General features: G+C 40.3%; 4 protein-coding genes and 1 pseudogene across 9 annotated transcripts; 2 read left to right on the top strand and 3 right to left on the bottom strand.

Annotated features, from left to right (window-relative positions):
• The first annotated feature begins 9,965 nt into the window (after positions 1–9,965).
• Positions 9,966–41,839, top strand: CHPT1 (choline phosphotransferase 1). Of its 2 annotated transcripts, none has more exons than XR_015556374.1 (9): positions 9,966–10,270; positions 22,452–22,599; positions 22,878–23,019; positions 29,870–29,954; positions 32,604–32,735; positions 35,218–35,376; positions 35,843–35,968; positions 38,809–39,007; positions 41,666–41,839. XR_015556374.1 is itself a non-coding variant. In XM_087449042.1 (9 exons), the coding sequence occupies exons 1-9, from the start codon at positions 9,998–10,000 to the stop codon at positions 41,708–41,710; spliced, it is 1,221 nt and encodes a 406-aa protein (XP_087305168.1). In that variant the 5' UTR covers positions 9,980–9,997; the 3' UTR covers positions 41,711–41,839. The 2 variants fall into 2 exon arrangements, 1 of the variants encoding a protein (XP_087305168.1); XM_087449042.1 differs by having other exon boundaries at positions 9,980–10,270; positions 38,809–38,919.
• On the bottom strand, positions 41,682–51,398 carry SYCP3 (synaptonemal complex protein 3). 3 transcript variants are annotated; one of them, XM_087449043.1, is made up of 9 exons: positions 51,197–51,398; positions 50,360–50,509; positions 49,869–49,935; positions 49,663–49,697; positions 48,391–48,508; positions 47,199–47,298; positions 44,349–44,447; positions 41,875–41,979; positions 41,682–41,745 (listed from the first exon to the last, which is right to left on the bottom strand). In XM_087449043.1, exons 2-9 carry the CDS (start codon positions 50,490–50,492, stop codon positions 41,692–41,694), a joined length of 711 nt encoding a protein of 236 aa, XP_087305169.1. In that variant the 5' UTR covers positions 50,493–50,509; positions 51,197–51,398; the 3' UTR covers positions 41,682–41,691. The 3 variants fall into 3 exon arrangements, with proteins under 3 accessions (XP_087305169.1, XP_087305170.1, XP_087305171.1); XM_087449044.1 differs by having other exon boundaries at positions 50,360–50,505; XM_087449045.1 differs by lacking the exon at positions 44,349–44,447 and having other exon boundaries at positions 51,197–51,393.
• A 15,766-nt stretch (positions 51,399–67,164) lies between these two features.
• Positions 67,165–165,128, bottom strand: GNPTAB (N-acetylglucosamine-1-phosphate transferase subunits alpha and beta). Of its 2 annotated transcripts, none has more exons than XM_087449031.1 (21): positions 165,034–165,128; positions 118,082–118,167; positions 108,437–108,556; positions 107,281–107,322; positions 104,807–105,012; positions 98,690–98,754; positions 98,284–98,418; positions 91,271–91,432; positions 90,684–90,863; positions 90,320–90,490; positions 88,416–88,539; positions 87,082–87,285; positions 85,304–86,409; positions 82,955–83,154; positions 82,510–82,729; positions 81,682–81,795; positions 78,644–78,729; positions 78,066–78,164; positions 74,367–74,534; positions 71,132–71,222; positions 67,165–68,825 (listed from the first exon to the last, which is right to left on the bottom strand). In XM_087449031.1, exons 3-21 carry the CDS (start codon positions 108,541–108,543, stop codon positions 68,748–68,750), a joined length of 3,558 nt encoding a protein of 1,185 aa, XP_087305157.1. In that variant the 5' UTR covers positions 108,544–108,556; positions 118,082–118,167; positions 165,034–165,128; the 3' UTR covers positions 67,165–68,747. The 2 variants fall into 2 exon arrangements, with proteins under 2 accessions (XP_087305157.1, XP_004418080.1); XM_004418023.3 differs by lacking the exon at positions 165,034–165,128 and adding an exon at positions 144,624–144,859.
• A 20,712-nt stretch (positions 165,129–185,840) lies between these two features.
• Positions 185,841–186,508, bottom strand: LOC147913749 (uncharacterized; annotated as a pseudogene).
• A 409-nt stretch (positions 186,509–186,917) lies between these two features.
• DRAM1 (DNA damage regulated autophagy modulator 1) lies at positions 186,918–223,249 on the top strand. 2 transcript variants are annotated; one of them, XR_015556373.1, is made up of 8 exons: positions 186,918–187,088; positions 200,631–200,698; positions 203,929–204,071; positions 210,832–211,009; positions 215,759–215,817; positions 220,212–220,304; positions 220,887–221,093; positions 222,986–223,249. XR_015556373.1 is itself a non-coding variant. In XM_004418025.3 (7 exons), exons 1-7 carry the CDS (start codon positions 186,958–186,960, stop codon positions 220,929–220,931), a joined length of 717 nt encoding a protein of 238 aa, XP_004418082.1. In that variant the 5' UTR covers positions 186,918–186,957; the 3' UTR covers positions 220,932–223,249. The 2 variants fall into 2 exon arrangements, 1 of the variants encoding a protein (XP_004418082.1); XM_004418025.3 differs by having other exon boundaries at positions 220,887–223,249.
• The last annotated feature ends 29,802 nt before the right edge of the window (positions 223,250–253,051 follow it).

The raw sequence follows: 253,051 nt of genomic DNA, 5'->3' as shown, positions 1-253,051 counted from the left end.
TCTTGAACCACTCATTTTTAAATCGAATTCTGAAACATTCTATTCAGCTCAGCCAATGAGTTACTGAATGTCTGATGTGTGCATGGCACTATGATGGATTCACAGGAACCCAATGACGAATAAGCCACTTCATGCCTTCAAGGAATTTATAATGTATAAGACTAGAACACAAAGAGAAACACGTAAACAGGGCAGAGTGCAGGTGTAAGAGGGCACTATAAGGATTCAGAAGTTGGATAGTGTGGTTTATGTATTTGTTATTATCCATGTGTGTATCACACTAGGATGCAGTACAGGACATGCCACGTGACTTTATTTTTCTAAATCAAATTAAATATGACTCTGACTTCCCCACTAGCCAGGAAGATTGAGAAATTCTCTCTGTCCTGCTTGGGGGTCCTCAGGCCCTGGGTCAACTGGAATCTTTCCTAGTGCCTAGAAAATGGAGAGAAGGAAGTCTCTCCATTTCAGTCTATACTGGTGACTACAGAGAGGCCTGTGGTCCAACCCAGTATGGTTCACTCAAGGGTGACTCTGAAACCTCCCGGACAAGTGTGGACGTGGGGTCTTTCAACCTCCAAGGCCGTATCTTGGCTATTTATCTGCTGCTTTTAAAGATGTTCTTTGTGGGAATGCTGGACAGTTCTTCCACTTAGTACCAACCGTGGAACTGGGCAAGAGGGACCTCTGCACTTTCAAGCGCCTTGCTCTGGCCCTCCTCCAGCCGTATCTCCCTCCACAAGACAGGGAGGCTGTGGAGCCAAGGAGATGTGCGTACTTGGAACCCTTATCATACCCTTCCTTCTTATAGACCGCACCTAAGCCCACTTTTAGGGACTTTGTGGGCCTTTTCCCTGGGTTCAACCCCTCCAGGAAGAACCATGTAGCCAGTATGCACCCTGAGGCCCAAGGGGTAGTCTGGAGGCACCCCTTTGCCAGGAGGTTGGGGTGTGGGGGATGTGACTAGAGTTTGTGCATGAGGCTGGGGCATCTACATGTGTGTACCTGAGACCCCTCACAGTGTGGTTCAGGAAGGAGCTAAGATGCAAAGAGCAGGGAGACCAGGGATTGCAGTGGGCCATAATATTCTAGCAAGTATCTTGGAAAAATCTGATAATTCTACATTCAAACCTGCCCTTCCAGGTCATTATGAGGGTATCCTCGTGAAGACTGGAGGATACAACTATTTTATTAACCATCTTTTAGCTTGATTGATATGAATTACAAAAGTTAGGAGTCCGCCAGCCCCAACCACCTCTATTCCCTTTCCTCTATCCCCACCTCCCCTCCTCTACCATCCCACATCACTCTCGCCTCTCCACTACCATCACTTCCTCTTACCTACTCACCAAACTCCAGGCCTGCCCCTCCATCTCATTCCTCATTTAAGTTCTCCTGAATGGAATTCTAGAAATACAAGTTGGGCCTCTTTTTCCTGGGAGTAGGAATAGAATAAGGAATAAAAAGACCAGACAGTCTTCTAACCAATTCTCCCAGTAATATTAATTGAGTCTAAATTGAACTCTACATTTGTTTCATTTCCTTATTTTAGCTGGGCCACTAATTACCATCCTTGTACCAAAGATTCAGGTGATTGTTACATGAAGGTATTTATAAAATCCTTTGTAATTAAACTTAGATAACTTAGAATGTACTAGAGAAACAAACCGGGTAATGGAACAACCAGTTCTCCTGATTCTAAGGGCTGTCATCACTCTCTGAAAGTCACCTGATAATCTCTCTCTCTGTCCCCAAATGCCCTGGCCTGGGCAATCTCTGGCCTAGCTGAATATTTTTCTTCTATCTGGAGTAGCTTACTCTGGACAACATACGAGGGAGGCAGCAGTTAAACACTCCCAGAGGGGTTACTCAGAGTGTGGCTTGGGGCACTGGCTGACTCAAGTCATTAAAAGAAAAAACCTTGCTCTCAAGTGCATAATTGATCACAACTTCTTTTTCTCCCACGCAATAGCTTTGGAAAGACTCTGTTCTTTGTAAATAAGCACTTAGCTATCCACAAGCAAGAGATTCCCTCCTTTCATTACTTTACTCTCACCTTCATCTTAGTGTCAAAGCCCAGGAAAACATCTTAAAGACATTACATATCAATTTAAAAACCTTGGTTTAAAATTTTTTTAAGTCAATTAAGAGAAAAAAAAATAGCTAGGGTTCCCAGCAATGCTGTGGCAAGGAAAGGAACTTTCAGACTTTCAGACTTTGTAAGGCATCCCTCTTGGACGATTGGGACAAAGGATAATTGGAAAGGAGCCATGTTTCAAAATAAACCAAAGCTGATTTGAAGTCATGTGGTCATCTGGAAAATTCCAGGCACTAGAAAGCCAAATAATGTATCCCCTGCAGGCTATGGGATGAAGCGCCATTGGGCTGGTCATTCCAACCCCACTCCTGAGTGTCCACTGGGGGCCATTGTAAATTTAGTTCCCATTCCTGCACTGGGAGGTACCTCTGAGCTGGAGGCAGTGGGGGTAACAGTGGAGGTTATCAAGAAGGGGCAGAGCCTCTCTGTGCAGGGTTATTTTTATGCACTTCTTAATAGCTCATGGCTAGGGCTCAATAAACATTAGAGAGCAGTAGAAGTAGGAGTTCACTGGTGAGATAAGTTGTTCTCAAGGTCTTTCCATGATTGTCTGGACTCTGACCCAAAGTCTGCCTTTAGTAACTCTATTCCCTGAAGAAGTTAAGCAAAAGTAATAGCCAGACCAGAAGGGTGTGGCAAGAAGGGGTTCAGTGAAGACCAAGACCAAGGATCAACATCCAGCAGGAGGCAGAAAACGAGGACAGACTAACACATTATTATTCATACAGAGGGAAGGGCAGTCAAGAGCAGCAAGACAGAAATGAAGCCAGAAATAACCTCACCAGGTCAGGAACTAAAGAAAGAGGAAACAGCAACCAGAAAATCAATAATAAAAAGAAAATAGCACCTCTTATCTGTTTCACAGGCATTATCTCAGTCATGGTTTCTTAACCCAGTCCACCACTGCTGCATTCTTTGCAGAAGAAAGGAAGACCACGTTTGGGAAACAGGAAGTGACAGCATAGCTTGAAGCCTGTGCCACAACCCCTCATATGCTTATTCATTAAAGTTGGTCTAGATGTTGTATTCTTCTCTGTGATATATGAGTTTATTTTAATAGAAAAACATTTTTTTTCTTCCCACATCTTCAAATGGATGTTGTTCTAGGCTATTGTCAGGGAGCTAAAGGTACCCCAGTCTGGGAAGCACAGCATAATCTTAGAAAAGCCTCATCAACAACCAACACCCAACACTCACCAAGGACCAACAAGTGGATCTCGATTACACTGAAGATAGTATTATGCAATGAGTTTTAAATATACATATATGTTATATATATATATATATATAAATATAAAATAAAAAAAAATAAAATAGGAAATCTTAAACATCTATCTATCATCTACTTATCTATCCATCTATCCTTCTTTGTCCTGGAAAGAACACCCTTAGGCAACATTAAGCGAGTCAATCTGGTCTTTCTCATCCCTTAATTGCCCTGAGTCCTTTCTCTCTTCTTTCTGCCCCATCCACCTTCCACCTGGCGCTCAGGAGACTTGCTCAGGATGGTGCCCCCACCTGAGCCTTCTAAGACTGTATGTTTCAGCCCCTCACTACTCAAAATGTGGTCCAGTGATCAGCAGCACTGGTATCGCCTGGGAGCTTGTTAGGACTGAAAACTCTCAGCTCCGTTCTCACTCTCCAGATCCACTAACTCGGAACCTGCATTATAACAGGATCCCCAGAGGGTGCGTGTGCCATCATGTTGGAGAGGTGCGGCGCCAGCCCTCTTGCTCTCTAGTTCCTTGCACAAATATTTATTTGGGGCCATTCTCTCTCAGCTGCCCCAGAGGAAAGACATTCTGATAAAGCATCCCTCCTAAGGTATTTCTGAAAACAACCTAACCTAACATCAAAATGGACCTGTTACTCCTAAAAGCCCTACCCAAAGACAGGAAGAACTCTCGTGGGATTTTAGGCACCCTAGATTGCTGCAGAAAGAATTTCTGAGGAAGGGGATTCCCTCTAGTGCTCTTCAAATCATACCATGGAAATATTTCAAAGCAGTAGGATGTGAACTCAGAAGAGGATAATAAATTAAAAAATGGTTAAAGGATATAAACAAGACTGCTAAGAACTGTGTCTCTGAGGGAAGTCAGTTTCCTTAACCCTAAATTGCTTTCGCAATTTTAGATAAAAAGCACAATTACAACATCTCCGATTCTATTTTGAAATTTTGTTTTCTGATCTTGTCTGGGAAATTAAGCATTTCTAGAGAGGAGAGCAAAGGTTTTTGTCAATCTATTATTGAACACTGCATGTCTGCTCATGTATTGTGTAAAGTACCATGGCTCTATAAAATATGGGCTTTAGAGTCTCAAAGTACAAAACTATAAAAACACAAATCAAAGCAAGTAAATGAAAAAAGGCAAGTATTTATACTACAGAACTATACTCATCTTTGTAAATACTCCAGCCTGTGAGTCCAAAGCTCCAAACACTTACACAGATAGCTTGACTCCCTAAATGATAAAATTCTGCTACGCTGAAAGTCTAGCCAGGTGATTTCTTGATTGCAGCCCATGACTTTTTCCAAACCAATGAAAGTCGGTAGCTTTTTGAAGAGGTTATTTCACCCACAGCTGCTCCTAATCTGGCTATATAAGACTGTAACATTTTGTGGGAAGTTGGTCTAATTGTTGAGGATGCTAAGGAAGATGATTTGAAACGTGAGTGAAAGTTACACAAAAAGAACAAGTAGTAAGGGTCTGGCCCAGTGGCTTAGTTGTTAAGTTCACGTGGCATGGGGTTCGCAGGTTTGGATCCTGGGTGTGGACATATGCACCATTTATCACGCCACGCTGTGGCAGGCGTCCCACATATAAAGTAGAGGAAGATGGGCATGGATGTTAGCCCAGGGCCAATCTTCCTCAGCAAAAAGAGGAGGATTGGCAGCAGCTGTTAGCTCAGTGCTAATCTTCCTCACCAGAAAAAAAAAAAAAAGAACAAGTAGTAAAACCAAAGTGTCTTTTCTCCTTTGGGAAAGGAATTCAATTCAGCTAAACAATCAAATAAAAATGTATGAATGCCTATTGTACTATGGATATGCAAGAAGTTACCATTGGGGAAGGCTGGGAGAAGGGTACAGGGGATCTCTCTGTACTAGGTTCACAACTTCCTGTGAGTCTATAACTATTTCAGAATAAAAAGTTTAAATAATTATGGACGTCTACTGGGTGCCAGGCATTGAGGAACACACCCAGTGCAGGGATGCAGTCCAGGCACTCTGAGCTGGGAGAGAGGCAGATCAGCACATAAATAAGTGACCAAAACCAGACTGGGTTACAAGTACAAAGTACTCTGGTGGTGTGGATTCTCAGAAAGAATCTGAGAGGCCATCTCTGAGAAGGTGGAATTTAAGCTGAGTCTTGACTGATGGGCAATGTTTTTATGGGTGATGAGGGCTGGAGAGTACTCCCCAAGCCCAGGGAGCAAATGAGGGCATGAGAAGGTGCTGAGTGACCCGTGAAACTGGAGCCTGGGACTTAGGAAGGGGAGTGAGGGAAGAGACATTTGAGAGATAAGACTGGAAAGGTAGACTAGGCATTTAAATGCCAAGCTAGGGAGGTTAGACTTTACCAAAGGCTTCTGAGCAAGATACATAATTTTTAGTAAATTTAGTGAGATAACTCTTTACATAATATTTAGAATGGACTGGAATGGTATAAAACCTACAGGATATATAGAAACTGGACTGTTCAATATGATAAAAATACCCAAGTCTTATATTTAATATGTGTAATTTATTAGGTGGCATTTAGCAGTGGTTAGGAGTATAGACTCTGGACTCTGACTGCGTGGGCTTGAATCTTGGCTTCATCACTATTCTAGCAATCATGGGCAAGTTATTGAACCACTGTGCTCCAATGTCCTCATCTGCAAAATGGGAATAACAACAGGACTCACTTCCTAGGATTTTTGCGAGGATTAAATGAAATAAATCCTGATGCTTAGAACAGTGCTGGCATAGGATAGGGGCTCATAGACATAAGCTACCATGTTAGATCAGGTAAAGGGAAAAGTGTATACATCAATCACTATGTAATAAATCATGATAATCAAAGGAAGCCATGATGCAAGAGATAGAATAATAGGAAATCTCTAATCTACTTTTCTTTGACGTTAGACAGTCTTAGTACGTTGTGAATTAATTTGAAATTTCCAAAAATTCACCAAAAAAAAACAGGAGAAAAGCTGCTTAGGAGCAAGAGTATTAAAGAAAATGTGTTTTTTAAGTTTTTATTACATTTACTACTTTTTAATAGTGAAATATTCCATATTTGCAAAATGATTTTACATGTATATAGCATAAATAACAGTAAAATGAATACCAGGTCCCTACTACCTAGCTTAAAAGCCATGATTGAGACAACTAGATGGCCCTCCAGTATCCATTCTCTCACTTTTCAATAATAATAGACATTTTTTAGCTGGGCAAATGTTTGGCCTGCTAAAGACTACATTTCCAGCCTTCCTTGCAGCTAGGTGTAGCCATGTGACCAGGTTCTGGCCAATGGGATGAGAGCAGAAGTGATGTGTGCAACTGTAGGCCACACCCTTACAAGGAAAGGAGCGCAGTAGCCCCTTCTCTTTTTCCTTCCAATTGGTTGGAATTCGTAGCCAGCTGTTTTGACTACATGTACAAGGGCAACATCCTAAGAGTGGCAGACAAATAAAATGGAAGAAATCTGTGTCCCTGACACTGGCCCTGGATTGCCTGCTCTGACATTGGGTGAGAGAAAAATTAACTTCTATCTTGTGTAGGCCGCTGTAGTTTTGTATCCTAACTAATACAATTACCAATACTTTTGAAGCCATCTGTGTCCCTCTCTACAATCCTATCTCCCTTCCTATCAGGAGTAACCACTCTCTGGGATTGTATTTATCATTTTTTCCTTTTCTTCATAGCTTTGCCACCTATGTACATATTCCTAAATGCAAAGTCGTGTGTGTTTTCAAACATCATATAATTGAAATCATACTGTGTGCTTTTTTCCTATGACTTGCATTTCTTTTCACTCAACATTATGCTTGTGCAATTAAATCCATGTTAAGAAGTGTAGCTATAGTTCATTAATTTTCCACTACTATATTAAACTTGCTATATCATATTAAATTATGTGAAAATACCACAGTTTATTCATCCATTCAGTACTGGTGGACATTTAGGTTATTTACAGCTTTTGATTATTGTATGAAGAAAGGTGCTGTGAATATTCTTTTTTTTTTTTTTCACTGAGGAAGATTTGCCCTAAGCTAACATCTGCTGCCAATCTTTCCTCTTCTTGTATGTGAGCCGCCACCACAGCATGGCCGCTGACAGACGAGTGGTACAGGTCTGTGCCTGGGAACTGGGCCCAGGCCGCTGAAGCAGAGCACACCAAATTTAACCACTAGGCCTCCGGGGCTGGCTCCTGTGAATATTCTTATAACTGTCTCCTAGGACACATATGCAAGAATTTCTCTAGGAGATACTTCTGGGTCAGAACTGGAGTCTTACAGAGTATGTGCACCTTCAACTTTACCAGATGACAGTAGGTTGTTTTTCAAAATGGTTGTACCCATCTGCTCTCACTGCTAACACTTGTACTTAGGTAGGCCACGTGATTAAGTTCTAGCCACTGGAATATACATAGAAGCGTTGTTTGGGACTTCTGCAAAAGCACCCTACTTTGCTGGCTCAGCTGAGTGGTATCCTCCTTTTTTTCCTACCCTCTTCCTTTTTCCTGCTGCTTGAAATGTGAATTAGATGGCTGGAGCTCCAGCAGCCATTCAGAACCAAGAGATGACCTTGTAGGTACAAGTCAGTCAGAGGATGTTGGAGCAGAAAAAGAGAAGAACCTGAGTTCCTCATGACCCTGGAACCACTCTAACTAGTCCCGGGCTGCCAGTTCTAGACTTCTTCTATGTGAGAGAGAAATAAACTTCTATTTTTGTTTATTTCACTATGTTTTGGGGGTTTGGTTATAGGTATCTGAACGTAAGCCCGGTTGATTGTTTTTCTGTTTCTCATTGATTTTCAAGAGTTCTCTATATAATCTGGGTACTAGTCATTGTGGATTTTATTTGAGGGAAATACTTTTTCCCAGTTCATGGCTTGTCTTTTCATTCTCTTTATGATGTCTTTTGATGTACATTAGAAATTATCTGCAATATAGTTAAATTTCTTAATGTAAAGAAGGATGTTTCCTTGGATTATTCATGGCATTGATAAATTAAAAAGTAGGTATCTCCATGCTTACTCTACATAAAACCAGCATAGTTCAAAATGGCTCTCTGTCATTATGATTCCTTTCCTGCATTTGTGAGCATCATTTCTCACCTTAAAGGTTAGGAGATGTATATTCAAGGAATGGTTTGCTCTGTAGACACCCTCATATTTGCTCTAAAGCAGGGGTTGCCAAAATTTTTTCTGTAGAGTCAGACAGTAAATATTTGAGGTTTCGCAGGCCACACAGTCTCTGTCACAACCACTGAACTCTGCTTGCGGGGCATGAAAGCAGTCATAAACAATATATAAGGCATAAACACAGCTTTATTCATGGCACTGAAATATGAATTTTATATAATTTTGCATCACAAAAAATTCTCCCTCTTTTGATATTTTGTCAATCATTCAAAAACGTAAAAACCATACTCAGTTCGTGGGCTGTCTGAAAACAGATGGTGGGCTGGGGAGTAGTCTGCTGACCCCTTCTGGAGGTGTGATGAATCCTGTGGGACAAACTGCATCTGCTTATAGATGGTACGCACACAACTATCTTGAAAGCAATTTCTGAGCTTGTCCTATGCCTTAGAAAATTGCATAAAGATCTGAAGCATGAAGTGAAGAAAAAGGCAAGTGGCAGGCTCATCTCAAATTGTGCAACATCACATGTTTATGACAGGATGTCCCCTGTCTCAATGGGTGCATTGTGAGGTAAGGGCCTGGTGAACTTCCATTGTATGACAAGTGTGCTTGCTCCAGGGTGCAGTGGGAGGACTCTGCTGGGATCCCTGTCTTCTATTCCGAGGGAAGTGTGTGTGTAAAAATATCCATTGCTATTGGTATTAAATGCTCTGAAAAATGAGCATTTGAGTTTCAACCATTCAGTCCCGTTGTTAGACAGTGTTTCCAAGTCCTGATTTTTCGTTTCAGCAGTTTGGTCTCTGAGCCCTGAACCTGCAGTGAGGGTTCTCTAGAGCTAATACACCGCAGGGCCCCTGTCTTTGGCATTGGAAGGAAAAATTGTGCTTGTATGTTTATCAAGCAGGATCTCTCTTTGGGCAGACAGATGGGACCATCATGCCGGTGACCCAAGATGTGCAAAATCATGTTCTCACACAAAACGCCCCAGGCTCTGCAGGCAGGCAGCATCGTCCTGCTGTGGCTAGCCAAAGGCCAGAGCATACGCACACTAGGAGAACGGAGTTGTGCACACGACCACAGGTTAGAGGAACCAGCTTCCTGACTGTCCAGCCAGCGAGAAGACTTCCCTCCGGGGAGCGCTACCAAACGCCCCGGGAGAAGAATCGGACCATAGAGACAGGTGCATCAGGTCCTCGGGAATTCAGGGCCCTTGCTCACCAATTAGAACGTTACTGTCTGCGGAGCCCGAATGGTGACCTGGTGGCCCGTGAGAGCCGATCCAGCCCTCCGTGACGCCTCGCCAGGCTCTCCCCAACCCCGCCCTGGTCCGCTGCCCGCGAGGCCCCGCCCCCGCCGCCCCGGCGCTCTGGGGGCGGGGGCCCCGGGACGGGGGCGGCCCGGCCGGCCCGCGACCTCGGCCGAGCGGGCGTGACCGGCGCTTCCACCCGGCCGGCGCAGGCCCGGGCCCGCGAGCCCCGCCCTCGCCCTCCGCCCGCCCAGGCGCCCGGCGCGGGCCGCGCTCCGTCGCAGCGGCGGGGCCGCAGGCGGCCATGACGGCGGGCGCCGGGGCCAGGCCGGCGCCGCGCTGGCTGAAGGCGCTGGCGGAGCCGCTGAGCGCGGCGCAGCTGCGGCGGCTGGAGGAGCACCGCTACAGCGCCGCGGGCGTCTCGCTGCTCGAGCCGCCGCTGCAGCTCTACTGGACCTGGCTGCTCCAGTGGGTCCCGCTGTGGATGGCCCCCAACTCCATCACCCTCCTGGGCCTCGCCATCAACCTGCTCACCACGCTCGTGCTCATCTCCTACTGCCCCACGGCCACCGAGGAGGTAGGGCCCGCCGCCCGCCCGCGGCCCGCTGCAGGACCCCCAACTGCTGTCTCCCGGAGCCCCGCGGCCCTCGCCCGAGCCCCCCCAGGTGCGCCGCGGTCCCGCCGCTAGAGGCGCCCGGGCACCGGGGAGACCCCCTCGCGGGTGAGCCTCCCGGGGCCGCGGAGGGACCGACGCGGGCACTGCCCCGGGCCACCTAGAGGCTGTCACGCCGCTACCTCAGTCCTGTGTCCACCCCCCAGCCTCCCCCGGGCGGCGGAGGGGCTGTCAAGGTCACTGCCCCAGTCCTGTGTCCACCCCCCAGCCTCCCCCGGGCGGCGGAGGGGCTGACCGTCTCGGCCACTGCGAGCCCGGGGCCTGCCTGCCGGGCCGCCACCCCATCGGGCGCCAAGCTGTGGGATGGACGAGCAGTCGGTTACTTTGCACACTAGGGACTGGACACCCCCATAGCAGTCCTGCCGGGCACCAGGGGTTGTTGTCCGCTTGGCCAAGCCTGAGATGCCCTTTGGACACTTTTATAATCGCCTGTTTCTCAAAGGTTGCACTAGTGATCCTGAAAGTACTGGTCACACTGATCAAAGATAAGTTGCTTTGAAGACTAACTTCCTCTTTCGTTCACTTTTTCAGGAAAAACTAAGTAAGGTGATAATGCTTATCATCACGGCCCAGGTATCATAAATGCAAACATATTTTATTAGCAATGAGTATTTGACCTATGTCTGAAATAAGAAGAGTAGATAATGTGGGCTTTGAACAACTGTTCATCAGAAGCACCTCTTGGGCTGAGTGTGGAGGGGATGGGGGGGTGTCCCTGCCATCTCTAGCTTTTTAGCGTACATGGGATAAATATTACACTGCACATTGTGTGACATTGCTTCCTCTTCTTTGTCCTCCAAATAGTGAAATCCCTTTATAATCATATTTGAGTGTAGGTTGTGTGGAGAACTAATGCTAGTTGAGCTTAGATAGCAGGAATACAGTGGAAATATTCCATGCCCTCCACACATGTATGCATTTTTAAAAATATTTGATGGAGCCTACATTTTAAACACTCCAGCCATAGAGGTCCAGTGGTTAAGATTGGCTGCTCTCACCACTCAGCCTGGGTTCATTTCCTGGTCAGGGAACCACACTACCCATGTGTCGGCTGTCATACTGTGTCGATTGGGTGTTGCTGTGATGCTGAAAGCTATGCCACCGGTATTTCAAATACCAGCAGGGTCACCCATGGTGGACAGGTTTCAGCGGAGCTTCCAGACTAAGACAGACTAGGAAGAAGGACCTGGCCACCCACTTCCGAAAGAATTGACCATAAAAACCCTATAAATAGCAGTGGAGCATGTCTGATATAGCACTGGAAGGTGAGAGAATGGCGCAAAAAGACCCGGCAGTGTCCCGCTCTGCTGTACACAGGGTCGCTAGGAGTCGGAATCCACCCTAGGCACCAACAACAACATTTTAAACGTATCTTGACAATTAATGGATACGTTTATTATATAAGATTTCTTGGCAGATGTTCCCATTGTTATTCATTTTCCTATTGTTTGAAAAAAGTAAGTTACTTTAGTTTTCGTTTTTTGCTGCCCATTCGCAGAATTTCCCAGAGGCAGTGTCCTAAAATGAAAAGAGCACTGGGTTTGGAAGTGAAAGACATGTGTTCCAATGTGGTTCTGCCACACCGTGGAGAGACCTGCTGGCTGTTTTCCCATGTGTAAAATAGAAAATAATACCTGCCAAACCAATTTCACAGGGATGCAGTGAGAACTAAATGATATGTTACATGTAGAAAATTGTCATTTGCTCAAGAAATTAAAAATGTTACTCAATGCATTAAAAATATCACTGTTATTAAAAGTGTCCTAAAAACATATCATAAAATTTAGCTTTTATGGGGCCTAGATTTGGCTAATGGTGTTTGGATGTTTCTGATATTCGTCAGTTAAATTGTGAACTTTTCAATGTCATTATTAATTTAAGAACCATTTGTGGAGACCTTACAAAGAGCAGGGCATACAGACAAGTCCAAGAGATTCTGTTTAGGGATGTCAAGGGGGCCTGATGGAAGAGGTAAAATTGTGGTTAATTAATTTTTAGGCTCAGCCTCATTTAAAAAGCAAAGGGCCGGGCGGTGGGGGGGGGGTGAATCTGAGGCACTTTTCAAAAAAAAAAAAACAAGAAAAAGTCAGAATGGCCCAAAAAGGGAAAGAAAGGGTTAAAATAATAAGATGAAACTGAGAAGAGTTTCTGAAGTGTAATCAGATCCTGCACATGCTTCTGAAACTGCTGAAGCGGTGAGGGGAAACACCATTACAGGATTCGCACTGCCTGTTTGATAAAATCCCAGCAATAGCAAGAAAAATCATAGCAGTGCCGGATATTTTGCTTCCAGGTCACAGAGCTGGTAAATGGCAGGACCAGGAAAGATTCAGATCTAAGTCCGTCTGACTCCAAAGATTTTTTTTTTTTTTTTTGCACCATGTACCACCACCTTCTCTTCTGGAGTTCCCGCCTTTCTCTACGTGGTATGTAGGAAAAATAGCTCATGTTTTAAAACATATGAGCTCGTATGTTTTATATGAGCTTCAGGAATGTGAAGTGCTTTCACTTCCATTGTTGTGTTTGTGTCTTCTATCAACCCAAAGAGGTTGGCGAGTTTTTTCCATTCCTGGAATGGCCTTCCCACCATTTTAGTGTTTCCTCTATCCATCCACCCGGAAGTAATAGTACTACATATTTTTGTGTGTGTGAGATCAGCCCTGTGCTAACATCTGCCAATCCTCCTCTTTTTTTGCTGAGGAAGACTGGCCCTGGGCTAACATCCGTGCCCATCTTCCTCCACTTTATATGGGACACCACCACAGCATGGCCTGCCAAGCAGTGCGTCAGTGCGCGCCCGGGATCCGAACCGGCGAACCCCGGGCTGCCGCAGCGGAGCACGCGCACCCAACCCATTGCGCCACCGGGCCGGCCCCAGTATATATTTTTTATTAAGAGGAAATTGAGGCCCAGAGGGTTAAGTGACTTTACCTGGCTTGGAACTTGTTTTGTGTTTCTTAGACTTAAGAATTCTTAGTGCTTTTTCAGACTTGGCAGATGGCTTCCAGAAAGGGTCAGGAAAAACACGTAAGGTTTTTGGACTCCAATGCTCGGGCTTATCTACCCATATAGGACATAATGCTGGCTACTTTTATCTATAGTAATAATATTTGATCTATTTTTTAACTACTGTGTTAATTTCTAGGACATGACTGAGGATGAAGGGAAATTAATAGAAAAAAGTTAAATTATTTATATTAAGCTTCTGCACTAGTGCCCTGAACTGCATTTCATGCCACCATTTCTGTTAAGGAACTTTCCAGTCCAGCCAAATTGAACTACTTACTATGGCAAGGACTTCTCTCCCTCTCTTTTCTCCTTCCTCTTCCTTTCTCCTGGCCCACTTCCATCTTTCAACACTACCCAATTCTAACACTACCTCCTTCTGAAATTTTCTTTCCTTCTCTGGAGTCAAGTCAACCACTTATTCCTCTAAACTCCAATAATGATAACAATAATAACTAACATTTAGTTATCAACTATGTACTAGGCATTATTTTAAGCTGCTTTTAACTATTATCTCATTTAATTCTTTCAACAACCTTATGAAGAGGCAGTAGTATTATCTTCATTTTGTTGATGAGGAAACTGAAGGGAAATTAACTCTTCCAGGCTGCATAGCTTTAAATGGAGACCAGGATTCCAAGCCAGAAACCTGTGCTTCCACCACAGGGCTTTGTAGCTCTCCTGTGGAACTTCTTCATTTTATTTTAGTTATGTGTGCCCCTATTGAGCAGTATAACCTCCCCAATTTTAAGTTCAGACAGTGATTGCCCATTTGTACATTCTCTACAGCATAGTGCCTTGCAGAAAGCAGATGCTTAGTAAATATTTGCTAAATTATTGACTGCATGAGTGAAATAACAAAGTATAATCTTGGGAGATGATGTTTTTCCACCCTTATTCAGTTTTTGCTGGTCTTGGATCAAATACTTATCAGTTGTTTGGTCTGGGTAATTTTAACAAGAATAAGCAAGAATTAGTGTGAATAAAGAAAACAAGAACCTAATCTCCTCCTCACCTTGATGAAGCAGTTCTGTCTGAATGCCACTCTGTGTGTAGTCCTTGGCCCCATTCCTGGGCTGCCTAAGCTGAAAATAGAATCATAGACTCGTATGGTTTGAAAGGACCTCAGAGTTTATTTAATGCAGTTCCTACATTTGTATATGAGAAAACCCAGTGATTCAAATCTAGTTCTTGAGGCTCCAGCCTAGTAGCATTCTCTGCCACAGAACCTTCGTATGCTTATTTTTGACTGGTGTAAACTGTGGCTCCATTCTCCTTTAAGCTTATTAGATTAAATGTTGTTGTTCTCTCCTCTCTTAGGAGTCAAGGGCATTGAATGATACATTTCTTTTGTTTATGATGATAGAAAGTTAAACCAAAAATCAGGTATATCTGAGGAAGTCAGAAAGGCTTTAAGAAATGGTTTATCCCCTGTCTAAATAATTCAGATTATAGTTGCCTTTGCATTACAAAGAGTTATTGGGGGAATAATAAGAAAAGGCAATAATCTATAGATTCCTACTCAGATTTTTTTTTTTATAGGTTTGGTTTCTTTGAAATCTAGTATATTTCCTTTTTCTTTAATCACCTGTCTCCCTCTTTTTTTCTTTTTTTTTTTAACCACCTCAGTAACGTATCAGGCATCATTTATTAATGCAGGACTCTTGTAAGGGAGTGGCCTCCCTTACTAAAACAAAATATAAACTCCAAACTTTCAGGAGGTAAAAGCTCTAGAAACAGGGCAGGGACTAGAGTGAGGCAAGCAGACACTCAGGCCTCAGAATTTAGGGAGGCACATGCACAACCCTGAGAGTAAATGCCTCCTTAAATTCTGCAGCCTAGGCACCTCACTTGCCTCACGCTAGTCCCAGCCCTGTCTAGAAGGAGCTTCTGCAGGTAATGTGTCGACACAAATAATCCATAGTCAATCTATAAATCAAAATTGGGGTGAGTTTTTTATATGAACCAGGTCTGAGGACTATAGCCCAGGGGCTTCCTTCCCCAAAGAGGGAAGCACACCAAAGAAGTAGGGTATACAGAGTGGTTATATACTGTCTTGGAACAAAGAACATACATCACATATGACAGGACTGTCCTTTTTGCAACAGTCACAAGATTGCTTTGCTGGCACAGCAGGTCAGTGGTCACAAGGCGAACACAGCAGATCAGCAATTAATCCTTAGTTTCTAGGAAGAGATGCTTATCCTTAAAAAAATGCTGATGTGGAGGGAAACCATGTCCCTATCTTTAAGGGCATCATTCTTGTCTTTGAGACATTGTAAATGTTTAAAGCAGATGTACCTTGGATGCCCAACAAGCCACATCAGGCCTTCTTGGAAAAACAAAGTCAGGCAAATTAGTTTTAAACCAGATGGCTTCCTCATATACTCCAGTATATCCTACTGCTTGTCATTTATTCATCATGTGGAAGTAGTTTTGCTTTGGAATTTGTCTCTTTGATCCTATGGCTTTCCTATACTTGATTTCCAAGGAATAAGCTGTTTCTCCTTTAGAATTCTGGTTCAGATGTGGATAAAACATGGCACTGCAGTGTATAGAAAGAGCTTTAAATCCCACTCCTGGTATATTTGACCTGGGCATAAGGCTCCGACCACGTGGAGTTTGCGAAGTTACAGAACATATGTTAAAGCAACCAATACACTTGATGCTGATGACAGATCCGGCCCCGGGAATTCTCTTCGTCCCCTCTCCCTTCCTGTTCCCCTTAGCACAGTGAGAGGCTGGCATTTTCAACAAGAACTCCGGTAAGCGCTAAAGGAGATTAAAAAAAAAAAGACTATTCATGTGAAATATAAAAAGTGAGAAGTACTACAGATTTTCAAAGTACTACAGATTTCTAATGTTGTGAGAAAGCCTCTTTGGCCCTAAAGTGCTGGCTGGACTGCAGTTGTGCGTGGTTGCCTTCCCCGGCTTTAACTTGACTGTTTCTTAAAAATGGGTGTGCTCCTCTCAAATGCTGGCCGCTAACCAGAGCTGAGGCCAAAAGTCCAGGTTGAAACCACTAAGCCCCGTAGGGCCCTTCCTGATTGGCATGAGAATGATTGTACCCTTCCTGAGCACCAGCCGCCTCTGGACCCTTTCAAGGCCTCAGGTGGGACCCCTCCCTCTGTAAACAAGGAAGTGCCCGTCAGCCATAGGCTGACGGTAAACACAGGGACATAATACGGGTTAGAGCAGTGTCAGACTCACAGTCTATTAGAAACTACATGAGTTTTCTTTTAAAAATCACTAGAATCACCCTTTCTTTCTACCTCTTATAAATGCAGTTTCTATTTTTATGGAGAGAGAAGTCAATTGATGTTTGGATGATGGAAATAATAATTGAAATCTCCCTGTTACCAGCTGACCCAATAGTTACTGGTTATGTAATACCTTGTGCCTATGTGTCAGCTCATACCTGAGGCCATTTAAAGCAAAGAGGTATTTTTTAAGTATAACAATTCATATAAATAGGCATTGTATAGTTCCAATATTTCCTAAATTTCAATTCGGGAAGATTTTTGCTTTTGTGTATTACCTATAGTATTTTTATTTACTATTTTTCTTTACATGAACTTTAAATCTACTCCTTTTTAAAGACTTAGACTCATTCTAAGCCTTAATATCTATAAAATCATAGATTTGATAGCTATGCTATTTTTTAAAATATATTAATTTTTCCAAAATACGTTAACATAGAGACATAAATGATACAATGAAAAGTTTACCCATGAATCACCTAAAATTATCTTATGTAGTATCAGTAATAACAATAACAATAATTAAAGTTTACTCAGTTCCTTCCATATGCCAGGCACTTTTCTATACACTTAATATGTAATAATTCAGTTCTCACAATGAGATAGGGAACAGTGATTATTCCCATTTTTTATAAAGGGAAACTGAGGCACTGAGAGGTTAAGTAACTCATCCAATTCACTTAGGTGGTAATGGCAAAGCAAGGATCTGGATGCAGGTGGAGGCCAAAGGCCATACTCCTAACCACCCTGCGAGAAAAACCCAGGGCATACCTGATAGGAAACATTTACATCTTTAGTCGATTTTAATCATCTAGTTATTTAGCTCCTCTCGGAGGTACAGTGGATTTTAAAAACAGACAACGTGCCTCGTACCTTTGCAAGGATTATATTCTAATATGAAGATGGGGCCTTGGAGGCTATCTAGTGTAGCAATTTCATTTACAGAAGACCTAAGAAGTTTGTCCAATGAGCAGAGATGTGCTCATTGATCACTTTCTAAGTCTTGTCTTTTCTTCCTTTCCTGATGCGTGTGCTCATTCAAACACACGTATAAAAAGAGGTATGATACCCAGGATAAATAATTGATCTATATATGAGCGTTCTCTCTGATCCAGAGTTATTTTTAGCAAGAACAATTGCCATATGATCTGGTTCCGATCTCTGGTTTCTCTACCTCTATAATGAATAATAGCATTCTGTAATTCAAGTAACTAGAAAAAGTAAAATTTCCCAAATTCTTACTTATATACAGCTTTTTTTCGGTGGTGTAACTGAAAAATAATTTAAATTTATTCGTGGAATTTTTTTTAATGACTAGGAGTTATGATTGACTCTTAGTAATTATTTTGTTTTCTAGAATAAACCTATATAATTTTCTTGAAATCATGTAAAGTTCATCATTAGTGAAGCTATTACTTAAATTGTGATATAGCCACATAATTGAATACCATGCAGTGATTTAAAAGAATGATGTAGATCTTTATGTTTGACTTGGAAAGGTTTCTATGATATATTGTTAAATTCTGATCTTAAAGCATACAGTAGATATGAAAATTATATGATTAAAAACTTTAAATATTAGGAATCTAATATGACTTGGAGAAGTTCTACCTTTTGGAGTAGGTTTCTTCTATAGAAATCTTCTGATATATTGCTTATGTCAACCTTCAAAAACAGAAACTAGTTTAAGAGGCAAAGCATTTATTTGGGATCAAAGAATTGCAATTCGTGGAGCAGAGATTCAGGTAGAAACCCAAACAGTGTCCCATTAGGGAGTAAAAGTCCGGGGCTTTTAAAGGCAAAGAAGGGAAGTTGTATTACAAAGAATTTTAATTGGAGGCAGAGAGCTAGTCTTGGCTAAACATTGATTGACTATTGAGTCTATCTTCAGAAAGTCCACAATCCTCAGTCTTTGTGATCAGGATGTCCATTCTCCTTGCTGACTTCTCAAACAATTGCTTATAAAACAATTGTCATTTTGGCCCAGTCCAAGGTTTAAGAGTGCAAGGCAGTTTCTCTGGAAAGTCACCTCCAACTCGACTCCATCTTAAAATGGCTCCACTTAAGTCAGTTTGACACTTAAGACTCTATAATTCATCATCCAATTCTGATTTTTTCATGCTTACATTTAAAATTTTTGAAAATAAGTTCACCTGAAAACTAGAATTGAGTCGGGGTGGCTCTGTAGATCCTTTTTCCACCAGGAGTCACTTCTGTAATTACGCTGTTCTGGGGAAGACTCCTGGAAGGAAGGGTCCCACTGTGCCTGGCCAAGTGGATTTTCATCCTAAACCTGTTTTGCAGAGATAACAGGTTAGAAAAGAAGTGGAAAATTTGCCAACTATGTAACAGCTTCCAGGTGGGAATGGAAGTGATGACAGCAGGGAAAAAAGAAGATAGGTCAGGCTCCTGAGGCCTTGGGAAGACTGGAAAAGGAGTAGGTACTGGTGGACCAGTGTGCCTTTCTGGGTTTAAATGGAAGGAAGCCTCTCGTGGCTGCAGCCATTTCCTAGGGCTCCCTGCACTTGAAGTTGCATTGTGTGAGCGGGAAAGCTCTTCTCAGCTGGTTTGAAGGAATAGGTGGTCTGTGGGGTAAGAATCTAGGTGAGGAGCTCCATCCAGTGTGTGTAGCCTGCGGCATGACAGGTCTCATAGCGCAGGGCGAGTCAGAAGACCTGGACCCAGTCTAGCTGCTCGTGTTGATGTAACTTTGTTACCCCTCCCTAAGTTTTACTTTCATCTTTAATAAAAAGAACATGATAATAACTGCCCTGTCTCTATGGATTGCTGTATCAAATAAAATAATGCATTAAAAAATGCTCTTTGTTGTACTGTTTAAGAAATATTATCATCTTTCCAATCTTATCTCTTATAATTACCTGTGGATCTTCTATTCCAGAAACATGGATCTAGGCACTGACTCCTGAGTAAGCCTTACACTTTCAGGCCTCTGCCTTGGTTTCTGCCTGGGCATCCTCTCTGTTTTCCCTTTTTAAATTCCCCTTGTCCCTCTTTACCTGTTTAAACTCTAAATCTTAACTCCTCTAGTATCCTAATGAAATAGTTTTAAACTAATGAACCAGTCTTCATTTCCTTTTCTAAATGAGGGGCAGAGTCCACCCCAAACTGTGGTGTCCAGGAATAACCAGATTTATTTCAGTGTAGATTTTCACTAATGCCTTGCGCTTTGGATTTGCTTGCAGCCAGTCTCCCAGACCAGAGGTCAGAATTAAGCTTTTGTTAATGTGGATCTTTGGGAATGCTTCTTGCGAAGCTCCACATTTTCAGTATAAGAAGGTGCTGTGCACAGAAGGGGAAAATGGACTATCTCTCGGGTACATGACTACTCTCAGAAGTTTATCATTTAGGGTAATAGTATTTGATGGAAAATAGATGACAAGAAAATGACTTTTTATGTTATTCCAGAAATTTTAATAACTTTAATTTCTATTTACTTAGAAAGATTGAGGAATGGAATAACAGTTTGATTGGATATTTGTAGAATTACCACATAAACCATACAGACATAGGTTGGTATTTTTAAAATTATATTTGTCACTAAAAGTATGCAAAACACAATTTAATGAGAATAGCTAACCTCATTGAGCACATACTCTGTGCTGAGTTCTGTGTAAAGAGCTATCTGAGAATTTGTTCATCAGATACAATATAAGTATTATTCACATCTTACAGATGAAGTAACCAAAGCTTAAATGACTTATCCAAGGTCACCTGACTGTTAAATGACAGAGCCAAGGACTCAAACACAGATCTAACTTCAAATCTCTAGTTCTTAAAAATTTTGCTTTACTTCCTCGTTAAGACATAGAATTCTGGGTTGGCCATTGCTATCATCACACAGGTCCCTGAGGAAGTGGAATATATTTATAAAGTGCTGACAGAAAAGAATGGTTGTTTTAAAATATTTTTTTTTCTCTCTTGTTCACATTGGATTGTTTCTATTGATCTATCTTCAAGTTTACTGACTCTTTTCTTTGTCATTGTTATCTGTGCTTCTGTATGTAATGTGTCTTCTTTTCTCTGGCTGCTTTTATAATTTTCTTTTTGTTACTAGTTTTCAGTAATTTGATTATGATATGCCTGGGTGAGTTTTTAAAAAATATTTATTCTGCTTGGAGTTTGTTGAGCTTCCCAGATATATGAATTTGTAGATTTTATCAAATTTGGAAATTTTTTAGCCCTTCTTTCTTTTTATATTTTTTATGTCCCACGCTATCTCCTCTCCTTCTGAGACTCTAATTACATACATGTTAGACTGCTTTCTGCTGTCCCACAGGTCACTGATGCCCAGTTCAGTTGTTTTTAGTCTTTTTTTCTTTCTGTGCCTCATTCTGGATAGTTTCCATTGGTACTCTGCCAGTTCACTGATCTTTTCTTCTGTAGTGTCTAATATGCTGTTAAGTTCATTTAGTATATTTTACATTTTAAATATTGTATTTTTCATTTCTAGAGGTTTTTTTTGAGTCTTTCATGTTTTCCTCCACCTTCTTGAATATATGAAGCATATTTATAATAACTTTCAGTGTCCTCATCTGCTAATTCCATTATCTCTGTCATTCTTGGGTCTGATTATATTGATTGATTTTACTCCTAGTTGTAGATCATATTCTGCTACTTCTTTGAATGACCAGTAATTGTTGATTGGATGCCAAAGATTGTGAATTTTACATTTTTGAGTACTAGATGTTTTTTTGTTTTTTAATTCTTTGAAGATGTCCTTTGTGTTGGCTATAGTTAAGTTACCTGGAATCAGTCAGACCCTTTTGAGGATGGATTTTAAGTCTGTTAGGGCTGTCCAGAGACGCCTTTAATCTAGGGCTAATTTATCCCCCCTGCTAAGGTAATACACTTCTGAGAATTCTACCAGTGCCCTAGGTATACCAGGTCTTTCAGCTGTGCCTGGTGGGAATGTGAACGATTCCCGACTTGTGTGGGCTTCAAGAATTGTGTGGCCTTGCGCTTTCCAGTGGTGTTTTCCCTGGCTTTGGTTAGTAGTTTTGTCTCATTGAGGCACAGATCAGTTCTCAGCCAAAGACTCAAAGGTACCCTTCTGTAGATCTCCACAACTTGTGCCCCTCTCCTCTGTAGCTCCCTCTTCTCCCCTGCTCTGCTCCACAAATTCTAGCTGCCTTGACCTCCCAAATTCTGCTACCTTTCTCCTCAACACAGCAGGAACTCTGGGCTCTGTTTGGGTTTCCCATTCCTGTACTGTGGCCTAGAAGTTGCCCGTAGGTCGTAAGCTGGAGCAGAGGGCTCACCTCATTTGTTTCCCTTCTGTCAGGGATCACAGTGCTGTACTGCCTGCAGTCTGAAAACTGTTGTTTCCTATATTTTGTTGCTTTTCTACTTATATGAGGTGGGAGAGTAAATTCAGTTTCCTGATACTCCATTATGAATGGAAGCAGGGGTTTGTAGTTTGTCTTTAAGGTCTTTTTTCATAGCAAAGGCTTACTGAATAATTTCAAATCTAGTGCCATATGTGAATAGTATTATCTTAAAAGAGCCATGGACTAGGAATCAAAATCAGGGTCCTAATCCTTGTTTGGTCATTTAACTTTGTGCTTCTCACAATATGGACTTCTGTGACCCTCTACCCAGATGACTTCGAGCAATTCATTTGATTTCTCAATTTAATTCTCATCTGTAGAAGGACGATTATGAATGTTCCTTATAATATATTGAGATAATATAAAGTGTGAACACAGGAAAATATGTCGATTGGCTTAGGTTGAGCTATTTTCAAACAGAAGCTAGCTTACTGTCACTTAACGGTCTTTATTATTTTCATTTATTTTTAGGCACCATACTGGACATACCTTTTATGTGCACTGGGACTCTTTATCTACCAGTCACTGGATGCTATTGATGGAAAACAAGCCCGAAGAACAAATTCTTGCTCTCCTTTAGGGGAACTTTTTGACCATGGTTGTGACTCTCTTTCCACAGGTAAGTTAGTAGTGGTTTTCTTTTTTTTTTTGAATGGTGTCTTAAAAACTAAAATGAACTGAGCTGTTTGAGTGGTCAGTTTTTTGGATAGGTGTACATTTGGGAGCAAACTTGCACAGTATGTTTTAAAACTATGTTCAAGAATTTATTTTGTTTAGTGTACCTGTTTTAATACCAAGATTACATACCTTAAAATTCTGTATTTCTAAACAGTACCTGGCAGTTATTTCATTAATTATTTTTAATACTTAATGGTTCTTAAACCTTGTTTCTTTCAGTATTTATGGCAGTTGGAGCTTCAATTGCTGTTCGCTTAGGAACTCATCCTGACTGGTTGTTTTTCTGCTCTTTTATTGGGATGTTCATGTTTTATTGTGCTCATTGGCAGACTTATGTTTCAGGCGTGCTGAGGTTTGGAAAGTAAGTATGTATTTTAAGTTGTACATTTTAAAATATAATTGAATTAATTTTCACACTGTCATACTTCATTTATCCATAGTAAGGGGGACAAAGCTTCAATCAGGAATTTAAATTATCTTTTAATTTATTGGAGCATTCATAAATTCTACAGCTTAATTTAAGTCTCTTAGGTATTCTGCATCTTATAAATAGTTACATATTTGATAATAATTCTATTTTTTTCTCCCCTTCTCCAACTTACTAGCCCAAGTTTACATTAGACAGGAGAAAGAGAAAAATAAGGGACCCGAATAATATAGAAAAAGGATATGCAGTACTTAAATAAACGCACTTGACTTATATAATAAAATAATGAGATATGGAATCTAAAGGTCTTTTTTGGTCAAATCTTCATGTGCCCAGCAAGGGGGACCCCCTTACAACAGTCACCAACAACAGGTAATTGTGAGACTCTCGGCTGTGGTAAACAATTGGCAAGATAATGTAAAAGCATCTTGTAAATGTTAGAGCTAAGCATTAGAGGATGCATCTGCTCTGATGCCTCTTTCTTAGACACCAGGAAATAGTGCACAAAGCAGGAACTCTGTTCTCTATTCCTGTTTCCCATTGGCTCCCTCTCTGCCTGATCTTTTAAGAACTATCTGCCACTGGCTCATTCTCAGCTCTGGCTTCCCATGTCTACTGATTCTTTATAGCCCCACTTTATTGCTGCGCAGCAGAAACAGGAGCTCTGAGGAAGAAATCTCTCGTAATGATAAATGAGAGGAGAAGCTCAAAATTATGGATCGTTTAGCAGAGGGAAGGCCTTAGCAATTTTTCACATTGATTCTAAATTATGGAATAATTGCAACTACCATCTATTGAGCACTTGCATGTTTCGGGCACTGTACTAAGTGCTTTACATGTATGATCTCATTTATTCCTCACATGAACCCCGTAAGGGTGTCACCTCCACTGTATAGATGAGGCAGAGAGGTTCTGGAACTTCCTTATCCTGCTAGCAAGTGTAGAGCTGGGATTAAAACTCAAGTCTATTTGACTACAAACCCCACACTCTTAATCACTGCTGCTCAGTACTATGTGATTAGATGCTGCGGAAGGATACAAAATGCATTTTTTTAAAATCCCTGTTTTCAGAACCATATACTACACTGCATTAAAGGGATGAGATAATGCTTATGTGACGCTGTTAATACAGTCTATAACCAAGTGTAAAATGACTTGCTTTAGGTTTCCATAGCACTGAAAAAATTCTAAGTAAGGAAAAGGTAATTGTAGGCTGAATTAGTTTAGGAAAGCTTTTATGGAAAATGTGAGTCTTTAGTTGATTCCTTACCTACTGGTCAAGAGCCCAAGGATCAAAAAGCCTGGCTAAAAATTCAAGGCAGCTCTGTAAAATTAAGAATCTGTACCTATTTATAGATTAAGATATGCTAAAATAGAGCAAGTAGCTTTGCAAAGTCTAATGCATTTTAGTTAATTTGCTGAACTTGCTGTGGTAAACTGAAATAATGTAATAATGCAATGTTCTGGTTAATTATTATTGTTGTTTTTGTTTAATGACTTAGACTTTACTTTTTTGGCTTCTAACTTCATTAAAAATCTTTCTGAAATGAGTTAGTTCACATTCCTAGCCTAGTTGTAAATTTTACACTCACTTGCTATTGATTGAGAGCCTACTGTGCCTAGAACTGGAGATACAAAGATGAGTCATTTGTGGACGGAATATGCCAGACAGATTGGGGTAAAAGCACTCTAGGCAGAAGCAGGAGCAAAGAACTCAGAATGTTAGGGAAATGGCTACTGTGGCTGAGCACCAAGCATGTAGGGAATGGAGGAGATCCTGCAGTGCCCCCAGGGGGTCAGCCATTTAAAATACTAACTCTCTAAGGCAGAGATCTTAAGCAGCATACGTTTTCACTTTGCCAAAGTCAAAATATCATGGAGCATTGAGTAAGATAGATTGATGGTCCAGCTTAACACTACAAGAAGGATCCATATGTAAGACATCAGCCAAGCCTCTAGAAATGCGTACAAACTGAGTCAGTATTGTCTGTTGGTTAGGATGGATTTCCTGAAAATCTGTCAATTTTTGAGAGGTTTAATTTTTATAGTATTTGTATTATTGGAATAAAGATATATGAAACCAGGTCAAACAATCTCAGAATATACTGTGGAAATTTGTTTTATGAATATATTCTTGATTTAAGCCTGTTTTATGTAGTTTTTCTCTTTCTAAAAAACTGAATGAAAAACATGCCAAATGAGAGTTTGTGTAATTGGGCTCAAAAGCTTAAGGTTTTAATAATGTTACTACATTTTGCTACTTATTTTTTTCCAATTTTCATAGCCCTTCAAGTTATTTATTAGTCAGTATTGATTCTGCTTTAGTATACTAGTTAAAAGCACAGGCTCTAGAATCAGACTGGGTACAATCAAATTCTGGCTGTAACATACCAGTTGTTTGACCAGAAATAAGTTATTTAACCTCAGTTTCTTCATCTGTAAAATGGGAATAATCAAAATATGTTAAAGAATTGTGAAGATTAAATAATAGTGTATATAAAGGACTTAGTACAGAATCTGGAGAACAGAAGTACTCAGTAATAAAGTTAGCATTGTCATGCCATGCTCTTTTTGTTTTAATTCAGTCTCTTTTGTATGTTTACTTTCTCATGAATGACATTAAAAAGTAACTCTTACTAAAAGAAAATCATATGTCTAATGTATTAATAGTAAGTTACTGATAAGGAACTGATTTCATAAGGAAATAAACATACAGAAGAAATTGAGTTAAAATAAATTTGAGGATGGAAGGTCAATATAATTTATTGAGTGATTTTATTGAATACTGATGTAATATTTATACAATGAATTTGAATAAATGTTTTTGCAATATTTATACAAATATTTATTGAGCATCCAGTATATGCCAGGCCCTGTTAGGGTGCTAAGGTAGTAAGAGTAAACTAAACAGACAAAAATCCCTGCCCCTTTGGAGTTTACAGTCTAATATGGGAGACAGATAATAAAGCGAGCTAAACAGGTGAATACTGCATCTAATATGTTAGGTAGTGGGAAGTGCTCTCTCAAGAACTGTAAAGAGTGTGGGATTTTACCCTGCTTACAAGCTACCAAGCAAGCCTGTTAATGTTTCACGGATGCTGGCAGAAGACACAAAACTCCTGGGTGAGAGGCAGAGGACAACTTTATTATTCAGGACAAAAGCAGTAGCCAGAGGTTCATGTTCATGCCAGGTTCGAGTGCCCCAACCCCCAAGTCCCATGGGGGCCACACAGGTGAGACTAGGTGAATGCCTACACGTAGAGTGGATTGCTTTATGGGAGAGGAACACTGAGGAATCTGTTGCTTTTATAATAAGCAAGCCTGCTCCCTAGGGGGAGATATAACCTCATCCTTCAAGTTTGCCCCCTGTGTATACAACTCTGAGAAATGGCCCCAGGAAAAGAGTGCTCAGGATCGTGCATTCTTGGCACACCCAGCAAGAGTGTGCACGGATGCTCAGGGTCCTTGGCAGATTGCCTCTTCTAATTGTATGAAGAAAAATTAAGCAGAGGAGAAAGAGAGTGACTAAATACTATTCTATTTTTCTTATGAATGTAAAAATACTGTTCTATATTGTTTCATAAAACAGAAATGGAAATACTATTCTATTTTACTTGTGGATATTTTCATTGTTATATGTTTTATCTCTTGGAAATATGTAGATTTCAGTACAAATATGAATTTGTTACCTTGAATTAGATCATTTAAACCACAAAACATTAATAACTGTTTTTAACTATAATTTTCAACTGTTGATTAAAGACTTTTTTTTTAGTTAATCAGTGACACATTCATTAGTATTTTCCTTAGTACAGTTAGTGGAATAATTTATAGGATTACGGATAAAATCTGTCCCTATATTAATGCTTGCCATGTGAGATGAGGCATATCTTATTCATAGCATGTTTGCTCCCATGTAGCAAGGGTCTTGTGTAGTTCAGTAGAGCACACAATGCTTAAAGCTTAATTTTAAAATCTAAACCAAGTCCAGTGTTAACTTGTATTGTGTGGTATTTTGTTATTTACATGTGAATATTTAGGCTCGGTATTAATTTTCTTTTCTTTCAAAAGCATGAAAATTTCTATATGGTATTAGGTCCATTTCTCAAAAAATTTGTGGTAAAGGACTAGTTTCTCCCCCACTGCCCCCTGCAATCCATTGTGGACTAATAACATGCAATTAAAAAAATAAAAAACAAAAAACAGACTTATAAAATACAGTCCCCAATATTTCATTCAACTCAACAGATACAAAATTATTCTATCAGATTACCATAAAGTGCCTAAATGCTTACTCTCATTTTCTATACTTATCTCATTACTGACTGGTAGCAGACCCTGGACCACACTTTGAACAGCACTATTATAGATTGTCCTCCGTGATAACAGTTTGGGAGTTAAGGATATATCTGCACCATATCCCCAATATCCATCTTTTTTGAAGTTTTTTTAGATCCAGTTTTTAAAAACTTGGATCCATTAACGAGTTCTCTAAGTTTGTAAATTGCTATACAGAATATTCTTTTGTTTGTCTAATATATCATTCAAGCTTCAACTCTCTCTTCATAGTTCAAGTATTTGAGGATTTTGTGATTCCACCCTTTTTATCATATCTTTTCAGCTTTCTTTTTTCCAGACTCAAGAATTGTTACTTATTTAGTTTATCCTTAAAAGGCAGAGAGAGAGAGAATGAAGCTTTGAGTTTAGTTTAAAATCAGTGGTGTGAATGATGCATATGTGAAACCAAGGTTCCTAGCTCAATCCCCACATGTGTCATTTTAGTTCATTGAGAGAAAGTTTGTTCTATAATCTCTATCAGCTTTCCTAGTTGCTTCTGGTCACTAGTCATATCCTGGGAAAATTATGGATAACAGTGTAATTCTACCATTATTACTGGAAAAAAGAGTGCAAAACTCTAATAATGAATCATAAGTGTAGTAGGAAGAGTGTTGGCTCTGAAGTCATTTTCCTATAGCAGTATCCAGATGTTCCAATACAGGCATGGAAAAATCATTTCAATTTCCCTCTTCAAAAAATAGGAATAATTTATAGTTCATAAGACTCATAATAGATGCTCAGTAAATGTTAGTACCTTTCCCCCTTTTTCTCCACAAAGTACCATACATTATATTATTATGTTTACGTTTTTCAACTAACTTGACTATTTCTCCATGCAGCCTGGAGGCCTTGGTTTACCTGCCACTGATCTTACAAATACTGGATTCATATTTTCCTTTTATTTGTGGGTTAATGTTCAGTTCACCTTTTCTTCCTAAATGCCCCCAAAATAACTCAGTTGAGAAGTCTTTTCTTCCATATCTGATTTTATTTTATCATCTAATCCCTGCATTTCTTATATTTGCAGAGCAATAGGTATTCCTCTAGCATCTAAAGACTCCGGGGCATCCAAGAGGAGATGTAAAGTAGGTAGACAGATACAAAAATCTGGAGCTCAGAAACAAAGATGTGAATTTGGAGATGTGCATTTAGAGGTCATTAGCATATAGATGGTAGTCTTAAGTATAGATAAAATTGTTCAGAGAGTCTAAAAGGAGAAAAGATGGAATTCTGGAAACAGACGCATTGAAGATGTGGAGAAAGCAGTCTAGGTAGGAGCCTGAAAAGAGCTTCCAGCAAGGCAGGAGAATCGAGAGAGAGCATGAAATAAGTAAAAACAGAGCAAAGCATCTCAAGAAAGAGGGAGTGGGGCCAGCCCAGTGGGCCAAGCGGTTAAGTGCACATGCTCCGCTACGGTGGCCCGGGGTTCGCCGGTTTGTATGCCGGGTGTGCACCGACACACTGCTTGTCGAGCCATGCTGTGGCGGCGTGCCATATAAAGTGGAGGAAGATGGGCACGGATGTTAGCCCAGGGCCAGTCTTCCTCGGCAAAAAGAGGAGGATTGGCAGATGTTAGCTCAGGGCCGATCTTCCTCACAAAAAAAAACAAAAAAAAGAAAGGTAGTGATCAGCATTTTAAATATTGCAGAGAAGTTATGCAAGATCATAACTGAAATGTATCCCTTAGATTAGACAAATTGAAAGTCACTGTTTACCGTAAACAATTTTAGTAGAATGGGGCCAAAAACCAGACTACAGTAGATTAAGGAGCAAATATGAAGAGAGGAGGAAATCACAAATGTAGTTGTCAGTTAAACAGCTTATGGAGCAAATGAGAGAGGAGTGGATAGCTTCAGAGGGATGCAGATTAGAGACTGATTTGGTTAGTTTAGTGGTTTTATGACAGAAATTTAAGCATGTTTATATATTAAAGGAAAAGTGTCTGTAGAAACCAAAAAGCTATAGTGACTATTAGTAACTTAATAAGGAAAGCTGTTGGAATTTTCCCTACTTTTTAAGTGAAATTGACTTGGGAGTGTTTAAGAATTTGCCATAAATCATCTGGTTGTTTTTATTTTATGATTTTTCCTGATTACAAGAATAATATATAATTGTTATAAAAAAATTCAAACTTTACAGAAGTACATAAGGTAGAAAGTAAAAGCCTTCTGTAATCTCAATGATAACTGCTATTAACAATTTTATATATGCTATACAAGTTTTTTTCCTTGTGCATATACGGTTTACCTATATGTGAGTGCATGCTGTTCTGTAGGTTTTTTCACTTAACAGTGTAGTCAACTGATAATTCAGTGATGGAACTAAAGGTAAAAATAAGCCTATCGAGATATTTACATCTTTGATATTTAATAGATGGTTAACTAACCTTCATATTCAGGAATTTTATTTACAAACATCTTTTCTATTCTTTGTCCTTCCTCTTTAGAGTGGATGTGACTGAAATTCAGATAGCTTTAGTGATCATTTTTGTGTTGTCTGCATTTGGAGGAGCAACCATGTGGGACTATACGGTAAATCGGAGTATTTAAATTTATATTTAAGTACTTTTTAAATATTTAGGAAAAAATATCACATTGTTAATTTTCTTCAGAAATCCTTGGCATTGTATTTATTATTCATTCCACTTCTTAACCTTTTTCCTTCATTTTATAACTTTACTATCCAATATACCTTATTATGGCATATTCCCCTATGTGTGAACATATTACCATATAGATGAAAATGACCCCATTTCCCTAATACAAAATTAAACACACGAGTTGAACTACCTTTTCCAGGCCAAAATTCATCTCATAAAATAGATATTTAAAAAAGTAAATTCAGTAAAACATTTTATGTTTGAAACTTGTCCCTCAATATTAGGAAAGAAAAGTTGCTAATTTGTATTTTGTATAATCTGTGAGGTATAGTTTCCCATATTAAGGAGTGTTTTTATTTTCTGATTGGTGGGTGACCTTGTATTTTGATAAAAGTTGACTCTCAGGCCACTGTCATAAATTCATCCTTTGCATAGGAAGAAAATTTATGAAGAAACTATTATTGTGTAACTTGAGTCCACAACCCTGGCTGCCTCACAGCCTCATGCCCATGGATTAAGAATAATAAGGATAATATCAGTAGCCAACAACTAACATTTATTCAATGTTTATTATGTTCCTAAACATTTTACTATCACTGTTTCATCTGACCCTCAGAACAGTCCTGTGAAATCGATACTATTATTATTCTGTTCTATACATGTCTCAGAATGATTAAGTAATTTGTCCAAGGACACACAGCTAGTAAGTGCTGGAGCTAGGAATTAAGTAGACTGATTCCAGACTCTGTTTGTAATCACTAAGCTATATACCTTTGGTAAAAATAGTAAGAGAGACAAAATTAAACGTACTCTTACCACTGCTGCAGCAACCGTGCTCCTTGGTATTTACCCAAATAAGTTGAAAGCTTACGTCCACACAAAAACAGGAGCACAGATGTTTATAGCAGCTTTGTTCATAATTGCCAAAACTTGGAAGCGACCAAGATGTCCTTCAGTAGGTATGTGGATAAATAAACCATGGTACATCCAGGCAATGGAATATTATTTAGTGTTAAAAAGAAAGAACTGTCAAGCCATGAAAAGACATGGAGGAACCTTAAATGCATATTACTTAGTGAAAGAATCCAATCCAAAAAGGCTACATATTGTATAATTCCAACTATATGACATTCTGGAAAAGGCAAAACGATGAAGACAGTGAAAAGATCAGTGATTGCCAGAGGATGGGGAGAAGGAGGGATAAATAGACACAGTACAGAGAATTTTTAGGGCAGTGAAATTATTCTGTATGATACTATAATGATGAATACCTGTCATTGTGCATTTGTCCAAACTCATAGAATATACACCACCAAGAGTGAACCCTAATATATATAAACTGTGGCCTTTGGGTGATAATGATGTGTCAATGTAGGTCCATGGATTGTAACAGATGTACCACTCTGGTGGAGGATGTTGATAGTGGGGGAGGCTGTCTGGGGGGGGAGGGCAGGGAGTGTATAGGAACTCTATGTACTTTCCATGCAATTTTGCTGTGAACCTAAAATTGCTCTAAAAATTAAGTCTATTAAAAAAGTAGTAAGAGACTTCTCTGTGGCATTTAGTTTCAGAATTGCCAGTTACAGTTCAAATCACTAGGCTCAGAAATAGACTTTGAGCAATTTTTAAGTAGTGGTACATTCCCCGAGACATTCATATTCCTTCTCATCATGTAAGAATAAATAATAGAATCAAGGATATGATACTGTAGGCCTCTAAAATATGCTAGAAGGATGCAATGTGTCTTTTATGGTAGCTGCTCAGCTAGTACCCATAAGAAGGTGAATGTGGACCTAGAGGCAGTTAGGCAACTCTGGTCATTAAGTCAGATGTGGTTGTCTTAAATTTGGAATTCTGAGTTAGTTATAATGGGGAAGAATTTAATCTTAAAATCATTTCATTCAATGTTTTGGCAATACCATAGGAAGAAAGTACACCTGTTCTTCTCGCCAACAAGAATACTTATTTTAGATGTAGATTTTCTAAATTTAATTGTTAATCTGTAGTTTCCACCAATTTTGGTACAGTATTTCAAAGTCTGTTTTCAAACCACAATAGCCTACAGCTTTTGGCAATTCATTGTTACTGTTTTTTAAATCCTTTGCTGCCTTTGGAAGTTTTCTTGAACAGCAGTTGACCAACAGGTAAATATACTGCTAGAAATTTAATCCTGGATATTAACGACACACAATTTTTGCATGCACACACATCGTGATATTTGTCACATTCATGGTGCAGATCATGGTGTCTGACTTTGCTGTGATGCTGCCTTTTAGAGGTACTGAATTCAAGTGAAATATCCTTTTTCATGTTTCCTTTAAGTCAGATGAAGACTTGTGAAATTAAATATTTCATCACACTTATGTAAGTAGACTTCACTGAATTTGGTGGATTCATTTTTCACTTAATGAATAAAACCATTAAAAGAAAAATTACCACTTCAGGCTACATTCCAGAAGTTAAGGTTTGATTTTAAGAAAAAGGATATTGTACAGGGCCACATAATAATGTTTCTTTACTATTTAGTAGGAAAAGAAATTCTGTTTCCTTAATTATTTGTTTCTTTCCTCTCTCCCTAAAGATACCCATTCTAGAAATAAAGTTGAAGATCTTTCCAGTTCTTGGAGTAGTAGGTGGAGCAATATTTTCCTGTTCGAATTATTTCCATGTTATCCTCCATGGTGGTGTTGGCAAGAATGGATCTACTATAGCAGTAAGACATTAATTTCATCATCATTTAGTATTAATTTTATGATAAATTTTCTTATCACCAGCTACAGAGATACTAAAAAAAAGTTCAAGAATGGGGAAGGGAACTAAGTATCTTAAAGAATTCTTTTTAGGCACATAATACAAAAGCATTTTAAAAACAGTTTAGACTGATGAGAAAGCATTTTTCCCTCTCTCTACAGCCTTTCTCTGAGTAGACTTTTCTGACATTCCATTTAATCATCCACTGTTTCATTACTGTACATAATTAAGAGTTGCCATTTGTTTTCTTGCATGTTGTGCCTTGCACTAATAGGGGAGAGCAGGAGAAGGGAATGAGTTCCTGACTGAATGGCAGGAAAGCTGCCAAACATCATGGTTTCACATATGGGGCGATTTATTACTCATGAGGTAAATTTCATTGAAAGTTCACTGAAATATGTTTTAAAAAACTATTCTAATATTTTAAAAGGTAAAATTTTTGACCTTAATTCTTGAGTGGGTAAACCTTATGTTTGTATACTTGACACTTGCTCATGCTGTAATACTTTTGTATTTATTCATATTTGTTTTTTAAAACTTCTTCAATACTTTTATTTGGGAATCAGAATTCCTGCCAAGTTTTGTGTGTGTGTGTGTGTGTGTGTGTGTGTGTGAGGAAGACTAGTCCTGAGCTAACATCTATTGCCAATCCTCCTCTTTTTTGCTGAGGAAGATTGGCCCTGGGCTAACATCTGTGCCCATCGTCCTCTATTTTATATGGGACGCTGCCACAGCATGGCTTGACAAGCGGTTCATCAGTGCGCGCCTGGGATCCGAACCTGCGGACTCCAGGCCGCCGAAGGGGAGTGCATGCACTTAACCACTGCACCACCAGGCCACCCCCCTGCCTAGTATTTAAACAAATATAACATAATATCTGTGTTTTTAAAAAACAAATTGTCATCTTCAAGTAAGTACGATAAGTACTTACTCCAGTGATGCCATCTTCTATCAAAATGTTGTTGGAATGCCTTTTTAGAATTGCTTTAAGCCACAGCTCATTTTCTCTAATTTCTTTGGTGCTGTAGTTCAAAATTTCTGTCCTTTAAGGGTGGATTTGATTTTGAAAGAAAATCAAAGTCATTTGGAGCCAGGTCTAATAAATAAAAGGAGTAATAAACATGAAATATAGCATTTTTAGTAAAAAAATAGTCTCATTCTCTTAAGAAAACATATAAATTTGGCTCTCAAGACAATTTCAAAGGAATCCGCATAATTCATAAATTGTCAATCTTTATGAATAAATTTTATATATATAGTTCAAAAGCAAAGTATAAAACTCATTTAGATACATAAGTTCTGATATATTTGGAAAAACTGTCATTTTTTGAGGTATTTTCTCACTTGACCTCAGTACAGTACTCTGCATAGGGTGCTTAGGAATACTTATTGCTTGACCATGGATGATAAAATAGAGCACTGCCTGGAACACGAGTTACACTAAAGAAAATAAGATTTAGTGAGGATCAATGTCACTTTAGAGAATATTTTACTAAGAAATAATTGATTACATGTTTGAAGGAAGATAAGAAATCAAACACTATGGCTAAGAAGTAGTTGATTTAAACTCTTCAACTGGTGGTTTTCCAACTTTTTTGCAACAGATTTTCTTGAATAAAATCTACAGAACCATAATATACATAAAAGCACTATTATATTAGTCTAAATTTTTATAATTTATTACTGTGTAGTATACATAGTGTTTTATTACATGTATGATTTTATAGTATTTATAGTATTATTAGTGTAATTTTATATTAAGTTCTCATTTATAACATGTAAACTCAAGAATAAGGCTGTTTTAATGAACACATTTAAATTGGTGGCTATAGATTTAATAAGTCTTTATACCAAATTTATTTCAATACTTTGTTTAGAATAAGCAGTGCTGAGAGAATCCTGCTTCACGTAGATAAAAATGTAATGGTCGGGTTGTACAGTGTTACATAAGACGGCATTTGCAGTTTAAATGCAAAAAAAAAGGGGGGGAGGGTGTTTGTATAGAGAGAGACCAGGGCAGAATTAAACTCTTCCTAATCAGTGATTAAGATATTTTGTACAATTGGCAGGTTAAGCTTTATTTCAGTATCTGCACAAAGATATGTTAACTTGGGAATCCAAGTGTTGATAGCCTTCAGCATGGTAAAATTTGGTATAGCTAGAATAAATCATATTGTTATTTTTAGTGGTTATTAGTTTAAGATGGGTGTATATATAAAATTGGAATCAAATATCTGTGACACTGTATTACCTCTGTGTAACCCTAGGGTTCTGTGGACGTTTGAAAAGCAAAGCTAAGGTCTATATACTCCTTTAGACCATACACTACATCATACTCTTCTTTAGGTCTCTAGTTCCTAGCACAAAATAGATGCTCAGAAAATGTTTGCATTGTAATAAATGCAATCTTAAAATGTGATGCTGATTTTCTGCTTTATCCTTAGGGCACCAGTGTCTTGTCACCTGGACTCCACATAGGAATAATTATTATACTGGCAATAATGATCTATAAAAAGTCAGCAACTAATGTGTTCGAAAAGCATCCTTGTCTTTATACCCTAATGTTTGGATGTGTCTTTGCTAAAGTCTCACAAAAATTGGTGGTAAGAAATTCTTTTAGTTTATAATTCATGGTATAAATAATGTACTTGGTCCTTAAACACCAAGCTGGAAACTATTTCATACAATGGGTAGGTTTTTTATGGTGTTATCATCATAATAAATAGTTAGCTGTTTGTGCTCCAAGTAAAACTGGGAATGAATTAATGTTATATGCAGGGAGATTCTTACTTTATAGTAAGTCCTTTTAATTATTTGTTTAGCTGTAATTATCAATTATAACTTTCTGATATCAAGGAATTTAAATACTGGAAGCTTTAATAAGCTACCCAGTTATGAATTTGAGAAGTTTTAGATTCAGTATTCCCATATCAAATGTGAGATTAAATGACCTCTTTATCCTTATTTGTCTTAATAGTGAATTAAAGTTACAATAAATTCTGTCCTAAAAATAAAAGCTAAAACATTTAAAATTTAATAATGAAAGTATTTTTTTATTCTTTTTTATAGATAGCTCACATGACCAAAAGTGAACTGTATCTTCAAGACACTGTCTTTTTTGGCCCAGGTCTTTTATTTTTAGACCAGTACTTTAATAATTTTGTAGACGAATATGTTGTTCTGTGGATAGCAATGGTAAGTTCTTTTCTGCTAAGGTTTTTATTTATTTTTAACAGATGTTGGATAACACTATGCTTAAGAGTCATTTCAGTGAGATACAAGGTGGCCTCACTATCTAGTCTATAAGTAAATGTTTCTGAACATTTAAAATTACTTCTTTTAAGCTGTGAATTGTTTTTTATTGTGTGTAGAAATGGCCCACATATCTGCAGATCAGGCTTTCAACAACTTAAATCCTTAAAAACACAACTGTGTACTTTAAAGATAACTATATTTCTCCCCCCAAAAAAACAGTATAAAGATGTCAAAAATCACTTCACTCTGCCCAAAGGACTACAAACACTTATTAGTATCTGACTTTTACTTAATCAAGCTTGTTGAAATTATTCCAGGCTTATAGCAGGTAATAGGTAAATTAGATAGAGTTAATGTTAGCAAAGGTGGGCACTTATTGCATCAAGAACTGTCAGCTAAGATTGAGGAAACAAAACAGAACAGACAATACTACCATGTACAGGATTCTGGGACCATTTTGTGCTCGAAGTAAGCAACCATATATATCTCTATGGCCCTTGAGGATAGTGCGTAATTTATGTTAAGGATGACTCTCATCAAGCAAAAATTAAATTTTCATTGATGACATCCTGCTTATGAAAGTGATATGGATAATACATATATTAATTTCTATCCAAAATAATTATAAAATATAGAATTATGGTGCTTAAGGGAGAAGCTTTAGGGGCCAGCCCCGTGGCATAGTGGTTAAATTCAGCGCACTCTGCTTTGGTGGTCCAGGGTTCATGGGTTCAGATCCCAGGCATGGACCTATACCACTTGTCAGCCACGCTGTGGCAGTGACTCACATACAAAATAGAGGAAGATAGGCACAGGTGTTAGCTCAGGGCTAATCTTCCTCAAGCGGAAAAAAGAGGAAGATTGGCAACAGATGTTAGCTCAGGGTGACTCTTTCTCACCAAAAAAAAAAGTGAGAGAGAGAAGCTTTAGCCATCTGAGGAAAAGAAAATCATTGTTGGTAATACCTTAATCACAAAAGTGGATAAGGGAAGCATTAAATTTTTTATTTTATTGAGACATTATCTTTATGGTTTGTCTTCAACTACTGGTGGTTCTGAACAATTTTGCTGTATTTTTCTCTACCTCTGGACCTCACTGGCCTTCACCAAATTGTTAGTGATATATAAACACACATTAAAGTACACTAAAAGAAACCCTGCAGTGAATCTTTTGATAATGTCAATAATCGCACACTTTTTGTTAGATTTAGGCATTAAAAAACTGTATCTGTTCTGTGCGTGGACCACTGAGATGCATCTGATGATCCTTTATAATAAACTAGGTTCTATAGTATTGTACTTTTTCTGGAGTAAATTAATAACTTAATATCCATTTGTGGTCCATTCAAGTCTTCCATTCTTTAAATAGTGGTGAGATGTAAATCTTAATCCTTGAAAGTTTTTCAGGCAATATTCTAAAAGGTCCTTGAAAATCAGAATAATTTCCTTTAATGTGTTATCCACTATAAATATTTTTAGGGCTCCAAAACAATCTAAATTTAAGAAGTAGGGGGTGATTATTCAAAATATCTGAAAATTCAATGTAGGGTTTCTTTTAGTGAACTTAAATATGTATTACAAATGGAATTATTTAACATAATTAAAATGTCAGGTGTTAACAATTCAAGCACCTATTTTATGAGTGAGTTGGCCTCCAGTGGTGGAGATTATGGTAAGGAATAATCAGAGTCACGGATTATGGTGAAGAAATCAGTTTTTCTTTAAAAAGAAAAATTGTGGACCACAATTAAAAATAACAAAAAACATTATGTGGACCAAACAAAACATACGTGCCCTTTGGCATCCTTAGGGAAAAAGTTCTTGCTTCAGAGCAAAAAGGGTCAGGTGGAGCTTTTCAAGTAGATGATATATTTTCCTCTAATGGGTGAGAATTCCCTCTCCACAGCAGAGATTTGAGGCTCCTTTTTCTGAAAGGAAGCATTTGCCCCTGGTCTCTGGGAGGGTTTTTAAATAGTGTGCCTTCCTCCATAATTTTGTACACCACACAATTTTATATATGCCTCCCCTCAACTATAGTGTCTTTTCCAGGACTTTACTTTCTTACAACTAATCTCAAAGGAATAAGAAATGTATGTGGGGGCCGGCCCCGTGGCTTAGCGGTTAAGTGCGCGCGCTCTGCTACTGGCAGCCCGGGTTCGGATCCTGGGCGCACACCAACCCACTGCTTCTCCAGCCATGCTGAGGCCGCGTCCCACATACAGCAACTAGAAGGATGTGCAACTATGACATACAACTATCTACTGGGGCTTTGGGAAAAAAAAAGGGGAGGAGAATTGGCAATAGATGTTAGCTCAGAGCCGGTCTTCCTCAGCAAAAAGAGGAGGATTAGCATGCATGTTAGCTCAGGGCTGATCTTCCTCACCAAAAAGAGAAAAAAAAGAAATGTATGTGATGGAATTATTTCATTATAATGACTGATAGCTCCTTCTAGTAGAAAACTTGTGGCTTTGTTGCACAGCAGAAAATTGAAAGAATGTGGAGTCAGAAGAGTTGAGTTACTTTCCAGCTTTTGTATTTTAGTCTAGGCCTTTTACCACTCTGAGCCTCAGTATGTGTAACTGTGAAATACCCTGCATATTTCAGAGCACTATCATGAGGCTGAAATATGAGATATATGAAAGTACTCTAAAATGTAATATTTTCGGTGAAGAATTTTAGGTTAAGGGTTGAGATTTGTTGGGGGGGGGGCAGAAAAACAGCTGCTGCATCAGAAAAGATAGACCATAATCCATTTTATATTTTCTTTTTTTGGTTTTAAAGGTCATTTCTTCATTTGATATGATGATGTACTTTAGTGCTTTGTGCCTGCAGATTTCAAGACACCTTCATCTAAATATCTTCAAGACTTCATGTCATCAAGCACCTGAACAGGTTCACAAGCATATTGACTAATAGCTCAAGGAAAAGAGGAGAAGCAGTTAGGGGTACCTATGAGTGAAGAAATCTCCCTTTGCAGGAGGCTAGTATACTATCAAATAAGGTTATATTTGAATATAAAACATTGTCTGGTAGATTCCATTATGTCTATTTCAGTTGTGAAGCCCTCATTGTGTATCAATATTTTTGAGCACAGGTATTATCAGAGTAATTTATAGATTAAATTAGAAACAAAACCAAAGAAAGAAATTTCAACTTTCTGAGGATAAGAAAGTGAACCATTATAGTCTAAATAGCAATCTTTTTGTCTCAGAAATTCTTATCAGACACTTGGGGTTTTCACTGACAAAGGATTACATAAAAATTCAGGACTTAAAAGATTTTGGCAATCTTGAGAGTGATGCTTACTTTGATTGCTAAAAATTGACAAGTGAGTTCATAATACTATAAAAGTACATGGATTGTAATACTGTAATTATTGGGCCAAATGATGTTATAAGAAATGATTTTTTTTATTAGCCATCTTTCAAAAGAGGTATGTTAATTACTATCATATAAAAGGAAATACTTGTTTAGCATACCAAGTAGAATTTAAAAGGGCTACTGGAATTTTCTATAATTTGTATTTAGTAAAAGGAATTTGTCTTACCAATTCAGAAAAACAAATGAATCTTTACAGTCAGGGTAACTTGTTCCTTGATATTCTTGAGTTAAAATTTCATTGTCACAAAAAAGTGGACATTAAACATTCCTTTTTATGAAAAATAAAACTGTAGCTAAAGACAGTTAACATATAAGAAAATTAGTAATTTATGAAAACATGGCAAAAATATCTTCCCTTTAGAATATCAGCCAAAGTTAGTTCAAGTACATGTTAACTCATATGAGGTAAAAACGGGATAAAATAAGTATTAGTTATTCAACTACCAAGTACATTATGTACTGATTCTTCTCTTTCCACTCTCACTTAAAAATATTTATATTGCTCATTATGAATAACAAAACTATCACAAGGATCTTTTAATTTTATCTGACAGTTCTGTAGTCCGGAAGCCATATGATAGTTATATCTTAAGCAAGAAAAAAGCATATTGAAAAAACAGTGAAAGTTGATATTTCTTAAAAGGAAAAAAAGACACTTATGTGAATTAAATACATAAAAAATATTCCAGAGTACTTATTTTGCCTCTGCAACTATTGGCCAAATAAGGACCTTCCTAGATGTGTGGATAGTACTTAAGATTTATATTCAAACATATTCTTTGACTTAAAAGGGAAATCCTTGACAAAATGCAAAAATTTAGGAAGTCAGTTGTCCCTTAATGTCAGATATACATTAATAGTGGAGGACTAATTTCTTCCTGTATAAGTTATCACAGTTAGAAAAAGAGAATCAATATGGATTTGTTTTTAAAAACTTGGAAAACCTAGGGGCTGGCCCAGTGGTGTAGTGGTTAAGTTTGCGCACTCTGCTTCAGCAGCCCAGGGTTTGCAGGTTCGGATCCTGGGCACGGACCTATGCACTGCTGCTGCAGCAGGCCTCCCACATATAAAATAGAGGAAGATGGGCACAGATGTTAGCTCAGGGCCAATCTTCCTCAGCAAAAAGAGGAAGATTGGCAACAGGTCTTAGCTGAGGGCTCATCTTCCTCACAAAAAAAAACAAAAAAACAAAACTTGGAAAACCTTAAAACTAAGATAAGCATGGATTATAAGGCAAAAATTAGAATTTGAAACACGGAAAAACAGGAGAAAATCACTCCTCTACTCCTAATGGGCATATTTTTTGTTTTGAATGATTGATTCAATGAAAGCAATTTCAGCAAAAAATAGTTAACTGACTTATTTAAAACAAATGCTGAAACAATTTAATATTTATTAAATCAAGTGTTTCATATGTTATTCTGTTTAAAAAATGCACATTTTAAGAGACAAGGTGTAAGAATTGCCTGTTCAAGTTTGGAAATGAATGTAAAATCAAATTTCCATATATTTAACTGAATATTAAAACTAGAAAACAAAATATTCTAGGTAATTTATCTTTAAAGACAGATATGAAGTACTTAAACCATAAGTAATTAGGTATGTTAATGACATGCTCTTAATTACTACTAAGGGCATGTGTCATTTAATTGCAGACCAAGCCCAATTAAATGGCATTGTGATGTCTTTGTGGAAATGATATATTCACAAATCCATGTCTTAAAACTGATATATCTTGTTCAGTTGTTGTAGTGGTTTTTAGCAGTTTAATTTATTCCAGAACACATACTTCAGTTGCTTTTAATAAATTTCATAGGTCAATAAAGGAGATTTTCTTTTGAAATCTTATTTTTATTAGAATTGGCTGTGTAATTTAATGAGTATATACAAAAGGATGTACATATAAAATAGATTTTGTATTTTTTTCCTTAAAGAAGAACAATGTAACCTTCTATACTTATGCTTTCTACCTTTTGGGACTGATACAGATACACTGAAGCCAAAACCTAAAGTTAAATCATCTTTATTGCTAAAAGTTAATTGACAAGTGTTAGAAACAAAAATTCACTATTACTATTAAAGAGCTGAAAGCTTGGTACATATAATTTATGAATTGCTGCTACTCACATAACTTCAGATTTTATTTGGACATTAACAACGATTAACACCATGTAATATTTTAAACTACAATTTTTAAACCACTGTAAAGACTTATATGCCTCTTAGCTAATGTTATAACTGTTATCATATTATTTAGGTTCAAGTTCTTCCTTCAAAGAGTCTTCAGAATAACATGGATTGAAGAGACTTGCGAACACTTGCCATCTCTTGCTGCTGCTGTTACATGAAAGGAGATATTAAACATTTGTTTAATTTTTAGATAAGTGTTATACATATTTCAGCAAATAAAATATTTCAATGCTTACATTAATTAATGCTTATTTTTCAATTTTAAATATGACTTACAGTTTCCATCATAATTTTTTTTTGCAACATAGCCATTTCTTTTCTAAGTTCATTTTGTGCACCAGTAAGTAGATTATCATGATTCTTCTCCAAGTCCTCCATACTCTAAAACACAAAAAGCTAGTTCAGTTACAAACCACCACTTTTCATCTCAGGTTCTAAACTTGTACAATTAATTTTCAAAAGTGGGAACTTTTTAATATTCAAATAATGTGCATTATTTATTCTAAATAAAAATATTCTAAGTAATACATGAAAACCAAAATACCCACTAAAGGAATAAAAAAATGTCAGACATGAATCAAAATTATTATAGGAGGTACAACAGTAGTATACTTTGCTCGAAAGCTTGAAACAATAAGTTAATGAACTGTTAAGGTCAAAATAGAATTAAAAAGAAAAAGATTAGAAGTCCCATATCAAATTTCTATAATTTTGAAAATTTCTAATAATCTTCTAAATATCAGGTTGTAATCCACTTATTATGACTAATAGTCACTTTGATGTGAATTCATTAGAAGGAATAAAATGATCTATATAGTATACCTCTGTTCAATTTATGAAAAACAAAAATTGTTATAAATCTTTACTATTCATTCAACAAACAGTCATTCTAATGCCTTTTATGTAGAAAGCACTATGTTAAGTGCTGTGGAGAAATTAAAAAATAATACATGATCACTCCTTTATTCTAGTCAGAAGAAACATAAACAAAAATAACACAAAATTTTATAATAGGAATGGAAACACAACTTGCTGTGGTTATATAGTAGAAAATGGGGAGTGATTCCAATTTAGTTGGCAGAAGAATAAGATTTCAATAGGTAAAAAGGAGTTAAAAGTATTCTAGGACAAGAGTATAAGCAAAAGCATGCAAGTGCATAGCAACTGAGTTCAGAGAAAGCAGTTATGTGGAGGGGTGGGAGTAATGGATGAATGTAGTAAATGAAGCACAAAAAGGATCACATTGGGGGGAGATCTTGAATACCTAATAATTTAGAATGAAAAGCTACTGACAGTTTTTCAGGAGGGATGAGATAATGTTTTAGGAAGATAATATGGCAGACCTATGAAGGATGGGTTGGAGAACAGACAAATCAATTAAGAGTTTTAATAATATAAGCAAAGAACGGTGAGGTTCTGAACTAGGGCAGTAGGCGTGGGAATTGAAAGAAAGAACCATTGCAGAGGTAAAAATTACAGGACCTACTAATAACTGGATGTGAAGAATAAGGGAGATGGAGGAGTCAAATATAATACTAAAATTCCTACTCTAAGTGGTAACGTTTAGTGATAGCAACTAGAAGAAATCTCTTCTAGTACTTTATTAAACCTTCACACCAATTAAATGGTTTTTTTTTTTTTTTTTTTTTTTTTTAAGATTTTATTTATTTATTTTTTCCCCCCAAAGCCCCAGTAGATAGTTGTGTGTCACAGCTGCACATCCTTCTAGTTGCTGTATGTGGGACGCGGCCTCAGCATGGCCGGAGAAGCAGTGCGTCGGTGCGAGCCCGGGATCCGAACCCGGGTCGCCAGCAGTGGAGCGCGCTCACTTAACCACCAAGCCACGGGGCCGGCCCCCCAATTAAATGGTTTTTTAGGGTGCATTAGAGCAAGCAGATTGGAAACACTTTTAAAAATAACTTTTGTGTTCATATATATTTTAAAATAATCTTTAAAAATATTTGTTTTGAAACTATTTTACTAGTTTACTCAGAGCATCCCAATTCCTTTAGAAGAGTGACCTTTTAACATGTATTTGAACAAGATTATCTAAAAGAACCTCCCATCAAAAAAAAAAGTATACGTAGGATTCCAATGAACTCCTATGAATATTTACTAAAAAATATGTATCTGCATGAACAAGAGGTCAATGCCACAATTTGCTAATATGCATATGTGTCAGTAGATAATTCTCAATCCACAAATTTTTAATCCTCATCTGGTTTTTCATTCTATTATACATCTGGGCTAGTTGGCATATAAAGCCACTTTTAGTCACTATAATAATTCTAAAAGCAAATATGCCATAAAGTACATATATAATAAACACATTTGAAAATTTTAAAAAATTCATCAGTTTCAGTTGGGTACTTTCTATTTAGCAAACACTGGGGATACAAAGACAAGTAAAAGATTACCTAGAAATGATTATGGACTTTCTATTTTCAATTGAGCAAAGAACTATCACGAAAGTACTAATGAATTGTATGCACAATATGTACATTTTTAGGGAAAATTCCTAATGTACCATCTCCTGTTTTGAAGAACCCCCTAAAAATATTCGAATCCTAAAATAAAAATACATTTAGCACTTAAATCAAAAACAATGAATTCAAAATGGAAAGTAGTTAAGAATTTAAAATGTTTAAGCAAAGTGTCTTCCCTTCAACTTAGAAAGAAAAAATTATCTTCTACTTACATATATAAATAATGTTTTATAAGAATGTATTTTGTTACCAAATACAACAGACCTTTATGAACTGCTCATATAACTGTCTAATTGTTTTCAGTCTCTGGCTCTGAATAATTCTAGATTGTTGAAAAACCTTTTGTTGCTGTCGAAACATATTCTACAAATGTAAAAGAAAAAATTATGTGATAATTTGGGTAAAATTTTAAATGTAACAAAAAATAATTCTACATCAAACTTAAAAGGAATAGTTTTAAAATCAATACTTCTAACATTTTGTCTTAACAACTATTATGACCAAGTTTAGAAAATTTGTATTCACCCCTAATATAAACAATAATATAATACTACTACCAGTCATTGAATAGGAAACCTCAACAACTCAAAACATGTCTTACTTGTTCATGCTTTCCAATATCAACACAGATGATCCTTCCAGTAATGCTGGTCTTTCAGTTCCCTGGCTTACTTTCCACCAATGATTTCTGTCCTCCACCCTACTTTAACCATTCACTTACACATACTCATACCCTAGATTTTTTCATTACCAAAAACTATAACCTCTACATAGTTATTAATATGAAGTTTGCTATTATAATACTATGTGTTGGATACTATTTTGAACTTTTTAAATAAATTTATATATGAAGTCAATCCTCTAAACAACTCTATGAGACAGGTACTTATTATCCCCCTTTCAAAGATGAGGAAATTGAGGCATCAAGATAAATAATTTTTCCATGGTTTCACAGCTAGCATTTGGTGAAACCAGAATGTGATTCCAAATAGTATGTTTCCAGAATCCAGGCTCTAAACATTGTTCTATACTGTTTTCTCCATATATCCCACTATTCAACCACTACCTCCCTACCATTCTCTCTCTCTTTAGTACAAGTCAATAATCTCTGTCAAGACCAAAAATCCATTCATCCTACCTACTTTTTACTGTTTCCTATTCTTATTCCCATGCCCTCACTTTCCTCTTTCCCAGCTTAAATTCTATGGTCAACCATTAAAATTATTCCTTTGTATATATATACACCTTGCTCCTTTCTTACTCTGTCACACTTGTTTGGCTAAACCCCAACCCTGGAAAATCCAACTCTCCAGTCACTCTGCCTGCATCCCTGTAGCTGGTCATGATTAGAGAAAACCCCACAACTATGCTGACAGGTCTCACTTTAAATCATGATCACTATGATCACTAGCCTAAATTGGACCCTGAATGCTGCTTGGCAGTTGTATTTCCCCAGTCCATTCACTGGCCCATCCTCAGGGAAGTATGTTATACCTTCTCATTTGATCTCAAAAGGCAACATCTTTTCCACCATCTGATGACCTTAATTATTTCACTAAAGAAATAAGCAATCCAAAGAGAACTTTTAATCTTCTATCACCACATCTACCCACCCACCTACATCCATCTGTGTTCATATGCTCTACTTTCTCTCCTGTTTTTAACGATGAACTATCCTTGTTCCCTGCTAAGGCCAACTTCTTCACATGTCCTCTCCATTCTCAAGAATTCAGCAACTGTCCCCCTCTTTCCATTATCTTTAATTTTCCTCTCAAGATTATTCCTATCAGCACACAAACATGCTGTTCTTTCTCTATTCTTCAACAAAAACAAAATACACACTATTCCTTTTCTATTCAGGCTACCACCCCATTTCTTTCTTTCCCATTCTCTCTTATGCTCATTCCAGTCAGGTTTTTGCACTATTCCACCAAATCATTCTGATCAAGAATACCAATGACCTCCACGTTGCCAAATCCACCTTATTTGGCCTATAAATAGTGTAGGACAAAGTTAACCCTCTCTCCTTCTTAAAAGGCTCTTCTTCACTTATGAGTGGTTTCCTTTCTACATATTAGGCCACTCATTCTCAGTCTCCTTTACTGGTTTTCCCTCATCTTCTAAAACTCTGAACACTTGAAGTACTTACTCCAGGGCTCAGTCCTTAGACTTCTCTTTTACATTTACAATCACTCTTGGTGATCTCATCCAGTCTCATGGCTTAAATGCTATCTTTATGTTGAGAATTCCCAACTTTGTATGTTCAACCCATATCTCTTTCCTGAACTCCAGACTCACATACCAGTGGCCTACTCAACATCTCCCCGGATGCTTCATATGCATCTTAAATTTAACACTTCCAAAACTGAGCTGATCAATCAACCTTGAAAACTATTTGATGTGAACAGTACCTTAACACTTAGATAAGGGATGCATGATAATTTTACAAACAATGGAAGTATGAAATAAAAGGACAGTTAACGTAATTATATAATATGTGGGTAGGGCTGACTTCCATCTCCCAGAGAGATAGGCAGGTAACACAAGTCTGGCCATTAAGAGTAAACCATGTTTTGACCATAATGACTGGTTCAGGAATGGGCAAATGATCCAAACTAGATCAGTGATATTCCTCCAGAGGATTTTTCTGCCAGAGTTATTAAGAAAGACTATCTTAGTCCACTGGGGTTACTAAACTTGTAGTAAGTATAGGATTGCAAGAAGCTACCACACTGAGAGAGCCTACTAAGAATTGGAGACAGAGCCCAGATGATGCTACATGAGCAATCCTTCCCTACCCCCATTCAGCTATGCCCAAAGCTAAACTAACCTTGGACTTCTATAAACCAAGAATCCTTCTTTTGTACTTTGACAAATTTCTGTCACTTGGAACTGCAAGAATACTAACCAATATAAGAGGCAAAGACCAACAGCTTTTACGAGTATGGTATGTGCCTATACTTCTCTAGTTTACCACCCAGCAGGACCAAAACACATAGCCAGCAATGGGTAATGGAACCTGGCTGAGCTCCATGGGTCTACTACAAGGCTAGGCTCTCCATTCCTACTTGACATTTGGTTATAATTAATTATAAAGCTAAGCATGATACTAACAGCTAGTTTTTCTTCTTGTTCCCCAGCTTTCTGCACATCTATATCCCACTGCTGAAACAAAGTCAGAAACTGCTGAGAATATTCTTGGTTAAGCTTCTGCCTGTAAAACACAATAACAAATATTGTCATATTTCATACCGATATGGAAAAAAATATGTAAAACAAAACTGATTTGACATAATTTATACTATAATAAAAGAAGGAAATAATAGCACATTTTCAGATGTGAAGCCAATTAAAATTATCATTTATGCTGATTCCAGAAGTATATATTTTCCTAACCAGCTAAAAGAAAAGCCCTCTCACTCACATGCTTTCTTGATTTTTTTGTGTGTTTGAGGAGATCAGCCCTGTGCTAACATCTGCCAATCCTCCTCAATTTTTGCTGAGCCCTGGGTTAATGTCCGTGTCCATCTTCCTCCACTTTATATGGGACGCCGCCACAGCATGGCCCGCCAACCAGTGTGTCGGTGCACGCCCGGGATTCGAACCAGTGAACCCCGGGCCGCTGCAGCTGAGCACACGCACCTAACCACTTGTGCCACCGGGCCTGCCCCTCAATCACATGCTTTAGCTCTTGACAACTAAGAAAGTTTTATTGTATAAATTTTCCAGTAAGGTCCATTTTATCTCCAAGCAGTTTATTTTTCATTTTTCCTACTGTATATAGGTTCTGATATGATAAACAGATCCAATGAAGTTATTATATTTATCATATAAGATTTCCAAATAGAAATATTTCACTTAATTTTTCCCCATTTTGGTACAATGATTTGGCACAAAATAATAGTTGATTCAGCTAAAATATACAAATTATTTACAATATGATTGACCTTTTTCTACATTGTTAAACAGTTAACTATCACAAGACTAATCGTTTATATGACATTTACTTTTTATTCAGCTAGTGTATTTCTAGAATGTTCGAATATAAATTACCTTTATAGCAAAAAAACTCAATTATTATTTAAAAGAGGAAATAGGTAATCTTTACTGATTTCTAGAAAATATATCTCAAGTCTATGAAGGAGTGAAATTATAAGACTAAAGGACTTAGAGAAAAATCAAACCGAATATAGTTTTTACTAGAGACCTCAGTAAATAGAAGATTATATTACTTTTCATAATTTGCCCCAATGAACACTAAGAAATGATACAAATGTCGTGGCTGTGAACAAACCAACAACCTTACCTTTGCTCTTGTTGGGTTTTCCAAACATGTTCAATTTTCTGGTTACTGGTTTTGAGAGAAGACTTAGTATACATTTCTAGTCTTTTTCTCTTGGCAAGAAGAGCTTTGTTAATGTCAGCTATATTAAAAATAAATATTCATTAAAATTTAATGTTGAGGAAAATTATTTTGTTCCCACATATTCAAATAAATATGAGTAAAGTTTGTTCAACAGTTTTGGAAAGAAATTTAAAATTAAATTTTAAAACAGGCATAATATCAAAAAGCAAGATTATTTGCTTACTTTTTTCTAAGAAAACTTTTAGTTATTGGTATTCCAATTCTGATTTGCCTAACTAGAGATAACTTTTTAATTTAGAGATGATTAAAAAGAGCTAATAAATGAAAAAAGGGTCTCAGGACAGACTTTAACTTCCTCATGAGAAAACACTAAAAAAGGCTAACTTTTTTTTAATTTATAAAATACTCTCCAACTGAAAAAACACATTTAGGTGAATTATTATTAGAACTCATTATATGAAACACACAGAACTATTTTTAAAAAGAATCCAAAAAGGATAAAAATAGTTAAATCAAAGAAAAAGAAAATTTGTTTTATAAAAAATTTAGTGATACTTTTAAATATTTTTTTAGTAAAAAACACAGACTAAGCATAGAAAACTCTTAATTTTCATAAAATTTTTAATACTTCAAATAATGCTTTGCTAAACACATGCATATGGATCTACCATCAATAGTTATTTTTCAGTAATCATGATGGAGCTGCACTATTATATAAATATTTGATATTTCCAATATCCATCTATAATAATAAATTTATAAGACAGATTACAAAACAAGCATTTTGCCACCACCAAATAGAGCAAAGCTTTCAAAAAAGACTTGATCATATGAATAATCCATATAGAGGAGCCAAATATTGACTCCTTCTTAAGAGTGCCATCCCCTTTGGGTACATTTCCTTCTTGGGAAAGAGTAGAGACCTTTCCCAGCCATTTTTGTTCTAAAATTCCACAATTTGTTAAATTCACGTATGTATAAAATAAAAGCACTATTCTTCCCATTGTTAGTACCATTCTCACTCTTCACATCAACAACTGGAAAGGGTTAAGGAAATTTATGAAGCTGAAACACATATACTTATGCAAAATCTTATATATGAGAACCAGGCACTAAATAGCAGTCTTGTAGTCCACTGATTAACATTTCCCATTTACAAGTTATGTGGTTTAAAACAATTTTCCTTAAATACAAATATCTCCTAAAACATACCTCCAAATCTTTCCAGCATATTCTGTACTTCACCCCTGTGAAGAAATTACATTAAAAAACTTTTAATTAGGGATCCATAAAATATCATGCTTGTTTTGGAAGAAATATCACACACCCAGTATTTTACATACAATACTTAGAGAACCAAAGTGGACTTTTCTTGAAGTACTTTATCTAACAGGCAAAAATTATTTTGAGCACATTACCCCACATCTTCAACTACTCCTGCAGAAGTCCTTTTCTTCCCATGCTTTTCAATTACTGGAGTGTTCCCTGCATTGACAATAAAAAATATTTTTGAAATTAAGTATGCTATTTTGGTAATTTTTAATGGAGTAATATCTTAATTTTGAGGTCTTTTAGGCTTTTTGCCATCGTAAGTTTTTTAAGCAGACATTTAAATGCAGTACTTTCTCTGCAGGTTAGATGGAATTAAATGAGGATCCAGGACCATTTATAGGAACAATTTTGCAAGTCTTCCTGTGTTAATGTCATAATAAGCCGTGTACTATTTATCAGACATTTTGGGAATAACGACTGCAAAGGCAAGAGAGGCCTATGTAAGCTTCTCTAACTCCACGTGATAAACATGAAAACGCTTTCCAAACAAAGTTTTATTATAGTTTAAAATGTACTGGGTTCAAAACAAAGAACTGCAGGACGCGATCACTGCCCACCAGCGTTAGACATACTGTACCTTCAGTAACTTCCTCCTCTGAACCACTCAGAATTTTCTTATCTTCTTTTTCAAAGTCATAGGCTCTTATAACCTGATCCTCCATCGATGTCTTCCCCGATTTCCCGCCACGTTTTCTTCCAGAGGGCACCATATTCAGATGTTTTCTGACTTTGAAAGGATAAATCTCTCAAGCCTTCTAATCCAAAGACACCATTTAAATAAACTGGCAACTTTCAAAAGTAGAGCTATCAGATAAAGATGATTTTAGTGGAATCCCATTTTAGGCGTCTCCTCATTTATTTTCTTGGACCAAAAGTTAACCAAGAAGATAACGACAGCGTCAGCCCTGATTCCAGGGGTGCTGGGATGGCGAGCTGGCATCTGAGGACCGGGAGATCTGAATTTCAGATCCTCCAGAGTCTGGCTAAATTTAGGCAAATCGAGTTTTTGGATTTCAGGCAGAAAGCGAAATCGTAGTTGTTGACAGGCCCCATCACGAGCACGCCAAAAATAAGTTCACAGCAACACAAATATACAACAACAACGTTCTGCGATCTGTGCCTCGGAAAATGCACGGCCACGTGAGGTTTCCACGGAACAGAACGGAGGACAAATGAGGAGGCGCCCTCAGTCAAGGTGAATCGTCTCTGCCGGGTTTGGGGCGGGCAGGAGGGAGGGCGCCGACCCCCCGCCCCCGCTGTAACCCTGCCGAGGGCGTCGTGACAGGGTGACGGGACCCAGCTCAGCCCGCTGCTCTCCCCCGCCGCCCGCCCGCTCAGGGCCCTGCCCTCAGTGAGCTTCCCCGCCTGCATTTTCCTGTCAGAAGCCCAGGTAGGGCCAACTGGGAGGACTTACCTCACCCTTCGAGAGGCGCCCCTGCCCGGACTCCCGTGCTGGACAAACTCCTCCCCTCCTCACGCCTGGAAAAAAACCCCAGTGGCCAACGACCACAGCGACAGGTCTCTGGACAGGTGTCCGCGCCCCTCCAGCCTCCCACACCCCAACTCCTCACTTGAGCACCCCGCTTCGCAGCTGCGACGCTACTCTGCGGCAACTTAGAATTCGCAGAGAGAAAAGCCAATCTCGCCTCGCCCGGGAGCGTCGCTGATTGGCTGGTTGCAGTGCGCATGCGTGCAGCAGCTGCGGAGCTCCGCCCCCGTGGGCCAATGACCGTGAGACTGCTGGCCCAGAGTGCCTTGCGTGCGGGCCGCAGTCTGTGGCGAGTTCGGTAGAGACTCGTTGCTTTCCAGTTTCTTTATTTCATGTAAGTTTTAAATTTTTATAATATTTGAAAGTGGCACGAGAATACGTAAGTTATGAAACATGATGAACACGACCTCATTTGTGAAGTAGAATTTTACCAAAACCCATGGAATCTCCTCAGGAAGTCCTTTGCATCCCATTCCCCATTCAGAGATATTTTTAAAAATTATCCTGAATTTTGTGTAAATCGTTTACCCTGCCCATTTTCTGTGTTTTACTACCACGTACATGCATCTTTAAACAGCACTGAGTAGTTTTGTTTGTGTTTGGGCAGTACCAAAAATCGTACCATAATCTATGTAGTATTTTGCCACTTACTTTTTTAGTTAACGTTATCTAACAACATCGCTAAGAGAACTTTTACTACTACATGTAGCCATGTAGTAGTAAATGTACATGTACATTTTCTACATGTACAACTACATGTAGAACTACATGTAGTTCTTTCATTTTCACTACTGTATAATATTCCATTGTGACTCTATTCTACAATTTGTTTATTGGTTTTCTTGTACATGGACATGTGGGTTATTTTCAGATTACAGCCTATGTAAACAATCTAGTATGAATATTCTAATCTTGTACGTACATACTGAAGTTTTTACAGAGCATCTAGGTGTGAAATTGCTAGGTCATAGGCTAGATGATAGTCAGTAATGCCAAATTGGTTTCCAATTTATACTCCCACCGACAGAGTTAGTTCCCATCGTTCAATATACTCCTCATCACTTGATATAGTCAGATTTCTTAATTTTGCCATTTTGGTGGGTGTAAAATATTTCTTTAGGGTCTTTTATATTTCTCCAATCACTGGTAAGATTAAGCTCTTGTTACGCTTATTGGCCATTTGCATTTCCTTTTCCTTAAAATGTCTATTTGAGTATTTTGCTCATTTTTCAACTGGGTAGTGTGTGTTTCTTATGGATTTATAGGTCTTTGTGTATGCTGGATGTTAATCTTTATGACTGTTTTTCTCTATCTTTTCAGAAAAATGTGTCTTTATCCTGAAGTCATAAAAACATAAAGATTTTAAGTTTTTATTTTCTATTTTTAAGTCTTTGTTCATCTAGAATTGATTTTTGTGCCGGTGTCAGGTAGGATCCAATTACTTTTTTTTCCCCCAAGTGGAAAATGGTTTATTGAATAGTGCGTGCTTTCGCTATACCAGCCATGTCATATTCATGTTTTTGAGTTTGCTTCTCTAGCCTGTTGCCTGTCCCTGTGCCAAAACCACAGTTTTCATCATTCCAGCTTTATTAAGCTTTCATATCTAAAGCGGAAGTCTCACACATTATTTTTTCTTCAGAAGTATCTTGTGTATTCTTGAACTTTTGCCTTTCAAATAAATTTTGGAATTAGTTTTCCAAGTTCCATGAAAAAAAAACCTACTGGATTTTTAATGGAATTGCACTGAATCTATAGATCAATTTGGAGAAAGCTGAGTCTTCCTATTCTTGAACATTGTATATTTTCCATTTATTTAGAACTTCTTTAATACCATTCGATAAAGTTAATTTTTTTTCTTTGTGCAGGGTTTGCACTTTAGTAGAGTTATTTATAAATAACATATTTTATTGCTATTTTGTTATAATTCTTGCTGGTATATAAAAATCCAGTTGACTTCTGATATTGATCTTATATCCAGCAACTTGTAAATTATTACTTCTAATAATTTGTCTGTCGAGTCTGAGGTTTTACAATCATATTGTCTTGAATAATGATATTTTTGTTTCTTTCTAATTCTTAGGCTCTTTTTCCTTGTCTGAATGCACGGGCTAGGATCTTTAGAACAAAGATGAATAGAAGCATCAATATTGGACTTTCTTCCCTATTTTAAAGGTCATGCTTCTAAAGTTTCTATTAACGATGATGCTGTATGTAGGTTTTTGATGCTGTATGTAGGTTTTTAGAAGTTGCCCTTTTGGAAAGTTTAGCTTCTATTCTTAGTTTGCTAAGAGTTTTTTGTTTGCTTGCTTGTTTTGTTATTTTAAATCATGAATGTGTGTTGCATATTATTAAATTCTTTTTCTGTATCTGTTGAAATGCTCTTTTCTCTTTAATTTGTTAAGGTAGTGAATAAGATTTATAATATATAAATCTTTTTCCAAATGGATATCCAGTTATCCCAACATAATTTACTAAAAAGTCAATCTTGACTCCCATTGATTTGAAATACCACCTATATTATACACTATATTTCCATATGGAATTGGGTCAACTTCTGGATTTTCTGTTACGCTCCACTGGTCTATCTGTTTATGTACCAGTATCACGCTGAATTATAGAAGCTTATTTTATTATTGTTAAAGTATATTTTAATATCTGGTAGGCTAATTCCCCCTCATAGCTATTCTTTTTCAGGGTTTTCTTAACTTTTTTTTTTTGCTGAGGAAAATTTGCTCTGAGCTAACAGCTGTTGCCAGTCTTCCTCTTTTCTTTTTTTGCTTGAGGAAAACTGTCCCTGAGCTAACATCTGTGCTAATCTTCCTCTATTTTGTATGTGGGTCGCTGCCACAGCATGGCTGACAAGTGGGATAGGTCCACGCCTGGGATCTGAACCCAGGAACCCAGGCTGCTGAAGTGGAGCATGGGGAACTTTAGCCACTAGGCCATGAGGCCAGCCCCTTAACTATTTTTTTAAATATGAATTTTAGCATCATCTTGTCTCTCTCCAAGAAAAGAAAAAAAAGTTGTTGATATTTTTATTAGGATTACATTAAATTTATAAGTTAACTTAGGGGAAAGTGACATCTTAATGATGTTGAAATGTCCTAACAAGGAACAAGAAGTATCTTTCCCTTAGTCCAAGTATACTTTTGTATTGTGAAGAAACATTTTTAGTCTTTTAAATATAGGTTTTGAATGTTTCTTATTAAGTTTATTCCTAAATATTTTATCTTTTTTATTGCTAGTATAAATCAAGTTTCTTTCCTCTTCCATTATATCTTCTAACTGGTTATCTTTTGTGTATTTGAAGGCTTTTGGTTTTTGCTTGTTACTTTTACATCCTGCCACCTTGCAAAATTCTTTTAATGTTTGAGTTAGTTTATTCACTATGTCCCTAGAGTTCTCCAGGTGAATTTTCATGTCATCTGTAAATAGAGATAATTTTACTTCTTTCTGATTCCTATGTCTTTAATTATTTTCACTTGCTAAATTTCATTGGCCCAAACCTCCAGTACAGTGTTAAGCAGTGGTGGAGGTGGTGGGCATTTTTACTTTGTTCTTTAACTTAGTAGGAATGCCTCAGGTATTTCCCCATTATTAAGATGATGACTTTACAATTGAATTTTTATTAAAAATGAGTGTTAGATTTTTTTAAAGGTTTTTTCAGCATCTATGGAGATAATCATACAATTTTTTTCCTCATACCTATTAATATGGTAAATTATATTAAAATGTTTGCTAATATTAATCCATCTTTGCATTCCTGGAATAAGTCCTACTTGGCCATGTGTATTATTTATTATTAGAGTATTGGAATCTGTTCAGGATTTCTGCATTAACATTTATAAGGGATATTAGCCTGTAATTGTCTTTTTGTTGCTGCCATTATCAAGTTTAGATAATAATATTATGCTTGCTTCATAAAAAGAATTTGGACATTTTCCTTCATTTTCTATGTTTTTAGCTTATGTAGTGTTGGGATTCTTTGGCTAAATGTTTGGTGGAATTCCTTTGTGAAACCATCTGAGCCTAGTGATGTCATGTAGAGTAGTTCCTTGATAGTTTTCTTGATTTCTCCTGTAGAAATTGGTTTTGTTTGTTTGTTTGTTTGTTTTTTGGTGAGGAAGATTGGCCCTGAGCTAACGTCTGTTGCCAATCCTCCTCCTTTTGCTTGAGGAAGACTGCCGCTGAGCTAACATCTGTGCCAATCTTCCTCCATTTTGTATGTGGGACGCCACCACAGCATGGCTTGATGAGTGGTGTGTAGGTCCGTGCCCGAGATCCGAATCCGTTAACCCTGGGCCACTGAAGCGGAGTGCACAAACTTAACCGCTTCACCACAGGGCTGACCTCAGACATTGGTCTTTTTAAGTGTTCGTCGCCATTGGGGTCAATTTTAGTAAACTATCTTTTTCTAAGGAATTCTCTATTTCATTTAGTTTTGTAAATTTATCTGCATAGAGATGTATAAAGTAGTCTCCTTTGATTTTAAAAATTCTTGTGTATTAATAGTTGTTTCCCCTATGCCTGTCCATCTTCCTTTTTTTGTTTTTTTGATTTGAAGTTAGACTGATTTTTTTTCCCCCCTATTCCGAGGCATTTTTGTACAGGGTTTCTAGCTCAAGAGCACCTTCTTCTGTCAGTATAATGAAGTGCAGTTTCTTTAAGCATTAATGGGGTGGGGGGCAGGAAGGATAGGTTGGTGTGTCTTGTTTCGCCTCTGTTTCTGCAGGATCTTTAATTTTCCCTCTTACATCTTTCTTTCTTGTATCTCCAAGGAGCACCACTCCTTTATTATCTGATTCTCCTCCAGAAACAGTGTTTCTTTGAGGCTGCCACCACTGCTGGGCCTGCTTACTTTGAAAACCCAGCGGGTACTGTGAACTACCAAGTCTCTAGCCTGTGTTCCTGTTTTGGCTCTTAGTGTTAGACGTTGTTTTTCTAGGAGTTACTTTATTTGTGCTTCATCTAGGTCTTCTGCTGCTCCCCAGCCCTGTTTTGCATACAGTCTCTTAAGCCTCCCATCCCACAGGCTTGTACCTGTGCTCATAGGCTCACCGCAATGGCACAAGCTCTGTTGGAATTTGTTGTTTATTTCTCTACTTAGAGAAGTTCACTGTATTCTCTGTTTTCTGGTAATGCTGAAGGCGTGGTTTCTATGTGATTTGATTTTCACTCTGTTTATTTTACGGTTCTCAGGGAGGATGTGTGGAGCGATTCAGATTCAGGGGGCCACCGTTAACCTTCCTATGCCAATTCTCCAAGTCTTTCCTTATTTTTTAAATATCATCAGAGATGTATCCTTGCTATTAGTCTTTTTTAAAAAAACAACTTTTATATTTTATTGATCTTTTCTGTTAAATCTTAGTTTTCTATTTCATTAATTTCTGTTTTATTATCTCCCTACTTCTACTCTCTATTGTTGTTCTTTTTCTAACTTTTTATGTTGGACCATTGGTTTGTTTATTTTCAGCCTTTCTCCTTTTCCAAGATATTCATTTAAGATGATAAATTTCTCTCTATGTACCATTTAGCTGAATCCCACGAGTTGTGATATGCGATACTTTCACTACCATCTAGTTCTAAGTATTTAAAATTTCTATTATGCCTTCTTCTGTGACTCATGAGTTACTTAATATGTACTTTAGACTTTCAAACAAATGTGATTTTTAAACTGTATCTTTTTTATTGGAACATTCTAACTTGATACCCCTGTAATCTGAATCACACTTATGATTTGAAATGTGTTACCACTTGCTTTATGACCTAGCTCAAGGTGCATTTAAAAAATTATTCTATGCATGCTTGATAAGAATGGGTATGCCCTAATTTGGAGGTGCTGAGTTCTAGATATGTCCATTAAATCAAGCTTATTAGTTGTGTCATTCAAATATTTTATGTCTGCTGATATAGTTGTCTCCTTGGCCTAGGAATAATTGAGGAGTGATTGGACATGTGTTAAAATCTTCTACTCTGATAGTGGATTTGTAAATTTTTCCTTATAGTGTTATCAATTTTTTATTTTTGTATTTGGAAGCTGTTTAATTAGGTGAATATAAGTTTAGAATTTATACTGTCAGTTGAACTTTAATCATTATGTAGTGACCCTAATAATGCTTTTTGTCTTAAATTCTATTTTGCTTGATATTATTAAAACTTCCCCGTTTTTTTTTGTTTTAATGTTTATCTAGGATATCTTTTCCCATCTGTTTACTTTCAAACCTTCTGTATCCTTTTATATTTCATGTGTATCCCACGGTGCATATCTGTTTTTGTTTTATGGTACAATATAATAATCTATCTTTTAACTGATCAGTTTAGTTCATTAACATTTATTTTGACTAACTCATATGTTTGGGCTTCTTCCTACCAAGTTACTTAGTGTTTTTTTTTTTTTCCCCATATGTTTTCTTTTTTTCCTTTAGTGCTTTGTGTTGAATGGAGTTTTTTGTTTTTGTTTTTGTTTTAATTCCACATTTTACCCTCCTCTACTGGTTTGGAAGTTATATATTCTATTTTTATTCTTTCAATGGTTACCCTTGTATTTTACCATTCATGAAGTCCAAAATTAATTTCTATCTCAGCCCCCTTTCCTTTGAACACTTTGATTCCAATAATCTCCTCCTGATTTATGTGTTGTTGTTATCCATTACTTATTTCTGGCTTTAACCCCTGAAATTAGATACTATTATTGTAATTATTAATATACACATATAATTGATAATTTACTTATGTATTTGCCAATTTCTGTGCTCATTATTCCTTCTTGGGTCTTAGACCTTCCTTCTGACATAGTCTACCCTAGCTAATGAAAACTGGATAAAAAATAAATTTTAGTTATGCAGTTCCATATTATTCAGAATTGCATTTGGCTGCATTTCACATAGTGATTTAACCAAATATAAATACCCACACTGAAGCAGAGATACTGGGAGGTGCAAAATATGAAAGAAAGGTTTGTGATGGCTTATTTGCAGAGATGGCCACAAAAATCCCCCTGTCCTGCAACAAATAAAACCAAGCATGATAGTGAATCAAAAAAAAAGTTAATTGGGCCGGCCCGGTGGCTTAGCGGTTGAGTGCGCGTGCTCTGCTACTGGCGGCCCGGGTTCGGATCCCAGGCGCGCACCGACGCACCGCTTCTCCAGCCACGCTGAGGCCGCGCCCCACATACAGCAACTAGAAGGATGTGCAACTATGACATACAACTATCTACTGGGGCTTTGGGGAAGAAAAAAAAAGGAGGAGGATTGGCTATTAGATGTTAGCTCAGAGCTGGTCTTCCTCAGCAAAAAGAGGAGGATTAGCACGGATGTTAGCTCGGGGCTGATCTCCCTCACACACACACACACACAAAGTTAATTTATTTCTCCTGTAATGGTACTGGGGAAGTAAATAGGTGGTCAGGGCACCTTTCACCCATGCAGTCATTCAGGGACCCAGGCTGATGGAAACTGCCATCTTCAACATGTGGCTTCCAAGGTTGCCTGTCTAGGTGGTCTCCATCCCAGCCAGCTAGATGGGACAGAGGAACACCAGGTAGGTTTTCATGGGCTAGGCCTGGAAATGGCAAACATCATTTCTGCTCACATTTATTGGCTATAAATTCAGTCACATGAATTATACACATGGTCACAGCCAACAGCAAGGTAGGCTGGGAAATGTTGCCTAGCTAAGGATCCAGGAAAAGAAGAACAAGGATTTAGGAGAGTAGCTAGTAATTGCTACTTCCTACCAAGAGGAATTCCAAAAAGAATCTTAGGTGTTAAGTATAATGTTAGTCAAAGAGAAACTCATAAAAATGGTTTAAAACATGATATGAAAATCCAGGACAAAATTAAATTAGGCTTTGCCACTTATTAACTGTGAGACCACGGGCAAATTACTTGACTTCTCTAAGACTCCGTTTCTTTCTTCACTAATATAATGTATTTATCTGATAGAATTTTGGATTTTAAAAAATGAAATAATGCATAAAAACTCTTAATAGGCACTGAACAGCATATAGCAAGTACTCAATAAATATAAGCTATCAATATTATAATATTATATCAACATAATATTATAAGGAGTACTTGTTGAGTCACTGGTATACTATTTCCTGAATATCAAACATATGAATCCCTACCAGTGCCAGACATATTTAATAACATAAAAAATAAAAATTTTAATCATAAAAATTAGAATTAATATTTTATTAACAAGTGTGGATTTTTGGATAGAAAATATAATAGTTCTTTCAAATATGAGTTACTTAGACTATATAAAATGTCACAAAGCATTTCTGAGTCTTTTTTGTGTGTGTGTGTGAGGAAGATTAGCCCTGAGCTAACATCTGTTGCTAATCCTCCTCTTTTTGCTGAGGGAGATTGGCCCTGGGCTAACATCCGTGCCCATCTTCCTCTACTTTATATGGGACGCTGCCACAGTGTGGCTTGACAAGTGGTGCGTTGGTGCACACCCGGGATCCGAACTCTGGGCCACTGCAGCGGAGCGTGCACACTTAACCACTATGCCACCGGCTCGCCCCCCATTTCTGAGTCTTTAAGAAAGTATTTCTCAAAAAGATCTAAGAAGTAAAATTAACCAAAAGGAAAACTATTGGGGCCGGCCCAGTGGTGTAGTGGTTAAGTTAGTGTGTGCTGCCTTGGTAGCATGGGGTTTGCGGGTTTAGATCCCGGGCGCAGACCTACGCACTGCTCATCAAGCCATGTTGTGGTGGCATCCCATATACAAAATAGAGGAAGATGGGCACAGATGTTAGCTCAGAGTCAATCTTCCTCAGCAAAAAGAGGAAGATTGGCAACAGATGTTAGCTCAGGGCCAATCTTCCTCACCAAAAAAAAAAAAAAGGAAAATTGTTTGCATAGACTGGTTTAGAAGGACCCTGTGGTAGTCACTGCGCTCATAATCTTGAGGCCAGTCTCTCATGTGTTGTCCCATCCAATTCTGCCTGTAATTGGCAAATGATATTGATTTTATTAAAAGTTTAGTGAGGTGACACTTTGCACATCAAACAAAACAGCTTCCTAGACATACCTTTTTTTATTTTTTAATTTTTTTATTGAGGTAACTTTGGTTTATAACATTATATAAATTTCAGGTGTACATCATTATATTTTGATTTCTGTGTAGACTACATCATATTCACCACCTAAAGACTAATTACCATCCATTACTGTACATGTGTCCCCTGTCACCTCTTTCACCCCTCTCTGTCCCCTCTTCCCCCTGGTAACCGCCAATCTCATCTCTGTATCTATATGTTTGCTTGTTGTTGTTGTTGTTGTTGTTGTTATTTTTGTCTTCTACTTATGAGTGAGATCATATGGTGTTTGACTTCTCCCTCTGACTTATTTTGCTTAGCATAATATACTCAAGTTCCATCCATGTTATCACAAATGGCCGGATTTCATCATTTCTTATGGCTGAGTATTATTCCATTGTGTGTATATATCACATCTTCTTTATTCATTTGTCCCTTGATGGGTGCTTAGGTTGCTTCCAAGTCTTGGCTATTGTGAATAATGCTGCAGTAAACACAGGGGTGCATGTATCTTTATGCATTCGTGTTTTCATGTTCTTTGAATAAATACCGAGCAGTGGAATAGCTGGATCATATGGTAGTTCTATTCTTAATTTTTTGAGGAATCTCCATACTGTTTTCCATTGTGGCTGCACCAGTTTGCACTCCCACCAGCAGTATATGAGAGTTCCCTTCTTTCCACATCCTCTCCAACACTTGGTGTTTCCTGTCTTGTTCATTATAGCCACTCTGACGGGCATGAGGTGATATTGCATTGTAGTTTTGATTTGCATTTCCCTAATAATTAGTGATATTGAACATCTTTTCATGTGCCTGTGGCCATCTGTATGTCTTCTTTGGAAAAATATCTGTTCAGATCTTTTTGCCATTTTTTAATTGGGTTGTTTGTTTCTTTGTTGTTGAGATGTATGGGTTCTTTATATATTTTGGATATTAACCCCTTATCAGATATATGATTTGCAAATATCTTCTCTCGATTGTTAGGTTGTCTTTTTGTTTTGTTGGTTTCCTTTGCTGTGCACAAGCTTTTTAGTTTGATGTAGTCCCATTTGTTTATTTTTTCTTTTGTTTTGCTTGCCTGGTGAGACATTATTTGAAAAGATGCTGCTAAGACAGATGTCAAAGAGTGTACTGCCTATGTTTTCTTCTAGAAATTTTATGGTTTTGGGTCTTACTTTCAAGTCTTTAATCAATTTTGAGTTAATTTTTGTGTATGGTGTAATATAATGGTCTACTTTCATTCTTTTGCATATGGCTGTCCAGTTTTCCCAACACCATTTATTGAAGAGACTTTCCTTTTTCCATTGTATGTTCTTGGCTCTCTTGTGAAAAATTACCTAGACATCCCTTTAACCAGGGAACTCTTTCCCTCCAAGTCCCCACAGGAGAGCCTCATGGCAGCTGCCAGTTCTCTCCCACTCTCTCTCTTGCTCACTTGCCTCTCCACTGCACTTCTTTATTTTTCCTCTTTCTCATTGCCCTGGATCTTCCCTTTTGAGTCACTCTATCACTTTCTTCTTTAAACAACATAACTTTCTGATGTTCTGTTGCAGCCCCTCTATAACTCCACTCATTAAAACAAAGAAGCGTCCTTAGAAGGTTTGAAAGGGACAAGATTATACATAACTAGTTGATACTTCTGCAGTCACAGTTAGAAAGACTCAAAGCATAATTTGGAAAGTTAATCTTCTAGGCAGACATCCCAAGCAGCTTTGATATCTACCTCTTGGTCTCCCCTGTTCATTCACTGAACATTATGGCATCTAGCACAATCTTCTCACTCCAACTCTTGCCCTCATCCTTTGGTCTCTCAGTTCCTTTAACATCCTCATCTAGAATGACCTGCTCCTGCACTCCATTCAAAATCCCCCGACTCCTATGGCCACACCTGAAGCTGCTCCACCTTCAAAATTCCTCTTTCAGACATCTCACCCTCAAACCAATAACTCCTACCTTTCCAGCTCACTTAATCTCATCTGTTTCCACTATAATCATTTTCCAGTCTCATCAGGACTTCCAATCCATTATCTTTTTACTTTTGTTTCTCCATGAGCCCTCCTCTTGTCATCTTATATTCAAATTCCATCATTTAAGTCAGTCTCTTGCAAATAACCACCAGTACTTTCGCTATATTTGTCTGGCAAAATGTTATTTCTGCAAACACACAACTATCTTTATCTGTGCCCACTCCTGCTTCGGTGCCTCTGGAGAAAATTACCCAATGGGGCAAATTTATAGCACTTTAAATTGATGAGTTCCAGCCTCAGTTGGGCCCTCAACATTGCTCCAAATTCTCCCATTTCCCTCTGGCCAACACATTCTCCCCAGTTAGCAGTTTAAGCCTTTTCTACTCTACTCGACCTTCAAGCTTGCTACCTCCCTTCACGCTTGGTATTTGACCTTCTTCCTATTTTCTCTGAGGAAACTGTTCAGACTGAAACCCTCAAACCCCAAACTTCTGCCATCAAACCAACAACTTACTGCATCTGTGTCCATGCTTCGCTCCTCTTAGACTAGGAGAGATGGCCTTCCTCCTGTGTTCTGAGTTCCATGGCCTCTTGTCTTCCAAGAATCTTACATTATTTCTCTCTCTGCTCTATCCCTCCCATTAACATTTACAAATACTCAAATCTCTCACAACTTAAAAAATTCCTTGGCCTTATTTCCAGACAAATTACTGCTCCCCTGTCTCTTTCATCAGTCAAAGTTCTAGAAAGAATTATCTAAGCTTGTTGCCTCAATTTCCTCTCCTCCCGTGTACCCTTTAAATCACTCTAAACCAACTTTAGCCCTTCCCACTTCTTCAAAATGGTGCTTGCTCTAAAGTGACCAGTGACTTCCATGTTGCTAAATCAAATGGACATTCTCTGGTCCTCATCTCACTTGACTCACAGCAACAGTCAAAACTGTTGACCTCTCTTTTTTCCTCCCTCATTCTGTTTTCCTTTGGCTTCTATAGCTATACATACTGTTGTTACCCTCTAATCGTTCCGGCAGCTTCTCAGTACTTTGCTAGCTCTTCTTCCTTCAATGGACGCTTAGATGTTGGAGTTCCCCAGGACTTGGTTTTACTCAGTTCTTCCTCAATTTGTACTCTTTTTCTAAATGTTTTCATATATACACATGGCTTCAAATACCAGTTTCTCAAAGTGTGGTTCATGGGCCATCCTGTGTCAGGATCACTTGCAGAGGTGAGGTGGGGGAAAGGGTGTTAAATGCACCAAAATAACTGTGGGTGGGGACTGGGCATCTGCATTTTAAATAAATTCTCCAGGTTATTCTCAAACTGCTAAAATTTAGAACCACTAACTTGATTTGTCACATTAACAAGGACAGCTCAACATCTCTGTCTGGTGACTAACTAATGCTATTGCCTTATTTTCTCAAACGTTAGGAAACTTAAAAATGTGAAAAACAGGAAGGAAATAAGGAACAAAGGATATGAATGAATTATCTGCCCTATGAATAATCAAGATTGCATGTCATGACCCTTTGATTTTTCTAGCTCCAAATGAGAACTCATCTATATTCAAGTTCCAAATTTTAATCCTTACCCAACTAAATAAAAACACAAAAAGGGGAATGACTAAACCAAAGGCATTTTATGGATTTTCAAAGTTATGGGGCTGGCTAGTAAAAAGCATTCTACTTTCCACTAAAAATTTAATAAGGGTCAGTATAATTTTACCTAAAATTTACTGTTAAATTGTCCTGGTTATAAAAGTAATAAATATCCATTGAAAAATAAGTTTTAGAAGATAAATACATAATTCATGAAGGAAATAAAATTCACTCATAATCTCACTACCAACAGGTAATACACAATTTTAAATTTTGGATATTATTTCCTTTCATTCTCTTTTCTGTGCATATATGTATTTTCCCCAAAATAATTTAAAAATATATTTCAACTTTTGTACCTGCCTTAGTTTGCTACCAGCTCTGCAATTTTTTTCCTGTTTTTAATCATATTTTACCTCTTTTAATTAAGATTTGGCAAACAAAAGCTTCAGACTTTCGACTTTGATCGCACTTTCAGACAGCCTAGTTCAAGTCTCAGTGCTAATTCTTAGCAGACCACATTGTTAATACTCCATATATATCATTGCCCATTTACTCCCTCTAATTACCTGTATTCCTGACAAAATGTTTTCTCATTTTCTTTAGTAACTGTGGTGTAGAATCCTGTCAAAGTTGCTTGAAAGCCTAATTATTATTCTTTATTTCCTTATTCATCATCTCAAAGAACTCAAGTATATATAATCTCTTAGAAAATTTCTCAGTAGATGAACTGTTGGTGACGGAGGTAGGAATAGGAGTTTAACAGATAGATAAGGAAGGAAGAGACAAGTCAAGCAGTAAGAACAGCATCTGCAATGGTATAGAGGCATAAAAGTGCACAGCACGTTTTGGGAAATGCAACGTGGTTGGCACAGGATGTGACCAAGCACCTGGCAGAGGAGGAGAAGCAGAAGGAAGATCAGAAAGATAACTTGGGACCAATTTCAAACTATAATAACCATAACTGTGAACCATTTATGGAGCATTTATGTGGCAGGTACTGACTAATGCTTTACAAACATTTCTTTGAATCTTTTCAATAATGAAAAGTTTATAAGGTTCACTGTATTCTAATCAACAGATTTGATTTTTCCAATTGCTTTCAAGTATGACAGCTTGCCTTCAACTTGAGTAATTAATCCAGGAACTTGGTCTTCCACGTACACCCAATCTTTATTCTGTGAAGCTGGAGTGTTTTTGTTGGCCCAGCACCCCTCCCCTCCCTCTTTTGGTAAAAATCCCCATCTCTGTGGCCACAGAAATGGGCACAGAACCTAGAGTGAGCCAATCATAGTAACTCACCTCCTCCAGGGTTTTCTAAATTGGAGCCAGAGAGGAAGCTTCCTGCCTCTCTGGGGGGATGTGAGTGAGGAGCTGCCACAACTCCACCATGAGGAGAAAAGCTGACAGAGAAAAGCAGAGACAGGCAGGGATAGGCAGTGCTGAGTGACAGGCCTGGCAGGGTGTCCATCTTTTGCACCCCACTTTGTTTTTTCCTTGAGCAGGTTGAGTTAGATTTGTGCATATAGCACACGGAAGCCCCTTTACTTCCCCTGTACTTCTGTCTCCATTTAGTCTGGGATTTACTTTAAAATATATCCACAAAAAAAATAAAAATAGAGCAAACAAAGGTGGCAAAATCTTGATAACTGTTGAACAGATGGGAAGTCATTATGCTAAGACTCTCTATTTTTAAATTTTCATAATAATCTTTTTTAAAGAAAGAAAGGTCCATTGAGATTATCATGCGGTTTCTCTTTTTGGTCCTACTGATGTGAATTCCATCGATTTTTAGGTGTTGGGCCTGGAGTGGACTCAGCCTGATCATAAAGTGTTGCTCGTTGGGGGAATAACTGAATCCAGCTTGCTCGAGTTCGTTTGGGATTCTTATGTGGTAGATGGCCTGAGGTTTTCCTTTCTATGGTAACTTAGCCAGGCTTTGGTGTGGGGTTGTATTGGCCTCAAGGGACAAGTTAGATGGTGTTTTCCTTCTTTTTTCTACACTCTGGAGGAATTTTTGTGGGGCTGGTGGTTTCTTCCTTAAATGTTTTGACCTGAGTTGTGATTACACTTCACTTGTAAATTCTTGATCTGTTGGTCGTTATTTGTATACTCTTTGGTATGTGTAGAAATAATTTTTAAAATAAACACTTCTGAAGAAATGAATTAGGCAAAACAATTTTTTTAAATTAGAAAATGTGTCACTTTCTTAGCTAAAGGTAATGTAATCATTTCACCCTAATGAGTACACTAGCAACCTCACCCCTTACCTGGATAACAATCCTTTATACAAACTTTCATCACTACCATCATCATCCCTGACATTTATCAGGCAGGAGTATTTGCCAGGCTCTGTGGTGGGTGTGTTACACATGTCATTTCCTTTAATTGTCACCATAAGCCTATGAGGTAGACACCAGTATTGCCTCCCACATTTTAGAGGACAAAGCTGAATTGTAGCAAACCATGTCTAGGATTCAGGACTCCAACCCCAAGAAGTCTGACTACAGAGATTGTGCTCTTCACCAGCACGTGTCACTATGTCATGGAGAGGCAGCAGGGCCTGGTGGGGATGGGAAAAAGAGACTGACAACTTGGGCTCCAACCCACCTCTGCCTCTAACTGGCTGTGAGACCTTGGACAAGCCAGTAATCTTCCTGGCCCTGGTGTCCTCAATGACAAAATGCAGAAACTCTGCCTGTGGCGCCTGGGAGTTTGGAGGCACCACCTTGGGGTCAGGCAGGATGAGCAGCTTTCCTTCTTTTGTATTATATCCTGGCCTTTGATAGGATTTCATTTGAACTAATGGTTCAGAAGCTTTAAAATTTTTTAAACCATTTGACTACTCAACTTCTAAGGTTCCTCTGTTCTAATGATTCTCATTAGATGAATGATTCTCCGAATATTCTATGATTCTATTATCCATCCCATTATCAATTAAGCAGCTAATTAGATGTGGACTATATTCATGTAACCATAGAAATCGCCATTATATCCAAATGTTCATTTCTCTGTAACCTGTCTAGAATAAATTCTTCATTTTTAGAAGGACACTCACACACCCCCTGAATTTTTACCATATGATAAATCCCCTTTTTGAACTTATTTTCCCCCCATAAAGTGACATTCTCCAGTATGTTTTAATATTACCCTCTCCTTACACTACTTTCCATTTCATTTCAGTAATGTTTAGCACTGACCCTGACAAACTGTATATAAGCACTCAAATGACTGTTGAATCTGGATAACAATAAACTCTCTCCTCAAAGATTTAAAAATCAAAGCATCAGACAAAATGTAAGTTTTTATGAGACTTCAGTTTTTGAAATACATAACTCTTACAGCACAAACACAGTATTTACATTTCAAGTTCTTTTTACAAAATATGTATGCCATTTTGAAAGAATACTGTTGAGATCATGATCTAAAATACCTCTCAGAGTTCAAAAAGGACTCATGGAACCTGGTCTCCAGAAATCCACTGTATTATGACAAAATATGGCTGAACATCAGGGCTTACCCATACATAAAAATACTCATTCTCTGTCCCAGCAGTCAGCAAACAATGGCCTGTGGGCCAAATCCAGCTAGTGGCCTGTTTTTGTACAGTTGCAAGCTAAACATGGTTTTGATATTTTTAAAGGATTGTTAAAAAAAAAACTAAACAACAAAGAAGTATATGCAACAGAGACACATGTGGCCTGCAAATATTTTCTATGTGGCTTATGGAAAAGTTTACTGACCCCTGCATTGTATGAAACGGATTGAGAGAGAGAGCTACTGGAATATACTGACAAGTATTAAAGAAGACACTGCTGTAATGTGCCAGTACCATCAGCACTACTCATTTCTAAAATGAGGCACTTCTATTTAAATATGTACATTTCCAAAACATAATTACATCTGGGAAGTAGCTCTGCTACGTAACTCCAGCCCTTTGTAATTAGGCCTCTACATGAAATCACAGATTCTTAGGGGCTGAGGGAAGCAAACACAAAGTATTTCAAATATCAGTCACTGAGCTCGTCCGTAGTTGTAAGTAGTTTAAGACCACTTATAGCCTTAAACATTAATAAAATCCATAATTTAGATATTGCAGATAGGAGGTGATATTGCTGCATTATTTAAATAACATCTATCAAAACATGTTTAGACATCCTAATTCATTGTTTTCAGATGCAAGAATAACTAGTTAACTTATTAACTACTTATTTTGAAAATGAGAACTAGAAAAAAGAAAAAAAAACCAAAAATGTAAAACCATAGCAAAAAGCTTTGGAATGCAAAGACTGGAGTCTCTTAGCAATTGCTCCCAAGTGAGCCTAGGCTTCTCGGGTTAAAGTTAGTTGGCAAGAGTTGCAATGGGGTGCCAGCCCAGTGGCACAAGCGGTTAAGTGTGCATGCTCCGCTGCGGGAGCCTGGGGTTCGCCGGTTCGGATCCCGGGCGCGCACCAACACACCGCTTGTCAAGCCATGCTGTGGCGGCGTCCCATATAAAGTAGAGGAAGATGGGCATGGATGTTAGCCCAGGTCCAGTCTTCCTCAGCAAAAAAAGAGGAGGATTGGCAGATGTTAGCTCAGCTGTCTCTCCTCAGTGAGCCTTTTCATTAAAAGAATGACAGGTCCATGAGCAAATGCTTTAAAAGTAAAACGAGTTCAGAGCTGATCAGTATACAAGTTTTCAGTGTGTTGCTTAAACAATTCCTGATTAGTAAGCTATATTCACGCCACAAAACAAGTATTGTACTGGATGATTTTCCTTCTTCAGGCCAGGCTGGCTAAGCATCGTATCATGAAGACATCTCTGTGAAGCTGAGTTTTAAAATGCTCAGTGAATGTTGAGGTAGATGATTTTCAAATGAAGATCTTCTATACCCTGATTCGATCAGGACTAGCTTCTTTGTGAATCCTCCTTCTGGGAAATATCTTCCGCTTAAGTGCAATTAACTGATGAAAGATAGAAAATAAATTTTAATTCCCCACGTTGACAAAAGAGTATAAGTATATTAAACCTTCTTTCGGACAGCCTTATGACCTTAATCATTTCCACAGTCTTATACATAAAAAACAGCAAACAAGTCTCCATCATTCCTCCCCCAAAACAAAAACAACCACTAATTTCATTTGGCTTCATAGGGTCAATATGCCAAGATATGTGCCCACAGGAGATCCATGAGGATTAAAATTATTTTGGCCTAAGCTTCATTTTTCTAAGACCTATAACTACAGATCTGTACACAGAGATTACCCAAGCATATTTATTTTCAAGATGTCTGTTTGTCAAGTCCTTCTATTGAAGGACACTGGCTCTGTTTAGCCTTTAAGACCACTGTCCCTGGGTTTGAAAATGACTACATACATAAAAGTCTTTAAAAAAACCAAAACCAGGGGCCGGCCCTGTGGCTAGCGGTTAAGTGCGCACACTCCACTGCTGGTGGCCCAGGTTCGGATCCCGGGCGCGCACCAACGCACCGCTTGTCAGGCCATGCTGTGGCGGCGTCCCATATAAAGTGGAGGAAGATGGGCACAGATGTTAGCCCAGGGCCGGTCTTGCTCAGCAAAAAAGGAAAAAAGAGGAGGATTGGCATGGTTGTTAGCTCAGGGCTGATCTTCCTGACAAAAAAAAAAAAAAACTAAAACCATGTATTAAAAATCCTATAAACATTTTTTTCTATACTTAACCGTAGCAATAATCATTTGAAAATACAGGTAATACCCAATTTACGAATGGGTTGTAATGTGAAAGCTCATTTATAAATTAGTAGCTTAGAACCTGGATAGCTTTTTTTCCTCACATAAATAGTTTATGTATTCAGATAATATATCTGAAATAGAAAACCCAACCATCATTATAATAAAGTTTCAATGAGAAAAACATGCATGTTCTTTATGGCTTCAATTTGGAATCCATCTCAGGGTGGAAGCAGGGCTTTGCCCAAGCATAAGCCACCGCGGTGTGAATGAAGAGCTGGGAGTCTGTGGCAGAGGAAGACGCAGCGTTGGCAGGTTTGTTTCTGAGCACGGCAGAGGTTAAGGAATTTGATTCAAGTAGGTGAAGAGCAAGGTGCCAGAGGAGAGAGGATTTATTCTTCCCTTCCTTTCTCCCTCCTCCTGCCTTTCTGGTTCCCTGATCTCTGCTGGTGTAAACTACACAGATGGAAGGCTGATGCTTCTGTTCCCTTCTACTGCCACCAGCTGCTCCTTTCAGCTAGGGTCCCTCTCCTTCCCCATCACAGGCCAGCACACAGCTGACTCATGGGTTCCTCACTGGACTCCTGTCCTAAAAGCAGGTAGTCTTTTTAAGAATTTTTCCTAAGATTTTTATCTGCCAGGAACAATGGCAACAAATATCAAGAACAAGATTTATATTCCCTGGGAAGTAGATGAAGGTTCAACTGCAGTCCTGCTTCCCTGCCCCATCTCCATTTCCTGAGTTTCCTTGCATCTGCAGCAGGAAGCCCAGGTTCTGTTTATCCTAAAGCTCTCAGTACTTCGGCCTCTTCCTCCTCCTCCTTGTGTAAGTAAACTCAGTGTAAGTTTCCCATAAGTGACAGCTAGAAAAGCTCCACTCAACAGTCACCTCGAATGGAGGCTGAGGCAAGGTTCACTTGCCCCTCACAAGTCAGGTCAGCCCAGACACTGTTTCCTTCCTTCTTCTATCCTTTTTCTTCAGAGCATTTCATAGCTGCAGCCTAATAAGGATTCTCTTATCCCTCTCTTTTCACCTCACAAATCTCTCTCCTACTTCTGGACCCTCACCTGCAGCAGGCTGTGTGTGGGCCTGCATGAGAAGAACTCCCAGCCATTCAAAGGAAATGTAAGTGGGAGACTCTACCAGGCACCATCTACAGAACAGCAGGAGGTCTGAAAATCAGACACTGTGGTCACTTTTAGAAAGGTTATAAGAAAGAATAAAATTGGAGACCCATAAAAAATCAGGATCAGATGAGGATTCTGGGTCTTTTTTGGTTAAAAATACTTATAGCTTTTCAGTTTTAGCTTGAAGCCTGCAACTTAATCTATCGAGTTCCAGGTAAAAAGAATACTGGTAACGGATTTAGAAGATAAATGAATTTAAACGGCTACTGTGTTTGCTGCCTGAATATATGACATCTATTTGACATATTGACATATGAACTATAAGACAATAAAAGAAACAAAAATTTTCTTATGAGTTTATATCATTTTCTAAAAGAATCAGATGCTAATATCAAGAAATAGTGTGATCCCCACATAAAATATAAAAAACTTACCTGTTCAGCAAAAAATGAGAATATAGTAAACATAATCAATGTTGCTAGTACACAATGAGTCCAAAACTTCAATTTGTCTCGATATGCTCTCCTGTTCAGAGAGAAAAGGAAGCAAATATGTAGCTCTCTGAATGGTGTCACTGTCACTAAAGTTATTTAATATACTAGTTTAGCAAAAACAATGTGTGAAACACAAAAACATTGTCTGGAGGCAATTCTAAAATGTTAACACAATATATATTTCCAACATGAGTTCAGATTTTTCATTATGTCATAATAAATATTATATTTGAATTAGTAACAGTTATCCAGGCACGGAAGAGGACTTAAGAAAATTACCTCTAGCATTTAAACAAAAGCACTCTTTCATTCATTTTTATTTATTCATTCACATTGATTTATTCACTCAGTCACTCAATAAACACTTCCTGTGCCTACAGACAGATGAACAAGATGAAGTCCCTGCTCTTACGTGTTTACAAGTCCGGGGAGTCACTGACATGCAGTCAACTAGCCATCACACAAAATGGACAGAAATATATATTAAGAAAAGCAAAGTCTTGTGGAAAAACTTAGAGAAACCAGGAAAACACCACAAAGATGGTGACATTTCATTTAAGCTGTGAAGGGGGGAGAGAAGCATTTGGCTGAGAAAGGGAATGAGCATCAGCAAAGTCAGAATAGCAAGCGGAGCCCCGCAGAACTGAATGAAGTCCAGCACAGCGGCATCAGGGAGAGCTAAGCCATGGAAAGGCCGTGCACATGAACTGCAACTGTTCTAGAAAACCACGCAATGGGGTTTGGACATAACACTGCAATGGGAAAAGGGATGAAATGACAGGTGTGTGTGTTTATGTGTCACAATCAAAGTGAAAATGGTGGCCACTTGAAGGATGAATGTCACAAGCAGGTGACCTGAGGCAGGCAGTCGAGTTAGTCCAGGCATGAAAAAAAAATGAAGGGCAGTGAGAATGAAAATAACCAACCAAGGAGACATTCTGAGAGTTGGAGCTACTGGACTTGGAGATCGGATATTGGGGATAAATAGAGGCAGTATAGCAGTTTCCTCATCTGTAATTTGGAAATAATGAATAATTTATTACGAAGATTAAATAATGTTTAACATAAGGCTTGGAAGATATACTAATAACTACCAAATCCAGGCCTCTGTGCTGTTTCAGATGCTCATTTACAATGGCTAGTTGTGGATGTCTCTACCTCAAGTCATGTGTTCAAAATGGTACTCTCCCACACACTCTTCTTCCTCCTGTCTTTCCTACATCTATTAACAGGATCACAACCAGCTCAGTCAGTTCTAACGTCTACAGTGTCATTCACACAGCTAATGAGCTGCCCCAGCAACCAGAGAAGCCTATAATAGCTGGAGGTGAACCAAGCTTCCCTCAGCTACCCATCCTATGTGGTAGGGAGGCACTATAGACTCAGAGACCAGTAAGATATCGTCTCTACCCCTGTAGAGGGCTCAGTGTCCACCAGGAGAGACAAGCACATCAGACAGACTGCTGTACAGTGCAGAAAGCACTGTACCCAAGAAAGGGGAACAGGAAGCCAGCCAATGCAGGAGACCAGGGCAAGGCAACAGAGGACTCAAGAGTGCAGTGTCATGAAAGGAATGAGAAAAAGAAACGTTTCTAGGAAGTAGGCGGGATTGTTGAGTCAGCAGAGAGAGATGATGCAGAAACTGAGCAGGATGAGGAAAAAGCAGCCCCCAGATCAGGGAATTGCAAAAAACCTCCTACACCTGATTTGTCTCAATTGTACAACACAGAAATCAAAGTCCTCTCAAACTACTTTTAAGCCCACTCCTTTCTTATTCAATTGGGCCCTTAAAGGTCAATTTAGTCACAAACTAGATTTGGGGAGTTAGCACTTGGAACCACCCAAGATCTTTTTCCTCTGACCTAAAAGAAAGTGAAAATGGTGAGAAGACATTTCTTGCCATTTCTAGATGACAAGACCCATGATTTAGTAATAATTTCTCCTTACAAAAATAAAAATATATAGATACTGGCAATCTATGCTAATTGTCTCCCTTACCCAACTCCAAGACACCAGAGTTCCAGTTACCAAGGTCTGCTAATTTCCTCTCTAAAATCTCTCCCAAGTCTGCCTACTGCCTTCTCTTTATCCCCTGGGCTGTGTCCTTGGTTCACACCTTGACTGTCTGTTTCTAGGACTACTGAAATGCTATTACTTGTCTCCCTGCCTCCAGTTCCTAGACAACAATGCCTCGCTCCAGACAATTCCCTCACCAGTCCAACCCCCACACTACTGTCAGTTATCTTTCCAAATCGTGAAGTCTGATCACAACAACCATCTAAAAAATTTCTCTTAGGGAGCCCCATCCTCTACAGAAAAAAGTCTAACTCAGCTAACAGCCCTTCACAATGTCTCCTTTCCCTTCCCACGGCACTCTTTTACACCTCTGGGTCTTTGCACATGCCATTTCTTCCACCAGGAACACTTTTTCCTACTTGGAAAAGTCCTTTTCATAATTAAAACCAAATCCAATGTCACCTTCCTTTAACAGAATTAGCTGCTTCCTCCTCCGTACTCCAGTAATAGCATTGAACACACTATGGCACTCTGTATCACAACTGTTTGCCTGGCCTCTGTCTTCCTGAATAAACTGTGAGTGCCTCAAAGCCTGGTACCATATTCCCTTCATGTTTGTATTCCTAGCACCTGGCAGAGGGGTGGCAGGTAAGGGGCCAAAAATCTTCCAAAATTCAAAGAGAAAAATATCCTTATCATTAAGTATTGGAAATGGTAGTAAAATAAAAAATTAAGAAACATTATAAAGCAGCTCTGGAATACAGTGGAACGTGCAGAGGGTTGAGAATCAGGCTGGACTTGCCACTTATCAGCCGCTTCACCTTGAACAAATCACTCAGCTTCTATTACTATGTTCTCATTTGTAACATGGCAATAACAGTACCTTTAGCTGTAAAGAGTAGAGTCAATATATTACCCAGCACAGTGTCTGCCACATAGCAGGTACTCAAGAACCAGGGTAGCTACTCTGATGGCGGTGAATAAGGCTCAGATGTGCTTGGCCAGTGAGCTCCATAAAAGTCATATTTCAACTATGAAGCTCAATAAAAACTATAGTGTATTTTGACAAAGAAATTATAGGGCAAATAACACATTAAAGAAATTTCATCACTGTAAAAAAAAACATACACACACATGTATATGAAACACGCAAACTTACCATTCCTGCAGCTCATGCATATGAAGGAAACGGTTTCGATACTCTCTTGGGAGCTCAAACTGGGATGGTATGGGGAACATGGATTCATAGAAGTCCCTGAGAACAGCCTTCACTGTCTGGGCATCTTTATGATTGTGGTCAATGTTGTCATTCAGGCAAACAAACTTCCTGGAAATTAAATAGAGACCCAGGGTTACTGGTTATCACAAGGATGATCCTGACATAACAAAATAAGAAATGTGGATTCCAAACATAGTTTGAATGGACTAATGTCCCAAGTTCTTACATAAAATTTTTCTTTGGATGCTCCTCACCTGTAAAACTAAAAGAACTAGGGAAGATAATCTTCAAAGTGCCTTCTAGCTGTGGGAGTAAATTAATTGAATGATTTCCGTTTAACATATCCCCAGGTCAGTGTTCAATAAATGGAGTTAAATGACTGGAGCATTTTGTTAGCAGCCAGGGAAAAAATTAGTAAGTACCAAGTTCTCTGAATGAGTTATATTACTAAGAATAGTCACATAGATAATTGAGACATGGATGGTGCCCTGTACCTATAGATTCTATGAGTTTCGTGACTTCTTATATCTCCAGCCAAGCTCTAAGATGCTAGGGCTCTGTCAAAAAGCAGATTACCGTGGTGCTTCCCTTCTGTTTCAAGTTCCCTTCAAGGCAAAAATCACTAAACCGAGGGCCCATTAAAAGGATAGGTAGGGATAATACCAACTTTTGAAGTACACTTGCTAAAATTAAAAAAAAAAAAAAAAAAAAATCAAACGTAATCTAATAAAGCCTTCAGATCCAACTACCAACTTACAGGAAATACAAGGGACACAGGAACATGTTAGACAACTGGGATACAATCAGAGAGGTCCAAAGTGTAGGAAATCTACAGAATATATAACTGGATTTCTTCATATATACACACACAAAATTATATGGTTAAAAAAAGAGAGAAATGGAGGGGAAAACCTAAGGACTTAACTGCAATTTACTTGATACCACTTCAAAGCAACAAACTTAAAAAACATAAATGTTTATAAAAGACAATTGGGGAAATTGTGTACACTGACCAGATAATTTATCATATTAAGGAATAAATAATGGTATTGTGATTACTTTTAAAGAGTCCTTATAATTTAGAGATATATACTGAAAAATTTACAGATAAAATACTACAATGTCTGAGATTTACTTAAAAATAATCGGGAAGAGGTAGTGAAGGACTAGGTGTGTTTAGATGAAACAAGATCAACCATAAACTGCTTCTTATTGAAGATGAATGATGGGTATGTGAAATTTCATTATCCTATCTATTCTCCAAACTTGGGGACTGCTTTAAATTAAACGATGCTAACAAGATATACCAACCAAATATAATGCATGAGCCTTACTGTATCCTGGATTAAAAACAAACAAACAAAAAATAAACAACAGCTAAACAGGGCATTTAGAGCCAACTGGGGAAATCTGAATACAGACTATCTATTAGATGGTAATATTTAGTCAATGTTAAGGTTCTTCGATGTGTGTTAATGGTCTTGTGCTATAAAGGAGAATGACTTTGTTTTAGAAGTGCTAAAATATGCTAAAATAATTAGGAGTAAAGTGGCTGGATGTCTGCAACTAATTTTCAGATGGTTCAGGGAAAAAAAAACCAAAAAGAACAAAAACAAAACCTGTGTGTAGAGAGATGAAGACAGAGATTAAGCAAATATAACAAAATGCTGACAATTTAAAAATCTAGGTTAAGGGTTTATGGGATTCATTGTACTGTTCTTGTCAATTTTTCTGTATCTTCAAATTTTTTGAAAAAAATTGGGGAAAATTAAAGAAAAAAGTATATGTATGAGACAAAAGGTGTGTGTGGATACAGGGTAGCTAAAGCAAACCCTGCTGGGGGCCCAGCAAACACTCCCTCTCCCTTCAAAGAGAACTTGCATTTTGCTCAGTATTTCTTCCCCCATGAGCTGACTCAAAGCAAAGCGACCCCACCCCAACCCAGAGGCAGCTCCTGACTAGTGTAAGCGAATCCCTCCCCTTCAGCAATGGGGGAACAACACACGACACACAGAAACAGGCAATCCCTTTCTGCCTCTGGACATGGCTGTGTCTGCAGGGACATGTAGAACTGCTGCGGCCACCCTATCTCCAGCCTGAGGATGAAGCCAACACAAGCAGGGGGCAGCAGAGCCAAGAGGTCAGTCGGAGAAAAAGGATAGGATACTGCCTATCCCAGACTCCTCATTAATGGGATAAACCTATCCTTAAAGTTTAAGTCAGAGACTGGTTTTCCACTCCTAAGCCCTCATAAAAGCAAAACAAAACAAAATAAACAAACAAGAGTTAAAAACAGTAAAATCTGTTCAGAGTCACAGAAGTATCCGGCCTGGCAGACACTGCTGGAAAAGGCTGGCTTGCCCTGTGTCTTTTTAGTAAAACCCTGTCCCTTTAGCACCAGGAAGATGTCTGAATTCTCTCACCCAACAACTTGCAAACTGGCACAAAGACATAAACGTATAGGGTACAACTAAAAACTGCAAACTTGCATGTGATATAACTACAGATCACTAATGCCCCAGAGAGCACATCAACAGAATGGGGGAGGCAAACAGCAAATACTGAAACTGGTTCTTTAAATCATTTAAAAAAATTAGAGCAGGGCATTCCAAGCACAGGGAACAGCATGTGCAAAAAGAGCTGCAAGCTGGATGATTATTAATTATTACGGCTTATTGTTTGCCTGGCTTGGAGGAAACATTTGTTATCTTGTAGAAAATAAAGAAAAAAAAATTTACTGAATTACTGAATAAACTAAATAAGCATTAAAGATATTTTTATTTTTCTTAAAATTCCAATTTCTGTCCCACTCCAAGAATGGATTTTTAGAAAAAAATATCATGGCTTTAAAAAGTCTACAAATTTTACATCTCTGATCATTTATAATTAAACTCATAATTTAAATGAGGTGAAACTGAAGACTTTCAAAAGCATGTAAAAGATCAGATAAAAAGTATTCAATTTTAAATGCCATGGTCTTCCAGGAAACTGATGAAATAACTATTTCCACTAAAGTTCAAAACTCAAAAATGCAGATTTTAATCAATTTTATCAAACTATCTAAGGCAACTGTTAGGGGGCCAGCCTGGAAATTTTCAAGGCTTATGTAAACCTGAACATTTATTCATCGCCAAAGAATGACTGGAGTTTACTGGATTAATTTTCACATTTTGGTAGTACTTCTTTTTCCTCAGAAGCTAATCTGAACTTTGAATTGCAAAGATAAAACAACTTTTCTGGAAGCACCTTCTTAGAAATGCTATGTAAGTCCCAGCTGTCTGGCCTCACCTCCCCACAATGCAGTCTGCCTCTCAGTCTCACTGAACAGATCATGTCATCCATCTCTCAGAAGTTAGTACTAGTCCCTCTGCAAGGGGGGACCCCATCTCAACTTGCAACTCCTGTCTCTCAGTCAACCCCTGGTTCAAACACTACCTCCACCTCAGGCATTTACATCTGCTCCAAACAGAAATAAGTCACTCCCTTCTCTCTAGTCCTACTGCCTTGTATTCATGTTTATTTGCACGATTAAAGATAATTTTTAAAGTTACAGGAATTCTCTGTACTTTCTGTTCAACTTCACTGTGAACCTAAGAGTGCTCTAAAAAATAAAGTTTATTAATTAAAAAAAACCAGTACCTGGGGTTTTTTCTTATATCATCCAACTGGCCAACCACATGAGAAACATTGGTACGAATCATTTTAAAAGCAATTTCTTCTTCTCCCATGATTTCAAACCTAATTATCAAAACATAAGTAGTAGATAATAACAACAATAAACAAATACATAGGGACAGAGATTGGATTGGTGGTTACCAGAGGGGAAGGGGGGAGGGAGGAGGGTGAAAGGGATAATTCGGTACATGTGTGTGGTGATGGGTTGTAATTAGTATTTTGGTGGTGAACATGATGTAGTCCATGCAGAAATAGAAGTACAATGATGTACACCTGAAATTTTTACAATGTTATAAACCAATGTTACTGCAATAAACAAAAAATTAAAAAAAAAATATTTAAAGAGTTTAAATATTTACGTGGATATGAAAAACAAAATTTCAGTAAGAAAAGCACTTAATAAAACTTTACTGGATCCAACATTCACAGAATGACTTAATATTTCAATATTACTAAAGAAGACAATCTCACATAAAATTTAAAAAGAAGTCTCTTGTAATTGTTCTTAAACTAAACAAAGAGAAAAGGTATCTACTACTTACCTATATTTGTTTTTGTCCTTATATGCTTTGTGGATTTTGTCAGTTACTGGTTTACAGTTGGTTACTAGACTTTTAGTGACTGGTGGCTGTGAGAAAATACAGACATTATATTAGGGCCAAGACTAGGGTGGTGGTAAGTTAGTGCCGTTGAGTGGATTCTGACTCCTAGCACCCCTGTGCACAGCAGAACGGATCCCTGCCTGGTCGTTTTGCTCCATCCTCTCACCTTCCAGCACTGTATCGGACAATGCTCTGCTGCTCCTCACAGAGTTTACATGGCCAATTTTTTTGGCAAGTGGGTGGCCAGGTCCTTCTTTCTAGTCTAGAAGCTCCACTGAAACCTGTCCACCATGGGTGACCCTGCTGGTATTTGAAATACTGGTGGCACAGCTTTTAGCATCACAGCAACATGCAGCTGCCACAATATGACAATCGATAGACAGGTAGTGTGGTTCCTTGACCGGGAAATGAACCCGGGCCAAGATGGTGAGAGCCTAGAATCTTAACCACTAGACCACCAGGGCTGGCTAAGACTAGGGTAAGGCAAGTGAAATATTCACCTTAGGTGCAAAATTTAAGGGAGTATTAAAAGACTCAGTAATCAAGGTGAATATTTTAATGCAATATTTTAAAAAATCAAATTGGCATACTATGGCCACAGGCTAATCTCCTGTTTTTGTAAATCAATTTTTATTTTATTCACACATTACTACATGCTATCTGTTAAAACAGTTTTATAAGTTAATGTAATGTTTTTCATGAAGAAAATAAATTTCTAACAAACTATAATGAACTAGTCTATATCATACTCATAAGCTAACTTGTCATTCTTACAGTCTAATTAGAAAATACTTTATCTGCTGTATGATCACAATTAATTACAGTAATGAAGCCAACACTTTTTGGCTAAGAGTTCACTCGAGTAATGTTAACTAATGCTGCCAGAATAACCAGTACTCATGCTTCAAACAGTTTATTTGCACGAGCCTTAAGGCTAACTTATAATTGTTAGTGAGGCAGCCTTACTTCCTTAATTCTTAGCATGCAAAGGATATTTGCTGATTCTAAATCTCATGCCAGAAATTTGGCAAACACTAAAATATTATTCTGCTGATGAATGAAGACGCATACATTTTAAAAGAAAACTAAAATTCCTCAATAATCTTTCATTGTGCCTGTAACAGGGCCAAGATGAATAACTGTTTTCTATGTGTATATCATCTTCCTTAGAAAACACCCTTCTGCAAGCTCCATATAAGTGCAAGGTTTGGGAACTGTAAAGTCTTACTAGGAACCCAAAGTTTGCATGAGAAAGAAAACTACAGGAGTAAAGACAGACAAGGGAAAGGACATATGTGGAAATACAAGTGGGTGAAAGGGAAGTCTTGAGTGAGAGCTAACATAGGTGTGCCACTAGCAAAGCTCCCTGAAGCTTGAGGTGAAGACAGTGGCCTCTAAAGCAACCTGTCAGCATAATCACTATACAGTCCCGACGAAAGTAAAGACCAAAGAGGTCTGGTTAAAGCAAGAGGCTGAGGGGGAAATGGTTTATATGCCCAGCACACTTTCTCCTTTCTTCCTCCTCTGTCCTAGGCACGCTCTGGGACTACCCACCAAGAAGACACCAGAAAAGACAAGTTAAAGTGGTCTCCCGTGAACCCACAATCCAGAACTAGTCTCGTTCTTGACCTGCTGATTTCTACCTGCTTACCCCACGAGAGCAAACTCCCTTAGGACTGACACCAGGTCTTACTCCTCTATCTCAACTTCATTGATTTTGTGGTTTTAAATTTTAGAATATTTAGAGAATTGGCTTTTAAGTGGCACATATCTGTAGACTAACCCATGTCATATGCTAAACTAACCAACACGCAATCAGCAATCCTTATAGTTTGTCTACATGTTCCGATAGCTGCTATGCTGACCTCTCTCACCAGCGGCTGCCACTCGTCACACTGTGTCTCCTCATGAGCAAGGCTTTACGGGGCTCTCTGAGAACGCGAGTGAGGAACACAGTCCCTGACACGTATAATGAATGCTAAATGAATGATTCTTTCAGGAATAAAGTTTTTAATTGAGTTTCTTAATTTCCTCTACATTCATTTATAAGTGTCTTATCTGCAGTCAATTATAAATTATTTACATATGGCTTGAACATTTGCATGACAGTAAATTTTTTAAAATAATTTTATTCTAATTATGAAAGTAAAAGCTATTCATTATAGAAAACATGGAAAATACTAGTATGAAAAAGGAAATTAAAAACTACCTATGATTTAACCTATTGTCACCACCATTACTTTTTGGGGAGTGTATGTGTGTGTGTGCGTGTGTATGTATGTGTGTGAAGGTATTTGGGAGTTTTCTACGGTTCAAATCATACTATGTATATGGTACTACCTATTTTTCCCCACCTAATTTTATTTTGTAAACATTTTTCCAAATATCAGTAAAAATTGACTGTAAGCATAACATTAATGGCTATATTGTACCCTTGTTCATCAATTCCAAATACATATTTTTTCTTCACATTATCACTTTTCTGAAACTGGGATGCATCTTACAATCAACAGAGTCTCCAATCACTTCAGTCAAATGACACTCCAATATAGCTGTGTGTGAATCATCCACTGCCCCTACTGGTTCTTACCACCAAAGCAACTTAGCTTTGATGGAAGATGGTATTCCGTCTGATGAATATTTCCTTGGTTAATGTTTAACCTCAGGATTGTTCTCCCAGGCCAGCGAGAATGCTTTGGGCTATGTTCTGCCATCCTTGGTGAACAGGATGTCTGCTTACAGAATATAAGCAACTAATCTCAATATTAGTGTAACATCCATTAGGGAGAAAAAATACATTCCAAAGTAAGTTATAAACGATATAAATGATTTTGGATTATCTGTGCTACTACTTTCCACCAAAGACACACAAACACAGAGCCTGCTTCCAGTTTTTGAAGTGCTATATAAAAATGGTGTAAATAACACCTGATAAAGATATGCTTTCTGTTTTACATAAAAGAACCCACACCACTTACCAGATTGGGATCATAGTACGCTTCCTGAGTTGGTGCAATGTTGTTTAGCTGAGTGATATTAGCAGGAAGCATTTTCGAGCAATTTATTAACATGTGTTCCAGACCTGTTAAATCCTAACAAAGCAAAACAAAAGGATAAACCTACTATGTACATTACAAGTAACAATTGTGGTTTTAAAATTAAAAATTATGTAAAACTCTCCAAAATTTGTTTAAATGCCATCTTCGAAGAGAGTTCGACTATGTGATTCTTAAGATAAAGACACCCTAAAAAGAGCAGAATGAGACAATACAAATACAAATACTTCATCTTCCTCTCAAAGTAGAACATGACTAGACTGTGAGACACCATTTTACATAAGATGGTCCAGGGGATCACCAGACGGGATACCCCACAGCTAGATTCATCTGAGCACTTGTTGGTGGGTTTCCTACTCTTGGGACTCGAGAATGCCATGATGGAGAGGGCTGTGTAGCACCCTGGGCCTGGCTGAGATCTCCAGTCGGCCATACCTGAAGCCCCTGAATGAACCTGTCACAAGAATCTTATCTGCAGGTATGGCCTGGCTCTTCTCCAGATAATACAACAGCAACCCCTACTGAAAGTCTAAAAAAAGTAATCTCATAAAATATGAACTTCAAGTTTGGTTTTAATTCTGGCACTAAAAATGGGCTAGTTGCAAACAACCTCATTAAATATTAAGAATTACTTTTACTTGCATTATATTGCAATATGGAGGGGGAGAAAGAGAAAGTACCAAAATTAAAAGTTTCATTTAAAATGTCACAAAGTTCAGGAAAAAAAAAAAAAAACAAAGAATACAACACCTGCAAACTTAAAGGCAGGTCATGAATTCTGGTAGCCAGTGTTCGGATTTCTCTGTCAGATAAGACACCAGATCGGTCTGTATCAACTTCATCAAAAACTTGAGATATATTCAGTGGCTGAACCGCACTCATGAGATAATAAAAATAAGAGAAGGCAAACTGCATATCTTCAGAATGGCGCACTTTGTGAAATGACGTCTTGTCAAATTCTTCAGGGAACCTGTCCAAATGTAACACATAATGAGTTCTGGATATTCAAAATATATACAGTACCTAACATTAGTAGAGTTAAAATCTTTTTCCTTCCCACTTATTGAGATGATATCTTCAACATATCAGTCATCAAGCAGTAGAACCATCATAAGTTTAGCACAGCAAAGATGTAAATTTCAAGCAGCTTTAGCTCTGAGCATATGCAGGCAACTCATACATGAGTGAAACTTACATATCTTGTAGTTCTTGCATAACTATTCGGTCGATCATGTGAGGCATGTGTGCCGGGACTTTCCGAGATGTGAATCCAAACTTGCTATTTAGAATTTTATTTACATATCGGAGGGAATCTGCAAACGTATCTTTTAGTTGCCTCCCAGTACGTTTGCTGTCAGTAAAGTATACCAATTGCGTCTTTAATGACTCTTCTTCCTGAAAGGAGAATTCCACTGAACATATAGCATTATGTCTTGCGCACTGGGTACTTCGTTAATAAGAGATAAAGGTACAATTTTACATAATGTGGTAATAACTGTCCCTAACTAATAAGAGTCACTAACTGTCCATGAGGAGCAAATAAAATGAGCACTAACGGGTCACTTTAAGGATCCTAAGAGCAGGACTAAACTGGATCTCTGTGAAAGTCTCATCAACACTGGCTTGAGAACAATAGTTGAGGGATGGAGGTCTATTTACAGGGTATTCTTCAAGGACTAGTCACTGACCATGAGATTTCATAGTCAATTCAATGCAACATTTAGAAAATTTATTTACAAATAAATTTGATAATACTTTCAATATGAAGCTGTTTCTATTGGTGACGTCAAAGCAGTAAGTACTTGAGTTTTGAACAGAATGACTAGAATACAAAATTGGTTTCCCCATAGAATAGTGTTAATATTATAAAATGTAACAAACTCTCAAAACCAATAAGAGGCACAACTGAATGAATGGGCAAACAATACGAACACACTTTACAAAAGATGAAATATTTTTGCTTCTCAAACTGACGAAAATTAAAGAGACTGATAATAACTGGTGCCGGTTAGTCTGTGGAGAAATAAGCAGTCTTGTATGCTGTTTGTGAAAGTATGAAGTGGTGCAACATTTTAGAAGGACGTATCTAAATTTTATATGCACCAGACCCTTTAACCTGGCAATTCTACCTACAGAAATAAAAACTTCCTCAAGAGTAAGATATATGTACACGAATATTTATTGCAACACTATATATTTGTAATGGCAAAACACTGGCAATAACTTGCAGCTCCTAAGAACAATGGCACTGACCAGGGCACTTTGCCCACATACTACTAAATCAAAGGGCAACTCAAAGCGATTTATGTACCGTGTAATTTCACTGTTGCAAAACAGAAACTAGATCATTTATATGTTTGCATATCTATAAAAAAATACTGGAAGGATACCCAGCAAACTATTCATAGCGATTATCTCAAGTAGGGAGATTAAGGAAGGAAGGAGAGAGACCTTTCTCTTGTATACTATATATATATTTATTTTTTGCATTGCTTGCAATTTTTGCCACTAGCTACAGTGTTCCTGTAATTTAAAAAAAAAAAAAAAGGAAAGAAAAGGGGGGAAAGTGAGGAAATAAACCTAGGCAAGAACTCGGCAGTCCTTCACTCAACAATTAGTAAATGTCTAATGGCCAGGTACCAGACACTTCCCAAAAACAATGAGAGAAATAAGACCTAGTTCTCCACCTCATTCTCCTTCCCCCTAAGGCTAACACCCACTCATGGCCATGCTTTCTTCACTATCCAGGCTAGACCACAGGATTTTTCTTGGTCTGTTAACTCCCACCCTTCAAAAGGTCAGCTCACAGGGCACCTCCTCTGGATGCCTTCCCCAATACCTCTAGGCAGAGGTAAGAAATCTTCCCTTTGGACTCCTTGTCCACACCTTAACAGACACTCATCACATTGCTACAATTATTTGCCCACAAGTCTGTCCGCCCACCTTGCTCTCTGAGTCTCCACAAGCAGCAACTGCGTTCTAATCCTCTTGCATTCCCCAGCACTTAGCCCAGTGACAGCACTTGGGAGAAGTACAAATGACACCATGGCACCACGGGGGCCAAGGTACTAGAGGGAGACCACCCCAGCTTTGAGGCTTGGCTCACACTGCTTTGCTGTTGTGAAGTTGGGGAAGCTAACAAACTTATCTGCACCTCGTTTTTAATCAGTAAAGGTGGAAAACATCAGATCTGCCTCACACAGTCTTTGCAAAAGCATTTTTTGAAATCTCAACATGCCAAGAAATGATAAGACACCATCTCAGTTCTATTACTTCTTGGGGTAGCCCCTGGCTGAACCCCTTGCTCATTCACACTAAGGCTGTTTCCTAAACTGCAAAATGGGATAACGATAGTCCATACCCTTATAAAGTATTTTTATTATTAGGGTTATTGGGACAATTAAATGAAACCATGTGAGAAAAGCATTTAGTTCAGTGGCTGGCACAGGGAAGTGCTGAATAAACGGTAGCTATTATTATATTATTATCACTTAGAAAGTTAGTTTTCCTGAGCGTGGGAAGGAACAGGCTGGATGTAACTTACATCAAGAAGATCTTGGAAATACTTTTTTTTCTCCCATGGCAAAAAGCCCAGGTAACTCTCTGTGTAATGTTGCAGTTTTCTTCCAGGTAATACTTCATTAACACCTATGTCATTTTTAGCATTTTCCTCCATTCTGTTTTTCTCTTGTTCTTTCCCTGTGACTTTCTTTTCTTCTGACACATGGTTTTCCAGTGGAACAATCAGAGATAAGAGCTTTTCTTTTGACACACTTCCACCTCCCACTTTCTGGGTCGGAGTTTCAGATCTCAATTTTGCTTTGGTTTCCAAGTCTGTGGGTGGACTCTGACTCTCGTAGTGGCCAGTCACTTTTATTGTCACTGCTGGAAAAGTCGACCGCTGTAATCTTTCAGATGGTCCTAAGCTGTCTGGCAAGATGTTTTTGTGAATCTGTTTTTCTGGGGGGGCCTCCAAACTATCATTTCTTTCATCTGTTATTACAGCTTGACTTATTTTTACATCGGCATCCTGTACTTTCATCAGAAACGACCTCAGCAAGGCTGACTTGGACAGGTTGTATCCTTTCACAGTGATGTCTCCATGTTCTAGTTGCAAATCCAAGTTATTGAGACTCAACTGTGCCTCTTTTGGGAGGAGTGAAACATTTACCAGGGGAATTTTCACCTCCTCTTGGAATCTCCCTGTTGTGTTAACATCACGTCTCTTAAACTTTGGGAAGCGTTTTTCTTCAGGAATATCCTCAAACAGGATTTCTACCTCTGGAAGAAGTGTTACAGGGCTAACCAAATTTTGGTAAGACTTCTGGGTCGTAGAATTCAGTTTTGGTTCCTCTCTTGTGTCCACCTCTACTGTTATCTGGATTTTGAACTCTTCATCATTTGTCTTTTGAAAGGTGAGATTAAAATGTATTGTGGTTGCATTCATTCCACTGTGCATTATGAGATGGATGGTTTTCCACTTATTGGCAATAGAAGCGTGTCGAATTATTGGGTTGTCACTATAGGCGCCTTCGACTCCTCTTTTGGCTATTTCTGCAAAGCTGAAATAAGGCAGGCATTCACCTTTTGGAATAACATAGTGAGTCTGGTTTGGGAGAAGAGTTACTTTATACAATTCATGAAAATGATCTAGAGGAAAAAACACAAACATGATTTTTAAAAAACTAGGCATTTTCTCCCCTTTTCCTTTAATTCTTAGGGTTTGAGTTTTCACTTGCTAAGAGTGACTTTAAATTGACTTCAAAATAATCAGAAATTCTAACACAAGAGCTACTGCGATGGGGTTCATTTTACTATCTGAAGCAATCACTATTATCAACATGGAATGCTGACTCTGACTTACTACAGACATATGGCACAATTCTTGACAGCAAATTCCAATGATGGACGTCCACTGTTTTGTCCATTTGAAAAAATACAACTTTCTGCCAAAATGATCTCCATTAATATGCTATCAACAAGATCCAGTATTCAAACCATCCTTATTTAATGAATTATTGGTCTTTTATTGTTTCCAAATTAAACCTTTACCATATATTTTCAACTAAGGTAAATCTGCTTAGTAAAACAAATAAGACTGAAACAGTCACAAGAAAAGCTGTCTACTGTTAGTGTCTACTGTTTCATAAAGATTTGTGTCCTCCTCTTACTTTTACCTTACACTTAGCTTGGATGCAAGGCTGGGAAAGGGATACACAGAGAATACTTACTTTAAATAACAACAATGATCCAAAACCCTCTCTACTTATCAAGGATTTTTATCCCCTTATTCTTAATATGTTTTTATGGCAATAAATATACCTTGCCCACAGTCACCAGCATCAAACCCACAGGACAAGACATTGCAGGCTTGGTCACAGAACTTATCAGCGAGCCAGGAATTCGCACATCCTTGATTACAGTAAGAGACACTGTTTATCCCTCCACCGAACTGCCAGGGCTGTCCGACTCCAATACTCCCGGTACCCCCGCCTCCTGCAACATAGCGACTCCCTCCACTGTTACCTGTAGAGGGAGGAGGAGAACAGAATCTTGCTGTGCTTATCATCTTAAAAAAAAGACACTTCCTTATTTCTTAATAGTGTTTTCAAGATGGATGTGTGAATTTCAGTCAGAAAAGGTGCACCCCATTCTTTAGTACAAGATCTCACGTAGCTTAAGAAGAAAACAAAATCAAAAGGGGGCATCACTTGACAGTGGACTGGGCATGGGGTGACCAGGCCTTGGCACTAACTGTACAGACCTCAAATTTGGTCAAGGGGGCATGTGTAGATGTGTACAGAGGAGCAAGAAAACGGGAAGAGGTTAGTCTGAAGACTGTGACTGTGAGAACTGCAAAAAACAAGTCCTAATAAGGGTGCTAACCTCTATATCAAACATTCGTGTTCTATCAGGGGCTGAGTTCTCTGGACTGCACAGATCACTCTACACATCTGTGTTCTCTCCCTGCAGCTGCTTATATTTTTCAAAAGTGCATCTGACAGATCTGACTCAAACACAACTTGAAGCTTTGTTTCCTCCAATATTCCACACTTTTCCAAATCTGTTTCCTCATATGGAATATGGGGATAATAATATCTGTGCACACACTCTCTCTTTCTTAGGTGACTAAGAAATTCAAGTGGATAATAGATAATGCTTTATAAATTTAAATGCTTTATAAACTGAAAGGCAATAAATAAATGTAAAAACTTATTATCAACAAGTCCAAATATAAGCCTGTAAGAAAGGGAGAAGAGATGCCAAGGAGATGTATTTTTTTTGCAGTCACTCTCTGACCTATAGCAACCTACTACTGAAAGTCACCAGCCATGAGCTCCTATAAGAACCAGTTTAGAGAGATTCTTGCTCTTGAGCTTACATAATTAAGGGTATTCCTGATTATCATATTTTAAATAATAAGAAAAGGCACTGTCAAGCACAGGGCCAACATGGGAAAATGCCCTCAACAACGGATAATATGAATAAACTGGGCCACACTGGGACACGAGTCATCACCTCCAAAGAGTCTATGGATTGCTGATTATTTTAATACCTGAAAAATGTTTAATTAAGTCACTGCACATGTTCGGTAAAAATGAAAAATGAAAAAAATTCCGTAAACATGAACAAATTACATCTGAACATATCCTTACCAGAGCAATCCCCACCATCCCAGTCACAGGCGGAATTATTACAAGCCTTGTCACAATAGCCGTCTTTAATCCAGGAACCCGGGCAGCCCTCAGCACAGTTTGGCACAGGCCAAGTCAAATAAACCTGTGATAAAATCAGAAAGAAAATAAAATGGTCTCTGGTTTCTGACACTTTTTACTCTCAAATTAGGATTCCTTTAAAAAAAAATTGAGCCTCTAAAAGGGTAACATTTTCCCCAGGCTGTCTGCAGTCACTGGCATAGATCTCTTTCAGTTTGCTACACGTGTAGTAGTTTCCTAAGTCCTGCTCTGCTGACGACTCTTACTGAGCACATGTACCCTTTTCCACTACTTGAGGAAAGCAGACAAGGACTCAACTCCTGGATTAGTTTCTCACAACATGGCTTTATAATCTCTTTTGAAATAAAAGAGCAACACACCAGACTTAAATGCAAGTATAAAAGTATACAGGTGGAAGGGATACCACACAACTCACTGGTTTTCTGTGACAACTGCCATTAACTCCTGAGTGTCTTTATGCATAATCTTGTCTTAAGGCTGAGGAAATCAGCAGATGAACTCCCTATCTTATCTTAGATAAGATGAATATCCTTATCTCCACATATAAGGCCCTATGATAAGTTAATCAGCTCAGCAATCTGAGTTGTGAACTTGCCTGATTTCAAAATGAGTGATATGGTACATAGTTACTTTTTAAATTAAAATCATTCTTAAAAAATACACTCCCCTTTTAAAGTCTCCATGCCCTTGCACATTCCATCTATCTGGAGTGTCTTTCTTCATCTAATTAAGTCTTACTTATTCTTCAAAGTTCACTTCAATTCAGATGGGAATTCTTTCCTCTCCCTGTCTGATTTCATCCTCCTGGGCTCCCACTCCTTAGTACCCCGGGCCACCTGCCGGCACAGAAATCATTGTACATAGTCACTGATTTTGTGTGTCTCCCCTGTCGAGCCACAGCTCTATAATCTAAAACAGGGGAGGCAACTAACAGGGGAATGAGCACACTGGGGTGGCATAAACAGCAACAGAAAAAGTAGCTACAGAGTTGTATAACTTATAAGGTACAGTGGTAAGTCTCCACCTTATCAATGAAGCCTTCTAACAATGCTACAGGGGTATTCCTATTCACCCCACTATGCAGACAGGAAACACAGAGGTCAAGTCATTACCTGGGACCATCCCACACAGTTGGTTCCCGGTCTGTGCTCATAACCACTTCTCCAACCTGCCTCTCAAAGCCAGAATGAGACCAGCTGCCTTCAACCAAGTTTCGTTCATGTCTTTAAGCAGAAAATTGAGCTAACTTTCTGTCTTGGTCATTTTGCTGTCATCATAACCACAACTTTGTGTTTCATAGTGATTTTGCTTTTTCTGCTGCTGTTGTAGAAAATTTTAGAAAGAGAGAGTTCTGGGTGTCTGAGAATGTAAGGAAGCAAGAAACTACTAGGGAGTAGTTTTCTCACTACCTAATCGTTAACTCTCTTGAGCTTAGCACTCAAAAATGCTTATTTGATCAAATTTGAATATAGTAGTGTATACGCTGATTCCTGATTTCCCATTTATAACTTCTTTTTTTTTTATTATTTTTGTGTGTGTGTGAGGAAGATCAGCCCTGCACTAACATCCATGCCAATCCTCCTCTTTTTGCTGAGGAAGACTGGCCCTGGGCTAACATCTGTGCCTATCTTCCTCCACTTTATATGGGACGCCGCCACAGCATGGCCTGACAAGCGATGCATCGGTGCGTGCCCGGGATCGGAACCCAGGCTGCCAGCAGCAGAGCGCGTGCACTTAACCGCTAGGCCACAAGGCCGACCCCACCCCGTTTATAACTTCTAAGTGACTACCAAGCTAGCCAGCCCTTCCTCTCCGGTACTCACCTTCTGACCTTTGGAGTGACTGTAAAAATCATCTGGCCAGACATCCTTTCCAAACATGACATCATCATTCAGATAAATAAACTTCTGGGACAGCCCTTCGATGCGATGAATGTGACTTTCAATAGCAGGTGAACTAAAGGTAGGCAAGTGGCTCAAATTTCGAAAAATATCCTTTGAACAGAAAAAAATAAGAAAAAAAGAGGGTGGATGAGAGTTTTTTTGTTTTGCTTTTGTTTTTGGCAGGAAGAAAGGAAGGTGGAAATGGAGGTGAGGAGGGTAAGGGGAATGAAATTAACGATAAGTAAAAGAACAGAAAGAAACAGAAAAGGAAACCACAGCATGTGATATATAGCAAGTCGTCTACCTGATGTGTTACTATTGTCACTCGAGGATTATCAAGGTTCAGCCAGGATGGAATCTGCCCGTTGGTGACGATGAAAATATTCCGAACCCACGGCGCATGCCTCTCAATAGATCGCAGTGAGTATCTCAGCTCTTCATTATCTTCAAAACGGCTGGCAGAAACGTCTTCATCCTGCTTAGACTGAGCAAAACATTTGGACATGAAAACGCAAAATACCCCTTAAATCACACTTCCTTCTCCCATCTGTCCCCTGCCTTCTCTGCTCTCAGGATGCTCTGGCAGAGTTGTAAAGACTGAGTCCTACTTTTAAACATTACAAAAAATGCAAGACTCAGCATATTTAGAACAACAACAATAACAACAACATAAATACACAGCATTCCTTTACCACACTTTTTAGAAAAGGTTCTTAGACCTGATTCTAGGTCACTTCAACTAATATTAACCAATGGCAGTGACTGAAAAATTAGAAAAGTTCCATTCAACTCACCTCTCTGTAAGTCCTCTTCCTTCTTCTAATACAGTTACAAATCTTTAACAACCTAAACCCTCGATTCAGGTTTTAAAAGAATCTCTGCATCCCTCACCTGGCTGATGGCACTCAGATCCCATAACAAAAACGCAGGACTTATGGTCAGTTCTTTTCCATCAATGGTCATGTTCTTCTTCGTCTGCTTATTCAGTTCTTGGAAATCTTTGGGGTTATTCAATTTTAGAAGGGCTACACTGGCCTCCGAATACAACTGCAACTATAAAATAACAAGAGGGTTACATGTGGAAAAACCGAGCCTCAAGGAAGAGACACCTTTGAATTCCCAATTTGATCTTTAATCTTTATATATTATACATATACTATATACCGTATACAGTATTATATAGTACTGTATGATAGTACTATATTATAATAGCACAGGCCCTGTCTGGAAGCTGCAGCCGCTCCTCAATATCGACAGGTTACCGCCAGATCCCCTGAGAAGCCAGAATCCCCAAGCCAGAATCTCCCAATTTTCAACGTTGGCTCAAACATTTTTGACTGTCATGTATTCACACAAAACACATCTGGTCACCAGTTTGTACCTTTGTTCTAGAATATTACCAATCTGCTTATACTGGGGAAAAACCCTGCAATGTAACTTTGCTGGGATTGGTGGAAAGCACGTTTGCCAGCAGGGTGTCTGAGCAGCTTCTGTGCCCCACACCTAAGAGGAATGTCTTTGGCAAAGATGCTTGAAGTGCTTCCACAAGAAAACCACCTTTTGGGGCAAAGCTTTCAAAGCAATCATAAATCTAAGAGGGAACGTCATAAACATCAACACATTTTACAAACACGCTTCCCCACCTCTACCAGAGCCCACATCACCCTTCACCTGTTTAACGTCTAACTCCGCATCATGCAGTTTCCCATGAAAAAAGGCTTTCAAAGCTTAAAAAAATGGGGAGGATTGAAAACCACTAACCTAGGACAGCAAAATTCTTCTGCTGAACTGGCTCTTCTAATAGAGCTAGTTTCCTTTTTAATTTATAAAACAGAGCAAACGTAAATTATCATGGGCTCGTGCTGAGCCCTTGTATACACTACATGACTATATTTAGCTCATCTTTCAAAGCTTCCTGAGCTTATGTAGGCCAAAACTTAGAGGTTAGAGTGAGAATTTCATTTATATCTTTTCCTCTTTTTATGATGTAGGCCATTAACTCTTATTACAAACTGTGTGTGGCTGTATGTGTGTGTACATGCACACGTGTGTACTGTCTTCCTGACTGACTACTTTCTTTCACCTTGACAGTGCCTGGCATATACTGGGCACTCACTGAAGGTCAGTTCCCACTGCTGTCACCATCCTGCCTGGGTGTGTGGGGCAAATGGGAGGCAGGCCATGCAGGCAAACATCCTTCTATCTGGGTACCTACAAAGTCTCACTGCTCACCCCCAGCCTCCCCTGCCCCTTCCCACCATCCCACAGTGGCTCCCACAGCACCTCTGAGGGCTCCCTTGAGTGCAAAAATCACTAATCTAGAATAAGTAAATGCAGTACTTTAATATTCTAATTTAATTTAAAGTTTATTGGGAAAATATCTTTATCTTAATCTCTTCTATCCAAACTGCCTTTATTCTGAAAAACTATTTTAAAATTTCAAAGACATTTTCCTAAGGTAACTGTACAATAATTGGAAGAGAGATGAAAAGTAAAGAGCTTAAGGGAATATTTATGTTTGAAAAAGATTTTCTGTTGCTGTAACAGTTGTGAGTGGTGAAAAGGGTGGGGAGGAAGTACCCTCTGCTGGCCACTAGATGGCACCCCGATCCTGGACACCTTAATTACTTTTGCCAAAAGGAAGAGACAGGAGGTGGTAAGGAAAAGTGGTGGTATGTAAGTGCCTAAGGCTGGAGTTCCTAGCTTGGGTACGAGCTGAAAATCAAGACCAGTTGACTGTGGGTAACTGCCTCCATATACAGCTTCTTACTAGAAATTATAAGTTTATCTAAATACTTTAAATTATAAATTTCTCAAAGAGAGAAGAACCTCTACACCCACCCCCTGCAGACCCACAACAGACATGTAACATGACTGAGAAATAAAGCTTTGCTATTTTTAAGACACTGAGATTTCAGGATGTTTGTTACTGTTTTGTTATCTAGAATGATGCGATTGATACACCTCCATTGGGTAGTCTGAGGTTAGGAAAAAACAGGCCAGCTAATACAACTGAAAAACAAATTAGCTCCTTCCAGTGGTTTGACAACTCAAGGGGACTAGGTCTTAACATGTCCTGGTGGATTTCTAAAACTTAAATCAGTTCCAGAGTTGCTTGTTTAATCTACTGAAGTGCTAATTTTAGCAATAAAACCTAAAGAAAGGGTGTCATGCTTTAAAAGAGCAGGTGCATAAAATGGTTTCAGAGAAGTCACTAAAAGAAGGGGCATTAGTACAATATTACATACTACAATTTACTGTGGCCTTGAACGTGCCCTGAACAGACGTTTGAGGCGGAGAGAGTCCAGGTAGGACAACGTGCTGTTCCCACCCTGCCCGCACTGTCCTTCTTGCTGAAACAAATGACCTGGTCAGCCTTAAAGGATCTCCTGCGGCCTCTTTGTGTAAACTTTCCCCAAGTCTCTAGTCCACAACCTCTCCTGTCTCTAAACACCAACCTGAAGTTTGTACTACTCTCTTCAATAGCTAATCTTAAACAATCTTGGTTTCGCTACTTGAATACATCTTATGCACACACCCTGCTTCCAAACCACATTATAAGCAGCTTGAGGACGAGTCTGTGTTCTCCACTTCTTTTGCACACCCACTCAGCAACCACTATCACTGAATTAACCCAAATGTGAGAACGCACTTGAGAGCTTTGGGAAGATTTTCCACCTGCTCTGACATATGTTAAAGAAGATGTGAACAAAAATAAAAATCATGAAACAAACGAAAAACTTACCATGAACAAAAAAGTTTAAAAACACAGAATGATTTAGAGCGAGCTAAAAATCAAGACCATGGATCATCTGATTTCTCAAAAGTTGAATTCTGTGTCCATCACATACAAAAATTCTACAGATAAAATAGAGGGTAATTAATCAGATCATAAAGGACTCACCTCAAGGTCTCTCAAACTAGAAAGCTTTTAATAGAAAAGATTGTTTGATTTGTAAGACTACAGCTCACAGAAAAGATTTCAAGAATTCATATCTAGGGCCGGCACCGTGGCTTAGCGGTTAAGTGCGTGCGCTCCGATACTGGCGGCCTGGGGTTTGGATCCCGGGCGCACATCGACGCACTGCTTCTCCTGCCATGCTGAGGCCACGTCCCACATACAGCAACTAGAAGGATGTGCAACTATGACATACAACTATCTACTGGGGCTTTGGGGAAAAAGAAGGAGGAGGATTGGCAATAGATGTTAGCCCAGAGCCGGGTCTTTCTCAGCAAAAAGGAGGATTAGCATGGATGTTGGCTCAGGGCTGATCTTCCTCTCACACACACACACACACACACACACACACACACACACAAACACAAAAAGAATTCATATCTATTATCTTGCAAATGAAACCATTTTCAAGGCCCACCTTCCCTCCTGTGGCTGGGGGTGGGGATTCTGGGTTTGCTCTAAACAGAATGATAAAGGCAAAGTTGTTGTATGTGCACAACCATGGTATCAAAACCCTAATGAGGGGCCCTGCCCGTGGTCTAGCGGTTAAGTTCAGCACATTCCACTTCAGAGGCCCAGATTCGGTTCCCGGGCACGGACCTAACCACTCGTTGGCAGTCATGCTGTGGTGGCGACCCACATATAAAATAGAGGAAGATTGGCACAGATGTTAGCTCAAGGCGAATCTTCCTCAGCAAAAAAAAAAAAAAAAAAACCTCAATGACTCCTCCTTTGAATAATCGCATTGCTGAAATGTTTCCCTTTATATTCCAGGACATTGTATATGGTGGGTGTGTTTAGTCACAGCTTTTCTTCTTGCTCATTCCTTCAACAAACATTTCTCCAGCAGCACCCCCAAGTGCCAGGCCCCAAGGCAACCACTGGGGTAGAAGGTGAAGAGGTGTAGGTACGTGTCCTGAGATGCTGGCAGTCTGGTGAGGGTCTCTGGGACAGAACTCAGCCCTAGGTGGCTGGGAGGCCACGGGCCTTGGCAAAGGCCTCCTGGAGGTGCCTCCAGCGGCAAAATGGTTCAGCAGTCCAGGTCCTGAAGTCTAGTGTCTAACGGCCCTTTCCTCCCACATGCCACAAAGCACCTCTAATGTAACACACCCCAAACTGAGCTCCGGGTTTCCTTCCCAAAAAACCTGCTTCTCCCGTTGAAGCAGAGTGTGGTTAATGCCATCACACTTCCATCTTCACTAGTAACATCCACTTGCCCTTTCATTTTTCCTTCCCTCTCCTCTAACAGCTAATAAGTCACTGGGTCGTGTTGAGTTCTCTCTCAGATATTTCTGGAACCATTCTCATCATTGGCACCACTGCTTTGAATTCACCACTTGTTGAAGCCCAATGTCTTGCTAGGCCATAGCAGCGGTGGCTGAACTGGTTTTCCTGCCTCCAGCCTCTTCTTATCTAATCTCTACCTGCTACGCCTTCCCCTACCATGTTCTTAGAAATGGATCGGCTCCTCCTCCTCCTCCTCCTCAAGATGCTCCCTGCCTCCACAGTAACGTCCAGGCTTCTTTCCAGGAGGTCTTTCTCAGTCTGGCCTCAACCTGTCCTCCCAATCTCAGCACCAGCAAAATCCCTGCCTAGGCTCTGGCCTCCTGGAATAGCTGCCTTGCTTCTCTGAAAACACCGTTTGCCTTTTGTTCAGCCTGTTCCCTTCCCACTCCCTTCTCTGCTGGGAAAATGGCTGCTCTGGTCAGGGCCCCAGCTAAAACGTTTACTATTCTGCAAAGCCTTCCCTGCCCCCAGTACAACTAAAGCCCAGGAGTTCTCACAGGACTTTGTATAAACATTTATTTGGCAGTGATCACACCCCAAAATTATTTAAGTTCTTTTATTCTTATCCGTATATAGACCCTGGCGTACAGCAGGCATTTAACAAATGCTCATTAAATGGATTAGGAACCCAGTGATAGGACACTCTATTTTCAGGGTACTCGTAATAAAAGCAGGAAGTAGAACCTAATGAAAGAGAGTCAACTGAGCTTGAATGCTGACAGTGCTTCTCTTCTTCCTCTTTCTCATATTCCCCCAGCCTCCAAAAATCAGAAGCCCTAATCCCTGAAGTTGATAACAGGTGTTGGCATCATGAAACTGACCTGCAATGAATGTTATGGATAATTAGCTTGACCCTCTGAGGAGGCGCTGGCCACCACAAAGACAAGTCTGGGAATCCAAATAAATCTCTAACTGGGTGAATGAACAGTGGAAGGGGGTATCATCATGCACAGAACCTGTTGGTACTCATTGTCCAATTCAAGTTACTACCCCACCCTGCCTCTACCTGCGTACACCACTCCATGCCACCCAAAAATAGTCTGCTGAAGGATGGACCACTACTTGGAGTGGCATTCTTTAGCAGCACACACCCATCCACCAGCAGATGCACTGGTGAGCAGCTGCAGCAGAGAGAGACATGGGCTAGTCAACCCTGAGCAGAGAATGGAGAAGTGTCACGGACCTTCTTTCCTTAAAAATTTATTTTAGTTGGAATTATATAAATAGAACCAAGAATGTCATTCTTTCTGCCTAAGAAATTTGAGCTGACAGTCAAAAGTACAGATACACATGCATTTATAATTCTAGAACTAATAGCTAAGAAGCCAAGAAGCCAAATAAACATTGGCTGAAATGAATGTTAGTCTACGGTTTTATTTGCCCAAATCAGAACTAAAAATAACTCAGGAGAAGGAGGAATACAGTATCCATTTTAAAATAACTGCAAATTAAGGAATAATTTAACCCTAATCTAGCTGGGCACTACCATAGTTCCAATACCATAAAGAAAGTTATGGAGGAAAATATGAAAAAAAGAAAACATAAATGTCATTCATAATACCATCATATTTACAAAGGTAATACAATGTATCTTAAAACAGTGAAACACTTACGTGGAGAAAGAAACAAGTTAAAGGGAACTTTGAGGAGGGAGGGGATATAAAAAACACGGTCAAGACAGGAACTAAATAGAACTCCCCCAGTCGCAGCTTCCCCCAACACTACCTCCATCTCTACCCTTCCACCCTCCAAATTGTTAATTGACATCAATAGGAGAAGGAAGGAAGAATCTGGTAAGCTAAACACAGTGGCAGAATTTAAAGAACATTTATTTGTAAAATCAAGAAAAGCAAAGCCTAACAAATTCTGAGCTAAGAACATTATGCCCTCTATCCTAAGAGAAAGAACATTCACATTTTACAACCTAGAATGTTTCTGACAGAACAGCAGGCATCTTGACATAAGGTCAAAAGGAAAGTACACCCATGTGGAAGCTGCCCTAAATCAATCAGGCAAATGGCTCTGAAAACAATAAATGTTAAGAAAAAGGCATGTCACGGGGCAGCCTCCAAAGTCAACTCTATCAAATGGCATCAATGGTCAAGCGTGAAGAGTTAAGAAGTATAAATTCTAAATATGTTAATGGCTCAATTAGCTATTAATGAAAGTTTTACATTATCAAATGTTCCAATTATCTGAAGCGCACTCCCTTTACGAGTGAAAGCTCTTAGTAAGCGTGCAGGTTGGAGTCTGCGTGTACTTACATGTATGATCTCCCCCACTTCCTCCTCCCACGCTCCCACTGCCTTACACTGTAAGTTCCGTCAGGGCTCTTATCTCTTTTATCCACTGCTGTATTCTCAGAAGCTATAACAGCACTTGACACATGGTAGAAGCTCATTTGTCAAACAAATGAATCCTGCTTCTGTCTGGGAAACCAACAAACCAAATAATTTAGAATTTTGCCCAGATTAAGAATAAGGAGTGAGGATCTTCTATAAATGAAGAGCCGTCTTCAAGACAACATACTGTGGCAGAACAGAGACCCTCTTTGCTTCTTATGATTGCCGGCTGTGCTATCAGGAAATGGAACACAACAGAAGGGTCACGCATTAAATGAGATGTGCTATACTGATTGCACTATTTTCTATGCTCTTACCAGTTTTATTTTAGAGGAAAGATTTTCTGGCAATTTTGTTTTTAGTTGATTTGTTTCCTTGAATGTCGGTGGAAATCCACTCAGGAAAGCCAAATCTTGCATTAGCACTAACCCAGGAACTTCTTTATCTGTGGTCTAAAATAAGAGGGGGAAAAACACAACTCATTCTCCTCATCATAAGGCTTGTGAAAGCTCACAGCTGAGAAAACTAGTAAAGATCTATTGCATCCTATAAGTTTCAAAATAAGAATGTTAAGAGCACTCAGATCAACATTCATTAATACGTACTATAAGCTAGCCTTAGAGGAAAAGTAAACAGTAAAAAGCCTCTCAAAGTAAAACAGCTTTATTACTCATACTTTTATTCTAGTCACAGCAAAAATACAATTCATTTGAAATAACATACCAAGTAGCCCCTCCAAACTGTCTGCTTGCTGATTCCTTTAAACATTCCAGTGTAGGCATCTTCAACTACAATAGAGAATACAATAAACAAGCATATTTTTAATGAATACTTACCTACAATGTCTGCCAGGACACTGTACAAAGCTGTTGGGAGCTGTTCAAGTAGTATAATACATGGTCTCAAAAAGAGGTAGTTGGGGGAGACGAAATTAACCCGTCCAACAAAAGGGGAACGATGTAAATCAGTGTACAATTAAATGTTAAATTTTGCAATACTGAAGGAGAGATTCATGCGGGCAGCAGAAACATGCAGGAGCAAACATCAACATGTTTAATTAAAAAAAAAAAGAATTGTTTGAATAGAGCAAAATATTTGGCAGTGATGAGTACTAGGTAAAAAAGGGTAACCAGAAGGGAGCCACTGAAAGCCAGGCCAGTGGCATTTAGATGAACAGCAGGCAGCTACTGCAGATTCTAGGGTAGCTTAGGAGTCACGGTGAATTCCTAAGATTCATCAGACAATGCTGAATAGGGCAGATTAAGTTGGGGGTGGAGCGGGGGGCATGAGACGTCATGACACAGCCCAACTGAGAGAGAGTTCTAAAGTGATGGGGACAAATAAGATCAGCAAGCTTGCTGCTGACATTCAAGGATCGTGGAAAACAGAAGAGAAGTCAGAAGGCTGTAATTCTGATCTTCAAAATGGGTATACAAGGTAGGTTCTGCAAACTGTACCCTGGCAAGATGGATGCCAATCCTGGGCAAGAGTCTCAAATGCACCATAAAAATATAGTTGGTGCTGGGGCCGGCCCCGTGGCTTAGCGGTTAACTGCACGCGCTCTGCTACTGGCGGCCCGGGTTCGGATCCCGGGCGCGCACCGACGCATTGCTTGTCCGGCCATGCTGAGGCCGCGTCCCACATACAGCAACTAGAAGGATGTGCAACTATGACATACAACTATCTCCTGGGGCTTTGGGGGGAAAGAAAAAAGGAGGAGGATTGGCAATAGATGTTAGCTCAGAGCCGGTCTTCCTCAGCAAAAAGAGGAGGATTAGCATGGATGTTAGCTCAGAGCTGATCTTCCTCACACACACAAAAAAATACATATATATATAGTTGGTGAGCACTGGAGAAAAGCAAGCCTTCGCAATAAACTGTTTCTCTTAAAAGGATGCACTGAGCGCTAAGAGTAGGAGTTCATGATGAAGAACTCCATCAGATACACACCTCTGTCTGTCTCTGTCTCTCTTTCTCCCCATTGATATGGTGGGTTCTACACTGGTTGATCAGAGAATTCTAACAGACGCAGTACATGTATTTGTATGTAATCTCAGCAACGTACTAACAACATCTCATGTCATCTTTATGGACAAAACGGAGACATACTGGCTAGATCTCACGTTAGGTGGATTATAACCAATTCTGCCCAGAGAGTGCGAATTATAAAGCCACAATCACGAAGAGGGAGGTTTTAGAAGTCTGCCATAGGTTCTGTCTTGTTCAACTCTCCATCCAGGTTTTGGAGGATACAGAAGGCAGGCTTGCAAAACGTGTGGATTTACACAAAGCTGATAGAGGCTATTATCCTGGATAACAGACTAAGGGTTCCTCAAAGTTCTCACTATTTGGAGCAATGAGTCAAATCTAGCAAAATAAAATCTCCCACAAAGTTAACATGTTTAACTTGGCACCAAAACCCAACTACATGAGCAAAAGTTAAAAGAGGGATTTGAGCATTAGTGCATATAAATGTTTTTTTAAAAAGACGTAGGAGTTTTAGTCAACAGTGAGTTCAGTATGAGTCAACAATGTGCTGTGGTCATACTGAAATTCAACTGCACTGTTGTGCTTTTAAACAGAAGTAGAGTGCTTAGAATAAGAAGGTGATATTCCCCAACACCAACCCATCAGGAGATCCTCGGTGGACCGTCAAAATGTCCAGAATCCAACCACTTCTCGACACCACGCTGATCCAAGCCACCTTCCCATTTGCCTGAATTATTGTAACTTTTGCCCCTCCTCAGTCTATTCCCACCACAGCAGCCAGACTGATCCTTTTGGAACGTAAGTCAGATCACATTACTCCTCTACTCAAAACCCTCCGATTCCTTGTCGTACTCCTTGTCATGTGCCACATAACGACATTTTGGTCAATGATGGACCACATATACCACAGTGGTCCCATGAGTACCATATAGCCTAGGTATGTAGTAAGCTATACTACCTAGGTTTGTGTAAGTACACTCTATGATGTTCACCGTTGTGCGACACATTTTTTAGAACATATCCCTGTCATTAAGCAATGCGTGACTATATAGCCAAAGTCCTTGTCATGACTAGCAAGACCCACACCATTTGGTCCCCAGTTACTTCTCTAGGCTCATCTCTTGCCCCCTCTCCCTTGTTCACTCTATTCCAGCCACACGGGCCTCCCTGTTCTTTTTCAAACATGCCAGACACACTCCTGCCTCAGAGCCTTTGCACTGGCTATACCACTTACCTGAATCACTCTTTCCCCATATATTCATGTTAGCTTCATGAAGGCTCTCTCACCTTCTTCAAATTTTCACTCAAAAATCACCTTCTCAGTCGGTCTGCCCCTACCACTCGACTGCCCCTGCTCAATTTTTCTCTACAGGACTTATCATCTACAAACTATACAATTTACTTATATGTTGTATTTATTGTCTGTCTCCCTCTGCCAAGATGTAAACTTGATGAGGGAAGAAATTTCTGTCCATCTGTTCACTGCTGCATCTTCAGCACTGAAAACGGTACCTGGCACATAGTATGCACTCGATAAACACTTGTTGAAAGAACAGTCCAGCTCTCTTTGTAGAGTGAACCACACTGAAATAGAATGTTCAATTCCAGATGACACACTAAAAGTAACAGAAACTAAAACTCATTCTGAGAAGAGAAAACTAGGACACAGACAAACCTCTAAGAGACAGCTAAAGGAACAAGAATGAAAAGAAATGTCACATGGGAGAGGGATTACATTAGTTCTGTAGGATCTCAAGGGATACACAATTAACCAACGTGAGAAAGCACTCTGTAATTCCTTGTAAAAGTCAACGTGGTCCAGAGGTAAAATGAACTGTCACAGGAAGAGATTCATTTCCTATACAACAAAGGGGATAAGCTTGACGGGAAAAACCACTTTGCGGAGGAGATCCAGGCCCAGCCACAGGGCTGGATCATGTGACTGTTGAAGTCCTGTCCAATCAGTAGTGTCTAGGGCACAAGTGACGGGGTAGGGTAATCAGAAGAGAGGCAAAAATGACACCAATCAGAAGGGAAAAAAGTCAACAGATCTTGACGATTAACTGGGAAGAGGTTAAATGAGATAAACGAAATGTCAAATATAGCTACAAATTCTTTTTCTTTTTTTTTATAATTTTATTTATTTATTTTTTCCCCCAAAGCCCCAGTAGATAGTTGTATGTCATAGCTGCACATCCTTCTACTTGCTGTATGTGGGACCCGGCCTCAGCATGGCCGGAGAAGCGGTGCGTAGGTGCCCGCCCGGGATCCAAACCGGGCCGCCAGCAGCGGAGCGCACGCACTTAACCGCTAAGCCACGGGGCCGGCCCTATGGCTACAAATTCTTAAATCTAGACGGATTGGCAGTCCACAGCCAAAATCTAGCCACTGCCTGTTTTAGTACAGTCCAAGCTAAGAACAGTTTTGCCACTTTAAAATGGTTAAATGTTAAATGCATATATAAATACTTATATAATATCCACCATTTTGCCTCTTGGCCCACAAAGCCTAAAATATTTATTCTCTGGTCCTTGAAGAAAGAATTTGGCAATCCCTGACCTAGATAATTGAGGATGATAGAGAATTTGTGGCCCACTAGAAACATAAGCTCCAAAAGGCAGGAATGTGTCTTTTTTGTTGTCTGCTGTTTCTCTGTTACCTAGAACCACCACCCACTCAGAGCAGTGGCTCCACAAATCTTTACTGAATGAATGAATTAGGAAATAGGACAGTCAAATAGAAATTCAAGTGGAATTCAAAAATAGTGTTTAGAAGACTATAGTTTAATATAGATTTTATTTATATCAAAATTTACAATCTTGTAGTCTTTGCTATGTTACAAAATTAGTAGAGGGAAATCCAACATTCTCTCCATAGATGTTATATCTGAGTTATACTGTAATTATTAACATAATGTCATGCCTTTTTCTCTTCAGGTAAAATGTTATCAGAGTACCTTAATTTAAGGAAACTCTAATTTTAAAAACAAACAAAGCTAAATTTAGCCAAAAAAATAAATCAGATAATTTGTTATAATTTATCAGAGATTATCCCTTTATTTTCCCTATATATTTAAAATATAACAAAGAGAAAAACATAAGTCACTTATACAAAATAGTTCAGAGACAGATCTATAGTATAAAGAGAGAGATATATGTACTTGGAAAGTTACAATTTCCTTTCAAATTACAAATAACTTATTAAGTACCAGGAAGTGAGGACTATGTTAGACACTGTCCAGGACACAAACTGGTGAGTGGTACGGTTTCTGCTCAATGAAGGAATTAGATGAGAACACCATAAACTCCTGTGCAATCAAAAACTAAGTTGTGAACTAAGCTACAAGTACTACAGGGATGTAGAAATGTAACAATAGATAAAATCTTTGTGAATGTACTAGTCTGGGATCCTCATGGAGACAGAACCTGAGATGGGGTTGGAAAGCACAGGAGAAGGGCTGGGAGAGGAAGAGGAACGGGAGGGGCAGCACCACATATGTGTGAAGACACTGACAGCCTTGAGGAGATGCAAGGAGGGCAGGCATGTGGGCAATTAAAGCTGAATCCTAAACACCAGGAAGGGGAGTTTGTATGTATGCGAAAAACAAACATATACTACTATATTCTTCTCCTCAAAAAGGGAGTGAACTGGGGGGCTGGCCCAGTGGCGTAGTGTTTAAGTTCACGCACTCTGGGTTCTGTGGCCCAGGCTTCAGAGGTTCGAATCCCAGGCACGGACTGACACACCACTTGTCAAGCCATGCTGTGGCGTCATCCCACATACAAAATAGAGGAAGATGGGCAAAGATGTTAGCTCAGAGCCAATCTTCCTCAGCAAAAAAAGAGGAACACTGACAACAGACGTTGGCTCAAGGCCAATCTTCCTCATCAAAAAAAAAAGGGGGGAGGGTGAACCAAGAAAATCAGAGTTTTCCGATTTGTTTACTGTTGTGTGCTGGACAGACTGGAAAAGAACTTTACAGGTAGGCAGAGCAGCTAGGTGTCTATTACTGGAGGCTGTGTGAAGGAATTCGCTCTGGTGTAGAAGAAATGAGATGAGTAAGAAAGGTAAGAATCTAAGAGTCATGTGCAAAAAGTGAAAGCAGGTCGTAGGATAAGGTTAATTATTAGTTACGGAGGTAGAAAGAACAGGTCGAAGATAGTTCCAAAGATTTAAGCTGGGAGGTATGACATTAGAAGAATGAGAACTTGAGAAGGGGACTCAATGTTGTAAAGGGGACAGGACAGTTTTCACTTCACACAGGGGAAAACATAGAGGCTCCAAGCAGAGACGCTCAGTGCAGAGGAAGGAGAGACAGGAGGCTAGAGAAGGAGATGCAGGCGTGGGGCTCAGCAGCTCAGTGGCCAAGTAGGAGGATGGGATCTCTAAGGATGCAGCTGCAGTTTTATGCCAGGAATTACAATTTTAATTCTATTATCTGGCCAAGTCTACTGTACAATAGAACCAGATGTTTCAGAATGTAAACTATGAAAGCTCCAGGGATGTTCTGCCCAAACTGTAGAAAACAACCTTGCCGCGGAGTTATATGATAAAAATAAATAAATAAGCAACCACAATACCTCAGAGCCAAGAGAATGAGGTAAATGTGAGTACCAAGGTTAAGGTCCTGACCACAGCACAGAAAGGCCTGTGTATTACCCAGAGTAAATATATCCAATCCTTTTCTGAGGTTAGGGCTGAAATACAATGGAAGCTCTGTTGCTTCTCTTTTAATGCTTTCAGTTTACCAAGGATTTCTTTAAAATTGAACCACTTCTGCTCTATTCAGAATTTTGTTATTCAAACATCCAATGTTAACATGATTTTAAAATACCCACAGGAAGATCTTACCGTTCTTAGTACTGTCGAAAACAACAACTGAGACATTAGTGGAAGGGTTTTTCGGTTTTGCAACATTGAATATGTCACTGGCAGAATGAAAAGGAGGGTGAAGAGCTGGCAGGTCCTTCAGGGTGATGTTGGCCGGCAGGGCTGGGTCCAGGACCAGCATCGGCACCTTAATGCAGTGAGTCAGCAAACACTCCAACTGCTGCTCACTGCAGAGAGATACCAACATGCTCTCAGCTACGTTCTTGAAATCTTAATCAACATAAAAAGCTTGTTAATACTACTAAACTTTCCAGGTGTTTTTCTGTATCCTACAAAAAATTATAATCTTTTAATGAACAAGGAATTTTATCTCAAGAATATATACATTTAGTAGGTTAGCAAGTATGATATAAAATTACTGAACAAGTGCAACTCTAAAGCTAGAGTTTTCACACTCCTATAAATAAGATTGCCACCAAAATTTACTAACTCAAAGGTGCACAAGAAATTAAGCATTTCATTACTAGTGTTTTAAAGATTATTCATAATTTCAGTAAAGCCCATTATCAGGCAGACTAGAAAGTAGGTAAATTCTGGTTAAGAGAGTATCATCTTATCAGACACACTTTACCAATTCCAATTAGAATACAATTAAATATATTGGATATGACACAACACCAACAAAAACAAAAGCAAATGTGACAAGGTTCTAAGATAAATTTATAAGACATTTCTATCTAAACATAAGAAATACTTAGAATAAACATATCACCTGAATAAACAAATGGGGAAAGGACACAGCGAGAGAATTCACAAAGTGGGCGCTACGACTAGTCAAACAGTATATAAAATTGTCCAACCTCACTAATAAAGAAATGCAAAAGAAAACAATCAAGATTACACTTTGTTTACTAAATTAGCTCCCCTCAAAAAATGATAACTCTATGCCAGTGCAAGTATAGTACACCTATTCCTCTCAAACATTGCTGGTGTCACCGCAAATGGCTATTCCCCATTTCCTCTTTGGAAAAGCAATTTGGTAATACAGTCATGCGCATAATGACATTTCAGTCAATGATGGATCACGTATACAACAGTGGTCCCATAAGATGAGTACCATATAGCCTGGGTATGTAGTAGGCTACACCACCTAGGTTTGTGTAAGTACACTCTATATGTTCGCACAACGACAAAATTGCCTAATGACACATTTCTCAGTACATACCCCGTTGTTAAGTGATGTGTGATTGTATACACATAGATTATGTATATACATATGTATACATAGATTATGTATACATATACATATATACTTATTCAGACCCGTAAAAACATACATATGCTTCTTCCTCAGTAGTTTACTTCCAGGAATCTAGTCCAAGTAGAAGAGAAATAAAATAGGAAAAACAAACAAACCCACACACAGAAAATGCCATGGACCCAAATATAATATCACAAAATATTTACAATAGTGAAAATACAGAAGTACCCAACATTTAGTACATTATAGTACAGTTTTAAGAAGCATGAAGATAACTTATCAACATAGAAATATCTAAAATTACATAAAATTTAAAAAGGAGGATACAAAATTGCAGATTATAGATTATAAATATAAAAACATGCATGAAAAGGGAATAATAAAATGATCAGAGTTGTTGCATGAGGGCCACAGAATTATGTGAGTTTGTTCTTTCACTTTCCTCTCAACTTTTCTGTAATGTTGCATCATTACTTTAAATAATTTAAAAGTCATTTAAAAATAACAGTATTAACAGTAGCATATTTATAAATAAATACATATAATTAACATAAGGAGATGATTCAGAAGGTACTTCTGGATCTCAAAATTCCTCAGGCTCATTTCTATGAATAACTCTTTTATTTTAAGTCTAATGGTTAAGTGGGGAAGTGGCAGTTAACAGAGATTTCCGCTTGTCAGTGAGACAGTCTTGTTTTAAGGACCTGTCCGAGTCAGGCATGATTTGAACCAAGATAGATACATCTGATTCTTGTCATTGGGCTAAATTCCCTTCCCAAGGCTTTAAATATAAGACATACAACTATGACAGGTTTTAAACAGAAGAAAGTATATACTGAACACATAATTAAATGATTGATAGATATAAACTCTATAAATAAAAACACTGGGTTTAAGTTAGAGTTTAAATGGACCAAGAGAACAGTACACCAAGACAGATTAAGGAAAACGATAGAGAAGAAAACCTTCCCTAACCCATCCAGAGATGATAAAGCTTTGGCGAGCCACCACCCAAATAACCAGAGTTCTCAATCAACTATGCCTTTGGCACTGCAAAATTTCCCATCTAATGGATGCATTTAATTTGGGGGTCAAAAATTAGCAGAAGAGGGATTGAACAGGAGCAATAGGGTAAATACAAAATAATGTGCACCCAATAAAAACAAGTGAGAACCTGTAAGTTTCACTTCAATCCTTCAATTTTTATTCCTGAGAGGAAACTCAAAATGCTTACCTCTTCTTGGTTGGTTCCGTTGTGTTTTTCCCAAGGATTTCTCTAATGAAAGCAAATATATTTCATTACATTTGCATGGACTAGTGCTAGCCCTAAATGTGAATAAGAGGTAACTTATAACACGGATTTTCTTGGTTACTCCACTGGAACTAACCAGTAGGTTAGGTTATGTAATGGAGCATACATAAAAAGGAGCATACTATAATGCTCATTACATTTAAGATGCATAATAAATTATATTTCAATGAAATATGATCAACAAATATTATCACGTACCTCCCACGGTAATCACGACAGTTTACTTAAAATATGAGCTTTTACATTTTACTAGTAAAACATGGTACCAGGCTGTCAAAGTCATTTTCATGCACTGGGAAGGTCTTATATCCTCTGACACGGAGAGAAAGAGACAATGTGTTGCAGTATAACATAGCTAATGACCTGCAACCGGGGTGCACCCATAACATTTACACAGAAGCGAACAAGGAAGTTCTCAGCAAATACTCCTGAGCAATCAAAGGGGAAGTTACATCAGCCAGATCCCTAGCTCTGAAGGCTCTTCAGAAGCTCACTGCACCTTTCCCAGATAAAGTCAATAAAATGATCAAAATTCCCTATTAAAAAAAATTACCAAGATTTCTAGTTCCATAGTGTATTACTTGATATTAAAAGACATAAAGGGAATACACTTTTTACTGCCTTTATCAAATGGAAAAAGTTAAGTCTGTAAGGCCTGTTTTATTTTTCAAGGGAATAATGGGGTCTTACAGTGAAGCTATTTTGCATAATAAAACTTCATTTCATGATATCACAGCTGGGACTCAGGTTGGGTGAGTGGGAAACCTAGGGTTCCTTTGGGAGGCTCCTCCACCTTGAGGAGGAGCCCCTGGGAGAGCAAGGCACCACTAGAGCGCCACCGTCATAAAATGGTATCTAAGGAGGAGAGGCCAAGGATCTCACCCAAGTCGCTGAATCCTCCTTAAGCATCAAGAAACAAGGGCTGGACTCATGACTGTCAAAATCCGGTAATGGCATGAATTGGAGATGAAGATTTTTGCTTGGACAGCATTGTGAACATCACCTTACCCTTCTGAAATGTACTGCTACTTGTACTCATACAACTTTTTGTTTTGTTATTTAAAAAAATCAGTCTTACCTCATTGCTTTCTGCTCCTCCTCCATCTGCTCTCTGACTTGCTGTAGTTCCTTCAGTAGTTCAAGATCTGTGCCATTCACCCAGGTGTAAACCACGTCAATGGGCATGGGCAGACAGAGCCTAGGGTAAACCCACAAGTCCTCCAGCTTATTTGCATTTTTCCAATATATTTGGAAATAAGAGTATAAGAGTTTAAACTTAGAGGTTATGAAAAAATCAGTGAAAAGGGAACCCAGCCATGATGTATATCACAGAATTGCATGTTTTCAAACTAGAGCTGGGGGACTAACATTTATTGAGAACCTTTTCTGTGAGTTGCATTATGCTAGTCACTTCACGCACTTTGCATCACTTGATCCTCACAACCACCCTGTAAAGAGGCTGCTATCGCTCCACTTTCAAGATTGTCAGGGAGTTCTTGGAAGCTCAGTTTAAACTGCTACATTCTTAGTTTAGCAAATGAGGGAGGCGGGATGCAAATGCAGTCAAACGTAGGAAAGAAATTAGAAGCTCAACAAAATCACCAACAAAGAGTTATCCAACAGTGCACGGTGAAGACCTAGCCGTATATAACGCTGCAGCTTTCTGTTCCCTGCTGCCCCCAAGCCCAGCCTCTCCCAATCCTCCGCGCCCTGCTCTGCTTTTCCTTTTTTTTCACAGCACTTTTCACCTTTCTAACATATGAAATAATTAACTTGTTACCTACACTGGTAATTATGTGTGTCCCTCCCCAGAATGTAAGCTCCAAGAAGGCAGGAAACTTTCCTGTTTTGTTCCCTGAAGTACCCGACCGATTAGAATGCCTGGCACACAGGAGCTCAGTTAAGTATTTGTTGAATGAGTCAATGATTTATATGAGACACTAGCACAGAAGACCTTCCCGAACCTGCTCGATTTTTTCCTTATTATCTTATCTTCAAAATAAAGAGTCAGGCAGGTTTTTAATTCTCAAGCATCCTGTCTAAGCCTCATCTTAGTGCTTTTGTTCATGTTTTATCTCAGCTGAAAGCTTTCTTCCCCTTTCTTTCATCAACTTACCAAAACCCTACCCATCTTTCAGGGCCTGCTCTGGACCTATCACAGGAGTTTATAGTGACATATGACATATACTTTGGATGATTCTGTTTCAAGTCTGGTCTTTTCCAAGAAATGGTACAGTTTTTTTTTTTGGGCCAGGGACCAAAGCTTACCCCCCTCTTCTCTCCCTCATAGGCTAGCACAGGATCAGGCCCGCAGCAGGTGAAGGACTCCAAAGACTAACCCGAGCATCACGTCTTTGCTTTTGGCTGCAATCGTATTACTCAGTGCAGGGTTAATTATCTCATGGGAAAATACATGCAGTTTTGGTGGATAAATCTTTCAAATTATGAAAGGAAAAAAGTAAATAGTAGAAGTGACAACAACTTTAAGCTTAAAAGTAAGTGAGATGACTGGACAGAAGAAGTGTTTATCCACTGGTTGAATAAATATTTATTGAGCACTTGGTATATGCTAGGCATTGTTCTAGGGGCTGGGGACTCAGCAGTAAATAAAACAAAGCCCAGATCTGTGCCTTTGTGGAGCTTACATTCTAGAAAGGTGAAGACAGGAAATAAACCAAATAAATAAAGTCAGACGACATTAAATGTTATGAAGAAAATAAAGCAGAAAGTGAGGATGCCAAGTGTGTCCATGCGGAGATCAGTTTTACATAGGGAGATCAGAGATGGTCTCATCGGAAGTCAGCATTTCAGCAAAGATGTAAAGGAAGTGAGGAAGCAAGCCATGTGGGTAACTGGGGGGCAAATGGTCCAGAGAAAGGGAACACCATGTGCAAATGCCCTGAGGCAGACACCCATATGACATGGTCATGGAACTAGAGGCCAGTGTGACAGAGACAATGAAAGCAAAGGAAAGAGCATAAGAAGAAAGGAGGGTCAAAGAGGTACCAGGGGACCCAGAGCTTCATGGGAAAACGAGGAATCACCTCATACTCAGGCATGTGTGATAGCTGAGAAGCTACCAACCCTCCTGTCAAGGTTCAGCCCTGCCTGCAGAATAAAATCTAAACTCCTTCATAATCTGCACCTCATGCTCTAAACACTCTAATTGTGCACCCTTACCCAAACAGGATAAGAATTTGCAGGCTTCTGTGCCTCTGAACATGCTTCTCCCTCTGCCTAGAATATTCTTCCTTGCATTCTTCTTTTAACCACTTCCTCCTTCCCCAATCGCCCTCTTCCCTCACCTCCTACAGAGAGAATGTACTGTTAACATGCAGCTTCACTGTACTTTGTACTCTAAGGAATCCTTAGCACACTGCGTTGTACTACTTTTATCCATGACTATCTTCCACTAGATGGAGTACCTCCAGGGCAGATGTGGTATCATGCATTCTGTGCCCTGCTTCATTAATTATTTCCTCTCTTGCCTATATCTTCAGGCTCTCTCTCCCACTGTAACAGTATGCACAAGATTCCTCATCTAGGTTTTTTCTGCATTTATCTATATCAATGGTTCTGAAACATTAGCAGGCATCAGAGTCACCTGCAGGACTTGGTAAACAGATTGCTAGGCTCCATTCTCAGAGTTTCTGGTTCATTAGGAGTGGGGCCCCAGAATTTGCATTTCTAACAAGTTGCCAAGTAATGCTGACGCTACTGTTCTGGAAACTCACTTTGGGAACTGCTGATTTATATGTATGTTATAGTTCACATTTTTAAGTTTAAAATAAATAAATAAATAAAGCTTTCCCCACTAGAATGCCAGTTCTGTATGAGGTCAATGAGTTCCTCTTGTTCATCACTACATACCTGGGAACAGTGCCTGGTTCATGAGTGGGGTTTAATATATACTTGTTGGCTAAATAACTATTATTAGTTCAATCCCTCAACATATACACATCAGTCTTTTCCATTTAAAAAAATGCCTCACGTTACCCACATGTAAATTATCCACCTCACTCCCAAATTCTCAGGTAGTCTATGCTTAGACTAAAAAAAAATTTTTAAAAACTGCTTAAGTGGGCCAGCCCCGTGGCTTAGCGGTTAAGTGCGCGCGCTCCGCTGCTGGCGGCCCAGGTTCGGATACCGGGCACGCACCAACGCACCGCTTCTCCGGCCATGCTGAGGCCGCGTCCCACCTACAGCAACTTGAAGGATGTGCAACTGTGATGTATAACTATCTACTGGGGCTTTGGGGGGGAAAAAAAGGAGGAGGATTGGCAATAGATGTTAGCTCAGAGCTGGTCTTCCTCAGCAAAAAGAGGAGGATTAGCATGGATGTTAGCTCAGGGCTGATCTTCCTCACACACACACAAAAATAAATAAAAAAATAAAAAAAATAAGTAAATAAATAAATAAATAAATAAATAAAAACTGCTTAAGTGACATTTTAAAAAGAAAAGGTTTTCAAAAAGGGGAAGAAAAAGAATTGCACATTCCAAAGCTTTCCTGTAAAAGTAAGCATCTGCTATTAAAGATTTTTTGATAGAACCAAGAGATATCCATACACATTCAATTAAGGAAAACAATGTTAAGTATATAAATGCATTCATGTCCTGGCTCTTCTAATAAGACTGTATTACACGATCAATTTAACTCTCTGGTGTTAAACTGACGACCCAAAGGAGATCGTGTGATCTGCTCCAGGTCAATGAGTCAGTTGTTTTTCTACTCTTAGACATGGTCACAGTGAGTTCGAGTCTTTCGTTCTAACCACGAGACCACTATCTTAGTTCCCAGATGAGAAGAAAGCCTTTATCTTAGAGCTGAAGACTAAATAAGTCACCTATGACTCAGAACCAAAGCCACGGTGACAGTGACACAACTTTTATTTTAATCAGTTAAGTGACTATAAAGGCATTTAATAGTCCACTTGGTTCTACATTCTATAAAGTAGGTAAGAAAACTTAGAATTTAAATAGTATCTTAGAACCAAAGAGTTAGAAGAGATTTTACACTATATCTAGTAGCTACATTTTAGAGATGACAAAATGGAGCCCCAGACTGACCTAACGCCTCACATCTGGTAGCAATAAATAATTTACATATTCACTCACTACTGACATAGAGAATGGGATTTTTTATTTCACTCAGGGCAAACAACATTAAAAAGACTTGCAGAAAAACTAGCAAAACAATGAAAACTTCCCATAAACATTACAGGATTTTACAATATATTAGAACATGTGATATGTTATATATGATCCATTTACTTGTCATTATCAAAATTTGGCAATTTTGACATATTACTACATAAAAATCAAACTATATTTTAATGAAATTTAAAATTAAGAGGAGAAATATTTAACACATACAAAAAAATTCTTCAGAAAGAGAACAGGAGTGATTAAAACTGCTGACCTCAATATGTGGTTTCCTAAGCTAACTTGCCTTCTAAAGTTTTGAAGCTTCTTCAGGGCAGGGATTTACACAACTGTGCACCATGGGCACCTAGCACAGCATAAGGCACAGCAGGTTGAGTAGGTACTCAATAAATCTCTGAGTAAAAAAAAATATAATCCACTTTGAGCTTAAGAAAATCAGCATTGCGGGCCGGCCCCGTGGCTTAGCGGTTAAGTGCGCGTGCTCTGCTACTGGAGGCCCGGGTTTGGATCCCGGGCGCGCACCGACGCACCGCTTCTCCGGCCATGCTGAGGCCGCGTCCCACATACAGCAACTAGAAGGATGTGCAACTACGACATACAACTATCTACTGGGGCTTTGGGGGGGGGAAAAAAAAGGAGGAGGATTGGCAATAGATGTTAGCTCAGAGCCAGTCTTCCTCAGCAAAAAAAAAAAGGGGAGGATTAGCATGGATGTTAGCTCAGGGCTGATCTTCCTCACAAAAAAAAAAAAATAGAAAATCAGCATTGCTAAAATGAAAATTAGGGAAGTAGGAAAATTATATTTCTTTAAGAATCTGTTAATGTTGGGGCCGGCCCCATGGCTTAGCAGTTAAGTGCCCGTGCTCCGCTACTGGCAGCCCGAGTTTGGATCCCGGGTGCACACCGGCACACCACTTCTCCAGCCATGCTGAGGCAGCGTCCCGCATACAGCAACTAGAAGGATGCGCAACTATGACATGCAACTATCTACTGGGGCTTTGGGGAAAAAAAGGAGGAGGATTGGCAATAGATGTTAGCTCAGAACCGGTCTTCCTCAGCAAAAAGAAGAGGATTAGCATGGATGTTAGCTCAGGGCTGATCTTCCTCACCAAAAAAAAAAAAAAAAAAAAAAAGAATCTGTTAATGCAGTAGAACTCAAAGTGTGGTCACCGGACCAGCAGTTTCAGTATCACCAGTCAACTTGTTGGAAATGAAAATTCTCTGAACCCCTCTGAGACCCACAGACTCAGACCACTCTGGGGGTGGGGAGAAACAGTATTTTCTCAAGCCCTCCATGGGATTCTGCTGCACATTCATTTGAGAACTGCTACAGTAAGGAAACAGTTCTCAAACTTTTTGGTCTCTGAACACTTCACTCTCTTAAACATTACTAAGGACCCCAAAAAACTTTTGTTTATAAGTTATAACTATCCACATTTGCTATATTCGAAAATAAAACAGACATTTAACAATATTTAATTCATTTTAAAACAAAAATAAAGGCCTTCACATGAATACTTTTTTTAATGAAAATAATATTTTCCAAAACAACAAAAAAATGTAGTGAGAAGAGAGGCATTGTTTTACATTTCTGCAAATCTCTTTAATGACATAGTAGAAGAAAGCAAGCATCTCACATCTTCTGTATTCAATCTGTTCCCATATATGGTTTTGGTTGTAGTGTACGAGGAAAACCAGGCTCACAAGAGATATGTAGTTGGAAAGGGGAGGAGCCTTTAATAGCCTTTTCAAATAATAGTGGATATTCTTCTTTGATTCTACACCAAAATAAGTGGTAATTTCTTAAAAATTAGTTGCAATGTGGAATCTGAAACCACATTAATGAACTTTCTGTGCTTTTACATTAAAATCCATTGGTCTTTCTTGCTGTGAATGGCTCTTTTACCTATGTAAGATTCTGTAACATTAAGGTATTGGTTATCTGGAAAATAACAGCTTACTGAGTTACAGAGAGCTGCGAAATGGTGACACATTTCCTTAATATTCTTATATAACATTGTGGGAGATCAAAATTTGGCCACCCTGAAATATGTCTCTTTACCTTATTTTCTCTGATGGACATTCGACCTCCCCCACTAACTGCCTAAAGGAATTTAACTCTGGGTATGGACAGACTGGCAGGGTCCTCACTAAGCCCATTCTTTTCAAAGTTCTGTTTACCAAATATTTACATTTGTTAAGGTATCTCCCTCTGTGTGCTGGGAGGCGGGGGTGGGGTGGATGGGGGGCGTGGGATGGCCTTGTCTCTGGAAACTCTTATCAGTACGGAAGAAGACTTAAATGTACATATTCTTGATTACTATAATTCCTGTCTCTCCGGCCACATTATCTATAAGTGGCTCTGCAAAGCATTCTCTGACAAACATTTACATTTCCCTCTCCATGTAAATTGTCTTCTTCCCCTCTGAAATCCCAAAACACCACCCACCCCCAACATCTTCCTTTGTCTTTAGCTGAAGATAGTATTTAAGACAACAATCTCTGCCATTGTGTTGAGAAACTCAGTGTCCCTGGTTTCTCCCATGTATACATGTTATTAAACTTGGTATTATATTTCCTGCTAACCTGTCTTGTTAATTATTTGGCTAGCCATAAGAACCTTAAGAGAAAGGGCAGAGGCGGATTCTCCCTCTTCCCGCACACATTAACGAACGTGACTTTTTGCATAATGCCATAAATCTAATCAGAGAAATCTTTACAATATTGTGAAGCTGTTTAAGCTCCCAGTGGTGGAAACAAGTTTTCTAAAATTCTGATTTTCACTTGAAAGCTCAAATTTTATCATTGGCAACAAATACTATTATTTGTTTTCCTTTAAGGAACAGGATCGCTTTGTTCACTGTCAAGAAAATGCCTGCCGGGCCGGCCCGGTGGCGCATGCAGTTAAGTGCGCACGCTCCGCTGCGGTGGCCTGGGGTTTGCCGGTTCGGATCCCAGGCGCGCACCAACGCACTGCTTGTCAAGCCATGCTGTGGTGGCATCCCATATAAAGTGGAGAAAGATGGACATGGATGTTAGCCCAGGGCTAGTCTTCCTCAGCAAAAAAAAAAGAAAATGCCTGCCAATACATGGAAGATAAACCAATACACGAACAGATACAACTGTTTGGTGGTTACCAGGGGCTAGGGGGGTGGGGGGTGGAGGGATGCACTTATATGGTGACTGATAAACAATAATGTACAACAAAAATTTCACAATAAGAAAATGCCTACCAAATAACTAAGTCTGAGTAATCACACTGCCATCTGTCCTTTCAAGTTCTAACAATGGTGCTCCACAAAACAGAACAGCTAGCTCAGGCTGCAAGTGAAACAATCACAAGAGCTTTTCCTCAAGACAATCCCCATGCAGTCAGGTGCTTTATGGGTGCTTACCTTTTCATCCACAGAACATTAAAAAGATGTATACTCAAAGGGTCAAGATATAATCAAATTAATAATTTTTACTGCTCATCATGAACATTTTTAAGGGAAACTAGGTTTTTCTTCCTCCCCTGCAAATATGTGGTGGTGAAGAATACAACGATTCATGCTAAGGTGTACCAATTTTACCCACCACTGCTTTTACATCATCAGTGCAAATGTCAACAGTAAAAAAGGCAAATAAGGGCCACCCCGGTGGCCTAGTGGTTAAGTTCGTGTGCTCACTTCGGCAGCCGGGGGTTCACGGGTTCAGATCCCAGGCATGGACCTATGCACCCCTCATCAAGCCATGCTCTGGCGGCGTCCCATATACAAAGCATAGGAATTGGCACAGATGTTAGCTCAGGGACCATCTTCCGCAAGCAAAAAAAAAAAAAAAGAGGAAGATTGGCAACAGATGTTAGCCCAGGACCAATCTTCCTCACCAAAAAAAAGGCAAATAACACCTTAGTATTGTGATAAGAATAGTTCTGATTTCACAGACCCCAGGGTCTTTGAAAACTGTTTTAAGAGATTCTAAGAGAAAGATCCAGAGTTTCCCTACTTCTCTAGCTCCTTGCTTACAAGCTCTCTCTCCTACTAGAGCATAAAATTCTTTACAGCAGATAATCATACCTCAGTGTCTAAAATAGAGTAAGGCTCAAAGATTCAATCTTCTTTGAAAAAGCAAATTCAGGGATTCATTCATACGCGGGGCACTTTAAGGACCAAAGCAAAGAGTAAAGCTTTAGGTCAACTCAAGGAATCCCAAAGCCCTTCTTCACTGCATACACCTAATTAGCACAGTTATTTTAAAAACTACTTATTTAATAGAAACCACACAGGCACTCATAACGAGTGAACGGAGGGACAAAGAAGTGCTTCTAAGTGGGGGACAAGGGCTCCAGAGGAATTGGTGGTACAGTCTAGAGGTTCTCACAACACTGTCAAGGTGCGCCAATTGACACCAATTATTGCTTGTAGTTTCATTAGGTTTTCTGATTCAGGGAGAGTAAAGGGAAGGATTTATGGGACCTCTCCTCAGGGAAAAATGGACAGTCCGGATCAAGACAGGTTTCCAGTTATGGCCTCTGACATTTAGACCAAGGTCTTTTGTGAGGTTAACTACCTTGTTAGCTACCCCACATTTGCTTTGGTCACCTCCTGCTCCTTGCCCTGTAGTGATAAGCTGTGTGCCATTACAATGGAAAGAAGAGTCAATAGATACTGTACAAAGTGAATAAATCAAAAAGGAGAGAATTCTTGTTTATTTTTGAAAGTTAGAATGATGATCACCAGAAGAATCCAAAACAAAAATTCATTAACAGTGGTTCCTCTGGGTCAGGGGAAATTCAGAATGGAACAGAGATAGGCTTTATTTTTATTTTTACATATTGCTTGAAATGTTTTCAACCACACACATATATTGCTTTTATGATATAAAACAATATAAGTAGTTTTATAGACAAAAACCAAAAAGAGCCTGTGTGATTCATTTTAGCTGTAGGAAGGAAAGGAAGATGCTGGAAAAGATTGCTTCCACTCTGAGGTCTGTCTTGTGAGGGGAAAAAAAATCTCCAAGGAAAAGAAAGGTTGAAGGCAGTATTCAAGAGTGGCTGCACCAAGAAGCTTGGCCTTAAGGAGAAAAAGACCCAATCTGTGAGGTTGTTTGCTCCTCCTCACAGTGAGGCAGCAAGATATGGTGACCACAGGGGCAGGTGGTGGTCCTGTTCTGGTGGCTACCATGGGAATGGCCTGGCTAACAGAGTGAAGTCAACAGAAGAATACTGACCAGGGCTCAGAACTGGCTGTAGAGTAGCGTCCTGGTTTCCTTATCCTACAGAGGGATGGAATTACCTTTATCTCACAGAACTGGGGCAAGAATAAAATGAGATCATGTAACTTAAAGTACTCAATAAACTGCAAGGCAGGATTACTCTTAGGGAACCAGATTTTTCTTCCGTAAAACGTGAGGATAGGCTACAAGGTTCCTTCAGATGGGCGTGGCCTTAAACAAGTTAAACCATATCTACAATTTGGAAAGACCCCTTCAAATGTCATATTTAAAGCATAGGTTATTTCATGACTCATCATTTAAATCCAAATAAGCTACTCTCCAAATGTGACTCTTCTCACCGATTCTGAAAGGACTTTCCAGCAATATTGTCTCTGTAGGAATCAAATAAAACGTGGTATTGATCCCGGCTCCATTCCAGAACCACCTAGGAAAAAAAATAAAAGAAAAAGAAACAATGTTTTCTTTGGATCAAATACTAAGAGTATATGATTTTCATTTCATTTCTTTTTAATTTCATTAAGAATTGCTAAAGGAGCAGGTTAAGCAATGAAAATTCATCCATTCACTCAGTGCCTGCCACATACACAGACACTGTACTCAATCCAGATGAACAAGCTACAATATAAGGATAGTTATATAGATATATAAATAAAAGCTATAGTTCCTGGCCTGTGGAAGGAGGAGGGAAATCAAAAAGATTTAAAAGGATGCAATATGAGAATTGGGTCTTGGAGAACGAGTTCACCAGGTAGGAAGAAAGAGACAGGGCCAGAAGAGCATGCTCAAAGGTTGAGAAGCAGCAAGGGCGAGTTATTTGAGAGCAACTGTGTAGTTGGCTTTGGTTGGAGCACAGACAGTAATGACTGGAGAGTAATGGGGCTGCGAAAGGAAGCTGGGCCCTCTGTGATGTGCCTTGTATGCCATGGGAAGTGGGGGCACTGAAGGATTTTAAGGCAGCTACATGATGTATCCAAAACTTGGGAAAGACTCTTCTCACAGCACAGAAGAACACAAGCTAAAACAGAAGAGACTGACACGATATGGGGAATGATGACCTTACTACCTGCTGTCCAGCTGACGATCTTGGTAAATATTTCAGGAGAAAATGGAAGGCTTTAGATAGAAGATCCCTCATGTCTGCATCCCAAATCTATAAACCTACCCACACATACGCCCCATTTTCTTCTTCACTCCCTTTACTATGGAGGAAGTGTCCCTTCTTGCAAACATCCCATCTTTGTCCATTTGCTCTGGATCTCATCAACTCATCTTCTCAAGACCTTGCCTCCTTTCTCTTTTCCTCTGAATACGATTATTCCCATCAGCATATAAACATATTCCAGTATCTCAGGAAAACCTTCCCGTCACTCCACACCCCCCTCCAGCTAGTCCCTCTACTCTAAATTCTCTGTCCCTTTCAAGTACAAATATCTTTACAGAGTCACCTCCCACTCCAATATCACTTCTGCCCTCACCATTTCAGTGGACTAACCAAGGCCTTCATGTTGTCATATCCAGTGACGCTTTCCTGATCTCTCCCTTACTCAATTGGTAGCGGTTGTCCAGTTCCTCCTTGTTGAACCACTTTCTTGGTTTTCCTCCCATTACTCTGGGTGACTCCTTTTCAGTATCCTTTGCCAGGTCATCCTCTTCTATCTGGCCTTTAACTGTGTCCTTTCATTCTATTCCTCTTCCTGGAATGCCCTCCTTACTGCCAAGGCTTCTTCCAGCTTCCTCTTCCACAAACCCTAGGATGTTTGTGGAATGTAGCCCTGCTACATTCAGATGGCTCTGGGAGCCCCAGTCACTTAGATTTCATTCCAGCCAGCAGAAAGGAGAGAAAGGAAAAGATATGCCCCTCCTTTAGGAGACTTCTTGGAAGCTGCACCTAGCACTTCTGTTTCCACTTGCCAGAACATGGTCACGTGATATCTGCCTACAGGGAAGTCTCACGGACCTATGTGCCCAGCTGCAATTACTCATTTCCTTCTGTAGCATTTAGGTTTTTCAAGATCTGGCCTCTGCTTACCTTTACAACCTCACTTCACTGGATACTTCATAAGTACTGCAAATTCAACTAAAAATTCTCCCACTCAGTGCACTGATTTAAAAACAATTGATTTTAAAATGTATTGATTTAAAAACTGAGGATCTAATGTGCCTTGTACTAGGTTTACAAAGAGAAATAAGCTAAGTTCCCTGATCTTCCAGGAACTATAGCTGATTATTTTTAATAGAGAATTTTACTGCCAGCTACATCTGCACTGAAGAAGGAGCACTTGACGCTTTCTAGGAAGATGTCAACAAGACTTCCCTGAAGAAGCAGTGCTAGCAGTCTTAAAGTATGAACAGGAGTCTGCTGGCAGTTCAGCTGGGGAACAGGGGGTGTGTTAGAGGGAATTTCTACCAGACTGGATGGGGGAGTGAAGAAGAGGAAGAAAATCAAGGAAGATTGATAGGTTTTTCCGTATTTCTAGTATGAGTGACTAACAGACAGTGGGGCCACTTACTGACAGAGGAGGAACAGGTGTAGTGGGGATGAGAGCTGGTGGGAGGCAAGGGTTCCATGTGAGCCATGGTGCATTTGAGGTTGCACGTGCATACAACTGGCCTCTCCAACTGACTTGCAAATTCCAACAGGAGGGGGAATGAACTACACCTTTCGTATCTCACACAGCACCAAACCCAATGGCAGGCACACAGCTATAAAATGCTATCTACTTAATAATATAATCGTAATGATTTGTATCAACTTATTGAGCTCAAACAGAAGTGCTTCTCCATCAATATCCCTGTGTAGTTTGTAAAAGGACAACCAGTGTATCTATTATTTTTGTAAAACAAACCACAAAAAATAAAGCGCAATATCTCTGTTCTTGGCTGCCGGGGTTACCCAGAGGTGGAGAGAAAACATCAGAGAGGGCACACTTGACAAATGGCTGAGAAACGCCGATGTGCTGTATGTTGACAGAAAACACAACGTCCCTTCTTTCATGAGATAAAGTAATCTCACCATCTCCAAACCACTTCGATGTATTAGAAAGAACAACAGCAGCAAAGTGTCCTTATCTAAGACATTTAAGAACATTCCTACTAGTCAGAGTTTTGCACGCTTAGATCTCAGGGGAGGTAGCAGAAATGCAGGGTTATGACTCTGGGAATGCAGGTTTTCATCCAGCTCTGTCACTTGACCTTGAACAAGTTATTTAGTCTCTTTGGGCTATTTCTTCAACTGTAAAATGAAGGAGGTCTGAGCAAATCATCTTTGAAATCCCTTCCAGTCCTAAAAGTATATCACTAAAGGAGGTACAGAGCTGTGTGGCTGACACTGTGTGACTGCCCTGGTTTCTTCCCTGTGCTCACATGTCAACTCCAATAGGACACTGTGTCTCTTCTTGTCTTCAGCCTCCTCTGGGTCTCTTGTCCCTGGTCTTAACCCCATCAACATTTAAACCCCATTCTCTTCCATCATAACCATTTCCTTTTTATGCTTAAGCCCAACTGTCAACAAGACACTATTACGGAAATCTTGCCAAATTCTTTTTTAAGAGAATGAGTAATGTGCTAAATGAGAGATCAAAAAGGAGCCTTGCAAATCCAATAAAATTCTTCTAAGGGTCAGTATCAAATCATTTTCTTAATACTATCAAGGATGGAAAACAAGAGAAATTTGAATGGGCAATTATCAAATTATTTATTTTGGGGTAAACTATAAAAATATAAATACCTTCCAAACAACAAAGAAGCCAAAAAAGACTTAAACTTGTAATTAGATCTTGTTTTCAGCCATTATTAGCAATAAACAAAAGACCAGAGGAAAAGGGTAGAGAAATACTAACTGCTGTAAAATCAGGTCTCTTTTCCTCCACAAATCCCTCCCATATTCTTTAGCCCAATCTGGGTTGCTTCCTTCTCAGAACTCCGAGTAACTTTTCTCTCTATCACTGACATGGAAATCAATTACCAGCTGCCTTGTAACATTTCTTGCCTTGTTGGCTTTTTTATTGTTATTCACCTTTCCCCCCATGTTAGCATCTTGTCAGACCAATCAAGTTACAAACCGCTTGAGGGTAGAGAACTTCTTACAATTCCATTTATTATCAACTTGCACCCAGCACAATTCATTATATACTATCTTCTTCTTCCTAATAAATATTATCTGGTTACAGCAGGAGTGACATAAGACTGGATTTGGGAATTTGGAACACCCCCTGGAAGAACCTCCCAGTTCTCCTCCTTAGCAGCTGTGTAACCTTGGGGAAGTTACAAATGTTCAGGCCTCAATTCCTCTACTATGAACTAAATACTAAATCTCTTTCATCAGTTTGTTGTGTTGCTGCAGTGAGTGGGTGATTCTCACATGATCTAGGTGGATAAAGGGTATGAGGAGCGTGCTGGGCATACTAGAAGTCATGGGTGAACAAAGCATATCTTCCGGAACCATCATTTTCATAATGGCAAGACATTTAAAACATTATATTGGTAGGAATGCAAGTTTTTTAAGGAGAAAAATGGAAAATTGATGTGATTTTTACAGATACAATGTTGGCCTTCAAAAAATTTCCTACTTGCAATTTTGAGCTATTCCTCCCCCACACACGCCTCCTCTCTACATTATTCTCCTCAGAATATTTACTTTTCTCTGCTACTAAGGGTAGTTTGTTGGTAAAATTTAAGACACAATGAACAAAGATTTATTTTTAATTTATTATTCATTTATTAAACTATTAAAATACTAAATGAGCTCTGAAATACTATATAAACAACATATTAATAAAGAACTGTAAAAATCATCTACAGGTAGTTTATTCTACTACTTAAAAATGTTTATTACTTTTAATAAAGACTCCATTTTAATAATCATGGCATTCAAGATGAATTGTTGGCCAGATTTTACAAAATGGCAGCCAAAGTCTGTCTTAACGTGCTGATCACAGAGGAGAAGGGGCGCGTCCACACATTTACCAAGCACCATCATGCCAGGCACTCCTCCCCGGTGAATCACCGTAACAGGTACCAACTGTGAGGCAGGTCCAACAATGGTTCATTTTCCATAGAGAAGCTCCAGGCCACGCAGCAGTGTGTGACGGCTGAGATTTGAATCGACCCAACTCCAGAGGCCATGTTCCCATTTAGCTTCGCGCAGGCTCTCTCAGCTTCTCTAGGCCGCCGCCTCTGATGCTTTATTTACACAGAGCTAGCTCTGTCAAATACACATTTATGAATGTGGTGATTCAACCAGTTCTGAAACTGGTATGTTTATCATCCTTAATTCAATGATCCAGAACTATTTGCCTGGCATGTTTATAAATACAAGTCACATAATTTGTATTTTTCCTCAGTATTTTCAGACTGTCTAATAGTCTAATTGGTTTGTGCACACAAATGCTAAACTTTTCAGATAAACTTTTTAAAATTATAAAACCAGTATATACTTTCGTTGAAGATTTTTATGATCCCAGAACAGGATCAAACACATGCCTGTGGTAGAATAGCAGTGAGTGAGATACAAGCCCCACAATCCTTTGTATCAGAGAAATTCCCCAGTTATGGAAAGGAGGAAGGTAATTATTAAGAAGAGGACTGGTATAGGTGCAAAGATCATAAGATTTACAGTCAGAAGACAGGAGTTTAAATCTGGCACTTATCAATAATAAAATCTAGGGTACTTCTCTATTCTCAATTTCTTCTTTTGTAGAACGATGATATTAATACCACCTATTTCACAAGATTGTTTTCATGAGCAAATGAGATGTACAAATCATAAAGGGCTGTACAATAATACATGCAAACTGTTCACATGTCTCTTAAAGACAGCATTTACAGTGCTGCAATACAATTTACCTTTTTAAATATCTGTCTACACCTCTGTGAGCAACTCAAGGCCAGGAACTTGAGCTCTTTCTTATATTTATTCCCAGAACCTTTCACAGTGCCTGGCACAAAATTAATAAACATTCTAGAATGAATGAATATGGCTACTAATTTTACAAGGCAAACATCTTGGAATGATACCAGCTCAAGACAAGGTCGACATGAGGGAAGCCATACTGTAGAAAAGAAGCCCTACTATAACTTTGAATGACCTCTGTCAAACTAACCCAGCTGGATACGCACCCTCCAGGAGATCTAACTGCTCTGTAAATTTTACGACCCCTGCTTATGCACGTACCTCCCAGCTGCGATAAGATGATAACGTTGTTCCTTTGAGTTCCTTAGGAATGTGATGACCCCCGAACAGAGTCTATGCTGACAGCCATCATCAATGAAAACTGAAAGATCTGGTGTGGCGACTCCCAGTCTGTAACACCATAAGGTCAACATTCCTATCCCCCTCCCCTATAACCCACTGGCCTATATAACTGCTGTAAGATTTCATGCCCCCTTACAATGGTTCTTTCAGACATTAGTCGGCCATCTTCCTTCTTGCTAGCAAGCTGTAATAAAAAGTTCTTTCTCTCCTATCCCTTGCCTCTTGACTATCGGGCATGTCTTGCAGCAGGCAGACAAACCCCCTTTTTGGGCGGTAACAGGAACAGCTTACGACTCCATGGTTTCCCTCCAGAACTTTCTGGTTTCAGATCCATTCCCAGATAGTCAAGGTCAAGGCTAAAGACTAGAGGTATAAAAAGACAATAGCAGGCCTAGGCACACAAGGATATAAAACTCTCGGGGGCCGGTCCAGTGGCACAAGCAGTTAAGTTCACACGCTCCCCTGCGGCGGCCCGGGGTTTGCCGGTTCGGATCCTAGGCGCGCACCAACGCACTGCTTGGCAGCCATGCTGTGGCGGCATCCCATATAAAGTGGAGGAAGATGGGCACGGATGTTAGCCCAGGGCCAGTCTTCCTCAGCAAGAAAAAAGAGGAGAATTGGCAAATGTTAGCACAGGGCTGATCTCCTCACCAAAAAAAAAAAAAAAAAAAAAAAAAAAAAAAGGATATAAAACTCTCTCTGTAAAAGCACATGTCCCTTTCTCAATTTTTCAAGTGTCAAAGTGCGACATGCTACCCTGTAAAACTTAAATGTCGGGGCTCTCCAACCTCAAGCAGTAAGAACTCTAAGTAACACTGACAGAGCTTTTCATACATTGATAATCCCATCACAAGTTTATAATATTGCTAGATTATAACAGGTTCTTCAAAGTTTCTGAAAACGAAATCTCTTTTGCATTAAGAGGCACTACAAGAGGCCGGCCCAGTGGCGCAAGCAGTTAAGTGCGCGTGCTCTGCTTTGGTGGCACAGGGTTCACAGGTTTGGATCCCAGGTGCGCACCAGCGCACTGCCTGTCAAGCCATGCTGTGGCAGCGTCACATATAAAGTGGAGGAAGATGGGCATGGATGTTAGCCCAGGGCCAGTCTTCCTCAGCCAAAAAAAAAAAAGAGGATTGGCAGTGGATGTTAGCTCAGGGCTGATCTTCCTGACCAAAAAAAAAAAAAAAGATTTCTAAAAAAAAATGAGGCACTACAAGAGAGACCAAGATATCTTAAAGATATTCTAAGCTTTACCTTTTCTACTAACCCTCCTCCTCCTTTGATACCAACCAGGAAGTCAAATCTGCTCATCATCAGCGGCATTTTCTAACCACATTTGATTAAACATGCTCCTTTTCCTGTCTTAGTCCGTTTGGGCTGCTATGACAAAATATTATAGACTGGGTGGCTTATAAACAACAGAAATTTATTTCTCACAGTTCTGGAGACTGGGAAGTCTAAGATCAAGGCGCAGATGTGGTGTCTGGTGAGAGCCCACTTTCTGGTTCACGGAAGGAAGTCTCCTCACAGCCTCCTCACATGGTGGAAGGGATGAGGGAGCTCTCTTCGGTCTCTTTTATGGCACTAATCCCATTCATGAGGGCCTCACCCTCAAGACCTAGTCACCTCCCAAAGGCCCCACCTCCTAATACCATCACACTGGGGATAAGGTTTCAACATAGGAAATCTGAGAGGACGCAAACATTCAGTTACAGTATTTCCAAAAGCAAATGGGTTAAAATAAAAAATTAATCCATTTCATATGAGGAGTTGAATGGTTATTAAAACTGGAGTGACTTCCCCTTTTCACATAAAGGATCCAGATGCGTGACTACTATTTACTCAAACATTAATTAAACTCAAAGACACTTTTCTAGACCGTTTCTACCTTCTTGAATCCTTCACAGAATTAGACACACATCATATATTTGTTGAACATCTTAAGGAGTACAAAATGGAAATCTGAGCTCTGTCCTCAAGGAGTTGACATCCCTATTAAGGACTATCATTTACTTGCATGAAATGATTTAGGAATACTTATTGTTTAGCTTTAAATGAGTACAGATTGAAATAGATTACTATCAGAGAAAAGGAATAATCAAGGATAGGGCTAATCATGACAGCTTAACAAAATCCATCTCCTTTTCCTAGGAGAGAAAGCTGAGATTTTTAAGGAAATAAAGCTGTGGAGAGAAAGGGAGGATTGTTTGTCATTTTTTTGTGGGGGGAAGGGGGTGTGAGGCAAAATAATGAAGAAAAGTGTATTAAAAGGCAGAATTAAGAATGTTAAACCTTTGATGGTACACTTTACTGTAAAAAAGTTACATCTAAAGGAAAAAACAAGAACCTCCTGCAACCACACTTGGATAAAAGGAAAAAAAAAAAAAAACTCTACCCAAGATACTTTCAAAATGTATTCAGACTGACTTGCCGGGTATATGTAGGTTTACTTGTTTTACTGTTCAGAGTTTACAGAATCACAGAATTGTACAGGAAGAACTTTAAATCCATGCCCTATTCTGCAGCCAGTATTTGAGTCCCTGCTATAGCATCCTGGCAAACAGTCACTCTACCTCTGCGTAAAATTTAGACCTGCACTGTCCAAAATGGTATCTACTAGCCACATGTGGTTATTTAAACAAGACTAAATAAAATTAAATAAAAAACTCAGTACCTTAGTCACACTAGCCACATTTCAAGCACTTGACAGCCACATGTAGTTCGTGGCTACTGTATTGGAAAGTTCAGAATTATAGGACATTTCCATCACTGCACAAAGTTCTATTAGACAGTGTTGGGACTATTCAATCCTTAAAGATTAAGTGTCACAAAACACGGCCTGGACCTCAGCCCCAGTTTTGTAATTTTGGACAAGTCACTTAAACCTCTCTAAGTTCCAACTATAAAACCTAAATAATAATACCTTATCCCATAAGGGGTGGTCATGAAAAATCAAGTGAGCTGATACACATCGAAATATTCTGACAACTACAAAGTACTATAGGAAATATAAGGTATTAAGACTATGAAATAACATTAAACTTATTTAGCCCCTCAAGGGGCTCACAGCCTACTAGGGAGACAAAAATGAAAGAAATAATTACAATCTATCATGTGAAAAATATAACCAAAATATGAATAAAAGGGTAGTTGAACCTGGTAAATATTTCTGTTATAGCTATTAAACCAGAAGCCCAAACTAGTCAAATTAAGGTTTCTTTTTTATTTTATTTTGCAACATTTAATTGCCATAAAAAAGTTTAGTGAGGGGCCAGCCCCGTGACGGAGTGGTTAAGTTCTTGCGCTCTGCTTCGGCGGCATGGGGTTCGCGGTTCGGATCCCAGGCACAGACCTACATGCGGTTCATCAAGCCATGCTGTGGAGGGGTCCCACATACAAAATAGAGGAAGACTGGCATGGACGTTACCTCAGGGACAATCTTCCTCAAGCAAAAGGAGGAAGATTGGCAACAGATGTTAGCTCAGGGCCAATCTTCCTCACAAAAAAAAAAAAAAAAAAAGTTTGGGGCCAGCCCCATGGCTTAGTGGTTAAGTGCACGCACTCCATTGCTGGCAGCCCAGGTTCGGATCCCAGGCACGCACCACTTGTCAGGCCATGCTGTGGCAGCGTCCCACATAAAGTGGAGGAAGATGGGCACAGATGTTAGCTCAGGGCCAATCTTCCTCGGCAAAACAGAGGAGGATTGGCATGGATGTTAGCTCAGGGCTGATCTTCCTCACACACAAAAAAAAAGTTTAGTGAAATAAGATGAAATTTTACAGAATATCTGCTTGTATTCTAAGTGCACTTACTGCACTTACCTCTATCAACAAATGAATCTTATCTCATGCTGTTACCTAGATAAAAACATTGTTTAAATATACCAAGAAGAGGACTCTCTTTATGAGTGTGAAATGCAGAAAAGTCATAAATTAGGTAAAAATGTTATATATTTTTAAATAGCTGCAAGGCCATTTTAAAAAAATCACCCCTTTCCTGAGGGGCAATTAGCAATTCATATCAAAGGACCAAAGAAATGTTCTTGTCTTTTGCTCTGATTAATTCCACTTCTAGAAATACATGCCAAGAAAATCATCATAGATGCACCAAAGACTTGTGTATAAATATGATAATGACCATTATTACTTTTAAAAGTAAAACCTGAAAATAGTTTAAAAATTAAACAATAGGTATTGGGTAAATAAATTATGGTACATTCATACAAATACTACAAAACTATTAAAAACAATGTTTTCAAACAATTATTGAAAACTTAGCAACTTAATTTTGTCAGTCAATAAATATCATGTGATACCATTCTAGACTCTGAGAACACAGCAATGGCCAAAGAAGGTGTCTTCCTCTGTGGAGCACACAGACTAGTCAAGTGTTAAAGTGTTTGATATATTATTATGTGAAAAAAGCAACAATCAAATCTATCAGTCTGGAGCATGACGTCAGCAAAATAGCAGAGTAGGCAACTCCAATCTCTCGACCCCCCAGAAACATAAAAAAAACAAGCAGAAACTGCCAGAAGGAGAAGAGACAAATATTGTATGAAATGTCCATTATATAAAATGTCCAGAATAGGCAAATCCATAAAGACAGAAAGTAATTAAAAGCTACCAGAGCCCAAGGGGAGAATGAAGAGTTATTGCTTAATGGTTACAGAGTTTCTGTTTGGGGTGATAAAAAAATCTTGGAAATAGTGGTAATGGTTCACAACAACGTAAATGCAATTAATGCCACTGAGCTGTACACTTAAAAATCATTGAAATGGCAAATTTTATGTTATTTGTGTTTTACCACAAAAATTTAAAAGAGAAGTCAGTCATTAGAATACTCCTCCCAAAAGAGTAACATTATGAACAACTCTATGACCACAGATTTGATAACTTAAATGAAATAGACCAAATTCTTGAAAGACACAATCTACCAAAGCTCAAACAAGGAGAAATAGATAATGTGAATAGGCCTATACCTATTAAAGAATTTTAATCAAAAATTAACAACCTTCTAAAACAGAAAGCACCAGGCCCAGATGGGTTCACAGGTGAATTCTACCCAACATTTAGGGAAGAAATTATACCAATTCTCTACAATCTCTTCCAGAAAACAAGAGCAGAGGGAACACTTCCTAACTCATTCTATGAGGAAAATTACAAATCAATCTCTCTCATGTTATCAAATCAAATCATCAAATCCAACAACGTATAAAAACAATTATATTCCACAACCAAGTGGGATTTCTTCCAGATATGAAGGGCTGGTTCAACATTCAAAAATCAATTAACATAATCCATTGCATCAACAAGCAAAAGACGAAAAATCGTATGATCATATCAACAGACGTAGAAAAAAGCATTTGACAAAATCCAACACCCACTTTTGATTATAATAAAAAAAAAAACACTCAGGAAATTAGGTATAGAGGGAAACTTCCTCAACTTGGTATCTACCAAAAACCTGCAGCTAACATCATACTTAATGGTAAGAAACTTGAAGCTTTCCCACTAAGCTTAGGAACAAGGCAAGGATATCTCCTCTCACTATTGCTTTCAACATCATATTGAAGTCCTAACTAATGCAATAATACAAGAAAAGGAAATAAAGGGTATATAGATTGGGAAGGAAGAAGTAAAACTGTCTTTGTTCACACATGACATGATTGTCTGTGTAGAAAATCCCAAAATATTGACCAAAACAAAATCTCCTGAAACTAATAAACAATTAGTTGCAGGACAGAAGGTTGTAGGACACAAAGTTAATATACAAAAGTCAACTGCTTTCCTATATACCAGCAATGAACTATATGATATTCTGGAAATGGCACAACTATATATACAGTTAAAAAAAAAAAATCGGTCGTTGCCTGGGGGAGGGATGACTTAGGTGGAGCACAGGGCAAGGGCATTTTTATGGTGGTGAAACTATTCTGTATGATACTGTAATGGCATATGACATTATGCATTTGTCAAAATCCATAGAACTAACAACACAAAGAACAAATCCTAATATAATCTATGGTCATTAGTTAATAATGTATCAATATTGGCTCATCAATTATAAAAATGGACCTCAGCCCCAGTTTTGTAATTTTGGACAAGTCACTTAAACCTCTCTAAGTTCCAACTATAAAACCTAAATAATAATACCTTATTATTATATACCACACATTATTATATACCACACCAAATAATAATACCACACTGATACACAATATTAAAAATAGGGGAAATATGCTGGGGGAGGGAGGTACATGGGAACTCTCTGTACTTTCCACGCAATTTTTTTCTGTAAACCTAAAACTGCTCTAAAAAATAAAATCTATTAAAATTATTGTGATGGTTAATTTTATGTGTTAACTTGACTGGGCCTCACAGTGCCCAGATATTTGATCAAACATTTTGGGTGTGCCATTGTGGGTGTTTCCGGATGAAATTAACATTTGAATCAACATACTGGGTAAAGCAGCTTGTTCTCTCTAGTGGGGATGGGCCACATCCAATCAGTTGAAGGCCTAAATAGAACAAAAAGGCTGAGCAAGAGAGAACCTCCTCTGACCTGAGGGCCGTGAGCTGGAACATCCGTTTTTTTCCTGTCTTCGGACTCAAACTGAAACATTGGCTCTTCCTGGGTCTCGAGCCTGCTTACTTTCAGACTAGGACTACGCCATCAGCTTTCCTTGTTCTCAGGCCTTTGGACTCCAACTAGAACTACACCATAGGACCTCCTGGAACTCCCGCCTTGCTGAATGCAGACCTTGGAAACTTGTCAGCCTCCATAATCGTGTGAGCCAATTCCATATGATAAATCTACACACACACACACACACACACACACAAACACATCCTATTGGTTCTGTTTCACTGAAGAACCGTAATGTAATTCTATATTATAATATATATCAACTAAACCTATACACTTTCTATTAAGGTTGAATTTAGAAACTGCTCACTGCAGGTGACCTTTCTAAATTTAGATACTAGGAAAAAGTATTTCTGTACTCAACTTCTCAGTGCCAGGCTCTATTCTAGGAGCTGAAAATACAGTGGTGAATAAAACCGTAAAGCTGAATAAGACAGAAACTCTGCTCCCACAGAGCTTACATTTTAGTCGTAAGAGATAAGCCATTAAATAAGAAAATACATACACACACATTTTCAGGCCGATACTAAGGACTATTAAAAAAAGAAGAAAAAGGGGACTATAACAAGGAACGACCTGGTGAAAGAGGCTGCTTTAGGTTGGGTGTAGGGAAGGCCCATGTGAGAAGGTGTTACTGAGCTGGGGCCTATATGACAAGAAGGAGCACTTCACATGATGGTCTGGAGGCAGTGCTCTCCAGGCTGATGGCACAGCCAGTGCAAAGGTCCTAAGGCAGAAACAAATTTGATGTGTTCAAGGAACAAAAAAGAGGGTGAATGCACCAGTTCGGAGCCGAACCTCAGGAAGGTCTGCAAGTATCCACCTGATTTTTCGAGCCTTTACCAACGCCTTGATAAGAACATGTCCAGGCTGGTCCACTGGTCCCAGGAGGATCAAAGACATACAAGGCACAAAGCCAATCAAGTCCAATCCAGACGAGCCAACTCCCATCCGGCCCGCACATCCCAGAGAATAAATAATTGTCATTTTAAGCCAGGAATTGGCAAACTTTTTCTGTAAAGGGCCAAATAGTAAACATGTTAGGCTTTGCAGGCCATTTGGTTTCTGTTGTGACTACTCAACTTTGCCGCTGTAAGGAGAAAGCAGCCACAGACACTAGTAAACAAGTGAACATGGCTATGTTCCAATAAAACTTTATTTATGAACACTGTTATTGGAAATTCATATAATTTATGTGTTAAGAAATATTCTTCTCTTTTTAATTTTTTAAAGCCACTTAAAAATGTAAAAACCATTCTTAGATTGTGGGCCACACAAAAAACAGGTGTAATTTGCGCCTCTTGTTTTAAGCCAGCAAATTTTGGGGTAGTTTGTCATGGAATATTTTTGTAGAAATAATTACACGATACACAGTGGATACACGATACACCCTGCTCAAAGAAGTGGGCAGGTCTGGCACATTTAGGATCTTGTATACAGACCATTGGAAGGAGTCTAGATTTTCTACTATGTCCAACGGGTATGATGTAATCTGATTCACATTTTTAAAAATTTACTCTGGTTGCAATATGGAGAATGGATTGTAATGGAGCAAGACTGGTGGGAGATGATGGTAGCTTATACTGTATTTGCATAATAGAGGTACCACATATTTCTTGTTAAATGCTTGGAGCAGAGGTTCTCAAACTTTTTGGACTCTGGACCCCTTTACACTCTTGCAAATTATTTATGATTCCAAGGAGCTTTTTTTTTAATGTGGGTTATATCTATTGATATTCACCATATGAAAGCAAGAAAATTTTAAATATTTGTTCATTTATGAATAAACCCATTACATGTTAACATAAATATTTTAATGAAAAACTGAATTTTCCCAAACAAAAAAAAATTTAGTGAGAAGAGTGGCATTGTTTTTAATTTTTGCAAATTTCTTTAATATACGGCTTAATAGAAGACAACTGGAAGATCTGCATTCTATCTGTTGCAATGTCACATGCCCTGTAGACCTCTGGAAAACTCCACTGTACTCTCATAAGAGAATGAGAGTAAAAATGCAAATAATGTCTTAGTATAACTACAAAAATAGTTTTGACCTTGAGGATTGCTAGAAAAGGGTCCCCCGACTACACTTTGAAAACTGCTGGAGAGGCCGGCCCTGTGGTGTAGCAGTTAAGTGCGCGCGTTCCACTGCTGGCAGCCCGGGTTCGGATCCCGGGCGCGCACTGATGCACTGCTTGTCAGCCCATGCCGTGGCGGCGTCCCATATGAAGTGGAGGAAGATGGGCACAGATGTTAGCCCAGGGCCAGTCTTCCTCAGCAAAAAGAGGAGGACTGGCATGGATGTTAGCTCAGGCCTGATCTTCCTCACACACACACACACACACACAAAAAAAAAGAAAGAGAGAAAACTGCTGGCTTAGGGTAACAGCTTACTTTTAAATGCTAGAGTCTCAGTGATTTTGAAGTACTTTGATGCAAATTATTCTACTTTACATACTATACAGTAAGGACAGTTTTAAAATAAACCGACTTGCCCAAAGTCAAGCAATAAATTAGCAATAGATAATGCCAGTTTCCAAAAACAAAGACACCTTTCTTTCAGGCCTTTGTACAATTATACAAATCAGCATTCAGAGCCTGCTGCCTCTGAAGCATCACACTCCATGTGGTATTTTCACTCGCATGCCTTCCACACCCAACAGTCTCCTGGCACCAGCTCTCTTCCACCTGCAATTCATCTTCCACCTGACCTCGAGAGCAACCGTTCTAAACACAGACCTAATTCATCACTCTGTCGCTTCAACTCATTTGAATGGTCCCCATTTTCTTCAGGATGAATCCTAATTCCTCAGCATGAGTCAACAGGCGAGTGCTAAACTGGCCCCTGCCTGCCTCGCCAGCTTCAGTCCTCCGCACGTGCCGCCCTTCAGAACTACTTTTGTTCCTACAAGGTGAAGTGCCTCTCCTATATCCATACCCTTCCCCATGGCATCCTGCACTTCAAGGGGTCGGGGGTTCCCCTTTCTTCCCTCAGCCATCTCCTTCCAGATCAAGCTCAGGTGTCACCCTGTCTGAGAAACTTTGCCCGACACCCATGCCTATCTCTTCAACTTAATTTATCATGATGCATTGAAGACTGTCTATTTGCTTGTCCATCTCCCTGTCTGGAGAGTAAGTTCCTCGAGAGCAGAAAAGAAACTGAACCATCTTTGTGTCTCTACTATGCAACAGAGTACCTGGCCCAGAGTAAACATCTCCATAAATCTCTGCCGAACGAACAACTTCTGAAAATTTGGTAAAGACGATTTATCCAGTTTGCTTCTTTTTTTGTGTGTGTGAGGAAGATCAGCCCTGAGCTAACATCCAATGCCAATCCTCCTCTTTTTGCTGAGGAAGATCAGCCCTGGGCTAACATCTGTGCCCATCTTCCTCCCCTTTATATGGGATGCCGCCACAGCATGGCTTGACAAGCAGTGCGTGTGCGCGCCCGGGATCCGAACCTGCGAACCCCAGGCCACCGTGGCGGAGCTGGAGCACTTAACCGCTACGCCACCGGGCGACCCCTATCCAGTTTGGAATCAATCAGAGACAGAAATGAAGTTCATGGAATGAGGTAATGAAGGGGTAAAGAAAGAGGTATACCAACTGGGAAAGATAAACTAGAACCTAAAAGAAGAAACAATTTTAGGAAGCAATTTTAAAGTGGGTGATATGGTTTTTAGTCTGATCATTCTGCATTTGGCTCTCACTGCACAAGTGTGACTTTGTAACATTTTTGAAAGATCACTTCTTTTTCCTGCTTAATTTAGTGCATGTATGAATCACACACAGGCTGACTAATCACCTACTAAAGATACTGCGTGTGTCACAAGACTGGAACAATCACTCTAAAGGACAGTAGAACTTAAAAAGATATATTGTGAATATATATAACCTATTACAAGCTACACTTGTTTGCTACTTTTAGAAGGAACTAGAAAGGAAACCTACATACTTTAAAAGTACAAACTGTACTAAATTAATAAAGCACTTGCTCCCTCTGCTTTCCTATCAAACATAAGAAAGCACACTCAGGTAAAGAAATCATTGTGACCTTTTCTGCTCTGTCTCTAAAGAAAGAAAGAAAGAAAGAAAGATTAATATACTCTTCAGGGACCTCGGGCATCAGCCCAAAAGGTAGGTCTCCTGTTGCTGTCTTCATGAGCATCGTGGCCAAGGGAAGAACAGCCCTGCGACAGGACACTTGGCATTTAATTAGCATTTACCGACACCTTGCACCAGGCACTATGCAAGGTGCCTTATATACATTAGGCATCTCATTACATTAGGCATCTCATTTGAACCACCGTTCCTCACCAGGCTTGATCACAAGCAGTGAGCAAAAATAAATTTTCTTAAGTATTCATTCAACAAATATTCACTGAGCACCTATAGTTAAGGTCTGGGAGAGCCAATGAACTTGTCTATCTTGCTCACTTTTGTATCCCAAGATGTCAGTGGAGTGTCTGGCACATAATAGAACATAAAGACCAGATGATTTTGCCTTCTAAATCTCTCAAATCTGTCCACTTCTCTTAATACACCCTTCCACCAGCCTAGCCCAAGGCTCCTGACTAACTGCCCTGCAGCCAGTCTTGCTCCCTCTAATTAAGTGTTTCTCAACTTTGGCACTACTGACATTTAGGGCCTGATCAGTATCTGTTGTGGGGGCTGACCTGTGCATTGTAGGATGTTCAGCAGCATCTTGGCCTCTACCCCCGAGATGCCAGTACATAAGAACTTTGAATGGCATCCAGTTGTTCTCAGGACAAACACCTAAATCCTTGAACACCTAACCTACCAAGCGCTGGGAACAGGGCACCACCAACTGCACCAATCTCCCCCAGATCCACACTTTCTCTTGCTCTCCACCCTCCAGCCACATGAGCCTTTTTTCACCTTCTTGAATGTACCCCAACTTCAAGACTTTCACACTGTTTGCAGAGCCTGAGCACTAGTGACATTTGGAGCTGGATCTTTGTCGTGGCGGGCTGTCCTGTGCGTTGTAGGATGTTTAACAGAATCTCCGGCCTCTACCCACTAAACGCCAGTAGCACCAACCCCACCCCATGTCCCAGATGTGACAACCCAAAATGTCTCCAGACATTGCCAAATGCCTCTAGGGGACAAAATCGCCCCCAGTTGAGAACCAATGGCCTACAGCAGACTTGTCCTCTGCCTGTAGTTCTGACCCTTCAAAGGTGAGCTCAAACTGCATGACGCAGCCACTAGACAAGACCAGACACTGCTGCTCTCTTGCACAACACCCTCTCCTTTGTAGCATTTCTCACAATTGTAATTAAGCAGCATTTAATGTCTGACTGCACAACCAGAATATAAACTCCTTGTCTGCAGGAACCTATCTGCTTTGTTCACTGCTGTATGCCTAGAGGCCTGGCACAGTGCGCAACAAATACTAACTGAATAAAGGACTCCAGCGCTCTGCTGGGGCCCAGGGATTCCAAGATAAGAAAGATAACGTCTTTGTGCTCAGGATACTGAGTACAGAAATGGCAAATAAGTTTCATCTCCTGCGAAAACTCAATTAACTGCACTGTGAAGCTGTGCATGTAAAAATAAGTTTCTTCTGAGGCGCCAAAATACCAGATAGCAACATTCCAAAGTGAAGTGTTGAACCAAGATGCAAAGTTTCCTGAGGAGGCAGTGAAAACTCATCCAAATCACAGTGCAAAGATCCAGAGGAGAGCTTTTGGAAGCTGCTGGCATCCTGTGAATCCTGCTCTACCTCATCTAAAGGGGAGAGGTGGAAATCTGTTTCCCATCACCTCACCCCTGGAAAAGGGCTCAATGGGATCACCAAGAGAGGCTCACTTTGGGTCCGTGCAATTGGGTGGATACCGCATCTGTCTCACACTGAGAAATATAAAGGGCTGGCAGGCTAACTGCTCTGAGGACAAGGGAGAGGTTGCTGCTATGCTGGAGTTAGGCCATACTCCCCCACTTTGAACTGATGGGGTTCAGGATACGCTACCCCAAAAGACGGCACCTTGGCATACTGGATATTTCAAGCTGAAAGAATTTGACAAACAGCAGATGCAGGAAGGATTTTCTGACCCATCCCTAAAGCAGGTCATAAGACCCTCTGTGAGAGGTGCCCTCCCTATACCTGGAGTATACGCTTCAGGAACCCTGGAGACAGAGGCAAGCTGTAGGGAATCTGAATGAACAGGGCACGTGCTTCCCCCGAGCTTACCTCACTTAGCTCACACTGTTTTTTTTTTCTATCACCTTTTTTCCACAACTCGCCACACTCTTCATCAAACCTAACATAAAAACACTCAGTTTTAACCACTTCTTTGGGTCTTCATTTCCTCAGGAAGACTCCCATGTCATGTAAAACTTATATTAAATAAATTTGTATGCTTTTCAGTTGTTAATCTGTCTTTTGTTACAGGGGCCCAAGGCGAGAACTTAGAAGAAAAAGATATCTTTCCTCCCCTACAGAGCACAGGATAAGGGTCTCCTGTTCACCACATGTGGGCCATACGCAAGACAGTACCTGCAGAGGGTCATCTCAGATCACGTCCAGGGCCCCCCAGAGCAGCAAACAGACTGAGAGGAGAGGCTCCCAGGATCATCAGATTCCTGGGGGCTAAGAAAGGAGTAAGCAACCAGCCCAAATGGAGAGGCCTTTGTTCTCATCAGAGTAAAAGCAAGTAAGGCTCTTGGTTCTCGGGGTGTGGTCTCTGCAGGACACCCTCTGAGAGCACTCAGGAAAGAACAAGCTTTGACACCTGCAAATCTCACAGAGCTCCAGCACCTGTTTGGGAAGGACTTCGCTCCTCACTTCCTTTCCTTCTTCCAGGTGCTCCAACCCAGGAGTGGTCAGAAACACGTTATAGAGGAAAAAGGGAAGCATCTGATGAGAAAAGAGAGAAGCAGCCCACCACGCCCAAACTCCCTTCCTCAACTGTAGGCTTTCTGCTGGAGCAGGCCTGAGCTGGGGAGACAGGAAGCTTCAACTTGTTCAATAGAACAATGTTCTATTCTGACATGAGACTGAAGGCTTTAATTGTTGAACTGACATTATGCTTTGTAATCAGAAGTGACCACAGGCTGGGCCGACCCCGTGGCGTAGCAGTTAAGTGTGCGCGCTGCACTGCTGGCGGCCCGGGATCGGATCCTGGGCACATATCGACACACCGCTTGTCAGCCCATGCTGTGGCGGCGTCCCATATAAAGTGGAGGAAGATCGGCACGGGTGTTAGCTCAGGGCCAGTCTTCCTCAGCAAAAAAAGAGGAGGATTGGCACGGATGTTAGCTCAGGCCTGATCTTCCTCACAAAAAAAAAGAAGTGACCACAGGACTTTTTATTACCTAGCCGTGACAAGAGAAGGCTTAGGCCTGCCAGAGTTTCCATCCAGAGGCAGAGGCAGAGTCAACTCTACTAGCCGATACAAAGGGCCAGTGGGAGATAAAAATAAAGACACTTGCTACACGTCTCACCAGTAGCGCTTACTGAAGATGACAATTACAGCCAGTAGCCTACCCAGCATCACTTACGTATTCTTTCCTAATGGAACTCCACACTCGCATAACACAAATGTTCAGGAGATGGGCCCCAACTTCAGGGGTAGATCAGACGGGTCAAAAAGAAGCCTCCTCCTCCTTTCAAGGGAGGAGGGAATGTGCTTCTGGAGCTCGCTGTCAAAGCAGCTGGTAATCAGGGAGTCACAAATGTCTAGATGGGGGACATTTATCTCCCATATATAAGACGAGGTGGCCAAGGAGCAAAGCCTGGAGAATCCCAGCATTTAAGATTCAGAAGGAACAGTGAGTGGGCAAGGAGAAAAGGGAGCGTGGTCTTCCTGAAGAAAGAGGGAGTGAGAATTTCCAAACTCATAGAGTGCCAGGTGCTGCAAAAAGGTCAGGTTAAGTGTTTTTCTCTCACAACAGGCTAAATTTCATTAATAAGATCAACAACATTTAGACTCCAAGAGTAAGTCAAACCAAACAACTATCCAATCACCACAGTAAAGATATAATAGAAAGATTTTTGAGGGCACATGAGCTGTGTTTAACAAAGCTCCATATTAATACATCCACCCAAGAATACAAGTTTCATAGACAGAGTAATTAACAATGAGATATTAAAAATGGAAACAACCTACTTTTACATCCTCTAGAACACGGTGAAGGACTAACAGCTATCACAGTCACCATGTCAACATTAAGGCCAAAGAAAGGAAATGGGTGTTGACTCAGCCAATGTCTAGGACATCTGTTGCTCTGGCCCTTCTGATAACAGCCTCGTGATTTTCCTCTGGGGAACCGCTCTTGGTTCACGTGGTTCAGTTGAGACTTAGCCCACCCAGGACCCTGGCTCTGGGGGTGATCGAGGTGGCTAAGGAGGGCACATCAAGGGCTCTCATTCCCTGGTGGGCAGGCCACCCTGGGTCTAGCTGGCACTAGTGAGAAACAGAAGCCCTCTTTTTGCTGAGGTTACTAAACCAGTAGGCTAGCAGCTGGCAGCAGCAATCTTTGCTCTCATATGGGGAGAGCTTGCATGAGAAATAAATCAACACAGCTGGAGAACAGGGACCAAAAGAGAGCCCTGAGGACATATTTGAGCACTTCAATCCAACCCTGCCAGAAGTTTCACCCTATATGTTTCAACGACACAAGTCAAAAAACTACCTTTTTTCTTAAGCCAGGTCTGAGGTGGGGATCTGTCACTTGCAACCAAGTGCTACTGACTAATACCAGCAGCAATTTTAAACCACTAATGATTCGAAAAGAAAAGCTCCTGTCTCCTTGTAAAAGTCTCAACTTCTTCTAGGATGTTTCAACCCATCATGTTCTTCCCTCCCTCTGATTTTCTAAGCAATTACTGTGTACCTACTCAGGCAATTACTCACTCCCTTGTATTGTTACTCATACATATATCATGGCTTCATCTCAACTAGACAAAGACGGCCAAGGATGAACTAGAATTCTTTGTATCTCTGACAGCACCTTCTACCATATAAAGTACAACCAGACCAATCACGTCTGAGAAACAAAAGGTAACTACAGATGGTGTGCATCACAGTAGAAAACTTATCTTTACTGGAAATGAGCTTAAAGGGATGTTGGTTAAGATCACCCAAATTCATTCATTCATCCATCAAGTATTTATTTGGCACCTACTGGGTACCAAGCACTTTTTAGGTGTTAAGAATACAGCAAGAAATAAGACAAGGTTCTTGCTTAGGCAGTTACTGGGCTGTGTATCTCTCCCAAAACCCCCAAAAGAAAGGGACAATTTAAAAAAGGCTCTGTGCGGCCACTGGCATTTTCTCTGTAGCACAAAGTCATTATGCTTTCTCATGAAAGCATAAGAAAGTTCATGCTTTCTCATGTGAAGCATCCAATAATGTATATTCACAGAACATTAAAGGAAAATGAGGGTGTGAGAAATCTAGTCTAGAAGTTTCAACACATTATTTTTAACAATGAAAGCTTTCCCACCCCCAAAAGACACCTACGCAAAACAGAGTGGCTGCCCCCAATCCAGGGGGCAGCTGGGAATAACACACACAGTGTGGGAACCCCTGAGGATCACAGTTCACGGTGGAGCTAGAACCAGGCCAGAGGCCATCTCCCAACTCGCAGGCCAGGTCTCTTTGCTTTCACCTATTACTTGCCTTTGGCAGACAACACACTCAAAACACATCTGTCCAATGAACGAACTAATCAAATATAAACACGATAACTAATTTCTTTCTTGAAATTGGGCCAGTATGAAATACTGGTCACCGAGGCTGAAAATAACTTGAGCTGAACCCAGTTTCAATCTTCTTTTTCACTGAACCATAATATTTCACTAGTCCAAAATGGTGGTAGAGGCCAGTGAGCAAAAGGGAGCAAGGAGGGCAGGGAAAGGGGGCGGCCTGTGGTGCAAGCGGTTAAGTGCGCGCTGGGGTGGCCCAGGGTTCGCCGGTTCAGATCCCGGGCACGCACCGACGCACTGCTTGTAGAGCCATGCTGTGGCAGCATCCCATATAAAGTAGAGGAAGATGGGCACAGATGTTAGCTTAGGGCCAGTCTTCCTCATAAAAAAGAGGAAGATTGGCATCAGATGTTAGCTCAGGGCTGATCTTCCTCACCAAAAAAAAAAAAAAAAAGAGGGCAGGGGACTGTTACCAGCCAGTATGGGTAGATTCTATCTGAACCTATCTGACTTCCTCATTGAAGTTAATTTTGGATATCTGTTTCCATACTTAGTGTACATAAGGAAGTGATATATTTTATACACACACACACCACACACATGCACACAGATACACACACACACACAAACCAGTGATCTACAATCTTCTATTCACAATCCTGAAATCCAAAGAGCTCTCAACACTGAAGATCTTTCTGTATCTTATTTGGCAGCAAAACTTGACCTGACCTGAACTCATTTGGTGGCAAAACTTGACCTAACCTGACTCGAAGTTATTTATAGTCTTTCTTTTCCTCACTGAGTGTGAATAGTCACACATTTCACTGTCAAAGATACTGATGTTTAATTATAAGGTAATTCAGTAGTTACAAAAGTTCCAGAGAAGGGATTGTGGATTTGTATGTAAACGGCTCAACTAAATAACAATGGCTTTGAAATAATAAATTTTTACTTGTTTTAAAGTCTATACAGTATCAACAGAGGACAAATATTTAAAATCAGAAGTTTCTGAGCTAAAAAAAGATCATAAGAACACAGTCAATCTAATGCCCTCATTTGTAGGTGAAGAAACTGAGGCTCCCAGAGACCATGTGACTTGCCCAAGTCAACTAGTTTACAACAGACCAGCTCCCACCTGCTACCCTCACCCCAGGGCAACACGCTTTAGTCACAGCCATTAGTCCCCATCCTGAGGGCCCTCTCAGTGGGTTTGGAACCAGCTTGGCTTTTGTTTGATCAGAGTGTCCAATGGTTCTCCAGAAATTACTTGGCTCAACTTAAAAGAAAAATAAAATGTTTTTGTAATACTTCCCTCCTTCAATTCCACTTTTCTTTCTCAAAATTTGGATGAGTGTACAAATTGCTTATCAAAAGGTGGCAGCCAATACCACTTATACTGAGAGGGGGGAAAAGATATTAATCAATTCTCAGCTAACAATGATCTTCTTAGTCCTCTGATCCATTACAGTTAGTGAAGTTATTAACAAGTTGGTAATATTAACTGTTTGATGAGAGTATTCTATTGCAAGAGTTTATTTCAAAACAAGGACTAAAGGCATAAAATAGTTGATGATAATAATAATAATGGTAGCAGTAGTTACTATCATTTAATGAGAGTCTGTTGTGCGCAAGGAACTGTGCGAGATGCTTCATATAACGGGTCTTATTTAATCCTCACCATCAACCCTGCAAGGAAAGTATTCTTGCCTCCATTTGAAAGATGAGGAGGCTGAGGTTCAGAGAGGTTAAGTAGCCTTTCCAAGATTATACAAGGGACAGCTGGGCTGTTTGAGAGACCATGAAGAAATGTGCTTAAGACTACCTCTCTGGAGCCATAATGCCTTGGTTTGAAGCCCAGCTCTGCCATGGACTAGCTGGATTAACTTGTGCAAGTGCCTCAGCTTCATCACCTGTAAAATGGGTATAACAACAGTACCCATCTCACATGGGTGATGTTGTGAGGATTAAATGAGTTAATACATGTAAGGCAGTACAGAGAGTGCCTGGCACCTCGTAAGCCCTATGTATTAGCTATTATCATGATCATTAATACTGGCACCAGCATTCAAACCCAGGTCCACCTAATCCTGCAGCTCTTCTTCTCCAGTGTGCTGCAGAAATTAATTACAGGCAATAAATTAGTGGTATTGAGCCATGCCACCTGTTGACATTCTTTCCCTCTCCTTTCTATCGTCTGTTCCAAACTTGAAGACCTATGGCAATTTCAAGACTGAAAAATGTCTTTCTTCTGGTAAACAAATAACCACGCATGGAATTTATAAAATGAAAAATTCTGGGGGCTGGCAGGGTGGCACAGCAGTTAGATGCGAAAGCTCCGCTTCAGCGACCCAGGGTTCACAGGTTCAGATCCCGGGTGCACCATTTGTCAAGCCACGATGGGGTGGCGTCCCACATAAAGTAGAGAATATGGGCACGGATGTTAGCCCAGGGCCAATCTTCCACAGCAAAAAAGAGGAGGATTGGTATCGGATGTTAGCTCAGGGCTGATCTTCCTCACACACCCTCACAAAAAATATAAAATAAATTATTGTAATTTTAAAAGAATAATAAAAATAAAATAAAATGAAAAATTCTGACAACTGACGCCTTTAAGTCACCTTCACACTGCAGGGGTGTTAATAAACAGCTAACAAAATTACTGAAGGCCAAAAAAACTTCTATCAGCAATAAGACACTTGGCTATGCACAGATACATTCACTATATTAAGTTGCAACACATGAAACAAAGATAGAACAGCAGGTGGTATAATATTACGTACATATGCCACACTTACAAGTAAGTCTGGGGCACTTTCTCACCCTTACTTATGACTTATTTTTTCTAGCCCCTAGAACCAAGAACTACTAAAAGTGTATGCTCAGAAATCATGCCATATGATTTATGCATTCATTAAACAAATATTTAGACTGCAGGCTCTGGCAGGACCTGGCACTATGCTTGGGGCAGGGTAACACCAGTTAAACAGACAACACCCTCTCTTATGAAGCTTACAATCCACCAGGGGTACAGACTTCAAGCAAACATATACTGTGGCCTTTCTAAAAACCATTCTGTTAATTTTAAAATCTTTGCAACCTCCTACAAAAATTTTTTAAAAAATTAAAACAAGGAGACAGATTTCAAACAACTTGAAGATACATCTTTTCTCCCAGTTGTTAGAGACACTTATTTTTAAAAGTGGTGTTCTCTAATCTCCGTACGCTTGTTAAAGATAAAGAATACCGTATTAGACTGTCAATACTGACATATCCAACCTAAATCAAACAGTTATTTCATTCAAGACAATGTTTAAAGTATACATCCAGAGGGGCACAAAATCTATTAAACCTGGGTGTTTCCACCTCCCAAACCTGTTGCTTGGACTCTCTGACGAGTGTACGGTCTAACCGAACTACTTTATTGCACATTAACTAGGAGCAGATCAAGAAAGGCCAGGCTTGTGTGATCTGGGGTCTGAATTACCAGCATATCCCATGACACAAGGACTTGTGCTGGCTCCGAAGAGGTCGGGTGCCCGTGTCCTGGTCACGCGACAAGGCCCTAGCCTCACCTGATCTCAGGACAGGGAAAAGTGTTTGGAGCTGCCAAGAAATCTCACATCAGCGTGTGCACACCTACCAGTAGAGCCTCTACGGGCTAAGTGATGATGTACAGTTCTTCCAAATAACAGAGCAAATGTGCAAAGAAAAAAAAAATCCCTTTCACATGTAAGTCCTTTAAATTTTGGGCCAATACACTCTCCCCACTGCAAATTCGCATGCAAAGAAACACAGGCCCCTTGGACAAAAGTTGAAAATCGAGAAGAAACAGGATTAAGAAGATAAAGCACCTTTGTCAAGATGAAAAGATTAGAAGGGTGACACCTGAGGAGGAAAACTGTAAGAGGGGCAGGGAATGAGCATTTAGGAGAATTTAGGAATGGGAAAAGACAAAAAGCCTAGGTCCCGCGAGGGGGCTTCACGGAGGGGGACAAGGCCTGAGTGGGAACGTCAAATGACTTGGGGACCCTGAAGAAGGCACCTGGCGGGAAAGGGAATCTGCAGAACGAGAGCCTATCCCCCCACACCGTAGGGAGGATGAGCTCTCGCCCCCACAGGCTGAAACCGGGGCCCGGGGAGGAGAGCTGAGCGCTCGGCGCCTCCGGAGCAAGGCCAGGCTCCGGGACCTGTCCCCGGGGCTGCAGGGAGGACGGGGAGGCAGGAGTCCAGCGCGCCAGGGCTCGGGGCGCCGCGGGGTCGCGCGGGGTCAAGGCGCCCGCACCGGGGCTCGCGCGCCGCTACTCACCTCTCCGAACTGGAAGGCGGAGACGATGGTGACGACGACGCCCACGAAACAGACGTAGAGCCCATACCTGTGGGACAGGCAGGTATAGGTCTGTCTCTGTAAGAGCTTGAGCAGCATCACCCCGGCCGCCGCCACGCCACGCCCCGAGGAGCCGCCGCCGCCCCAACCAGCCGCCGTTCAGCGGCCCCGGCAGGGCCGCCGCGCTCAGCTCACAGCGTCCGGCCGCCGCGCATTGCCGCCCCGGGGACGGACGCCCGCTCGGCTCCCTGCCGCGGCCGCCGCTTCCGGGAGCCGGGAACCCACGCCCTCGGCGCGGCGCAGGCGGAGGCGGAGGCGGACCCGTGGCCCGCGAGGCGGCCCGCGCCGCCTGGGTCGGGCCCATCAGGAGGCGGTGGCGGCGGCGGCGGGGCCGCCAGCGCCACCTGGAGGGCGGAGGGGCGGAGAGCAGGCGCGCGCCCTCCCCGTCTGCGCGTGCGCGTGCGCGGCGGGCTCTCGGGCTGGGATCCGCACACTGGCTTGGGCAGGCAACCTCGAGAGGACCGGTCTCTGCAAGGACGCTGTGCCGCAGACGGCGCTATAATGCCATGAATATTTTTGTGCACAGAACCCTTTCTGCATTGACAATAATTGGGAAATTATGACTTTTCACAGCGCTAAGAGGAGATGCTGAACGGGTTTCCTTTCCCCTCTGGCTCCTGTCCCCGGGGCTGCAGGGAGGATAGGGAAGCAGGAGTCCAGCGCGTACCATATTGTTTGAAAGAGGAATCCTTTGGGCTAAATGTGCCAAAACCAAAATTCGGTTATGCATTTATTTATTAAATATGTATTTAGTGTCCGTTGCCTTGCATAGTGCTTGGTGTCGGATATTCAAAAATGAACTAGACCAGACCACTGTTCCTGGAGAGTCTAGTTGGGTAGATAAACACATAAACCCCTGTAGGGGAGGAAGAGAATTGTTCTACCCTCTAGATGCTCCTGGCTGGTGTAAGAATTTAGTCTACATGAGACAGAATAACAGGAGAAAATCAAAGAGTTTAATAACATGTATACATGGGAGAAACCCAGGAAAACTGAGTAACTCAGCAGAATGGTGGAGGTGGCCACCTTCAATACCATCTTCAGCTAAAGACAAAGGAAGATGTTGGGGGTGGGGAGAATCAGTTATGGGAGGTTATCAGAAAAAGCACAGTAAACAAGAGTAAGGTTATTACTCAGATTTAAGTCCTTGCCATGTGCAGTGATAAGAGTTTCTAGAGACAATGTCATCCTTCTCTTCCTGGTACAGAGAGGGAGACACCTTAACAAATGGAGATTTCCCTTACAGATGTAAATGTCTCTTAGAAAGGGTAACCTCTACTTGGTTTTCAGAGCTTCTCCCAGGTCTGCTTTTTTTTTCTTTTTTTTTTGAATAACCAGTCCAAAATAATCCTCATGCTAAAGAGACACATCTTGAGGTGGCAAATTCTGCTCCCCTACACCACTAAGTACAGAAAATTCATTATGATAGAAATCTTGCGCTGTACAGGAAGGGAACCACAGCAGGGGTGGTCAATTAACTCTACTTTGCATCCCGTGATTTCTAGGAGGGCCTCCCCTCAGAGCTTCTTATTGGAGAGAATTTTTTTTCTCCCAGTATACCCTTGTTAATATGATTTTTGTCTTAAATCTAGTTATCCTGGGAAACAATATACTTCCCCAGTGTTGCCATCATTCAGAGCATTTTAAAAATTATCTTCGAAACCACCTTCAGGAAATACTCAAAATGGTTAGATGGAATTAACAGGCTTGCAAAAGAGATTATCTTCCCTCTGATCCAAGGTGAGGTGTTTATGCTTTTCGGTGAATTCTTTTAATCCTTCTTCAGGAGAAGCTGATACAAGCTATATGTACATGACAAAGATTGTGGCAATTGTGCAAGACACTTATACAGTTCTGAGGTCTTTTCAAACATGGTAACAGATATAAAACCATCTACCACTCAACTGCACTCTCTTAGGAGGTTTGATTCCACAAAAATGATGGCCAACATTTACTTAATATCTACCATGTGCTGGGTTCATCTAATCCTCACAACAACATTATGAGGTAAACACCATTATTATCCTAATTCTACAGATGAAGGAACTGAGGTATAAAGAGGTTAAATAACTGTCTAACATCACACAACCAGTAAATGACAGAATTGAGATTCGAACCCATTCTTTAGGCTCTGGAGCAGGGCTGGGATTAGGGGGAGGTAAGTCCTGCAAGTGCAGGGTTAGATTCTGTCTTTATTTAAAATTTCGATATTTGGTTCTTCATGGATATTTTGCATTAGTTTTGGTCTTTTTAAATATTGCATTAAAATATTATTCATCTCAGTTAGTGGGTTTTTGGCTTTCTCTTAAATTTTGTGCCGAAGGCAAGCGCCTCCCTCTCCTAATCCTGGCCCCTCATCCTGGCCCTGCCTAGAATCTATGCTTCTAAGTATGCTTTGCTGTAGAGCAAGTTACCCTTAAAACTTTTTTTCTATCTCTTTTTGCTCCAACCAGAGAGCCTCAAGGGTGTCAGGAGTATTGTCAAAGTCCTTTCTTCTAGACACCTTGCTCTTGCTCACTCTCTGTCTCCTGAGCTGTATGGGTGAACTTGAGTAAAATAAATGTGGGTGTAACGCGATACACCTGTCGTAGCTACCTTATAGAGTTCTTAGGAAGGTTAAGTAAAATAATGCAGGTAAGTGCTTAAGTGCCTGGGACATTTTAAGTGCTGGGAAAAGTTAAGAAAACAATATTTAACTTTGTCTATAAGCAATGCGGCTTTTCGGCAGAATGAACTGATGAAGTCTGCACTTCAAGAAGATTAAGTCCCGATGGCCTAGTAGTTAAAGTTTGGAGCACTCAGCTTCTGCAGCCTGGGTTCAGTTCCCAGGCTTGGACCCACACCACTTGTCTGTTAGTGGCCATGCTGTGGTGGTGGCTCATGTAAAAAAAGAGGAAGATTGGCAACAGATGTTAGCTCAGGGCAAATCTTCCTCAGCAAAAAAAAAAAAACCCGCAAGAAGATTAAACTAGCAGTATGAAATTTGTGGAAATGATTTTAAACTATCAGTATCTGAACAGTGGGAGAAATACAGTGGCATCTTATTTATCCAGAAATCTTTTATCTGGTAATGTAAAAGAGCCGGAAAAAACAAGAAACCAAAAAGAGTGTCAGGAACCCACTGAAACCGAGGTGTTTTGCTTTTAGGAGAATCCTTCAGTCTCTCGCTCAAAATCTGATATATATAATTCTGAGAAATTTTGTTATTTGGGTTCTCGGTCAATAGCAGATAAGAAAAAAACAAATTAGGAGCTCCCTTTCCTGTCCTTCCCCCAAGCAAGAAGTGATTGTTAACAGGTGATCTTGAGGAAAAATGAGAGAAAAGATATTTAAAAAAAAAATAAGCCAAACTGGCTCAAAAAGTATAACTGTCTTGGGGTCAATAATGTAGACAGAGGTGAGAGCAGAGAGAAGGAGTGGAGGTGCCAGTATCTCTCAGAACAATGGGATAACGGGTCATAGAGTGGTGAACCCAATCTTTGAGAAAAGTTCAGATAATGTTTAGTGTTTATTTATTCATCATTTATAAATGAACACTGTATTGGGCATTTTACCAGGCACTGAGACTACCTATAGTGACCTAGGTACCTAGAAGGATAACCTAGGAAGACATACTCCCTGCTGTCCTGGAATTTACGCTCTAGAGGGGCAAATAAGTATTGAGTTAGTATTGTCAGGGGAACTAACCTCATCTGGGAGATCAGGGAAGTCTTCCTGGTGGAGGTGATACTGAAGCTGAGGCTTAAGGACTAAAGATGGATGGGGTAGGTAAGAAGGGAAGTACATTCTATGTAGGGCTGCCATATCAAAGTCTCTAATCTAAGGCAAGAGGGGCTGCAGGTGCAATGAGATGGAGCTGGAGAGGTTGGCAGGGCCTTGAAGGCCATATTAAGAATAAAGGACTTAATCCTAAGGATAATGAGGAATTTTAATAAACTAAAAAGTGACATGATCAGATAGGAATTTTAACAATCATCATAACTGTGATGTGGAAAATGGGTTAGAGAGGACCCGAGGAGTTGAAGTGAGACTGCTAGGAGTAGGGTTGCCAGATAAAATACAGAACACTCAGTTAAATTTGAATTTCAAATAAACAACAAATAATTTTTTTTAAGTATAAGTATATCCCCTTCAACATTTGGGACTTACTTATACTAAAAAAATTATTTGTTTTATATCTGAAATTCAAATTTAACTGGACATCCTGTGTTTCTATTTTCTAACTCTAACACTCTAAGTGGGAGGCTACTGGAGAGTCCAGGCAAGAGGTGATAGTGGCTTGGAGGAAGATTGAACAATGTCAAGGGAAAGAATCCCAGGTATATTTAGTAAGTTGAACTGCCAGGACTTGGTGATTGATTGGCTATGGTAGGGGGAGGGTATCAGTTGTGACTCAAAATTTTGGCACGGACAGCTAAGTGAATGAAGGTGCTGATTCTCTAGATGGGGGACAACAGAGGAGGAGCAGGCATGCAACACATATTTTAGATATGTTTCCAAAATGGAGCAATTATTGATAATAGGAGAAATTGGGGGTTTAATATCTTAGGCTCTCGTAAACTATGAAGTTTATGGAAATGGACTGATCACCTTATTCCCAAAATATTAGATAAATAAAGAATCACTAGGACCTGCCCAGTGGCCTAGTGGTTAAATTTGGCACATTCCGCTTCAGTTGCCCAGGCCCAGTTCCCAAGTGTGGACCTACACCACTCATCTGTCAGTGGCCGTGCTGTGGCGGTGGCTCACATAGGAAAAGAGGAAGATTGTCAACAGATGTTAGCTCAGGGTAAATCTTCGGCAGGAAAAAAAAAATCGCTATATGCTTTTTATTAGTGCACTTTTTCAATTTTCTAACTACAAGATTCATAACAAAATCAAGAGAAGTATTTTTTCTTTTCAATATGTTCTTTTCCCAATAGTTTTTTTTTAATTTTTTATTGAGGTAGCATTGGTTTATAACATTATATAAATTTCAGGTGTACATCATTATATTTCGATTTTTGTATAGATTACATCACGTTTACCACCCAAAGATTAATTACAATCCATCACCACACACAGGTGCTTAATCATCCCTTTAGCCCTCCTCCCTCCCCTCTTCCCCTCTGGTAACCACCAATCCAATCTCTGTCTCTGTAATTGTTTGTTGTTTTTATCTTCTACTTATGAGTGAGATCATATGGTATTTGACTTTCTCCCTCTGACTTATTTCGCTTAGGATAATACCCTCAAGTTCCATCCATGTTGTCACAAATGGCTGGATTTCATCATTTCTCATGGCTGAGTAGTATTCCGTTGTGTATATATACCACATCTTTATCCATTCGTCCCTTGATGGGCACCTAGGTTGCTTCCGAGTCTTGGCTATTGTGAATAAAGCTGCAATGAACACAGGGGTGCATATATCTTTACACATTCGTGTTTTCATGTTCTTTGGATAAATACCCAGCAGTGGAATAGCTGGATCATATGGCAGTTCTATTCTTAATTTTTTGAGGAATCTCCATACTGTTTTCCATAGTGGCTGCGCCAGTTTGCATTCCCACCAGCAGTGTATGAGAGTTCCCTTTTCTCCACATCCTCTCCAATACTTGGTGTTTCCTGTCTTTTTTTTTTTTTTTCTTGTAAGGAAGATCAGCCCTGAACTAACATCCATGCTAATCCTCCTCTTTCTTTGCTGAGGGAGACCGGCTCTGAGCTAACATCTATTGCCAATCCTCCTCCTTTTTTTCCCCCAAAGCCCCAGTAGATAGTTGTATGTCATAGTTGCACATCCTTCTAGTTGTATGTGGAACACGGCCTCAGCATGGCCGGAGAAGCAGTGTGTCGGTGCGCGCCTGGGATCCAAACCCGGGCCGCCAGGAGCGAAGCTCAAGCACTTAACTGGTAAGCCACGGGGCTGGCCCTCCTGTCTTGTTAATTTTAGCTATTCTGACAGGAGTGAGGTGATATCTCATTGTGGTTTTGATTTGCATTTCTCTGATAGTTAATGATGTTGAACATCTTTTCATGTGCCTGTTGGCCATCTGTATATCTTCTTTGGAGAAATGTCGGTTCAGGTTTTTTGCCCATTTTTTAATTGAGTTGTTAGTTTGTTTATTGTTGAGCCAATAGATTATTTTAACATTAGGAAAACTTCAAATATAATACAAGTTTCTCTGGAGCCAGCCCTAATGGTCTAGTGGTTAAAGTTCAGCACTCTCACTGCTTTGGCAGCTCGGGTTCATTTCCTGGTCATAGAATCACACCACTCATCTGTCAGTAGCCATGCTTGGCAGTAGCTCACATAGAAGAACTAGAAGGACTTACAACTAGGATATACAACTTGGGGCTTTGGGGAGGAAAAAAAAATGTTTCTCTGATTTTTTAAATCTCTGATTTAAAAAAAAAAAAGCCTAATCTTTTGATCAGGCATTTAAAAAGAATAATTTAACATAAGTTACACATGATAAACTTATTGCCTGCAGATGATTTTTATTTGACCAGCAAGTTTTAAAAAATATTTTAGGGCTGGCCCTGTGGCTTAGCGGTTAAGTGCACACGCTCTGCTGCTGGCGGCCCGGGTTTGGATCCTGGGTGCGCACTGACGCACCGCTTCTCCGGCCATGCTGAGGCCGCGTCCCACATACAGCAACTAGAAGGATGTGCAGCTATGACATACACCTATCTACTGGGGCTTTGGGGGAAAAAAATAAATAAATAAAATCTTTAAAAAAAATTTTTTTTTAAATTGTAAGACTTCACTGACAAATCCTAATCCTAATTTCTGGTTTCTTTTGAATAAATGGAAAAATCTGACCACACTGGTGTGCATTCCCACCAGCAGTGTATGAGTGTGTGGTTGGACTTTTAAGCTTTAGGCTTGAAAAACTTGGGCCGGCCCCGTGGCGTAGCAGTTAAGTGTGGGCACTCCGCTACTGGCAGCCCAGGGTTCGGATCCTGGGTGCGCACCTACGCACTGCTTGTCAGGCCGTGCTGTGGTGGCGTCCCACAGAAAGTGGAGGAAGATGGGCACGAATGTTAGCTCAGGGCCAGTCTTCCTCAGCAAAAAGAGGAGGATTGGCATGGATGTTAGCTCAGGGCTGATCTTCCTCACACACAAAAAAAGAAAAACTTGGTTGTTGCCAGGAAACATATTTTGATTTTGTCCCCTCCTTCCTTTCAGGATGTAGAGCGTGTGTTCATAAAACATACGCCTGCTGTAAGTGACCTCATCCTTTTCTTTCTTTCTTCTAAAAAAGAAAGCCAGGACAGCTTTTAAGTTTTTGAAAAATAGTAAATGAAACAAAGTTATTAAGAAACTTAACTGCTTCTGATAGAATTTCAAGAGCCAAAACATAACATGGCCTACTGTTTATTTTTTTGTGAATTCAAATACATCATGGATATATAAAAAGTATACATTATTTTCACGTAAATATGACCGTACTTTATTCTATTTACTTGATATTTACTTGTGGGTTTTTTTGTATATTTCATCTATGGAATATAGGCATCATAAAGACAAGAGACTTGCCCATCTTTTTCATAACTCTCTCTCCACCCTTAACATTGTACCTTGCTGATAGTAGCCAACTGGTAAAAATTTATTGTATGAATGAATGTATTTTTTGTGTGTGTGTGAGGAAGATTAGCCCTGATCTAATATCCGACGCCAATCCTCCTCTTTTTGCTGAGGAAGATTGGCCCTGGGCTAACATCCATGTCCATCTTCCTCTACTTTATATGGGATGCCACCACAGCATGGCTCGACAAGCAGTTCGTGGGTCCGCACCTGGGATCCCAACCTGGGAACCCCAGGCCACTGAAGTGGAGTGCACAAACTTAACTGCTAGCCACTGGACCAGCCCCTGAATGAGTGTATTTTGCACTGATAAATCTACTTAGTATAGAGTTGGCAACTATTAAAGTTTTGATTAGTTGAATTATAATGTGTTATTAAAGGAAACTAAAATGTTATGGAGAACAAACCTAAATTTTGAGGTAGAACTCACTTTTTATTTATTTATTTTTTTGTGAGGAAGATCAGCCCTGAGCTAACATCCATGCTAATTCTCCTCTTTTTGCTGAGGAAGACCGGCTCTGAGCTAACATCCGTTGCCAATCCTCCTCCCTTTTTTCCCCCCAAAGCCCCAGTAGATAGTTGTATGTCATAGTTGCACATTCTTCTAGTTACTGTATGTGGGACGCGGCCTCAGCGTGGCTGGAGAAGGGGTGCGTCAGTGCGTGCCCGGGATCCGAACCCGGGCCACCAGTAGTGGAGTGCGCGCACTTAACCACTAAGCCATGGGGCCGGCCCAGAACTCACTTTGAGAACTGTCTGGACCTAGATCATTTTGGTGTGGGGGATTTCCAGAAACGTACCCAAGTCATCTAGGTTTTAATTTCTCCATTGTGTTTATTCTTATTTATTCTCTGTTTCATTTTGCGTATTACTTCTTTGTATCTTTTCAGTTTTTTCCTAAATAATTTTTTGCTTACTCTTTAGCTCATCCTCTCTATTTTTCTGTGGTTTTCTCTTTCATTGATTTGTGGCTTTATCTTTGTAATTTCCTTTCCTCTCATTCTCTGAATTTGCTCCATTGCTCTTGAACTAGTTTCTCAAATTTAATACTTAGCTCAATTTTTTGTCTTTATTGTTTTTTATAAATTTTTCACAACTATAAACTTCCCTCTAAGTACTAATTTTGTTGCATCCCATAAATGTTGGCATGGAATGCAAGTGCACATTGGGAGTTGGGGCTCAGCTGTGGGTGCCTGGCCTGGGCACACAGTGTCCACATCAGGGGAACTGTGTCAAGGTGGTTCCAGGTCTAGGCCAAGGTGGTAACTGTGGTCTCTGGATGTGCGTGGCTGGGGCAGGGCACCACTGATGTCCTCACATTCTGGTACACTAACCCACCATGCAGCAGGTGGAAGAAAAAGCAAAAACCACACACTGGAATCGGGAAGAGCCCCCTTCTGCCTGCAGTAACCCTCCACCGCCCCCTACTGGCAAAGCTTAACATCACAATCACTACAAAGAAGAAACGCTTCGAGTCCAGTCCACTATGACAGAGCAGGTTCTGAGGGGATGAATTTGGAGCTTAGAGGCAACGATTGATAACAGGCACATCCCCAAAACTAGGGTTCCATATGTGATTTAGATTCTCCTAATCAGATGAATTTACAGAAGGTTTTAATCTGGGAGTGACAAGGGGAGAGAGGCAGGACAAAGGGCACCGTTTTTTGCTAGTGAGTCAGTGCAGATGTGCTGTGGTTCTGAAGCCAGCACTGCTGGAAGAGGTCCTGCCTCTGTAGACCATGTCCTCATCCTGCTTTTCCTGATCATGGCAGAGTCAGCAGCTCCCTTGGGAGCTCAGTTCAGCTGAGGTTTGGGGAGCTCTTCCTACAAATTCAACCTACAGTCTCTCTCTTCAGCCCTCCTAATGGTTCATGGGTGAACCAACTGAATCCCTTTCTGCTTAAATTCATGAATAGATTCTTTAGTCTACAAATAATTAATCTGACAAAAACAAGGTAAGAGAATGTACTTTATATGATACTGACTCCTTGGAATCCCTTGAGGCTTCCTTTGTTGCCTAGTACATGATCAATTTTTGTAAAGTTTCAGGTTTGCACAAAAAGAGTGTATATTCCCTTTCTCTCTCCTGGGTCCTAATTACTTCCCTGTTTAAGGTCTCACAGGCCCTCCATTGAGCTATAGGTTCCAATTATTTCCCAGGATCAGTATCAAGCCCACCATGACATACTTTGCAGAATCTACCTATTTGCAAATCTAACTCCTACCCTTATGTTTGACAGTTGGATCAATTTCCTGGTCTCCAAGCCTTTGAATTTTTCTGATCTCCATGATTTTTCTTATTGGCTTTTAGTTTTCTGCTCCTTAGAGCCAAAGTAGTGAGCACTCAACATATATATTTGATTATCCATAAACACTGATATATCTAACTCACTGCAATGTTAAGTGCATAAGTAAAAAGGAAGACTTGCATCTTGCACAGTCTGCCTTCTAGAAGACTGTCAAGGGTACTCTGATATTTTGCTACAATACTTTGGCAATGCTCTAAATTTATTATGGTCACTGTAACCAATCTTAAGGAAACAGTATAGATCCAAGTGCTGCCAACTAATATGGTTAATGTCATCAAATTCCAGAGTTAGTTTATCTAAAGTTCAAATGTCACAGTAGAAGACAAATATAACTGATGCCTCTGACTCAAAGTGTGAATAGAGGGAAGCTCATGAAAAAGAAAAGTAGATTTTCTTTTGTCTTTTCGTCTGTCATCAAATACAAACTAGATGCAGGTTTCTCTCAATTACTCTGCTGTGGTGAGGTACATGTGAAATAAAAAAATTCTAAAAGCTACATTCTAAGTTCCCTTACAATGTGGACAGCTCTCTTCCTTTCTAGGGTTGATAGACTCTTTGAGTTCTTTATTTGAAGCAGTGGCATTCAAGTTGCAACTGAGATAGGTAGGACTAGCTTTATTCATATTTCCTACCTCACTTCGTATTGATCTAGATCCAGTAGGTAAAGTCATTCTTCTTGGCTTTATTTTCCCCTCACAATGTGCAGATTCACTGCTAATTAATTTTGAGAATTTTCCTCTAGATAAGCTAGAAACATGCTTTTATATTGAGAGAAATTTCTCTCAAATAAGATTAAATAAACAAAAAGTCGTGGATCAAAGCCTCAGTGTCTGTTGAGCAATCATGGAGTAATGTTTTTGTTTCTATTTCCATTTACTGCCTTAATTCTTTTTCCTCAATTTCTTTGAATACTCCCTATTGGACTTTTTTAAGAAGCCAAATTTATTGAGGTATAATTTACATATCATAAAAATTGACCTATTTAGGTCAACAGTGATTTTAGTAAGTTTGTAGAGTGGTTCAACCATCACCATAATCCAGAATTAGAATTTAGAATATTTCCATTATTCTAAAAGTTCTGGGGCCAGCCCCGTGGCTTAGCAGTTAAGTGTGCATGCTCTGCTGCTGGCGGCCCGGATTCGGATCCCGGGCGCGCACGGATGCACGGCTTGTCTGGCCATGCTGAGGCAGCGTCCCACATATAGCAACTAGAAGGATGTGCAACTATGACACAACTATCTACTGGGGCTTTGGGGACAAAAAAAGGAGGAGGATTGGCAATAGATGTTAGCTCAGGGCCGGTCTTCCTCACTAAATAAATAAATAAATAAATAAATAAATAAATAAAGTTCTCTTGTACCTGTTTGCATTTAATCCCTACTCCCACCTCCAGCCCTGGGCAGCCAGAGATCTGCTTTCTATTTCTCTAAATTTGTCTTTTCTAGACATTTCTAGAAAATGGAATGGAATCATAAAGTATATATGATATCTAGTCTCTTGTGTCTGGCTTCTATCACTTAGCATGTTGTTTTTGAGGTTCATCCATGCTGTAGCATGTATTAGTAGTTCATTCCTTTGCATTGCAGAGTAGTACTCCATTGTATGCCTACCACATTTTGTTTATCCATTGACTGGTTGGGGGATATTTGAATGGTTTCCAGTTTGGGGCTATTATGTATAATGCTGCTATGAACAATAACATACATGTCTTTGAGTTGACCTATGTTTTCATTTCTCTTGGGTAAATACGGAGGAATGGAATTACTGGGTTACATGGTAAGTTTAGTTAACTTTTTAAGAAACTGCCAAACCATTTTCCAAAGTGATTGTACCATTTTACATTCCCACCAGCAATGCAGGAGGGTTCCAGTTTCTTCTCATCCTCTCCAACACTTGGCACTATCATTTTAATTATAGTCACTCAGTGTAGTTTTGATTTGCATTTCCTTGCATTTCCCTGGTAACTAATGATGTCAGCATCTTTTCAGATCCTTACTAGCCATTTTTATATTATCTTTGGTGAATATCAAAACTTTTGACCATTTTTAAATTGGGTTCCCTCTTTAACCTTTGACAACTTGATTTCTACCCTTACACCTATTAAAACTGCCCTCTGAAATAATGAAATACCACTGAAATAATGAATCCTAACAAATCCAGAAGTATTTTTTATGCGTCTTCTCCTTGACCCTTCTGCAGTATTTGATAGTGTCTTCAATAACCCCTTCTTGAAATATTGTCTTACTTTGGTGCTCAGGACAGAATACTTTCCTGATTCTTCTCAAAGAGCTTTGATAACTCCCCTTTTTGAGTAATAGTTCTCCTCCTCCCCTCTCTAAGTGGTCCAGTCCACATAGACTAGACCTCTGCCCTCTGCTTTTCTCTTACTATATTTTATTCCATTGGTTGAAACCAGAGGCTAGGAGAGTCTGGGTAAAGCCATCGATGGTGTCAGTAAAGGGTATAGGAGTGAATCTGGGAATAAATGGAGAATAGCCAACATAGTGTCCTATTGTTCCCTCACATTCAGTGTCTAAAGCCGATCTCATTATCTTCGTGCCTAAGTCATCTCCCTGTTTTTACTTCTGTGCCCCTGTCAATGGTCCCACTACTCTCCCAAGCTGGAACCTCAGAAAACACTCCAACCCTCAGTCAGTGATCTCTTCTGCTCATAAATTCTCTATCCCTTATTTGGCACTGACCATTTCATAGAGTTGAACTGAACGACTATTAAGATCCCCTATAAGTGTGAAATTCCATGGTTTTATGGTCCTCAACATTGCATCACAATGTTTTTGTGTGTGAGTGAGAAAGATCAGCCCTGAGCTAACATCCGATGACAATCCTCCTCTTTTTGCTGAGAAAGATTGGCCCTGGGCTAACATCTGTGCCAACCTTCCTCTACTTTATATGTGGGACACAGCCACAGCATGGCTTGACAAGCAGTGTGTTGGTGTGCGCCCAGGATCCGAACCTGCGAACTGCACTCCTGCGAACCCTGGGCCACCGCTGAAGCGGAACGTGCACACTTAACCGCTGTGCCACTGGGCCAGCCCCGCATCATGATTTTATTGACTTTCTCAAGTGTGCATTTGTCTCTTGAACAAGATTGTAAGCATTTTTAGTGGAGGGTCTATTCCTCATACTTCTTCAAGTCTTCTTCATGGCCATCAGTGTCCTGTTAGGTCAGAGACTCAGCAAATATTTGTAAAATGAATAAATGAATGATTCAGACATGGCCCTAAAACTTGCCTAAATCTCGTGTCCAAATTACAGATTTTGACAACAAGTAGTCAACACATTTCACCACTAAGTGGCAGCATCCACAATGATAATTTCCAAAGATGGCCCAAGTCCAGCAACCACTTCACTGAGGCCTCCATGATCATAGTAATTAGAGTATGATAAGAACAGAAACCGCTGGACAAACTATTCTCTTTCTGGTGAAAAATTACCAATGAATTACTTTCTGTGCAGACAATTTCTAGTAAATATGGTTGGGAACTAAAAGTGTCTGTCTGCTCAGCAAATATTTACTTTCATTCAATATTTCTATGAATTTTAATATTGTTTTTAACTAAAGTGTAGTTTAGTTTTCTTTTTTTTTTTTGAGGAAAATTGGCCCTGAGCTAACATCTGTTGCCAATCTTCCTCCTTTTATCCTTTTTTCTTCCCCAAGCCCCAGTAGATAGTCGTATGTCATAGTTGTACATCTTGCTAGTTGCTGTATGTGGGCCACCACCTCAGCATGGCTGGATGAGTGGTGCGTAGGTCCGGGCCAAGGATCCAAACCCGCGAACCTCGGGCCGCTGGAGCGGAGTGCACGAACTAAACCGCTATGCCACTGGGCAGGCTCCCTAGTTTTCTTATTATGAAAGTGTTATAGTCTTAGTACAGAAGAGGCCAAAGAAGACAAAATCTCCTGCAGCTCTCCCCGTCATTTCTTTTCACTGTAAACGTTTCACCTTGGTTTTTTTCTTTACCTTGTTTTTTTCTTTTGCAAATTGATCTTTCAAGTTTGTTGTTCCAAAACATTCGCGTTCATAAAGATGAAAACAATAAAAGTGTACACAGTAAAAATTTAAAGATTTCCTTCCTTCCAAGGCCCTGCTGCCGCTCTCAAGGGGTAACCATTGTTAACAACGTGATGCATATTTTTCCAGACATTTATTTTTAGTAGATTTCTTTTAAAAAATTTTAAGCATTTTTAGTTAAAAGTACAATACAAATAATATTCCCACTACCCACCCCTACCCCATCCTCCTCTTAAATGAAGCTGCAGAGAAATAATCATTGTTACCACTTTGATATAGATTCTTGTTCTCAACAGTTGGGCATCTGGAAATGTGTGAGGGCATTTTGGGTTGTTACGGTCCTTAGGGTATAGTGCTGTAATTAACAACTCTGGAGTGCCCAGGAGGGTCCCACCTAACAGAACATTGTTCCACTTGGAATGTCACTAGCATTCCTGCTGAGAATCCCTGGAAGATCTCTTCCGTGCTGAATACAAACACAAACACACACACACAACCTTTTTTCATTCCTACAGAAAAGTTGAAAGAACGGTACAGTAAAACACTCACGTACCTACCACCTAGATTCCACTTTTAACTTATTGCCTTATTTGCTTTTTCATATATCTATTCAAACATCTATGCCAATTCTCTTTCATTAATGCATCTTTTATTTTGATGCATTTCAAAGTAAGTTGCAGAGATCAGTACACATCATCCCTAAACACTTCACCATTAAATTGTTTTTAAAAAATCATCTTGTACATATTGATCTACAGCTTGCTATATAAATATATCATCATTTATTCAACAAGTCGATATTTTTTATTGAGGGTTTACTATGTGCCAGGTATTTTGCTAGGCCCTGGGGTTATATTGATGAGTGAAACAAATGCAGTCACCAAATCATGGATCTTACTCTAATAGAGCTTTTGAAACTCTTTCTGCAGTAATAATGATAATAATAATAATTACTAGTAGTATAGCAATATTATAACAACAAAGTAATTATCATTATTCTAACAATATAACAATAAAATCTAGTATTTATTGTATGTGTACTATATCCCCGACACTGTTCTAAGTATTTTAAATATGTTAACTACTTTAACTCTATAAAGTAAGAACAACTGTAATCTTTTCTGCAGATGATGAGGCTGAGACACAGAGAAATTAGGTAACTTGCCCAAGATCACAAAGCTAGTGAATGACAGTTGGAATAAAAACCCAGGCAGCCTAGCTCCAGAGTCCACAGGCTGCACCATTACACTACTGCCTCTACTGTATGATCTCCATGTTAATAATATGTGGTCTACCCTATTCTTTTTTACAGATGCATAATATTCCACAGAATTAATTTAATGCAATGTATTTAATGACTCCTTTACTTTTTAAATAATTTTCACTGTTTTATTTAATCATACAGTGAATATCCTTGTTCTTAAATCTTTGTGCATGTGTATAAATATTTCTGTCAGATAGGTTCTATAACTAGACTCGTTGAGTTAAAAGGTACGCAAATTTAAAAAAAAATTTTTTTTTCGTGAGGAAGATCAGCCCTGAGCTAACATCCATGCTAATCCTCCTCTTTTTGCTGAGGAAGACCGGCTCTGAGCTAACATCCACTGCCAATCCTCCTCCTTTTTTCCCCAAAGCCCCAGTAGATAGTTGTATGTCATAGTTGCACATCCTTCTAGTTGCTGTATGTGGGATGTGGCCTCAACATGGCCAGAGAAGCAGTGCGTCGATGCACGCCCGGGTTCTGAACCTGGGCTGCCAGTAGCGTAGCTTGCACACTTAACCACTAAGCCACGGGGCTGGCCCCAAAAAGTATGCAAATTTTAATTTTGATAGATATTGGCTAACTGCCCTCCAAAAACGTTGTACAGTCAATACTCCTCCAACAGAATATAAGACTACCAAATTTCTTATCTCTCCCACAACACTCATTTTTAAGTTTTATACATCTAGTGAAAGAAAACTATATAAAATCATTTTTCATTTGTGTATTTATTCATTTAATTATTTAACAAATATTCATTGAGTACCTATTATGTTTCAATCACTGTGCTGGGCCAGAGAGACAATGAATGAGCGATAAAGGCAAAATTCTTTCCCTTATGGGCATATAATCACTAAGGATAGGCAGACAATAAAGAAATGGGCAAGTTAATATACAATATAGTGTTAGGTGGTGATAAGTGTGCTGAAAAAAAAATAAAGCAGAATAAGGAACTAGAGAAGGAATTAAGGGTTAGAGTCATCAGGTAGGGTCTCTGAGGAGGTGCCTTTAAGCACAGATGTAAATCAAGTGAGGGGGAGTGCTGTGAAAATCTAGGGAAAAAAGTTATTTTAGGCAGCATGTGCAAAGGCCCTGTGGTGGGAACTTAGTGGATCTGAGAAACCTCATTGGTGTTTTAATTTGTATTTCCCTAATTACTACTGAGATGGAGCAACTGTTCCCCCCTCTGCCTCCTAATCTATAAAATATATGAATGTAGCAGTTTCATAGACTTCGAAACACCCTTCTATCACTAAATATTAGTCAGTCTGTGATTTTAATATGTGTAATGATTTTTTTTTTAACAGGAGAAAATCAAACAAAGCTTTATAACATGTATACGTGGGAGAAACCCAGGAAAACTGGGTAACTCAGCCAGAATGGCCAAAGCTGCCACCTTAATTAGCATCTCTAGCTAAAGACAAAGGAGGATGTTGGGGGTGGGGGGAGTCAGTTATGGGAGATTACCAGAGAAAGCACAGTAAACAAAAGTAAGGTTATTAGGCAGATTTACGTCCTTGCCTCCCACATTGATAAGAGTTTCTAGAGATAAGGTCATTCCCCTCTTCCTGGTACAGAGAGGGAGATGTCTTTACAAATGGAGATTTCCCTTACAAATGTAAATGTCTCTTCACTTCTAGTTGGTTTTCAGAGCTTTTCCCACGTCTGCAGTTTTTAAAAGTAACAGCCCGAAATAATCCTTGTGCTGAAGAAACACATTTGGGGGTGGCCAATTCTGATCCTCCTCAGTCCCGCCTTTGAAACTTTCAGAAGTTTCACAGTTCTTTGAGACTTTAAGAAGTTTCACAGTCCAGAAGCTGAGTGGTAGATTGTTCCATCTCACTGAACATATTTTTTAGTCCTGATACTAGACCAGTCCAGTTAAATTCATTTCAGGAGGTGGTGATGCAGGTGGGCTCCCAAAGTTAGGCCTCTCTTGCCTCCACTGGACCCTGCAGGCAGAGATCCAGGAGACTGACATGGTAAGAACTCTTACTTTCTGCCGGCCTGTAATGATTTTGAATTAAGCTGATGGTAAGGGGGTTTTTCTTTCTTTTTTTAAAGTCAGGACTATTGAGTATAATTTACATATGCTAAAACTCACCTTTTAAAATGTACAGTGCAATGAATTTTGACAAAAGGATACATTTGTGTAACCACCACTACAATCAAGGTAGAGAACTATTCCATTACCAAAAAAAAAGTTCCCTCATGTCCCTTTGAGGCTGTAGGGGAGGAAGACAATTCTTCTACCCTATAGGTCCTTCTGGCTGGTCAAAGAATTAAATTGATGTGAGATAGAATAACAGGAGAAAATCAAACAAGTTTAACAGCATGTATACATGGGAGAAACCCAGGAAAACAGTAACTTACCAAAATGGTCGAAGTCACCACCTTAAATACTATCTTCAGCTAAAGATAAAAGAGGATGTTGGGGGTAGTGGTTTGGGACTTCAAAGGGGAGGAAGGCAATTCACATGGAAATGGAAAAACGAATGTTTGGTAAACAAATGTTTGCTGGGCCAGCTATAGACAATGGGACCAGAGAGAGAACTTTGATAAAAATGGGCCTCAATAGGTTCCTTCCTGTCTACCATACCTAGAGTTATCTATGGTGACAGATCCTTCCTAGGACAGGCCTTCTATCTTAAATTCTTTTAGGCAGTTAGGGGGAAGGTCAGAGTTTCTTTCTGAGTCTTTTGTTCTTAAAAATAATCAAGCCGGGCAGATGCCGTGGCTTAGCGGTTAAGTGCGCGTGCTCCCCTGCTGGCGGCCCGGATTCGGATCCTGGGTGCGCACTGACCCACCACTTGTCAGGCCATGCTGTGGCAGCGTCCCACATAAAGTGGAGGAAGATGGGCAGGGATGTTAGCTCAGGGCCAGTCTTCCTCAGCAAAAAGAGGAGGATTGGCATGGATGTTAGCTCTGGGCTGATCTTCCTCACAAAAAAAAAAGATAAAATAAAATAAAGTCTATGATCATTCTGAGTTAATTTTTGTATAATATATAAAGCAGGGTACCATTTTTTTTTTTGGTATATCATTCCAGCATGTTTTGCAGAAAAGACTTTCCTTTTCCCACTGAATTATTTGACACCTTTTCAAAAATCAAATGACCTTATATTTATGGGTCTATTTCTGGACTCTCTTTTGTTCCATCGAACTTCATGTCTTTCCTGACATTTACACGACACTGCTTTGATTACTGTAGCTTTATAGAAAATCTTGAAATTAGATAATGTGAGTCTTCCAACTGAATTTGTCTTTAAAAAATATTTTGGCTATTTAGATCCTTTGCTTTTCCAAAAACTTTAAGTATCAGCTTGTCGATTTCTATAAAAAAGGCCTTGGAGATTTTGGTTGAGATTACATTAAATTCTTAGATCAATTTGGAGAGAATTACATGCTGACACTAGAGAATCTTCCGACTCATGTACATGATATATTTCTCCATTTACACAGAACTGTTTTGTTTTGAGTTATATACGTGTTTTACAGTTTTCATTCTCTCTATTCTCTTTCCGATCTCAGATCTTATCTTTTCTTCCGTAATAATTATCCTTCCTGGAATATATTCTTTCAATGTTGCTTTAGTGAGAAAGTCTGTTGGGGATAAATATTCTCGGTTTTTGTTTATCTGAAATGACTTGGTTTTGCCCTCATTCTCAAAAGGTACTTTTCTGTAAAGACTGTGAAGCTGTTATTCCACACTCTTCTAGTTTCCATTGTTGCTGTTGAGAAATTGGTAGTTAGTTTTCGGTGATCTGTCTTTTCTCCCTGGCTGCTTTTAAATTTTTTCTGTTTTTGGTGCTCTGCAGTTCCAAGGCTGGCTGTGGTGTCTTTACAACATTTAGTATTCCCACGCAAGAACATGGCATGTTCCTCTATGTGTTCATTTCTCTTCTTTTTTACAGAATTAGTTATCTTGGAAATTTATACAAATCTACCACCAAAACCACTATCTTCTTGTTATTGAGTCAGATATTCCACTGTATGAAATGTTATTTTCTTTTAGGCCACTGTGGTCAACTTGCCACCAAGTTGGTCTCCTCAAGGAAATCCAAAACCAGTGAAAACCTTATTTTGACGAATGACACACTATATAATATAAAGGAATCTAGATTCTAAGAAAAAATATTTTCAACTTGTATATGTTAAATATGTGATATACTTATTATTAAATTAAACTTCTACAGACAAAGACAAACAACACATGATGACACTTCAGGTCTCCAAATATCCATCATTTCAGCCCCTGTGTTTGAGAGCTCTGGAATACCCCTGGCAATTCCCTTTTCTTCAGTGCACAGCCACTGCAGTAAATGGCCACATGTACCCTTGAGGAAGGACTGGGAGAATCATTACCGAATATACTTGCAATGGTGTTTCAGGGTTCTTTGTGCTGATGACCTGACCACCTCTTCAGTCAACCAGTACCAGGTCTAAAAACTGACTCAGGCTCAAGAACTGGGCAAGAGATCATGACTTCTTATTGGGTGGCCACTCCAATTTCATCAGATGCAGTTTATTAACCAATATACACCTGGCACTAAGCAAAGGGACTGACTCTTAGTAAGCTCTCATAAAAAATTTATTGTATGGATGAATGATGCTTGAGATTTCCTAGACATAAAGGTTTAGGGTAGTGCACATAACCTCAATTAATCAATTGATTGCTGAAACTTTTACCTTTTGTTAAGTATCCTACTTGACCTACAGGGAGAACATAGAGAACTGCTCAAGAGAATAATCTCTGGAATCAGTTAGTGCAGATTTGATACATGGCCCTCTCACACTATCTCGAAGCCTTGATTTCCTCATCTGTAAAATTGTTATAATTATAACCTGTCTTGGTTATAAGGATTAAACGAGATAATTCACATGCAGATCATAGCATTATGAGGTTAAAAATTTAAACACCACAACTCACAATTGTATGTCCTTTGTGTTTATTTGTAATTGATCCAAACATTTTCACTAACCTCCAACCCACTTGGTTGGAGGGAGAAAGGAAGCAGTAAAGTGGGATGCCGTAAAAGTTAAAGTTGCCGGGTAAAGGTATCTTAGTCTGCTGGTTAAAACCGTCTCTTGCAGGGTAAATACTCTATAATCTAATGTCTAACTCCACATCAGAGCCATTTCATCCTCCTTCCCCCTCTTACCTTTCACGGTGTCTGTGTTCCGTGAGGGAAGCGGTGTGTTCTCATGGCAGGAAGAAGGGGCCCTTGTTTGTATAAATGGATCTGTCCGTAGGCTTTGAAGCCCTGTGGGCCTCCAGGTCCCTACTCAACTTGGTACTGATGTCCCAAGTATGCCTACCCCTGGGGGACCTGGGGATATCTGCTGCTGGAATGTGTAGTATGAAGACTATTGTCCTGTCCTCTCGGCAGGGCTGCGTCTGGTGATCCACAAACGCTGATTTGGCCCCACCTGTGTATCCCTTAGAGACTCAGGCACCGTCTCCCTCAGGCCTGTGGGGGAGGGAGCTTTTGGATCCCTCCAAAACCTCACAGGAGGCTTGTTCTGCTTCATTAAGCTATTGTCGCGTCCCGGCTGATACCGAGCAATGGGCTCACTCTGCTTGCCGAGATCTGAGCCAATTAATCACAACGAGTTAGAGATCAAGAAACGAAGTTTAATTAGACTAGCCTGCAAATTGGAAGACAGGTGACTAATGTCTCAAAGACCCATCTTCAAAGATTATAAATGTTGAGGCAGTTATATACGGAAAATGGGCAGTAAGGAGGGGGTCCAGGGAGGTTGGTCTCCAGGCATGATGGGCTCCAGGCATTACATTGTTCCATTCTTCTGTCAGCTGTGATGGATACCTTGTAGGTGTGTTTCTCGCCTGTGGTCAGCCTGTTCCTGGAGAGAAACTCATAGAACAAAGTTTTTAATTTATCAAGCTATTGGGGAGTACATACATAAGTGGAGGCCATCAATCAGGAGAGCATGTGAATTTTTTGGAGTACGTGCAGTGCAGCGAGTAGTCACACAGAGGAGGGGCTGGGGCCATTCAGTGCAACAAGATGGCCTCACTTATGCTCACTTACACTGCAGCTGCCCTGAGTAGGCCCAGGAGCACCATGTAGAGTGCTGTTTTCCACATTTCAGAACAAGAAGCCAGGCCAAAACCCCCTTTGCATTTGGTTTATCTCATCCTTGGAAACAGTGGTTTTCTTCTCTTCTAATCAACTACAACTCCTTGCTTTTCAACAGGAGCAGGGGCTGTGTGCAAAGCAAGGGTCTCGGTGTGTAATCTCTTCCCCCACATTTTTCACATCCTGCACTACTAGAACAGAGGAAGGCTTCCCAATGGGTAGATTTCGCTTTTAGAAAATCTTCCTTCTTCCTGAAGGATATCAGACTAGGCCACGGCAAAATATGGCTCTTCAGCACATGGCATTTGTTATGAGCTAATGGCCACTGAGAATCAGCAGAGGCAAGGAAAGCTCTAAAAACAGGGCACCAAGTTTTCCTTTTGTAAAGGAAATTTACATTTATAAAGGAATTTCCATTTGTAAAAGTATCTCCCTTTCTGTTACCAGACAAAGATTCTTAACAACCCTTATCAAAGGAGAACAAATCTTGTTTAACAATGCTTGTTTACCACACTATTCCTGGTCACCTTCCCATAACTTGCCTCCTTCCCGCCCTCCCCCCAACCAGTAGGTCAAAACCTTTCCTTTGTTTGGCCTAAAATGGTACTGTAGGGGGAAGAGGGAGAATCTCCCTCTGCCCTTTCCCTTAAGGTTCTTCTGGCTGGCCAAACAATCAACAAGACAGGTTAGCAGGAGAAAATAATACCAAGTTTAATAACATGTATACATGGGAGAAGCTCAGAAATGAGCAACTCGTCCCTCTGTCTAAGCTGCTTGCTTAAGTATTGCAGCTAAAGGCGAGGAGCGTGTTGGGGGTGGGTAGTGGCCTGGGACTTCAGAGGGCAGGAGGACAATTCTTTTTGGGGTCATCTATAGATAATGTGGTCAGGGAGAGACAGAGTTTTTTGATAAAAGAGGCTTGGTGCCTTTGCTATTGTAACCTCTATCCTACATTATCTTTATAGCCATCATGATAGAAGATCTGTTCCAGGAAGGAGCCACCATGTCAAATTCTTTAGGCAGTTAGTGGGGGAGGTCAAATGTCCTTCAGAGAAAACAATCAAGGTAAAGAGATATACTTCAGGGTGGCCAAATTTTGATCTCCCACAGTACATTATGCCCAAGTTCTATGTACCATTAGGGTTGCTCGTCAGTGAGTGCTCCCATGTGTATGCTCAATGCACATGTTAATAAACTTGTTTGTTTCTGTTTTTTTCCCCCAAAGATTTTTATTTATTTATTTATTCCCCCCAGAGCCCCAGTAGATAGTTGTGTGTCATAGCTGCACATCCTTCTAGTTGCTGCATGTGGGACGCGGCCTCAGCATGGCCAGAGAAGCAGCGTGTCGGTGCACGCCCGGGATCCGAACCGGGGCCTCCAGCAGCAGAGCGTGTGCACTTAACTGCTAAGCCACGGGGCCGGTCCTGTTTCTCTCTTGTTAATCTGTCTTTTGCCAGTCTAATTTAGAAGGCTCCAACCAAAGAACCTAAGATGGATAGACAAAAAACTTTCTTTCCCTCTTGTATATTCCTTAGTCTAAGTCTAGTTATTCTCCTTCTTTTCTCTGAGGCAATAAACCTCTCCCAGCCTTAAAGTTTAAAATGTCTGTAAAAGAAGGAAATAGAGGGGCCGGCCCCATGGCTTAGCGGTTAAGTGCGCGTGCTCTGCTTCTGGCGGACCTGGTTCAGATCCCAGGTGCGCACCGATGCACCGCTTCTCCGGCCATGCCGAGGCCATGTCCCACATACAGCAACTAGAAAGATGTGCAGCTATGACATACAACTATCTACTGGGGCTTGGGGGGAAAAAAATAAATAAAATTATAAAAAAAAAAACGAAGGAAATAGATTACAGAGAAAAAACTATTTGGGGGAGATAGTTCTACAATATTTTACCAATTACATCATCCTTTAACTAGAAAATTTGAGTGTGTTCCCACCTCACCCCTGCCCACCTTTTCTAGGTTGATTGTAGAAAATCAAGAAGCTATACATTTTTATATGGCTGAGATACAATGTTTAAAAGTTTGACCATAAAACATTAGAGCTCAATATTGGTGAGGAGATAACGGTAGTGATAATAACGAACTTGAGCAAAAACACAGAAAACTGGACGGCAGGAATCGGAATGCATATTACCTTGGATTTTGGTCTATTGATGAATACTTTGAGCCAACTTTCAAAATATGTTTCTCTTTTTAATTCTTTAACCAATGTCGACGCAAAATAACTAATAGCCATTCTATAGATAAGAGAAATAAGGTAAGTTTTACTTGAGCCAGAGTGAGGATTATAACTCAGGAAGGCCTTAGAAAGCGTTCCAGAGAAGGATAGTTTTCAGTACAATTTTGTACTTTTTAGAACAAAGAACATACATTAAACACACCCAGGATACATTTTTATCAGAATTTCAAAGAGATGTTCAGTTGCAAATTAGTAGGTCAACACGACCCCGATGTAGGGAAAGGGACTAATCTGGGCATTACCAATAGGGCATAGGAGGGGAAGTATGCACTCTTACCTTAAGAGAGTGTATTCTTTACTTTAATGGTTAAGCAGATGTACAATGTATGTTTGATAGGCCATAAATCAGGCTTTTTAGTTAAAGCTGAATCAGTTTTGAACCAGAATAGTTACCCCATACACCTCAATGTGTGAGAATCTCTTGTTACCAAAATAATATAGGAACAGAAGTCCTGGTTGAGACCATAAAATCTAGATTACGATCCTTATGATGGAGACTCTGCTACCACATAGCCATGTGAGTTTGGATATATTACTTGTCTGGTTGAAAGTTTTCTCTTGTCTAAATCCAAAGGATTAGACCAGATGACCTCTGAGAAACTTATCAGTGGATCTATGATTTTTCCTGAAATACTCAAATGATTCACTATCCACAGATGTGGCATTGAGCTGTAATTCATGGGTCATGTGTTAACCCCTTACTGGAAATGAATTATGTCACACTGCTGTTATACAACACTGTAACTCTTTAAGGGTTGGGTTAGAATGAAAAGAACCGGGCCGGCCCTGTGGCTTAGTGGTTAAGTGCGTGTGCTCTGCTACTGGCGGCCCAGGCTCGGATCCCAGACGCGCACCAAAGCACCGCCTCTCCGGCCATGCTGAGGCCACGTCCCACATAGAGCAACTAGAAGGGTGTGCAGCTATGACATACAACTATCTACTAGGGCTTTGGGGGGAACAAAAAGAGGAAGATTGGCAATAGATGTTAGCTCAGGGCTGATCTTCCTCACAAGAAAACAAACAAACAAACAAAAACATAGAATGAAAAGAACCCCTGAATGTTATGCCCAGTCTAAGCACAGGCACAGAAATTATGTGACTGAGATTGGTAAACTCGAAAAACTCCTAAAAATGCAAGACATTTTTGCTCCTATTCATCTCCTCGTATTCTTCTTCCTCCATGACCTTACTTTATCACTTACTTCCTCTGCTAGTAGGTCTTTAAATTCTCCCTCAGATAGGATTCCGCCCTAACTCACAAATGTGAGCATCTCCTGATTTTGCATTCCTGCACTTCTCTATCTATCATCCTGGGACAGAAGTCTGAACCTACTGCCTTCATCCTCGTCCAATGCAATCCAACTTCTATTCATATAACTATACTGAAAAATTTTTGATAAAGATTGTCAATGACCTCTTATCTGCCCAAACCAATCTTGTCTCTTCTTGTGCTTGATTTCACTGCAGCATTTACTCCCTTGGTAATCTCAGCAATTTTTTTTTCCCCCTGAGGAAGATTCACCCTGAACTAACATCCATTGCCAATCCTTCCCTTTTGTTTTGCTTGAGGAAGATTAGCCCTGAGTTAACATCTGTGCCAGTCTTTATCTATTTAGTATGTAGGTCACTGCCACAGCATGGCTGGTGAGTGAAGTAGGTCCAGGCCCAAGATCCAAATCCATGAACCCGGGCTGACAAAGCGGAACAGGGAGATCTTTAAGCACTTGACCACGAGTCCAGGCCGAATCTCACCAATTTTAATGGTGTACCACCCCCTGTCCACTGATGCCTCCCAAGTCAATTTCCAACTACTTAGCATTTGTCTTCACCTAAAGTATCCTACAAGCATCTTAAACTGTTCATTTAACTGTTTTAATATCTAAAACCAAACACATAATTCTTCATACTTTTTCTATTCCCTGGCTTAATTAATGATTAATATGCACTGAGCTTCTCAAGCTGGAAACCAACTCCATCTCATCTTCAAATACATTCTTTTTTTTTTTTTTTTGAGGAAGATTGGCTCTGTGCTAACATCTGATGCCAATCTTTCTCTTTTTCTCCCCAAAGCCCCAGTACATAGTTGTAGAGTTGTAGCTCTTCTATATGGGATGCCCCTGCAGCATGGCTTGATGAGCAGCGAGTAGGTTCATGCCCAGAATCCGAACCGATGAAACCCAGGCCGCTGAAGCAGAAAGCAAGAACTTAACCACTACACCACCAGGCTGGCCCCTCCATCTCATCTTCAATTCTCTCTTATTCCTTCATCCAATTGATTGCCAAATTCATTTTCTCCATCTACAATCCACCCCCTTAGGTTAGGTCTTTAGCATTTCTTAAAAGGGCCCACCTGTCATTAATCCCCACTGCTATCTCTAGTCCATTCATTTACCCAGGGGCTGCTGGAGTTTTCACCACAAAGGAAAAAATCTGATAATGATACCACCCTGCTCATGAGCTTTTACCTTCTCCTTGAAGTTTGCTTCCAGGTTATATCCAATCTCCAAAAAATATTGATACAAGGCCTTTCACAATGTCATCCCACCAGACTTCATGTGTTCCAGTCACACTGGACCACATATCATCCCCAAAGCAAGCCAAATTCACTTGAATACTGTGACTTTAATTTCAGGCACTGAGTGTTCTCTTGGTATATCCTTAATCACTGTTGGGAAGAGGGAGATTTTCCCTTTACCCTTCTTGTGTTCTTATGGCTGGACTAACAATAAAATTGACACAAGACCAGATTAACAGGAGAAAAATACAATTTAATACGTACATATTGGAGATCACAGAGAAATGGTGCTCAGAGAACCAACAAAGCAGGCAGTATATATATCTTTTATATAAAGAAACAATAAATTTTTGAAGAATGACAGGACAAAGAAACTTAGGTTTGAGGTATGTAATTAGTGAGGAATTTAAATACAATTTAGGCTTGAGGTAGTAAATTAGCAAAGTTTGTTTATGTATGCTTCTCAGCCCTGAATTCCCCAGCTCTGGTGATAAGGATTCAGGGAGAGCATCTTTCACATGGGAGATTTATTTCCTGCTTTCAGGGAGAACAGAGAGAGGAGGGTCAAAAATGCCCTTTTTTATTTTGCATTGGCTGCTGCTTTTCAAGTAACTTTAATACAAAATAATCAATATACCATTGTGGGATATTTTGGGGTGGCCTGCCCTGGGCGTCCACACCACAAAGTCTGACAAATTATGCATCCTCAGTCAATGTTTATTGAATGAATTAACCACAAATCCTGGATGGTTGGTTTCTCAATAAAACATTAATTATTAATTAATTAAGCAAGTAATAAAAAGAATTATGAAAGAAATTCCTCCTTCCAAAAAGTTGCTTTATTTATTTATCTATTTATTTGTGTGAGGAAGATCAGTCCTGAGCTAATATCCATGCCAATCCTCCTCTTTTTGCTGAGGAGGACTGGCCCTGGGCTAACATCTGTGCCCATCTTCCTCCAAAAAGTTGCTTTTTTTGTACAGGGGAGGCAAATAATTGTCTGCTGACCTGATGTTTCTGTCTTTATCCTAGCTGTTTTCAAATCTGGTCCAATTCATGTCAGACTATCAAAAGAAGAAAAGCTGACAAAACCTTGCCCCCCCCCTTTCTGTAATATCTTTACCATGTAGAGAAATAAATTCATAAGATCATTATAAAGATGAGCATCATACCTCAGTTTTTCCAAAGATCGTGACAACTAAAGCATGAACTGGACCTCATAAGAAAACCCTATGTAGGATTGTTGAAGTAAATAGGTATTTAAGATTAGCTAAACTGAGAAAGTCAGATCATATGAGTTCCTATATTTGCAAATTAATTTAGAAACTATTCATAAGGGGAAGAAAGAAAAAAACTGACCTCTTAAAATTGACAGGAAATTCTCACTCTCATTGCCATAATGGAAATTCCCAAATTTCTCAAATGTGTTCTTTCTTCTTCATCTCTGGGAGCATAAAAACATCTGCCAGAAAAATATGAAACCAAAGAAGTATCTGGTGCCATCGCCCAGACCTGTAATAACTTGTAATGATCAGATTATCCTCACAAACAGGTGTCACTCCCACAAAGGGCTCTGGTTTCTGTCCCTTTGGTTTACTGAAATGTCTAAACCTTTGATGCTTCTTTCTGATTTCTCAGACTACTCAGTGCTCAGTGATATGAGGTTAATAGTGCCCCTTCTGAGATGCTAATATGCTGCTGGTATGTACAATTGTGTAAAGACCAGATTCTCTAGGTAATAGTATTAAACTAGTATCAAGCATTCATCTGTACATATTTTTTCAATAAACCTTTATTAACTGTTTATTTTGTACTAGTGCTTGGCACTAGAGATACAAATACAGGAGATTCAGTTCCTGCTCACAAAGAGTTTACTTATTTATTCATTATTTTTTAAATTGAATTTATTTAAACTGAAAAAAAACCAAAAACAATTCACCCATTTCTCCCAGCCCCAACCACCTGCCTCTGGCAATCACTAGTCTGTTTTCTGCATCCATGGGCTTAGTTGTTTTTTTAAAAATATATGCATTTTTTTAACTTCCATATATAAGAGAGATTATACAGTATCTGTCTTTCTCTGTCTGACTTATTTCACTTAGCATAATGCCCTTGAGGTCCATCCATATTGTTGCAAATAGCAAGATTTCATTGTTTTTTATGGCTAAATACTATTCCGTTGTATGTATATGCCATGATTTCTTTATCCATTTATCCATCGATGGACACTTGGGTTGTTTCTGTATCTTGGATATTGTAAATAATGCTGCAATGAACGTGGGGGGTGCATATATCTTTTCAAATTACTGTTTTCATTTTCTTTGGATAAATACCCAGAAGTGGAACTACTGGATCATATGGTAGGTCTATTTTTAATTTTTTGAGGAACCTCCATACTGTTTTCCATAGTGGCTGTATCAGTTTACATTCCTGGCAACAGTGCACAAGAGTTGCCTTTTCTCCATATCCTCACCAACACTTGTTATTTCTAGTCTTTTTGGCAATAGCCATTCTAATAAGTGTGAGGTGATATCTCATTGTGGTTTTGATTTGCATTTACCTGATAATACATGATATTGAGCACTGTTTCATGTACCTGTTGGCCACCTGTATGTCTTCTTTGGAAAAATCTCTTTTCAGATCTTCAGCCCATTTTTTAATCAGATTGTTTGATTTTTTTGCTGTTGAGTTATATGAGTTCTTTATATATTTTGGATATTAGTCCCTTATCAGATACATGATTTACAAATATTTTCTCCCTTTCAGTATGTTGCCTTTTCATTCTGTTGATGGATTCCTTTGCTGTGTAGAAACTTTTTAGTACGATGTAGTTGCAACTTGTTTATTTTTGCTTTTGTTGCTTTTGCTTTCTGTGCAAGATTTTAAAAAAATCATTGCCAAGGGCTATGTCAAGAAGCTTACTGCCTATGTTTTCTTCTAGGAGTTTTATGGTTTCAGGTCTGATGTTCAAGTCTTTCATCCATTTTGAGTTCCTTTTTGTGTATGGTGTAAGAGAGTGGTCCAGTTTCACTCTTTTGCATGTGGCTGTCCAATTTTCCCAACACCATTTATTGAAGAGACTGTCCTTTCCCCATTGTATATTCTTGGCTTCTTTGTCATAAATTAATTGATCACAAGTGTGGGTTTATTTCCGGGTTCTCTTATTTTGTTCCATTGACGTATGTGTCTGTTTTTATGCCAATACCACACTGTTTTACTTGCTATAGCTGTGTTATATGGTTTGAAATCAGGGAACGTGATGCCTCTAGCTCCATTCTTCTTTCTCAAGATGGCTTTGGCTATTCGGGGTCTTTTTTCTTTTTTTGTGAGGAAGATTGGCCATGCGCTAACATCTGTTGCCAATCCTCCTCTTTTTGCTGAGGAAGATTGGCCCTGGGCTAACATCTGTGCCCATCTTCCTCTACTTTATATGTGGGACACCTGCCACAGCATGGCTTGGTAAGTGGTGTGTAGGTCCACGCCCAGGATCCGAGCCTGTGAACCCCAGGCCGCTGAAGCAGAGACCGTGAACTTAACCACTATGCCACTGGGCCAGGCTGGTATTCAGGGTCTTTTATGGTTCCACACAAATTTTAGGACTGTTTGTTCTATTTCTGTGAAAATGACATTGGAATTTTGATAGGGATTGCATTGAATCTGTATATTGCTTTGACAGTATGGACATTTTAACAATATTAATTCTTCCAATCTATGAGCACAGAATATCTTTCCATTTATTTGTGTCTTCTTTAATTTCTTTCATTAATGTCTTATAGTTTTCAATATACAGATCTTTTACCTCCATGGTTAAATTTATTCCTAGATATTTTATTCTTTTTGATGCAATTGTAAATGGGATTGTTTTATTAATTTTATTGCTGATAGTCTGTTATTAGTTTATTGAAATGCAACAGATTTTTGTGTATTAATTTTGCATCCTGCCACTTTACTGAATTTGTTTATTAGTTCTAACAGTTTTCTGATGGAGTATTTAGGGTTTTGTGTATATAATATTATGTCATCTGCAAATAGTGACAGTTTTACTTCTTCCTTTCAAATTTGGATGCCTTTTATTTCTTTTTCTTGTCTGATTGCTTTTGAATAAAAGTGGTGAGAATTGGTATCCTTGTCTTGTTCCTGATCTTAGAGGAAAAGCTGAAAGCTTTTCACCATTGAGTATGATGTTAGCTGTGGGTGTCATATATGGCCTTTATTATGTTGAGGTACATTCCCTATACTTGCTTTGTTGAGAGTTTTTATCATAAATGGATGTTGAATTTTGTCAGATGTTTCTCTGCATCTATTGAGATGATCATATGATTTTTATCTTTCATTTTGTTAACGTGGTGTATCATATTGACTGATTTGCAGATGTTGAACCATCCTTGCATCCCTGGAATAAATATCATTTGATCATGTTGTATGATCCTTTTAATGTATTGTTGAATTTGAGTTGCTAATATTTTGTTGAGGGTTTTCTCATCTATGTTCATCAGGGATATTGGCCAGTAATTTTCTTCTCTTGTGGCATTCTTGTCTGAATGTAACTATACTTATATAAAACAAAATAGACTTTAAAACAAAGACTGTAATAAGAGACAAAGAAGGGTGCTACATAGTGATAAAGGAGTCAATCCAAGAAGATATGACATTTGTAAATATTTATGTACCCAACATAAGAGCACGTTAATATATAAAGCAAATATTAACAGACCTAAAGGGAGAAATAGAAACAGGAATAAATGAAATGGAGACCAAAAAGACAATAGAAAAGATCAATGGGAATAAGAGCTGGTTCTTTGAAAAGATAATAGTAGGGGACTTTAAAACCTCACTTGCATCAATGGATAGATCATCCAGATAGAAAATCAATAAGCAAACATCAGCCTTATATAGACCAGATGGACTTAACAAATATTTACAGAACAGTCTATCCAAAACCAACAGAATACACATTCTTCTCAAGTGCACATGGAACATTTTCCAAGATAGATCATATGTTAGGCCACAAAACAAGTCTTAATAAATTTAAGAGCATTGAAATCATATCAAGCATCTTTTCTGATCACAATGGTATGAAACTAGAATTTAATTACTCAAACAAAACTGGAAAATTCACAAATATGTGGAGATTAAATAAGATGCTACTGAACAACTAGTGGGTCAAAGAAGAAATCAAAAGACGAATCAAAAGATACCTTGAGTCAAATGAAAATGGAAATGGAACATACCGAAATTTACAGGATGCAGCAAAAGCAGTTCTAAGAGGAAAGATCGTAGTGATAAATGCCGACCTCAAGAAACAAGAAAAGTCTCAAATAAACAGTGTAACTTAACACCTCGAGGAACTAGAAAAATAAGAACTAACAAAGCTCAAAGTTAGTAGAAGGAAGGAAATAATAAAGATTAGAGCAGCAATAAATGAAATAGAGGCTAAAAAGACAATGGAAAAGATCATTGAAACTAAGAGTTTGTTCTTTGAAAAGGTAAAGAAAATTGACAAACCTTTTGCTAGAGTCACCAAAAGAAAAAAAAAAAAAAGAGATGGGACTCAAATAAATAAAATCAAAAATGGAAGAGGAGATGATACAACTGATACCCACGGAAATACAAAGGATCATAAGAGACTACTGTGAACAATTGTATGCTAACAAATTGGACAACCTAGAAGAAATGGATAAATTCCTAGAAACATGCAACCTATTGAGACTGAATCATGATGAAATAGAAAATCTGAACAGATCGATTACCAGTAAGGAGATTGAATCAATAATCAAAAACCTCCCAACAAATAAAAGTCCAGGACCAGATGGCTTCACTGGTGAATTCTACCAAACATTCAAAGGAGAATTAATACCAATCCTTCTCAAAATCTTCCAAAAAAAAGAAGAGGGGAAAACTCTTCCAAACTCTTTTCATGAAGAGTTTAGAGTCTAGTAGGTAGGCTGACAAGTTAACATTGTGAAATATGTAATAGAAGTAGCCCAGGATGCTTCCCAATGCAGAAAAGTAGCACAGAGGTCAGACCTTGGGGGTGTTAAGGAAGACTTCCCGAAGAAGGTCATTGCTGAGGTAAATATATTCAGCATATATTTAGTAAGCACCTATGTCAAGTGCTGCTCTAAGCCTGGGAATATAGCAGTGAACAAAGCAGGAAGAAAGTCCTACCCTCGAAGAGCTTACATTCTAGGAGAATACCCAGAAGAAAGTTTGCCAGATGAACAGTCTAAAAAGAAAACAAATAATATGTCTTAAAAGGTTAATTATGTACAAGTGAGTATAGTTTAGGCACCAGAAAAATCTGGCTCATTATGTAACCTCTGTCCTATTCAAAACATGTTGAGAACACATTGAAATTTCCTGCCTTTGTATACAGAGGGGCGACTTCTTCCATACCTGGGAAAGGGGCCCAGAATCCGTTCACAGCTTAGGGGCCCCTGCATATTAAATACACACACACATGCATGGGGTGGGCCATTCACACAGTGACCAGTACCGGGGTCTTGACATCCCCATTGTGACAATGTCCTTTTGCCAGAAGCAGGAATACAGGGAAGAGACTCCACCCAGCTCCTACCCTCAAGAGCATATTTTAAGTTTCTTCCTGATCATAAAAGGGAGGTAGAACTTATACAGGGTGCTTTTTAAAGAGATGATACACATTAGTATGCATGTCCTTTTTTTTCAGAGCAATGGTTATACGTATTCACTCAGATAAATTTACTTGACTGTTTCAAAAGACTTCAAAGGAGAAGGATGGTGACATGCCACTTGGGTGGAATGATCCCTGTGACCCTGCTATTCATTGAAAAATATACTATTTTGATTTAATTCTAAATGCATTGAATTACCATAATCTTTTATTCACTTCTTTTTTTTTCTCCCTCCCCAAAGCCTCAGTGCATGATTGTATATCCTAGTTGTAAGTCCTTCTAGTTCTTATATGGGAGCCACTGCCACAGCATGGCAACTGACAGATGTGTGATAGGTGTGGTTCTGAGACTGGGAAGTGAAACTGGGCCACCGAGAGGGCTGAACTTTAACCACTAGGCCATCAGGGCTGGCTCTTTTATTCACTTCTTTAGTTCTCCTATATTTGTTTGTCGTTCACAGCAGTGTTTGTTAACGTCTGCCTGACCCTCTCTGTGAATCTAGAAATACCATGTAATGTTAACCAGTCCAGATGAGTTAGACAAGGTGGGAGAGTCAAATTAAATAGATGTATTTATTAGTTAAGATAACGTGAGCCGCTGTAGCAGATAAACACCGAAATCTCAAAGGTTTCTGTTTCTTTACATAAAGATCCAAAGGAGTGTTCTTAATGGCCGGGGGGTGGGGGTTGGGTGGAGTGCTTTGCTTCACAAAGTTGTTCAGGGACCTAAGTTGACAGTCTCTATCCACAACATGTGACTTCCAAGGTCATCATAGGCATTGGCATTCAGTCAACTGATGAGAGAAGAGAGAAAGTAAAGAAGGCATACCCACTTTTTCACCTTCCACACTGGTAAGTGACTCACATTTTCCCTTGGCAAGAACTAGTCCTATGATCCTACCAGGAGGAAATGAAGTTCTTGCCTGTGAAACCCCTTCCTAGCAAGAACTATACAATGGAAAAGGAGCAGGAATCTCATTCCATTTGAACATCTAGTCATTTGTGCCACAACATGTTTTCTGCTTCTACAGTATTATTTTATTTTATTTTATTTGTTGTTGTAAACAAATTCTTTTAAGCTTTTATTTTGAACCAGTTAGAGAAAAGTTGTAAAAATAGCATAGAGAGTTCCCATACACTTCTTACCCAACTTCCTCCGATGATAACATCTTACATTACCATACTACAAATATTAAAATCAAGAAATTAACATTACTGCAATTGTATTAACTAAACTGCAGACCTTATTTAAACTTCACCAGTTTTCCCACTAATGTACTTTTTCTATTTCAGGATTCCATCCTGCATCCCCCCTTGCGTTTATTGTTATTTCTCCTTAGTCTCCTCTAATCTGTGACAGTTTTTCAGTCTTTCCTTGTTTTTTATGACCTTGACACTTTTGAAGAGTACTGGTTAGTTATTTTTATATTACGTCTCTCAATTTGGGTTTGTCTGAAGTTTTCTCATGATTAGAATGAAGTTATGCATTTTTGACAATAATGTCACAGAAATTATGTTGTATCCTTCTCAGAGCATCACGTCAAGGGGGTTCATGATGTCAAATTGTCTTATTACTGGTGATGTTAACCTTAGTTAACATGATGTGTGCCAGGTTTCTCCACTGAAAAGTTATTCTTTCCTTTTGTAGTTAATAATAATTTTAGGGGCCGGCCCCGTGGTGTAGTGGTTAAGTGTGTGCACTCCACTGCTGGCAGCCTGGGTTTGAATCCCGGGCGCGCACCAATGCACCGCTTGTCAGGCCATGCTGTGGCGGCGTCCCATAGAAAGTGGAGGATGATGGGCACAGATGTTAGCTCAGGGCCAGTCTTCCTCAGCAAAAAGAGGAGGATTGTCATGGATGTTAACTCAGGGCTGAACTTCCTCACCAAAAAAAAAATAATAATAATTTTAGAAAAGATACTTTGAGACTATACGAATATCCTTTTTCTTGTAAAACTTTCGCCTACTAATTTTAGCATCCATAGATGGATCTTGTCTGCAGTGATTACTGTGCTGTTCACCTATCAGTAATTTTATTTCCTTCTTTCCTTCTACTAATGACAAAACTGCCAGTTTTTGTTACTCTGACAATGTCTTTATCTTGCTCTCACTTTTGAAGGATATTTTTGCTGGATGTGCAATTTTAGGTTGAGAGTCCCGCTCATCCCCACTCCCAAGACCTTTAAGATGTTCTGTTGTTTTTGGCTTTAATTATTTCTGATGGAAACCAGTGATAATTTTTATTGTTTTCCCTTTAGGTAAAGGGTCTTTTTTCCTCTGGCTGCTTTTAAGATTTCTCTTTACTTTGGTTTTCAATAATTTGACTGATATACATAAGTGTGATTTTGTGTTTATCCTGCTTGACATTCATTGACTTTCTTGGATACGTGAGTTGAAAATTTTTAATCAAAACTGGAAAATTTGGGGCCACTGGTTCTTTGAATATTTTTTCCTCTCCTATTTCTCTCTCTTCTTCTGAGGTTCCAATTACATATGTGTTAGACTGCTTAGTACTGTCCCACAAGTTCCTGAGGCTCTGTCCCTTTCATCCTTTTATCGTCTGTGCTTCATTTTGGATAGTTTTTATCATCCTAACTTTAAATTCAATAATCTCTTCTCTAGAGTTCAATCTGCTTAAACCCTATCTACTGAATTTTTCATTTCTTTTTTTTTTTTTTGTGAGGAGGACTAGCCCTGAGCTAACATCTGATGCCAATCCTCCCCCCGCTTTTTTTTTCCCTTGAGGAAGATTGGCCCTGAGCTAACATCCGCGGCCATCTTCCTCTACTTTATATGGGCCGCCGCCACAGCATGGCTTAACAAGCGATGTGTCGGTGCGCCCCCGGGATCTGAACCTGCGACCCCTGGGCCGCCGCAGCGGACTTAACCGCTTGCGCCACCCGTCCGGCCCCTGAATTTTTCATTTCTGATATGTGTTGTTTCAGTTCTAGATTTTCCTTTTGTTCTTTTTTTAAATAATTTTCAGGTGCCGGCCCCGTGGCTTAGCTGTTGAGTGCGCTCGCTCCGCTGCTGGCGGCCCGGTTCGGATCCTGGGCGTGGACCGACGCACCGCTTCTCTGGCCATGCTGAGGCCGCATCCCGCATGCAGCAACTAGGATGTGCAGCTATGACACACAACTGTCTACTGGGGCTTTGGGGGGGAAAATAAATAAATAAATAAATAAAATAATAATAATAATTTTCATGTCTCTGGTGAGATTCCCCAACTGCTCTCTTGTTATGTGCATCTTTTACTTTAAATCCTTAATTTTGATATTTTTGAGGCTTATACTTAAGCGTTGTTAAGGTGGATCCTAGAGCAGCTCTTACTTTAGGGCTAGGTAGTCCTACTCCTATATCATGTCCTTTCTGGGGTCTCAGTTGAATGCCCAATGTGCTCAGATAGGCACCATGTGGCCTCTGAAACCTCAATTCAGCTCACAATTCCCCAGTGGCTGTTGTTTTCCAGGATGTGCACAGTGGCATACCAAGGGAAGAAGTGGCTCACCCCCGTAGGTAGTAGTATTTTATCCATGACACTGTTTAGAATTGCTGGCACAGAATGATTTTTGGTCTGATTTACTGCTCTTTTAAACTTCTCTTAATACATATATTTCCCCTTACTCGTTGCACCTGAGGTAGACACACCCCACCACTTCCTCCTGCCTGCCTGCCTTTAGCTTCCTGTCCTGTGCATATGCAGCATAGCAAAGACTGAAAAATGCAAATTTCTAGAGCTCCTCTCTCTGCCTAGTTCTCAACTTTCTCATGCCCTGCCCCAGAAAACTAGCTACCTCAGTAGTCCCACATTCCAATCTCTGCCTTCTTCAGCTTGGTGATATCAGTGTGCTCTGCTTGATCTCTACCTGCTTGCCCCATGGTCTGGAAAATGCTTCCAGGCAGAAAGGCAGGGCAATCATGGAGCTCATCTCATATGTTTTCTTTCTTTCAGGGGTCACAGTTCTTTACTGCTTGGTTGTCCAATACCTGAAAACGTGCTTCAGATATCTTGACTAGTTTTATACTTATTTACACATGGAGGTGGTCTACTCTAGTACCAGTTACTTAGTTATAACCAGAAGCAGAAATCCATACTAATGGTTTTTAGGAAATATATTGCGCTTCTAATTTATAAATAAAGTTGAAATTTTGTTCATAAATTCAGAAGAAAGTTTTCTTGTAAAATCAATTTAAACTTCGAAAACCATCACTAAGTTCAAAACAACAGACTCCCACAAAAAAAACTTGGTGCCATCTTTGCTTCAACTTCTACAAAAACAAATAAATGATTTAAAATATGCTGAGTCTCTTTAAAAAAAAAAAGATGCTAACAGGTTGATCACTATTGATTTGCAGGTTTATCCCACCTTATAGAGTTTGAGAATTGTTTTAATGCATTCACGTACAAATTTGGTCTGCTTCTGAAGACTTCCACCGTACAGCCACCAATTCTTCATTGAAATTCACACTAAAGAAGTCAAAGTGGTACTTGAAGTCAATGTCTTCTGCTTTTCTAAGTGTAATAGAGCCAATAGAATGAACTTGCTTATAACTTCCAGCATTACCAGGAAGAAAGAGAACTGGAATACCTGTCAAAGGGAGACTTTTGTGTTCTTCAGCATAAGATCCTTCTCCATAAAGATATAATTCATACGCAGGATAGCATTTGGCCAGTTTCTTTGGAAGTTCTATTTTCTGATACTCTGGGTACTCCAACATGCGGCTCATACTGCACTTGATCTCTTCGAAGCCAAAGAAGATGTCCCACAGCTCCAGGGTCGCCATGAAGACCATGAGGGCATAAAACGCCAGGTTCCAGAGGTTGACTCTACAATATAATTTTAGAAAGGTAATAGGGTTGTCATAAGGTGACTAATGAAATATGAGAGTTTAAATATGAGATCTTAACATTGAGTTTTGGTGAATAAATTCCTACAGCTTTAAAAAATATTTTGGAATAATTTTAGATTGATAGAAAAGTTGCAGAGATAGCACAGAGCATTCCCATACTTGACCCGTTTCCCCTAATATTAACATAACCATGGTACATTTGTCAAAACTAAGAAATTAACATTGACACATTACCATTAACTAAGCGATAGGCTTTATTCAAATTTCACCAGTTTTTCTACTAAGGTCTTTTCTGTTCCAGGATCCAATCTGGGATACCATATAGCATTTAGACATCAAGTGTCCTTTGTCCTCTCTAGTCTGTAATAATTTCTCAGTCTTTCCTTGTTTTTCATGACCTCAACACTTTTGGAAGTACTAATCAGGTATATTATAGAATGGTGTTTTGTCTTGTTTTCTCATGATTAGACTGGGGGTATGAGTCTTGGGGAAAATACCACAGAGGTAAAGTACCTTCTCATCACATCAGATTATGGTATCTTGTTATATCAATATACAGAATATCAATTTGTTACCAGTGATATTAACTTCGATCATCTGGTTAAAGTGGTGTCTGCCAGATTTCTCCTCTGAAAAATATTTTGTTTCCTTTTGCTTACTCTAGTCTTCAGAAGCAAGTCACTAAGTTCATTCTACAGTCAAGGAGAGGGAAATACTGCAACTTTTAGAATAGAGAAATAATTGAGGTTGTTACTGCCTGTGAATAAAAGTATACAGAATACATAAAGACTTGGTGATGGAAATGGAATTACCAGTGCTAATTTTTATACTTTTTTATCTGGTATGAAAGAGCTGAGTAATGACAAGTGACCAAGCTACTGAACTGTGAATTTTTATTTATTTATTTATTTTTATTTTTTTATTTTGTGAGGAAGATCAGCCCTGAGCTAACATCCGTTGTCAATCCTCCTCTTTCTGCTGAGGAAGATTGGCCTTGGGCTAACATCTGTGCCCATCTTCCTTTACTTTATATGGGACGCTGCCACAGCATGGCCTAACAAGTGGTGCATCTGTGTGCGCCGTGACCCGAACCTGCGAACTCCGCAGGGCTGCGGAAGTGGAGCGCGCGCACTTAACCGCTGGGCCACCGGGCCAGCCCCTGAACTGTGAATTTTTAAAAAGTGCTTTTGCAAGAAAAACGACAATCTATTCCTAATAAAAGAAATGGACCCAATGCAATGCCCTGGCTTCTGCTTCTAATCATATTGGACTAGGAAATTCAGACAACTGAACGAGGAGTTATTGGGCCAAGATCTCCAAAGAGAAGAGAAATGCAGAGGAGTGAGCACAGCCCTGGGGCTGTTTTTGCCTGGAGGTGTCTGTGCCCATCTTCCTTTACTTTATATGGGATGCTTCTAGTCAGGAGATGCCATTGAGCAGGGCTTTCAAATACTTTATAGGTAGGGGCTAGGGGAAGAAGCCTTGGAGGCCAGGGCTGTGGGGCCGAAGTAAGGGCGAACAAGAAATAACCAGTCCTCAGACATACTGCAAGTCTGGCTTCAAGGTATCTGCATGGTACAGAAAACCCCAAGCCCTAAAATGGGGTCCAGGTGACACTGAATAGCAAGATTCCCCAGGGCTGGCAAGAAATAAACAAAATACTCTCTGGAGAAAGACAATATCATTCAAGACCTAAGATTATTTCTAAAAGTAATTTTTCAAATACAGTGTCTAATAATCCACGATATGTGTTGCCTTAAAGTGGGAACTCTAGGCATGTAAAAACACACTTTGAGAGGGGAACAAAAAGACTGCAGTTTGAGGAGCCTGGCCCGGTGGCGTAGTGGTTAAGTTCGCATGCTCTGATTCGGTGGCCTGGAGGTGGCCGGTTTGGATCCTGGGTGCGGACAAATCTACCACTCATCAAGCCATGCTTTGGTAGCATCCCATATACAAAATAGAGGAAGATTGTCACAGATATTAGCTCAGGGCTAATCTATCTCCGAAAAGAGAGGAAGATTGGCAACAGATGTTAGCTCAGGGTCGATTTTCCTCAGCAAAAAAAAGACTTCAGTTTGAGTTTGTAAAATTATCATGACCTGGTAGAAGAAATAAGCCAGCTTCTTAAGCCAATTTAGCATATACAAATCCAGATTTACGAAAGGGATACATTATGGGGTAATTTACAAGAGGATTCATTATATATTTTAAAGTTGGTATTATTTAGAAAAATGAATTTATGTTCAGTTTTCTAGGAATATGACCCATTGAACAACTGGGTACCTGGGATTTAGAGACATTATGAAGGGGATGTGATAAATCAACGAATATGGGAAGTATTAGTTGTGACGACATGTAAGAGAAAAATCCCCAAATAATAGTGTTTACGTAAGATGGAAGTTTATTTCTCTCTCTCTCTCTTTTTTTTTTTTGTGAGAAAGATCAGCCCTGAGCTAACATCTGATGCCAATCCTCCTCTTTTTTGGCTGAGGAAGATTGGCCCTGAGCTAACATCCGTGCCCATCTTCCTCCACTTATATGGGACACCGCCACAGCATGGCCTGACAAGCGGTGCATCAGTGTGTGCCTGTGATTGGAACCAGTGAACCCTGGGCCACCAAAGCAGATCGCGCGCACTTAATGGCTTGCGCCACTGGGCGGACCCTGTGTACATATCTTAAACAACAAAATACCTATTGCCATTATAGTCTGACAATTCTTGTAATTATGTTTGTGTTAAAAGTGATTAGCCAATTGGATTGCTTAAGAGAATTAATACGTAAGCAACATAAAGATAAGATGATCGGATGAATTCCATTTAGCGTCATAATTCCTCTGCCTCAGGGAGGGTTTTTTAAATCAGATGAATCAGTTGCAGAGTAAGAAAAAAGAAAAGGGAGGGGATGGGGAAAGGGAGGGAAGATCAGAGAAGAGAGTATATTTCAGAACACAGAAACCTGGATAGAGATGTACAATGGAACACCATGGATGACAGCTTTTGTGTTTTAAAAGTTTTAAAGCTTCCGCATTATTCAATAGGGTAGTCATTCCCCCCATAGCCACAATGATCTCCTGAAATACAAGTCTGTCCATGTTCCTACACTCTCCTCACTACCAAAACCAAAACCAAAACACCAGGGTTCTTAACAGGGCTCTGGATACGTGGGATCTTTGCCCACCTCTTCATTCTCTGCCTTGTACTTATTTGAATGCTTTTCTAGTTTCAGAAAAACAAGAAATTTCACTTGTTTTTCCAGAAATCAAGTTCTTTTCCAGAAAACAAAGTTCACTTATTTTTCCAGAAAAACAAGCAATTTCACTTGTTTATACCTTTTCTCCTGCCGTTTCCTTGTCCTTGCCTGATGAGCCATCGTGTACTTTCAAAACTGTAATATCGTCAGGAGAACTTCCCTGGTTCTTCACCTGCACACTGGCACCTGCGCAGTGCCTTTCAGCTCTGTGCATATCTCTGTTTTATTTTTTTATCTTTTCCTGTTTAATATTCCATACAATTTTATTTTATTTTTATGTCAATTTCCTAGACCCTTATGGAACAATTTAATCTTTGTATCCTGCCCCTTAGCAGGCTGTGGCACCCAAGAAATGTTTAGATGGCTGAAATGAACCCATTGGGTTGGGTCTCCAATGACCAAATGACTTCGGCCACAGACCTGGGCTCAGAATCCCTAAGCTATACCTCAGAATCACCATGCTTGCAAGTGCCTCCTGAACACAAATCCCTTTTGCAGGGTTAGAAATGTATCGTCAGCATTATTCATCTTAGGTCATGGCTTCAAGCCTGGGCTAACCCTGATCCGTGAGAAGAGAAAGCGAAATCTATTTTCTAGAAAACAAATTCTCCAAGTCTAGTAGAAAGCAGAAGTGTGGACAGCTCAAGGAGCCGTCCAGGCTCGGCTCCAGCTCAGTCCCACCCCGTCGCCCACTCGCCCCTACACACTCTTGGTTTTCAGGTGGACACTATCCAGGTGGGTGCCGCATCGGTGCCCCGTGGCCTGGCGAACGTCACCTAACACTCTGTCCCCACCCCTGCAGCAGGAGCAGCAGCGGCAGCAGCGTGGCGGGATGGGGTGGATGTCACCACACGGTGGCCACCCGCTCCCCCGCGACGCGCCGGCGGCGGCACCTTGGAGGGGAAGTCCTCAGGGTTCGAGGCCTGATACCCCGGAAACCCCGAGGGAAGGAGGGGCCAGAGGAGTTGATCCATTTCTCCGGAGTTGTGCAAGAGCAAGGCGGCTGGGCGGGCTGGGACGGCCAGGGCGGGCATCCCCGCCGGCGCCCCCAGCGCAGCCCGCCGGCGCCGACCCTCCCACCCTGCAAAGTCCGAACCAAAAGCGAAAGGAGCCCGGCGGCTGCAGCCCAGTGGCCCCGGCGTCGCGTCCGCGGGAAGATCGCCGCGCGCCTCCGAGCCGATCGGGCCACCGCTTTGTGACTTCACTCACTTCGCAACAAGCCCGGGACGCCCGCGCCCCACCCACCCACCCCGCCCGCCGCCTCGTCGCCCGCTGCCTCGCTCCGCAATCCGCTCCCTCCCGCCCGGGCCGGGCCTGCCCCGCCGTCGCGGAGCCTCTGGTCCGGCCGCCCGTGGCGGTGCGCCGTGGCCACCGCCTGGCGGGCCAGCACGTGCGCGGCCCCCGCCCCCGGCAGCCCGGAGCAGCCCCGCGCCCCGGCCCCGCTGAGCGCAGCGCCCTCCCGGCGGCGGCACGATGCTGTGCTTCCTGCGGGGAATGGCCTTCGTCCCCTTCCTCCTAGTGACCTGGTCGTCCGCCGCCTTCATCATCTCCTACGTGGTCGCGGTGCTCTCCGGGCACGTCAACCCTTTCCTCCCCTACATCAGGTGAGGGGCAGGGTGGGCGGCAGGACCCGGGACCAGGCAGAGGCAACGCAGGGCAGCGCTGCGGATGCAGAGCGAAGGGGTCCAGACCCAGCTGGGGCGTCTTGTGGAAAAGACCGAGATCTGACAGCGAGGAGAGGGTGCTCCCGGCAGTCCCGGGATGTATAGGGAGGCAGGGGATACGCAGCTGAGCACTTCCTACTTGACCCTAAACACTGAACACCGAACAGAGCGGCATCAGAAAGGGATCAGGATAGAGTGTAGAACTTTCAGACTGGGTATGGGACAGAATCTCTGGAAGACGCTTCTTGTGCGATTTTGAAACAAGGATGGGTCCTGATGGATGCCACTTACTGAGTGTGAGAGGCAGATCCAGGTGTGTGCTAAAACAGCTCACGTTTCACGTCCGCTTCCCAACATCTTCGTGAAGTGGACGTATGGCTCATTTTTCATGTAAGGAAACAAAGTTTAAGCAGATGTTGAAATGTCACCCACGTGGGGCCAGGCCCTGTGGCGTAGCGGTTAAGTGCGTGCGCTCCGCAGCTGGCGCCCTGGGTTCGATCCCGGGGGGCGCCCCGAAGTACCGCGGCACCGCTTGTCAGGCCGCGTGGCGTCCCAAATAAAGTGGAGGAAGATAAGCACAGATGTTAGCCCAGGGCCAGTCTTCCTCAGCAAGAAGAGGAGGATTGGCATGGATGTTAGCTCAGGGCTGATCTTCCTCACAAAAATAAATAAATAAATGTCTTAAAAAAAGAAATGTCATCAATGTGACACTGATGTCACAGCTGGGAGCAGAAGTCACATCCAGATCTGTCCCATACCAAAAATACTACCTCCAGGTCTATGGGAGTCTGGCTTAAGCTCTTCTGGATGGAGATGCCCAAGATCCCTCTGGGTCCTGTTCCCCCAAAGTCACACCCTCAAATTGTCAACAACTTGTGACCGCTCTTGTGTTGTCATTATACCATTTCATTTTTCATGAATTTTGGCCTCCTGTCCTGAGCATCTCTTCATCAGTGCCCAGGACACATGTCCTGATTCTCCTCATATGGCTCCCAGCTCTGTGCCTTGCCATGGCAATGGGCATTCTTTAAACATTAGAACGATCTATCCTTATCCAAGTGGTGTGACCCCTCTGGATCTGTATTGGTCGGTGAGAGGATAAAGTTGGTGACACCCAAGGTTTGTTACCACTTTGTGATTGTAGGGATTGTAGAGGCTGTAGGGCCTCTCCCTGATGCAGCCATTCTGTTTAGTGAGCAACGTTCTCTAATGTTTTTTGTAGATAAGGAAGGGGAAACGAATGTGAGGCAAGAGGGGACTAGAGTTTAAAGATGCAAGGAAGAGAGCAATATGGAGAATAGTGCACAGAAGCAAGTCTATAGTAATGGTGGTGGTTTTGCCGACGCAAGAAGAGGAGTTCTGTGTATGGAGGAGATTTTCCCATCAGGCCTTGTGCTCCTGCAAACACCTGGGCTTGGTTTCTCATGACTCATCTCAGTCCAAAGTGCCATTGTCTTGCTTCTCTCAATTCTGAAGTGGGATAGATCTTCTTAGACTTGTGTAAAAAGGAAAAGCTTCCCTCCCTGTAATGCTTTTTATTGAGAAAATAGTAGCCATGTTTGTCCTGGATCTGAAGGTCAAGGGCAGATAATATTTGATACGCATTGGCCAGGTGGTCGGGGGCAGGTTTTGAGTCTTTGTAGAGGTGTCTGAGGTAGTTGTGATTAATATCACCCCAAGGTGAACTTGAAATGGAAGACATTCAGAAATGCGGAAATGAGTCGACAAGATGAACCACTTGTGAGATGCTCAAATCACAGATATTCCAAGGAAAAAGTTTTAAATTTAGCAAGGAAAAGAAGCCTTCAGGAAGAGCAGAATTACAGGAGGAAAAGGCATGAGATTATCCTTTTGTTGCCAGGAACTGTCAGCTTACAAACAACAAGCACATATATTGCTTGCCCACATGTGTCTAGGGCTTGTTGATTGTCTGCTCTCTCTGCTTAGGTAGCAGCTGGAGCACTGGATTGCCTCTGCCTCTCCTAGAAAACTAAGTCATTGGGGTAGGGGCAAGATGTGGACAAGAACAAGGCATCAGGAAGTGATGAGAATAATGCCAGATTTATCCATTTGGCTCAGAAATGTTTGACCTTATCTCCTGTAACTCGTCTCTGCTCTCAGTGCCTCCCTACACTCCCCCCACATCCCTCCAACCACACTGACCTTCTTCTTGTGTCTTGAACACGTCAGACAGACCTCCTCCTCATGGCCTTTGCACCAGCTATTCCTCTGCCAGCATGCTCTTTCTCCAGGCTTTCTCCCTTACCTCCTCCTTTGTTCAGATGATATCTCCAATGAGGCCTGTTCTCATCACCCTGCTTAAAATGTCACCCTAATGCTCCTGATCCACCTTATCCAGTCTTCTTATTCACCATAGTGCCTATCATCTTCTAACAAACCGTATGATTTACTTATTTGTGCCTTCCCTCACTGGAATGTAAGACCCACGAATGCTCTCAATACTTGTTGAATGAGTATTTCTTGGGCACTCACAATAGGTATTGTTATCCTTCCCCTTGGGAAGGGCATATCACCTTTGGGGAAGGCTTGATAAAGTCATTGGTGGTTGGTCAGTGATTTGGACGTATTTAGGGTGAGCCCCCTTTTACGTGATGACATTATTCCACCAATCTGATGTTCTGATTTTTTTAACAACACTTTAAGAGCGATTGAGGAAGATCGGCCCTGAGATAACATCTGCCAATGCTCCTCTTTTTTTGCTGAGGAAGATTGGCCCTGGGCAAAAAACCATGCCCATCTTCCTCCACTGTATATGGGATGCCGCCACAACATGGCTTGATAAGTGGTGCGTTGGTGCATGCCCGGGATTCGAACAGGTGAACCCCAGGCTGCTGCACCGGAGTAAGCCCACTTAACCGCTTGTGCCACCGGTCCAGGGCCAGGCCGGACCTCACGATTACGTGTTAAATAAGAGCCAGAACCCGAGGAGGCTCTCTCTCCAGTATGACGTTCAAACTCAGCTTCCTTATCAGATATTTTCTTGTAACATTGTTATTCATCAGTATATTGGATGAATGGGCAAATAGCTCTTAGACATATGGAAAGATGCTCAACCTCATGAATGGAATAAAAATTCAAATTCAAACTCACTGATGCTATTTTTCATCTACTGGGTTGGCAGAAGCCCAAATGTTTGATAATACACTCTGTTACTGAGACTTGGAGGAAACAGGCTTTTGTATGTTACTGGTGGGAAAGTAAATTAATCTCTATGGAGCGACTTTGGCATTGTCTATTAAAATGACAAAAATATATATCTACAAGGTTACTCATAGCCTTTTTTTTAATAACCAAAGGTTGGAAACAATACAAATGTCCATCAGGAGAGGACTGGCTAAATAAATATGGTTTATCCAAAGAATACCTCAAAAGAAAGCTCTCTATACATAGAATATTCTCTTTTAATACATTGATATGGAAAAATCTTTGATATGTTGTTACATGGAGAAAAGCAAAATGTAGAACAAAATATGCTACCATTAGCAGGGATGAGAGGATGGAGGGGGAAATAGTATACCTTTGTATTTGCTTGCATAAAGAAACCAATAGAAGTGGTTTATCTCTGTATGAGGGAAGGAGGAGGTCATGGTTAGCCAGACCATAGCAGATGGGAAATAAGGGTGGGCATAAGACTTTCCCTGCCATACTTTTTTAAAATTAATCTTTTTATTTTGAGATAATTGTAGATCTACACACAGTTAAAAAAAAATAATAAAAATCCCATGTATCTCTTACTCAGTTTCTCCCAAAGGCAACATCTTGAAAACTGGATATACTTTTCGTGTACACTTATTTTTCAGCCAAATGGATGGGTTTCCTATCAGAAAATTAAATTAGAAACATAGGATTCAAACAGCCACTAAATTTAACGAGTTGGAATATCATAGTGTGATGTTTCTGTATTATGAAACCATTAATGGAAGAATGTCAAAACTAAGGACAAATAAAATTTAACCTCAAAGGATTAGTTTCTATTTTTACAAAGCCACACCCACATTCTTGAGCACAATCGTGCTTAATTTGTTATAGTTTTTTATATTTCCTCTGTGACCAAATCCCTCAGGATATCTTGAATCAACTTTACGTATCAACTCCTCCCAGCTGATCAGCCATTCTCTTTTATGTCTTCTTCTTTGACTTGTGTCTCATGCTTCCAGAATATTCTGTGTCTCTTTACTTTTAAAGCTTTGCCAATTATGCATCCTGGTTGCTTTTTATTATTAGCCTAGTCTCACTTTTTGTGCAAGTACTGTTTGCTGGATAGATTGTAGTCTTTGGCCGCTTTTATTGTTTCTCCTCATGACCACAAACCCTGCTCAGTGTTTGGTGGCAGAAAACTGGGTCACCTAGAATTAAGCCACCTTTAAAGGGGGACCAAAATGCTGTAGTAAACAAAATAAAAGAGGTTGGGTCTCTAACTCCAAAAATGGATCTAAAAATTAGGGAAATTATTTTATCTTTCATTTAGTTAACATCACAACATTTAGGTTATAATTACAATTATGTGCTAATTCTTATAATGAACACTCCTTAAAATGAACAAAACAAAATGAAAAGACAAAATCTTTATAATGAACAAAAAGCTTAAAATCATTCAGGTGCTGACTTTTTTTTTTTTTTTTTTTTGGTGAGGAAGATCGGCCCTGAGCTAACATCTGCCAATCCTCCTCTTTTTGCTGAGGAAGACTGGCCCTGGACTAACATCCATGCCCGTCTTCCTCCACTTTATATGGGACGCTGCCACAGCATGGCTTGACAGGCGGTGCATTGGTGTGCACCCGGCATTCAACCCGGTGAACCCTGGGCCGCCGCAGTGGAGCACACGCACCCAACCACTTGCGCCACCAGGCTGACCCCCAGGTGCTGATTTTTTAAGGGAGGGTTACATACTTTTTCCAATACAGTTTTATGATTGCATGACGTAAAGTCCTTGATTTCACATTTGTCTACTGAAGGAGGACATGAAGAGGCTCATTTTTTCAGAAATGTTTTATGACTTCAATTTTCCCAATGAGTGTTCTTAATCTGTGTGTAAGGATATTGATCTTGTTGATTGTCTGTCTCTCACACAAAATATAAGTTCCATTAGGGTAGAGATTTAGGGTTTGTTCACTGCTGCATCTCCAGCATTTATGACAGTGCCAGACACATAGTAGGTGCTTAGTAAATATTGGTTGAATGCTGACGGAGATAATTTCCCTCAGATGGGCCTGTTTTGTTTATTATGCCTGTTCTATTAATCTTGTCAGCTTCTCTTCAATGGTTAACAGATTCTGCCAGTGTTCACTGTTCATTAACTCTGGTTGTGTTTCCAGCTGTTCTCCAACACCATTTCTATTGGCTTCATGAAATTCTCCATGTTTTACAAGATGTGTGTGGAGGATCAGAATTGACCACCTCAAAATATGTCTCTTTGCCTTGATTATTTTCAAGAACAAAAGACTCTGAAAGAAACTTTGACCTCCCCCGCTAACTGCCTGAAAGAAATTTAAGATAAAAGGCCTATCCCAGGACAGGCCATCACCATAGATAACTCTGGGTATCTGTAGACTGGGAGGGTCCTTGCCAAGCCCATTCTTATCTACCAAACATGTGCCTTTCCACTTCCAGGTGAAGTGCCTTCCTCCCATTTGAAGTCCCAAACCACTACCTCCAACACCTTCCTTTGTCTTTAGCTGAAGATGATGCATAAACTGGCAGCTTCAGCCATTCTGGCGAGTTGCTCAGTTTTCCTGGGTCTCTCCCATGTAGACATGTTATAAAGCCTTGTTTAATTTTCTCCTGTTATCCTGTCTCATGTCAATTTAATTCATAGCCCAGCCAGAAGGACCTAGAGTGAGTAGAGGAAATCTCTTCCTCCCCTATACTTGCAACCTCACTCTGTAGTCAATTTGACTTGTATTGTTGAATGTTTACAACATTTGATAATTATACTGAGAGGGAACGTAGTGTGGTGGATAAGGGAACAGCTTTGTAGCAGGAGAACTTTGGATAGAATTCAACTCCACCTTTTGCCCCACCTATAGGACTTTGGACAAACTGCTTGACTTCTCTTTGCTTCTCTATGGGCTAATAATTGCGTCTCCCTCATGAATTAACATATGAACTCCCTTAGGACTCATTAACACATTGGTCTAAGAACAGAATAAGTTCTCTGTAAGCATTTTCTGTTAGTATTGTCAAGGGACCAGTCCACATTCATCTGGATAGATGCCAGTGTTAAGTAGGAAAGGACATTTTGGTCAAGGGCTAATTTTGTAAGTGATCGGTTTATTTGTGAATGTAGCAGAAGTTTTCTTAACCAGCCTCAACTTAACCAACTTTCTGGGTTAACTGATAACCTCATTCTCAGTGCTCTCACGCTCATTCTCTGAAAAATACAGTTGTCCCTTGCTATCCTCAAGAGATTGGTTCCAGGACCCCGTGGATACCAAAATCTGTGAATATTCAAGTCCTTTATATAAAATGGGACATCTCATGTCCCCTACACACATCTCATGTACTTTAAACCATCTCTAGGTTACTTATAATACCTAATACAATGTAAATGCTATGTAAATAGTTGTTATACTGTATTGTTTAGGGAATAATGACAAGAAAAAAAATTGTGTACATGTTCAGTACACAGACAACCATCAGGCCTTTCAACCGTGGTTGGTTGACTCCACGGATGCAGAACCACAGATACAGAGGGCCCACTGTTCACTGACTGAAGCCAGTGGTCCCTGAAAACCTCTTCCAACGGGGGCCACTCTCTGGGCTGCTTGCCGTCTTCCCTCACTTGTTTCTTTGTATGCTGTGTAGCAAACGCCAGCTGTTTTTTTCCCCAAGTGTGTTTATGCCAGTTGTATTTTTTTTATTAGAACTGTGTGATTTGACTCAATATACATATAAACTATTGATCTATGAGTGCAAAAAGAGAATTGTAACTTTTAAGAAAATTCAGTTGGCTGCTTTGGAAAGATTCAAAAGAGACAGTTGTCAAAAGATTACTGTCTATTTAGTAGTGGTTATGATAAATGTAAAGATTTACAAAACTGATTAAAAAAAACTAGGATTCTGCACTCAAATTGCTTCAAAAGTGTCTATAAGATTTTCCCTCCATTTTAAAGAAACCAAAACCGGAAATGAGATGATTCAGAGTAGATGTGGTTTATATGCCAGGAAGATATACAGTGGACTGATACTCGTGTAGCTGCCTTGGCCTACATTAACAGGTAGGCAAATGAATGTGCGTACATTTGTACGTTTGTGGTGTGTACCTATCCATATAGTTTTTAGTGACTTCCTGCTTAAACCAACTTTCTTGATTACTAACTACATTGAATTTCAGACAATGGTGACTTTTGCTTCCAACCATAACAGTGGAGGCCGGGATAATAAATAATCAGATAATGATGTCTGATAATCAGATAATGACATCTGTGTGTGTAGAGTCACATATTCTGGCATGACATTAATGACACCTCAGTCTACAGCTCAGTGATTATTGCCTCGTAGTATCTCTAAGCCACAGTGTCGTAAGGACAAAAAGGCAGGTGTGCCATTTAAAACTTTTAGCTAGAAAAGTATCATCTTTGAAATGATAATTTGTAGTTTAATATTTTCTTCAAGAAAGCAGTACCCAAATTAGTTAATTCTAAGAAAAGCATAATAAAATTGAAGATCTCAAACCTTTGCAGCTCAAAACTTAATTGAGGGAATGGATGCAGTGTTGCTTGGCTTCTAAGTCAATTGTAAATATGTAATTTCTCTTCTGTTTAATTTAAATTTCAAATATCAAATAAATTGTCATTTGATAATATCAAATTCTTTTTTTTCACTGAATTAAATAAAATTGTGAATGTTTTTCTTCTTCTTTTCTTATTCCTGCTTTTAAAAAGGCAGTAGAGTATTGCTCAAAAGAGTTGACTGATGCAGGTCTGATAACTTTTAAACACAACTTAAAAAAGAAGAGTGCTCCACTCAACAGTCCTCTTTACCTGACAGTAATTGTGTTTCAGTCCATCAAGAACATGCATTGTAGAGTTATTGTATGCCAAGGACAACTAATGGCTCCAGAAGGAACAGCTGATGTGAACCTGGTTATAGATATACAATTGTAGATATACAATACTGTAAACTCACATGGAAATGATATGTAATCATAAAAAGAAAAGTAATACAGCACAGCAAAGAAGAATTCCTAAGTTGCATCCATTGAAATTAGACAGCTCTGGATGCATGGCTTGGCTTGCCCATTTACCATCTATGTGACCTTGGGCAAGTTACTTTTCTAAGACTCAGTTTCCTCATCTTTAAGATGGTGATAATAAGTATTTTCCTTATGATGTTGTGAAGACCAAGTAAGATGTGCCTGGTCAAGTGTAAGTGCTGAGGAAATGTTCATTTTTTTTTTCTTTTGTAATATTAGCAGCTGTCATCCAAGCAGGGATGGTTTCTAGAGATTCGCCTCAAAATTTCCAGAATCTAACCTCTTTTCACCTCCCTCTTCACTACCACCCTGGTCTGAGTCACTGTCATCTCTTGACAAACTGCTAAAATAGCTTCCTCACGGTCTCCCTGGCCCACGCTTGCTCCCCTACAGTTGTTCCCCAACATTCTTTGAAAACACCAATCAACTTCTTTTTTTTTTTTTTAAAGAAAGCCATCTTTCTTTTTAAGATTTTATTTATTTATTTATTTTCCCCCCAAAGCCCCAGTAGCTAGTTGTATGTCATAGTTGCACATCCTTCTAGTTGCTGTATGTGGGAAGCGGCCTCAGCATGGCCGGAGAAACGGTGCGTCGGTGCGCGCCCGGGATCGAACCTGGGCCGCCAGCAGCGGAGCGCGGGCACTTAACCGCTAAGCCATGGGGCCGGTGCCACGGATCAACTTCTTATCACTTCCCTGCTTTCAGCCCTCAACAGCTTCCCGTCATGCTTAGGGCTGTCCGTGACCCCTCCCCAATATGCACATACACATCCTTGCTCACTCCCCTTCAGCCACATCTGTTTCCTTGCAGTTCTTCTAACATATTGCCACTTTAAGGCCTTTGACTTTGCTGTTCCCTCTGCTTGTAATTTTCCTGGCCCAAATATTCCACTTCATTGAGATCTCTGTTCAAGTACCCTTCCCAGATTACCCTGTCTCAAGTAGGTGGCTCACCTCTCTCTGTCCTCTTATCCAGCTTTCCTTTTCTTCACAGCATTCATCACTCATTTGTACTGCCACCCACAAAAATATACGTTCCACGGAGGAGGGGCTTTTTTGCTTTTATTTACCACTGCATTCACTATGCCTCCAGAATTGCCTGTTACATAGAAGGCAATTAGTAACTCTGTGTTGAATCAATGAATCCTTGAACTTTTTGTTAGGTATTAAGCTTTGAAGGCAGTGAATTATCTTTTCTTCTTTGTATCCCTATCACCTGGCGCAGTTCCCAACTCTTAGGAGGTGCTTAACAATTTTTAAAAAATATTGTTGTATGAGTGAACAAAGAAGGAACTCAGATTGATAGAGAGAGGGCAAATCACATGTGGGTAGTGTGAGAAGCGAGCAATTTGTTTGCATTGATGAGTAGGAAATTCTTTTTAAGTTGAAAAATGGTTGATATAGCTATACGGTACCTCACCCTCTAGAATAATCATCATCAAGTGAAGCTACCAACAAGTTAGCCCTAACAATTAAAAGTTCTAACAAAACATAAGGACTTTTTATTATTATCCTTATTCCTTCTAAATATTGTGAAGATAAAGGAAATAATGGTCTCCTTCTACTGGTGCACTAAGTGTTTTTAGGTTCTATGTCCTGATTAATCTTCCAAGCCTTGGGTTTAGGATTTTAAGGCAATCTAATAAACCTTGATCTGGACACACAGATAGTTTTGCATCTTGTTAGCATCTTGGTCCCCCCAATGACTCCAGGCTTCGGAGTAATGGAATCACATGTATCCAATGATTTAAAGAATAGCATTTGAGCAAGCTTATATTATCATATATATTTCCTTTGTATTGTTTTCATTCTTTTGAGCATAAAATGATTATGCACTGGCTTAACATAAATTAGTTTGGAGAAGGGTGTTAGATAAACAACTTGGAATTTTCCATGGTAAACGTAACTTGTAGAAATGTAAATACAAGAACTGTAGACGTAAACTGATTTCCTAGGCACAACCTACCCTAGAAATGACTGTGTACACAGAACAGCCTCAACAGCATCTAAGCCACATGCAAATTAACAATTAGTTCCTATCCCCGTTGCAGTTTACAGGAAATGCCTCATTTACAAGGAGGCAAATGAGGAGGTGGATGGGACTGGGCAGGGCTGGAACCATTCTGCTTAAGCCACATGATTCAGAATCATGTGGTGGGAGTTGGGTGGGAAGACTGCTTCTGCCGGATTCAGGGATAACATGCATTATGATTCTTAAAAGTTCTTAGAAGTGTCCACATTTTCATTTGCTGCTTGGAAAGTTTTCTTGAAATATTCTCGAGCAAAATTTCACCAAATATAATTAGGTACCACTTTGTCACTTAATGGAAATAAATCACAAACTGACCATTCTAACCTGACAGAGTGGAGAATTTGTGACCCAGATTGTGTCCAACACAGTAAGCAGGTGTCTCAGAAATATTTTGTTGATGGGTAGACAAATTTTATTGTTATTTGTGGAGCCAAATTAAAAAAATTTTAAAAGATGCTTGCATTTAATCAAACAATTGGTTATGCATTAATATTTTCCCCAACTTTTGTAGTATTGACACTGCCTATGTTGTAGTGCCAAGTGTAGGAATATAGGCCATTGGTACTCATGCATTGATGATGGGGGTTGTAGACTCAGTAATCCTGAAAGAAAGTCAGATTTACCATGGAAGTGAATATTTGTCAAAGATGGTTTACAATTCATTTATGGCATTTGAAATCTATGAGTTCTTGCCTAGTTTACGCCTTCCCGGTATACAACAAGAGCATGATGATCCCTTCCCATTACCATCACGGTTCATTCCCATGGCGTGCTGGACCCAGCTGGTATGTGCTCCTGAGAGCCCACTGTATGCATTTCTTCTTAACACCATGTTCAGCGACCTACACTTTGGTAGCTTGAATTTTGACATATTGGGAGTATTTACACCATGGAAATTGACCTATGGTACAAATCAGGCTCCCTCCAGAGCTAATTGTTAAACATTTGCCAGCACATCAGTGTTTGTTCTCCACTCCCACCCCCAATCGTTCTAATTGTCTTGTTCCTTGCTTGCTGTTAGAGCACAGTGGAGGCAGGCAAGCCAAGGAGTCAGACATCTGGATTAGAATATAGATTCCTTTATTTAAAAGCTCTATGACCATGAACAACTTATATAACCTCTCTAATACCCAGTTTCCTCCTTAGTAAAATGAGGTTGATATAGGACCCACCTCAGGGTTGTGAGGATGAAATGAGATGATGTATAGTGAGCACCTAACAGTGTCTGGTACAGAGTAAATGCTCAATAAGTGGTATCTATTAGGTCAATTCTTTTTTTCCAGTAGTGATAGTCATTCATTCAACAAGTGCACTTGGAATAGCTATTTGCAAAGCATTTTTGATTCTGCCTGTATAGTTTTAAATGTACAGATAAACAAGAATAAAATACAACCCCGAGATTCTGAGCTTTCAGAGCGCACGTTTGATGTCATGTGGACTGTATATCTGGGCCCTTGACATATGTCTTGGTTTGCAGTGGACAGATAGTTCCTAAATCTGGTTGTCTTCTCATCTCCTGTTCGAGCACCTTTGTCCCACCAACTACCTGTCCTTCTAAATATCCTCCTCACCCCTCCATTTCCTTCCCTTTCTCCACAAACAAGCAAACCATCTTCCCAGCACAGGCAGATCGCTCTCAGATATGTGGTTATTAGTACTCCTGCATGAATCACTGGGTGACTGCTTTTTTATCCCCCAAGGCCAAGAATAGAAGGCTTGATTTCCCTGTGAGAATTAATCTTCTGGCAAAAGTGCTGTCCTTGTCTAGGAGATGTCTCTACCTTCTTCCCATCACTGGTTTCCATCCCTTCCTCTCGCCCACTCAGCACCACGTTGTGCTCAGAAGGGCATCCCACACATTGGGCATCCTTCTCCACCTCAATCTTCCTTTAGTGAGAAAAACGGTTATTTGTAGGAGCAACGGTAATATTAAATTCCAAACCCTTCAGATTCTTACAGGTGGGAGTGAACTGAGATTGAAATAATTGAGAATAGAAGCCTTTGTTGCAAGGGGAATATTAGCCTTCTGCTCTTCAGATATTAAGTGTTCACAAAACTTAAAGCCTCCTGCTTTCTGCACACACAGGCTTCTTGTGGAATTCTTCAAACACTTGAAGTGCGTCTTTTCAGCATGATCAGTTTTTCAATAGTACTTACATTTCAGAGCTGTTTTTAATTGTGGAAACACTCAAGACAAGTATGAGTTGTTTCATGTTTGGAGCTCTTTTGCCACCAATTTTAAACTGTTGCTTTATGTGAGCAGCTTGAAAATGTAAAAATTTAAACCTTGGCATTAAAGTATGAACAGACAGTGTCAAACACTACTTTCCAGCTCATTTAACTAATTGATAGACTGCAACTGAAAAATGTTTTATAGAAACTATTTTTTTGTTAGTATAATTTATCACCATTAATATACCCTCAGTACCCTATTGTTTCCATAAAGTACTCATAGGCATCAATAGTATTGTTCAGCTTCCCATCATCATATTTTCAGCATAAATCAAATTGTTAAAAAAAATTAAATGATGTGTTTATGTATATTTAATATCTCAATAGTAGATTTTTCAAATGTGATTTTAGACCAGTTTATTTTTTTCCAAAGTACTCACACTCAATTCTTTACCAAGAATGAACACATATCCAGTTTATTGGGCTTGATCATTTGAGAAACACCACCACCATTCACTTTAAACATTTCCTAGCTTTTTACAGTGGAAATAAATAAACGTAATCTCTCATGATAGAAAAATGAATGTTAGATTTTTCAGAGCCAAAATAAAAACACTTTAGAACAAAATTAGGCCAAATCTTTGAAATTTAAAGTGGTGAACACCCAGAAGAAACACGATATAAAACTTGCCAATTACATGCCTGCCCGGAGGTCGGAACTGAATTCCTTTATTATTTTATTTATTTATTTATTTTTTTAATTATTTTTTTAAATTTTTCTTTTGCGTAAGGAAGATCAGCCCTAAGCTAACATCCGATGCCAATCTTCGTCTTTTTGCTGAGGAAGATAGGCCCTGGGCTAACATCTGTGCCCATCTTCCTCTACTTTATATGGGACTCCATGTCACAGCATGGCTTGACAAGTGGTGAGTCGGTGCGCACTCAGGATCCGAACCTGTGAACCCCCGGGCCGCCAAAGCAGAGCGCGTGCACTTAACTGCTGTGCCACCGGGCTGGCCCCTGAATTCCTTTTTAATAATTTAATAATTTCTTCTCTTTCTCAGTGATACAGGAACAACACCTCCAGAGAGTGGTATTTTTGGATTTATGATAAACTTCTCTGCGTTTCTTGGTAAGTACACAATAATTATTATAAATAAATGAAAAATTCGCAATCTCAAGTGAAGTTAAATGTGTTATTTACCATTTGTGTATAATTTTTTATTGTTATTTTTTAACAGACTTTATTTTTTAGGACAATTTTAGGTTCACAGAAAAATTGAGCAAAAAGGTAGAAATTTCCCGTATACACCCTGCCGCCCCCAACCTCCTCCATTATCAACATCCCCCACCAAGAACGGTATGTTTGTTACAGCTGATGAACCTACCTTGACACATCATTATCACCCAAAGGTATAGTTGACATTAGGGTTCACTCTTGGTGTGTATAATTTTCTAAAAGTACAGCCTTTGCAACTAGAATTTTGCACTACTTTGAGAAACTAAAATGACTAGAAATCCAAAGTTATTTGTGACCTCATTATAGAACTATTCTTCACTTCATCGGTTAATATGCTACAAGATTTTGAAATAGATTTTAAATGTAATTCGATTTTTAAAATTGTGACTTATATCCAATGCATTTGTGTAACCCAAAGCACCTAATGCATAAGCTAATGTTTCTCAGAGTGTGTTCTGAAGACAACTTACGTGACAATCATCTGGGGTGCTGGTTAAAATGCATGTTCTGGGGCCACACTGCAAATCTACCCCATCAGAACCTCTGGGAGTGGGTCCCATGGATATGCATTGTGAACAAGCTCTCTCGGGGACTTGGATACTCACTAGAGCTTGCGAACCACGGACAAAGGGGTTGTCTCACCTGTTGGAGAAAGGGGAGAGGAGAAGCAGGGAAGTTTGTCTCCAACTCCGGTATGATGTCTCTTTTTGGTTCCTCAAATGCACCTGAGATAATAGAATACAACCCTCTCATGCGCCAGTTAATGTAATGACTGAAAAAGTCTACTTTGGGCTGATCCAGGTGTGTAGATATAAAGTGCAGGGCTCTTTCTCTTAGCGCTTCCATAAACCCCTACCCTATGGAACAACTGGATGTTTGCCAGGGGCCTCTCATGTAACTAGCACTTTCTGTCCTGCTCTACTGGTGCAGGGTGGGAAGGGAGAGAGGCTGGAAACCCTACTTAGTGACCTGGCATCTTTGGAATTTGTTCATCCTACTTGGTAAAGAGCAAGTTTCACCCCTTCACCCATTTTTGGCTTCTCTTCCCAAGGTTTTGGAGGTGAGCAAGGGGAAGTAGAAACAGGAGTGAACCAATCCCAGTGCCCTCTTACACCATCCTTGCCCAGAGTCCAGATTTAGAAGACAGATTATTTTATCACTGACAAGCGATAAATGTGGTTTTTCGCTTCTAGGCAAGGCAGAATCTAACATGAATATCTTCGTTTAAAATAGTCTATGATAAATCATTAGCTTTTAACCTGCTCTTTAAAATTCAGCAAAATATTACAGCCATCACACTATGTCAATACACAGAAATCTACTTTATCTTTTCAACCTATGCATGATATTCATTTCATGGATGTATTATAATTTATTTAATCAGTTCCTGTTGTTAAACATTCAGGCTATTTCTGATTTTGCAATTTACCACACTAAAGTAACATTTTTTGTGTGTGTGAGGAAGATCAGCCCTGAGCTAACATCCAATGCCAATCCTCCTCTTTTTGCTGAGGAAGATTGGCCCTGGACTAACATCCGTGCCCGTCTTCCTTTATTTTATATGGGACACTGCCACAGCATGGCTTGACAAGCAGTGCATCAGTGAGCGCCCGGGATCTGAACCTGCGAATCCCGGGCCGCCAAAGCGGAGCACACGTACTTAACCGCTACGCCACTGGGCCGGCCCCTAAAGTAACATTCTTTTGAACATATCTTTGCATTTTTATGTGTGTTTTTCTGTATGGTAAATTTGCTGACTTAAAGGGAATACATATCTAAAATTTTGATAGCTATCCATTTATTCAACCTTCATTTACTAAGTGCCTACTTTGTGATGGGCTCTGTGCTTATGCTTAATGCTGGGGTCACAACAGCAGACAGACAGACAGACAAGGACCCTGCTCTCATGGAGATTACATTTTATTGTCAAATTACTCTCCAAAACACTAAATGGTGTTGATTAATTGATTAGCTCTTTGGAAAAACATACCTTTAGTACCCTCCTCACACCACTCAAAACCAATGGCAATTAAAGAACTAACATAAAAAGCAAAGCTACTAGAGGATTAAATTATAGGAAAACATTTAAAAAATCTTAGGATGGAAAAGCTTATTTATGCTTACACAAAACCCAGAAGCTAAATAAGAAAGAATTGACAGATTTGAGTAGATAAAAAAATTACAACTTCTAGGTGATCAAAGATACGAGAAACAAAGTTAAAGACAACAGACTAGAGGAAAATTTGTAATATTTATAGCAGACAATAAATTAATGTACATAATGTGTAAAAAGCAATTACAAACTAAAAATGGACAAACTCAAGAGAAAAATAAGAAAAAAATTATAAACATGCAATTCTCAGAAGAAGAAATGCAAATGACCAGTGGACATACTGAAAGCTGCTCAATCTCAGTAATGATCAGATAAATCCAAATGAAGCCAAAAGGTTGCCATTTTTCATTCATTAAATTGGCAATAATTAAAAAGGCAAGGGCATGCAGAATTGCTGTCAAATTCTTCTGGTGGGAGCATAAATTGCTACAGTCTTGGAGCAATTCGGAGATATTTCTCAGCATTTTAATTGTGCATGGTTTTTTGACCCAGTAATACTACTTCTGGGAATTGGTCTTTCAGAAACACATGACAGTGTGCCAAAGATTTATATACAAGGATATTCATTGAGCATTGTTTGTAATAGGAAAAACATAGAAACAATGTGGAAATCTATCATTAGAGAATGATGAAATAAATATGGCATCTCACCAGATACCATGATGAGACCCCTAAAAACAAGAAGTAGACCTATTCGTACTGACATGGCAAGATCTCCAAGGTACATTTTTAAATGAAAAAAAGCAAGTCACAGAACAACATATGTACAATAGCATTTATGTGAAAAGGATAACAGCCAAGGTGGTGTGTGTGTGTATGTGTGTGTCCCCATCACACTGGGGAGAGGGTAAGATGCAACGAGGAAGGACTGGGGTGGGTGATTGGGGAGACTATTGCAATCAGGAAACTGAAAGTACAAATTTTAAAAAAGCAATATGAAACTGTCTCCATGTTTTTCATTCTAAGAAATCAAATAATAAAAATTCATCAAAGTACCCTTCTTTTTCAGGTGCAGCCACGATGTACACAAGATATAAAATAGTAGAGAAGCAAAATCAAACCAGCCGTTTCAGCACGCCTGTTTTTAACTTGGTGTCATTGGTTCTTGGATTGGTGGGATGTATCGGAATGGGCATTGTAGCCAATTTTCAGGTATGACCTGAGGTTTTTTGGTTACTGGGAGAGGTGGAGTAAATATGTCTGGAGGAGAGAAGCAAGAACACAAGAGGCATGATTGTACCAGTATAGCTATCAAATAGTTGATGAGTTTATAAAAATTATGATACTTTGCTTTTTAGAGACAAAACTTTTTTTTTTTTTTTGTGAGGAAGATCAGCCCTGAGCTAACATCCATGCCAATCCTCCTCTTTTTGCTGAGGAAGACTGGCTCTGAGCTAACATCTACTGCTAATCCTCCTCCTTTTTTTCCCCAAAGCCCCAGTAGATAGTTGTACGTCATAGCTGCACATCCTTTTAGTTGCTGTATGTGGGATGCGGCCTCAGCATGGCCGGACAAGCAGTGAGTTGGTGCGCGCCCAGGATCCGAACCCGGGCCACCAGTAGCGGAGCACGCGCACTTAACCGCTAAGCCACAGGGCTGGCCCCCTGGAGAAAATCTTTATCGTTTGAAAATGAGTCCTGCCTGATACTTGGGACAGATGGGGTGCATGTTTGCCTGATTATGAGGGAGAGCCTGCTTCAAATCACGCTAAGGGCTCTGCATTGCTCAATGTTCTTATTGATATGGTTTAATGTGTTGGGAGAGCTATGTCATCCATTGTAATGATTTCACTAAGAATGTGAAAATATTTGTGTGTATGAGTGTGTGTGCACGTTTACCAATTCTCCTACTTGAACCTCAATTCAAAGAATGGCATCTGATCTCTTCCTTTCACAGATGAAGATATAGGTACATGGAGGTGAAATAATTTGCTCAGGGTTACTCAGTTAATTAGTTTCAGAACCAAAATATGGCCCCACTGGAGCAAATTAACTTATATGCTGACTACTGCAGAGTCTGCTCTATGTATTCTTACTGTGTCAAGTGTTTGAAAAAACCCTACTTGTTTTATTCCAATTTATGGATTCCTATTCATCCCAAGGTCTCTTTCAGGAAGGCAGACATATTTTTCTATAGAGACAATATTTAATATTTTAAAAATATTTGTAGTATTTCAAATTAATACCAATTATAATAGTACTCACCTCATAGGGTTATTGCAAGGATTCAATGGGACAATGTCCAGTGACCAGTGGTCTGTACTTGGCAGCCATCACGGTCATCATCCATTCATCATTATAAGCTAACACTACAGAGGTCCTACTCTCTCCATCGCTGTCGTCTCCTTGTTCCAGCAGAAAGGAAGTTACTCCAGGAGGACTTTTGGTTCTGCCCAGGGGATCCTCCTTTAACTTTTTACCCACCAGAAGTGGGGTGATCTTGTGTGATGCTTTTTTCTTTCCCTCTTCTCTTCAGTTTATTGAATTAAGGGCAAGGTGTGTAAAAGATAGTGATCCTATTCACTCTTTGAGAACTTGGGACACAGCATGTACTTTTCATATATATGAAATAAACAGATTGATTTCAAACCTAAAACGGCAACTAGCTCTGGTTGAGTCAAGGCCCATTCATTTGCCTATGAGGAAAATGAGCTTCCTCCTCAAACAAACAACATCATAACTCATTATAAAAGTAATTCTTTCTCATAGAATATTTTGAAAATTTGAAGTATAAAAAGAAAAATATACTCATAATTTCATAACCCAGAAATTAACAGTTAATGGGGATGTATTTACCTCTGGTCTTTTGCCCCCATACACATGCATATATGTACAAATGCTTAAATGTATAACCACATAGTATGTGCAATTTTTTATTATTTTATTCTTTCAAATTTATTTTAATTAACACAACTGACATGGATTACATTTTCATACAAATTAGGAAAATACAATAACAGCAAAATCTCTGTTGACCACTAGCGTAATCACTTTGCTATGTTCAAGTCTTTTATTACACTTATAGAATGTGTTTTGTTGGTAAATCTGTTTACGCAAGATCTGGAAATAAATCTCCATTTAAAAATAACTCAAAGCTATGCTCAAACTCAGTCTCATTTGTAAATGGAGACCATCCAGTGAACTAGAGGAGCACCATCCATTCTGGGGGAGTTACTCGTGAGATGTCCCTGGCTGTTTGTCGGATGTGAAGTTTGTTATCACCTAGAAAGCAGGCAACCCTGGGCACTTGCCACTCTGCCGTCCTTATTTGAAGCAACTCTACACACTGGAGAAAAGTAATTAATGTCACAGAAGGGTGTCAACCTTCACAGCTGCTAAAGTAGATGTTTGCACACAGCCTAGGGGTGCTGCACTCTAGTATTGACCTGGGAGGAGAGTAACCTCAGGCCTCCACCTGTGCCATATGCTTTCCATCCATTCGCTAACATCGGCTCCTGCATGAAGTCAGGCGGGCCATTGTCAGAGAGGCCTCTGTCTGACCTGCACCACCTGGGCCTGCGGAATCACCTTTTCTGCACTGCACATGGCGGGTGCCATCTGTCAATGGGAGGGACATTATCACAAAATGCTCTGGGAAACCCAGTGCTGTCTTGTGAGGGGTGAGGGGGAAGGCACCCTTCCTTCTATGACACAGTATCTTCAGGACAGCCTGCAGGGCAGGGATATGGGCCCTAAACTCAGGGCCAACACGTTTTTGGTTTTGGACCTTACAAAAACCATAATTATCAGTGTTTTCTTGTTAATGTTGGAAGCTGGAAACGTGAGAGCCAAACGTGTAGCCTCCCTCAAGCAAGCGAACACAGCTTCATGGGCGGCATTTTGTGAAGTAAATTTGCTTCAGGCTCCATTTTACTTTCCTCCCTTGTTGTCCCCATTTGGCGAAATAAGGCAAACAAGGCTGCAATGCATGGCTGCATGTGACACTTCTCACATGGTAGAGACTCTCTAGGACATTACGTTTTATGATTGTATGCCTTTTGTTTTCATAACAACATTTATTAAAAATTTTCCATGTGACAGACATTTATGAAAACATTCAATGCTTTAACTCATATAGTTCTAATAACGACCTTAGAAGATAGGTGGTATTATTTTCCTCATTTATCAGGGAGAAATGGAGGCCCAGAGAGGTTAAACCTTGCCGAAGATCATATGAGTAATGAAAGGCAGAAGTGGGCTTTGAATCGAAGTCGTCTGTCCAGAAACTGTGGAAAGAGTTGACCTCAAAGCCAGAATGAGGAAATCTCTCTGAGGAAAAAGCGTATACACAATTCACAGTGCTAGCATCAGAAAGCACAATGGAAAAAAACAATGACAAGGGAGGGGGAGACCTGGAATGATATAATTTGTCTAGTAGAGCATGGATATGAATTGCTCAGTGGGGGAGAGTATGCACTAAATGATGCCCTACCACATTCTTCTCTGAATAGCTCAACATTGTACGCGGTATAGCTGTCCATTTTTAAACCACAAAGGGCAGACTTTAGGAAGAAAACTTAGATGGTTAGATAATTGAAGTTTTAGTTCTCTGTAAGGGTTGCATGAAGTGATTACATCTTCACAAAAACCAGAAATAGAATCTTTAACTGTCCTGGAAGCAAAGTGTTTGCCTTGACATTGTTCCCATAAACACATCTTTACAACTTCCTTCTTTTGATATCCTGTAATTCATTTTCAGCGTGCCATGAGCAAACCAACTTGAGCTGTTACCTCAAGAAGAATTAGAGAAGTGAGGGCAAGAGGTGGTGGTTTTTCTTGAGTAGGAGTCAATTGCATTTATCAGAAGTTCACAGAGCGCTCTCTTTCCTGAACTGGAGGGTGGGATGGCCACTTGGTAGTGTGTCCTCACCAATCTCTGTCAATGCTTTACTTTCCCTCAAGAAGTTTCCATTTTGGAAAAGTCAAGTTTTCGAAGATTTAACCCTCTCAATATTCTAGTTTTCTCAATTTTTACTGTCTTTTAAATTAACAAGAGAGTTTCAAAAAAGAGATCCAAAAAGGGTGCCAGGTTTTCATCTTATCCTCTACCCAAAATTCATGTCTGATCTAAGAATCATTTTCCTTCTAGAAGACATCTTTGATGAGAGAGTATGTACTTCACAGTGAAAAAGGCACATAAGAAATACAACTCCTGCTGGATCGAGGGCTTTTTGATCTGTTAATGTCAGGTTAATGTGGGGGTCCCATCAAGTTTGCAGATTAAGATCCTAAAGGATGTGTTGAATTGGTGAGGGTGGAGGAAGCAAATTCCCTGACAGGATTAGGGGAGGAGACAAAGTATGTACATTCAGGATGTTGATTTACATAGTGCGAAAAGAAAATGGAGATTGGAAAGCACCAAAATCTGCAGAAGATTATTCCTGAAAATGACTCATTAGTAGATGCCTTGTCATTTGTTTATTTTCCCTTTGCCCAAATGTGCCTAACATTCAAGGAGTGAAAAGGATTTATTTTTCGTAATTCTTTTATTATTATTTTTGGTTTAATACTGTCTTTTTCCCCAAGTTTTATTGATATATCATTGACATATCACATTGTGTCAGTCCAAGATGTACGATGTAGTGATTTGATAAATGTATGTATTGTGAAATGATCACCACAACATCCATCACCTCACATAGGTACAGGTTTTTTTTTCTTGTGATAAGAACTTTTAAGATTTACTCTTAGCATGTTTTGGTGGTGAACATGATGTAATCTATGCAGAAATAGAAGTACAATGATGTACACCTGAAATTTTTACAATGTCATAAACCAATGTTACTGCAATAAACAAAAAATTAAAAAAAAAAAAGATTTACTCTTAGCAGCTTGCAAATATACAATACAGTATTGTTAACTAGAGTCACCATGCTGTACATTACATCCTCACATCTTATAACCGGAAGTTTTTACCTTCTGACCACCTTCACTCATTTCCCCCACCCCCTACCCCCCACCTCTGTCAACTACCAAACTGTTTTTTGAACCTATGAGTTCAGTTGTTTTTTTGTTTTTAAGATTCCATGTATAAGTGAGATCATACAGTCTTTGTCCTTCTCTGTCTGACTTGTTTCACTTAGCATAACGCCCTCAAGGTCCATCCATGTTGTTGCAAATGGCAAGATTTCCTTCTTTTTTATGGCTGAATAATATTCTACTGGTATATATACCACCTTTTCTTTATCCATTCATCCATTGATGGACACTTAGGTTGTTTTCCTGTCTTGGCTGTTGTAAATAATGCTGCAATGATCATGCGGTTGCAGATATCCTTTTGAGACAGTGATTTAATTTCCTTTGGATTATTAATTATGGTAAAATACATGCAACATAAAATTTACCATCTTAACCTTTTTGAAATGTACACTTCAGTGGTTATTTTTCTTAATTCTTTAAGTGCTTAAAGGTTTACACACATTTTAAAAGTCATTGAATGTACTTTATTTTTCATATATAACTTCCCTAAATCTACACACCCATGCGAGGTATCCTAGGAATACAGAGTCTATACCTAATAAATGAGTAATTGATATGCCATGTTGTGGAATGTTAATGCAGCCGTATTTGAATATAACACAAATCAAGTAATGGATTTTTCGCTATATTCCTAGGTTTGATACCAGGAAATAAATTTCCTTAGAAAATAATTTTAAAAGGTTTTTTTTAAAATCTCTTTTTCCCATGTGGAGAATTAAGATTTAATATCAGTTTATTTGTGAACAGTCTGGATGGAGAACGTTGAGATTGTGGGGAAGCCTGGGTGGCCCAGGTCAAAGAAAAGTCCTGGAGGAAAGGGTATGGACAGTGAGTTGGGGCCAGAAGGGGCTGGAGGCCGAAACCAGGCTCTCTTGGACAATACTTTAACTTGCCCCTTTGCAAAGCTTGCATGTTCAAGTGGAGACTCAGTTATTCAATCTCGACATCATTGTTACACCAGAAGGTAGGTGCCCGTTGCATATTTGAAAGGAGTCAAAAGTGAGTCTCCTTGATTGGTTAGTTATGAGTGTGTCTGGGGTCAACACCAGACTTGCTGCCTAGACTGGGCATAAGGGCTGCTTTCTGGTTGAAGTGGCTGGTTAGAGGATGGTGGGGCTGGGGGCCTGATTTCAAGTTGCCTTTGCATCGCAAGAGCAGTGTTTTTACTTAGATTTGTGTGTTCATTTGGGGGACTTGGGAGAGACAAATAGAGATTATTGGGGAGCAGGGAGCCTGAAAACCCCAAGCCACCCTTGGCACCTTCATGGAGCAAGTCACGTACTTTTATATGAAATTTATCATATAATCTTCACCACAAACCTGCAAGGCAGAAATTATCATGCCCATCTTACGGAGACAGAAATTTAGATTTTAAACTAAGGTCACATGGGCCGGCCCCGTGGCTTAGCGGTTAAGTGCGTGCGCTTCGCTGCCGGCGGCCCGGGTTCGGATCCCGGGTGCGCACTGAGGCACCACTCCTCCAGCCATGCTGAGGCCGCGTCCCACATACAGCAACTAGAAGGATGTGCAGCTATGACAGACAACTATGTACTGGGGCTTTGGGGGAAAAATAAATAAATAAAATCTTTAAACTAAGGTCACAGAGCCCAGTGGTGGAGTTGAGATTTTTTTTATCCAGGTCAGCGAGACTCCAAAGCCCACCACACCCCACTCTCCCACCTCTAAGGTAGAGGTCACTCTGTCCTTCTCCCTTGTGCCCAAGATTGCTGTGGAACAACGAGTGCTCGGCAGGTACTTCAGTGTTGGGAAGGCTTTTCTCTTGGTAGTCTTCTGCAAGCAGCCACATTTTCCAGGAAATGGTGGTGCCTCGGTGATGACCGAGGGCTTTGAGTAGCCCAGAGTGAGCGCATGCTCGGGTCTCCATGTAGACGGCCGCACGTGGAGTAACACACATTTGTGACTCTCTCTCTAGGAGTTAGCTGTCCCCGTGGTCCACGATGGTGGCGCTCTTTTGGCTTTCATCTGCGGTGTCGTGTACACGCTCCTGCAATCCATCATCTCTTACAAATCGTGTCCCCAGTGGAACAGACTGTCCACGTGCCACGTACGGCTGGCCATCTCTGCCATTTCCTGCGCAGCTGTCATCCCCAGTATCCTTTTCACATTTGTAGTGTCCTCACAAACTTGACTTCCCCTCCCCACCCAAAAAGCATGAAAAAAGCAAATGTTAACAGCCAAGTTTCCACATGCTTCAGAAGAACAATTGGGAGAAAAGTGTAAATCATTAAGAAAATATCTCAACATTGTCTGGTTGGATCAAAAGAATCTTTGGGGAAAAGAATTGTGTGAAAGGAGAACGGAAGAATGTCAGAGCCCTTCAGTCTCTGTTTACTTTTCTTCCACAGCCTTGGTTTCAGGAGCCATGTGCAAATATTTATTTTTCTTTGTAGTGCTTGGTTAAAGACAGCAAATATTGATATTGTCCTTAAAGTAATAGCCCTGTAGAGTCCCCAGAGGCCAGACTCTCCCATCTCCCCGCACGTAGGTGATTAATAGTTTGGTTTACTCACCCTTATTAAGAGGTCTTGAAAAGCTCTATATCATTTATTTCTAAGTTAATTAAAATACACTTAGCCTTTTCTTTTTATCACTGATTTCATTTGCAAAATGAAATTTCATTTCCTTTTCTAATTCAACAATGTGAAAAGAAAATATGAATTTGTCATGCATGTAGATTCTGATTTAGAGGAAATGAAAGCTTGTTCTTTCTCTCTTTCTTTCTAGATGTATTTAACAAAGAAGATTAAAAAGCTGTGATCTTTAAGAGGTGGAAAATTCCCCATCTTTCGAAATACCATCTGCAGTCATATGAGAGAAAGCTGCATAGTCATTAAAAAATGGTGACTACTGTCAGATTGTAGGAAAACAGGAACTATTTAATCAGCAGCAATTTTGCTAGTGGCTAGGTGGTGGTGTAAAGTGGGCAAGCTTGAGTGAAAACCCACCATGTACTTTTAAATATTAAGCTTTGCATTTCTGTTTTAAAGTACAAGCTATACAAAATGTGAAGCTTAAGTATGGTTTTGGGAGTGTTTTGCTTTTTTCATCCTAGGGAAGGAAATTTTTAGTTACAAAATTACGGAGGAACCAAATCCTAGTATTGAGAAATTTAACAACAAAATATATGCCTTGACTTCTAAGATAGTTCCTTCTCAGTTTCCTTGTCCTATGTATAGTTTGAAGACATTTGTGCTTTCTCTTCAAGTATATCTCCTTAAAACTTTTAGCTTGGGTTAGTTATAAAATTCATGGTAGAAATGTTTATAGTGTTAAAAGAAAAGTTTCTTAGTGTAGGAAACCTTTCCTTGCTTCCAACTTTGGAGACAGATTTCTAGATTATAAAATTAGAGAGAATTTTAGCAGAAGAAACATTTCAGGACTCGGAGTTTCACACACTAATAGTTTGCATTTCTAGAGGGTGCTTATGAGCCATGCCAAGGGGCAGCATCCCCATACCAAACAGGTTGTGTCCCTGTATCAAATTAACTCAACAGATTCACCCATTTGAAAAAGTCTTTTGTCTTAAATGTTAGCATGGTATTTATATTTCCTTACAAAGATTTCAAAGCATGTTTAAAATGCCCTCGTTTCTCCTTACTATAATATTTCTGTGAAATGGCCTCGTTTGACTACTGAAGAAACTAGGCATAGAGCGAGGCAGTCATAGAATCAGGCTTCTAAGCCCTCCCTGCTAAACCATCCATCTTGCACCTGGCTTCCTCAGCTTTCAAAAGCCTCCACAAAATCACTAACAGCACAGAGTCTAGCTTCCTTTGCTTGAGACACATGGTCTGAGACTGCCTATTTTTTCAACCTCATTTTTACATTTTCTCCCCTAGACTTGGCTGTTTCCTCTTCTCTGCTTTTGCCCCATGCTCTTCTCTCTGGCTGGATTATCCTCCTCCACCTTATCTTTCTAGAGCTGAGGTGTCTGTCCAATAGGGTAGCCAGTAGCCACATGTAGTCATCGAGTGCTTGAAACGTGCCTCGTCCACATGGAAACGTGCTGCATTAAAACACACACCAGATTTCAAAGACTTTATAAGAAAATAAAAGTAAAATATCTCATTAATAATTCTTTATATTATTAAATGTGGAAATGATAATATTTTTGATATATTGGGTTAAATGAGATATATTATTAAAGTTAATTTCATTTGGTTCTTTTTAGTGTTTTTAAAATGTGGCTACTACAGTAGAAAATTTAAAGTGACACATGTGGCTGGCATTATATTTCTGTGGGATGGCGCTGCCCTAGAGAGTTCCTTGAATCTCACAACTTAGATTAAGCTCAACTCAGTGAAGCCTTCCTGACACCCCAAACCCCATTCCACTTGAGTTAATAGTTTTCCCTCTGACTCATCACTGTGCCCTGTTCTTTTCTCTCATGTGACACATTCCCTGGGCTTCATCCATCAAGACTGGGATGTTTCTGGAGCTGAGACCAAGTCTGTTTCACCAGGGTTTTTTCTCTGCCTCCCCCACCTCCTCCTGCAGCATGGTACCTGGTGCCCAGAAGATGGAACTAAAGAGAGAATAAATGAAAGGATTAAAAGGCTTTAGAACACTTAGAAACAGGAGTGTGGTAATGAAATCTTCTATGCTTTCTACTTTTATTTTGAAAAACGGAGAAGTGTTAGGCATTGCAAAATATGAGGGGTGGGGGTGGGGAGAGGGGTGCTGACCCCCAATTCAGAGGAGGCTCTAAGCTTGGCATTGACGCAACACCTTGAATTCCTAACCTTTTGTAAAAGCTTTTTAAGAGCATCTCGTTTTTCTCCAGCTTTCTCTTTTGTCTTCCTTTTTTTTTTTTTTTTGGTGAGGAAGATCAGCCCTGAGCTAACATCCATGCCAATCCTCCTTTTTTTACTGAGGAAGACCGGCCCTGAGCTAACATCTATTGCCAATCCTCCTCCTTTTTCTCCCCAAGGCCCCAGTAGATGGTTATATGTCATAGTTGCACATCCTTCTAGTTGCTCTATGTGGGACACCACCTCAGCATGGCTGGACAAGTGGTGAGTGGTGCAAGCCCGGGATCCGAACCCGGGCCACCAGTAGCAGAGTGCAAGCACTTAACCGCTAAGCCACAGGGCCGGCCCCTTGCCTTCTAAATTCAATCAAAATGGTTGTCACCACTCTTGTGCTCCTTGGCATTATTAGGCTGGCCTCTCAGGGTTTGTCGTTCACCCCCAAGGTAAGATGTAGGAAATATCTCTTTGATTTGTAAAACTCTTTGGGCCTGGGAGGAAGGGCTCCATTTATACCCAATTACTCAATGAAAATCTGTCTTTTAAAGATAATAGTTTGAATTTCTATAGCTTGTTTTTGTATATGAGTTTTGGTACTTTGAATGTTAATTTTTCCTTAAATCTGTTGCCTTGAAAATAGTATTTTAGGGAAAACATATTTTTATTCAATATTTTTATTTAAGGAAAATAGTATTTTAGGGAAAAAGCACTCGAAAAGTACCCATCTTGGACTGCTGTATCAGTCATTTTAACCAAATTTATTTATTTACTGCTGGGAAAGATTCACTCTGAGCTAACATCTGTTGCCAATCTTCCTCTCTGTTTTTTTTCCTTCCCACCTGAACCACCAGTACATAGTTGTATATTCTAGTGTAAGTCTTTCTACTTCTTCTATGTGAGTCACTGCCACAGCATGGCTACTGACAGACGAGTGGTGTGGTTCCGCACCTGGGAACTGAACCTGGGCTGCCGAAGTGGAGCATGCTGAACTTTAATGGCTGGGCCATCAGGGCTGGCTCATTTTGACCAAATTTAAGCAACTAAGGTAACCAGTGTAACACTGAGAAACATGCAGGGATGAGCAAAATGTAGACACAGATTAAAATTTTGTTATATATAACTTAAAAAATATTGCTAAGGAGTGATTGTATTTCCATGTTGTAATTTAACTGCTGTCATAAACGAACTTAAGGTTTGAGATTATAAAAAGTTAATATAACTTGGTTTGATTGCAGAAATGTTGGTATTAACATTTTGTGTGTGTTTAAAATACACATGACATAAAGTCTTCCATCTTAACCCTTTGTAAGTATATAGTTCAGTGGTATTAAATACATTCATGTTGTTGTGCAGCCATCGCCACCATCCATTCCCCGTAATTATTTTCATCTTGTGAAACTGAAAATCTATACCCATTAAACAATAACTCCCCGTTCTCCCCTCCCCCCAACCCCTGGCAACCATTATTCTCTTTCTGTCTCTATGAATTTGACTATTCTAAGTACCTCATGTAAGTGGAATCATACAGTATTTGTCTTTTTGACTGGCTTATTTCACCTAGCATAATGTCTTCAAGATTCACCCATGTGGTAGCATATTGCAGAATTCTTTTCTGTTTTAAGGCTGAATAATATTCCATTGTATGTCTATACTATGTTTTGCTTATCTATTCATTAGTCAATGGACACTTGGGTTGCTTCCACATTTTTGCTATTGTGAATAATGCTGCTATGAATGTGGGTGTGCTAATATCTCTTTGAGACCCTGCTTTCAATTCTTTTGAGTGTATACCCAGAAGTAGAATTGCTGGACCATATGGTGGTTCTATTTTTAATTTTTTGAGGAACCTCCATATTGTTTTCCACAGAGGCTACACCATTTTACATTCCAACCAACAGTGCACAATGGTTCCAATTTCTCCACATCCTCACCAGCACTCATTTTCTGGTTTTTTGATGTAGCCGTCCTAACGGGCTGAAGGTGGAGCATTTTAACACTGTGTAATGATTATATTACTGGAAGAATAACCTAGTCTTAACATTAAAGGGCCTATTTTCTCCTGTAGTTTCCTTAACAGTTTCCTTTTTTTAGTGATTGCCTGTGCTTCACTGATTTCTATAACCAAGCTGGAGTGGAATCCAAAAGAAAAGGTAAGATTTAAGTCATTTTGAATCTGATTGTGGAGCCTGGTTATGTGAGACTGTGGCTGGGTGAAACCTAGAAGGATGACTGCCATTTCTTAGAACAAGTTGCAAAATATGGAGTAAATATGGCATAACATTAGCTTATTTTCCAATTATTTGGCAATGCCTGTGTTATAATTAGCTATCAGGAAAATCTCAAATGGTTCCTGGGATTAGTTTCAAAATTTTGAATTCCTAAATCTGTCTTAAACACTTCAACCATCTGTTACGTAAAAGAGGTCAGACACTTAAGGGTAGAGGAGCGCTGTGGATGGAGGTCAGAGGAAGCATGGCGTGTTAAGCAGAGGAGAGGAGAGCAGCTCCAGTGTAGTGGATAGCTCATTTCAGGATAGAGTGAGAAATAAATGTGGTCAGGGATAAATCTGCAGGGGAGTAGTTTGTGGAAGTCTTTAAGAGGTGGGCAGACTTGACTTAGGTGACCAGAGTAAGCCTTTAAAGACTTTTAAACAGGAAAGTAAATGGAAAGACTATTATTGGATGAATATTAGTCAGAAGCAACACCTGGGATGGATTGAAGAGAAGAGCTAAGAGTTAGGAAGGCAGGGAGAAGGCAGTTCTACCATTACAGATTTCAAATCAAGATTAGCCTAGATTGGAAGTAATAGGGGAAAAATATTTGAGGACTACTGGCAAGCGACTAAGATGAAAATGAAATGACATCATGAATTGGAGATGAATTCCAAGTTTTTATCTTGGGTGAACCAAAGAATTGGTTCCCATGAACAGAGAGAGATAAGGTCCCCAACAGGAATAAACGATTTCATAGGGGAAAGTGGATGGGTTTAGTTTTAGAATTGTTGACTCTGAGGATACAGTGAAACATCAAGGAGAAATGTCCAGTTAGACTTGGGGGACTCTGGCAGGATTGATAGCCATCAGAGCATAGGATAGAGTGACTGGTGATTTCTAGACCAGACATCAGCGCACAAGGAGCAGAATTTTTTTTTTTTAATTATTTTATTTATTTATTTTTGTGAGGAAGATCAGCCCTGAGCTAACATCTGATGCCAGTCCTCCTCTTTTTTGCTGAGGAAGACTGGCCCTGGGCTAACATCTGTGCCCATCTTCCTCTACTTTATATGGGACGCCGCCACAGCATGGCTTGACAAGCAGTGCCTCTGTGTGCGTCCAGGATCCGAACCTGTGAACCCCGGGCCACCACAGCGGAGCTCACACACTTAACCACTACGCCACTGGGACAGCCCAGAACAGAATGTTTGGAATTGAGATGGACTCGTGCCATTAGATACTTACAGTGGTGGTTCGTCTAGCTGCCATGCGGGAGGATCAAGGATGCCCCAGGGGAGAAGACAGCTGGTAAGGGAACAGCAGGAGTTTTTCTTTTCAAGGGGTAGGGGGAGTTACTGATATTTTTTCACATGGCAATTGCAGTAAAATGTTGGCGTTAGAAGCCGGTTGCAGGAGGTTAAAGAAATGGTGAGAGGAGTGGTTCATTAATTCAGCTATCAATCGAATGCTTGGAAGTGAGAGGAAGAGAAGAAATAAGATGGTGGCTAGAAGGGACAGCGGAGTCAGAGGAAGGATGTCCCAAGACAGAGAATTTTGGCATGCGATGGAAACCTGCAAGAGACAAGAGAGAGACTGAAGATGCTGAGGAAGACAGTGACCAGAGGACATTAAAAAAAATGTGCTTCCTGAAAGTGAGACCTCACAGCAGTGTAACCCCAAGTGTACTTTACTTTGTTGCCACTGGGAGGAGACCTTCCACCACAAATCAAACGTTTATGAGCTGCCTGGATGGGTTCGTCAAAGCATATCCCCAGGCAGTTAAAAATCTTTTTTTTCATTTCATTTTCTATCTTAGAAAAGTGAAAAGTACCTGTTTTTCTACTCACTCCATAAATTACCGTGTCATTCTTGTATTGCCTTCTGTTCCCAATGTCAACAAATGCAAAGAAAACCCTTTACATTAACTCACTGAATAGATGAATCATTTAGGTACTGCCCCAAACCTGTGGAACTTTAGAGCTTTCATGGCACATTCCTGTGCATCGTCTTACTTGGTAGGGAGGGTGAGAATCATGTCGTTGTCTCTCTCTCTCTCTCTCTTTTTTTTTTTTTGTGAGGAAGACCAGCCCTGAGCTAACATCCGATGCCAATCCTCCTCTTTTTTATTGCTGAGGAAGATTGGCCCTGAGCTAACATCCGTGCCCATCTTCCTCTACTTTATATGGGACGCCGCCATAGCATGGCTTGCTTGACAAGCTGTGTGTCGGTGGGCGTCTGGGATCCAAACTTGTGAACCCCGGGCCACCAAAGTGGAGCCCGCACACTTAACTGCTGTGCCTCTGGGCTGGCCCCCCTCCATTGTCTCATTTTACACAGCAAGATTAGAGCTTTGCCTGCACTCACACGCCTGTACTGGAGGCGTCTGGACTCCTGTTCAGTGCACTTTCATTAATATCATACTAAAGAAACCCACCCCCCCAAATTCTGCTTCTATCTTTATAAGCCATCTCTTCACTGTCCAAGGATGATACGGGATGGGGTGGATCCCCTGGTGCTGTCACAGAAAGGAGGTGGCCTCCGTTCTCTCTCCCCTAAGGAAGGCTGGTGAGGGTCTCCCCACTGCGAGCTGGATGAGAACAGGATGGATGTGAACGTCATTGGGGAGAGCAGGGGGTGGTGTCAATGAGAGTCTGATGCCTCTCGATTGAATCTTTGTGGATGAAAACTGGATCAAAGAAAAAAATTGTCACAGGGCTGGCCCGGTGGTCTAGTGGTTAAGTGCCCATGCTCCGCTCCGGCAGCCCGGGGTTCAGATCCTGGGCACGCACCGATGCACTGCCTGTCAAGCCATGCTGTGGCGGCGTCCCATATAAAGCAGAGGAAGATGGGCAGGGATGTTAGCCCAGGGCCAATCTTCCTCAGCAAAAAAGAGGAGCATTGGCATCGGATGTTAGCTCAGGGCTGATTTTCCTCACACACGAAAACAACTGTCACCATGGAACCAACCTGCAATCCAGCACATTTGTTTTCTGACACCTGTAACCTATAGCAGAACAGAAAGTGAAGTAGGGAAAAAACAGGTCATTATTTGAAATCAGAGGGGGCAACCTGACAGTCCACGGGCCTAATTTGGCATGTGGGCTAAAGTCAAAATGCAGACATGCATTTTTTACGTACATGGTGTTTAAAAATGCTTTTAAAGTAGTTCCCAGCATTTAAACATAGGAGATCACAGACACAGACACAGACACACACAGACACAGACACACACACACACACACACACACACACACAGAGGCTTTTTGTAAAATCTCTCTCAAAGCAACACTGGAGTCATATTTTCCCATTTGGTGAAAATGGAATTGAGCTGATAAGGCGTGGGCTCTCCATCTTCCCTCTCTTTTCGAAACCATCAGTTTCGTTTATTTTGATTAATTTCCTGACCTCCATAGGCAGCTGACTTTGGAACCTGCCCACACCCCCACCATTAAAGCCAGTCTCATTCTTTTGTTTTTTTGTGAGGATCAGCCCTGAGGATGGGCAATCCTCCTCTTTTTGCTGAGGAAGACTGGCCCTGGGCTAACATCTGTGCCCACCTTCCTCCACTTTATATGGGACGCCGCCACAGCATGGCCTGACAAGTGGTGTATTGGTGCGCGCCCGGGATCCGAACCTGGGCCACCAGCAGCAGAGCGCATGCACTTAACCGCTAAGCCACGGGGCTGGCCCCGCCATTCTCATTCTTGCCTTCCATTTTCTCATTCCTGCCCCCAAGAAGATAGAGTCAGTTACAAATAGATGTCCCATTAGCATTTGCTTTGTAGCTCTGTTTACCTTATAATGTTAAGGAGAACTATTTTCTGAACTGACGTTTTCTATAGTCACAGAGAAACACAAAACCCTGTGGCGATAGGCAGCCAATTTCCTCTAGATGCAGACACTCATTCTTTGGAATAACTCTACAAACGCCAAATAGATGCTTTTTAAGCGTGCCTTTCAACTTTGGGATTCCCAGCAGTGGGAAAACAAGTCATGGCTTGTATGGAAAGTTCTTTTTTCTGTTGAGTCCAAATTTGCTTCCCAGACTTGGCCATTTCGTGATCTTTATTTTGCCTTTAGAAGATATATACACTAGTCTAAAAGCCAGGGTGTGCGAGAGCTGGAAAGAACTTTCAGGATAATTGCGTTCATGTTCTCATTGGGCAGGTGCCCTGATGTTCATCCATGTGGACTTGCTGACTCCTCAAGAGGCTGGTTTATGCTCCCTGGACAGCTTTTTCCTCTGGCCTGACCTGCTCATTATTATTTCAATACGTACACTAAAGTGAATCGATTTGGGCTAAATTCTGTTTCTTTATTATCGCTCTTAGGATTATGTATATCACGTAGTGAGTGCGATCTGTGAATGGACAGTGGCCTTTGGTTTTATTTTCTACTTCCTAACATTTGTCCAAGATTTCCAGGTAGGTATTTATCAATGGTTCAAATGTTATAAATTGCTGACAATTAGGATTATTCAAAATCCATAGAAAACTTCTTACATTAAAAAAAATAAGAGCACTATCTTTCTTTCTTTTTACCCTCATGCATTTGAAAAAATATAAGTATCATGCAACTTAGTTATTCTCAAAGGGAAGCATCTTTAACAGCTCTCCCAAACAATGCAAGATTCGTATGTCCTCTGCCATTTGATGCTTATAGTCATATACCCTGGTTATTTTCTTTTTGAGGCGGTCTCACTAGTTGCAAATAATAGGAAATACATCTTTTTAAAAAAATAAAAGTCTGTTGTTGAAAAATGTTCCCAAGGCAGAGAGAAGGTGGGACCTTATCAGATTTGGCAACAAAGAAAATCTTACATATTGAAACAAGTGAATGATTAGCTAAAAGGATATAGAAAGTCAAGAAAATTCTTCAGGACGCAGCTGAAGCTCAGCACAAACCATAGTGAGATCATGTCTAGGGTTGGGCAAAGCTGTGGGGAGTTTCATTGCCGGCAGTGGAATTGTTTACCTGCTTTTAAACCTTTTTTTTTTTTTTAATAGAGTGTCACCCTAAGGATATCCACAGAAATCAACGGTGCCGTTTGAAGAAAGAAGACTCCTATCTCAGTCAATGAAAGTCGCAGACAATTTCTAGAAGGGGTACAGAGGACAGGCAGAGTTTTAATGCTGCCCTGAGTGGAATGCATGTATGGCACATCCAGGACTTGAATTTCATTAAGATTCCCAATGGTTGTACTGTTTTCAAAGGTATGTTTTCCTAGAGAATGTAGAGCATTTATGACATTGTAGCAATGTTTTTATAATTTTCCAAGTAGGCACTTTTTTATGTTGACAAATTCGTTACAGAAAGGATAAGTGGTTACAGAAAATGGAGAGCTCTTAGTTTGTACAGATTCCGTTTTGCTTTTTCTGTGTGTGTGAGTGACTTACGGAAATACACTAATGAGGAATTCACTCAAATGTAAAATCAGGGGATAATCATTTTTAAATTTCATTTTTAGAGAATGAACTGTATGATTTTATATCACGAGGGCATTTATAAAATTCAGTTTATGGTCATCATAGAGATTTAGTTAATAAATTAACACTAAGGTACTCTGATTTTTAGATGAACTAAGCAAAATGCTTCTACTGAAAAGCCTTAATACTACTATGCACATTAACTCTAAGTGAACACAATAACCTCAGTTTTGAAATTCTGCCCTCCATGGGCCTCCCTGCTCACAGGGCCGAAGCTTTTACCCTGCTGCTACCTGGCAGTCAGCAGTGGATGGAAGTCCAGGTGGGATGGATTCATCAAGGCAGATTAGAAATCAGAAGCCTTATAACAACAGAGTAAAACAGAGGTGAGCGACTAACAGGAAAACCTCACTGGATTCCAGATTGTTGTCTTTGCTAGATGAGCAAGGAGGAAAAGTGTGTCTCAGGGAACATTCGTGGAAGGCAGGATTATGGGAAGGAGACTTTTGCTTAATACTAAACCTCTGCAAAGCCAACCTGTGAAAAGCATTAAAAGTAACATTTATAAAACCACCCTTTGTTGTTACTGGCATAACTTGATATACAGTCTGACTCAGAAGCTGAAACTCACATTCGAATTCATTTTATGCCAGTCAACACGTCGAAGGGAACATAGGGCCGAGAAAGAGAGAGAAAGGAGAGGATGCAAGGTGCACTTTATTTGCTCCTCTTTGAAATGCCTGTGGCGGGATGTTTGCACACTATATGAAATGTGAATCACGTCCTTTGGTAAGCAAGACCTACGCATTCCACCGTTTCACCCAAATCATGAATGACAAATGAAAAGCAAGTCATTCCAGAGGAGGAAGTGGGCCTTGAAATGTTAAGGCTTAGGTTTGAAAGCTGAAGAGAAGGAACTCTTTTTCAAGAACCCTCCAGAACACAAATCCATGTCTGGCCAAGTGGGTCCAGACCTTGAGGGCATATGCCAAGGGCAGAGCGGCCCACTTGGACAGCCTTGGAGGGAATCTGGTGGTGGTGAGCATGTGATGGCTTCTTGATAATGACTTGTTGAGTGAAGGGGTGAAACTCAGAAGCAGTCAGCCACCTCTGCAATGACAAACTGTGTCTCCCCTAAATGTTCAGCAGTGGGAACGTGATCACCATGTCTCGGTCTGTTGTTACTTGTCATAATGCTGTGGGTCCCCATTGTAACACTGGAACTGAAAGACTGATTACAGCTGTGTCAAGCGTTCATTATTCTGAAGACGGGGAGGAATGCCATACATCTTTACCGTGGATGCACTGGTGTAATAGATGTAATAGATGCATAGATGTAATAGATGTAATAGATGCATCCATGGTTGGGTCTCACTTTGAACAGACTTTCGTTATCAGTGCTTCTCATGATGCATTGTCTTCATTTCCACATCTCTCTGCGAGATTAGACTGGGAGCTCCTTGAGGGCAGAGCATGTGCCTTAATCTTTACCTTTGTAATTCCAGCATTTACCAGGGTGCCTCCTGGTCCATAGTAGGTGCTTAATAATGAGTGCATGAATGAATGAGTGAACAAATGAAGGAATGCATTACTCTGGTTTACTAGTTAAGTGATAAACAGATGGTCTCTATCACTCAGTAACGTTGACTGTTCTGCTTTGTGTACTGTAAACATTCCAGTTATCTGGGAGTCACCATACTATGACAACTCTCTTCAACCTGGACAGTTACCAAAGACATTGTTACATGGGCTAGACAAAATGGGACACCTGGCTTGGCAAACCGAGAAGGCCAGAAATCACTCCAGACAATCACATTCAGCTGATTCCATGCAACCTCCAAAGCTGGTCTTATCCACACTTCAGTGTTATTTCTAATTTCCGTGAACTTGCATTTCCTTGGACCTCATGACCTGAAAGAGTAAAATAAACTATTTCTTTGTTTTAGTAATTTGTGTCTCTGTAAATTATAATTTGTTGCCAAGGTTGTGCTATGAAGTGTATTTATCCAGGAAACAATTCTAGCTCCAGCTGGATTTGATAAAGGTATAGTTCAAACCTCATGTTTTCTTAATTCATGTAGCTTTGCATGTGGGCACGATGGGTCATCTTTGTAGAGATGCTTGAACAGTAGTATCAGAAGTTTGCATCGGTCAAGACTCTTAGAGTTGAAGGCACCAGAAATACAACTCAACTTTGTCGAAGGAAAAAGGGGCGTCTATTGACTCAAGTAACTGAGAAGTCCAGGCGTGGAGCTGGCTTTAGATGGCTGCATCCAAAAGTGCCACCAGGATGCTATTTATTCTCTTTTTTCTCAGCTCTGCTTTTCTCTCTGTTGGCATCATTCTCAGGCAAGCTTTCCCCTGGTGGGAGTGAGATGGCTTCTAGAAGCCGCAGGCCTCCAACCTGTCCAGTGGAAAGAGAGGACTTTTCAATGGTTCCAACAGAAGCCCGTGAATTGAAACTCATTGTTTCTGATTGGCTGGCTTGGGTCATGTGCCCATCCTGTAGCCCAGGGAGGTGTGATGCTCTGATTGGTCAGACCTGAGTCACATGTCCACCTCTGGAGCAGGGTGGGGTCAACACCACCCAAATTACTGGGCTGATGGTGGGTAAAAGTTGTTTCTCAGAAGAAAGGGATGAGAAATGGATCTTGGACAGACACAAAGCAGCAGATTCCACTATGGAATTAAAGTGCCCCCAATGCATACACCAGAAGAGTCAACCTCACTTGTTTCAGAGTAAACCAAATTATACTTGCTGACAACCTTTTCAGGTTATAGTTAATAAACATGCCTTCAGTTAACTTCGAAGTTATGCTTATACTTTTTCAGGCTTCTTGTGTTCTTCTGTAACCTCTGTGAGATGGCCCAGGCTGTTAATTAGCCCATGTTTCAGATGAGGAAACTGAACAAAGAGAGGTTTGATGGCCTGCAAGAGGTTCTACTGACAGATGGCAACAGATTCCAGTCTGGGACTCTTAACTTTCCTGATTCCTAATCAAGTGGGTCGTTTTTTTTTTTAACACTAACACAGAGGATTCCACAGAAATTGCATTTCATAAACCAAATTAAGTACATCAGTGTTGTGCTGTATTTGGGTTTCCTAACATCCCTTACATGTGGCATTGTCCCATGTTCCCATTTTTTACTCAGTTGGAGACATACTGGTCTGGTGTTTGGGCCCGGAATGAGGAAGGAGGAGTGGGAGGGAGATAAGTGGTATCCCATTCTCTCCCACTCCCTGATTCTGGCAAGCTGGTAAGGCCAGCCGTCTCCCCACACACATACTCTTGGTCTGGCTCTGAATGCACTGCATTCTCAAGGCCAGAATGTCGTGCATCTGCGTCCTGTCTGTTGCACAAGAGAGCAACCACAGCCTCAAGCCCTGGAGGAGAAGCTTCTAACTCTCCTTGGTCACCCCCAACAGATTCATCTTCTAAACTGAAAGGCAGCAGGATGCCAAACTCATATTGGGGGTGGCAATGACCTCCAAAATCGATGCTTGGAAAATGCTGGAGGAGATACCAACAATCTGCTTTGTGGTTTGAGCCAGAGTGCCAGGAGATGCCTAGTAAGCCTGTGGCTTAGGCAGTCGCTCAGCAGTGAGCAATGCTCTGCGCCCTACCATCCCCAAAGCCAGCTCCACCTCTGGACTCCACTGACGTGAGCTGATAGAGTCTCTTATTAACTTCAATAAACTTGAGTTGGATTTCTGATGCTTATACGTATAAGAGTCCTGCCTAATACAAAAAACCAAGAGTTCTCCTCATTTGCAAATACAGAAAACTCCTCTTATCTGGACTCACCATATTGGGGTGGAAAGATTACTTCTGGATAAGTGGGGATTCAACTGCCCCCACTCACAGCCCTTACTCTCTGAACCATTTGTTCTTATTTTAAAAATTTCGAATCAGTAGTATATTCACATGATTCAAAAATCAAAACAATATAAAAAGATATTCTGTGAAAAGCCTTTGTATTTTTCTCTACCCACATTTACTCAGTTCACCCTTCTCCTTGCAGATATCCACTTTTTATGAAAATATAAGCAGAAACACACATTTAGAAAGGTTTCCTTTTTAGCTTTTACCCCAAATGTAGCATACTGTACAAACAGTTTTGAGCCTTCCTTTTTTGGCTAAACAATGTATCTTGGAGATGTTTCCTTATCAATACACAGAGCTCTTCCTCAGTTTTTAGTTTATTTTCTGTTTTATGCCTGAACGGTATTCCATTGCATGGCTGTGCCCTCATTTACTGAACAAGTCCCTTACTTGAGGAACAGTCATGTGGTTTCCAGACTTTTGCAATTACAAGTGAATGGCCTTGTACCTACATCATTTCACACATGTGCAAGGAAATCCGTGGGAGAAATTCCCTTAAGTAGGGATGCTGGGACAAACAGGAACCTCATCAGTCATTTGACAAATACTGTCATCTGGCCTTTAGAAACTTGTTGCTTGAGTATTTTTTTGTTGGAAAATCCAACAATTTTACACTTCATTCTAAACTGAGGGTGCTGATTATAAGCTCACCTTTTCTTGGTGACTCACTCGTTCATGGACAGGCACAGACGGTGGATTCTGCCGTCGATGGTGTGGGGCAGAGGCCAGCTGGCTGTCTCACTGCTCTTCTACACTCTCCCTCTTGGTTCCCTCTTGTATTTAAACACGTAGGGCGGGGAGGGCAAGGCTGTTTGCTCCCCTCTCTGTGGAGAGCAGAGCTCCACTCTCTTCTCTCTCCTCCCCTCTGGCTCCTACTCTCCTCCTTTTCATGGTCAAGAGTGTCTCCAGCGCATGTGGGTTTTTCATTGTGACCTTGCACTTTTGTCACTGCCTCTTCTAATCTCCCTTTTCTAGCCACTTTCTCTTTTTGGATCTCTTTGATGGGCTGCGATTCCACTTACACTGCCTTATCCTTGGAGAACATTGTGCTTTGTAGACATCCATCATCAGCCACAGCATTCCCTGTCCTGCTTCTGGCCCAGTACACAACACCAGGGGGAATCCACAGACCTTTTGGCCCTCCCTGCCCCTGTAGTTTGGTGGTCAGCGCAGAATAACCCAATGACTGGGGACACCAGCAAGGCAGGGGCCACAGAGAGAGAGAGAGGAAACCCCAGCTTTGAGAAACTTAAAAAATTTATTTAGAAATAATAGGCTTTAATTTTGCTTAAATGTACCTTTTGTGTCATTTAAAAAAATTAATTAACTTTATTTTTTAGAGCAGTTTTAGGTTCAAAGCAAAATTGGGTGGAAAGTACAGAGTTCCCATATACCCCCTGACCCACACACACACAGCCTCCTGACTACCCATGTGCCCCAACAGAGTGGTACATTGTTAAAATCGATGAATGTACATGGACACATCATGATCACCCAAAGTCCATAGTTTACATTAGAGTTCACTCTTGGTGGTGTGCATTCTATGGGTTTTGGTGGATGTATAATGGCATGTATCCACTTTTGTAGTATCACACAGAATAGTTTCACTGTCCTAAAAATCCTTTTGTCACTTTGAAAAAGAAAATCTTATTTGGAACTACCTATGGAGAGGCATCATAATTTTTTTCAGTACCAGGTCTTCAGGGACTTTCGCTTCAAGGACATGTCTCTATTAACATTGATTGAGCATCTACCATATGGAAGACACTGGGAGAAGGGTTTTCCGCATAGCCCCATTTTACTACTGAAGAAATGAAGGTACAGTAAGGTTGTCACCGGGTACCAAGTAGTGGGGCGAGGTCTAAATCCAGGGCTATAACTCCTATAGTCAACCTTTTCCACAGGGACAATGTGATTATCAACCATTATCATGTGAGTATGAATTAATTTATCAGATTTTCTAGAGTCATAGAATAGAAGGCCCTGAGAAATGAAATCCCTAAACTGGTAAGTTTAGAAAACTGGGTGAAATGTCTAGGTTGTTGCTTCAAAAGGGTGGGTCCTGGTTGAACTCTGAGCATCTAAGACTTGAGGGGCAGGGGTAGGTGGTGGGAATCAGGAGTAGAAACATAATAAAGAAAAAAGGGCTTGTATGACACATTCAGTCTTTGGTGGGAGATTGAGATTAGCTCTCCCACACTCATGCTCGACCCCTGAGGAGGAACACTGAAATGGCCAAGTATTCCACTGGGCAGTGAGGCTAGGGGGTAGGGCGAGGGGAGCTTTCGGTATGATTAAGGCCCTGGTGGCTGTGAGGAGTGGTTTCTTAGGACTCTCATCTCTTAGTATCTTTGCTTCTGCTTGATGCCGTAAGATGGATTTGGGGCTATCTTCTGTTTAGAAAGAAACATCTGCTCTCTACTTCCCCAGGGGAACATCATGGAGGCGCCCAGAGGTAAGACCATTTAGGCTGCCCCCAGGCTGAGTAAAAGAAGGCCTCAGCATTCACACTTGTCAGACATAGGGGCTTGCCATCTGACCTCCAGCTGGCAATAGAGTTCTCTGAGCCTCCAGCAGCAGCAGGAAGTGGTAAAGGTCTCAGGACCCGGGGTCCTGGGTTCCACCTCTCTTGCTCATCAGGCTAATACTAGCATGAGTGATAGGAATGCCTGGAAGACAAATTTCACCTTCTCAAACAATCCTTTTGCTCAGGGTCAACCCAGAGTAGCAAGTTCCAGGTACCACCCAAGACATCTGATTTAAGGCGAAGAGTGATGTATTTAGAGTTGGCCAGCGATTTGACAGCTGCTAACATAACCTTTAACACGTGTATTAAAATGAATACCGAGCTTAGTTCAGTCTGTCATTTCCTCTTAATACTTGAAAAGCCACAGTTTTGTTTGAAAGTTCCCTCAAAAGGCTCTAGCGGGTGGATTTATTCTTCTGCTTGACCGCACTTGGATCCCTTAAGTCAGAACCACCTTGAAATTGAAACCGGGAAAATCCCGGGTCTCTCTGGCCAAGAGAAGAAGCAAAGGTATGTTCCGAGGTTTATTAAATAATTACCTAGTTGTTGACATGTTGTGGGGGGAGGAAAAAAGCCGAGGTGTTGGCAAGTGTGAATAGAGATTAGTAAGGATCTTGGTCATGTGGTTTATAAATGAGGTGGAACATTTTGGTGTTCCCCGACCTTTGGCTCGGGTTGAACCAGGGGATGTGTACTTCCAACTCAATACCCAGGACTTGGGCTGGTACGTCATTATTTTGACTGTCCAAATGACCGTGGTCAACTGTGATCCAGTTAATCCTAGAGATACTCAAACGTCATTGATTGTTGGGAGCAGACACAGCAGTGACTTGAAGGGAAGAAAATGGGGAGTGAGAAAATCCAGAATTAACTAGCCATTTTGACTTCCCATCTGAAGCTGGTCTGAATGGCAGATTACTAGGTTTCCTAGTATCGTAAATTGCTCTGAGACTAACTCAACTCAGAGCTTCAGGGAGGGAGGACGTTCTCAATTTAGCGAAACCTTCGATCCCAAAACTTCAGCCATAGATATGTCTCCTTTGCAATTTTTGTCATGCTATGTACTGCAATCTACTTCATACTTTTCAGTGACTCAGTTTTTAACTTAAGTATTTTTATTTTAAAGAGAAGCTTCTCTCACTGCTTCTCTTCCTGGATTGCCTGGTTTGGTAAATGATGTTACCATGCACTGGATCACCCAAGGCAGACCCTTGAGTCGTATCCTACACTCGTCACTCTGCTCCCCACCCCCACCCCATGTTCTATTAACTTTATCTCCTATGTACAGGGTGAACAGATAATTATCATCCAAATCAGGGCATTTTGGAGAATGAAAGGGGCACTATTAATCATTTACCCCAGAGTAAACTGGGTCTATCTTAAGCAAATGGGAGTGTGTGGTCAACCCATCTATATGGTCTCAAATCCTCTTCCTCCTCTCATTCCCACCATCCCTGCCTTAGTGCAGGCCTTCATAATTATTTGCTTGGACTAGTGCAGTAGCTTGCTATTGTTTCCTTGATTTCAGTCTTGGTCCTGTCTAATACATCTTACACACTCCACACACACATTTGATATAGCACTCTCTTACTTAAAATCTTTCAGTGGCTCCTCATAATTTCAGGATAAATTTCAAATGCCTTAGTATGGCTTATGAGGCTTTTCACAGATCTAGTTCCTTTTTATGCTTCCAGTCTGTGAGCTCATTTATTTATTCATTCAACATTTACTTAGTGTTACTCTGGGTCAGGCACAGTACTAGGCTAGGGATACATAACAATAAATAAGACGAGTTTCTGTAAATACCAAGGTATTTACAGTGGAGTGGAGAAACAGCCAAGGAAACATTACAGTAAATGTGTTAGGTGAAGCACTGCACTCTTTGACCTTGCTACTCAAAGTGTGGTTCAGGGACCAGTAACATGAGCATCACCTAGGGGCTTGATAGAAATGCAGAATTTTAGGCCCCCTCCCCAGACTCACTCAATCAGAATCTGCATTTTCACAAGACGCCCGGGTGATTGGAGGGCACATTAGTTTGTGAAGACCTGGTCTGTGGGCCCATGCTAGTTGAAGCACTTGGTTCAGATCTTCAGGGATGGTCAAGCCTGGAGGGAGACTTGGAAGAGGAGACAGAGTTTGCTAAATGAGGGCAAGATGGGAAAAGGGCACACACAATGGAAGGATTCACCTGTGCTGTGGCACAGAGGCAAGAGAGAATATACTGTTTGGTGGGAATTACAAGTTGTTCAGTATTTTGGGAGCACGGAGTTCAGGTGGGGGCCTCACCTAACTCGGAGATACCCTTATTCAAGGAAAAAAATTGATCAATTTCAGCAACTTCATTTCTTCTTTGAGCTCATCTGGAAACACAGAGATTTAGAACGAATACTTTGATTCATAGAGACAAACAGCGGAATAGAGGTTGCCAGGAGCTGGAGGGAGAGGAGAATGAGGAGGTTTGTTTAATGGGCACAGAGTTTCTGTTTGGAATGATGAAGGAGTTCTGGAAATGGATGGTGGTGATGGTTGCACAACATTGCAAATGTACTTAATGTCACTGAATCATACACTTAAAAATGGTGAAAGTGGTAATTTTTATCTTATGTAGATTTTACCACAATTTTATGAAAAAAGAACGAGTGAGTACTTTGGAGTCAAAGACTTGATTTTCAAGTTCCAGCTTTGCTGCTTCCTTACTGTGACTCCCCAGGCAAGTCAGGTAACTTCTTGGAACCTCAGTGTCTTCATCTATAAAATGGGAATAATGATGGTACCTGCCTCATAGACTTATCATGAGGACCCATTGGAGCGATGCCCGTAAAGCACCTGAGAGCTTGCTGGGTCATCTTTATGCCCATTAACGCTTGAAGCACGCTCTTAGCACAATGCCTGGCACAGCCAGACGCTGCATTGCAACTGGTATTACCCCTTCCACCTCTTCTTTGAGTGCAGCAGTGGTTTTCAACTCTAACTGCACATTAGAACCATCTGGAGAGATTTGTAAAAACTCCTTGCCTGGAGCAATTAAATCAATTTCTGGAAATGGGCAGAAGCATCATTATTCCAGGTGATTCCAATGTGCAGCCAAGGCTGAGAAACTCTGTGCTATGGCTGTGGTTCACAAACTTCAGTGTGTATCAGAATCACCTAAAGTCTTGTTGAAACAATTTCCAGGCCCCACCAGAGTTTCAAGTTTAGTAGATACAGAAGAGCCCTCCACTTTATTCCACCATCTACCTAGTGGCTCTTTCCTTTTATTTGCAGTCTGTATTGTTCACCCACTACCTAACCTCTTCCAGACCCATTACTCTACTGAAGTTTTTCTTGAAAACATTTGCCAGTAGCTTTCTTCATGTTCATGCCAATGGTCTCAATAGTCTCCAACCTGTTCTGGCTTCAGACAGTTACCACATCTCAGAATTCTCCTTTGATTTCAGAGCCACTACTCTTTGGGTTTTCCTCATTTCTCTTTCCTTCTCTCTCCCCCTCTTGGAAGTAGGGATTACCATGTGGGATTCGCATTTCCTTGGGTTCCTATATTTTTCCCTTAGAAAGAGCACAGTTTTAAGAGTGAGACAGACCTGGGTTCATATCTTGTTCTTGGGCTATTCACTCAAACTCTGAGTCTCATTTTCCTCACTGGTGAGTCATGGGTGATGATAACAGTGTCCCAATAAATAATATATCCCTGGTGCATAACACTCAACTACTAGCTGATATAGTGTTTCACCTTTAAGACAAGGTAAAATTTCAACCTTGAAGAGAAATCCAGGAGTGATGGGACCAGCCCATGGGATGCAGAGGGCAGAGTTAGGGATATCAAAAACATAGCATGGAGGAATAAAGCCAGGATTTACCAAGAGGCAAGGAAATGGTCGCAACCAAGGATTTTCCAGAAAGCCTGGGCAGACAAGGAGGTGACAGATGGGATCTGACAAAGGGAATTGACCAAGAGATTCCCTGTGATTGCATTAAAATGTGAGCTTATGGGCTGGGCCGTGCACAGGGAGGGTGTTATTAGTGGTGCTGGGATGGGCTATGGAACGGCCCCAGAGGAACCCCACAAGGGGATTTCAACTCCATCAGTGTGGAATTCAGTCCCTTTGGCAAGCAACAAAGTGATAAAGAACCTGTTACAGTTTGCACCATTTATTATAGTCGTGTGCAAAACATGACCGTGGGGTGTTACACAGAGCTCTTGTTACAAGATAAGTCTCTGAGTGCTGTTTCCCGTCGATGACGTTACTCAGCAGGATGGCTCACATGTTGAAATTTGAAACTCCTTGGGTGAAGAATCCCTCTGCAGGCTGTACCAGATGTTGCTTGTGTAGCTCCCCGAGCCCAGAAAGATGAGTTAATCCTTGAAGGAAATTATTCTGAACTTGCATCAAACTCAGAGGCTTTGATCCAACAGGCCATGGCAATAAAAAACAAGGCTATCAGAAGAGCTGTGGGTGGTAGTCCTGTCTCTGAGAAAGGAACAGGGCCACTGGCCGACGGCTGCATTCCAGAAGGCCTCCAGATGCAGAGAGCCTTGAGCAGAGGGCCTCACTTAGCGTGATGTTGTGAAAATCCTGCACTTTAAACACAAGTAGTCATAAACAAAAACTTCCTCACCCTTCAAAGACCCTGCAGAAGTATCACCCTCTCCAAGACGCTTCCCCTGAATGTTCCAGGCCTCACTGACCCCACTTACCTTCCTTTACTTTCATCACCCATAGCACACAGCTTGCCACTTGATACATATACATATTTACACAAATACGTAGTCTTCTTTCTCCAGTTATATGATAAATTCCTAAAGTCCTAAACCAAGTATATTTTATATTTCTTTGTCTCTCTGAATGCCTCGCACTCTAAGAGGTATCATGGCCACCTTTTCATCCCTAGAATCTAGAACAGTACCTGGTATGTAGCAGACACTCAATGAGTAAATAGGTGCTTATTAAACGAATGGAATTGTTGATTGATAGCTAAGTTGAATTGGCAGGAAAAAAATACATAACGGAAGATGTAACAGGCACCTCTTGTTTTTTTTTTTTGGTGAGGAGATCAGCCCTGTGCTAACATCTGCCAATGCTCCTCGTTTTTTTTTTTTTTTTGCTGAGGACGACTGGCCCTGAGCTAACATCTGTGCCCATCTTCCTCCACTTTATATGGGACGCTGCCACAGCATGGCTTGCCAAGCAGTGCATCGGTGTGCACCCAGGATCCGAACCGGCAAACCCTGGGCCGCCGCAGCGGAGCGTGCCCACTTAACCTCTTGCGCCACCGGGCAGGCCCCAACACCTCTTGTTTTGTTTGCGTGGCACTTTACCTCCTTTCTTCCAGAAGTTTCCTCTCCCTTGGTTCCATCTTTGTGATTTTCATGGGCACTGCCATGTTGTTTCATGACTCTCTGGAGTTTACCTGACATGAAATGCTTCAATGAGTCCTTCCCTGGGATTTTTTGACAGAGAGAATGTTAAGATAGTCTCTTCTTGGTGACCAAAGCTATATAGATGTATTGGTAAATTTGGGAGCTATTGGTTCCCATATTTTTCACCACATGGAAAAGGCTAATTACCAGCTGGAAGGAAGAATGAAACTAATGAAGCGAGTGAATGGAGGCACAGAGACAAGAAGAATCAAAGAGAGCCCTGATGGTCTTCCAGTTCCTGGTTTCAGTTGTTCCCGTGCCCCAGGCACATTCCCATCTTTGAGTTTCACGGACATCACATTATCCCTTGTAATAACCTCCTTTTTTGCTTAAATGAGTTTGAGTTATGTCTCTGGCACTTGTAACCACACAAGTCCTAACTAATATAGAAGTGCCTGCTTTGTGGTAGACACTCAATAAAAAAGAATGGAAGAATAAAATCTCATTATGCCAAGTTATGAAGTTTTGCAAATGAATTTTTCAAAACCTCCCATCCTTATTTGTTGATTTAATCAATACCTCTTTGATATGACTTCCAGAGCTAGCACAGTACTGACTATAGAGGAGGCACATGGTATACATGGAAGCTACAGTTTCTGGGTAACTTGATTCTTCATTTTTCATTTTCAATAACTTTGTATCCATATGTGCATTTGTTGAGAATCTCAGGTGCTTGGGGCTGCAATGCCATCTGTGCGTGCTGGAAACCATTTGTAAGGACTTTCTAAAGTACCCATAGAGTGATGGGCTCTGAACAGCAACCACAGAGGGAACACCAAAGGTTGGTCTTCATGAGCAAGGGCAATGGGGAAGAGCCTTTGAATAGCTCCATGGTAGAGAAGATGGTGCTAGAGACTTACTGGTGTCCACATTTTCTGAACTTCAAATGCAGGCACGTGGCCCAGTGCATATGGGATATTTACGGGAACAATGTGCCAGCTTATTTGATGTTGGGTGACCACCTCAGCATCTCTGTTTACCACATTCATGGAGTTAATCTTTAGCATCAAACCGTTGTCTAGAGATGCTGCTCTACTTACTGTCACCCACATAGACATGTGGGTTTTATCCTTGGCACATTTGCTCACAAAATTCCTGGTGCCAGATACCTCTCCCTCCCTCACTTCATCTCCTTCCTTTCGTATCAAACCCAGCCTCCAGGTCCAGCAGCTATCCTACCTCCTCCAGAAACGACTGTTCTATGTAGTCTGCCACACCTGGCGTTATAGCGTTCATTCTAAGAATGGCAAGTTACATGCCATATAACCTCATATCCACACCCCCGATACCCATGAAAGATATCATTAATTAATATTGATGCTCTTTCCCTCCAAGGCTGGCATGAACCTCAGAATCCTTCTCAACATAGCACTTGAGACAGCCAATAAAGGCTCACTGGAGTTGGCAAGTGACTGGAAGCCTAGTTGCTATCTCTAATCCATTCCCTTATATTGTTATTTGAAATTTCTGAGTGTGCTTGCCTTCTTTCTCCAAGTGGGTTATTAAGTCCTTGAAAGCAGGGATGATAATGATAATAATAATATCAGTAATCATAACAACAACAATAACAATAGCAGCAGCAAATATTTATTGCATACTTATATATGCTGGCATTGTGCTAACCATTTTACATGTATTTTCTAATTTAATCCTCAACACAATCCTCTGAAGAAGATATTAGTATTATTCCCATTTTATAGACAGGGAGTCTGAGTCTTTTATTTATTTATTGATTTTTTAAAAATAAAAATCGTATATATTTAAGGTATACAACATGATGATTTAATATACATATACTTAGTGACATGGTTATTACATTCAAGCTAATTAACATATCTTCTCCTCTCATAGTTACCATTTTTTTTGGTTGTGATGAGAGAACCTGAAATTTACTGTCTTCGCAAATTTACAGTACTCAATACAGTGTTATTAACTATAGTCTTCATGCTGTACATAGATTTCTCGACTTATTCATCCTGCATAATTGCAACTTTATACCCTTTGACCAACATCTTTCCATTTCCCTCACTTCCCCGCCCCAGTAACGCCCCCATTCTACTCTTTGATTCTATGTATTCAATTTTTTTAGATTCATATAAATGAGATCACTCAGTTTTTCCATTCTGTGTCTTGCTAATTAATGTCTTCCAGGTTCGTCCACTTTGTTGCAAATGGCAGGATCTCCTTTTTTAAGGCTAAAGAATATTCCATTGTATATATATACCACAATTTCTTTTTTTTTTTAATTTTTTTTTAATTTATTTATTTTTCCCCCAAAGCCCCAGTAGATAGTTGTACGTCATAGCTGCACATCCTTCCAGTTGCTGTATGTGGGACACGGCCTCAGCATGACCGGAGAAGCGGTGCATCGATGCGCGCCCGGGACCCGAACCCCGGCCGTCAGCAGCGGAGCGCGCGCACTTAACGGCTAAGCCACGGGGCCGGCCCCTATACCACAATTTCTTAATCCGCTCATCTGTTGATGGACACTTAGGTTGTTTCCACATCTTGAGTCTTCAAGATGACAAGTTACTTATCCAAATATACACAGCCGGAGTGTGGCAGAATCCGAACTTGACCTCCAAACCTTTGCTCTTACCCAATGTGCTATATTATTTTGCCCTTCTTTTATTGTCCAATTAGCACAGAGCCATGTGCATAATAAATATTTGTTGAACAGGGACTTTTTATAAAACAATGAAGTTCTTCACAAGAGACAGAGAGAAATGGAATTGACAATACCAGAAGCAAATTCTCCTCCCCAAAGTGTTGGAACATACTTTCCCAATATTCTTGGCTGAAGGCGATGCCATTGCCCATTTCGCAAATAAACACACTTTATGGAAATAATACTAAAGATCAACCATAAGGAGGGGCAGCCTGGTGAAGAAGCAACTCTGGGAACCTGGGGGACGGGTCCTCACAGTGACTCTACCACCATGTAGTCACTGGCATCTCCCTGGGACTCAGTTTCCAAATTTGTAGAATGATTCATTTGGACTCTGTGAGCATTTCCCAAGTGTGTTCCCTGGAATATTGGCCCTACAAGAAGTTCATATAAAAAGTGGTTCTGTTGTCAAATACTATTGGGAAGTTGCATTTCCTCTCGGGAGACACGTAGTCTATATTAAGGGCTCTGAGAAGGCCAGCAGGAAAAAGCCTGCTTATTGAATATTTACTTAATGCTTATTTAACACAGCATTTCCTAACTCCCTTTGGTTTCACATAACAACTGCTAGTATCTCTCAGAATACCCACACGTAGGTAAAAAAAGAAATGGCTAAATATTTTCTAAAGATCTTTCCTAACATTCATAAGTCTACGAAATAATAATATAACTTGACTATAAACTGCCCCTCAGTGAATTACAGGCGGATTCACAATTTCGAAGTTTTGAGATTTCTCTGTCAGAAAAGTTTAGAGGGTGTTACGATGACCTATCAGGGTTTAGCAGTTCACGCAGCCCTGTGAGTTTCCTGAAATGGACGATAGGGGGCACTAGCAGACTGCAGTAATGGCTATCCCTCCCCAAACTCGGCAAGAAAGGGCAAAACGAAGCTGTAGCAACCAGAGCAGTTTCTTTTCCAGCCGAATGGAAAGCTACTGGGAACCAATTCTTTCCTATTTGGATCTCTCTCCCTCTCTCTCCTTTGGAGAAAAAAAATGGGATAGAGTCAGGAAAGGTAACATAGTACTTCTGTCCTATACTTTATAGATGGAAAATCATAGAAAGCAACTCGCTTCAACTGCTCATCATCGGCTGTGTTCACTTTGGGGCAGCCACATTTGACAGTGGACGTTGTTATTGGACCAAACATAGAGCCTATGAGTTGAAAAAGGAATTCTTTCTTTCATCAATTCTCTCATTTTGAAGGGAAAAAAATCGTACAGGTGAAGAAAAGAACAAATTGCATTAGCATCTAAGTTCTTTGTAGTTTATATTTTTACTCTAAACTTTGAGTGTACGACTCACACAATAAGACTTTGTAATGATGTGGCGGCTATGAGAGGCTGGGGGAAAAAGGGATGTACGTACTTTTTCACACTTATTGCCTCTTGGTCATTTTCCTGTGAGGTAGGAGAAGCAGGCAGGCCTCCTTACCCAAGTCAAACTCCAGAGATTGGAGGGACTGGTGCTAAGGTGATATTGTAATTTTTTCCTACATCCATCCTCATTGTTAACTGCCCTGTTACCCCCATACTGCCCCTACACGGAGCCCACACTTAGGAAAGAAACTTTATGTAGACTTTAACAATTTTTTCTTCGAGAGAAGGTGTAAACAAGATTCAGGAGTATAGCCCACAGAAACTAACAGAGGACAGAGACATCATTTTCCTCCGATAGGAATTTTCTGCATTGCTAGTTCAGAGGAACTTTGAGCTTGGAGGGTCTTCAGCATTCACCTGATCTCATCCTATCATTGTGTACACGAGGGGACCTGGGTCCCCAGGCCATGCAGGGAGGTACCAGCCTGGTCCTGGCCCGAGCTTCTGGCCGCCTGCCCTTCCCATTCACATGTGCTAGACGCCAGTTCCAAGCCCTTAGGAGATTTCAGGCGCTCATCTCTGCAGGCAGTAAGATGCATGAGTAATAGTCACGTCCCTCCCTGACTCTACACGCTGCGTGGAGCATCTTGCTTTTGACAATCCCATTCTTGTCCCAGTAAGAACAGAGGATCAAATGGAATGTGAGAGGGCCTTGCCGGGTCAGCAAGCAAAGCCCAGTCCGTCTGTCTGATCTCTGATCCATCTCACCCACTCACCTCTCTGAGAAAGTCATGCTGGGAAGAGCTCGGAAGCTAGAAACTAAGCAGTTTAAGCTCTTTGGAAAGTTTCTAGTGCCTGAGAGTTCCAGGAAGTGCTGTATCATAGAGTCACAAAAGAGGAAAAGAGTCACGAGAAAAGGATGAAATGACACCTCCCATATTATTGGACATTTTTTTTAACCTCATGGTCACTCTCGGAGGTAGGTGTACTGTGATCTCTCCCCCTCCCTTTTTTTTTTTGTGAGGAAGATCAGCCCTGAGCTAACATCCATACTAATCCTCCTCTTTTTGCTGAGGAAGACCGGCTCTGAGCTAACATCTATTGCCAATCCTCCTCCTTGTTTTTTTTCCCAAAGCCCCAGTAGATAGTTGTACGTCATAGTTGCACATCCTTCTAGTTGCTGTATGTGGGATGCGGCCTCAGCATGGCTGGAGAAGCCATGCGACCGTGCGCACCCGGGATCCGAACCCGGGCCACCAGTAGCAGAGCGTGCGCACTTAACTGCTAAGCCATGGGGCCGGCCCTGTGATCTCCTTTTAGTAGAGGGAGGAAGAGAGGATCAGAGTGTCCAAAGAAATGGGCCCAAATCACTGACCTAGTAAGCGAGGATTTGAACTCAGATATGTTTCCACTGCTCAGAGCCGTTATACCATTACTTTCTGTTCTCAATTCCTGTTTGCTACTATGACAATGCTCAGTCCACACCCTCTGTGTACGAAAGATTGTTTCCTATACCTTCTTCAAATTTGCACAGATAACAATATTCTGCAACTACATTTGTTTGCTTTTCACAACCATTATAGTGAGCGAGATCTTCCTAGCAGCTAACTTAAATTCCTCCAGATGCAATGAGAGCCACAGACCCTGCCCTCAGGCAACATGGAAAATGGCTACATCATGCCAGTTAGCAGCAGCTTCCCAGTCCGGGTTCCAAACTGCTTCTGTTAAAAGAATTGCCAATTCAAAACACATGCGCTGTTGTGAGGCCTCACTCCTGCCGCAGATGCTCACATCTGGGCTCCTTTTAGGGTGAGCCTGAAATGTCACTTAGAATCAAGCCCCATTATCCAGATTGCAATCAATCCCCCATTCCTGAACTGAGCCTTGATCGGATCCATTTCTTCAAAATATACTGTTGGGCTAACATTTTATGTGATCAAATACAGGGCCTATTTACCTCTGAGCTGTCAGTGACCAGAAAATAAAATTTCTTACGTGAGGAATTTGGGCACCCTTTTTGATTCTTTACAAATAGAAAAATCTAGTTTAGGAATCCCTTTGCAAAAATGTATGTGAGGAGGGCATAGAAAAATAGAACGCATAGCAGTACAACACCTTGCATTTAAGGGCAAGTGAAGGTTTTAGGAAAATGCAGGGAATTTGGAGGTAAAGACTTGAGTGTGATAGATTCACAGCCCCTTACTAGCTACATGATCTTTGGCATGTTACTTAACCTCTCTGAGCTTCCATTCTTTTCTCTGTAGAATGCAAGTAATAATTCATAACTCATAGTGTTGTTGAAAAGATTCCTGCAAAGTGTTCTATAAAATTTTAAAGATATTATTATTAGCACCATTGCTATTGTTGCAGCACTAAAAAAAAAGGCTACCTCTGATTTGAGGGAAGAATAACCTGCAATCTTGCTCCTTTGGGGCACACCTTTATTCTGAGTGTTTACTACATGCCAGGCTTTACCTGTTTCAAGCTTCACATGTATTAGCTCATTCCTAACAGAAATCCTAGAAGGCAGGGGCTATATTTAACATCTTCATTTTACAGTTGAGGCAAAGAAGTGAAGCAAATTACCTATGGCTACGAACTAATAAGTGATCAAACCTAGGCAATCACTTATTCTGGAATCTGAAACTATGATTCCAGAATCCATACTCCTGAGCACTGTATCAGGTAGGACTCCTTTTGGAGGAACAGAAACTCAAAATAACAGTGGCTTAAACTAGGTAGAATTTTGTTTCTCTCTTATGTAAAAGTCCAGAGGTTGATAGTTCAAGACTAGACTAGAGGCTCGGCTCCACACGGTGCTCAGGGCTCCAGGCTCCTTCTCTGTTCTGCTACTCCTAATATGTAGTCTCAGTCCCAACATCCAAAATAGATGCTAGAGCAGCTAGATTCCAAGCAGCAGGATGAAGGAAGGGATAGGATATAAAGGGGATCCAACACATGCCAATTGTTTATTGTGGACTGTTCCTGGATGTGGCCATATGACATTTCTGCTTACATCCCATTGATCATAGTAGCAAGGGGCCTGTGAAATGCAGTCATTATTCTAGATGGCTTTGTGACCACTTAAAAATTGGAGGATTTTAGTACTGAAAGAAGGGGAGAGGTAGTCAGGGGCTATGGGGATGTATGGAGGAGGAGTGGGAGATGAGGCTGGAGAGGTGGGCAGGGGCTGGTGATAACCTACCAAGACCCTACAGTTCACCACTCTAATCTTTGAGTTCATCTTCCATTTCAGCAGGTACCAAGAGAAGGCAGGGCTGTCCCCTAAAAACCACCAGTTATGGCCACTGACTGGCCCTCTGAAGCTTTGTAATAGGCACACCCAGAATACAACACAAGTGTCTTACCTTGGTGGTGGACTTGAGGCTGGTTCCAGTCTGAGACCCATTAGCTCATTAGGTTAAAATGGGGGTGGGCAGCTTCTGATTCATGTCTCTAGAGAGTCCAGGGAGAGGAGGTGGGGCAAGAGGACACCAGGACAGACCACAGGCTCTGAGTGGCCCTTGGCTTGCTTCTCTGAACCTCCAGAGAGAGCCTGAACGCTACACACTGGCAAGTAACTTCATGGCTTCCAAAGCTTTTTCCCATATGCTGTTTCACTTGAAACACACAACAAGATTGCAGCAGGGGTTGCTCTGCTCCCTACATTGCCGATGAGGAAAAGGAAGTCAGAATCCTCCCGTGATATTCAGTAGGATAAGGTGAAATCTTTGAATCTTTTCACAAGAGTGGCAGGTGATTCTTATGCTCAAATAACTTTGAGAAACACCATGCTCAGGGTGCTGAGTGATATGGAAGGGTCACATCTAGTGTGGCAGATGAATCACAAGATTGTATACCCCATGATGACCTAGAGTTATGTCTTACATCATCGCTGCTGTATCACTACCTGGCACATTGTAGGTACTCAATAAATATTTGGTAAAAGAATGAATGAAGACAAGCTTAGGTATCCAGCCTTCTCGGATCCTACATCCTCTAGTACCACGGAAGAATCCTAGAACGAGCTCACATTTTTATATGCTTAGCACTGACCGGGTAGGAGATACATGCTATTAACGCCTCCATTTTAGAGACAAAAACTGAGGTTAAATGACTTGCCCAAGGTAACACAGATATTAAACACTAGAACCAGCATTCAAACTCAGGCTGGTAAATATCATACTCTCTTGTTTCTCTAATAGAGAGTAACTATTCATTCCATGTCAGTAGATTTACCATGGCTCACATCATTCCCCGTCCAGAACAAGTCTATTCTGTAGATATTTAATATAACAGTTAACCTAATACACAGAAGTGAGCCCTGTCACTTGGCATCAAGGTTGTAGAAAAGTTCCACTGTGCTTCATAGACTATTCACTCATATCGAAGTGTCAAACTAGATTGGCGGAGAGGAACGTATATTGACCTCGTGTGTTTACTTTACTTGTGAGCGCACATCTGTTTTTGTTAATGGGGTTGAGGGCAATCAGAGTGAGCTCTCAGAAGCAGACATTCTTGACATGGAAATCTCTCCCTCCTTGTCTGTGAAGTTTTATCATCTCTCAGGCTGGAGAGCAGGTTGTCACTTTAGATAGTGGCCTCTTGAACCCAGAAGCCTCTGGACTCTCCTGCTCTTTCAAAAGAGGCATTGTTTCTTCAGGCTTTTAGCTGAAGTTGAACCTTAAGGAGATATGAGATTGTGTGGTAGAGCAACTACATCAAAGAGACCCCAAGTAGACTTGGAAGAGTAAGACAGCTCTGTGGGGGAGAATCAAATGCCTCTCTTTTCCGGCAACAATTCCAAGAGTTGACTCCTTTTCTGATCTGTCTTCTCAGGGACCCCTGCTCCTCTGCCTACTTTTGTATGTACTGTCCCAGCTCTAGCATGTGTGGGGGAGGGGAGGTTGCACACCTCGGGAATGGTTTCCATTTCCTTCCTGTGCTGATATTCCTTTTTAGAGACATAATGCACACAGATTGTGCAGGCAAATGTTGCCTCATAACGTGTTTGGCATTAGCAGCCTTCATGGTTGCTCTCAAGTTCTTCATCTTAGACGCTGGCAATCTGGCCCCTGCACTGACTGACCATCACAACACTAGCAGGTAAGCCTATGGATAGTCAGGTTGTGGGTTTCATGAGGACCTTGCTTTTTCCCTCAGCTGCTTTACCTGAAAGAAGAGTTCAAGACAAGACAGTATGCTCCTGGGAGGCAAGCAACTGTGACTGGGTTTTGGGATCCACCCCACCACCCCAAGTGATAACAGCTGTCGATTCACTGACTGACTGAAATGATAGCCCCTGACATTTGATGGAAGTGAAGCTTTTTCAAAGAGCAGGGTATGAAAAATAGTGGAGGTGGGAGGAGTGAATACAGACGACTTGGTAGTAAGTCTGTTCATGAAGTGGTGTTCACGGTCTGACTTGGTATTTCTTTCTTTTTTTTTTTTTTTTTATGAGGAAGATCAGCCTTGAGCTAACATCCGATGCCAATCCTCCTCTTTCTTGCTGAGGAAGATTGGCCCTGGGCTAACATCCGTGCCCATCTTCCTCTACTTTGTATGGACACCGCCACAGCATGGTTTGATAAGCAGTACATCAGTGTGCGCCTGGGATCCGAACCTGTGAACCCGGGCCGGGCCGCCGAATTGGAGCGTGCGCACTTAACCGCTATGCCACCAGGCCGGCCCTGACTTGGTATTTCTTTTCTAAAAAATGTTGTGATTTTCTTTTCTTGGTTACAGAAGAAATATGATGACTTATGGCTCAATACTTCCATATCTGATTTTTTAGATTTTTGACATTTATATCACACTTCTAACAGTTACACTGTTTGCCTTCTGAGATATCTGTTCATTCCATTGGGAAAAGTGTTTTGCAATATACTTAATCTCTCGTTACTCCAGCCACCCCCTTCATCTCTCCATCCCCCACCTGCCACATGTAAGCTTTCCCAAATTATATCTGTCAAATAAAGGGAACTAGAGGTCTGCATCTTACCCTCCTGTGGTGTTGACAGAACATGATATTGGGCAAGCAACAGGTGGTTAAAGATTTGAGCAAGAGGGGAACTGTATCGACTCCCACACCTCTGAGGTAGATGGACCTGAATAAGATACGTCTAGGTGTGAGACCTGGACACTGCCTTCAAGGCTGTGGGAACTCAGGGGGCTTTCCCCTTCCTGAAGTTTCCCTGCATCTTTCTTGGAGGGAGATGAGGCACGGAGCTCCCCACTTTCACACTGCCTATTCAAGCCTCTAGGGTCCTCATCATCTAAGAGAGGAAAAGGAAACTGGGAAAGATATCTGGTATTCAGCTTCCTGACAATTTTGTCCTGTGGGGCATGCAAGTTGGATTTAATTTAATATGGAAAAATGAAGAAATATTATCATATACACTTTGAGTATTGTGTAAGAATTCTTAACTGTTAACAATATTTGAAAGAAAAAGTCAACCTCAATTTGCAAAGAAATTAAAATTTAAATGAGATTTTTTTCCACCATTAGATTAATAAAGATGCTTTTAAAAGATCACAGAACACACTCAGCGATGATGAGTTTGGGTGTAGTGAAATGGGTACACTTACATACTTTTGTTAGATATGTAAATTGGTACCATCCTTTTGGCTCATAATTTGGTAATTATTAAGAGGCTTAAATTTTGACCCAGTAATTCTTCCTCCACCAATCTATTATAATGAAATAATTAAAAACTTGGATAAAAATTTATACACAAAGATGTTCATGGTAGTGTTATTCATACTTATAATAAATGTGATGTAACACATTAGGTAACAATGTGATTCAATGATAAATAAATAAATCCATAAGGTTTAATATTGAGATAGTCATTAAGACTCTTCAAAAATATCATTTGCTCACTGCCAGATGAAATTAGATAGAGACATAAGTCAGCTCTTGCTGCATAACAAACCACCCCAAAATTTAGTAGCTTAAAACACTCCCCAAATCTGTGGATTGGCTGGATGGTTCTTCTTGTCTGGGCTGGCTCAGCTAGAGCTGGGTGGTTGAGGATAGCCTCACTTACATGTCTGGGACAGCTAGAATAGCTGGGACAGCTCAGCTTCTCTTGCTGTGTGGTCTTTCATCCTCTAGGTCAATCTTGGGCTTTTCTAAAAGCATTAAGAGAGATCAAGCGCCAATGGACAATTCAAGCCTCTGCTTACGTTACCTTTGCTAATTTCCCATTAGCCAGAGTAGGTCACAAAGCCAAGCCCAGAGTCAAGGGGTGGAGAAATAGACTCAACCTCTTGATTGGAGGATCTGCAAAACATTGTGGCCATTTATAAATATACATATCACACCACCTGACTTGCTTTGGCTAATAAAATGTGGAAGCTTTGGGGGCAGAAGCTCTAAGAGTCAATGCATGCTTTCCTATGTTCTCCTTTTCCTCATGCACGATAACTGGATACATTTGAGATGGTAGCTGCTCCATCTGCCTCGGTTCTGGAGTGATCAAGATGAGCAGAACCTCCATGCCAACCTGCACTGGACCTGTGGCTTGATTAAGAAATAAATCTTTATTGTTTGAAGCCATGCAACAAAGTTGAGATTTTTTTGTTATTGCTACAAAACCTAGTCTATCTAAACTAATATAAAAATTGTTTAGGCATTAAAGTGATATTTTAAAAGAATGATTATTTATATGGGAAAGAGTTCATTATATAATTCTATATAAACCAGCAGCCTATAAAGCAAGCATATACTTGTATATGTTATATCGTCCTAAATTTGTCAAAACAAGCAAACACACACACATTTCCTAGAAGGAAATATATCAGAATGTTAACAATGGGATTTCAGGTGATTTTTATTTTCTTCTTTCCTCCCTATGTTTTTCAAATTTCCTATAATGAGTTTGTATTATCATAGTAGATCACATTATTTTTTTCAATTACAGGTATACTTCAGAGATATTGCGGGTTTAGTTCCAGACCACCGCAACAAAGCCAATATCGCAATAAAGCAAGTCACACAAGTTTTCTGGTTTTCCAGTGCATATAAAAGTTATGTTTGCACTATACTGCAGTCTATTAAGTGTGCAATAGCATCATGTCTAAAAAAAGTACACACTTTAATTAAAAAATACTTTATTGCTAAACAATGCTAACCATCATCTGAGCCTTCAGTGAATCATAATCATTTTGCTGGTGGAAGGTGTTGTAAAAGATACAATATCTGGGGGCCAGCCGCGTGGCGCTATGGTTAAGTGTGCGCACTCTGTTGCTGGTGGCCCGGGTTCAGATCCCAGGCACGCACTGACGCACCGCTTGTCAAGCCATGCTGTGGCGGCGTCCCATGTAAAGTGGAGGAAGATGGGCACAGATGTTAGCCCAGGGCCAGTCTTCCTCAGCAAAAAGAGGAGGATTGGCATAGATGTTAGCTCAGGGCTGATCTTCCTCACACACATACAAAAAAAGATACAATATCTGCAAAGTGCAATAAATCGAGAAATGCCTGTACTCCCTACTCCCGCCCTGTCCATTGCGTGTGATTTACCATGCCTCCTGTGGGAGGATTTTACGTCCTCACCACACTGGATTTGGTCTTGGCCATGTGACATGCTTTGGCTAATGAAACGTGAGTAAAATGGCATTCACCATGTTGGAAATAGAAGGTTAAGGCTCATCTTGAGTTTTGGACGTTTCCCTTGCTCTTTCCCAGGTATGTCCCATGTAGAGGCTGCTCTTTCAGCCTGGGCCCTGAAATGAGAAGACAGAGCAGAGCCAGGGTGTAAGATAATAGAAAATATATACATTAGTCTCTGCTCCAGTTCCTGGCACAGAGCTCCTAAAACCCTTGGAATTCTCAAGTGATCAGAGCACTAGGAGCATCTTTTGTTCTAATATTTGGTCTTTGACCCCAGTTCCTGACACAGAGCTCCTAAATCCCTTGGAATTTCCTGAGTGATAGCGGTGTCTTTTGTTCTAATGAAATGACTCTTGGTGGGCTCCTGGATGGGGGCTGTCACCAGAAAGATCAATCCATGATTAGATGCTTGAAATTTTCAGCCCCACCTCTCATTCTCCAGAGCAGAGAAAGGAGCTGGAAATGGAATTAATGATCAATCATGTCTACATCATGAAGCTTTGATAAAAATTTCAAAGTATGGGGTTTGGAGAGCTTAGGGTTGGTAAACACACGTAGGCGCTGGGAGAGCGGCACCCTGGAAAGAACACGGAAGCTCCGCACTCCTTCCCACATACCTGGCCCTATGCATCTCTCCCATCTGGATGTTCATATGTATCCTTCATCATATCCTTTTGTAATAAACCAGTAAACAGTAAGGAAACTGTGTTTTTCTGAGTTCTGTCAGCTGCTCTAGAAAATTAATTGAACCCAAGGAGGGGGCAGTGGGAACCTCTGATCTACAGCTGATTGGTCAGAAGCACAGGTGACAACCTGGACTTGCAGTTGGCATCTAAAGTGGGGAGGGGGTCATCTTGTGGGACTGAGCCCTTAACTTTGGGATCTGACACTATCTCTAGGTAGATGGTGTCAGAATTGAGCTGAATTGTAGGACTCCCAGCTGGTGTTGCAGAATTACTTGGTATGAGAAAAAAAAACCCACAAATCTGGTGTCAAAAGTTTTGTGAGTGTGGCAGTGGTGTGATAATAAAAAGGAGACAGTAGGAGGAAGAGTGAGTTTTTCTTACTCACAGGGCCTGACGCAAAACCACAGTCCACCTTAGCCTCCTCAGAGCAGGTGGAGGAAATAAACTGTTGTTGTAAGTTGCTGAGATTGGGGGATTTTGTTAACATGATAAACCTCATTAAGAAAATTCCTTTGTTACTTTAAAAAACATACCTAAAAATATGGCCACTAGTGACTCATAACTGACCAAATTCTAAGTCCCGCCCATAAAGGATAATGCTTTCTTTATCCCACACCATTCTCCCTCCCTTTCACTTACAAAGTGGAATGCTACAAACTCAGTAAACAAGTTCGCAGATCCAAAGGCTGCCCTAGTCCTCTTGTAAAGGCCATGTCCCTATTTTCTGGGGATGTATCAGAGTTGTCACCTCTTTGGACCTGAAGACAGGTACAGAAAGAGCTCATCTCTTCTTCAGTAAGAGAATATTTTAGCACTGGTAGAGAGTTTGGCATAATTCAAAAGTTACCAACCAGCATAGAATCCTTGTCATTCTAAAATAAAATAGAATTGTTTCATCCAAAACCTGGCTGAGGATGTTCATACACCACATAGAGAGAGAGAGGGATTGGTCATTTACACAAAATACACTCAGTCAAAGAAAATGTGGCTTTCTTATTTTTCTACAAATTACCTAATCTTCCTTATGAGTCCCATTCTGCTGAGTAACAAGGAAACTTACATTTAAGTATCTCAGTATCTCCTCCCTGTCTTCTCCTCCAGAATGCCTGTAAGTACTTGAGTTTGCTTAGTGGGCCGCTGTGGAAGTGAGCAAGCAGGAACTCAGATCCTATGCTGCCCCTTGGATCCTCACCATGATTTCCCTCTGTCCCTGGTCACTCCCTGCTCTACTGGCACCTTCTGCGGACATCTGTGGCTAGAAGACTCCAGGTCTGCTGTTTCTCAGCTCAGTCAGGGCTTGGAATCCTCCAGTTAACTTGCCTTGTCTTAGCTCTCCAAGGTTGTGTATTTTTTGGAAGTATGGCTAGGATTCCCATTTGATTCCCAGCTCGGGTGGTCTGCCCTGCAGGCTCCACTTTGGTAACCCTCTGCTGAGTTTGCCAGCAGCACCATCCACCACCTTCTGTGATCTCAGTGGGCCCTTGGGGGACTTCTGGATAATCTCCATGCCAGGCGGGACCTGAGGATGGCTGGGCTTAGTCATGCCCAATGTGGCAGCCCAGATTGGTGGAGGGGGCACTCCTTTTCATTTCAGTTGCTGCCCTTGTGCAGAAGAGGAAGGATATGAGCTACATTTCCTGACCTTGGCCTTCAGTGAAGGTCACGGAAGGAAGTGGGCCGTGGTCCAAGGGTTGGAAACGAGGGCTCAGTGGGTTTCTCAAACTGGAGCGAGATTCTCTTCTGCTTCTCCAAGAGCCATGCTTGGGCCATGTTTGGGAGCATATTTCCCATCTGTTTTTCATTTCCCCAGCATAGAATGTGGGAGGCCAGGATCGCACAACATTCCCTTCTCATTCCCAAAATGCCTCTGAAAGGAAGATGCCTTCCTTTAGTTTTTTGTTTGTATGCGTGCTGAACTACTTGAATGGCTCCCGGGAAACACGATGCGAGTTCATACTTCTGAGCCTTTACCCGTGCTATTTTCTCTGCCCACGCTGCCTTTCCACCAATTTCTCTTAAAAAACTTCTACTCATCTCCCTAGACACTGCCCGGGACTCCTCCTCCAAGATGCTCACTTCCCTCCTGGCACTTTGCACGATGCACGTCATGAAAGGCGGCTTTTTTGCATCTGTCTTCGTCACAAGACTATAGGGTGCTGAGGGCAGGGGTCCCACCTGAGGCCTGGCCAGAAAAAGTGCTCAACAAATGTTGGTTAAAAAATTAAACGTTGGGTAAAGGATACGCGATATCTCTGGTATTTCTCACAAATGAACGTGAACCTATAATTATCTCAAAATAAAAACATTTAATTAAAAAACAAGTCTTAATAAACAGGGCCAACTAGTCTAAAACTCCCCAGTTCCCCCCAGTAGAAGACCAGAGTCCAAAGTCAGTGTAAGGCCTTTATGAAGTTGTTATCTCCAAATGGGGGATGGATGCTTTAAACTATTAGTAGTCGGGTGCCCTGTACCCCACTTGCCCTCAGAACCATCCATTCCTTTTATTTTTGTGAGGAAGATCAGCCCTGAGCTAACATCTGATGCCAATCCTCCTCTTTTTTTGCTGAGGAAGATTGGCCCTGGGCTAACATCTGTGCCCATCTTCCTCTACTTTATATGGGACGCCGCCACAGCATGGCTTGAGAAGCGGTGCGTAGGTGTGTGCCCAGGGTCCGAACCTGTGAACACTTGGGCGGCTGAAGCAGAGCGAGGGCACTTAAGCCCTGTGCCACCGGGCCGCCTCGAACCATCCATCCCTGATAGGCTCTGAAGGAAGCTGGGGCACCTGCCCACACATACAGATTATACAATTATCAAAAGGAGCCCCTCCAGGCAGATGGATTAGGAAGGGTGGCCTCCTCAAGGCTTTGTGGGTGGATAGTGTCTGTGTGTTTACAAGTATGGCACCTCTTCCTCTGGGTGCTTGCACCACATGAACAGGCTAAGAGAGGAGTGCAGGCCAGATTTCAGCATCCCCTCTCCCCCAGCCCTGCCCTCGTGCATAAGGCCTAACTCGAATACGGTAGCCCAGACCTGAGCATTTTCCTAGATTTGCCACCTCACTTCAAAGGGCCAACAGCCACGTTCCCTCCCACTCGGAGTGTCTGCTCAACAAATGTTGAAACATTACCTGCGGGTGTAGCAAAAACAGTATTTTCTGTTAATTTTCTTAAACGAGTCAATGTAAGTAAAGAGTTTAGTGTGTGGCTTATTCTCCACAAAAATTAGTTCCCCTTTACTGAATATCCCCTCCTTTTGGGTTTGTTCTTAGCGGAAGTTCTTGTCAGATATAGTCATCTGTGGGCGGCTTCTTTTTTCCATGGAGAGTGAAAGCGAGGGTCCAGGAACCAATGTGGGCCACTCATAAAGGGGACTATAAGACTTTCCTAATCAGGCAGAAGTTTGCATGTTAGTTAAGATTATAACCACTTTGCAAACATCTGCTGCCTGGAGTGGAGATGGAGGAACAGCCTGCTAAAGTCCCATATGATCTTAGGTGTCCACTAGTGTGTTTGCATCTGTTATTGCCTTTGAGTTCTTTTTCACAAGATTGTGAACAACTTGTGTGTAGGGAACTTGAATTCTTCACACCTGCATGCTGGCTAATTTGCTGGGATCTGACGCTGTCACAGCAAGGAGGCACAGAGACACCTGACTAGCGACATGCATCAGAAAGTGAAGTCTGGTTTGCTGGAGAAGCCTCATGGATGCCCCGGGCTATAGTCATCCGACAGAGAAATGTGTGCTTGATTGGCCAGAGCTGGATGCACCGGGAAATGGCTGCAGGGGAAGGACCCTGCCTTGTACTGCTCTACGGATTTTAGGAAAAGGATGGCGGAGAACCTCTGGTATACTGTGTAATACTGGGAATTTCCTGGTGGAGGAAGCAGTCTTGTTCGAAGACAGAGTCTCCAGAGATCAGCTTCTGGCATCAGCCTGTTCTTCCCTCGAGCTAACACAGACTTGCTCAGTTAGCCTCTTGCTAAATTATCTAGAGGGTGGCTGGGATTTGTCTTTTCTCTGGCACCAAGTAGGTGTTTGGGCATTCAATAAGTGTTGAATGAATAGAACTATTATTGTTGGGAGGAAACTCATGTTTATTTCATTTAAATTTGCTCTCTTCCCACACACTAGCTGTGGTAAGGCCCCTTAGGGGTAGATGAGCTAGGTGGGTTCAGGGGGCACTTTCTGTGCCTGCCCACTTCACAGAGAAGGGAGTGGGCAGATAAGCTACCGTGGGCTCTTTTTGCCCCTAGATCCCTTGAATGGAAACCAAGCAAACTTCTCTTTCCTGCTGGGTAGAAGAGGTAGCCGCTGGAGAGGCATGGGTACAGAGGACCCAAGTGGGCCCAGCTTCCTGCCCTGCATCACAGTTTGGGCAGAGTATCTCCCATTGTGCCAAGGAGAAGCTCGTGATCATTCTAGGAGAGGTTTGGTTAGGTATGGCAATCATGTTGTCTCAGCCAAAACATCAGGGCATGTGGCAGTCATACAATGGCTTTCGGGTGCTTGTTTGGAGATAAATGTTTGAAACCAGGGGTGTCCCAAGGGAAAAAACAATCCAGGATCCATCAGAAAAATGGGTTTCTTGTGAGCCCTGAAGGTCCCAACATCCCTGGAAGTTCCAAATCTACTTCTCTGGGCTCAACATGGAGTAGGATGAGGTTCCTGCTGAAACTGAAGGGGCAGAGTGGGTGGTAAGAGTCTCTATCACAGCATAGAAGGTTTCCACAGTCACTGGTGGCAGGTCTCAGGGTTGATGGGGGGGTGCATCTTTTGGGGTCAGGGATGTCTGGGCTCATGTACTGTGAGGAATCCTTGCCTGGGTGGGGCTGGCAACTAAAGTGTATTGGGCTGCTGGGAGGAAGGAGCTGCATTTCCTTCCATGAGCAGTAGGAGGCACTGCAGCTTTAGAAGCAGAGGATGTGGTTTTGAGTTTTCGGCAAGCCTTTTTCTTCTCTCCCTCAAATTGAAGAGGCTCCCATGGTGGGATGGATCTGCGACCTCCCGGTGATGTGGGATCTATGGACTTGCCACGCCAAGCATGAGGAAACAGCCTTTTCTGTCCAGGTGAGTGTGGCCCATCTACTGCTACTACTACTGACTATTAACCAGGCACTTTGCTAAAAGCTGTACAAGGATTTTTTCACTTAGCCCTCAAAATAACCCTACCAGGGTTGAAGCTGCGCGAGGCCACGTAAATTGTTCAGGATAAAACAGCTCGGCGTGGTATAGCCCGGATCAGAACACAGTTTGGTCAGACTCTAGAGTCTACAAGCTCCACTATTACTTTATTTTGCATGTGCCTCAAACGTCTCAACAGCAAGTAATCTATGCAGCCAAGATATCTTCCTTCAGAAAGCACCACGTGGCAGGAACTGTGTTTATCCTGCTCACCACTGTGGTCCCAGTGCCTGGTCCAGTGCTTGGCCCATAGTCGGTACTAGATACGTATCTGTGAAATGAACACAGGGATGTGCATGGAGCAGAAAACCAGCAGTGTGCACTGAGCCTCTTTCTGGTATACTCCTAGACCAGGTCAAGGGAAGGAAGCTGCGGACCATCAGGCTATCTGTGCTTTCAATAGTTCAAATTCAAAATAAGCATTGTTTTATGATCAAAATGAATTATCCTGACGTTCTATCGCATCTTAGCAGACTCTTCTTTATTCAAAATGTTGTTGGTACTATTACTTGATAAACTGGAGCAAGCAATAAATTCCACTGGTCTACAGAGACTGTGGTTGCGTTCCCAGTACCAAAATGATTTTGATTATTGAGTTGGCATATACCTCTAAACATTCTTAAATCAGTGGTTGGCAGCGGCAAGATTCTGAGAGAAAGAGAAAAAAGCGGCACACACACACACACACACACACACACATCGAGCAGCTTCAAAGCCTCTTACACATTAATGGATTCCTTATGGATTACATGGCTGTAATTGTGAAAGAGGACGAAGAAGTAGAAAGAACCTTATTTCTTGAAACAAAACATTTTTTAAAAATATTCCTTTGAAAAGTCCATTTTTCTGAAGAGAGTAGGAAAAAAAATCCCTAACATAATGGAACTCTTAAAAATGTGTGTCAGCAACACAATAGGAAACCAGAATAAACGTGGGCAAGGCAACCACACGGAGCCAGTCGCAGAGTGAGTTCCTCTGTACCCTGACAGCACACGTACATGGAGAAAACAACCAGTGGAATAGAGAGGACGAAGAGGGAGAATGCCAACTCATAGTAAGAGGGCCAGGGGTGGGGGTGGGGGAGGAGGAGGAGGAACATTCTAGAATTCAAAACAACAGATCATTCATATCATATTCCTAAAATCTGTATAATGAAACCTGTTTATATTATCCTCAAATTAATTGTTCAGTGTTCAAATTGCAGCATCCCAGCCAATGACCCACCAACAATTTCCTGGTGCATAAAGTTTTCTTTTCTTGGTCCCTTGAAAAAATAACGAATGAGTTTCTCCGTTTATAAAGCTGCTCTGAAATGTCTTCTTACGTCACAGAGGCTGGGAGGTCATCTTGGGACACTGCATGTGATGGGGGGCCCCTGGGCCAGGGACCAGGAGGTTTTGTGATTGTGAGGCAACTTCTCTCCTATTAGCTGATGGTTGAC

This window comes from Ceratotherium simum, chromosome 25, assembly GCF_057802395.1.
Source record: "Ceratotherium simum simum isolate JZ-2026a chromosome 25, ASM5780239v1, whole genome shotgun sequence".
NCBI classification, from domain to species: domain Eukaryota; kingdom Metazoa; phylum Chordata; class Mammalia; order Perissodactyla; family Rhinocerotidae; genus Ceratotherium; species Ceratotherium simum.
The sequence above is the reverse complement of the archived record's forward strand: the minus strand, read 5'-3'. Positions and strand labels throughout refer to the sequence as shown.

Bases quoted from the DNA above. Each gene is read 5' to 3' on its own strand.
- DRAM1 (XM_004418025.3), top strand. From the start codon at position 186,958: ATGCTGTGCTTCCTGCGGGGAATGGCCTTCGTCCCCTTCCTCCTAGTG. The intron at 187,089-200,630 runs GTGAGGGGCAGG...TCTCTTTCTCAG, and splicing joins CCTTTCCTCCCCTACATCAG to TGATACAGGAACAACACCTC. The intron at 220,305-220,886 runs GTAGGTATTTAT...TTTTTTTAATAG, and splicing joins CATTTGTCCAAGATTTCCAG to AGTGTCACCCTAAGGATATC.
- GNPTAB (XM_004418023.3), bottom strand. From the start codon at position 144,740: ATGCTGCTCAAGCTCTTACAGAGACAGACCTATACCTGCCTGTCCCAC. The intron at 90,491-90,683 runs GTAGACGACTTG...TTCTGTTCAAAG, and splicing joins TGACAATAGTAACACATCAG to GATATTTTTCGAAATTTGAG. The intron at 78,730-81,681 runs GTAAGTGGTGTG...ATTTTCTCACAG, and splicing joins CGTACTATGATCCCAATCTG to CCACCAGTCACTAAAAGTCT.
- CHPT1 (XM_087449042.1), top strand. From the start codon at position 9,998: ATGACGGCGGGCGCCGGGGCCAGGCCGGCGCCGCGCTGGCTGAAGGCG. The intron at 23,020-29,869 runs GTAAGTATGTAT...CTTCCTCTTTAG, and splicing joins GGCGTGCTGAGGTTTGGAAA to AGTGGATGTGACTGAAATTC. The intron at 29,955-32,603 runs GTAAATCGGAGT...CTCTCCCTAAAG, and splicing joins CAACCATGTGGGACTATACG to ATACCCATTCTAGAAATAAA.
- SYCP3 (XM_087449043.1), bottom strand. From the start codon at position 50,492: ATGGTGCCCTCTGGAAGAAAACGTGGCGGGAAATCGGGGAAGACATCG. The intron at 48,509-49,662 runs GTATGTTTTAGG...TTTTTAATATAG, and splicing joins TATGCTGGAAAGATTTGGAG to CTGACATTAACAAAGCTCTT. The intron at 47,299-48,390 runs GTAAGGTTGTTG...TGTGTTTTACAG, and splicing joins AAAACCCAACAAGAGCAAAG to GCAGAAGCTTAACCAAGAAT.